The sequence below is a fragment of the Capricornis sumatraensis genome, chromosome 2 (genome assembly GCF_032405125.1).
Source record: "Capricornis sumatraensis isolate serow.1 chromosome 2, serow.2, whole genome shotgun sequence".
NCBI classification, from domain to species: Eukaryota; Metazoa; Chordata; class Mammalia; order Artiodactyla; family Bovidae; genus Capricornis; species Capricornis sumatraensis.
In genome coordinates, this window is record NC_091070.1 from 10451235 (window position 1) to 10660772 (window position 209538).

The 209538-nt window shown below is 41.7% G+C and overlaps 1 protein-coding gene across 2 annotated transcripts; it reads right to left on the minus strand.

Annotated features, from left to right (window-relative positions):
* Window positions 1–31589: 31589 nt before the first annotated feature.
* TSHR (thyroid stimulating hormone receptor) lies at window positions 31590–197963 on the minus strand. Of its 2 annotated transcripts, XM_068965186.1 has the most exons (10): window positions 197794–197963; window positions 105766–105837; window positions 99677–99751; window positions 90049–90123; window positions 87285–87359; window positions 85830–85907; window positions 82576–82644; window positions 68388–68465; window positions 34284–34472; window positions 31590–33003 (listed from the first exon to the last, which is right to left on the minus strand). In XM_068965186.1, exons 1-10 carry the CDS (start codon window positions 197961–197963, stop codon window positions 31590–31592), a joined length of 2295 nt encoding a protein of 764 aa, XP_068821287.1. The 2 variants fall into 2 exon arrangements, with proteins under 2 accessions (XP_068821287.1, XP_068821288.1); XM_068965187.1 differs by lacking the exons at window positions 31590–33003; window positions 34284–34472 and adding an exon at window positions 68170–68239.
* Between the last annotated feature and the right edge of the window lie 11575 nt (window positions 197964–209538).

The window sequence follows — 209538 nt, forward strand, 5'->3', positions numbered from 1 at the left end:
ACAGTGGAATATTAGCTAGCCATAAAAGGGAACAAAATTGGGTCATTTGTAGAGACATGGGGGCTTCCCAGGGGACACAGTTGGTGAAGAATCCACTTATCAATGTAGGAGATTCAGGAGATGGGAGTTCGATCCCTGAGTTGGAAAGATCCCCTGAAGAAGGAAATGGCAACTCACTTAAGTATTCTTGCCTGGAAAATTCCAAGGACAGAGGAGCCTGGTGGACTACAGTATATGGGGTCGTAAAGAGTCAGACACAGCTGAGCATGCACAGATGCACATAGAGATGTGAATGAACCTCGAGACTGTCATACAAAGTCAGAAAAAGAAAAACAAATACTGTGTATTAATGCATATATGTGGCATCTATAAAAATGGTATGCTGCTAAGTCATTTCAGTCGTGTCCGACTCTGTGCAACCCCAGAGACGGCAGCCCAGCAGGCTCCCCCGTCCCTGGGATTCTCCAGGCAAGAACACTGGAGTGGGTTGCCAGTTCCTTCTCCAATGCATGAAAGTGAAAAGTGAAAGTGAAGTCGCTCAGTCGTGTCGACTCTTAGTCATGTCCGACTGCAGCCCACCAGGCTCCTCTATCCATGGGATTTTCCAGGCAAGAGTACTGGAGTGGGGTGCCATTGCCTTCTCCGATAAAAATGGTATAAGTGATCTTATTTGCAAAACAGAAATAGAAACACATATGTAGAGAACAAAGGTATGGATACCAGGGCGGAGAAGTTGCAGGGGGAGGAATTGGAAGATTGGGATTGGCGTATATTTATACAGTTGCTCTACTCAGTGCTCTGTGCTGACCTAAATGGGAAGGGAGTCCAAAAAAGAGGAGATAAGTGTATACATGGGCTTCCCTGGTGGCTCAGCTGATAAAGAATCTGCCTGCAATCCAGGAGATCTGGGTTCAGTCCCCGGGTTGGGAAGATCCCCTGGAGAAGGGAAAGGCTACCCACTCCAGTATTCTGGCCTGGATGGGGTCTCAAAGAGTCGGACACACTGAGTGACTTTCACTTTCACTTTTGTGTGTGTACATACAGCTGATTCACTTTGCTATACAGCAGAAACTAACACAACATTGTAATGCAGCTCTACTCCAATAAAAATAAATACTGAACATATATTGAGCCCTATACAGAGCATACCCAAGAAACAGCTCTCTTCTCCCCAGTCACATGCCAGGGCAAATTTGGTTCTGTCTCTGCTCTTTTTGCTCTGTGGTGCAGATAATGCAGCAGACTTTGGAAGCTCCTTCATTACAGTGTTTTCTTGCCTCTGGGTCTTGGCAACTGAAAGAAAGTTCATGAGTAGGAATGTGAGGAGGCTTTTGTTTTGAATGAACTCTTTTTTTTCTTAATATATATGTTTTATTGAAGTATAGTTGATTTACTATGTTTCAGGTGCATAGGAAGGTGATTCAGTTACACATATACACATATATTATTTTTAGAATTATTTTCTATTATCAGTTCAGTCGATCAGTCATGTCTGACTCTTTGTGACCCCATGAATTGCAGCACACCAGGCCTCCCTGTCTATCACCAGCTCTCGGAGTTCACTCAAACTCATGTCCATCAAGTCGGTGATGCCATCCATCCATCTCATCCTCTGTCATCCCCTTCTCCTCCTGCCCCCAATCCCTCCCAGCATCAGAGTCTTTTCCAGTGAGTCAACTCTTCACATGATGTGGCCAAAGTATTAGAGTTTCAGCTTTAGCATCAGTCCTTCCAATGAACACCCAGGACTGATCTTCTTTAGAATGGACTGGTTGGATCTCCTTGCAGTCCAAAGGACTCTCAAGAGTCTTCTCCAACACCACAGTTCAAGAGCATCAATTTCTTCAGCGCTCAGCTTTCTTCACAGTCTAACTCTCACATCCATACACGACCACTGGAAAAACCATAGCCTTGACTAGACAGACCTTTGTTAGCAAAGTAATGTCTCTGCTTTTGAATATGCTATCTAGGTTGGTCATAACTTTCCTTCCAAGGAGTAAGCGTCTTTTAATTTCATGACTGCAATCACCATCTGCAGTGATTTTGGAGCCCCCCCCAAAAAAGTCTGACACTGTTTCCACTGTTTCCCTGTCTATTTCCCATGAAGTGATGGGACCAGATGCCATGATCTTCGTTTTCTGAATGTTGAGCTTTAAGCCAACTTTTTCACTCTCCTCTTTCATTTTCATCAAGAGGCTTTTTAGTTCCTCTTCACTTTCTGCCATAAGGGTGGTGTCATCTGCATATCTGAGGTTATTGATATTTCTCCCAGCAATCTTGATTCCAGCTTGTGCTTCTTCCAGTCCGGCGTTTCTCATGATGTACTCTATATATGTTAAATAAGCAGGTGACAATATATACAGCCTTGATGTACTCCTTTTCCTATTTGGAACCAGTCTGTTGTTCCATGTCCACTTCTAACTGTTGCTTCCTAACCTGCATATTAGGTTTCTCAAGACGCAGGTCAGGTGGTCTGGTATTCCCATCTCTTTCAGAATTTTCCACAGTTTATTGTGATCCACACAGTCAAAGGCTTTGGCATAGTCAATAAAGCCAAAATAGATGTTTTTCTGGAACTCTTCCTTCTTCCAGGATCCAGCGGATATTGGCAATTTGATCTCTGGTTCCTCTGCGTTTTCTAAAACCAGCTTGAACATCTGGAAGTTCACAGTTCACGTATTGCTGAAGTCTGGCTTGAAGAATTTTGAGCATTACTTTACTAGCGTGTGAGATGAGTGCAATTGTGCAGTACTTTGAGCATTCTTTGGCATTGCCTTTCTTTGGGATTGGAATGAAAACTGACCTTTTCCAGTCCTGTGGCCACTGCTGAGTTTTCCAGATTTGCTGGCATGTGAGTGCAGCACTTTCACAGCATCATCTTTCAGGATTTGAAACAGCTCCATTGGAATTCCATCACCTCCACTAGCTTTGTTCGTAATGATGCTTTCTAAGGCCTACTTGACTTCACATTCCAGGATGTCTGGCTCTAGATGAGTGATCACACCATCGTGATTCTCTGGGTTGTGAAGATCTTTTTTGTACAGTTCTTCCATGTATTCTTGCCACCTCTTCTTAATATCTTCTGCTTCTGTTAGGTCCAGACCATTTCTGTCCTTTATCGAGCCCATCTTTGCATGAAATTTTCCCTTGGTATCTCTGATTTTCTTGAAGAGATCTCTAGTCTTTCCCATTCTGTTCTTTTCCTCTATTTCTCTGCATTGATCACTGAGGAAGGCTTTCTTATCTTTCTTGCTATTCTTTGGAACTCTGCATTCAGATGCTTATATCTTTCCTTTTCTCCTTTGCTTTTCGCTTCTCTTCTTTTCACAGCTATTTGTAAGGCCTCCCCAGACAGCCATTTTGCTTTTTTGCATTTCTTTTCCATGGGGTGGTCTTGATCCCTGTCTCCTGTACAGTGTCAGGAACCTCCATCCATAGTTCTCTGGCACTCTTTATCTATCAGATCTACGCCCTTAAATCTATTTCTCACTTCCACTGTATAATCATAAGGGATTTGATTTAGATCATACCTGAATGGTGTAGTGGTTTTCCCTACTTTCTTCAATTTCAGTCTGAATTTGGTATTAAGTAGTTCATGATCTGAGCCACAGTCAGCTCCTGGTCTTGTTTTTTTGACTGTATAGAGCTTCTCCATCTTTGGCTGCAAAGAGTATAATCAATCTGATTGTATTCAATCAATCTGATTATATATTATAATCAATCAATTTTCCATTATAGGTTATTGCAAATATTGACTATAGTTCCCTGTGCTATACAGTAAACCTTTGCTGCTTGTTGCATATCTATTTTTTTAAATTAGAAATCTAGGTTCTGTTCATACTAAGTCAAGTGGGATCAAAATGTCATATGTTTTTTAGGTAGGCCAAAACTCATAAATTTTCTAAAATATATATGTTATACATACAGTTCTTTTCAAACATGGCTGCTTGTTAGAAACATACCTGGAGCTCTGAAGGAAAAAAATGCAATACCTGGGCCTGTGTATTTTTCAAAAAATTCTAAGATAATTCTGATTCGCATCTGGATTTTAAAAAGTGATTACAGGTTTTTTTAATTAAATGGTAGTTTGGGTGATAGAGAATTTTATTGTTTTTTTGTTGACCAATCATGACACAACAGTATTAAGTGAGTAATATAGTTACTTAATCACAACCGAATTATCTTTTTTTTTTGGTCTGGCTATTGATTTGTGAATACTGATAAGCATCTCTGATGAACTCTTAACTGTAGCACCCCACTTAAGGGGACTGACAGGGACGAGTGAGAGATGTGTGGAGTGAGATGCTGTTTTCATGCTGGAAGGCTTCAGGAAAAGGAACCGATCCCTGCCAGGTTATAAATATGTTTAAGAATGAGGAGAATTATGTTGAAAAGTCAAGGGGCTCGGTCAGGCACTGAGCATAGTGAGATGAGGGCCTTGCCTCTGTGGTCTGATGTTTGCTGCCTTTTGCCTAGGGTTTTCTGATGAGCTTTAAAGCCAGTGTGAACTGCTCAGGCTCTGACCTTGGCAGGAAAGGTACTGTTTTATAACCACCCAGGCACAGTCAACTCATTAATGTCACTGCTTTTGTCCTTTTATAGAGGAGTAGAATGGTTAAGCCAGCTACTGCTTTAGGCATAGGATCTTGGTTTGCCTCTCATTTGGGCTTTGGCCGGTAGGAAAGGGGTTTGGGGAAAATGGAGAGAGGGTTACCGCCATTCCCACTGCTATTGATGGCCAGACCTGAGGCAAAGGACACCCTCAGGGCAGGTATGGGGTGGGAGGAAAAGTCACCCTCCACTGTAAATAAGCCTTGCTCTCTGTTGCTTACTGAGTGATGAGAGAGAGGGAAAACTTGTGACCTTTCACTTAGCATGCAGCTTCTCTGAAGTGGGAGTCGGGTGAGGTAGATTGTGGTGGCCATCTCTCGAGCTCAGGTTTTAAACACCACTCCAGGACAATGGGGCCAAATGCCATGACTGTCACTTGGTGGTTCTTTATTGTTTCATTTGTAAAAGAGGAGTGGAGGCCTTAGAAGTTACTGTGTAAGCACCAACTCATTGTCGGGACTTTTTCAGAATCACATGGTTCAAAAACCTGGCTTAAGCAAAAACAAATGTAGTGACTCACGGAATTGGGATACCAGGCTTTTGAAGCAAGACTGGAAGTAGAAGCTTAACTAATGTTATAAAGGCATTCTCTCTAGCTTCATCTCGTGGTCCAATTTAACCTTAAATTTTAATCTTATTTTGATCTACCCTTGACAGACTATGTCAAAGGAAGATGGTGGCCACCAGTTGCCCTGTATATAAATTCTTAAACCTTGTGAGCTAAGAAAGGGATATGTCTCTTAACTTCATATTTTTTAAAATTTAGAAAACTGTACCAGTTGGCCTGGCTTGGACTGTATACCCAATTCTTGGACTAATCACTGTATCTGAGAGAATGCAGGTCCATAATTAACCCAAGTTGATCACATGTCCACCTCTACCCAGGAGTGGTAGGGGACACACCATTATTGACAGTAAAGACCATGTGGAGCAAGAAAAATGACTTCAAGCAAAAATAGATGTAATTTCTGTCATTCATTCATTTATTCACTCAGTGTATCCAGTTTATTGAGTGTGTACAACATGACGGGCACTGTTAAGTGCTAAGGATTTAACAAGGAACACAACAGACCAAGTCCTTACCTTCTGGGAGCTTACATCCTAATTGGGAAAGACATGATTCATAAGAAAACTTTAAAAATTAAATTAATGAATGAATGGACAAGATAATATTGGAAAATAGTAAGTGCAATTGAGATCAAAGAAAGATGATAAAATAGAGTGGCCAGGGGAATGAGTACTACTCCAGAGAATGTGGTTGGGGAAGTCTTCTTGGAGGAAGTAATGTTTGAGTTTACCTGTGGAAAATTGCTCAAGAGATAGGAATACCAGACCACCTTACCTGCCTCCTGTGAAACCTGTATGCAGGTCAAGAAGCAACAGTTAGAACCAGACATGGAACAACAGACTGGTTCAGAGTTGGGAAAGGAGTATGTCAAGGCTGTGTATTGTCACCCTGTTTATGTAACTTCTATGCAGGTGGATCAGATGGTAAAGAATCCACCTGCAGTGCAGGAGATCTGGGTTTGATTGCTGGTTGGCAAGATTCCCTGGAGGAAGGCATGGCAACCCACTTCAGTATTCTTGCCTGGAGAATCCCATGGACAGAGGAGCCTGGTGGGCTACAGTCCATGGGGTCACAAAGAGTCGGACGTGACTGAGCGACTAAGCATAGCACGGCACATGCAGAGTACATCATGTGAAACATCGGGCTGGATGAAGCACAAGCTGGAATCAAGATTGCAGGGAGAGATATCAGTAACCTCAGATGTGCAGATGACACTACCCTTATGGCAGAAAACAAAGAGGAACTAAAGAGCCTCCTAATGAAAGTGAAAGGAGAGTGAAAAAGCTGGCTTAAAACTCAACATTCAAAAAACAAAGATCATGGCATCTGGTCCCATCGCTTCATGGCAAACGGAGAAACAATGGAAGCACTGAGAGACTTTATTCTCTTGGGCTTCAGAATCACTGTGGATGGTTTACTGCAGCCATGAAATTTAAAAATGCTTGCTCTTTAAAACACCAATGACAAACCTGGACAGTGTATTAAAAAGTAGAGACATTACTTTGCCTACAAAAGTCTGTAGAGTCAAAGCTGTGGTTTTCCCAGTAGTTCTGTACAGATGTGAGAGCTGGACAGTAAAAAAGGCTGAGTGCCAAAGAATTGATGCCTTCAAACTGTGGTGCTGGAGAAGACTCTTGAGAGTCCCTTGGATCGCAAGGAGATCAAACCAGTCCATCCTAAAGGATATCAGTCCTAAATGTTCATTGGAAGGACTGATGTTGAAGCTGAAACTCCAATACTTTGGCCACCTGATGTGAACAGCTGACTCATTGGAAAAGACCCTGATGCTGGGAAAGATTGAATGCAGGAGGAGAAGGGGATGACAGAGGATGAGAAGGTTGGATGACATCATCAACTCGATGGACGTGGGTTTGGGTGGAGTCCGGGAGTTGTTGATGGACAGGAAAGCCTGGCCATGCTGCAGTCCATGGGGTTGCAAAGCGTCAAACACAACTGAGTGACTGAACAACAACATTTGAGCTGAGACTTAAAGGATGAAAGGGAGTGGACTTTGCTAAACTTTGGAGTAAATGTGTTCTAGGAAGAAGAACTATTGATAATATTAACTCTAGTGTCCTTTGGGTGAGAAAGTGTTCTCTGTTTTGTTCATGTGTCTAAAACATTACCTGGCACATAATAAATGCTCAGTATGTTTTGAATGAGAGCAGTGAAGGAAGGCTAGTAGGGCTGGAGTGTAACAAGTGTAAACAAGAAGGGTATTGATTGTTGATGAGGTTGGAGAAAGTACAAAAGGGCTAGAAAGTAGGGTCTGTAGGCCCTGAATTATATTCTGAGTGCAAGGAGAGTCTATTGGAGAGTTTAAAGCAGAGGATAACATGATTTATTTATTTTTAAAGATCAGTATTCCCAAAATAAGGAATGCTGCTACTGCTGCTCAGTCGCTTCAGTTGTGTCTGAGTCTATACAACCCCATAGACGGCAGCCCACCAGGCTCCTCTGTCCACAGGATTCTCCAGGCAAGCACACTGGAGTAGGTTGCCATTTCCTTCTCCAAGAGAGGGAAAAATACCCGTCAAAATCAGAGCAGCCACAATGCCTCCATCCTTAATACACGCCTATCATTTGCATAGGCTTATCCATCTCCTTTCCAGTGGAGAACAAGTATTGCTCCCAGTAGTAGGAAGGAAATGTTACTATTTCAAACAAGAAATGGACTGTCTTTAGTTCTTTAAGGGAGATAACAGCAGCAGGTGGCACAGTTCATACAATGGGAAGGAGAAGTCTTTATATTGATTCCTTCTCTGTAAAGACTTTGAAGAGCAAGGCAACCACTTCCGGGAATGTGATCCTATAAAGACGGATATCAGCTTCTGCTGTGTTTGGGTTGGAGCTAGAAAAGAGGAAATAGATGACCCTTTCTTTTCTTTTCTTTCTTTCTTTTTTTTTTGACATTACATTCATTTGGAAATTTTTTTCTTTTTTAAGTTTTTAATAATTTTTTAAAACTTTTTATTTTGTATTGAAGTATAGTTGATTGGGCTTCCCAGATGGCACTAGTGGTGAAGAACCTGCCTACCACTGCAGGAGACGTGAGAGGCAGGTTCTATCCCTGGGTGGGGAAGATCCACTAGAGGCAGGCATGGCAACCCACTCCAGTATTCTTGCCTGGAGAATCCCCATGGACAGAGGAGCCTGGTGGCCTGCAGTCCATGGGGTCACAAAGAGTTGGATATGACTGAAGTGATGTAACACACATCCATAGCCAGTTGACAGTGTTGTGATATTAATAGTTTAACGTGAACAGCGAAGGGACTTAGCCATCCATATATATGTATCCTGGACTTCCCGGGTGGCTCAGCGGTAAAATATCCACACGCAGTGCAGGACCCATAAGAGACACAGGTTCAATCCCTGGGTCAGGAAGATGCCCTGGGGGAGAGCATGGCAACCCACTCCAGTATTCTTACCTGGTGAATCTCCATGGACAGAGGGCCCTTGTGGGCTACAGTCCATAGGATCACAAAGAGTTGGACACGACTGAAGTGACTTAGCATGCATACATGTATGCATTCTCCCCCCAAATTGCCTCCCACCCAGGCTGCCACATAACGCTGAGAAATGTTTGATGTGCTATACAGTAAGGTGACCTTTTATTTTTGAAGCACATTAATGACATTAAAAAGTAGGCTTCAGAAGATTTGAGGTAAGGACTACAGAGCAGAACTGCTGTGTATGAAAATTGCCAAGAGATTGTGGAAACTAGGAGTCTGGTTGGGGAAGAAAGAGAAGTGAAGAGGGCTGGTCCTGCACCACATGGAGGGGGCTCCCCAAGGAGGAAAACAGCCAGGGAAAAAATCACCATTGACAGTTTTTCCAAGTTAATTACATTCTACTATTTCTGATAGCCATCAGCATGAACCCTAATGCCTAAATGCGATCTCATTTATGTGTTTGAACAGCTCATTATTTTTTAATTATGCACCTTGCTGCTTATTTGATTATTTGAGGATAAATATTGGATTAATTTCATTGGCAAAGTCTGTTGATATTTTGTCTCATAAATTTAACTTACCTGTACGTATATAGCAACAACTCCTAGAGTCCACCTACCCTCATAGATGGTGATCACACTTGCTGGAACAGTGTTGCTTTGGATTTGACAACAGTTGGACAGAGAAGCTCGGCATGCAGACAGAAGAAAAGAGGGGTGTGTCAAAGGGATCTACATCGTTGGGTTTGGTTCTACCCAAGGAATACAGTCTAATTCTTATGGGAAGTTTAGAGAGAGACTGTCCTTTGAAAGTCTAGTGTTCAGTTTGCCAAGTGAAAGTTATTAGGCTGCAAAAAGCATTCTTATCTTGTGTGATGTTCTCCTTAAAACAGTTCCTGCCCCTTGACTGGTCACAAGGTCACTTGGCTTCAGATTGACTGGATTCTAATGTCCCACCTATTTTGAGAAAGGAAGCTTGTCTTTAAACCACCTGTGGTGGGGAGGTGAAGTGAGGGGTACAATCTCCCATTCTCCAATTCAACCATCTTTATCAGATGTGACAAATAGTCCTAAAGAGTTTTAACTAAAACGAAAGGATGCTCTTACGGGATTCAGTAAAGCCCCTTAATTTGGTGTTTTCTGGTACTGTTGGGGCCATGTTAACATGGATGTGCCTTACTCTTGGCCTATATTGCAGACCAAGGCAAAAAGATAGAAAGAACCAAGTTTTAGGCTCACACATTTTCCATCCAGAGCAAGAGGGCCTCTTTTTAATTTGTATAAAAGTTCAACATGGGCTAGCAATGGCCTTGACTGTGCTTCCAAGAATCAAGGGAGAGAGAGGTCATTTGTCTGTGAGTACAGCCAGTGTTCAAGTGGACCAGATTTTGTCTGAGGTCAATGATACTTCCTGAGAGAGCTCCAAGAGGAAAAAACTCACATGCAAATGGAGTTGGAGCTCTAAAGCAGAATTTCACAACTAATATGTCTTGAGTGTGTTGCACATATGCCTCATGGTTGAACTACTTAACCCTTGGGGAAGCTGGCCAAGGCAGGGGCAGCTGGAACCTCTATCTTTGTCACCTCTGGCCAAGAGCAGCCTCATATATTCAGGTGGTGTCTGGCAATATGATGATATTCTCAGTGCACCATGATAAGGGCAAGTTTGGGGAGCTCTGCTACAGGGTCTCACTTGTCAGAGGACCTGGGTTTCACATCTTGAAGGAAATGTCTAATCGTCCAAATACTTTGTTATATGGTTCCCAGAACCACCACAGACTAACATCAGAAAATAAGTGGGGAAATGTCTGCTAAAGACCCTTCTGCTACAGCTGGTTTCTAAGCCAGAAATGCAGGAGGATCCTGCAGAATGGGCACAGGTTGATGCACAGGATGAACTCTGCAATACTGGAGAGAATATGAGCTATTTAGCTCAGACTTACGTAGTTGTGACAACTTCTATTTAAAACCAACAACCGTTCTTGCCTGTGTTAGAATCATAAATTGCCCATGATAATCTGAGCTACTGGTGGCATTGTCAAGTTGATTCTCTCCTTGAAATATCTCCCAGACCAGCCTCCTCCTCTGTGTTCTCCTTAACCATGTCACCCCCTTTCTTAAGAGGCAAGGCCTTCACGTTTGGTTGTGCAGTGCACAACATACTACTGTATGCTAAGAGCCTTGATATTCTCCACTGTCTACTGGATAGAGGTTAAATTTTACAGTCTGGCATGCAAGGCCTTTTCATGATCTGCTTCAGTCTACTTGAATCAGTGAAGATGCTGGTGGGAAACAGATGGCCCACTGCAAGGGTTTAACTGAAGAGAACTTAATGATTAAACTATTTACAGAGAGATGGGTGAGGCTGAGGGAAGGCAACAGGGATGATGAAACTCTAATCCAGCAGTTAGCCACAGCAAAGCTGTTACTACCCCTGGGCTGGGCTGAATGAATAGGGAAAGCAACGATGGGTGATACTAGACCCTGGAGAGAACTTGGAGCCAAAGAAGAGAGGTGGAGAAGTCGGAAGCTGAAACCATTTACCTACCACCACCAGAACAGTCAGGAGACAGGGAGAGAGCTGGAAAGCTGCATTCTGATCTGAAGCTGGTGCCCACCCCACCCTCGTTGCTAAACCAACTGGAATCCAGAGGGCAGCAGGGTGTGGGTGATGCCGTCCCTAGGGTCAGCCTCTGCAGGGCAGAAAAGGTTGGAGGACGCCTCTGGGAAAATAACCTGCACATTCCTTCCCCCCTCCCAGTCCTCTTAAGCCTAAGCGTTAGCCGTTTGGGTTCCTTTTCTTATTGGTTCTGTGGTGGTTCACATCCCCGGGGTGGCTCATGTTTAAGCCTCGGTCTAGAATGCTCTCCTCATCCCCCTCCTGTATTTATACATTTGAAATCCGACTCATCCTTTAATCCCAGCTTATAAGTGGCCTTCTTGAAGTCTTCTTAAAGACTTGTCTGATAGCTCTGGCAGGATCGTCTAGGCCAGGTATATGAGTGGCTCGGAAAGCCTAAAATATTTACTCTCTGGCCCTGTGCAGAAAAAGTTTGACTGTGCTTGCTCTTAATCTGCTGCTATCCACCATGGTAGCCATTAGCTGCATGCGGCTAATGCAAACTTGCATGTGGCTGCTGCAACTGAGAATGGAAATTTGGATTTTACTTAATTTAAAATATTCTATTTATTATTTATGTATGTATCTCGTTTTTGTGTGGGCTGGGTCTTCATTGCTGTGTGGGCTTTTCTCTAGTTGTGGACAGTGGGGGCTACTCTCGTTGCAGAACACGGGCTTCTCATTGCGGTGGCTTTTCTGGTTGCGGAGTACAGGCTCTAGGGTCCATGGGTTTAGTTGCCCCATGGCATGTGGGATCCTCCCCGGGTCAAACCTGTGTCTCCTGCATTGACAGATGGATTCTTTACACTAAGCCACCGGAGAAGCTTGAATTAATTCAATTTTAAGTTATAAAACCAATATGTAATTCAGTTATGGGCAACTTTTAAATGTTTAGAACACTTTGGGTACGAAAATCTGTTTATTTTTAACCTGTAAATTTGATTAACATTGAATATGGATCAGGTATTTCTGAAGAAAATTTAGTTGCAAGTTTCATTGTGCCATAAGTCCACAGTGACTTTTGAAGACAGTGAGAGAAGAAAAAAGAATGTAAAATATCTTAATACTTTGACATGTCAAAATGAAAATAGTTCATATATATGGGGTTAAAGTGTATTATTAAATTTAATTTTACCTCTTTCTTTTTAAAGTGTGATTACTGGAAAGTTTACCGTTACATAGTGGTTTGCGTTGTATTTCTACTGGACAGCATTTTTTAATACTAACATCCAGAAACTCTTTGCAATGTTTTTATTACAGTGAATATATCTCTCTTCCTCTCTCATTGTAAATTTCTTAAAGACTGAGACATAGTTTAAAAAAATCTCTGATTTTCATGTGTTGCATGTAATAAATATTCAATAAATGCACAATGAATCGAGCCATTCAAACACTTCTTGGAAGTTGTGGTCAATTCTCTGGGTTTTTGAAAGAGAAATTTAGGCTGAATTTCAGTGATCTTCAGGAGTTTCAGGTTTGTAATCCCAAGTGCTTACTTAGATTTATGCCTCAACAAATGACTTCTTGCAGAGGAAAAGATAAATTGTGGAATCTTTTTCTCATACTCATTAAGAAGAATTTATATAAGGCCATCTCTGATTTTTTAACCACAGCAGATGTCTTAACTATATCATAAAGCACAAAATTGCTAAATAGTTACACTATACCAGAGGTGTACTGTTATAATTGAAGTATGTATTTTAAGGACTCAGCAGCATTTAAATATTTCATAGACATTAAGGATAATTCAGTTAAAATCTAACACATATTTATAGAGCATCTATCATGTGTTAGGGATTGTTCTAGGCTCCTCGGATATTACCAACAAATAGAAATCAACAGAATGTCTATTCTTTTGGAATTTATGTTATATTATGTTTATTATAACATGATAAATAAATAAATCCAGCAGTTTGTTAGGAGGTGATGAGCACAATAGAAAAAAAAAAAAGAATAAGATAAGGGAGACTACGGTTACAGCATGGAACAAGTTACAGTTTTAAGTGGGGTTGTCAGGACAGGACTCTGAATAGGTGCCATTTGGGCGAAGGCTGGATGAATGTGAGGGATTTATCCATGGAGCTATCTGGAGTAGCTCCCCAAGTGGTGCTAGTGGTACAGAATCCTCCTGCCAATGCAGGAGACTCAGGAGACACAGGTTCGATCCCTGGGTTGTGAAGATCCCCTGGAGAAGGAAATGGCAACCCACTCCAGTATTTTTGCCTGGAAAATCCCATGGACAGAGGAGCCTGGCATGGGACTCAAAGAGTCAGACATGACTGAGCATGCACACATCTTGAGGGTGAGCATTCCAGACAGTGATGAGTCCGTGCCAAGAGCCTGGTCAAGGAGCTCTTGGTGTGATCAAGAAATAGCAGGCAGGCAGAGCAGCTGGAATACAGTTAACAGTGAGGAGAGTCAGAAATGAAAGCAGTGAGACAGTTGGGGCCAGATCAGAGGGCCTCAGGGACTACTGTAACACTTTGCTCTCAGAGAACTGGAGAGCGCCCTACTTTGTGCAGAGGAATGACCAGGTCTAGCTTAAGTTTAAAATGACAGCTCTGTTCTGTTGAGACTATACCAGAGGTTGGCAGATTGCTCTGTAAAGGAGCAGAAAGTAAACATTTTAAGTGACAGCATGTGATATTTATCTTTCTCCTTCTGACTGACTTCAAACTTAGTGTGATAATCTCTAAGTCTATTCATGTTGCTGTAAATGGCATTCTTTCTTTCTTTTTAATGGCTGAGTAATAAAAAACATCAATTCCAGTATTCTTGCTGGGAAAATCCCATGGACAGAGAAGTCTGGAGGGCTATAGTCTGTGGGGTTACAAAAAGTTGAACATGACTGAGTACTTGCTAATTAATAATATTCTATGTAAGTATGTACCACATCTTCTTAAACCAGTCATCTACTGGTAGGCATCTGGGCTGATTCCTTGTCTTGGCTATTATAAATAGTGCTGCTGTGAACATTGGAGTGTATGTATCTTTTAGAATTAGTTCAGGTCAGTCACTCAGTCATGTCCGACTCTTTGCGACCCCATGAACCACAGCCCACCAGGCCTCCCTGTCCATCACCAACTCCTGGAGTCCCCCCAAACCCATGTCCATTGAGTCGGTGATGCCATCCAACCATCTCATCCTCTGTCATCCCCTTCTCCTCCTGCCCTCAATCTTTCCCAGCATCAGGGTGTTTTCCAGTGAGTCAGCTCTTCTCATCAGGTGGCCAAAGTATTGGAGTTTCAGCTTCAACATCAGTCCTTCCAATTAGAGTTTTAGTCTTTTCTGAATATATGTCCATGAGTGGGATGACTGGCTCATATGGTAGCTTTATTATCAGATTTTTAAGTAACCTATTAAGGAATTTCTCCCAATCTGTTTTCCACAGTAGATGCACCAATTTATATTTTTAGCAAGAGGATACAAGAGTTCCTGGATTTCATATACTTTTTATGTCTCAAAATACTCCTAAAATTTGTTTTTAACCAATAGTCTATAGGGAGACCAGAGAGATACAATGGAGACAATTTAATAATTGAGGGAAGAGAGATGATAATAGTCCAGATGCTAGCAGTGAATGAGAAAGAAGAGATCATATTTTAAATATATTCTGTAGGTTAAGCCAAAAAGATTTGATGATTTGGATGAGGGGAGGAAAGAAAGAAGAATCAGAACGACTTTAAGATTTTGGTCTGAGCGCCTTGAAGGATTTGCAATCAACTGAGATGGGGAAAGCTATAGGTGACATGGCTTTTGTGATAGAAAATGAGGAGGTTAATTTTGGACACATTGACTTTGAGGTGGCTGTTAGATGTCAAGTGGAGTTGGTATGGAGGCAGATGGATATGCACATACATGTTTGGAGAAAGGTCTGGTCTGGAGATGTACTTTTGGGTATTGTTATATACAGTTAGCATTCAAAATCTTGTGACCTTATGAGATCACTTAGGGCACAAATGTCACTAGAAAAGGCAAAAAAACTTAGGACTGAATTCCAGGTTATCATGACATTATGAGGTTGATGCATAAAGAGAGAACAGGAAAGGTCTTAGAGAAAGGGCAATTCGTGAGGTAGGTGGAAAACCAGGATAATACGGTGTCCTAAAAGCAAAGGGGAGAAAGGGCATCAATAGGGAGGAAGGGGGCAGTTGTCTCAAGTTCCACATGTTACTGGTCAAGTGACACGGGGACTGAAAACAGGCCATTGGGTTTAGTATCATGGATTCATGAATTACCTTAATGTGATCAATTTCCATGGAGCTTTGGGATTGAAGTTCAGTTCACTTCTGTCGCTCAGTAGTGTCCGACTCTTTACGACCCCGTAAACCACAGCACGCCAGGCATCCCTGTCCATCACCAACTCCTGGAGTTCACCCAAACCCATGTCCATTGAGTCGATGATGCCATCCAACCATCTCATCCTCTGTCGTCCCCTTCTCCTACCCTCAATCTTTCCCAGCATCAGTGTCTTTTCCAGCGAGTCAGCTCTTCGCATCAGGTGGCCAAAGTATTGGAGTTTCACCTTCAACATCAGTCCTTCCAATGAACACCCAGGACTGCTCTCCTTTAGAATGGACTGGTTGGATCTCCTTGCAATCCAAGGGACTCTCAAGAGTCTTCACCAACACCACAGTTCAAAAGCATCAATTCTTTGGCACTCATCTTTCTTTAAGGTCCAACTCTCACATCCATACAGGACTACTGTAAAAACCATAGCTTTGACTAGATGGACTTTTGTTGACAAAGTAATCTCTCTGCTTTTTAATATGCTGTCTAGGTTGGTCATAACTTTTCTTCCAAGGAGCAAGCGTCTTGTAATTTCAAGGCCTCAGTCACCATCTGCAGTGAATTTGGAGCCCCCCAAAATAAAGTCTCTCATTATTTCCATTGTTTCTCCATCTATTTGCTATGAAGTGATGGGACCAGATGTCATGGTCTCAGTTTTCTGAATGTTGAGCTTTAAGCCAACTTTTTCACTCCTCTTTCACTTTCATCAAGATGCTCTTTTTTCTCTTCACTTTCTGCCATAAGGGTGGTGTCATCTGCATATCTGAGGTTATTGATATTTCTCCCAGCAATCTTGATTCCAGCTTGTGCTTCATCCAGCCCAGCGTTTCTCATGATGTAGTCTGCATACAAGTTAAATAAGCAGAGTGACAGTATACAGCCTTGACGTGCTCCTTTCCCAATTTGGAACCAATCCATTTTTCCATGTCCAGTTCTAACTGTTGCTTCTTGACCTGCACACAGATTTCTCAGGAGGCAAGTAAGCTGGTCTGGTATTCCCATCTCTTTCAGAATTTTCCAGTTTGTTGTGATCCACACAGTCAAAGGCTTCAGCGTCATTAGAAAAGCAGAAATAGATGTTTTTTCTGGAATTCTCTTGCTTTTTCTATGATTCAGTGGATGTTGGAATTTGATCTCTGGTTCCTCTGCCTTTTCTAAAACTGGCTTGAACATCTGGAAGTTCTCAGTTCATGTACTGTTGAAGCCTGGCTTGGAGAATTTTGAGCATTACTTTACTAGCATGTGAGATGAGTGCAATTGTGCGGTAGTTTGAGCATTCTTTGGCATTGCCTTTCTTTGGGATTGGAATGAAAACTGACCTTTTCCAGTCCTGTGGCCACTGCTGAGTTTTTCAAATTTGCTGGCATATTGAGTGCAGCATCTGGTCCCATCACTTCATGGCAAATAGATGGGGAAACTGTGACTGACTTTATTTTGGGGGGCCATTTTTTGGGGGGCTCCAAAATCACTTCAGATCGTGATTGCAGCCATGAAATTAAAACATGCTTACTCCTTGGAAGGAAAGTTATGACCAACCTAGACAGCATATTAAAAAGCAGAGACATTACTTTGTCAACAAAGGTCCATCAAGTCAAGGCTATGATTTTTACAGTAGTCATGTATGAAGAAAGCTGAGCACTGAAGAATTGATGCTTGAACTTTGGTGTTGGAGAAGACTCTTGAAAGTCCCTTGGACTGCAAGGAGATCCAACCAGTCAATCCTAAAGGAGATCAGTCCTGGGTATTCATTGGAAGGACTGATATTGAAGCTGAAACTCCAATACTTTGGCCACCTGATGCAAAGAACTGACTCATTTGAAAAGACCTTGATGCTGGGAAAGATTGAGGGCAGGAGGAGAAGGATGACAGAGGATGAGATAGTTGGATGGCATCACCAACTCAATGGACATGGGTTTGGGTGGACTCCAGGAGTTGTTGATGGACAGGGAGGCCTGGCGTGCTGCGGTTCATGGGGTCACAAAGAGTTGGACATGACTGAGCAACTGAACTGAACTGAGTGCAGCACTTTCACAGCATCATAGCATCATCTTTTAGGATTTGAAATAGCTCAACTGGAATTCCATCACCTCCAGTAGCTTTGTTCATAGTGATGCTTCCTAAGGCCCACTTGACTTCACATTCCAGGATGTCTGGCTCTTGGTGAGTGATCACACCATCGTGATTATCTGGGTCATGAAGCTCTTTTTTGTACAGTTCTTCTGTATATTTTTGCCACCTCTTCTTAATATCTTCTGCTTCTGTTAGATCCATACCATTTCTGTCCTTTATTGTGCCCATTTTGTGTGAAACATTCCCTTGGTATATCTAATTTTCTTGAAGAGATCTCTAGTCTTTCCCATTCTATTGTTTTCTTCTTTGTTGGCATTGACCAATGAGAAAGGCTTTCTTGTCTCTCTCTTATTCTTTGGAACTCTGCATTCAGATGTATATATCTTTCCTTTTCTCTTTTGGTTTTCACTTCTCTTCTTACCTCAGCTCTTTGTAAGACCTCCTCAGACAACCATTTTGCCTTTTTGCATTTCGTTTCCTTGAGGATGGTTTTGATCACCGCCTCCTGTACAGTGTTACAAACCTCTGTCCATAGTTCTTCAGTCACTCTCTATCAGATCTAATCCCTTGAATCTGTTTGTCACTTCCACTATATCATCATAAGGGGTTTGATTTCGGTCATACTTGAATGGTCTAGTGATTTTCCCTATTTTCTTTAAGTCTGAATTTTGCAATAAGGAGTTCATGATCTGAGCCACAGTCAGCTCCTGGTCTTGTTTTTGCTGACTGTATAGAGCTTCTGCATCTTTGGCTGCAAAGAATACAATCAATGTGATTTCAGTATTGACCAAAATCTGTTGATAGTATCTGGTGATGTTCATGTGTAGAGTCATCTCGTGTTGTTGGAAGAGGATGTTTGCTGTGACCAGTGCATTCTCTCAGTAAAACTCTGTTAGCCCTTGCCCTGCTTCATTTTTACTCCAAGGCCAAATTTGCCTGTTACTTAACAGCATGGATTGCAAGTCCCCTGAAAGTCTACAATCTGGCACACAAGGTTAATAACTCTAATTCCCCAAGCAGATATGAAATGGTCAGAGGAACCAGGAAAAACTAACTGGGGAAAAGAAGTTCAGTCCATATGCTTCTGTTTAGTAAATTAGAGACCACAGTAAAATAGCTGGAGAAGGAAATGGCAACCCACTCCAGTGTTCTTGCCTGAAGAATCCCAGGGATGGGGGAGACTGGTGGGCTGCCATCTATGGGGTCACACAGAGTCAGACACGACTGACGCGACTTAGCAGTAGCAGCCAAGTATCTCTTGACTTCCTACTTTTGCATTCCAGTTCCCTATGATGACAAGGACATCTCTTTTTGTTGTTAGTTCTAGAAGTTCTTTTTTTAAATATAAATTTATTTATTTTATTGGAGGTTAATTACTTTACAATATTGTATTGTCTAGAAGTTCTTATAAGTCTTCATAGAACCGTTCAACTGTTCAACTTCATTGAACCTTTCAACCAGTCAACTTCAGCTTCTTTGGCGTTAGTGATTGGGGCATAGATTTGGATTACTGTGATGTTGAATGGTTTGCCTTAGAGACAAAGAGACCATTCTATTGTTTTTGAGATTCCACCCAAGTACTGCATTTTGGACTCTTCTGTTGACTGAGGGGTTTTTTTTGTTTTTTTTTTGTTTTTTTAAAAAAATTATTGTGGTATAGTTGACTTGCAGTGTTGTATTTCAGATATACAGCAAAGTGAATCAGTTATGCATATACATATATCCACTGTTTATTAGATTCTTTTCCCATATAGGCCATTACAGAGTATTGGGTAGAGTTCCCCCCCATACAGTAGGCCCTTATTAGTTATCTGTTTTATATTTTGTAGTGTCTATATCAATCCCAACCTTCCAGTTTATCCCTCCACCTCTTCCCCTCTGGTAACCACAAGTTTATTTTCTATATGTGTAACTCTACTTCTCTTTGGTAGTTGAGTTCATTCGTAGACCTTTTTTAGATTCCACATATCAGTAGTATCATATGATATTTTCTTTCTGTCTGACTTCCTTCACTCAGTATGACAATCTCTAGGTCCATCCATGTGGCTGAAAATGGCATTATTTCCTTATTTATATGGCTGAGTAATATTCCACTGTATATATACACCGCACCTTCTTTATCCTAAATGAATGACTTTTTAATAGAACAAACTTAAAACAGCACTTGGAACCTAGTAAGAGACATAACAGAGTTACTGTATACATATACACATACATATGTATGTGTTAGCTATTAACAAAGAAAGTGTTTTTACAGTTTAGGGTTTAAGAACTCATGTGTTTTCAAAGGGATTAGATGCTTCTGGACACTTCTTCCAATCATTGATTTCGTTGTGGTTGTTATTGACTTAAAAAGTTAAAGAATTCTTCTGCAGAAATGGTGGACAGTACTAAGTAATTGCTTTAAGAGGCCATCATATGAAATTATTAGCCCTTTCATTTCCTTTTCAGCTGAGGAGATGATAAAAAGCACCAGTCACATATTTCTTTCTCATATATAATCACCACCTTATTCCTGAACCACTGAACCCCTGCTACTTCTGTATTCTGCACCATCTCACTCTCTCCATCTGCAGCCTATGGTGAAGATTCTTGAAAAGTTTCTGAATATATCCTGGATGCAGCATCCAGACCCCTTTCCCCTTTTTTAATGGTGGAATGAGGACCATAGCAATGATATTTTTATGACCTGGAGAAGGGCAGGAAAGAATGAACAAGTTGGAAAGAAGGTATTAAGACTTAGGATAGGATGGAAGAATTGGTGTAGGTTGAGGGTCTTCCACATGGAAGATAGAGTATGGCTGCAGGTTGAGTGGGTACCACGGGCACCATTTAGGCTGGATGAAAAAGCAGAAGGAAGTGCTTTTATTTCCTCCAACTGTTGCTCCCAGCGGTGGCTCAAGTGTACTAATTAAAATGAAATAAGTAGCAACTTGGATGTCTGGGAAGATATAAGTGCCAGAAGTGTGTGCTCACTTTTTCCTTTTCTCCAGAGCTGGCCCACAGATGGTGAAAACAGGTATGATGTCAGGCATCTCCCCTTTCATCTGGACTGTGGCATCGACTGGTTGGGGTATCTCATTTCTCCAACATTTGCTGAAGCTATTAATACTTCCCTGGGTTCCTCTTCTGTGAGAGTGCTTAACAAACACTTAGAGAAGTTAGAGAAATACCTGAGAGTAAATTGAGCAAAATAGTTCTAATTTTTTATTAATGAAAAAAATCCTAGGAGTCCCGTATTCCCACAGATCCACAAATCATCTGCCAATATCTTGCTTGACAATATCTAACTTTGTCCACTATCATTCCATAAGTCTTTTCCACGTGGTGTCTGGGGAACCGATGTGGAATGTAGTAAAATTTAAACCTGGGATTTACTTAAAAAAGAAAAAAAAAAGTAGGGATGAAACTGTTATGCTCCGAGCCCGTATCTCCAAACCGACCGAGAGAGCAAGTCCACCACGGTAATGTAAAAACAAGAAGGGAGTTTATCTCTAGCGCGCTAGGGCTTAAGTCTCATCCAACACAAGGGAATCTGACAAGAGCTGCGAACAAAGGAGTATGGCGGCTTATATACAGGCAGTTTTTTGTCTCAGTTACAGGAGTAGCTGGCGTTACATGATTGGCCAGGCAGGATGAGCGCATATCTTGTCTCTTTCTGGTAAACATGACTCAGGTCCTAGAGACCGTCGTTTGGTCCCTAACAGAAACTAGTCTTGTTTTTCTCAACCTTTGCCTCATCTATTTAATATGGCCCTTGCTGAGATACTTGAAAAGCCTTCTAGAGAATTGAGGCTCTTTCTCAGTTTCTCATACTTTTTTGTGACTCTTTGGGGTCAGTCTTTACATGGCAGGGCCTGTGGTGAAAGAAACCTGGGTCACAGGCATAAATCATAGTCTTTTGTTAAAGTACTTCCCATGCAGTGGGCAGATCTATAGTGCCATTTTGATTGTAAATTTCTCAATGACTAGATCCTTTATTTATATCACATTACAGTGAATTATTAATACCTCATTGCATGATTTCCAAATGCCTGAACTATTTCTGTGGTTCATTGTGATTTTTAAACGCCCCCAAAATGCACTGTGAGGAACTGTGTTGTGTTTTTTTAAGGTAGTACAGGGATGAGACACAGTTAAACTTTTCATTGTATGCTGTCCAAGAACAACTGTCCATCACCTCCTAATCCCTCTCCACATAAAATACTTCAGTGAATGAAACAGAATATTCCTCAATATTCTCAAATTCCCAAAACAGATTTCAAAATTATACTGAATGGGTGATGAAATTAAAGTAGTCACACAATCTTGGTTTCCTTACTTTAAGTTTTACTTTTTACTTACTATATTCATCATACAGATAACAATTAGTTGTTTAATTTTCCTTATGCCACTTTTACAGCAATCCATTTTAAGGGAAACAAAAATTCTGATTTAATGTAAATAGGTTGTCCAGTAGAATAAATTCTAAAGGGCTTTTACCTTCTTAGTGATTAGCTTATCAGATACTGCTGCAAAGTAAGCACTTTAAAACTCATTGTTTTGTTTTGTCAAGTCCTAAAAAGCTAGATTTCATAGTGGTTAGGTTATTGTTCAAGTGACCTTCAGTGTGATATCTGCCTCCTGCCCTTATAACTCTACAGACATAATAACTCAACTACCTGATAAATTGGCCATTTTGTACCTTTCCAAGTCTATGCCGCAGCCAGTAATGCTGAAGAAGCTGAAGTTGAACGGTTCTATGAAGACCTACAAGACCTTTTAGAACTAACACCCAAAAAAGATGTCCTTTTCATTGTAGGGGACTGGAATGCAAAAGTAGAAAGTCAAGAAACACCTGGAGTAACAGGCAAATTTGACCTTGGAATGAGGAATGAAGCAGGGCAAAGATTAATAGAGTTTTGCCAAGAAAATGCACTGGTCATAGCAAACACCCTCTTCCAACAACACAAGAGAAGACTCTACACATGGACATCACCAGATGGTCAACACCAAAATCTGATTGATTATATTCTTTGCAGCCAAAGATGGAGAAGCTCTATACAGTCAACAAAAACAAGACCAGGAGCTGACTGTGGCTCAGATCATGAACTACTTATTACCAAATTCAGACTGAAATTGAAGAAAGTAGGGAAAACCACTACACCATTCAGGTATGACCTAAATCAAATCCCTTATGATTATACAGTGGAAGTGAGAAATAGATTTAAGGGCCTAGATCTGATAGAGAGAGTGCCTGATGAACTATGGAATGAGGTTCGTGACATTGTACAGGAGACAGGGATCAAGACCATCCCCATGGAAAGGAAATGCAAAAAAGCAAAATGGCTGTCTGGGGAGGCCTTACAAATAGCTGTGAAAAGAAGAGAGGCGAAAAGCAAAGGAGAAAAGGAAAGATATAAGCATCTGAATGCAGAGTTCCAAAGAATAGCAAGAAGAGATAAGAAAGCCTTCTTCAGCGATCAGTGCAAAGAAATAGAGGAAAAGAACAGAATGGGAAAGACTAGAGATCTCTTCAAGAAAATTAGAGATACCAAGGGAACCTTACATGCAAAGATAGGCTCGATAAAGGACAGAAATGGTCTGGACCTAACACAAGCTGAAGATATTAAGAAGAGGTGGCAAGAATACACAGAAGAACTGTACAAAAAAGATCTTCATGACCCAGATAATCATGGTGGTGTGATCACTAATCTAGAGCCAGACATCCTGGAATGTGAAGTCAAGTAGGCCTTAGAAAGCATCACTATGAACAAAGCTAGTGTAGGTGATGGAATTCCAGTAGACCTATTTCAAATCCTGAAAAATGATGCTGTGAAAGTGCTGCACTCAATATGCCAACAAATTTGGAAAACTCAGCAGTGGCCACAGGACTGGAAAAGGTCAGTTTTCATTCCAATCCCAAAGAAAGGCAATGCCAAAGAATGCTCAAACTACCGCACAATTGCACTTACCTCACATGCTAGTAAAGTAATGCTCAAAATTCTCCAAATCAGGCTTTAGCAATACGTGAACCGTGAACTTGCTGATGTTCAAGCTGGTTTTAGAAAAGGCAGAGGAACCAGAGATCAAATTGCCAACATCCGCTGGATAATGGAAAAAGGAAGAGAGTTCCAGAAAAACATCTATTTCTGCTTAATTGACTATGCCCAAGTGTTTGACTGTGTGGATCACAATAAACTGTGGAAAATTCTGAAAGAGATGGGAATACCATACCACCTGACCTGCCTCTTGAGAAACCAATATGCAGGTCAGGAAGCAACAGTTAGAACTGGACATGGAACAACAGACTGGTTTCTAATAGGAAAAGGAGTACATCAAGGCTGTATATTGTCACCCTGCTTATTTAACTTATATGCAGAGTACATCATGAGAAACGCTGGACTGGAAGAAAGACAAGCTGGAATCAAGATTGCCGGGAGAAATATCAATAACCTCAGATACGCAGATGACACCACCCTTATGGCAGAAAGTGAAGAAGAACTAAAAAGCCTCTTGATGAAAGTGAAAGGGGAGAGTGAAAAAGTTGGCTTAAAGCTCAACATTCAGAAAACGAAGATCATGGCATCTGGTCCCATCACTTCATGGGAAATAGATGGAGAAACAGTGGAAACAGTGACAGACTTTATTTTGGGGGGCTCCAAAATCACTGAAGATGGTGATTGCAGCCATGAAATTACAAGACGCTTGCTCCTTGGAAGAAAAGTTATGACCAACCTAGCTAGCATATTGAAAAGCAGAGACATTACTTTGCCAACTAAGGTCCGTCTAGTCAAGGCTATGGTTTTTCCTGTGGTCCTGTATGGATGTGAGAGTTGGACTGTGAAGAAGGCAGAGCACCGAAGAATTGATGCTTTTGAACTGTGGTGTTGGAGAAGACTTTTGAGAGTCCCTTGGACTGCAAGGAGATCCAACCAGTCCATTCTAAAGGAGATCAGCCCTGGGATTTCTTTGGAAGGAATGATGCTAAAGCTGAAACTCCAATACTTTGGCCACCTCATGCGAAGAGTTGACTCATTGGAAAAGACTCTGATGCTGGGAGGGATTGGGGGCAGGAGGAGAAGGGGACGACAGAGGATGAGATGGCTGAATGGTATCACTGACTCGATGGATGTGAGTCTGGGTGAACTCCGGTAGTTGGTGATGGACAGGGAGGCCTGGCGTGCTGCAATTCATGGGGTCAGAAAGAGTCGGACACAACTGAGCTACTGAACTGAACTGAACTGAACCGTACCTTTCTTTAAACGCCACATTTTAGTTAATTATCTTAAAGCATAGTATTAGTATAATAATTTCCATTCTAATATTTTTAAAAATAAGCATATGATAAAAAAAAAAAAGAATTAGCAGTACAGAGGAATACCAGTTGAAAAGTTTTCATCTACAATGTATTAGCTTGAGCTGCCATAATAAAATAACACACGTTAGATGGCTTAAACAACAGAAATTTATTTTCTCACAATTCTGGCGGCTAGAAATCCAAGACTGAAGCATGAACAGATCCAGTTTTTGGTACGGGCTTTCTCCTGGCTTGCAAATGGCCACCTTCTCACTGTATCATTGCATGACGTTTACTCTGTGTGTACGTGAGAATGAGAGAACTGTGGTGTGTCTTATTTTCATAAGGATACCAGTCCAGTGGGATTAGGGCCTTACCCTTATGACCACATTTAACACCAGTTACCTCCATAAAGATAAAGGCCCTATTCCCAAATACACTCATGTTGAGGGTTAGGGCTTCAGCCTGAATTTGAGGGGACTCAATTTAACTCCTAACAGTTCTCTATTCCTAGTCCCAACCCCTAATGGAAACTACTTTTAGTCATTTTCTGATTTTATTTCTACTGAAGGTTATTATTATATTTTTGTTATGCTTAGGTACCTGTTATTTCAACTACAAATATTTAGACAATATATCTTTTGTCTGCACATAAGGGAGGTTAGGAAATTAGTTGTGTTAGCATAATCTCCTAGCTCCCAGACTTAAAATTTGGAGGCTGGTATTAATTTTAGGCTTTTTAGTTGTTAGACTTTATAACAAACTTCTATTTCTTATTCTGTTAGCTGTAGGCAGTCTCTCATCCCTCCCCACTGTGTAACACAGGGAATTAACTCCTTTATCATGTCCTTCTCCTTTACTCTTCTCCTCCCCCTCCTGACTTTTTCAGCAATACCATTACTTTGACTTGTCAAAGTTTGTAATATTTATATTCTGTTGGGAAATATGAGTCACACAATTTAATTTTTAAATATTTATAGAATTATAGCACACAGATATCAACTGTAAAACCAAGAGTGTGTCAAGAGCCATTGAAAAGGAAATTACGTCATATCTGAAGTACTATTTCAAGTAAGTTTTCAGATGGGAGATATGGGTAATGTTAGAAAATGACTCTTCTGCAAATGTAAACATTTTCCAAAGATTTTATTCAACTTAAAATTTGATGACAATATCAGCAAATTGTTAAAACTGGTCCAGATATACACTTAAGAAGTTAAGTACCTAAATGGCAACCCACTCCAATATTCTTGCCTGGAAAATCCCATGGGCGGATGAGCCTGGTGGGCTACAGTCCATGGGGTCACACACAGTCAGGCATGACTGAGCAACTAATATTTTCTCTTTCACCTAAAAGCAGTTGTAAGTGTTATAAAAATGCTGAGTTAGATACAAAACTAGTCAACATCCAATGGGTCCACAAATCATGCAGAAGTTGGTTGAGTCTGTAAGATAAAGATCATCTAGACAAGTTAACCTCTGTCCTTATCAAGTTGCAAATTGCCTTAACAATAGGAAGTCAAGCCCAGCAGTGTACTGGAAACACACCAAAAAAAAAAGTTATCTTTTTGCTTAATTCCAAGTTTTGAATAATTTATCTGACGTAAGTAACCTTCCAAGTACTTGCTATATAAACATGTCATTATTTTGCCCTTACACTTGGATGAAAATTTGACTGGGTATAGATTCCTGGATTTAAAACACTTTTTCCCAAGGCATTGAAAACATTGCATCATGTCCTCCAGTATACAATGTTGTTAACTTGAATTAAACGTCACTCTGATTGGAGAAGGAAATGGTAACCCACTCCAGTATTCTTGCCTGGAGAATCCCTGGGACAGAGGAGCCTGGTGGGCTGCTGTCTATGGGGTCACACAGAGTCAGACACAACTAAAGTGACTTAGCAGCAGCAGAAACTACTTGTTAATTCTTTTTATAATACCTGACTTTTTTTTTTTTCTTTCTCTTTCTTCATTCACTCTCCTACATTTTAGATCCCTCTTTTACTTTTGGTGTTCTGATACTTTATATGGACTGTTCCACATGAGTCTTTTTCATCCATCCCCTTAGTACTAAGGAGACACTGTCAATCTGCTGAGGAAGTTTTCTTCTTCTGTGGCACTGGTTATTATTACATTTTCTATATTTTCTCTAAAACTATTATATTTATGTTGGACTTTGAGGCTGATCTTCTATATCTTTCAACTTTTGTCAGCTATTTCATATCTTTATTTATTTGTTGAACATTCTAGAGTTCTTCTACTTTAGCTCCTAGTCATTCTGTTAAAGCTCTTGCTTCAGCAGTCCCATTCTAAGTTTGCCAAAACTACTTCTTGCTTTTGATTAGTAAATTTATCTGATATTGTTAATTAGAAATTTAAAAATAATACCGTGTTTCTGAACAGACTTTTCTGGAGAAATGTTCTGTTTGTTCAGTTTGGTCTTTCTGTGTGTGTGTGCTATTGATATACACTTCATTTTTCTCATATATCTGGTAATTATTGTGGCTCATTTTTAATTTTTGATTAAAGAATGAGGATGGTTCATGTCAGCAAATGATGTAAATCTCTCTCCACCTTTCCCTGGCTGGGCACTGATATTGATGCCTTTGCATCAATGACCTGGCTTCATTTAACAATGTGAGGGAGGAAGTGGGCAAATGAGTTCAGTTCTCTGCTTCCTGCCCCCTGCCCCAGACCAGAAACTTAGCCCTGTCTACACTGAACATTCACTTTCTTTCCAATCAGTTTCTTGATTTCAACCTGGGCGGAACCCTGAATGTGTCAGTTGTTCTAACTAAATGGAATGAGAGGGGATGGGAGGGGCAAGGTGAGACGGACTTGCAATTAATCACGTAAGTCGCCTCTTAGTCCTGTGACTTCCACACTCGGGGGTCTCTTGGGACTCTGCAGGGAAGTCCATCCTTCCACTGCTCAAGCCTTATCCTGTGAATGAGTTCTAGGCTGTGACCTTCTGCACCCTAAGTCATCCACCAACTCAAGGCCAGAAATTTTCCATCTTTCGGAAAGTGATCAAAGACTTGGGTGTGTTGTTGGTACCATTTCTCCTGTTCACAGTATAGTTTAGGTTTGATCTCATTTTATATTTTCTCACTATCATTTCAGTGAAATTTGGAAAAGGAAGGTTGATAGATCCCAGGACTTGTTCACCACTTTGAGTTGGAACTTTCTATCTTTTGAAACAATGCATTGCTAGCAAGTTTTTCCTGTCTATTTAGGTATTTAGAATGAATGAGAATCACTCCACTGTGTTATAATTTTTTCTTCAAAGACTTCAAACAGGATTATTTTTTCCCACACAGTTATTGTTTTTAATTCTAATGATTCCAGTTTTATCTTCTTGCCCTCACTTTTACTATATTGCCACTATCAGGTTACTGCCTTGTAATAGACTCTTCTTCTAATCAGCTGCTTCTGATATATATAGCAGATTATCCATTGAGCAAAAGTCAAACTTTGAGAGATTTTTGAGAAACTACTTTGAGCAACATGTACAAATCTCAGGGCATGAATTTTGTGACATCTGTGTGACTGACCTGAGGCTATTTGTCTTTATGACTTGGTTCCACATTTAGATAGCTGAAATCTTTAGGTAGTTACCAGGTTAAATTAACTCTGACCAGGTCTTGTATTAACAGATGTATTATCTTCATTAAGGGCTACCTTGGTGGCTTAGATGGTAAAGAACCTGCCTGCAATGTGGGAGACCCAGGTTTGATTTCTGGGTCAGAAAGATCCCCTGGAGAAGGGAATGGCAACCTACTGCAGTATTCTTGCCTGGAGAATCCCATGGACAGAGCAGCCTGGTGGGCCACAGTTCATGGGGTCCCAAAGAGTCAAACATGACAGTGTCTAGCACATACCATCTTCATTGCTAACTGAAAGTCGCTCAGTTGTGGCTGACTCTTTGCAACCCCATAGATTGTAGCCTGCCAGGCTCCTCTGTCCATGGAATTCTCCAGACCAGAATACTGGAGTGGGTAGTCATTCCCCACTTCAGGGGATCTTCCCAACCAAGGAATCGAACCCAGGTCTCCCGCATTGCAGGCAGATTCTTTACCAGCTGAGCCACAGAGCACTATATAAATTCCTAGTGTAAATACCAATCATTTTTTTTCTCTTAGATACATTGCCTGTCAATGAATCATAATTCATTTTACCATGAGTAAATTTTTCACATAAAGACCATTTACAACCAAGATACAATGTTATACTTAAGTTATTCGTAGTCAATAATTTTTTGAGGATTTGTTAGGTAGTTAGAATAGGAAACAAGAGTCCAAAATGGCGGCGGCTAAAAGACAAGGAAGAGAAAAGCCTGCGAAAATAGAACAGAGGAAGGTCAAAGGAAGGTCCAAGGACCAGAGTGAGGACTTCAGGTAGAACAAACCGCACTCCTGGCTAGCCCAGTTTGCATAGGGCAGGCCCGGGGGAGGAAAAAACATATAACAAGAGGAGCCAAAGGGCTCTCTCTCTCCGCCCCCTCGTGCTGGCGCGCTCCTCCACTCTTCTCTTTGCACCTTTGGGTTGGCATGCCCTTGGGCGTCGAGGATGGATTCTCCTGCTATCTTCTAAATAAAATAGGGCAGTAACACTGATTTGTCTAAGAGCTGTAACACGGTTTGTCCAAGACCTGAGAGCTGTGATGCGCCGAGCGCTTTAACATCCGTCGCTCCAAATCTTTGTTGTGACGAGACAAAGCTGAGGAGCATACACTCGCCTGACAGATTTATTAGCCAATTTTTTCCAGTCTTTAGTATTAGCTCACAGATTATAAAAAGCAATACTTTAGGACTCAGCACATAGGAAGAAAATTTACTTCATGTCACAAAAGCAAACTTTAGCAACAAATCTGTAGAAGTTACTTTTCTAGGAATGTATTATTTCAGCTACTCAAGGTAAAACATTATTTATCAGAATGTGATGCTTCAAAATGTCACAGATGAAAAACACATGTCAAAGGTAACACATTTGTTTAATTTCATTAGTTAAAATTAACTTGTGAATAAGTCATGACTTTCGGTGTGTATATCATTTCTACTGAAACATGTAATCTACATCTCAGTGATAATCAGGAATGTGTATGGCTATTGAGAGATTCCAGCTGAGTTGGGGTCACCATCTCTGGGGACCGATTGGGCCCACCAATCCTGCTCCACAGACTTAACAAAAGATTTTAATTCATGCTGTGATTTTAATCCATAGTGTGGTTCATGAGCACTGAGAAGCAGATGCTGTCTCTGCTTAGAATGCAATTAAGGGGCTGTCTTGACAGATAACCTGGAGAATACATCTGTGGTAAAAACCCTATCCATATTAAGTAAGGGAGCACTGTTGGGGGATATAGATTTTAATGTCCAGTGGTCAACAAGATTGGAAAAAGCTGACAGTTTCAGAGAGAAGAAACCTCTCTTGATTGTTTTAGCGTTGTATCATATTTCTTTACTTAGCCAATCCCCAAAGACAAGTTAAATGTTTCAAGTGAATTTTCACAGTGAAGTAGTAACTAACCAGCATTTGCAAAAACCACCTTTTAGGTTATTTATTTATTATACTGTGTGTATCCATCTGCTTTTGGCCTGATAATGATAGCTGTGTAGGTCTAGGAATTAGATGAGTGATTCAGAGCCAGCTTGATATGTTGGTCATTCACTGGAATTTCTGGTTCAGATCATAAGCAAAAAATGAAACAAAGAAAACATTTCCTGGGTCGCATGTCTAGGCTCCAAAGAGAAGGAGATGGCAGCACTGAAAGATGGGAAAAACAGATTCTGCTTCCTTATTGTTTTTCTCTCTCTTCCTCATGGCAGCCTATGTTTTGAGGGGGAGGGTTATCCATGGAATTTTAAAACTGGAAGAGGCCATCAAGCTCCTTCATTTCTACAGACTGCAGAGGCCCAGTAACTTGGCCAAGGTCCAACAATAAACAGATGTCCAGCCTGCTTTATTAATAAGTCAGTGATCTAGAATGCCCAGCTCATAATTCCCACTTGCCATTTAGAAATACTTTCTAGAGTGCATGTTTTTAATGCCAGAAGACTGGCCAAGAAGAGCACTTCTTAGTTTGCTCAGCCACAACAGCTGAAATCTTGCCAGTTTTCCCAGGCAGCAGTTGGTTCCTGTCAGGTAGATTTTTGTGAAGAGATGATTACGTTTCAGAGTCAGAAAAAAAAACAAAGCCGTCTCCTCCCCTTCATGTGTCAAAACGGCTGTTCCTTGTATGATGTCCTCTTGGACGTTTCAGTTTCGTGGAAATCAAACTCTCTTGGGTTGTATCACTGAATGTGAAATTGAACTGAACCTACACGGAATCAGTTTTATCTTGTGGTCACCAACCAAATTAATAACATTTGCCATTTGCTAAATTAAATCTTTAGTATGAAATGCTATATAAAAGTGAGAAAGCACAATGTCAACATGGCTCAGTTGATATGTATTAGGCATTTTACACAGTGACATCGCTGCACTTAACATCCAGTAAATCTTCCAGAAAGTATAGATTACTGCGTTACCACCTGGAATTCAGACACGCCAGTTGCCTCTCTCCCTTCTTGGAGGCAATGATTAGGTTACTGCTAGTCCCTCTCCAGACATGAACATTATCTACAGATTAGAGCAGCCACATGTTGTGTCGATGGTTGGAATGATGCTCAAAAAACCAGCCTAAGTCCTTGTACCACTTACAAAACTGTTTGCTTATACTCTTTTGAGGTTTGGTCCTGCTGCTTTGGGGTTAGATGAGAGTTTTCAAGCAGTTCATAATCATCCTGCACATTGGGGAGACTCTGCCTCACATCTGGGGGAACCTTTTGGACCCGAATACCGGTGCTGTTCTTTGGAGAAACTCTCTGACCCCGGTATGCCTGAGCCTGGCGTTTACAGATGCCAAACTTGCTGAGCAGCATAAACACATCCCTCTGGAAGGCTTTGGTGAAAATGGCATAGAGGAATGGATTGGCACAAGAGTTAAGTGGGTAGAAGAGGACCAGCAAGATTTTGGAATTGGTAACGGTGATGAGAGGCTTGTTCATAAGGGCTGACAGAGCATAGAAAGAGATTGGGGCCATGCACATGAAGTCAGTGAAGATCAACACAGCCATCCTTTTGGCAATTCTGGTATCTTTGTCCCCCGGGTTGTAGTGGGGATTTCGGACTGTGATGTAGATCTTCACGTAACAGGCACAGACGATGATAAAGGCAATGATGTTGAGTAACAGCACAAGGATAATGTACGCCAGGGCAAGAGGAGTCTCAGTGTCCATGGGCAGGCAGATGCTGACCTTGGCATAGCTGCTTATTCCCACCAAAGGGAGCAGGGCAAGCAGGAAGCAGCAGACCCAGCCCCCCAGCATGATGACGTAGGCGTGCCAGAGGCGGATCTTGCGGTCCAGGTGCATGGCAAAGGTGATGGCGTACCAGCGCTCCAAGGTGATGACCGTCAGCGTGTACACGGACAACTCGCTGGCAAAGACAGTGAAGAAGCCAGCTGTGTTGCAGCCAGGGCCTGTCTGCCAGTCGATGGCATGGTTGTAGTACTCGGACTGAGTGTAGAGGTCTACAGAGGCGATGAGGAGCAGATACAACCCCATGCAGAAGTCTGCAAAGGCCAGGTTGCACATGAGGAAGCGTGGGACGGTCAGCTTGTAGTGGCTCGTGAGGAGGATGACCAGGACGAAGACGTTGCCCAGGAGAGCCAGCAGACTCACAAACCACACCACAATTCTCAGGAACTTGTAGCCCATGATGTCCTCACAGGGGTTGAACTCATCCGACTTGGGGGTACACACCATCTCCTCACTCCCCCCGCACACGGTATAGTCGTAATGGCTGTCAAAGGCCTGCAGGGTCTCCTCCTGGGGGTTTTTGAGCTCTTGGCCAAAACCGATGATCTCATCTTCTTGATCCTCAAAGAAGACATAGTAATGAGAGTTGCTGTGGGTATCTTGGAACTTGGAGTTCTCCTTGTACCCAGCACTGCCATCACCCAGATCCTCTTCATATTCCTGGTAGAAGGGACCATTCAAAGCACTCGCGGATTTTCTCTGACGCAGGCCCCAAATACTGCTCTCATTACACATTAAAGACTGAAGGATTCTGCAAGGCAGTGGATAGAAAGTCATCACTTGTTAGAAACCCACTAAAGGTCCCCACCACACTTAGCAAAATGTGCAGACTGTGTAGTGTGATACACAGGATTCTACAGGATCTGGTCAGGCCTGTCTGTCCTGCACCATTTCCTGTTACTGCCCCTCCCCAAGTATGACCCACTGACATGCTGTCCTTATTGCTCTTCTGCAACCAGTTCAAGAACAGCAGTGATTTAAAAAAAAAAAAAAATCATGGATACTAGAGCCAGTCTGCCTAGGTTAGGACCTGATTCTACTAATTCCTGGTTATTTCACCTTGGGAAGGTCTGTGAGTATTGGTTTATTAATGTATAGAACGGGAGAGTGAGAGTATTTTATTTTGGGTTCTTACAGAAATAGATGAATGTATCATTTTAAAATTCTTAAGGGAGCACCTGGATCGTTATTAGTGCCAGGTAGATGTGCGTGTGAGGGTGTGTGGGCTCAGCTGTGGCTGACTCTGCTGGTTGCTGTTAGTATTATCATTCCTACTCAGAGCTTCAGAATTCCACATTCCCTTTGCCTGAAAAACTCCTGGCTGCCTCTACTCAGTATTCAGTTTTAAACTCAAATTGTCTTTCCTCAGAAGAGCCTTTCTTCCTCTTCTTTAATAAACTGTCTGACCCTTGTGTTCGTTTCCCTCATAGCACTATCTGAAATCTTACTTGTTTGCCTGTTTCTTTTCTGACTTCCATATTAGAATGTAAACAAAATGCAAGAAGGCTCTGGTCTGTCCTATTCATTGCTGTGGGTAGGATAGTGCCGGGCACACAACAGGTGCTCAATAAATGTTTACTGAACAGATGAATAAAGGGACACTATTGTGCAGGCATGCTTACAGAAGTAAGCTTTAGTGTTTCACCAGCCCACCAGATTGATCCCAAAGAGATTCTTTAGATGGCTTCAGCTGCTGAGCAGATTCATCTATGGAGTGGTGTTTGAAATCTGCAGCAGACTGCCTATACTACCTTGTTTGGAGGTTCATGAGAAATAATTCCTGTCTCTCTTGCATCACTGCCTAAAACCTCCCCTCCTCTGCTTTGATCCAGAGATACAAGCCTTATTTCTTATCTACAGACACTTTTGGTCTGCAGAGTCATTGTGTCCCATGGACTTCATGTTTCTCATGGATGCTTCCAAATTCTTCTCCACCTGTTTTGCAAACAACATAACTTCTTCCTTATACCCAGATATTAATTCAACTTCCACCAAAACCTTTTGTTATTTAATTCAGACACTGCCACTTACCCTCTGATATTCTTCTGATTCTTAAAAGCACAGCAGTGGCTCGGATAAGAAAGGTCAGCCCGTGTGAGGTGAAGGAAACTCAAGGAAAGAGGAAGTTTCTTTAGAGTCCAAGTGTTTCTTGCTATCAGTTCCTTCAGGTGTTCCAGGCCTTTGGATGGTAGGGCAGTGACACTGGTATAAGAAATGTCCCTGAGAGGGAGACAACAGTGATCAGAGGGTGAGCAGCCAGGACCTTTTAGAATTCAGACAGGCTTGAGATTCATGGGGAGATGACATGATGCCTTCTACTGAACATGCCCTCTGAGATATTACACATAGCTACTGGTCTAAGGAAGGATAATATACTTGTAAGTTGATATACTACAAGGGACTCCCCTTTTAAAAGAAACTTTTACATTGGATTATAAGTGCTTTACAATGCTGTTTTAGTTTCTGCTTTACAACAAGGTGAATCAGCTATATGTATCCATAAACATATATCCCCTCCTTCTTTAGCTTCCCTCCCAGCCACCCCGTCCCCACCCCACCCCATCCCCACCCCACCCCTCTAGGTCATCACGGAGCACCAGGCTGAGCTCCCTGTGCTGTATGGCAGCTTCCCACTAGCTAGCTGTTTTATGCATGGTAGTGTAGATCAGTTCAGTTCAGTTCAGTCACTCAGTCTTGCCCGACTCTTTGTGACCCCATGAACTGCAGCACGCCAGGCCTCCCTGTCCATCACCAACTCCTAGAGCTTACCCACACTCCCGTCCATCGAGTCGGTAATGCCATCCAGCCATCTCATCAATCTCTGTCATCCCTTTTTCCTCCTGCCTTCAATCTTTCCCAGCATCAGGGTCTTTTTAAATGAGTCAGTTCTTCGCATCAGGTGGCCAAATTATTGAAGCTTCAGCTTCAGTCCTTTCAATAAATATTCAGGACTGATTTCCTTTAGGATGGACTAGTTGGATCTCCTTGCAGTCCGAGGGACTCTCAAGAGTCTTCAACACCACAGTTCAAAATCATCAATTCTTCGGCACTCAGCTTTTTTTATAGTCCAACTCTCACGTCTATACAAGACTACTGGAAAACCCATAGCCTTAACTAGCCAGACCTCTGTTGGGAAAGTAACGTATATGTGTATATATGTGTATATGTGTGCATGTTTCTGTGCTACTCCTGAGTTCATTCCACTCTCTCCCACCCCCACTGTGTCCACAAGTCTGTTCTCTACATCCACGTCTTTATTCCTGGGACTCTAATTTTTATTTCTTAGAACTCCAGTATCAATAAAAATAATAAATAGTACATCAGACATTTTGTTTTGCCCATTGCAACACACACAAACTCTTGGAATCAGAGACAGATGTCAATTTTACTCTGGAAAACTACACCATAAAACTACTAAAGGGTCTCAAGAGGCAAGAGAATAAATCTGAACAGGCTCAAAGGGCCTGTTGCTCCCAGTCTCTGTGGGGACTAGGGTTTGGGGACTGATAAATTACTTGTTGATCTGGATCAATACCAGTATCATGAAAATCTTCTCCTAATGATACAGAGCTTAGGACTACATTCATGACAGGACAGTCTCACCATTCTTTACAAGGTTCTAAATGTATTTCTGGAAAGAAAACTCGTGTTTATATTAACAATCTGAAATGAGACTCAGTAGTAGTAGTGTTAGTCACTCAGTCGTGTCCGACTCTTTGCAACCCCACAGACTGTACCCCGCCAGGCTTCTCTTTCCATGGGATTCTGCAGGCAAGAATACTGGAGTGGGTTGCCATTCCCCTCTCCAGAGGATCTTCCTGACCCAGGGATCAAACCCTGGTCTCCTACGTTGCAGACAGTTTCTTTACCATATGAGCCACAGGGAAGATACAGGGAAGATCTACTGTTTATATTAACAATCTGAAATGAGATTCAAGGTACTTCCAAAAACAATGGGGGAGATCGTGAAGCTCAGAGAGTGTAGACATTAGCGTTAGTTACTAAGGTAGCATTAATTCATGGCTTTTAGACATTTTCTGCTCTTTTCTCTGTTCAAGAGTCTAGCTTATGTATCTTGCTCCATCATTTTTACTTGCATTGAATAATGGCTTGAATAAACCACAAATATTTAACCTAATGCCTCTCTTATTTTATATTTTATCAATGTTCATTAAATATTCTTTTCTCATATTTTTATATGTCATATAATTAGCACGGAATATTAAACTGATTAGCAAATGAATTCCAATATCTACAGCTTCTTCCTCCACTGTAACTGAACTTTGCTGGGATTTACATTCTCAAGGTTCAAGGCTGCTGGAACTTGCTGGAAATTGCTAAGTCATATCTGACTCTTTGTGACCATGGACTGTGGCATGCCAGGCTTCGTTGTCCTTCATGTCTCCAGGAGTTTGCTCAAACTCATGTCCATTGAATTGGTGATGCTATTCAACCACCTCATCCTCTGTCACCCCCTTCTTCCTGCCTTCAATCTTTCCCAGCATCGGGGCCTTTTCCAGTGAGTTGGCTCTTCACATCAGGTGGCCAAAATACTGGCACTTCAGCTTCAGCAACAGTCCTTACAATAAATATTCAGGGTTGATTTCCTTTAGGAATGATTGGTTTGACCTCTTCCCAGTCTGAAGGACTCTCAAGAGTCTTCTGCAGCACTACAATTTGAAAGCGTAAATTCTCCGGCGATCACCCTTCTCTATGGTGCTATTTCTCTTCTCTCCCCCGGTAGCTTGTTGGACGTCTTCAACCTGGGGGGCTCATCTTCTGGTGTCATATCTTTTTTGCCTTTTCATACTGTTCATGGGGTTCTCGAGGCAAGAATATTGAAGTGATTTGTCATTCCCTCCTCGAGGAGGGACCACGTTTTGTCAGAACTTTCCACCATGACATGTCTGTCTTGGGTGACCCTGCAAGGCATGGCTCATAATTTCATTGAGCTATGCAAGCCTCTTTGCCACCAGAGAGCTGTGATCCATGAAGGGAAGAACTTGCCACCTGAGTTTTATTAACATGAGGTTTTCATGTTAACTCTATTCACTGTGGAACTGTGATTCTTGGGGGAGGATATCATGTTTACCATTTCGTTTTATATTTAATTTAAAATTTCCGTATTTCTGGGACTTCCCTGATGGTCCAGTGGTTAAGAATCCACCTTGCAATGCAGGGCACACAGGTTCAATCCCTTGTCGGGAAACAGATCCCACATGGGATGGGGCAGCTAAGCCCTCACATTGCAACTTCTGAGCCCATGCGCTCCAGAGCCGTGCCCCACAACTAGAGAGTCTGTGCACCACAACAGAAGTTCCTCATGATGCAGCGAAAAGCCCATGTGCCACCACTAAGACCTGGCACAGCTAAATAAATATTTTTAAAAATTTAAAAATCCATATTTTGCCATTTCCCAAACTTCCTGGGGGGGGGGTAATAATTGCTCTTTGTGTTTGTTGCTTTATGATCTCCAGGTGATTTTTAACATTAAGCAAGTGCCTTTGGAAAACAGGCATATATGAATAACTTCCTAGCTAGTGAAAGAGTTGAGGAATGAAGCACAGCTGTGAGGTAAATGCTGTTGGACTTTGCTCTCCTGCCTGTCCTTTTGACGCATACCTTTCTCTTTTAACCGTGCTGTCTTTGTGGTGTGGCCACCTTTCTGCCTCCAGTTTTCTGGAAGCCACTTATGTGTCTCTTTTCTGTCAGTGAAACAAGAGAGCATCTCTTGGCTCCCTTTCTCTGCTTTGCTGTCTGTTGGATACACTGGTTGTGAGTGGTCATCTGAAGGTGTTTATCCTTCCAAGGAATGTGTCTGCATTTTTAAAGATATTTCTTGAGAAACCACTTTAATAACCATTCCAGTTACTGCATGACAAAAATACCCCCAAACTAAGTGGTATCAAACCATTTTGTATTATAAGCATAGCTTTTATGGGCCAGGATTTAGAACAGGGCATGGAAGGGATGGTTTGTGTCTGTCCCTGCTGTCTGGGGCTCAGCTGGGCAGACTCGGTGGTTAGGGCGGCTCAGTGGCTGGGGGCTCAATCAGACTGCTTCACTTGCATGTTCTGGTGTCAGGGCTGAGACGGCTCAACCCTGCATTCAGCTGAGATTGCAGATGTGGCTTCTCCCAGTGGTTTGAGCTTCTCACAAAATGGTGGCTTACTTATGAGAGAGATCATCTGGAGAGAGGACATTCCAGGAGAATTGGTAGATTCAAGGGCAGGAGATTCTGAACCTCATGGGCCGACCTGCCAACCCAGGGGAGGCATCCTCCTCCATTGTTTCACTCCTTCTCAGTGGGAAGAGCATCCAAGAATTTGGTGCCTTATTTTAAAACTGCCATGGTTGTCTCCCTGTAGGCTTCCCTGGTGGCTCAGAGGGTAAAGAATCTGCCTGCAGTGTGAGAGACCTGATTTCCATCCCTGGGTCAGGAAAATCCCCTGGAGAGGGAATGGATATCCACTCCAGTACTCTTGCCTGGAAAATCCCATGGACAGAGGGGCCTGGCCAGCTACGGTCCATGGGGTCACAAAGAGTTGGACACAACTGAGCGGTTAACGCTTTCACTTAGTTGTTTCGGCGGTGAGGATATCAGTGGGGCAGGTATTTGCTGAAAAAAGGCAGCTCACCGCTTTGCAAATCAGTCTGTGGCCCAGGCAGCAGACAAAGAAATGAGACATCCCTTTGTGTCCAGAGATCCAGCTGATTGAGAATGGAGCCAGTATGTGGGTCTAGAGTTCTTAGATTCAGTCTCCTGGGAGCTTTCCTCTACCTCTTATCTTCAGGTCTCTGGAGTCTTTGAACATAGATCCAGGAGCAATGACCCCTCCAGGAACTCATTAGGCATCTGGGAGTGAGAAATGTATTCCCTTATTTGTCTAAGTGTCTGCAGTGAGCGTGTCCCAGGCAGTGAGCGTGTCCCAGGTAGCTTCGAGTTGGGTCCTGATGGGGCTGAATTGGGAGGGTGTTTTTGGAAAATGTGTATAAACTTTGTGACGAAACATCTGTAACGTAATTAGTACTTGGCATATCGTAGGTGTTCGATGTTAACACCCTCCTTGCCACAACCTGGAGTTTATTTAAGCTCAAGTCAGAAGCAAGGGACCTAGCAAATACAGTTCCAGTCCAGATCTTGACTTATATATTCAACAACTCATTTGACATTTCCATTTGGGTTTTTCACAGGCATCTCCAACGGAACAGATCCATCCTGAACTTAGCTTCAGATACCCCATCCCCATGCCAACCTGCTGCTCCTCTATTTAAACTGGCAGAAACCAGGGATCTGAACTCCAGAAAAGCTGGAATCCATGTATCTGCATCTCTCATGGGAGCTCTCTGGTTCGAGCTAATAGCATCTCTTGGTCCTATAGTGGTCTTCTCAGTTACTTGCCTCCAATTCACTCTCCGCACAGCAGCCAGGGTAGTCGTCACATATGAGTGAAGCAAGGTCACTCTCCTGCTCAAAACCTTGCAGTGACTTCCTAACATACCGTGAATCACATCTACCCTTCCTCCCATGCTTGCCAGCACCCTGCAGATCCACAGCCTTTCTCTCCTCTTCAACCTCGTCTCAAGGGCCAAAGCCATTTGCAGCCCAAACTAGATCCACTTAATACTAGGATCGATCTGGAGCCATCTCCCTCCCCATGGGCAGGAGCCACTCGACATCTCTCTAAGCATGCATTAAGCCCGCTGCTCCGAGAGTACCCTGAGATGCTGCGCTCCTTCAGCCTGCTCCTTCACACCTGCTCCTTCAGCCCTTCCAGAGTTAAGCAAGGGGAACAACTGTGGCCCCTCACCGTTTGAGAAACAGTTTCAGCTTCCCTGCAGATATCTAGAGATCGCAGGGAGGAAGGAAGGAGCTCCTTACACTTTTCAATGGATGCAGCATCGCTTCTCCTCTCAAGATGATAGAATGATTCTTCCCTTTAAGCCTACTGGCATTTCTTTATTTCCTGCCTACCAACTACCATCTTCCAGGGCTTGCATCCTTGTGGATTCTCTCTTGTCCTTGCTCAATATTCATGCCACATACATACGCTATCATGTATATACATTCCTGTGAAAAAGATAGCTACTGGGGACCACTATAAAGCATAGGGAGCTCAGCTTGGTGCTCTGTGATGACCTGGAGGGGTGGGAGAGTTTGAAGGCGGGAGGAGAAGGGGACGACAGAGGGTGAGATGGTTGGATGGCATCACTGACTCAGTGGACATGAGTTTGAGTAAACTCCGGGAGTTGGTGATGGACAGAGAGGCCTGGCGTGCTGCAGTCCATGGAGTCACAGAGTCAGACACGACTCAGTGACTGAACTGAACTGAACTGAGGAGGGGTGGGAGAGAGTCCAGGAAGAAGGGGATATATGTATGTGTATATATATATATATACACACGAAAGCCTTTTTAGGCATTATGTCTAATTTACAAATTATGGCAGAAGTAGTGAAAGATGTGACTATGTAAAGTTATACACTATGTTCCATAAAATACTGCACAGTATAGCATCAAATAATTTAAAAAGGAACATAAATGGAAAAAAAAATATTCATGCCAAGAATATTTACAGTAAAATGCAATTGAGCTAGAGCCCAAATCAGATGTCAGGTCAGCTGTTTATATGTCTACAGAGTCATGGTTCTTATCACTACCACTTTAGTTTAGATTTGAATTACATTTCAACAGAGTTTTGCATAAACTACCCAACTCATCTCCCAGAAAGTGTCTACTAACCCTGCCTTCAGACTTAGGAGAGGATGTTCTTTCTAAAACTTGAATCTCATCTTGTTGCTTTCCAGCCTGAAACCCATGGCCTACAGATTGAAGTTCAAGCTTCTCTCAGTCTCTGCTCTCTCCAGTGGGAGTCTCTTCCTGAATCCACATGGCTTGGGGATCTTAGTTGCCCAACTAGGGATTGAACCCGCACCCTTGAAAGTGAACAGGCAGAGTCCTGACCACTGGACAGCCAGATAATTCTCTTTAGTATTTTTTCAAGTAATACCTTAGAAAAGTGATATATGTAAGATATTTTCTGAATCCTGTATGACTAAAAAATGACTTTTTTCCCCCACTCTTAATGAATGTGGGGGAAAGTATCAACTGATACTTTACCTGGCTATAAATTTTAGATTGCAAATCACTTTCCTTTAGAATTCTTAAGTCTTTACTTTATTGAATTCCAGTACCTAGTGTCCCTTTTGGCTAAATACGATGCCATTCATATTTTTATTCTTTGGTCATTGACTTGTTTTTACTCTCTAATAGCTTTCATAGCCTTCTTTTTTCTCTCAGCTTTATTGAAATATAATTGACATATAACATATTAAGTTTAAAGTGTACAACATGATTTGAGATATGTATACATTGTGAAATGATTATATGGCCTTCTCTGCCCTGGTGTGAGAGTTCATGAAAGTGTGCCTTGATACAGATATAGATATATTTTCATTTATTGTACTGGATCCTGGGGTGGGGGGGGGGGGTCCGTCCAGTTGGAGACCTGTGCTGTTCACCTGTTTGACAATATTTGGCATTGTTCCCAGGATAGCTTGTGCCTCTCATTTCCTTTGTTTCTTCCCTGGAATTCCTGGCAAGTGGAAAAGGGCTATCCTGGAACCCCTAGACATTTTCTTATAATTTTCTCCTACTATTTTTATTGAATCTTTTGGTAAAATTCCTTGACTATATATATCTTCTATGTCTTCTATTGAATTTTTAAAATTAATTAATTTATAAAGTTTACAGCTTTACTGAGGTAATAATTGACCAATAAAAATAATATATATTTATGGCATACAACGTGATGTTTTGATATGTGTATACATTGTGAAATGATTACCACGATCAAGCTAATTAACATATCCATCACCTTACATAGATGTAATTTTGTGTGTGTGGTGAAAACACTTTATATCTACTCTCTGAGCAAATTTCAAATATGCAATATAGTATTATTAACTATAGTCATCATGTGAAATACTAGGCTGGATAAATCACACGATAGAATCAAGATTGCAGGAGAAATGACAACAACCTCAGATATGCAGATAATACCACTCTGATGGCAGAAAATGAAGAGGAACTGAAGAGCCTCTTGATGAGAGTCAAGGAGGAGAGTGAAAAAGCTGGCTTGAAACTCAACATTCAGAAAACTAAGATCATGGCATCTGATCCCATCATTTCATGGCAAATAGAAGGGGAAAAAGTGGAAACCGTGAAAGATTTTTTTTTCTTGGGCTTTAAAATCACTGTGGATGGTGACTGTAGCCATGAAATTAAAAGATGCTTGCTTCTTGGAAGGAAAGCTATGACAAACCTAGACAGTATATTAAAAAGCAGAGACATCATTTTGCCAACAAAGGTCCATATAAAGGTCCAAAAAAGCTATAGTTTTTCCAGTAGTTGTGTAGGGATGTGAGAGTTGGACCTAAAGAAGGCTGAGCACCAAAGAATTGATGCTTTCAAATTGTGGTGCTGGACAAGACTCTTGAGAGTCCCTTGGACTGCAAGGAGATCAAACCAGTCAATCCTAAAAAAAAGTCAACCCTGAATATTCTTTGGAAGGACTGTTGCTGAAGCAGAAGCTCCAATACTTTGGCCACCTGATGTGAAGAGTCGACTCATTAGAAAAGACCCTGATGCTGGGAAAGATTGAAGGCAAAAGGAGGAGGGGGTGGCAGAGGATGAGATGGTTGGATGGCATCTCAACTCAGTGGACATGAGTTTGAGCAAACTCCAGGAGACAGTGGAGGACAGAGGATCCTTGCATGTTACAGTCTTTTGAGTCAAAAAGAGTCAGACGCAACTTAGGGAGTGAACAACAACAAGACTGTGCCTGAGACTGTCAGAACTTAGACTATGTAACGGAAACTTTGTACCTTTTGACCAACATTTTCTTATTTTCCTATCCCCCAGCCCCTGGCAACCACCATTTTACTCTGTTACTATGAATTCCGCTTTTTTAGATTCCACAGGTAAGACAGATTATGTGGTATTTGTCTTTCTGTGCCTGGCTTTGAAGATTTTAATTTTAGCTTGACAAGAGCTGGGACTCTGCTGGTTCTGTTTACTGTTACAGTTTTTGCATCCAGACTGGTGCTTAGAAGACAGAAGGCTCTGAATATATATTTGTCAAATACATTTTTAAAGTGCTTTCTTGTCTTCCTTTTTTATAGCATGTTTGAGGAAGCACGCAGCAGTCAGGAGCAGGGGTTTCAGACTATCTGGAGTTGCATTTTCATTTCCCCACTGACTAAACTTACTATCAGCCACTTAATTTTTTTGTCCCTCAGTTTCCTTGTCTTCTTGAGCAGTGGGCTCACAGTGTGCTGTCAATAAATATTAACTATCATTATCATTGTCATTATAGGGATAAAACATCTTCTCAGATTAACCTCAGGTCACTAATTGTTGCTTTGTAAAATGTTCTTTTCTGTTCTCTGCATGCCTTTTGTTGCTCCAGGCTCATCCCTGCCCTTGACCCCCTCCTGCACATATATTTGTTTATCTTGGTTTCCATCTTTGAGGTTAGTAGCATTCTTTGACTGGTGTTCCTTGTTGTCATATTCATGCTTAAGACTGAGGCACTGAAAATCTGATCTCAGGAGCTTGTCTACCAGTAGACTTTGCTTTAGGGCAATTTTGTAGGGAACTGGCCATTCTGTTGTTGAGCCCTAACATGCCAACATGGAGGTCTTTTTCGTTTTAGAGTTTTTCAGCTTCTTCAGAAAAGGTACTTCAAATCTCCAGCTTAGAGAGGAGGTACTTGGCAGCTGGTATTTTGCATAAATAGGGTAGAGGGTTACCATTTCCAGATTGTTGTTGTTTAGTTGCTCAGTCGTGTCTGACTCATTGTGACCCCATGGACTGTAGCCCACCAGGTAAATCTGTCCATGGAATTTTCCTGGCAAGAGTACTGGAGTGGGTTGCTATTTCCTCCTCCAGGGGATTTTCCCCACCCAGGGATCAATTGGCAGGTGGATTCTTTACCACTGAGCCACCTGGGAAACCCTCATTTCCAGACAGAGACGTAAAATTAGCCCTTTTGTTTTTAGCCCTATATGTCACTCTTGCTACGTCCATCACCTCTAAATCCCCCCCACACACCCTTCAGAGGTGCTGCAGGGTGAGACAGTTGCCTCTGAATGTGGCTTCCTGTGGGCATTTTATACTTTGCCCTCCTTCTTCTCTGCCTTCCTCCCAGAATTCTGTAGCTCTCTAGACCACCCATCTGTCCTCATCTGTCCTCTTTGTCCTTGTGGATTTCTGTATATTAAAATTTTTTTTCCCACATTTCTTAAGGGGATCTCAAGAGGGGGAAAACATAAAAGCTTCAGTTCAGTACATTATCACTGACTTTTAATCACTCTCCCATTTCACATGTAGAAATGAATAGGAGGTGAGAATGAACACATGTTGAGTGCTGAGCCACACTGGACAACCTCCAAATCTGGAGTTGATGGGGAAAGAGCCTTAGGCTGCAGAAATCCTCTAACTTACCAAGGCAGGGATAATTTTATTTGAAGCTGTATCTCTTCCCATTTGCCTACATTTTTATTTGACTACTTTGAACCCAGAATTTCCTAGTGGTGTACCTTTTCTCAAATAAACCCTTCAGGGTGCAGTTAAAATTTATAAGTGTTGGTACTGGAGTGAGAAGGATATGGAGAGTAGCTATCAGCTGGCAAGGGACCTGAATTCCTTTGCAAACGCAGCCATGCGGAGTGAAGTCTACAATCTGGAGGGCCTTGCTCTCCCTTGTCTGACTCTGGCACTTTTCACAAAGAGCTCATCGAGTGAGGGGCACTGAGCTTCAAGAGAATTTGTCTCTAGCCAGTATTTACTCACAAACAGCATGCAGCTAAGCCAAGCCTGGCAGACAGTTTGAAGTCTAATTGCCTAGGTCATGGGAACCTTCTCAAGTTAAGTGTCTAATGAAAGTAACAGGACCTGAGTTTGGAGGGAATGAATCCTGCAGGGTTATGTCCTGGGCAAGAATATCACCAAATGTTAATGATGCCAGGGGGGAAAAAAAGGCAACTGATATTTGATGTCACAGCAAGAACAAATTGCTTCTCATTAGCAATTGTGTGCTCTAGCATTGCCAAACATTGGAACAATGTCCATTTTTTTGTGTGAGATGTTTTATCATGATCAAATACACAGTTAACCTTTGATGAATTCAATTGCAAGTTAAATGAGCACTAATCAGCTCGCCAGTGTTTCAGCAGCAATTACAAGTTCTTTTATGTCTGCTTGTAATGAATGTGGGCTTCTCTAAAGGTCAACATGTAGACACTGATTCATTATGAATGTGTAGTCACATCTGTAAATTGGTAGATGGAAATGCATCTAAGAGCAGAAAGAAGGTTAACTGGCTGTTTGAAAAGCAATTTAATTAATTGATTGATAACAAGCACTTAAAGGCTTTAAGTTCAAGACAGTTCAGTTCAGTTCAGTCACTCAGTCGTGTCCGACTCTTTGCGACCCCATGAATCGCAGCACGCCAGCCCTCCCTGTCCATCACCAACTCCCAGAGTTCACCCAGACTCAGTCCATCGAGTCAGTGATGTCATCTAGCCATCTCATCCTCTGTCGTCCCCTTTTTCTCCTGCCCCCAATCCCTCCCAGCATCAGAATCTTTCCCAATGAGTCAACTCTTCGCATAAGGTGGCCAAAGTATTGGAGTTTCAGCTTTAGCATCATTCCTTCCAAAGAAATCCCAGGGCTGATCTCCTCTAGAATGGACTGGTTGGATCTCCTTGCAGTCCAAGGGCCTCTCAAACAGTCTTCTCCAATACCACAGTTCAAAAGCATCAATTCTTCGGCGCTCTGCCTTCTTCACAGTCCAACTCTCACATCCATACATGACCACAGGAAAAACCATAGCCTTGACTAGACGGACCTTAGTTGGCAAAGTAATGTCTCTGCTTTTGAATATGCTGTCTAGGTTGGTCATAACTTTTCTTCCAAGGAGTAAGCATCTTTTAATTTCATGGCTGCAGTCACCATCTGCAGTGATTTTGGAGCCCCTAAAAATAAAGTTTGACACTGTTTCCACTGTTTCCTCATCTATTTCCCATGAAGTGATGGGACCGGATGCCATGATCTTCGTTTTCTGAATGTTGAGCTTGAAGCCAACTTTTTCACTCTTCTCTTTCACTTTCATCAAGAGGCTTTTTAGTTCCTCTTCACTTTCTGCCATAAGGGTGGTGTCATCTGCATATCTGGGGTTATTGATATTTCTCCTGGCAATCTTGATTCCAGTTAGCCTGTCATTACTTGTTTAAAAGAATTTTAAAGTAGGATATGCATTTATTTAATAAGGATTGCTGGATTGTTTTCTATGTCTCAGATAGAGCAGTAAACTAAGCACGCAGAAATTACCGTACTTCTTGTGCTTACATTCTAGTGGGGCGAGAAGAACAATTTTTTTAAAATAAAAGTAAAACACGTAGAATGATAGCTGATGGTGATCAATACCATGGGGAAAAGCAACATAGAGTAGGGGAAGGGAAGAGCCCAGAGGTAGATCACAGTTAGAGATGGGAGAGGGTGTCAGGGAAGGCCTCACTGAGGAGCTGGTTGAGCAAAAGTCTGAAGGGGCTGAGGGAGAAAGCCACACTTATATCTGGGAAGGAGTATTCTAGGAAGAGAGACCAGTCAGTACAAAGGCCCTGCGGCGACAGTGTACCTGGGTTGTTTAAACAAGCGGTGAGGCCAGTGTGGCTGGAGCTGAGACAGCAAGACGTGAGAGTGGGAAACATGCGAGAAGTCAGAGAAGGTACAGGGAGCAGATCACATGTGCCTTGTAGACCATCCAGGAGAGTTTGTCTTCTCATCAGAGAGAGAGCAAAAGCCTTCAGAGGGATGGTATAGTCTGACTTACCTTAAAATGATCAAACTGACTACTGCTTTGAAAGTAAACCAAACGGAGCAAAGGGTGGAAACAAGCAGACCAGCAATAGACGGGATGGTTCTTGGACCAGAGCAGTAGCCGTGGAGATGCTGAGAGTGGTTGGAGTCTGTATAGATTTAAAGGTAGAACCAATGGGACTTTCTGATGGATTTGGATATGGAGTATGAGAGAAAGGTCAAGAATGATTCTATGACTAATGGTCTGCAGCTGGAAGAATGGAAGTGCCACTTCCCGAGATGAGGAAAGCTGCAGGTGAGGCAGGTTTGGAGGAATGATCAGCATCTAGTTTTCACAGGTCAAGTTTGAGATGCCTGTTAGACATCCAGGTGGCATGTCAAGTAGGCGGTGTGTTGTAAGTCTGGAATTTGGTGAAGCTGTTTGGATTGGTGATTTCTATTTAGATATCACAGGCAGTATGCAAAGACATATGAGTGGATGAGATCACCAAGATAGAAAGAAGGCCAAAGGTGGAGCCCTGGGGCACACTGACAACAGGAGATCAGGAAGAAGAGGAAGGACTAGAGAAAGAAACTCGGAAGGAGCAACCAGAGGTGTGGAGAGAAACGAAGGGAGGGTGGTGTCTTGGAAGCCAAAAGAACAAAGTATTATAAGGAAGATCAAGTCATCAACCGAGTCAAATGCTTCTGAGACATGAACTAAGAATTGGCCATTTGATTTAGCAACTGTGGAAGTCACTGGTGATCTTGAAAAGAGCAGTTGTGGTGGCATGGTGAAAACCTAACTGGAGTGAACTTAACAGGCATTGGGGAGAGGATTTAGAATTCTAGCCAAGTTTTTAATGAGAAGATGGCAGAGGAATAGGACGGGGAGACCACTTTCTCCCCTACAAATTCATCAAAAGAACATTTCAACGCTGAGTAAATTCTACAAAACAACTTCTGAATGCTGGCAGAGGACATCAGGCACCCAGAAAAGCAGATCATTGTCTTCAAAAACAGATTTTTAATCTTTGCTTTTTGGTATTTGTTGTCAATTTTGTACATTTAAAAACCCAATCTTCAGTACCCAGTTTTACCTGAGAGTGAGATTACTGGCTTGACTACTCTCTCCTCCTTTGGACTCTCCTTTTTCTCCACCAGGTGTCTCTGCCTCCTCCCTCCCCCTTCTCTTCTCTACCCAACTCTGTGAATCTCTGTGTGTTCCAGACGGTGGAGAACACTTAGGGAACTGGTTACTGGCTGGATCTGTCTCTCTCCTTTTCATTTCCCTCATTGATGCTCCTTGCCACCTCTGTCTACTTCCTCCCTCTCCTCTTCCCTGTATAATTCCGTGAACATCTCTGAGCGGTCCAGACTGTGGCGCGCACATAAGGAAGTGATTATTGGCTAGCTTGCTCTCTTCTCTTTTGATCCCACCTCATCTCATTCCAGTCACCTCTAAATACCCCCTCCCTCTTCTCTTCTCCATGTAACTCAGTGAATCTCTCTGGGTGTCCCTCAGTGTGGAGAAACTTTTCATCTTTAACCTAGATGTTTTATCATCAGTGCTGTATAGATGGAGAAGTCTTGGGGCTACTGTAAAAATAAAACTGGAAACCAGAAGCAGGAGGCTTAAGTCCAAATCCTGAGAATATCAGAGAACTCCTGACTCCAGGGAACATTAATCAACAGGAGCTCATCAAACGCCTCCTTACCTACACTGAAACCAAGCACCACCCAAGGGCCAACAAGTTCCAGAGCAAGACATACCACGCAAAGTCTCCAGCAACACAGGAACACATCCCTGAGCTTCAATATACGGGCAGCTCAAAGTTACTCCAAAACCATAGACATCTCATAACTCATTACTGGACACTTCATTGCACTACAGAGAGAAGAAATCCAGCTCCACCCACCAGAACTCCGACACAAGCTTCCCTAACCAAGAAACCTTGAGAAGCCACTGATACAACCCCACCCACAGCGAGGAAATTCCATAATAAAGAGAACTCCACAAATTCACAGAATACAGAAAGGCCACCCCAAACGCAGCAATATAACCAAGATGAAGAGACAGAAGAATACCCAGCAGGTAAAGGAACAGGAGAAATGCCCACCAAACCAAACAAAAGAGGAAGAGATAGGGAATCTACCTGAGAGAGAATTTTGAATAATTGTAGTGAAAATGATCCAAATTCTTGAAATCAAAATGGAATCACAGATAAATAGCCTGGAGAAGATGCAAGAAAGGTTTAACAAGGACCTAGAAGAAATAAAAAAGAGTCAATATATAATGAATAATGTGATAAATGAGATCAGAAACACTCTGGAGGCAACAAATAGTAGAATATCGGAGGCAGAAGATAGGATTAGTGAAATAGAAGATAGAATGGTAGAAATAAATGAATCAGAGAGGAAAAAAGAAAAAACTAAAAGAAATGAGGACAATCTCAGAGACCTCCAGGACAATATGAAACGCTCCAACATTCGAATTATAGGAGTCCCAGAAGAAGAAGACAAAAAGAAAGACCATGAGAAAATACTTGAGGAGATAATAGTTGAAAACTTCCCTAAAATGGGGAAGGAAATAATCACCCAAGTCTAAGAAACCCAGAGAGTTCCAAACAGGATAAACACAAGGCAAAACACCCCAAGACACATATTAATCAAATTAACAAAGATCAAACACAAAGAACAAATATTAAAAGCAGCAAGGGAAAAACAACCAACAACACACAAGGGGATTCCCATAAGGATAACTGCAGATCTTTCAATAGATCTTTCAAAGTTACTCCAAAACCATAGACATCTCATAACTCATTACTGGACACTTCATTGCACTACAGAGAGAAGAAATCCAGCTTCAGGCCAGGAGGGAATGGCAAGACATACTTAAAGTGATGAAAGAAAATAACCTACAGCCAAGATTATTGTACCCAGCAAGGATCTCATTCAAATATGAAGGAGAAATCAAAAGCTTTACAGACAAGCAAAAGCTGAGAGAATTCAGCACCACCAAACCAGCTCTCCAACAAATGCTAAAGGATATTCTCTAGACAGGAAACACAAAAAGGGCGTATAAACCCGAACTCAAAACAATAAAGTAAATGGCAACGGGATCATACTTATCAATAATTACCTTAAATGTAAATGGGTTGAATGCCCCAACCAAAAGGCAAAGACTGGCTGAATGGATACAAAAACAAGACCCCTATATATGCTGCCTACAAGAGACCCACCTCAAAACAAGGGACACCTACAGACCGAAAGTGAAGGGCTGGAAAAAGATATTCCACACAAATAGAGACCAAAAGAAAGCAGGAGTAGCAATACTCATATCCGATAAAATAGACTTTAAAACAAAGGCTGTGAAAAGAGACAAAGAAGGCCACTACATAATGATCAAAGGATCAATCCAAGAAGAAGATATAACAATTATAAATATATATGCACCCAACATAGGAGCACCACAATATGTAAGACAAATGCTAACAAGTATGAAAGGGGAAATTAACAATAACACAGTAATAGTGGGAGACTTTAATACCCCACTCACATCTATGGACAGATCAACTAAACAGAAAATTAACAAAGAAACGCAAACTTTAAATGATACAATAGACCAGTTAGACCTAATTGATATCTATAGGACACTTCATCCCAAAACAATGAATTTCACCTTTTTCTCAAGTGCTCATGGAACCTTCTCCAGGATAGATCACATCCTGGGCCATAAATCTAACCTTGATAAGTTCAAAAAATTGAAATCATTCCAAGCATCTTTTCTGACCATAATGCATTAAGACTAGATCTCAATTACAGGAGAAAAACTTAAAAATTCCAACATATGGAGGCTGAACAACACGCTTCTGAATAACCAACAAATCACAGAAGAAATCAAAATATGCATAGAAACGAATGAAAATGAAAACACAACAACCCAAAACCTGTGGGACACTATAAAAGCAGTGCTAAGAGGAAAGTTCATAGCAATACAGGCATACCTCAAGAAACAAGAAAAAAGTCAAATAAATAACCTAACTCTACACCTAAAGCAACTAGAAAAGAAAGAAATGGAGAACCCCAGAGTTAGTAGAAGGAAAGAAATCTTAAAAATTAGGGCAGAAATAAATGCAAAAGAAACAAAAGAGACCATAGCAAAAATCAACAAAGCCAAAAGCTGGTTCTTTGAAAGAATAAATAAAATTGACAAACTATTAGCCAGATTCATCAAGAAACAAAGGGAGAAAAATCAAATCAATAAAATTAGAAATAAAAATGGAAAGATTGCAACAGACAACACAGAAATACAAAGGATCATGAGACTACTATCAGCAATTATATGCCAATAAAATGGACAACGTGGAAGAAATGGGCAAATTCTTAGAAAAGTACAACTTTCCAAAACTGAACCAGGAAGAAATAGAAAATCTTAACAGACCCATCACAAGCACAGAAATTGAAACTGTAATCAGAAATCTTCCAGCAAACAAAAGCCCAGGTCCAGACGGCTTCACAGCTGAATTCTGCCAAAAATTTAGAGAAGAGCTAACACCTATCCTACTCAAACTCTTCCAGAAAATTGCAGAGGAAGGTAAACTTCCAAACTCATTCTATGAGGCAACCATCACCCTAATACCAAAACCTGACAAAGATGCCACACACAAAAAAGAAAACTACAGGCCAATATCACTGATGAACATAGATGTAAAAATCCTTAACAAAATCCTATAAATCAGAATCCAACAACACATTAAAAAGATCATACACCATGACCAAGTGGGCTTTATCCCAGGGATGCAAGGATTCTTCAATATTCGCAAATCAATCAATGTAATTCACCACATTAACAAATTGAAAAATAAAAGCCATATGATTATCTCAATAGATGCAGAGAAGGCCTTTGACAAAATTCAACATCCATTTATGATAAAAATTCTCCAGAAAGCAGGAATAGAAGGAACATACCTCAACATAATAAAAGCTATATATGACAAACCCACAGCAAACATTATCCTCAATGGTGAAAAATTGAAAGCATTTCCCCTAAAGTCAGGAACAAGACAAGGGTCCCTACTTTCACCACTACTATTCAACATAGTTCTGGAAGTTTTGGCCACAGCAATCAGAGCAGAAAAAGAAATAAAAGGAATCCAAATTGGAAAAGAAGAAGTAAAACTCTCACTGTTTGCAGATGACATGATCCTCCACATAGAAAACCCTAAAGACTCCACCAGAAAATTACTAGAGCTAATCAATGAATATAGTAAAGTTGCAGGATATAAAATCAACACACAGAAATTCCTTGCATTCCTATACACTAATAATGAGAAAGTAGAAAAAGAAATTAAGGAAACAATTTCATTCACCATTGCAACAAAAAGAATAAAATACTTAGGAATATATCTACCTAAAGAAACTAAAGACCTATATATAGAAAATTATAAAACACTGATGAAAGAAATCAAAGTGAAAGAAAGTGAAAGTTAAGTCACTCAGTCGTGTCCGACTCTTTGTGACCCCATGGACTGTAGCCTATCAGGCTCCTCCGTCCGTGGGATTTTCCAGGCAAGACTGCTGGAGTGGATTGCCGTTTCCTTCTCCAGGGGAACTTCCTGACCCAGGAATCGAACCCGGGTCTCTCACATTGCAGGCAGATGCTTTACCGTCTGAGCCACCAGGGAAGCGGACACTAATAGATGGAGAAATATACCATGTTCATGGATCGGAAGAATCAATATAGTAAAAATGAGTACACTACCCAAAGCAATCTACAGATTCAATGCAGTCCCTGTCAAGCTACCAGTGGTATTTTTCACAGAGCTAGAACAAATAATTTCACAATTTGTATGGAAATACAAAAAACCTCGAATAGCCAAAGCAATCTTGAGAAAGAAGAATGGAACTGGAGGAATCAACCTGCCTGACTTCAGGCTCTACTACAAAGCCACAGTCATCAAGACAGTATGGTACTGGCACAAAGACAGAAATATAGATCAATGGAACAAAATAGAAAGCCCAGAGATAAATCCACACACATATGGACAGCTTATCTTTGACAAAGGAGGCAAGAATATACAATGGAGTAAAGACAATCTCTTTAACAAGTGGTGCTGGGAAAACTGGTCAACCACTTGTAAAAGAATGAAACTAGATCACTTTCTAACACCGCACACAAAAATAAACTCAAAATGGATTAAAGATCTACACGTAAGACCAGAAACTATAAAACTCCTAGAGGAGAACATAGGCAAAACACTCTCCGACATAAAACACAGCAGGATCCTCTATGATCCACCTCCCAGAATACTGGAAATAAAAGCAAAAATAAACAAATGGGATCTAATTAAAATTTAAAGCTTCTGCACGACAAAGGAAACTATAAGCAAGGTGAAAAGACAGCCTTCTGAATGGGAGAAAATAATAGCAAATGAAGCAACTGACAAACAACTGATCTCAAAAATATACAAGCAACTTATGCAGCTCAATTCCAGAAAAATAAACGACCCAATCAAAAAATGGGCCAAAGAACTAAATAGTCATTTCTCCAAAGAAGACATACAGATGGCTAACAAACACATAAAAAGATGCTCAACATCACTCATGATCAGAGAAATGCAAATCAAAACCACAATGAGGTACCATTTCACACCAGTCAGAATGGCAGCAATCCAAAAGTCTACAAGCAATAAATAAATGCTGGAGAGGGTGTGGAGAAAAGGGAGCCCTCTTACACTGTTGGTGGGAATGCAAACTAATACAGCCACTATGGAGAACAGTGTGGAGATTCCTTAAAAAATGGCAAATAGAACTGCCTTATGACCCAGCAATCCCACTGCTGGGCATACATACCGAGAAAACCAGAATTGAAAGAGACATGTGTATCCCAATGTTCATTGCAGCACTGTTTATAATAGCCAGGACATGGAAACAACCTAGATGTCCATCAGCAGATGAATGGATAAGAAAGCTGTGGTACATATACACAATGGAGTATTACTCAGCCATTAAAAAGAATACATTTTTTAAAAAATTAAAAAATAAAAATAAAAAGAATACATTTGAATCAGTTCTAATGAGATGGATGAAACTGGAGCTGATTATACAGAGTGAAGTAAGCCAGAAAGAAAAACACCAATACAGTATACTAACACATATATATGGATTTTAGAAAGATGGTAATGATAACCCTGTATGCGAGACAGCAAAAGAGACACAGATGTTTAGAACAGACTTTTGGACTCTATGGGAGAGGGAGAGGGTGGGATGATTTGGGAGAATGGCATTGAAACATGTATAATATCATGTAAGAAACGAATCGCCAGTCTGTGTTCGATACAGGATACAGGATGCTTGGGGCTGGTGCACGGGGATGATCCAGAGAGATGATATGGGGTGGGAGGTGGGAGAGGGGTTCAGGATTGGGAACTCATGTACACCCGTGGCTGATTCATATCAATGTATGGCAAAACCAATACACTATTGTAAAGCAAAATAAAGTAAAAATAAACAATAAATAAAAATAGAATTCTAGCCAACTCTTGCTACAAAAGGACACAGAATTAGACATAAACTTGAAGGACATGTTTAAATTATAAGTGTTTCAATATATAACCCTAAAAGATAAAGCATCTTTTAAAAATTTAAAAAACCCTAAATATAATAATAACTCTTTAAAGTCACCAAATAATCAGTGTTCCAAAAGAGGCAAGGCCGTTGTCTCACTGGAGTCAGGATCCGTATTCATTTAAGAACTGCAGCTGACTGATATGTCTCTCAGATATCCTTTAATCCATAGGCTCAAGAAATATTGTTTTATGATGGGAGAAACAATAGCATGTTTAAATGTTGATGGGAGATAATCCAGTAAAGAGGAAAATATAGATGCTATTGGACAGAAGGGCAAGGATTGCTGAAGCAGTGCCCTTGGATTGCTGAGAGGGCATGGGGCCCAAGATAAAAAGGTGACTTAAAATTCAGGAGACAGAGGATGTGGACATAGATGCAGGAAGATGGGTAGCTATGGGACCATGAGGAGTTCTCTTCTGGTTGATTTGATTTTAGATGAAATGGAAGTCAAGGTGATCACGTGAGCATGAGAATGAGAGAGAAGGACTAGAGAATGGAGGAGAGGGGAGGAGGCCTGGCGTGTTTATCTGGGAGAGAGAGAGAGTAACTCGGGAAATGGGTTGTTATTGCTATATAGCACTTAGGGTTTACTTGGGGTGAATGATTTAAAGTGAAACTGCTTGCCAAGCTCACCTGCAAAAGTCCAGCCCATAGTAGGTGGGTAATTGGATTTAACCAAGGTAGAGTTTTTCTAGGCAAGGATGATAGAGAGAGGGTCAAGGTAGTTGGTTATGAATACAAGTCACTGCTTATAATGATAGATGATGGAAACTAATCTTCATAAGAAAGAAATGAAGATATGAGAGAAGTGAAAGACAGTGAGATATTAATAATGGATTTGAGAAATAGAGCATTTCCTGCCATGGTGGTGGTTTAGTCACTAAGTCATGTCTGACTCTTGTGACCCCATGTTCTGTAGCCCACCAGGCTTGTCTGTCCATGGGATTTTCCAGGCAAGAATACTGAAGTGGGTTGCCATTTCCTTCTCCAGGGGATCTTCCGGACCCAGGAATCAAACCTGGGTCTCCTGCATTGCAGGCGGACTCTTTACTGACTGAGCTAAGACAGAAGCTGTTTCCTGCCGTATCAATAAACAAAGGATGTCATGTGCATGCATGTGATAAGTCACTTCAGTTGTGTCCGATTCTTTGAGACCCCATGGACTGTAGCCCGCCAGGCTCTCTGTCCAGGGGACCCTCCAGGAAAGAATAGGAAGTGGGTTGCCATGCTCCCCTCCAGGGGCTCTTCCTGACCCAGGGATCAAACCTACATCTCTTACGTCTCCTGCACTGGCAGGTAGGTTCTTTACCACTAGTGCCACCAGGAAAGCCCAAAGGGTGTCACAGTCATCAGCAGTTGCAGCCACCATGAATGGTGAGCTGGTAAACCCTGAGCAATCGCAGAAAGGAAGAATACCTGCCATCTAGCAGCCATCAGACTGCAGCCACTCCCCACAGTGAGCCCTGAGGAGACCTGGAATGTGAAAATGCAGGACACTGGCCCCAGACAGCTGAGGTGCATGTCAAAGGAGTGATTTCAGTGAGTCCGGACTTGCATCTTTCCACCCATAGAAAAGCACTAAATTCCTTAACTTGACATGTCTGATTTCCTTAATTAACAGTAATCTTTGGTGTACCGAAAGTTGGTATCCCCGACTACCTACCCTTTGTTGCAAAACCTCTATATATCCTAGTTCCTCCTCTCACCTCCTTGGAGCAGTTTCTCTTAACTGTCTGGGGATGCTGTCTTCTAGGTTGCAGTCCTCATTTTGCCCCAGATAAAACTTAACTTGAAACTCACATGTTGTGAAAAACTGTTTTTCAACAGACTGTAGCTCCTAATCAGACCAAAGAATTGAAGGAATGACTGTATGAGAAGGAAGCACATGGAAAGACAGCAGGATGTTTGAGACTGAGACAATGAGGGCTTGGAATCTTTGGTAATGACAGGCCTATAGCCACAGAAGGGGAGTCGAGAGGCAGAGTGGTAAACACGTTTACTGGAGTGACCAAGTGACTCGCTTAGAGGCCAAGGCATAGGAAAGAAGATCTGCATGGATACTTGATCTACATCAGCAATTACAAGAGAAGGAGGATAGAGGAATCAGTGCATCAGGAGTTGAGATCCTCAAGCAATGAAGAGATAGGATGACTCTGGAGTTCACCAGTAACAACAAAAAAGATATCTGGGTGGTAATGGCTGAGGGCATAAGAATCAAGATGGGGTTGGAGCTGGGTGTAGTCTGGTACTTAGTCACTGAAATTCTAGAGAAGGAGTCAAGGAAGGGTGAGGGGACAGGCTCTTGGCTAATATCTCCATTATCTGGAAGACAGTTTTAGGTTATAACCATAGGTCTGTATGTGCATTTTCGTGAAGCACTTATGTTTATTGTGGACAAGGCTCATTATTTTGCAACATCTAGGGTTTTTAGATGTCCTGAGGTAACAATGTATAATAAAAAGTACAAGTAATGGATTATCCAATTTGTAAATACCTTTGTTATCATTGATTTTTTAAAAAAGGCAGCGTCTTGGACCTGGAATTATTAAATCGTCACTGAGAAATATATGTCAGGACTTGTTCATTTAGGTTGGCAGCTGAGGGGCAGAAGGAAGTATAGAGGGAGGGCTGTATGTGGATGTGTTCATATTTATATTCCAATGATAACCACTAATGTAAGTGCATCTCCTGGCTGTACCACAGGAATTCATAGTTAAATAATTAATTCAGCAGAAACATTCCTCCTTTCTACTACTTCATAGTTTAGATTGGACAATGAATCCTCTTAGAAGCATTATCCTTTGTGTACTCTGTTGTTTTATGTCTCATTTTTAATTGAACATTAAGGGGATGTAGTATTTTAATCATCCTTACGCCAATATGTTTATCTAGAGGCCTATTGCCATTTTTTGTCTTCGAAATTTTTGTTGCCAAGAGAGGCAAGATTATGTTTTTTCCTTCCAGACTGAGTCAATGTAATGTATTCTTGGTTATCAAAACACTCATAGCTTTGGGATTTTGAAATGGTAAATATTCATGATGTGTGAAACAGCATGATCCATAACTGTATGATCTTAATTACATATAAATGGATGCTCAGTTGTGAAAATACACAAATGAGACCTAGAAGGCCATGTCAAATGGTAAACTGCTTGTGACTATGAATGACTTTGTTTTTTGCTTCTTGTGTTTTTTGCTTTCCTATTATGTACATGTTAACTGTTAAGAAATGTTACCTTAAAAACCTTACAAAAAAGAAAGAATCAAGGTTGGGGATAGATTTTTAAGGAGGAGGAGAAATGATGGTCCAAAGCACAGGGAGGAAGGAGGGCACCTGTTCAACTTCATTTAAAATATATATATATATATATATTTTGTTTGTTTATTTGTTTGCTTGGTTTTGGCTGCATTGGATCTTAGGTGAGGCACGTGGGATCTTTGTTGCATCATGCGGGGTCTTTCCCAGCCAGTGTGCGCCCTTCATGCAGGCTTCTGTCTAGTTGTGCACGGGCTTGGTTGCCCTGTGGCATGTGGGAATCTTAGTTCCCTGACCAAGGATTGAACCTGCGTCCCTTGTATTGGAAGGCAAATTCTTAACCACTGGACCACCAGGGAAGTCCCAACTTCATTTTATATAAACTGTTTATGTTTCTATAACATGAGTCAATAATTAGCATATTTTAAAATTAGATATTCTACTCTAAGGATCCTTCCAAGCTGTCATTGCCCACAAGTAAATGCCTTTCATTTTTTCACGTGTGGATTGACTTGCAACAAGAATTTGCAAGTTGTTCACGTGCACTACTTCGCTGCTGTGCTTGTTCATCTTCAGAAAATGAAGATTTTTCTCATTTTCAATTCAGAAAAATAAAAGCATTCTCCCTGGAACTTTAATGCCAAGACAAACAACCCAGGAACAGAAATGTACAACGATTCTTGCCCCATCTATTTCTTTGATTCAAAATTATTGATTATCTATCCAGTATTTAAGAATTTTCTGCTATGTGTCTTTCCGTGGGGAAAGACAGACAAAAATCCCTCCTCCCATTGCATTTATATACTAGTGGAGGGAGAAAGAGAGTAAACAAGTCAGCAGACATCTAAGATGTCTAAAAGTTTGGGTGGTGCTAAGTATCACGAAGAAAAAGAAAGCGGGAAACTGGGAAGAAGGGTGATGGGCAGCTTCAAATTTAAATAGATAATTCAGCGAAGACCTGAGAAGCTTACATTTAAGGAAAAACTTGAAGGAGGTGGAGGAACAAGCCCATGGATCTCCAGGGAAGGAGCCTCCTGGGTAGAGAAAACAGCGAGTGCATAACCCCCAAGGTGAGAACATGCCTGGGGCGCCGGTTCAGTGTGGCTGGAGTGGAGTGTGAGGGAAGACATGGGACAAGGGATCACAGATAATGACCCATAGGTGGGGGGCAAACGGCAAAAGGTCTCTGAGGACTTTGTGAGGATTTTTTTTTTTTTCCAAGTCAGATATTCAAGAACTGGAGTGTTTTAGGTAGAAATTTAAGAAGAGGATGAAGTGAAGTTCGGAAATTACAACAGGCGCACGAATAATCTTAAGTGCAAAGGGTTGATCTGATATTCTAGGAATTGATGATGCTTCTCCGTTAGGGCTGGGTTTGCATCCTAACATCACCGCTTACGGCCAGGTGACCTTGGGGACTCACCTGATTTCTCTGCACCTGAGTTATTGTTAAGTAGGGATAATGACATCTACTATTGAATAGTTAAAATGACTCAAGGTAAATAGACCATCTGTAAAGAACCTAGCACACAGCTGAAGCTCAAAACTGGCCCCTATTTATTAGGAAAATGTGTGTCTAAAGATTTAGATGATCATAAATGACCGATCTTTTCTTAAAGTCTGCATACAAACAAAATTGCTTTGTAACTCAGATATCACTGTTATCTTCTTCTCCCTCTTGAGGTTGCATAATTACACTTCATTTAAGCCTTTGGCTTCCATGACCTAGGAAATCTCGTGGAGTTAATTGTCTCAGTATTATAAATCCTGCGATGAAAAAACTACCTCCATATTGTAATACTTTGGCCACCTGATGTGAAAAGCTGACTCATTTGAAAAGACTGATGCTGGGAAAGATTGAAGGCAGGAGGAGAAGGGGACGACAGAGGATGAGATGGTTGGATGGCATCACCAACATGAGTCTCTGCTGGGACATGAGTTTGAGCAAGCTCCGGGAGCTGGTGATGGACAGGGAAGCCTGGCGTGCTGCAGTCCATGGGGTCACAAAGAGTCAGACATGGCTGAGCGACTGAACAACAGCAACCACAGCGTTGTAATTCAGTAAGGTTGGGGCTCCTCCACACAGAAACAGAAGGAAATGATGGGAACTTACTGCCAGTAGTCAAATGCTGAAGCACAAACATACCCTCCCCAGCAAAGTCCTCTCCCCTGCGCTCCAGCACCCCCAACACCCGTATAAAATGAGCATCACCATCAGCCTGCACACTGCCTGGGAGAAATGAAAAGTCCACTTTCTTTCAGAGTGTTTATTTCTTTTAGACTCAGAAGCAGAACATAATTAACAAAATGGATTTCAGAGAGTTGGCAGAGATAGTGTGTCAGAATGAAAACCCTTAACTACCTTATTTCCTTCCACCTGTTTTCCAAGAGTAAAAACCTCCAGATGAGTCAAAGATGTAGTATGTGTGCTGTGAGCTCAGTTGCTCAGTCGTCCATCTCTTTGTGACCCCCATGGACTGTAGCCCACCTGGCTCCTCTGTCCGTGGGATTTCCCAGGCAAGAGTACTGGAGTGGGTTGCCACTGATTTTAGTACTCATCCCTGTTTACTTGGGAAGAACTGAGTGCCTCATTGTATACACCATAAACTGCTTCTTTATTTATATTTGTTGGTTATTTATTTAAAAATAAATAACCCAGGTTTCTTATATAATTACATAATATATAATAATTATATAATAATAATGATTATATAATAATCCCAGGTTGATTCACCCCTCCTATCAGTTGACCTGTTGTCAGTATTTTTTAGTTAATTATAAGATCATGACTAAAACTTGCTACAAAACAGAGTACATATCATTTTTACTTCATCTGTGTGGCCCTATGCAGTCTCATTTCTTTTCTTTCATCGTACAATTGAGACTTGATATGGGTAAAATCAGCAGAAATTATGAAAGGAGTAGTTTGGAGAGGTCAGAATCCTTTGGGACTGCTAATATAAAAGAAAATGATTTAAAAATGTAAGATATTCAGCACTGAGACTAGTAGGCACTCACTAAAAAGTAGATTTATTTAAATGTAAAGTTGCAAAACAAATGTTTTCCTACTTGCTTTTCATTCTGAAGATTCATCACTGTTGAAGGCTCTTGGCTAAAGAGCACTGATTAGTTAATAAAACTGTTCAGAATTTATATGGTTTAGAAACATTTTTCTCATTTTTTCCCCTATAACTTCAAGTGTTATTTACCTAGAATTCAGACTCAGCAAAAATTCTTTTATGTTCTACCAATTTTGATCAAAGTGAAAAGCCCTTAAACAATTGAGCAAAACTGAGTTACAAGAAGCAGTTAATGGATTTGTGAATTATTCTTTTTTAGCAATGTAATCATCCTAGTTTACTTTTTGGCTTGGCATAGATACAAGACTGAATCCCTAATGTAAAATGAATGATCATTTGAGGACACTGCACTCAACTGTGGCTTCCATTGCTTTGAAGAACTTTATTTAAAGTAAACATTTTTTTTTAATTTATACTTTTTTATTGAAGGATAATTGCTTTACAGAATTTTGTTGTTTTCTGTCAAACCTCTACTTGATCAAGTGAACATCTTTGAAGATAATAGTAGCTGGGCTTTTAGTCAGTTGAAGAAACCCAAAGATTTGTACCACTTTGAGGATCTTTGCAGTAATTCCATCATCCTTCTACCAGAGTCATCTCCCTAGTAGGGAAGTGAAGTCGCTTAGTCATGTCCGACTCTTTGTGACCCCATGGACTGTAGCCTACTAGCTCCTCTGTCCATGGGATTTTCCAGGCAAGAATACTGGACTGGGTTGCCATTTCCTTCTCCAGGGGATCTACCCAGCCCAGGGACTGAACCCAGGTCTCCCGCATTGCAGGCAGATGCTTTACTATCTGAGCCACTAGTAGGGAAGTGCTCTGAAAATTTCTCAATAGTTGTAAAAAGTAACCTTATCATTAGAGATTTCTTTGACTCAAGTCTTAATCCCCTCTTCTCATACCAATGGCTATGATAGTAAGAGATTCTACTAATCAATAAATATGGATTTGAAGGGAATCAAGGATCCTGTTCAATGGGGTTCTCAAGGCAAGAATCCTAGAGTGGATTGCCTCCTACAGAGGACCACATTTTGTCAGACCTCTCCACTAGGACTGGTCCATCTTGGGTGGTCCTGTACAGCATGGCTTATAGCTTCATTGAGTTATGCCATCCCGTTCACCATGACAAGGCTGTGACCCATGAAGGGGACTTAATCCTAAAGGAAATCAACCCTGAATAGTCACTGGAAGGACTAATGCTGAAGCTCTAGTACATCAGCCACCTGATGTGAAGAGCTGACACCCTGATGCTGGGAAAGATTGAAGGCAGGAGGAGAAAGGGACAACAGAGGATGAGATGGTTGGATGGCATCACCGACTCAATGGACATGAGTTTGAGCAAACGCCAGGAGATGATGGAGGAGCCTGGCGTGCTTCAGTCCATGGAGTCACAAAAAATTGGACACAACTTAGCAACTGAACAACAACAATAAAGTATCCTGAATGGCTGACATAACTCCTTTGGTCCAAAGATTCCTAGGGCTGAAGCAGACCATCCTTTTGTTTTTAACTAGAAGCCAGCACACACACAATTCTAGAAAGGTAATTGTCTACTCTTTCTCTTCAGATTCTCCTGTGACCTTCCCCACAGCTCTCATAGACTGCACAGAATGGCTGCAGGCCCTCTCCTTTGCTGGGCCCCTGGAGACAAGGCCCCTGAAGACTTAGGATGGCTTTGATTGCTTCCCCAACAACCTGATTCACTTGCCATGAGTCTGGCTGGGTGCCCAAGCCAGGCATGGCAAGAAATCTGTTTGTCTTTGCAACTCATTTCTCAGCCCAGAGCAGAGCAACCTAGCAGACAAACCTCCGGTCTTCCACACCTAGGAGGTTCCCTTCCTCTCTGAGAGAGCTGCTCCAAAAAGGAAGACAAGGAACATGAGGCCAATTAGGTCTTTGGGCTCGATTTCCCGCCCTAAGGGGGGCAAGTGCCTGCCAAATAGCCAGGAGGTAGAGAGGAGAGGTCCCAGTGTTGCTGGGACCCAGCTCCCCAGGGCTAATACGGTTGGGACCAAGGCAACAAGGCATGGGGTAAGTGGAAGAGGACCGCAGAACTGTACTGGATTATGAAAACTATGACTGATATTCCATGGTAATCCTTCAGTGGGCCACCCTTCCCTGCTGAGTGAGGCCACATTCCCACAACATGATTTCAACACAGCACACTTTTCAGACACTGTCCTTTAGCCGTCATTGCTCTTAGAATATATCCAGTGTTTTCTTGGGCTTACCTTTGTTCTTCATCTTATCACTTCTGTCTGTCTGTTGGCTTTTTAGCTCTCATCTGAAGCCCATCACTAACACCACCTCCTTTAAAAAGGCCTTTGCTGGTCATCCTAACCAAAAATGGGGTCTCGATTCTCCAAATACTTCTTATGATCCTTTTTACATTAAACTCACAGTTACTTATTCACATTTCTCCTGAATTTGATTGTGACCTCGTTCAGGGCAGAGACTGTGTCTTATTCTTATAATGTCCATGGGGTTTAGTAGGTGCTCATTAAAATGACTGCAGAATAAGTGAGTAATTGAACACCTTGTGTTAGATTAGCTATCTCTCCTTAAAAAGAAAAGAGAAACAGAAGGAGAGAATAAACTAGGAATGACAGAGGACTGGTAGTTTGGACTAAAACTAATTTCATTCTGGTCAAAACTCTTCTGCAGACCGCAACTCAATAATAAATTGAATGGCAAAGCACTCATTTTTTAAAAAATATTTGAACAGGCCCTTAACAAAAGAAAATTAACAAATGGCTAACAAGTACATGAAAAGATGCTCAACATCATCAGAGAAACACAAAATAAAATCACCGTGAGATATTACTTTACACCCACAAGCATGGCTAGAATATAAAAGATTGATAGGACTGTAAACTGGCAAGTAAGAAGCTCATACTTCACTGTTGGGACTAGAAAATGAGACAATCATTTGGAAAACAGTTTGACAGTATTTCCTGTAAAAGTTAAATATACACCTATCCTGTGACCTGACAATTTCACTCCTAGTTTTTACACCAGAAAAATAAAAAATGTGTGATTGTCTATGGAAGATGGAGCAAGAGAGAACTTTCTGGGAGATGAAAATGTTCTAAGTCTTGACTGAGATAGAGTAATATAGTTTTGCCAAGACTCATCAAACTGTACACTTTGAAAATGTGCATGTTATAGTGTATATGAATTATACCTCAATAAAAAAATAATTTTGCCCAGGGTCAACCTAAAAAATCATGTATTCTACCTGCCTGTGGACTTCGGGCATGCTAGAAAGAACCCTGCCACAATTTGTCAGCCATCTAATACATGACCTTGTGAAGAGCATTATTTGAGTCAAAAGAAATACATGAAAGGTTTATTTTTCTCTAAACCCAGATGGCACTGCCATGACTCTTAGATTTTCAAATGATTAATCTGATCAGCTAATAGCAACAATAGTTTATTTTTAAAGTTTGTTTTTGTTGATACCCATAATGCAAGCTCAAGGATATAATCACAGAGATCCTGTCTTCTTGGGAGTTACTTATAATAGTAAGTGGAACAATTATAATAAAGTCCTTATCAACAGTAAGTTAAATGCTTATTAGAGTGAGTTACGTAATTTAGACCTTGGAGGACTCTGGTTATTTATTATGGAAGGCATTACATTTCAGTGTGTTCTTTCCCTTGGGACTTTAAATACCAAGAGCTCCTCTTAAAGGATAAAGGTGGAAAATGAGATCATATATCGATTAAAAAATCAATGAGTAAAAAATGTTATGAAATTAAATTTAAAAGGCTTTTAAGAAACTAGTGAGGATTGGAGATAAGATCTCACTTTAGATGCTGCACCTGTTTTAAGTTAGATTCTTTTTAAAGCAGTGACCTTGAAAAAGGTGGTAAACTACCTGGGCAAATTTGATCATTTTTGTCAACAGAGATGATTGTATTCATTCACAAATACATTTATGAGGTATACACATATTCTAATTCTCTTCTCTTCAGATAGAGTTTAAGATTTTTCAGCTTGGGCTTTTATACCAAATCACAGCCAAAACATGGCTATTTGATATTCAGTTATAATTAATCAAATACTTATTGAGTATTTGCTGTCTTTTTTGAAGTGGGGGGATTACAGAAAGTATGAGACACAGTCAGTTTCCTCTAGGCTCTTCAAGTCTAGTTATGGCAGAAAGTTACAGGGGAAACAAAGTAATGAAGATTTTGAAAAAAAATTTAAGACAGGAGTTAAAATATGTTACAAGACCGTGCATGGTTAGTTAAGAGATGCCTTTTAAGACAGATGCTTGGGATTTGAGGAATGAGGCTGAACTCGCATTCATTTCTTACGTTCCTCCTGTGGGCCTGTCAAATGCTAGTCTCCATTGTCCCCTCTTCCTATGCTTTTGTTGCATTCTTTTAAAATTTAACCTGAGTTCAGTTCAGTTCAGTTCAGTCGCTCAGTTGTGTCCGACTCTTTGCGATATTAAAATAATGCATGGGCCTATGTTTATAAAGCAAATTACATTGGAAACTTACCACACACAGCAGACCTTTGGGCAGCTCTTGGCTGCCTTCTGCTTTCTGATGTCCCGGAAGCAATCACTTTCAATTTTCAGTATTCTTTCCATAATTGAAAATATTGCTGGATTTATTGGGTTTTGATTCACCCACTGACTCCCTTTAGCTCTCTTCCTTCACCCACATACAGCCTCCTGACACTTGCCTCTACTCTCCAGAAATACTTTTAGGACATATTTGGTTATGGCCATTACAAGTATATATTTAGTATTATGGCCATTACTTGTCTATATTTAGTATTATGACTATTACAAGTGTGCACACTGTGATCTCATTTTATTTCTTGTGTAACTTTTTTTGTTTCTTCACAAGATGTCTGTTCCTCCTTGTTTAAAATTTTGCCTATCTTGGTTTGAAGAACCTCTTGCTGAGTCTTGTCACATGCTCTAAAAGTTTTTTAAAATATCTCTCAGCCCAGTTTTTCATAAAGTCTACCCTGTCTGATAATCTATTAGTCCCTTTTTATTTGTAGGCCTTTCTCTTGGAGCCCTCCTTCACCGTTGATGTAGACAACCTGGTCTCAAAATTCCTAAGACTTCCCTTTTGGTCATCCTGGAATTCCATTTGCCTCTTCCCTGTGTGGACCACTAAATTCCCCATTTTTCTTTTTATAGGTCTGTGCTCCCAGAAAAGGGGATTGGGAAATCAAGTTGTTGAGACTTTGCACATCTGAAAATGTCTTTATTTTACCTTCACCTTCGACAGATAGTTTGGAAATTACTACTTTTTCTCAAAATCTGAAGGCTATACTCTGTAGTTTTCTAACTTTCAATGTTATTGCTAAGACTAGATGGCATTCTGATTCTTCAGGCTTCAGAGGTAACAGGATTTTTGTCTCTAAAAGCGTCTAGTATATTCTCTTTATCACAGCATTTTTTTTTTTGTAAGACTGGCTAAAAGTCTATCAATTTTGTTTATCTTTTCAAGAACCAGTCCATGGGATTTTCCAGACAAGAATACTGGAGTGGGTTGCCATTTCCTTCTCCAGGGGATCTTCCTGACCCAGGGATCCAACCCTGCTCTCTCACACTGCAGGCAGATTTTTCAGCATCTGAGCCACCAGCAAACCCCACCCATACATTTAAAAAGATAGGATAAAGACAAATAATACTTTAAAAAAATATTTCACCAAAAATGTCCTTAAATATATTTTACTGATTTTGAAAATTGTTGTTTAACCCTTTCTGATACAGATATTCAGGGTCTGCTTCTGGGTCAGTTTATTTTGGTTTTGGTTTATATTGTTGTCAGTTGAAAGTTACCTCACAAAGACAGATGGTTCCAAATGGAATAGGGCAGGCTTGGCTGTACTTACTAAATTAAGATTCTCATCTCTCAATCCTATTCAGTAATCAAATATGTTTTTATTGAAATTCATATTCTCAGATGTCAGTATAGTTTCTGCAAGCTAAATCTAAAGATGTTTCATTTTCATATATTATGCATGTGGATTTTACCCATTGCAACTCAATTCAAAAGATTTTAAAACATGTTAATATTTGATTTCTGATTTTTAAAAATATTTTTATAAGTGATATTCACTGTTTTCATCAGGAAAATTACATAACTGTAAATGTTTCCAAATACCTGTTTCTAAGACTCTTTCCAAGCACACATTTCTTTACAAAAGCAACAAGTTTCCTCATTCATTAGTGAAATACCACCTTTTATCTCAAAGGAGCAGTTAAAGATGTCTTTAAAAAATATCTTCAAGGTTAAAAAAATCATGGAAAAGGTCAATACAATTTTTTCACTTGTCTTTTTGTAAGAAGAAAAATGCATAATACTTTTAAGTACTTTGCCATGAGTTATCAATGAACCCCAGTGTAGGTATGAGAGATTTTCAGGGTCACTCTGCCCTGTTATATGGAGGCTGTGTGTTAAGAAAGTAAGGCCATAAACCCTTTTAGCTGGGGTGCATTCAATCTTAAAGTGAAGTGAAATTGTTAAAAATTAAAGAGTGAGTGTATATGTCTTCAAGATTGTGGACCACTGACTGTTGCCTTGGGCTGCACCCATTCCCTACTTGATGGAACCTCTTATTTGTAGATGGAAACTTCTTGCCTCTGGTGGATTGTCTTGTGCTTCTCCTGAGTGGCTGTGTTCCACTTTGGCAAGGATGGAACAACTGCTCAAGAACGAAATTCTAAACTAAGACAAAATCAAGGGGAAGAAGAAGGTGGCCGTGATAAAGAGGCTTGTGCGAGACAGAATCAACAGGACTTGATCATGATTAGATACAGAGGATCACTATAAATCAGAGCAAATGCACACATACAATTTTTTCTATGCTGCTTTACAAAGATGTTCACATCTCGTCTTTTCTAGTAAGTTTCCCCCCATGTGAATCAAGCTATTTATATTCTTCCTTCTTACTGCCATACACTGTGCAAAGAACAGTCATTTATCGGCAAAGACTAAGTATCTTCTGACTATTTGTAGACCTTACGCCTGCAAGTGTCAGCTGCTCAAAAATGTCTCTTTTTTCCATAAAAGGGCCTTCATGAATGTCCACACCAAGGTGGCATCAGGCATCAGGATGGCACAGTGGAGTGTGGGACCCTCTGAGTCTCAAAAAACAAGGACTTTCTTCTGAACACTAGCCTATACGGCTGGGCAGAAAAGCACTAGCAGAAACCTTTATCCAAGACAACAACATTCTCTCCCCATAAACATCATCAGGTAATCATCTTAATGGCCCCCTCCCTCCCCTGCACCAAAAGGCAAATGTTCTTCCATATGTCTTACTCACAGCAAGGTTGGTCCACTATAAACTCCTGCAAATGTGTCTTGGTCAATAACTGTCAGGTATTTATTCTTGTTCAGGTAACTAGAAAGAGAGACACACACACAGAGAATGGATTAGGCGAGGTTAAGCAAATTAATATGAATGCCAAAATAAAATGTGAGTGTGGTCTCCTTAGCTATTAACTGTTTTCTAGGAATTTAGACCATGGGGTCACAAAGAGTGACTGAGTGTGTGCATGCGCACACACACACACACGCACACACACAGAGGGATTTAGAAAACATCTTACCTTCTTCTGTCTTAAGCACTCAAAATATTCTAGGTTTCAGTTGTGCAAGGTCTAGATGCATTCATTATGGCTGAAGTCTTTGAAAGTGAATGTGCTTATGCTCTAGTTTACATATTTTAAAGATTTTATATAAGTTGCCCAATTCCCTATTTACCTGGCCAGTGGTGCTTGTGTTTTTTAATCCTCTTCAATACCAACTAAATTTTTGTTTCTCAATACTGATCAATATTTCCATTTACTTTTGCTGCCTGGGCTTATATCAGGTGTTAAAGTGAAGGTGGTGAAGGTGGTGAGTGGTGATGGGGACTGGCAGAGATTCAGACCTTTTATTTGGGGAAAGGCTGCCAGATTTTGCAAGTAAAAATGCAGGATACTAAGATAAACAATGGATAATGTTTTAGTATAAATTGTGTGTATGTGTGTGTGTCAGTTGCTCAGTATAAATAGTTCCCACGTAATTTTTGAAACATTCTTATAGTGAAAGTTTATTTGTTGTTCATCTGAAATTCACATTTAATTGGGTGGTCTGCATTTTCTCTGGCAATTCTGAGCATTGGCAGGTTAAACTGCTAAGATGATAGAACATAGCTTCCATGGAAGGGGTTTGATGGACATTTTGATCTTTCCATTTTGAAAACACTTTGGCATTTGAGGGGAAAATAATTTTGAAGCAAGTTAAGTCATAAAGTGAGCCTGAAAAACAAAATTACCTCTAAATGGATAAAAGCTTTCAAGTATTTTGAAACTGGCTTTTTTCTCCTAGCTGTTTTAGAAAACAAAGTTATCTAAAAAGAAACCAAGTATTATATGTATAAGTTCAGTTCAGTTCAGTTCAGTCACTCAGTCGTGTCTGACTCTTTGCGACCCCATGAATCACAGCATGCCAGGCCTCCCTGTCCATCACCAGCTCCCGGAGTTCACTCAGACTCAACGTCCATTGAGTCCGTGATGCCATCCAGCCATCTCATCCTCAGTCGTCCCCTTCTCCTCCTGCCCCCAATCCCTCCCAGCATCAGAGTCTTTTCCAATGAGTCAACTCTTCCCATGAGGTGGCCAAAGTACTGGAGTTTCAGCTTTAGCATCATTCCTTCCAAAGAAATCCCAGGGCTGATCTCCTTCAGAATGGACTGGTTGGATCTCCTTGCAGTCCAAGGGACTCTTAAGAGTCTTCTCCAACACCACAGTTCAAAAGCATCAATTCTTCGGCGCTCAGCCTTCTTTACAGTCCAACTCTCACATCCATACATGACTACTGGAAAAACCATAGCCTTGACTAGATGGACCTTAGTCGGCAAATATTTTTTATTTCTTTTTAGATAAATATATCTTTATAGATCTATGCATCTTCTTTCTATATATATCTTTATTTCCTTTTAGATTATATATATGTATATATATCATCTCCTTATTATAAATGATCTCCATTTACACGTGTTTAGAATAATTCACCATATAGACAAGTCGGTTTATTGTCAGTGAGTAGTCACCTGTTGGTGCAACATGAATACAGTGGAGACTCTTTGGAGATTCTTTGTTTAGATATAGACAGTGCTTCCATTTTTATGCTTATGGTGCTTGCTCTTCATGATGCAAAATTCTTGAGGATGATGGTTAATAAGAATAATATGACACTGGTATATATAAAATGGATAACCAATAAGGACCTACTGTATAGCACATGGAACTCTGCTCAGTGTTACTTGGAAGCCTGGATGAGAAGAAATTTGGGGGAGAATGGATACATGTATATGTATGGCTGAGTCTCTTTGCTGTCCACCTGAACCTATCACAACATTGTTAATCGACTATGCTCCAACATAAACAGTTAAAAGAAAGAATAGTGTGATACTAGATAAACTGCAAGGACCTACTGTGTAATATAGGGAACTATACTTGGTACAGTTATCTTGGGATAACCTATAATGGAAAGGAATCCGAGAAACTGTATCTATATATATCTCTGACTGAATCATAGTGCTGTACACCTGAAACCTATCCAACATTACAAGTCAACTATACTTCAATTTTTTAAAAAAAGGGACAGTATGCCATGAACACTTAGAGTCAGAAGGATGCTTTCTCCAGAGCCCACACAGAGGACCTTCCCCTCAGTGAACTAGCTGTCCCTCCCTTTCTCTGAATCTCTGCGGGAGACTGAGGACAGGGAGGGCGGCTGTGTCTGTGGCTGAGCTGGGGGAGGCAGCGTCTGTCGTCAGCCAGAAGGCAGAGCAGGAGCAGTGCTTCCGTGAGCTTCGGGCCCCCAGCCCCTCCTGGCCCACCATCCGCGCCCCTCCAGTCCTTTGTCCAGGATGGAACCTGGAAGAAGAGGGGGCAGCCTCAGAGCCACAGAAGGGTCTCCACTGGGACAGCTGGACGAAGAGTTTTACCAACCACCAACCACGTCTCCCTCTCCTGGATGGGAGATGAGGAGTTAACCAAATGACAGATACTGCAGCTCCATAGTCAGTCACTCATTCATGTCTAACTCTTTGCGAACCCGTGGTCTGCAGCACCACAGGCTTCCCTGTCCTTCACCATCTCCCAGAGTTCCTCAAACTCATGTCCACTGAGTCAGTGATGCCATCCAACCATCTCATCCTCTGTTGTCCCCTTCTCCTGCCTTCAGTCTTTCCCAGCATCAGGGTCTTTTCCAGTGCTCTTCACATGAGGTGGCCAAAGTACTGGAGTTTCAGCTTTAGCATCAGTCCTTCCAATGAACACCCAGGACTGATCTCCTTTAGGATGGACTGGTTGGATCTCCTTGCAGTCCAAGGGACTCTCAAGAGTCTTCTCCAACACCACAGTTCAAAAGCATCAATTCTTCGGTGCTCAGCCTTCTTTATGGTCCAACTCTCACATCCACACATGACTACTGGAAAAACCACAGCTTTGACTAGACAGACTTTTGTTGGGCAAGTGAGTTCTCTGCTTTTTAATATGCTGTGTGATCTTATACATCTTTTCTCAAATGGAGGTTCAGACTTCACGGCATTACCACAGTCTGTGATTATCTTGCTTCTTTGTTTACTTTTTCATTGTCTCCCCAATCAGGATGTAAGCTCTCTGTCTTACTCATTGCTATATCACCAATGCCAAGTACAATGCCTCTGTAACTATCTCCTGAATGAAGGTATAAAGGATTGAATCATAAAAGCAATGCACTTTTCCTTCAAAATAATGAGGTGGGCCATGCTAAACTTTCACTGTAAGGAAAAAGTAATAGAGAATCAATCATCATATGGTGTGTTGGCCAATTGACTCCTCAGATGGCAGTGATAAGCAGCCTTGTTTACAAATGCCACAGGGTATGGTCCAGACGTGGCCTCTTCAGGCAATGGCTGGATATCAAGCTCCAGAGCACTGTGAAGTCTAAAAATGGAGGAAGGGGGTCAATTAACCTCATATATGTACAAAAACCCAAGTAAGAGATTACAGCAGCCAGTCTATGCCTTCTGAATGAATGGCTGTCATGTAAGTCTCACTCAAAGACTTCATTTGAACACTGACTCTGCTTCAACTCAGCGTGTCTACAGAGTTCATGGTCAGGGATAGCTAGAGCAGACAAAAGCCAGCTTGGAGAAACAAGAACTGCAGAGAAGATCTTGAACAGCATGGTTTTGTGAAAAGACAACTAACTCAGCACAAGTGCCACAGCGACTCACATCCCCTTTTGTACTCTTTGGACCATGCAATTTGCAGATCACATTCTGTTCCCGGACTGCTGAGAATCAAGTAAGGATTGGTGAGTTCATCTCAGTTTTTCCTCCTCATCTCTGACTGCTGCAAGTGAAAATCGGCCTGCTCTAATCAGTAGAAATTATTGTAAAACTAAATAATTGCTTGTCCAATTCTGCAGTGTTTTCATCGGATATTCAATACGCCCCCAAGGATCAGGAGGCTGGTTGATAAGTGCTACAGTTTACCAGAAATGCTGCAGAGGATTTTAAACTGGGAAAGCCAGCCAGAGTCCAGGAGGGGAGCAGCCGGATGAAGAGAGGGTACAGCCAACTTGAACGGAGATGAACTGAGTTTTGGGGGGAGGCTGCCTTCTCTAAAACCAAGGATTGTTTGTACACTTCATCCCTTAGAAATAATGAGGTGCTTAAAAATGAAACCCCCACTCTGCCATTGGCAGTTTGGAGGCTATCTTCTTATCACAGATGATGATAATACCACGAAGTGTTAACCTTGGGTTCAGATTGCGGATTCTACCTTCCTTCTGAAACAAAGTGGATGGGGTGGGGAAATACGTTTGCAGAAGCCTTAATTAATATTCAAGAAGTGTGGACTTCCATCAGCCCCATGTATCATATAGTGTTCACGGGGAACATCCATTTAAATTGAGTCTTTGACCCTGACTTATCCTGATTCCTCTAGAATCCACAATCTGTAAGCCAGCTTGGGTAAATCAGTCACAAATCTTGGTATTGCTACATGGGTAACCTACTCCAGACAATTATTTCATATGGAGGTTATATCTGTGTGATCAGCTAAACTTCCACAGACAGGGTGAATGTAAAAGAGTAGAAAGTCTTGGAGTCTGAGGTGAAAATAAAGACTTCTTGAAAGGATTTCTAAATACTGGGAAGGGCTTGTTTGAAAAGGACTGGTATCTTCTTTAAAAATAAGAGACGCTGCACCATACGTGTATACCATGCCTTTTTACTCTTTGGAGTATGTATGCCTCTTGGAGAACTTCTTGGAAGAAGTTAAGTTCCTCCTAGAAAAGATATATCCGATTTTTTCATATGGGAGTGGGGGCCAGTGTGGGGAAGGGGAGGGGAGTTAAGAAGCCCCGTGCTGATTTAAGTGCTGTGTATCTCACGGTTACGGAAAAACAGTATAGCCAGGGAAATGAAGATGGTCAGGAGTGAGCTGCGGAAGACTGTCCAACTGATGAACTCAGCACTACAGACACGGCTCACGTTAATCCCCACTGGGCTCACACTGGGCACGCAGCAGCCATTCAGTAAAGACAAGCTGAATAAATACATGAAGGTCCAGGTGCTGGTACCTCCTAGCTCGAGGCACCCTCTACATTATGTTTAGATGAGGACATGTCAGAGGAAGAGGCATGACGTTGCAGCAAGGCAAGTTGTGGGTGCCGCTAAGCTTTGTTCTCTGGGGTGTTTTGGATACATCGCGGCTCGAAGGTAGAATTTCAGCCTGCATTTCCATAATCCCTATAGGGTACCTGTTTATGTTGTGAGACTCTCATGGGAATACTTCTGTGGGGAACCGTGTTTCTCTCTCACAGCATCAGTTATTTGGAAAATTGAAGATTACCCCTGTCCAGCCCTCAGTGCTCCATAAAAGTCCTTTTGGTGGCAGAAATCAGGACTGTTGTTCTTCAGTCGCTAAGTTGGGTGTGACTCTTGAAGACCCCATGGGCTACAGCATGCCAGGCTCCTCTGTCCTCCACTATCTCCTGGAATGGACTCAAATTCATGTCCATTGAGTCGGTGATGCTATCTAATACCTGTCTGTAAACAGTAACAGGTGAGAAAATGCTCAAGGTTTCAATAGGCAGAGGTAAGAGCCAGCCTTGGAGCATATCCTGCAAGCTGTTCAAATACTTACTCCATAAGAAGTAATAGCCTGCCTAATCCTATAATCTTTGCTCTGATCATCTTTTCCCAATGCTCCAAGCTGTGGGGTTTTGCTTGTAATAATGTGTGATGCTAATTAGTACATGGATTGTGTTGACTTCTCTCTCCATAATGACTGGTGTTTCAGTACACCTGTAGCCCATCAAAATGGTATTTTTCTCCTGCCCAAATGTTTACTGTCAGTTGATAGAATTTGACAATAGAAAATACTATACAGAGAATGAAATGTTCTGAGATAAGCAATGCCCTCATGCCTGATGGTATGGAGGGGTGGAAAAGAGGTTCCAAGGAATGAATGTGTGACTTAGTTCAACTTCTGTTGAGCAAGGGATGCTGGTATTATTATTAATTTCACATCTGAGTGATGACAGTGTGCTTGGTTCCATATGAAATCACAGGAATGTGTACTCTCACGCACCAGCCATCACTTTCATGAACTTTTAACTAATTACCCAACTGCTGCTGAGGCATCAGTGCTTATTCTCAATGTGGAATTTGTCCAACTTGGCTGCAGTCATGTTCTTCAGTTACACTAAAAAAAAATAGGTCTTGGTGAGGTCAAATCTGCTAATTTCAGCACACTGACATGAGGCAGATAATGGGGAATAATCACTGTTTTGGATGAGCACTTGTTTAAATTAGAAGTTAAAATACTTTACATCAATAAAATCTTTGAACACTAGTAGGGTAATTATAGAATATTGATGTGTTTACATTAGTTTTAAAGCACAATTCGCACTGAGGCTAGCAGCAACAGCTCCATGTTAAAATCACAAAGTCAGTACTATTTTGTAATTACTATGGAAACCTGACCTCTGTTTTCTCCATCTACAGCTCAGCCCTTAATTTACCTTCCTCCAGTTCCAGGCCTCTTTATCATGATTACTATTTTGATTTTTACCTTGCATTATTAGGATACCTTTTATGGAAGAGAATAAAGCTAGGAAAAATTTAGTTTCTATCAAGCAGGAATTAAGAACTTACAGTAGAATGAATAGATGGAACATTTAGTTTATAATAGGAACAGAGACTAAGTTTAGATTTCAAATACTGATTGGAAAAAAAATCTTTGTTTTATTTTATGATTGAATGTGAACTTTCAAACCCTAAAATATTTTTATCCAGATACTTCTTATCTTTATCCCATGCTAGCCATTTAACCTTTACTAAGAACTGGGAGAAACAGACTACATATTTCGTGACACAGTGGTCATCCTCACTGAATACCTACATCTAGATCAGTTCAGTTCAGTTCAGTCACTCAGTCGTGTCCAACTCTTTGCGACCCCATGGACTGCAGCACGCCAGGCCTCCCTGTCCATCACCAACTCCCAGAGTTTACCCAAACTCATGTGCATTGAGTCAGTGATGCCATCCAACCATCTCATCCTTTGTCATCCCCTTCTCCTCCTGCCCTCAATCTTTTCCAGCATCAGGGTCTTTTCCAATGAGTGACCTCTTCCCATCAGGTGGCCAAAGTACTGGAGTTTCAGCTTCAACATCAGTCCTTCCAATGAATATTCAGGACTGGTCTCCTTTAGGATGGACTAGTTGGATCTCCTTGCAGTCCAAGGGACTTGCAAGAGTCTTCTCCAGCACCACAGTTGAAAAGCATCAATTCTTCGGCACTTAGCTTTCTTTATAATCCAACTCTCATATCCATACATGACCACTGGAAAAACCATAGCCTTGACTAGACGGACCTTTGTTGGCAAAGTAACATCTCTGCTTTTTAATATGTTGCCTAGGTTGGTCATAACTTTCCTTCCAAGGAGTAAGCGTCTTTTAATTTCATGGCTGCATCTAGATCAGAGTTTCACAAACTGTGACTATGTGGTCACATTCTACTTGCCACCAATTTTTATAAATAAAGTTTTATTGAGACATGGTGACACTCATTTGTTTATGAATTGCCTGTGGCTGCTTTCATGCTACAGAGCCAGAGTTGAATAACTGTGACTGAGATCTCATGGCCCACAAAGACCAACCTATTTTTTATCTGCCCCTTGCCAGAAAAAGTTTGCTGATCTCAGCTCTAGACTTCTAAAAATCAAGGAAAAAATGATTTCAGTTAAGAAATATTTCCTGCATTTGTGAAACCCTTCCAAATCTTACATTAAAATGTCCAGAAAGTATGTGAAAATGATGCATTGATTCTTTTCTATGTTTCAAGGGATAGTAGTGACTAGAACAGATTGTTAATTCCGGGAATCGGTGAATTAAAATCCACTGTCTTCAACAGAAAAACCCTCTCCCATCAGCCAAGGCTCTCACAGAGCCTACGATATGGTCTGAGAAGAAACCTGGTAGGAAGGTAGAAACAGTCTCCCTTCATAACCTCTTCATAGATTTAACTTCAGAAGACCCCAGGATGATCTGAAACTTTACTGCTACTGCTAAGTTGCTTCAGTCGTGTCCAACTCTGTGCGACCCCATGGACTGCAGCCTACCAGGCTCCTCTGTCCATGGGATTTGCCAGGCAAGACTACTGGAGTGGGTTGCCGTTTCCTTCTCCAATGCATGAAAGTGAAAAGTGAAAGTGAAGTCGCTCAGTTGTGTCCGACTCCTAGCGACCCCATGGACTGCAGCCTACCAGGCTCCTCCGTCCATGGGATTTGCCAGGCAAGACTACTGGAGTGGGGTGCCATTGCCTTCTCCGATCTGAAACTTTCTTAGCTCTTATATCCTCCATAGCCTGCCTCTTGAATAGACCTTGTTAAATTCACCTGCCTCCCAACAAGGCAGTCAGTCTATCAGAGATTTTTCGAGTGTTTTTGTTGTTCAGTCTCTCAGTTATGTCTGACTCTTTGCAATCCCGTGGACTGCAGCACACCAGGCTTCCCTGTCCTTCACTATCTCCCAGAGTTTGCTCAAACTCACATTCACTGATGCCATCCAACCGACTCATTCTCTGTCTTCAGTAGCTTTCCCCAAAAAGTATTCTGTGGCATGCCAGTCCAGAGAGAGGCTCCTGGAACCAAGACCTCCTTAAGAAGCTCTGCATACTGTATCCTCTTATTGTGTGTGTGTGTGTGTGTATGTGTTCAGTTGTGTCCAACTCTGCAACCCCCACGGGCCCGCCAGGCTCCTCTGTCCATGGAATTTTCCAGGCAAGAATACTAGAGCCGGGTGCCATTTCCTACTCCAGATCCTCCTACTGGATACTAGTAATTCAGATTCTTCTATCAAAAGACCTAAGAGGTCCAGCTGTACACTTTATTTAACTTCATAAGGTCATGAACAGCTTTTAAGAAGTAAGCCTCATTAATTTATTATGGAAAGAGAGTTCAAGGAACATAGTTTGGGAAATGCACTCCTTTATCCCAACCCAATTTATTCTCTTACCACAAAGGCTGGGAAGAAATTGGGATAGGAATTATGGTTCCATTGTTAGTTTTTCTTTTTTTATTCAATACAAAATATATCTATACTTTCTTGATATTCTGCAGCTGACTTTATGTCCAAACTGTAAAATAACAGGCTACCGGATTACACCCAGATCCTCTTAGCACAGTAGTCTGCCAATAAAGGAAGATTCACTCTGGAAACCTCCTGAAGTGTCTGTGGAGTTCTCTAAACATGACCAAAAGGCCAGTTATGAGCAGGCATGAAATGTTTTGAAGCAAAACGGTGAACATACATGGACTGATTTTAGTCCCGATTCTTTGAATTTAATAACTTTTGATCATGCCCACCTCTTCATCAAGGTGTCCCTCACTCAAACCTCATCTGGAAGGTGGTTGAGTGGGTAACCTTGCTGCATTGGTAAAGCCAGACTCTCACTGACAAATAACACTGGTGCTTGGTGTAACTGTTCTGTGAAACTTTCACTGGTTGTATCTTAAGTCTTGAGTGATCTCCTTTCTCCAGCATGAGTCCAGTCCTCTATAAGATCTACAGATCTGCAGGATCTTTTAGTTTCTGTGTTTCACGTCTTTAACAGACTAAGAAGGATACATATTATCATGGGCTATGAAGCAAGTAGCAACAGCTAGAGGAATCGGGTGTCCAAGCCTTAGAGGTGGCTGGTAAGTCAGCAGCAGTGAATCCCAGCAGAGCACAGGGGAAGGAGTCTTGAACTAGGGGTTCCAGGTCCTGGCTCTGGCCTGGCAACTAGATAGCTCTATCAAATGTAAAAAGCCACATTAAAAAAAAAAGTCGTGTGTTTATTTATATTTTTGGCTGCACTGGGTCTGCATTGCTGTGTGTGGGCTTTCTCTAGTTGCGGCGAGCGGGGTCTACTCTTTACTTGGGATGTTTGGGCTTCTCTTTGTGGTGGCTTCTCTTGTTGTGAAGCATGGGCTCTAGGGGGCTGGGGGCTCAGTTGTCATGGCACAGGGCTTAGTTGCTCTGTAGAGGCATTTAGGATCTTCCTGGACCTGGGATTGAGCCTGAGTTCCCTGTACTGGCAGGTAGATTCTTAACCACTGAACCACCAGAGAAGTCCAGCTTCGGTTCTTGACCTTTGCATAAAGCAAAGGCTGGACTTACCTGAGGGGACTTCTAAATTCCCATGCTCTGGCTACACTTAGACCAACTAAACCAGAATATCTGGTGGTAAAATCTAGGTATCAGTGCTTCCAAATCTCTTCAGGTGATTCAAATTGGTAGCCGGTACTGAGAACCTTGCTCTGCAGAACTTAAAAGTCTGAATTTTATACCCAAATCTCTTGTCAGATACCTGAGAGTGATTGAGGGTGATATTGTCCAGTGACTAAACATGGTAAGATGAGGAAGCAAATAATTGAGAGCACGGATCCTCATAGAAAGTGAAGTCGCTTAGTCATGTCCGACTCTTTGTGACCCCATGGAGTATAGCCTGCCAGGCTCCTCCGTCCATGGGATTTTCCAGACAGTAATACCAGAGTGGGTTGCTATTTCCTTCTCCAGGGGATCTTCCTGATCCAGGGATTGAACCCGGGTCTCCCGAATTGTAGACAGACATTTCTCAACCGTCTGAGCCACCAGGGAAGTCCACAGATCCTCATTTTGGGGATTACAATCATTTGCGTATGGAAAAACAAAAGTTTTAGAAATGAATTATTATATATTCAAGGTTGGTTTCTTGTCCTTCTTATCCAGAATTCCAGAAAAGTAATTTGGATTCTGGCAAATCTGGGTTCAGCTGGATATGGTGGATAATTCAGAGCCATGTGACTAGCTCTCATCTCCCTAACTGAAAGGTTCTTCACTGTCCCTTTTGAGCATTTGCTAATGTGGTTCTCTGTTGCCTTAATGCTAACATTGTGATGACCCTGATGTCCCTAATGGTGTGACAGTCTTCTGAAATCTCTGTACCCTAAGTATCTACAAACTGACTTAATTATTTTGAGAAGTCCCAATTCCCCACTTCATTCATAGAAAATTTGAATTGGGAAGATTATTGCCCTAAGGGTCATGGCTTTCTAGGTATAAAGAGGAAAAATATTTGGTTAAACTCATGCAATGTTAAAACTGAATGCTAATAATTTTTTAATGTGATAGCTACAGAAAATCATGCTTCGGTCTCCAAGCAAGGATTGTTAACGTTATTTTCAATCTGAAATACATATTTTGGATTGGGTACATTTCTCCCCAGTATACTCTGACCCTTGATATTGCTGCCCTCAAGTTGAGGCCACTGGAATGTGTGTTTGGTGTGGGCAGGGAGTACATTGGTCTTGTTCATCTTGGTATCACACAGTTCCAGGATTGTTGAGGGCTTTCTCCGGTGGCTCAGCAGTAAAGAATCTGCCTGCAGTGTAGGAGCCACAGGATATGTGGGTTTGATCCCTGGATTGGGAAGATGCCTTGGAGGAGGGCATAGCAACCCACCGCAGGATTCTTGCCTGGAGAATCCCAAGGGCAGAGGAGCCTGGTGGGCTACAGTCCATAGACTCGCTAAGAGTCAGACATGACTGAAGCAACTTAACACACACACAGGGTTGTAAAAGGTGTTCAATAAATGTGTATAAAAATAAATGAAGGATTGTGTGAGATGTGTCCATAAAGTTAAGATAGAAGTAGGGTCTCTCCAATACTATAAATAAGTTTGATGTATAAATATTCACATTACTCCTTTGAGTCTTTTCAGACTTACCCTGTAGTTATGTTTTGGGTTTTTTGAGGGGTTATTTTGGCCACACCACAGAGCATGTGGGATCTTAGTTCCCCAACCAGGGATTGAACTCACTCTGCCTGCAGTGGAAGGGTGGAGTCTTAACCACTGGACCACCAGGGAAGTCCCTGTAATTATATATTTAAACAAATGACTAACATCAACCTGAATGAGCCCACAACTAGACAGTCTAGAGAAAGGTACTCGGATCTTCACTTGATAAAAACTACTAAGAAATCCAAAAACCTGGTAAAGAGTGAGACCCCACTTCAAATAGAACTCAGGGAGTAACACCAAGGTATAAAGACTTTGAACTTATTAATATATATTGTACAGGTTATTTCTGCCACCTGTTCAAGTGTGGTCAATGGACTAGCAGCATCATATTACCTGGAAGCTTGTTAGAAATGCAGAATCCTGGAGCTCACTCCAGATCTACGTAAATCAGATTCTGCATTTTAAGAAGACCCTCCCACCCCCAATGCTCTATATGCTCAGTAAAGTTTGAGAAGCATCATACAGCAGAAGAGATCTAGAAACAGAGGTCTTCAGATTTTGCAGTAATCATTTTCCAGAATAAAACAACTGTGCATGAAGTGTTTAAAGAGGGGGGCGCAGAAAAGATGAAATTACAGAAATGAACTGGCAAATTTTTAAAAAAGCAAACAGAACATCTGAAGTTGAAAAAAATACAATTGTTTAAAAATACTCAATAAAATGTTATAAAACAAATCAAACCCCTGGGAGCCTGCCTTGAGGTTCTCTCCTCTGCAGAGGTTTGCATTTGTTTCCACCAGGAGCCCAGAGGTTCTACTAGCGTGGTCCCACTCTGGCTCTCATCCAGGTTCCCTGAATTGACCCAGGGGTCTCAGGCTTGCCTCACTTCGCCTGACTGAAATCTCGTCTCCTGGCACCGTGGATGCCGGCAGCTGTCCAAGGGAACTGCACCTTCTCTATCTACCCACCACTGTGGTTTTAGCTACTGCTTCATTACTTTGTTTCATTTCCCTCCCTTCGGAGCTATGGCATAAAATATAAAACTTTTAAATGTGTGATCTAGTTGTTTCATAGTAGCAGGGCCCTACAAATTACTTAGCCCACCATACTGTAGAAAGCAGACTCTACAAAAGCTAATTGTCATTTACTAGCTATGGTGTTAAATCACACACCAGTATGGCTGAAGCAGTCTACCAGGTCTTGGACACAAAGCATGCCCTGGCACAGATGCCGGGGACCACAGAGACCTGATAGACTATCTTTTTTGCTTACATCCTATTCAGGGCATAATTCATTTACAGTGAAGGCAAAATCGGGATATGGCTTTTCAGCTCTTTCTGAATGAATCAAATATAAACTGACACCTTTCCTGAAAACATGTCAGAAAAAAACTAAGTGAAAACCCTCTTGGTCTGAATAGCATTGGACTTAATTAAGACCCTCGTTTACTTCATGGACCTAGCCTGGAGTCCTGCCCTCAAGGCCGTAGGTGCCAAGCTTTGCACCAATGCCACAGAAGCGGAGCCCAGAACCAAGGACACCTCTGAAGCTGACAAGCCCCTTTGTAACCTTGCCCAAAGCCCCCTAATCATCACTAACAAGCTCCCTGACTCCCAATTAGGCAAAGATGCCCACTCCAGCAGGCACCCTATAGCGCCCCAACCAATCACCTAACACCAACCTTCCAGCAGGAATTTTGTCTTGAGGCTATTAAAACTGGCTACTAACCCACGAAAACTGTCAGCTTTCTCTGGTCTGTCAGAGGTTAGCTCGCTGTGCTCGCAGTGCCCACTTTATTTTTGCTCTTCTTAATAAACTCACTCCTTTCTGAAACGCTCTGTCTGAAAATTCTTCTCAAACCTGTGCTAGGACTGCCTCGAAACCTAGTAGATGAATATTTACACACAAACACATACACACTCCTACTAGGTAATTGAAGGTGACACTATGGTTCTCCATTTTATTAAAGATAAAGGCTTTGGGATTTAGAATTGGAGTCAATGTAAGTATCCACTAAAAGCTGGCTCTTGCAGAGTTTCTTAACATCATCCCCAAGTCTTGCTCTAACTAACCCTGGGGTTGAGGAATGCTCTGGGGGAACCCATCTCTAGCAGAATTCTGACCCACTGAATGGTCCTTTTTGGAGCTACTGGAGGTGTAGGGTAAAAATAATGGTTTTCATGGCAACCCTTGACTTACACAGCATCCAGCTTTGTCCCGTTGAAAGCATGTCCTTGGATTGAAGTAAAGCCATTGTTGTATAGCTTCCTATAATCAACAGAGAGAGAAGAAATCAGTGACCTATGAGAGGCAGTGCTGGCCCTTGGGTCGGGCTTCATTTTTTCAGTGCCAGAAATGTGCATGAAGTTTCTCAGATCCCATCTATGAGCCCTACAAGAAAACTTTACCGTATGTCTTTACTGGGACATGGAATAATATTTTCTAGTTTGAGTCCTCATCCTCCAGACTTGGCTCCTGTTTCTCAGAAGCAGACTCACTTTGATGAACAAAGATTTGCAATCATTAAAGACTTCTTAAAAAACATTCTACATATACTCAAAAAATAGTTTTAGGAGTTAACCCAATGTCAAAGATGGAGAAATAAGTGCTGTTTGTTAAGAAGAGCACTTTAAAAGACATCATTCATCTGAATGCATAGGTTTTATATTTTAAAATGTTATTTCACATTTATATTCATGTTTTTAATCCTCAGGGCTTACCACAGATTAAATGCTTAATTAAATGGTTGAGAACTGAATTAAACTGACCTTTAAAAACAAATCTAAGAAAGTAGATAGACCTTGGGCTTTGGGGAAATTTTAATATTTTTAACTTGCTACCGTGTTGCTGCAATTAATTAATTTATACAGGGATTCCGAGGGCTGGACCGAAGCATTGTTGCCTGCATTTCCTAGTCAGGTTGAGAAGTGGAGGTTATCTACCAAAGCCGCACTGATGCACAGCTGTCCAGAATCAGGATTTCTGAATTCCAAAGCAGTTCTTCCCACCCACCAAAAGGGCACAAAGCCATGGGAGGTCTGGTCTGCACAGGGTTGCAGCGGGGGCTTCCTGGGAGCTATCGGCTGGAGATGAGAGAAGGCTGTCAGGACCAGTCAGGCACAGCTAGTGGCGATTTAGGGGAAGTCTGGAAACGACTGTAGTCTGCCTCCTGTGAACTCGAAACACAACAAGAAGCACGCAGGAGACTGCAAATCTAGACTGAGACCTGGGTCTGTCATTTCACCGTAGGTGATCCTGAGAACTTCTCAACCTCAATTATCCTCAGTTTTCCTTGTCTGTCAAAGTATGATCAATGGATACCTCATCAAGAGGTTGCTGGGAGCACAGGGTAGCCAGACATTTAACACAGTGAGGTGTGGATGCTTACAAGAAGACTGTGTTAAAAGGTCTTCCGAGACCTGAGAACTTGGATTTACCTTAGGTAGTTGTGGAGAACTTATCCTGTTTGTTGGTCTGTTTTGTTTGAAACAGTTACATAGTGAGTTTAATTCTAGCTTGAAGGTGTCCTGGGTAAGGACCGCAATGCACAGGGACGCTCAGCACCGAGCTGGGAAATGTAAGTAATTTTTATACATAAGTTAATTTTTCCTGAACTAGAGTTCTTGAATGAAGATGTGAGAACTCCTAATTTTGGCATTTCTGTTTATCCAGGATTGGTTGAGAGACCTAGACAATAAAAATGTTCTTTGTTGGAGTTACATTTCAGAAGATTAAATAACAATCTTACTGGACATGTAGGTCTCAAAAAGGGAAATTAGTGAAGGAAAAAAAAACATAGTAAGGAAGGAACCAAAGGTGCAAATTTTCACTGAAACTCTATCCTACCAGGAAGATGGGTACAAATTTTGCTGTTGGACACATACCCTTTCGTGTTTACAGTTTTTTTGAGCATGAGCTTCAAAGAAGCAAGGGCTTTTGCAGAAATGTAGAAATAGCCATCTGAAAAGGTAGTAGACCAGCCGTGGCATCCCCACTTCTAGATTTTAGGAAAGTTGAGGTTCCCTCATTCAGAGGTTTATCAAATGTCTATCAGGCCCCAATGCTGGGTGTGAGAGAAAGACCAGGCTCCAATGGAGAGGGCTGCTTGTGATATGAGTCCTTAGAGAAAAACACCGAAAGGTGGAGGTAACGTTCTATAAGGAAACTGAGACTGGTGTTTATGTATGATACGTGGCCAATGGCACAGGGGAAGCTTTTACAGGAGATGCAAATGGCCTTGAGGTTTGGAGCTGAGCAGACTAAACCCCAGTCTTTGCTGTGTGGTCAAATGAAAGGGTGGCTAAGGAGCCTCTTGTTTCTTTGAGAAAGCGCTCCTCCTGTTTGGAGAAGGACAAACTGAAACGCTCCACTCTGAGTAGAGTTCCAGAGGTTGAGATTGCTTCACAGGGTCAAGACTGCTGGCCCGAGACTGCTTCGAAACAGCCCTTCAAAGAGTTGTGTGGAGTCTTGGATCAATCTTGCTGGAGGATAGTTCGATCAGGTTTGGATACATTGATGAAGAAGATGCAATGTGACCCAAGAAAGGAAGCTGGATAACAATCCATGCCAAACACCCACTGAGCCTGAACGTGAACAGTGGTACTGAGACCAGTCAGGTGGGGATTGTTTGATGAAGCCCCAACTTTACTTTGTGGTTAATTTGACCAAAGAAGGGAATTCTTTATAGCCTGGGAAATTAACTTATCTTTTATACCACTATGAGATCTCCTTCCTGAGAACATTTTGCAAATTTCCCCAATAAAGCATTTCCTTTTGAACAACTCAAGAGCAGAACCCATTCAAACTCTGGAAAAAATGATGATATAGAGAAGGACTATGTTTTCTATCCAATATCCCATCATAGGAGCTTAGTAGTAGTTAGTGATGACACAGCTGAAGTATGAGTGCAAAGCATTAAAAGCCCTTATTAGGAGCACTGTTTTCTAGCTCAGGGACCTTGGGACAGTCACTTAAATTTGCTGTAATCCGATTCTTCCTCTGTTCAATTGAGATAATGGATACATGATATTGTATTTTAAGGCCTGCAGGCTAAATCTGGCCCACTGCCTGCTTTTGTTAATAAAATGTCTTTGGAACATAGCTGCTGTGCTCATTAGTCTATGTATTGTGGATGGCTGCTTTTGCCTTACAATGGCAGCATTGAACTGTTGCCACCAAGGCCATGTGGTCTGGAAAACCTGAATGGCCATTCACAGATAGAGTGTGCGGGCCACTTCTGTAAGAGACTACCCTTTGTCTTGCTGCCTAAACCACTCTGTCAGCTGCAGAGCACCATGCCATAAGGTGCCACTCTTATTTAACTGTGTGTAGACCTTGACAGACCAAAGAGCAACATACTGTATGGCAGTGTGGTTCTTGGATGGCCTGCGGGAATATGACAGTGACCCAGATAAAAATTCCAGAGTTGGAGGAGTGGAACTGCCCATACTCACAGTGTCAAGGTTTCGTTGCTCAGGCCCTGAAAAGCATTCGCAGGGACTGAAGTCATGTAAGGGTTGTCTGTAATTTCACTGTAAGAGAAGAACAAAAACACTTGATGGAAAAAAAACACCTCTGGAGCTGGGTTCTTGCTGTATATATGCACCTAAATATATAACCTGACATGATTCCATTTTATCTTATTTCTTTTTAGGTGTTGTTGACTCTTCTTAGCTGCTGGTGGCTCGGAGGTCCAGTGAGGTGGTGAGAGCTGACCTAGGCGGACACGCACTTAGAGCCCCACCTGTGCAGTGAGCTAGTGAGCTCTGAGTGTGGGCTGAGGTTCCTGAAAGTCCTCATGTGCAAAGGGAGGACTCACGTGACAAATACTGTATCCAGAGCAACTCGTTTCCTCAGTGTGTGGAACCCCCGAAAAGGGTCGATAGAATGGGATCGATGGGTTTCATTTCATGATTATTATTAACGTGTCACTCACTTGAAAAACGCTGCCAGGCAGATGCTCCTGGAGAACTTTCTGTGTTCTAGTTGCTGGAAGATGGGATATACTTTGAACAGAGCTCTTCTGCAGCAAAGGAGCATGGGCTTTTTTTTTTTTTTTCCTAGCAAAATCCCAAGAGTTTGGATCCTATCATTTTCGTGATATATTTTGCTGATGCCACAGTACAAAACTCAACCTGTAACTCTCTCTCTGCATATGTCCTTTCATGCCTGTACAACTAGTAAGACACTTGACTATGTCACAGGGTTTGGAAAAGAGCACTTGTCCCCAAACAGAAGTCCCAGGAAGTGGTTGGGGACCACTCATGACCGCTCCTGGGACCCTCCTCAGACCAAATCCCTTAGGTTTTCTATTCCTCGGCTTCCTCGTTTGTATAGGGTAACAACTATAACTTCCTTTTATGCCTTGTAAGGTGGTTAAGAGGAGCAAACGTGATAACACATGGGAAAGTGTTTGAAAAGCTATGTGAAAAATAAAGTATCCTCAATATCATCAAATTTCCTTCTATTCAGTCACTCCCATCAGCAAACGCTCATGCCACAGTTTCTCCCATTTAGAAAAAAAAAAAAAAAAAAGAGACCCATTTCTCCTTATTCCATGTGCTCCAACTACTGAGACATTTTTCTGCTTCTTTTTAATAGTGAAACTTCCTGAAAGAGTTCACCATCTCTAATCCCCCCTTCCGAATCTCTCTTGAGCTCACTCCAAACAGACTTCTCCACCCAGAGAGTCCCGCTTTTCAGAATCCCAGTGCCCCGTATTACCAAACCCAGTGGGCATTTCTCAGTCCTCGCCTGACTTCATTCATCAGGGCGATTGTCACAGATTACCACTGCTCCCTCCTCGAAAAAACTGCTTCACTTGGTTCCAACCCACATCTGTGGCTGCACCCTAATTCTTGTTAGCGACAAGTAAAATACTGCCGAATATTGCCTGTGGGCACACTTACAGTATGAAGAATACATCAGTGGAATAGATTTTGGTCAGGTCGGGGAATACTCTAAGTCCAGTGTTGAAAATGCCACTACAGTACATGGGAAAGAAGAAAAAAAGAATAGAAACAAGGTAAGAAACCAACGCGTAGGAAGTAGAATAATGTAACAGCTGAACGTGTTCTGACGTCAGACGAGGATCAAATCCTAGCTCTTTTGTCAATTATCTGAGAAACCATGGCAAGTTCCAGCCCTTGGATGGGACGATGCTCCTCAAAGTACGAGAATTTACCCACTCCAACAGCGTCAATACATCTGTTCTGTTTAGGAAAGTCTGGGGATTGTTTGAGCCACGTGGGATTCCTAGAAACAGGAATTCAGGTTTCTCTGTGTGTGTGTGTGTGTGTGTGTGTGTGTGTGTGTGATTCCCTTGTTTTAACTGGAGGACATGATGCATGTGTCGGGGGAAGGGAGGGTGGAATAAGGGAAGGATGCAACAGGAAGACAATCTAATTACCGACTCCAAGCCAGGCTCCCTTTTGCAAACTCTACCTTATATTGTGTTGGTTATTTTACCAAGAATGATACTCCCTTGGCAGCCTCTTGAGAATACCACGGCAGCAGTACCATAAAAAAATGTTCAGACAAACAAGGAAATCAGTCAAAGACAACGTCTTCACTCTCCAAAGCTTGTATCATCAGGGCAAAATGTCAAGATAAAAATGTGCATAAAACAGCATGAATATAAAAGCCCAGGCTCCGGATGCCTCCCAGGCTTAGCTGGTCTAACACTGTTGTACCTCCCAGAACACAGGCAGTAGAGTTGCGCTTTGTTTGAGAGCCTTGGCATGCCTTGCTAAGAACTCGTCGCTGCCAGCAAACCTTTATAGAAAGTCTCCAGCAGAGAAAACTCTAGTCTCTATGGTGCCCCTTCTAAGGCAAATTCTGACCTGATTCCTAGAGGGGAAGGCACATGATTTGAAGAGCAAGCAGGAGCCTGAGGTCTCAAAAAAGCAAATGGGAAGCTCCAAATAACCAAGGAGAGAAGTAACATTCCATAAGGGATATCTGAAGAACGGTAAATAAACTCATTCAATTGCAACAGTGGTTCATATGGAAGAGCAGGGGGCAAGAGCCTGAGAGTTAAGTGGGGACCGTATTGGAAAGGGCTGGAAATGCCATCTTAGGGACTTGGACCAAGATCTCTTCATACTTCAAAACCCCAACGAGCCCATCTCCTTTTTGATGCCTCCTGTAATTACCTGCACCCCCAGATAAAGGTATGTAGCTCTCATTTGTCACTTCCCACTATTCTTCTAGGAGAGGAACTTTTCAATTCCACATATGAATCTTCCTTTAAAAAATGGTAAGCTTCTTTGAAGGCAAGGACAACATTTTATTATCCAGCATGTTCCCCACCAAGCCTTGCACAGACTCGGGAACCTGATGTCTACTCATGAAAGAGTTGCTGAAGGATTGAAGCTCGGAGTCCACACAGGAGCAATTACCCTGTGCTGTAAGTTGTTATTGGGCTTCCCTTGTGGCTCAGCAAATTTTTATTACTTCCCAGATACCCCGTCAGCCACATATCCATCCGTGTCCTCTTCTGTTCCCCTGGTGTCTCCCACCCCTACCTCTTCAACACTGAACTATTTTCCATTCCCCAAATAAGCCACGCGGTTCCACACTTAACGTGTCTTTATCGTGCTATTCCACCCACCTGTATTTCTCTTCTCCCCCTCCTGGGTAACCTCTACTCATCCTTGAAGACTTATTGCATGAAATATATTTGGATATATACTTTTATTTAAAGTCCCTAGATGGCAATGAATTAATATGTGAATAGTGATTGTTTCTGGGTATTGGGATGAAGGTTAACTTTTTTTTTCCTTCGTAATGTTTTCACGTCCTAATCTTTCAGAGCCCATATGAGCAGAAAAGGAGGCAAGAAGGGAGGGTGCCCAGAGGACCTGCGCGTGTGCACACACGCACTGAGCATGCTTGGTTGAGCAGACAGGCAGTGAAGTAAGAGGACGGAAACGTGTGGTCCCCGCTCTCACTGAGACTGCAGTCAGCTCGCGCGGTGTCACCCAAGCAGAAAGTGCTGTCCCTCTCTGTTGAGGGCCCCTCCCAACCTCTAAGGGATCAAGTGTCGCCTTTTTTGGTTCGTTTTAGTGTAACAGCCACTCTAATATTGCGATACCTGTTCCCTAAAAAAATTGACTGGTGGCCTCTCAGAGGGTATATTCGTTTCAAGACCATGCGTACATGATGGCGTTTTCTCTCTCATGTCTCCTGGGGCGGACTCTGGTCCCAGCACTAGGTGCCGACTTGTGAATAGTTTTATTTGGCTGCACTGGGTCTTTGCTGCAGAGTGCGGGCTTCCTCGACTTGCGGCGATTGGGGTCTACCCTCGAGCTGCGGTGTGCGGGCCTCTCATTGTGGGGGCTTCTCTTGGGGAGCACGGGTTTAGTTGCCCTGCGACGGGTGGAATCTTCCCAGACCAGGGATTGAACCCACGTCCCCCGCATTGGCAGGTGGACTCTCAACCACTGGACCACCAGGGAAGTCCCTTGATTAGGTTTTAAAAATGTGACTCACTTCACCTGACACCTTGCCTGAAGGGAAAAGGTGGGGAGTAAGTCACAGGATGTGGTGTGTCCCAGGCCACCCAACCACTCACCCCTAAAAAGACCCAGGTCCACATTATCCCGGGGATATTCCTACATTAGAATTCTCTTTTTAAAAAAGAGGCAGGATGGGATAGGAGTTAATACTTACAGGAACTTTAGAAGGGGGAGCTCTTTTAGGGCGCCAGAGTCTATGTAAGTTAAACTTCTGGTATTCCGAATCTCTCTGTAAAAGTTACAAGAAACATAGTCACTATAATGTAGTCATTTCTGTTCTTATGAAAGATAAAACAGTCTTAATCAGGTTTAACAAAGGTTCATGAGACAAATACATATTTCCTTGGTGCCCAGGGACTTTTTCTGCCAGGAACCAGTCCCACCAACAGAAAGCTACTTTTTGCTTCTCTCAGGGACACAACAGCTGTTCAGCCCTCTTCCATCATTAACTTAACTTCAATCTATCTAAATTTGGGGGGGGGGGGACCTTTCTCTTATCCATAGCGTCAGAGACTTTTTTTCCTTTTAGGTTTAAAAATCTCTCCAGTGGTCTGTTGAGGGCAGATATCTTTACTATTGATAATAACAAGTAACCTGGCCATGGGGAGCAGGGGATTGCGTGGATTATGTAATGGATAACAGCATGGGAATAAGGTCGGTGAGGTTCCTCTGTCCATTGCTATTTCAGAGGCAGTAGAGGTAACGAGTATTCATAGTTCACCTGGGTTATCTTCCTATTGTTGTTGTTTAATCAGTAAGTTGTGTCCAATTCTTTGCGACCCCATGGATTTTGGCACGCCAGGCTCCTCCATCCATGGGATTTTCCGGGCAAGAATACTGGAGTGGGTTGCCATTTCCTTCTTCAGGAGAGCCTCCTGACTGAAGGATCCATCCCACATCTCCGGCATTGGCAGCTGGATTCTTTACCACTGAGCCACCAGGGAGGCCCTTATCTTCCCGCGTGCTTGTTCGCTCAGGCGTGTCTGACACTTTTGTGATCCCGTGGCCTGGAGCCTGCCAGGCTCCTCTGTCCATGGGATTTTCCAGGCAAGAACACTGGAGTGGGATGCTATTTCCTTCTCCAGGGGATCTTCACAGTCCTGAGATCAAACCTGAGACTCCTGTGTCTTCTGCATTGTAGGTGGATTCTTTACCCACTGAGCCATCAGAGAAGCTATTTTCCTATACAGTTATTTAAAATGCTTCAGCACATGTGATAATATCATATAGGTCTATAACTCATCTATTTAGGTTTATATACATGCTATCGAAACGCACAGCTAGCATCAGTGAAATCAGTGCCTGTTAGAAGTAGGTTCTCATTGGTATTAATAGAAGTAAATGTATTCAACATGTGTAAATTGGTTAAGAGTTTAAAGGCCCTCCCCAGGCTTACATGAAGAATGTAAGAAAACTTAGTGAGGCCTATAGTCTGACCCCTTCTGAATGGCACCTGAGGCTTGACTCCTAAAAGGAACCTGCATCTAATGATTGCTGGTAACAGCTAGAAGACAGAATCTGGCCTCTGGGATTTTTAAAAAATAGTTTTGTTGAAGGAAAATTTCCATAATTTTATGCATTGCAATTTGATACAATTAGATGATTTTTAGTAACCTTGTAGAATTGTGCATTCATCATCACAATTCAGTTTTAGAACATTTCTATCAATGATAAAAGTAATCATGCATACTTGCAGTCAATTCCCACTCCCTGCCCTCTGCCTAGAAAGCACTGATCTCCTCTCTACTTCTAAAGTTGCCTTACCTGGACATTTCATATAAATGGAATCATAAATACATAGTCTTCTGTGTCTGGTTTCTTTCATTTAGCATAGTGTCTGTGACGCTCATCTGTGTTGTAGTGTATATGAGTAATTTGCACCTTTTTATTACCTTTTTATTTTATCACTGAATAATTGGATGGACCTAAGGAGAAGGCAATGGCACCCCACTCCAATACTCTTGCCTGGAAAATCCCATGGATGGAAGAGCTTGGTAGGCTGCAGTCCATGGGGTCGCTAAGAGTTGGACACGACTGAGCAACTTTACTTTCACTTTTCACTTTCATGCATTAGAGAAGGAAATGGCAACCCATTCCAGTGTTCTTGCCTGGAGAATCCCAGGGATGGGGGAGCCTGGTGGGCTGCCGTCTATGGGGTCACACAGAGTCAGACACGACTGAAGCGACTTAGCAGCAGCAGCAGCAAGGAAAAAGCAAGAAAGTTCCAGAAAAACATCTATTTCTGCTTTATTGACTATGCCAAAGCCTTTGACTGTGTGGATCATAATAAACTGTGGAAAATTCTGAAAGAAATGGGAATACCAGACCACCTGACTTGCCTCTTGAGAAACCTATATGCATGTCAGGAAGCAACAGTTAGAACTGGACATGGAACAACAGACCAGTTACAAATAGGAAAAGGAGTACGTCAAAGCTGTATATTGTCACCCTGCTTATTTAACTAACATGCAGAGTACATCATGAGAAACGCTGGGCTGGAAGAAGCACAAGCTGGAATCAAGATTGCTGGGAGAAATATCAATAACCTCAGATATGCAGATGACACCACCCTTATGGCAGACAGTGAAGAGGAACTCAAAAGCTTCTTGATGAAAGTGAAAGAGGAGAGTGAAACAGTTGGCTTAAAGCTCAACATTCAGAAAACGAAGATCATGGCATCTGGTCCCATCATTTCATGGGAAATAGATGGGGAAATAGTGGAAACAGTGGCAGACTTTATTTTGGGGGGCTCCAAAATCACTGCAGATGGTGACTGCAGCCGTGAAATTAAAAGACGCTTACTCCTTGAAAGAAAAGTTATGACCAACCTAGATAGTATATTGAAAAGCAGAGACATTACTTTGCCAACAAAGGTCCGTCTAGTCAAGGCTATGGTTTTTCCAGTTGTCATGTATGGATGTGAGAGTTGGACTGTGAAGAAAGCTAAGCGCTGAAGAAGTGATGCTTTTGAACTGTGGTGTTGGAGAAGACTCTTGAGAGTCCCTTGGACTGCAAGGAGATCCAACCAGTCCATTCTGAAGGAGATCAGTCCTGGGTGTTCACTGGAAGGACTGATGCTAAAGCTGAAACTCCAGTACTTTGGCCACCTGATGCAAAGAGTTGACTCATTGGAAAAGACTCTGATGCTGGGAGGGATTGGGGGCAGGAGGAGAAGGGGACAACAGAGGATGAGATGGCTGGATGGCATCACTGACTCGATGGGTGTGAGTTTGAGTGAACTCCAGCATTTGGTGATGGACAGGGAGGCCTGCCGTGCTGCGATTCATGGGGTCGCAAAGAGTCGGACATGACTGAGTGATTGAACTGAACTGAACTGAAGGTCAAATCTTGGCCCTACCACTTCTAGCTATGTGACCTTGGGCAAGTTCCTTGACCTCTCTGAGCCATAATTTCCTAATTTGTAAAGCAGGGACAATATTAGTGCCTCTTTCATAAGACTCTTGTGAAGATTAAGTAATGTCTATATGAGGTTTCGTGTGTGTACGATAAAGGCTCTAGTTTTGTTGCTCTGTTTCACCTGAGCAAACTGAAAGCTGGAGCAGACATTGGAGACCTCAGGTTGGGGGTGCTGCAATATTTGTAAAAATTCAAACAAACAAACAAGCAAAAAACCCCACAAGGTTTGACATTTGACGAAGTACAGCAAACATGAAACAGACTCTTGGAAAAGAGAGAGCGGCATTAACTCTGAGAACAGAAACCATCTCCCAGCTCAGTTTACTGTTTATTGTCGGTGTGACCTTACCGGTCTCGTTTCTTCATTAACATCATTTTGTCCAGGAAAATAAGTTATTGTTCATTGAGGGAACTTCTTGAAATACCCATCAACACTTCAACAGTTTATATCCCAAGACTCTTAGACACCATCGCGTCATCATCTTCCCATTGTGTCTACTAATCCTAAATTATCATGTCATGATCTTTACCCAACCAAGACCCTGCAGGGAAAGACCCACTTTAAACCAGACTGTTTACATTTTGTTCTGACTTGAAACTAAGCGTCCTGTGTCCCCGATACTCCCTCTATGCTGGGTAAAACGGACTGCGGGCTGCCCATGTGCACAGGCTCCTGGCTCCGATGTGCCTCTAAGACCATCAGCCTCTGCTGAGTCAAGGTGCTCTTCGTGGGGAGCAATAAACTCCTTGCCAGAGCTTTCCATTTGGGGGGAGGGGTTGAACTGCTGTCAGTCAACTGCAAACTAGTTAGAAGAGTTTGAAAACTCTCCAAGTGTGGTTTGCAGTCTGGAAAACTGCTCCATGAGTGACTGTTGTTGAACAAGCGAACTTAAGTGATTATCCCAAGAGAATGTCACAGCGAAAGAGTATAGCCCAGCTGAATCCACTTTAGAAGCGGAGAGAGAATTAAGGGAAAATAAACACCGCTGTTGGCTACAGCTGATTAAATGAGGCTGGGACCAACATGGCGGCTGCAAGAGGAGAAAGAGGTGGGGAGAGGGGGAGACACAAAAGAGGAGATGGGCTTTTCAGTAAGAGTGGAAAAAAAAAGGAAAGATGGGCAAGAGATATCAAAAGAAAACACCAGGCAAAAGAAGCCGCTTTCTGAGGTAAGTTAACACTTCCTCACAAATGACTTTAAAATTTTCTGCTGAGGGAAAGATAGACATTGTATGAAATCATTTATATGTGAAATCTAAAAACTGCCAAATTCGGAGAGGGGCTGCGATGGGGCTGTGGGCAGGGGACTGGAGAGATACTGGCTAAAGTGTACAAGCTTCCAGATATAATACTAGCAAACTCTGAGAATCCAGTGTACAGCGTGATGATTATAGCTAATATACTGTGTTATATCATTGAAAGTTGCTAGTAGAGATCTTAAATGTTCTCAAAAAAGAAATGGTCATTATGTAATGGGGCAGAGGTGTTCGTTCATGCTATGGTGGGAATCATTTTGCTATATGTGAGTATATCAAATCAACACATTGTATACCTTAAACTTCCGCAATGTTATAAGGCAATTATACCTCAATAAAGCTAAAAGAAAAATAAAACCTCAGCTAAAGCAAGGAAGGGGTGTGGACTGTCAGTAGTTTAGTTAAATGAAGACAGACGTCAGAAGTGAATGCAGCTGGTATAACCTTTTCATAAAAAGGGACGTGTAGGGTAAGTACCAGAAGCATGTGATAAGAGAAGAAGGGTGAAAAAGGAGTACAAATTTGAGTGAGTTCCAAGAATGCCTGTGAGGGTGAATTTGAATCTGCAATTATGGCCCAAGCATGCAGGAGGCTAGATATGCTTCCAGAAAGCTGGGGAAAGCAAGAGGAAGGCAATCTCCATGTAACTGCAGCGCAGTGGGTTGGGATAGAATGGCCCTGCAGGGTGAGTGTGAACAACAGCTGAAGATGTCAGTCTCTCTGGACCAACAGCCTGGATCCCTGCGTGACTGCATGGAGGAGGGCCGCCCTGCCACCTGCTCACCCACCCAGTATGGTCCTGTGAGCAAGAAATACCCCTCAGTTACTGTAAGGGTTTACACAGGTTAAACTTTGTCTATTTCCTACAGTAATTAGCCTGCCCAAACTCATACATTAAGCATGGATAAAATTGTTAAAATACAAAGCACACAGTTAATAGTGGTCATCTCTGGGAGGTGTTTACAGGCTAGGACTTTGTGACTTTCACTTTTATCTTGTTCAAATGAAGAAAAAATATAATAAAAGGCATGCAAAAAAAATCCCAAATTTTAAAAGAGCAAAACAAAGCAATATATATTCCATAGAAAAAAATTTAATACATAGTGCCAAATAGTCTGCTTAAATCTTCAAGTATGCTCTTTTACAAAAAGGGGTAATTTAGGTGTGTCAGGGAAATATTTGAGGATCTTGAAGCTTATTGATTAGAATAAGGGCCTATTGTATAGCTCAGGGAACTCTGTTCAATGTTATGTGGCAGCCTGGGTTGGAGGGGCCTTTGGAGGAGAATAGATATATGTATATGTGTGGCTGAGATCTTGCTTTTCACCCGAAACTATCACGACATTGTTAATCAGCTATACTCCAATACAAAATAAAAAGTTAGAAAAGAAAAGCCTAGTGTTGGAAGATAAAAAGGCAAAAAGACATTGGGTATACTTATTACTGAGAAAGTTTCTACCAGTGAGAGAATAGAAGAACCAACTTAAGTAAAGCAGGTAACATCCTTATTTTGCAGACAAAAATGATGGAGACACTTAGAAAGATTAAGTGACTGATCTTCTGTCACACAGTTAGAAGCAACTCTGGGCCTTAAGATAGGAATTCTAACTCCAAATACAGCTCTTTCTTTTTCCTTTTTTTTTTTAATGATGTTTATAGGAAATCATCAACCAGACCTTAAAAGAAATATAAGTGCTCATTATGGATTAATTTTCTTTCATTGGATTTCAAATAAAATGGAGATTTAGATGAAAGTCTAACATTATGCTCAGTATGCGGTGTTTTCACAAGATAGCAGATTAACAGTCTAGCATTAGGTTAGGTTCATTTAACCATATGTCTAGGGCTTCCCTGGTGGCTCAGTGGTAAAGAATCTGCCTGCCATTCCAGGAGATGTGGGTTTGATCCCTGAGTCAGGAGGATCCCCTGGAGAAGGAAATGGCACCCCACTCCAGTCTTCTTGCCTGGAAAATCCCCCGGACAGAGGAGCCGGGTGGGCTACAGTCCATGGGGTCACAAGAGTCAGAAACTACAACCAGTCATATGTCTAGATTCTGGGTTTTTCTTCTTCTTCTGAGAAATCTTTGTTAATTCTCACTAAGAGCCAAAACAGAGAAGTTGGCATTATGGCGGGTACTTAGTACACAGTCCAAAACCAAAGAACAAGGGAAATCTGCAAGGTGAGAGAAAGGAGTTCTCAGGTTGGGGAGGAAGCAGCCAAAGAAGGGGGAAAGGAAGGTTTAAACCCTCCTATGAAGGACCTTTTTCCAACTACTGATATTCTTCCTTTGTCATATCCCCGCTCCCCACCTTGATTATTCACTAGGCATTAGTTACCAGCATTTGACTGTGATCATCAGCCTTAGAGATATTTGCCCACACCCTAAACATCTCCAGTCCATGAATGAAAAGCAGGCCAAGTGGAGAAAGAACTGAGGGCAACAATAAAGTCGAGTTGGCCTTTCACTTGCAAAGTTAGATGGGGCCAAAGGGTATTAGGAAAGCTTCAGACTCTCACTCAGAACGGAGACTTAAAGTAACTTATGAGAAGCTGCTCCAGTCAGCAGAGCTGGACTCGAAATAAATTCAAATACAATGAGAGTCCCTTGGACTGCAAGGAGATCCAACCAGTCCATCTTAAAGGAAATCAACCCTGAGTATTCATTGGAAGGACTGATGCTGAAGCTGAAGCTCCAATACTTTGGCCACCTGATGGGAAGAACTGACTGATTGGAAAAGACCCTGGTGCTGGGGAAGATTGAGGGCAGGAGGAGAAGGGGACGACAGAGGATGAGATGGTTGGATGGCATCATTGACTCAGTGGACATGAGTTTGAGCAAGCTCCAGGAGATGGTGAAGGACAGGGAAGCCTGGTGTGCTGCAGTCCATGGGGTTGCAAAGAGTAGGGCACGACTTAGTGACTGAACAGTATGTAAGATTGTGTTGTTTAAAACAAGAAACTGAATGAAAATATTGGCAGAAAACCTAGTTCTTAGCCAATCCCAGATCCTTATCAACTTTTACTTAAATTTGATATTCAGGGTTTTTTTGTTTGTTTGTTTTCTTTTTGTAGTCTGCTTTTAAGTGGCAGTGGGTTTGGAAAAAATTGGAGGCAAGCCTCTCTGACTAAATTTGCTCTCTCTAGTCAACAGAGTGTGGAGAGATTCATTAAAATTAAATAATTCCTGGACATCTATCAGGGCAACTTTGTCGTGTGCTTTGAGAAGTATAGGGAAGTAGTAACTAATTAACTACTTTAAAAACAAGATGTGAATATATTGGCAAAGCCAGAATTTTGTTAAATACTTTAAACGCTATACTCTACTGATGCGAAATGGGGAATAAGAATTAGGTAAATTAATTTCGATTAAATTATTTTGTGATAAGCATTTATTAATATTTCCCTAGCCCTAAGATACTGCCTAAAGCTCTGGTCATTTCCCTAAACCCTCAGCTGTTGTTTACAATTCAGAAAATTCTTCAAGAGGAAAACGATCGAACGCTGTGTTGGGGATCTCCTTCTCCCCTTAAGTTCTTGCTCCCTTCATAACATTCAAATCCCTTTAAACAGATTTTTTTTTCTGGTTCCTCTAGTTGTTTTCAGACTGATGGCTGATCTAATACAGGGAGGCCTGGCGTGCTGTGATTCATGGGGTGGCAAAGAGTCGGACACGATTGAGCAACTGAACTGAACTAGCCTAATATAGCTGGAGACAACTTTCTGGGCTTCAGTATTCTTTTTTCCCCCTAGATTGCATGTTTATTGATTTATATTTATTGGGATATAGCTGCTTTACAATGTCATGTTAGTTTCTGCTATACAAGACAGTGGATCGGCTGTGTATACATACATCCCCTCCCTCTTGGACTCCTTCCCACCCTCCCCATCCCACACAGAGCACCAAGCTGAGCTCCCTGGGAAGCTTCCCACTAGCTGTATTACGCAGCCATACAAAGGAACGAAGTTGAGCCTCAGTGTTCTTGAAGGTAGCACACTGTCATGTTCAGGGAAAGAATATTTGAGGCAGATACTCGCGATGTGAAAATTCTGGCCCTCTTCCTTAGTAACTGTGTGACCTAGGATAACATGTTTATCTCCTCTACATTTATGTTTTTCTTAATTAAATGATACAAATGATAATCTCTACTTCACAGGGTTTTTGAAGGTTAAATAAGGTCCATAAATATTCAGCATAAAGTCTAGAACACTGTAGTTGATAAGTATTTTTGTTCGTCGTCAAGAAAAGAGTTAATATTTCACAATGCAGGGCTGCTTAAAAGAACATAATGTGATTATTTATATAAAACTTTTTATAGCTTGTAAGGCACCACAGAAATAAAAACACAATGTGAAGTGTATTGATTGATGTGTGGTAGCGTGTGGGCATGCTCAGTTGCTCAGTCCTGTCTGACTCTTGCGACCCCATGGACTGTAGCCCTCCAGTGTCCTCGTCCATGGAGTTTTCCAGGTAAGAATACTGGAGTGAGTTGTCATTTCCTCCTCTAGGGGATCTTCCTGAGCCAGGGATCCAACCTGAGTCTCCTGCACTGGCAGGTGGGTTCCTTACCGCCGAACCACCTGGAAAGCCTTTTGTGCAGTAGGCACTGTGCTCAATGCTTACGTGCATCGTGTCATTCAATATTTATAATGAGCATATTAAGTTGGAACTCTTATTCCCATTATTTTACAAATGAGGAAACTGAGGTTAGGAAGGATTACGTGACTTTTCCAAGGTAAGATAATAAGATTGCTGAGACCTAACCACTACGCAACCAGGGAACATCAAGGTTAGATAATGACAGGCAAAGAAACCAGGGTTTTAACCCCACTCTGTCCAACTCAAAACCTAGAGTTCTTCACTCCTGTTTTAATCTCACAAGGCTACATTTCTCTTTCCTAATTGAGGGAGAAAATGCTAATTTTCCAGAAACTTGCCCAGAACCTGGAATCTAGTAGGTAGCCAGTTAATATTTAGACTTACTGATATTCATGCCAATAAAATCTACAACATAGCAGCAATAGAAATGACAATTTAAGAAGAGGACTTCTAATTTTGTCTTTAACTTCTGCCAGGCCTGGATTTATGCTGCACTTTTCATTGTACTTACATGTGAGTCACTTTACTTAAATTGTAGAAGGAATGTGATTCCAGTTGCTGCAGAGTCGCATCTATTGACAAGTAGCTGAATGTCACAAAAATAAAAGACAAAGTAGAAAGTTAGTAAGGTCGTGAACTGCAAACATACCATTAATTCTGATGTAACTGCTTTCTCAGGGGCATCCCTGGGAAACATGTACAACCCTCATGATTTCTCCCTAATTATGTTAAAAGTGATTTTTTTAGATGCTGTTTTATCCGAAAGTTTCCCAGTTCATTGGTCTTACTCATTTTTCAGGTTTCGTTGAACTGATACTTCCTTTAGACGCTTTCCCCAAATTTCCTGATTAGGTCAGATTTCTCATAGGACAGCCTTATGGCACCACAAACTTCTCCTTTCACTAATTATCACAGTGAAACTTTGCAAGTGCCTGGATGATATTTGATTTATGTTGTCTCATTAGACAGCCAGTTCTCTGAAATGGAGAACTGAGCCTGGTATCTGATGGACACTGAATGTTGAGTACCTTTCATATTGCTTGTCTTGTAGTAGATTTCCAGTAAATATGTAATTAAGTGAATGAATGAGTAAATGAATGAATAGGTGAGTTACTCAAAATAGCAGAAAGTGAAAGATGGCAGAATAGAATACACAAATGAATAAGAAGCATCTTAAATGGAGTACTTAACATCATGAGAGTAGAGATGTAGTTTCAAAGATGAAGAAAAAGCTACCATTCTCTATTGGAGCATTCCCTGCAGTGGTGGCTGTATACTCTCTCAAGACTTTGCTTTTTTATTTTGATGAGGCTGAAAACTCAAGGTTTGTTTTGAACTTTGTAAATGAAAGGCAACACAAAGTTCTGTGTACTTAAAAAAAAATAGAACTCATGAAGAATACACAAAGGATGATATTTCAAATAGTCTCCTTAAAATTCCATTCTGTAATAAGAATGACTAATGCAGCCAAATTCAAGGACTGCGAGTTCCTGAGAGGCATTTCTATGAGAGCTGGGAAAATTAATGATTAATAGATGGTGCGGAGCCGAGCTTCTCAACCTTGACCACACAGCTGAACTATCTGGGAGGCTTTTGAAACATGTCTTAAGACTTGGTCCAGAATAGTTAATTCAGAGTATATAAGGGATGGTCAAATACTTTTATTTTTAAAAAGCTTCCCAGATGACTCTAAGGTATGTGCGTGCGTGCTCAGTCACGTGTAAGTCTTTGCAACACTATGGACTGTAGCCCAGCAGGCTGCTCTGTCCATGGGATTCTCCAGGCAGGAACACTGGGTGGGGAGCCGTGCCCTCCTCCAGGGGATCTTCCCGACCCAGGGATCAAACCCAGGTCTCCTGCATTGGCAGGAGGTTTCTTTACCACTGTGCCACCTGGGAAGCCCCTCTGAGGTACAAGGCAAGGTTAAGAACCCCTGGCGTATAGTTTGAGTCGAATCTGCCAGTAAAATGTTTCCATTAATGCAATGCTTGTAAGAGGAGTGCTGACTGTTGCACCTGAGTTTTTATCACTGGTGGTGTGAGTGTTCTCAGGGTCCTGCCCTTTCCTTATCTCCTCTCTAACCAGTAATCCTTTGATCTGTCAGATCTCCCAAGCCATTGCCACTTGTGGATAACATTACATGAATTATTTTGATCCAAATATCATATCTCTAACAGAGAGGAAACCATTGAGGATGTTGAAAAGAATTTATTGTGTAGACATTATGGAGATTTAAGGTGGGTGAACGGAGAAGGCAATGGCACCCCACTCCAGTACTCTTGCCTGGAAAATCCCATGGACGGAGGAGGCTGGTGGGCTGCAGTCCATGGGGTCGCTAGGAGTCAGACACGACTGAGCGACTTCACTTTCACTTTTCACTTTTATGCATTGGAGAAGGAAATGGCAACCCACTCCAGTGTTCTTGCCTGGAGAATCCCAGGGACAGGGGAGCCTGGTGGGCTGCCGTCTCTGGGGTCGCACAGAGTCTGACACGACTGAAGCGACTTAGCAGCAGCAGCAGCAGCAGCAAGGTGGGTGAAGCTGAGCAATCTGAGGGACAAGCTTAATTACGAAGGTGGCAAACTTGTTTTCCTAACTTTGCATCCTATCCATTGCTCCAGTATTTCTCCTGAATTTCTTAGGAAGGGCAAAGCTTTCTTAAGGTTTTAGTCATTCAGCACGTGTCATAATAAATGAAGTTCCAATTTATCCAACTGAATGATACCTCCTTAGAGGGCTGCCATAGCTTGGTTGCAAAGACAACACATAGGAACCATTTATTCAGTGGGATAAAAGCAATGATTCCCTATTTCTTATCCTATTTTTATAACCAGGAAAAATCAGATCCAACCTTTTCCTCAAATTTCTTCTTAGCATGTAAGTTGTATGTAATCACTAGGGTAACCATATCATCTATCATCCAAAATAGGATATTTTTGTGAGTTAAAACAGGGTACTATTAATACTTACGTCAGAATAATAGGTGGGACAGTGTACTGTCCCAGACAAACCTCCTGCTTATCTCTCTCCTCCCCCAAGATGTGACGGCTCCCTGACTATTCTCTCTGCTGCGTGCTCAGTCGCTCAGTCGTGTAGGACTCTTGCGACCCCATAGACTGTAGCCTGCCAGGCTCCTCTGTCCATGGGATTTTTTATGTGTGTGTGTATGCTTTCATTCAACAAATATATATTCAACACTTACTTTATATGTTAGTAAATGGGCACTGACCAATCAGACCTGCTCCCAAGCTTCCAGGAACTCACAGTAGTGAGAGATACAGACTGGTACATGGGATTAACACGTGCAGTGATAAACTCTCTGATGGGATTCCAGGCATGCTTAATCCAGACTGGAGAATCTCAGCACAGACTCCCTGGAGGAATCTTCCTCAGGACCTTCAGATCTGCCTGGACATCCTGAACATCTCAGTTAACCTTCCTTCTTTTATTGTCCATCATTTTATTTTAAACCTTCTCATATTTCTAACCCTGCCATTCTACCCTCAGTATGAGTACATAATCTTTTTAATAATTTGTAGAAAAGATTGAAACCTTGAAATGAGAATTTCTGGAATTCCCCTCCAACAAGCCTATTAATTTACCTGCCTCTGCCCCACCTCATACTACTACTTTCTTATTACAGCACCAAAGATGCCCATTTTCCTGCAGGTCAACCCCTCTATTTGGATGCCATTCCCGCCTGCCTCCTGAGGGACCCCATACTCTTAAAATAATTGTTCTTTCTTCAGTTTTTCTTTAGCCTCTCTGATGCCTTTCCCTGGTCATGTTACTTCTACTTGTTTATGACTCTCAAGTTTCAATCTCTACCCAAATCTCTCCCCAGTGCCCCTACATACCTGGGATTTCCAGCTCTAAGTTCCTTAGTCTACACTGATACCCAAATCCCCTCCTCAATTAATATACTTATTTATTATGTTTTTGCTTCCTGAATTAATATATTTATTTATTATGCTTTTGCTTCCTTGTCTATTTCCTTTCATTTGATTGTAAACTCCACAGGCGCACGGTTCGTTGTCCATTTGTTCCCTGAGGTATCCCAGTCACTTAGACCAGCAATTGATACATGCCAGGGAATGAATCAGTATTTCTTGAATGAACTGATGAAAACTGATACCCTGATGTCTTCTAGATATAGCTGCTTGATGCCTCCAAGGCACCTCCAATGCCCTGTGCCCCAAATTGAATTCCTGACTTATCCCCTGCCCCTCCATAGCAGACACACAGAAAACTTCTCTGCCTTGGCAAACGTGCTCGTCAACCACACAGAGATCGCAGAAGGAAACAGCAATGAAATTCTCCACCTCCCTCCACCTCCAAGTCAACCAGCTTTTGTTCTCTTCTCCCCTATTTTTCAAACCTGGCCACTTTTTTTTTTTTTAATTACCACTCAAGCCATCCCCATTCAGTCTGCCACCCCTCTCCCTGGGCACTGAGTCAACCTCCTCACTAGCTTCCTGCCTTCAATTTGCTCCACTTCCACCCATTTTCCACACCACAGACAGGGCATATTTCTAAAACATCTGATCTGTCACTTCCCTGCATATAATTATCCTGTGGCTTAGTCCTTAGGGGAGATTTCAAACTCCTTCAGAAGATTCACAAAGCCCTGTCCTCACTTACGTCCCAGTTTTATTCTTCTCTACTGTTCCCACTTAGAGACTAAGCTCCAGCTTCCACAAACTTATTTTTAATTTCATTGACAGCCATTTTTTCTTCTTCTTCGACTTATCTTTCCCTCATCTGTTTTTGTGTTTTCCCCCAGACAATATAGATTGCAAATTAGGCACCATTTCCTCCAGGAAGCCTACCCTGACCACACCCCCTATCCAGGTAACAGACTTCTCACATGAGTTCCTAGGTCACCCTAGAACTGACTCCATCATGGCACTTACTACTCTCTTAGGAAGGAAACTGGAGGTTCCATGAGTATTGTCAACTATTGTATGTAACACATCTAGCAAAGTGCCAGGCACAAAGTAGGCTCAGTAACTATTCACTGAGTGAATGAATTAATATAGCCAAGGAGAGACACTAAGTGCTTCCCTGGTGGCTCAGCTGGTAAAGAATCTGCCTGCAACGCAGGAGACCCTGGTACAATTGCTGAGTTGGGAAAATCTGCAGGAGAAGGAAGAGTCTACCCACTCCAGTATTCTTGGGCTTCCCTGGTTGCTCAGAAGGTAAAAAAAAAATCCATCTGTCGGTGTAGACTCACCAGTTTTAACAGCTGTACCAGCCTGGTGGGGGAAGTTGATAATGTGGGAGAGTGCACATGGCAGTGGGCAGAGAGTATAGGGCAACTTTCGTTACCTTCCCCTCAGTTTTGCTGTAAACTTAAAACTGCTCTACAGTGTACTGAAACAGAGACAGAAGGAAAGAAATCTATAGTATAGCCCTGCACTGTAGGAACAATCAGAGCTAGAGATAGTCCTTTAAGAATTCGTTGTTAGGTAACAGTGAGTCCAAAGGCAAGAGAGGGTTCATTCAAGGGGCAGAGGGCATAGAGGAATTAGGACAAAATAAACAAAGAACTGGTATGTAAGGATCTGAATGAAACAGGAAGCCAGAAAGGGAGACAGGGAGGAGTCAGGGTAAAATGTTAAAAAGAGGGATGGAACAACAGCAGGGAAACCAAAGAAGACTAGAATTTGGAAAAAAAAAAGAAGGGCTGGTAGGAAAATAACAAAGCTGCAGAGACGTTCAGCTGGGCTGGCTCCTCAGCATCAGCACTACTGATATTTTGGTCTAGATCATGCTTGGTTGTGTGTGGGGAGTATCCTACACCTTATAGGATGTTGAGCAGATCCTTCAACTCAGCCCTTAGATACTGGTAGCACCCTTCTCTCCAGCTGTGACAACTAAAAACCTCAACTCCCTGAAATGACACACAGGACAATAAGTGGTCACGAACTGACTAATTTTAGCCAGAGACCACACAGGGTGCTCCTGGAGGCGTTGTTATTGGTGTGCCTGGATTATCTGTGCTGCTTGTCAGAGTCAATGAATTAAAATAAAAACCTGGCTCATTTCATACACAGATACACTCATCAGTGCAACATGGAAACTCTTCTTCTCCTCACTCTTGAGTGTACAGCAGTTTGGTTTTCTATGATTAAGAATTATTTTTAGTTCTTTTTTTTTTAAGTGAGAAGTCTGAAATCATTGGCTACATTTATGAGAAAATGTTAACATTTGTACTGGTGGTGAAAAGAGAATCAAGAATTGGTAATGAGGATAGATAGATTAGAGATAGATATATATATTCGTTTTGGGGAGAGATTTCTGGCTAAGGTTTTGCCATGTATCAAAATATATTGACATACACTAAGAATTAGTAATTCTTAACACCAAAGGTACTTAAATTTGCTTTAGGTTTAAAAAAATCATCTAGGGATTAAGGGGTGGAGATGCAGCAAAATCAAATAAACACCTCGTACATAAACTTCATGTATACTGAAAATGTAGACATCATTGCCTTATGTAAGTGCAATATTTAACAGGTCTGTTTCTTGATAGAACCCTGTTAGAAAACTACATATCACAATTGCAAACATCTTTTTATATTAGAAAAATGTGACTTACATCCTGGAAATATTGGGCAGATTTGAGAACGCACGACTGGGAATGGTTTTCAGATGAGTCTCTATAAACTTCCTATAAAAAAAAGTCACACAGAGTTCCAAATCATTAGATTTTTCTAGTAACCCACCCTAATTATACAGAACACATTATTAGAAGCATGACAGTCATTACAATATATATTCTATCATACATCATCAACAAAAATAATACTCGATGAAAAGCAAACAATTTTCTTCCCAACAAAACAAGAATTAAGAGATTCAAATGCAGAAAATAAATCTTCAGACATTGCCTTCAAATTTGCAGTAAACTGGTATGCCTTGTATAACATCATATTCAATCTGTTAACAGAAGGGAAACATAATATATTCATAAGTTTATTAGGACTACTGAATTCTCTGTCAATAAAAAATCTTGAAATGCCACCAAGTACTATTAAGAGTGTATTAAGAGGATTAAAAATAGTGGTATGGTTATAACCTTTTTACCCAAGCAAAGCTTTATTCAATCATTAGCTTGATCTTATCATGAACTTGCTGCAATTTGGAAATAAATGACTAACAAGGAGCTAATATTTCACAGGATCATGGCATCTTAGTTGTATATGCAAACTACTGGTTGTGGCTTTTCTTCCTGTTTGATTTTTGATACTTTTCAGAAGATTGAGACTGTTTTTCCTATGCAGTGAGACATCTTGATGCATTCTAGTATGTCTTTCCACCTGGATCCTCCATTGTTTAATCTTTCTTTGTTATGGGTCTTCCCTGGTAGCTCAGCTGGTAAATTATCTACCTGCAATGCAGGAAACCCCAGTTCAATTCCTGGGTCAGGAAGATCTGCTGGAGAAGGGGTAGGTTACCCACACCAGTATTCTTGGGCTTCCCTGGTGGCTCAGCTGGTAAAGAATCTGCCTGCAATTCGGGAGACCTGGGTTCGATCCCTGGGTTGGAATGATCCCTGGAGAAGTGAAAGGCTACCCACTCCAGTAATCTGGCCTGGAGAATTCCATGGACTGGACTATACAGTCCATGGGGTCACAAAGAGTCGGGCATGACTGAATGACTTTCATTTCACTTTTTCTTTGTTATAGCAACCACTTGAATTCTGTATGGAAAAAGATGTACCTGTTGTGCTAACTCAGTTTGCAAAAAGCCAGTGCACATGCTTATCGTTTTCATGGGTTTGTTTTTGCCATTTGCATGTTGGTAAAGCTTTTTAAAAGCTATTAGACTGAAATCGTGTATTTTCCCTTCTAGGCTGCAGGGTGATTTCTCAATACTTGATTTCCTTGATCTCTGTACTCTTTGAACTACTAATTTTTTCTGTCTGACTGGAGCCTGGAAGTCCCCTACCTCCCTCCTAACAATAAATAAAAAGCTAGACAGACAGAAAAATCAATAACTCTTTTTAGATCTGTGGGGGAGGGGAAGATAGGACAAACTACAGTCCCCAGGACAGGAGAGACAGACAGGAGTCCCCACTTCTCAGAGTAGAGACTCATGAGCAAAAGCTATAGGGCCGGCAGGGGGCAGGGGACAGAACCAGTGCCAGGGTACAGATTCACGAAAACCTGAGCAGTGACTGACAAATTGCCAGAGGCGCAGTGCACACAGCTCTGAGAGCTGAAAACTCCAGGACAGCCTAGTTATCGGTAGACCCCCACCGTTTTGTGAAATTTACCTCCAGGAGTTCCACCAGATATTAAGGAAAAAATCCCTTTGTGCTTCTGTCAGAGGAGGGGGAAAAGGAAGCATTTGGAAATTCAGTTGACCTTGAACACTGGAGGGAATGGTTAGGGGCATCAACCCCCACACTTTAAAACATCCACGTATAACTTCATCGTTGGCCTTCAGTATGTGTGGTTCTGTACCTGCAGATTCAACCAACCGCTGCTGGATCATGTAGAATTGTCGTATTTATTACAGAAGAAAACCCACAAATGAGTGGACCCAGGCAGTTCAAAGCCATGCTGTTCAAAGTCAACTGTATATCAGAGCACTCTGTTCTTAACAAAGCCTGCCCTCAGGGGAAGTTAGTTATCTACAGCCTGTAGAAGGGAAATAAACTTGAGCTCACTCTGGCGTATTCTGTCCTACCAATGGGGAGAGAAAATACTGAGAAATGGGAAATTCATGGTCCAGAGGCATAGGCTTAGCAAAAGATCTCATCACAGGACTACAGAATGGGTTCCCTCCCCTGACATCTCACCACCACCTTACTGACCTATTTATAGCCATTCTTTTTACCCAGTATGTCCTGTCTATCAAAAAGTAAATCTGTAACTTGCCTAATCAAATCCTCAGTTCAGTTCAGTTCAGTCGCCCAGTCGTGTCCGACTCTTTGCGACCCCATGAATCGCAGCACGGCAGGCCTCCCTGTCCATCACCAACTCCCGGAGTTCACTCAGATTCACGTCCATTGAGTCCGTGATGCCATCCAGCCATCTCATCCTGTGTTGTCCCCTTCTCCTCCTGCCCGCAATCCCTCCCAGCATCAGAGTCTTTTCCAATGAGTCAACTCTTCGCATGAGGTGGCCAAAGTACTGGAGTTTCAGCTTTAGCATCATTCCTTCCAAAGAAATCCCAGGGCTGATCTCCTTCAGAATAGACTGGTTGGATCTCCTTGCAGTCCAAGGGACTCTCAAGAGTCTTCTCCAACACCACAGTTCAAAAGCATCAATTCTTTGGCGCTAAGCCTTCTTCACAGTCCAACTATCACATCCATACATGACCACAGGAAAAACCATAGCCTTGACTAGACGGACCTTAGTCGGCAAAGTAATGTCTCTGCTTTTGAATATGCTATCTAGGTTGGTCATAACTTTTCTTCCAAGGAGTAAGCATCTTTTAATTTCACGGCTGCAGTCACCATCTGCAGTGATTTTGGAGCCCCCAAAAATAAGGTCTGACACTGTTTCCACTGTTTCCCCATCTATTTTGCATGAAGTGAGGGGACCGGATGCCATGATCTTTGTTTTCTGAATGTTGAGCTTTAAGCCAACTGTTTCACTCTTCATTTTCACTTTCATCAAGAGGCTTTTGAGTTCCTCTTCACTTTCTGCCATAAGGGTGGTATCATCTGCATATCTGAGGTTATTGATATTTCTCCCAGCAATCTTGATACCAGCTTGTCTTTCTTCCAGTCCAGCGTTTTTCATGATGTACTCTGCATATAAGTTAAATAAGCAGGGTGACAATATACAGCCTTGACGTACTCCTTTTCCTATTTGGAACCAGTCTATTGTTCCGTGTCCAGTTCTAACTGTTGCTTCCTGACCTGCATATAGGTTTCTCAAGAGGCAGGTCAGGTGGTCTGGTATTCCCATCTCTTTCAGAATTTTCCACAGTTTATTATGATCCACACAGTCAAAGGCTTTGGCATAATCAATAAAGCAGAAATAGATGTTTTTCTGGAACTCTTGCTTTTTCCATGATCCAGTGGATGTTGGCAATTTGATCTCTTGTTCCTCTGCCTTTTCTAAAATCAGCTTGAACATCAGGAAATTCACAGTTCACGTATTGCTGAAGCCTGGCTTGGAGAATTTTGAGCATTAATTTACCAGCATGTGAGATGAGTGCAATTGTGTGGTAGTTTGAGCATTCTTTGGCATTGCCTTTCTTTGGGATTGGAATGAAAACTGACCTTTTCCAGTCCTATGGCCACTGCTGAGTTTTCCAAACTTGCTGGCATATTGAGTGCAGCACTTTCACAGCATCATCTTTCAGGATTTGAAATAGCTCTACTGGAATTCCATCACCTCCACTAGCTTTGTTTGTAGTGATGCGTTCTAAGGCCCACTTGACTTCACATTCCAGGATGTCTGGCTCTAGATGAGTGATCACACCATCGTGATTATACGGGTCATGAAGATCTTTTTTGTACAGTTCTTCTGTGTATTCTTGCCACCTCTTCTTAATATCTTCAGCTTGTGTTAGGTCCATACCATTTCTGTCCTTTATCGAGCCCATCTTTGCATGAAATGTTCCCTTGGTATCTCTAATTTTCTTGAAGAGATCTCTAGTCTTTCCTGTTCTGTTGTTTTTTTCCTCTATTTCTTTGCACTGATCGCTGAAGAAGGCTTTCTTATCTCTTCTTGCTATTCTTTGGAACTCTGCATTCAGATGCTTATATCTTTCCTTTTCTCCTTTGCTTTTCACTTCTCTTCTTTTCACAGCTATTTGTAAGGTCTCCCCAGACAGCCATTTTGCTTTTTAGCATTTCTTTTCCATGGGGATGGTCTTGATCCCTGTCTCTTGTGCAATGTCACAAACCTCATTCCATAGTTCATCAGGCACTCTATCTATTGGATCTAGGCCCTTAAATCTATTTCTCACTTCCACTGTATAAGGGATTTGATTTAGGTCATACCTGAATGGTGTAGTGGTTTTCCCAACTTTCTTCAATTTAAGTCTGAATTTGCTAATAAGGAGTTCATGAGCTGAGCCACAGTCAGCTCCTGGTCTTGTTTTTGTTGACTGTATAGAGCTTCTCCATCTTTGGCTGCAAAGAATATAATCAATCTGATTTTGGTGTTGACCATCTGGTGATGTCCATGTGTAGTCTTCTCTTGCGTTGTTGGAAGAGGGTGTTTGCTATGACCAGTGCATTTTCTTGGCAAAACTCTATTAGTCTTTGCCCTTCTTCATTCCGCATTCCAAGGCCAAATTTGCCTGTTACTCCAGGTGTTTCTTGACTTCCTACTTTTGCATTCCAGTCCCCTATAATGAAAAGGACATCTTTTTTGGGTGTTAGTTCTAAAAGGTCTTGTAGGTCTTCATGGAGCCGTTCAACTTCAGCTTCTTCAGCGTTACTGGTTGGAGCATAGACTTGGATTACTGTGATAATGAATGGTTTGCCTTAGAGACGAACAGAGATCATTCTGTCATTTTTGAGATTGAATCCAAGTACTGCATTTCAGACTCTTTTATTGACCATGATGGCTACTCCATTTCTTCTGAGGGATTCCTGCCCGGAGTAGTAGATATAATGGTCATCTGAGTTAAATTCACCCATTCCAGTCCATTTTAGTTTGCTGATTCCTAGAATGTCGACATTCACTCTTGCCATCTCTTGTTTGACCACTTCCAATTTGCCTCAGTAAGGCCAATTAATTTCTAAAAGGACCTATTAATTTGGGGGCAGAGAGGTGATGTGAATAACAAAAGACTAGAAAAGAAGTAAATCTGTAACTTGCCTAATCAAATCCTCAGTAAGGCCAAATTAATTTATAATAGGACCTATTAACTTGGGGGCAGAGATGTGATGTGAATAACAAAAGACTAGAATGTCAGCCTTTTGCAACATTGGTGATTGGGCATCAAATGCGATGTGCCTTCATACGAGTCCAGAAATTCAGGGCCCATAAATTACCTGCACCCCCTCACAGCTCTCCTAATTACACTCTCTTAACTAGACTGATTAAATCCAATTGGTCCAGATCCAAGATTCTAAAGTTAAAAAAAAAATGAGAACAACAAGTCATTGCGACTAAAATCTCCCAGTCAAATTGGGCCATGCCTAAGGCAAACGAAAAGATAAGATACACACCGGTTGGGTATCACCTGAAGAGACCCAGTTTCTTGAGCTCAAAGAGTCTTACTTATAGAGCATGTCCTAAGGCATGGATCTTGAGGGCAAGCTTATCTAAGATTGCACATGCTGCTTGTAGGTCATATGGACCTAATTTGTAACTTGCATTGGCAAAAATTCTGTCTCCAAAAGTAAAGAATCTAATTAAAAAAAAAATTAAAAGCCCACCGGATGGACTTTGCTGGTGGTCCAGTAACTAACAGTCCATGTTCCCAATGCAGGGGACCTGGGTTTGATTCCTTGTCAGGGAGCTAGATCCCACCTGTGGCAATTGAGAGCTCACATCTTGTATCTAAAGAATGTACATGTTGCAGCGAAGACTGAGGATCTCCTGTGTGCCACAGCTAAGACTGCACAGCCAAATAAATAAATATTGGAAAAGGAAATCAGAGTAACAATGGTTTCTAAGAAGTTTAACTTGGAGCAAAAATAGCATTTAGATGCAGTTTAAAAGCCTTTGGATTAAAGGTTCAAACGTTTATGTTCTTTTCCAATATATGAATTTCTGAAATCTGTAATACACATTTCTGGGATTCTCTCTTTCTCTTTCACACATGTAAACACACAAACACGTTAAGCCACAACTACTGAGTTCATTGCAGTTGATGGAGTTTGGAATATACCATCCCAAAACACATTGTGTTGGCATATTGAATATTTTAAGCTGGGGGAATGTGAGAAGCAGGGTGTAGGAAGGATTTTGTGACCCCCTATCTATTGCTTCACCCTCTGAAGCTAGTCATAAAACCCTCCTGTGAAGGGTGCCTTCCCAATGCCCAGAGAGAAGCACAGTCTTACCGGGAAGACGGGGATCCTAGGGGATTTGAATGAACAGACCTTGCAGGATTCCCTTAGTTTACTAGTCTTAGCTCATACCCCTCCATCCTATCACATTTTCCCACCACTCTTCATCAAAGGGTGGAACGCTCGCCTATGATCGCTCAGGTTTAATCACTTCTTCAAGTCTCCATTTCTTCATAAAGCTCCCATGCCATGTAAAACTCATTTTAAACACACCTCTATGCTTTCCTCTTGTTACTGTGTCTTTGGTTACAAAGCCCTAGCTGAGAACCCAGAAGACTAGAAGGAAAATAATTTTTTTTTCTTCACCTGAAGAGTAGAATGTGCTTTAAAAGACAAAATTTTTGAAATGCTTACAAAACAAGATATTCTTCTTGGCCAAATTTCTCACCAAAGAAAGCCACCCATATGAATACAATTATAAGAATTACGTATCTCAGTGCAACTGTCTCACTAATGATAGAATATACATGGTGAAAGTGAAGGTAGCTCAGTCATGTCCAACTTTGAGACCCATGGACTATAGAATCCATGGAATTTTCTAGGCCAGAGTATTGGAATGGGTAGCCTTTCCCTTCTCCAGGGGATCTTCCCAACCCAGGGATTGAACCCAGGTCTCCCACATTGCAGGCAGATTCTTTACCTGCTGAGCCACAAGTCCTAAGCAATAAGTCTTCACCTAAGACGAAGATGAATAATCTATTTATTGAATGAACTTAGTTAATAACATGATGATTATAATACAGAAGAGTGGTTTCAATAATGTTAAATGAATTAGCAGAATGGTAGCCGATCATATAAATAGTTGAAGTCAATTTGCAGACTGTGCATTTTACCTGGATATATTCATAATAGTGTGTATATAATCTGGAAAAATAAACTCATTAATGAGTTAAAAAAATATATATATTACTTTTGGTATAAATTGTCTAGGTCTCCACTCTAAAATTCACCACATGTCTCCTCTTTCTTCCCCAGCTTTTAAAATGTTATTAGCCTGATTTGCACAAAATCATATAGAAAGAATTTTCTCTCAAAGCATCTGTCTCTCTTCTAATAAAAACCAAAAATCATTAGCTAGAACATAACATCTAGCTAATTAAATACTGAAGATATCATATTTATTTACACAGCCTTTGGTCCATTTTCCCCAATAGTTTTACTATGAACCTCCTGGAAAATAAGTTATTGTATTGATAATATGTGGATGCCTTACTGACCTCTAGCTCATGCCAGATGTGTGAGCTTCAACCCTTAAGGAGGTTTGATGACGGTTTTATTACAGAGTAATTTTGAACAAAGCTAGTGGAGGTGATGGAATTCCAGTAGAGCTGTTTCAAATCCTGAAAGATGATGCTGTGAAAGTGCTGCACTCAATATGCCAGCAAGTTTGGAAAACTCAGCAGTGCCCAAAGGACTGGAAAAGGTCAGTTTTCATTCCAATCCCAAAGAAAGGCAATGCCAAAGAATGCTCAACCTACTGCACAATTGCACTCATCTCACATGCTAGTAAAGTAATGCTCAAAATTCTCCAAGCCAGGCTTCAGCAATACGTGAACCGTGAATTTCCTGATGTTCAAGCTGGTTTTAGAAAAGACAGTGGAACCAGAGATTAAATTGCTAACATCCGCTGGATCATGGAAAAAGCAAGAGAGTTCCAGAAAAACATCAATTTCTGCTTTATTGACTATGCCAAAGCCTTTGACTGTGTGGATCATAATAAACTGTGGAAAATTCTGAAAGAGATGGGAATACCAGACCACCTGACCTGCCTCTTGAGAAACCTATATGCAGGTCAGGAAGCAACAGTTAGAACTGGACATGGAACAACAGACTGGTTCCAAATAGGAGAAGGAGTACGTCAAGGCTGTATATTGTCACCCTGCTTATTTAACTTATATGCAGAGTACATCATGAGAAACGCTGGGCTGGAAGAAGCACAAGCTGGAATCAAGATTGCTGGGAGAAATATCAATAACCTCAGATATGCAGATGACACCACCCTTATGGCAGAAAGTGAAGAGGAACTCAAAAGCCTCTTGATGAAAGTGAAAGAGGAGAGTGAAACAGTTGGCTTAAAGTTCAACATTCAGAAAACGAAGATCATGGCATCCAGTCCCATCACTTCATGGGAAATAGATGGGGAAACAGTGGAAACAGTGTCAGACCTTATTTTTGGGGGCTCCAAAATCACTGCAGATGGTGACTGCAGCCATGAAATTACAAGACGCTTGCTCCTTGGAAGAAAAGTTATGACCAACCTAGATAGCATATTCAAAAGCAGAGACATTACTTTGCCAACAAAGGTCCGTCTAGTCAAGGCTATGGTTTTTCCATTGGTCATGTATGGATGTGAGAGTTGGACTGTGAAGAAAGCTGAGTGCTGAAGAATTGATGCTTTTGAACTGTGGTGTTGGAGAGGACTCTTGAGAGTCCCTTGGACTGCAAGGAGATCCAACCAGTCCATTCTGAAGATCACCCTGGGATTTCTTTGGAGGGAATGATGCTAAAGCTGAAACTCCAGTACTTTGGCCACCTCATGCGAAGAGTTGACTCATTGGAAAAGACTCTGATGCTGGGAGGGATTGGGGGCAGGAAGAGAAGGAGACGAGAGAGGATTAGATGACTGGATGGCATCACTGACTCGATGGACGTGAATCTGAGTGAACTCCTGGAGTTGGTGATGGACAGGGAGGCCTGGCGTGCTGCGATTCATGGGGTCGCAAAGAGTTGGACACAACTGAGCAACTGAACTGAACTGAACTGACTTTTGTGACTAGAGCTAACTGATACAAAATCACCAACTTCTTTCTCGTTTTTGTTCCTTCACTTAGGGACATACAGCTGGATGTTCTTCCCGTTGTCTATATATGCAAAAGCAGAGCTTTATTCAGAGAATCTTGTGACACTGTGATATGACCCCTTTAAAAGCAGATGGGAGAGAAAAAAAGCAAATGATTGTATTTGGCCAAAATATTTTACTTTCAGAATATGCTTTAAATATTTTTGGAGAGAAAAATAGGTATCTAAGAATGTATTCTTTAGACAAAAACATTAGAAAAGCTCCAACATGTTATACTATTGTCCAAAGGATTAGCATCAAAATAGTGTTTATTTTGTGAGAAAACACACCAGCTACTGAAGAGACTCTGCTTTTCTTTTCTTTTTTGTTTTGTGTTTGAGGGTTCAAAATAAGAAGACAATTCTCTAAAATATAATGAAAAAACTAAGCTTACTTTGTACAAATAGTATCCATATTTACTACTAATGACTAAGGTATCACATATAACTCATTGGGGGAAAAAAGTTTACAGCTATAGTTTTGTACCCTAAATGGAGTATGTACATTTAACAGTTAAACAGGTTGGCTTTAGGATATGGAAATTACAAGAGAAAATAAATATTTAAGCTGATGATGTAATTTATTTTTCTAAGACTTATTTAACCAAGAATGATCAGTGAGAATGTGACCTGGTCAGATATTTCCTTTGTGCTTTACAAGATTTATATTTCTCAAATATCTGCATTTGGAAGCTGTAATGCAGAAATAGAAATGCATGTGAAATGCCGCTGATTGACTTGCAGATTTTTTTCTTTTTTGCTGAATAGGATTCAGTTTTAAGTACTCTTGCAATAGCAAGCAATGGAGGAGGGAATTCTGGTTAATGCGGATAGTTCTCTATGTTCTACAAGAACAGTTTGTACAATTAGATTTTTCACAGTAATCGTAAAGGATAGTAGGCTCATTTCACTAAAATTTTATCAACATGTAAATTCAATCAACATTCCAGCATCTTGTGTTTTACAAAGTTTCTGGACTCATACCTACAGAGTTTGTGTGTAGATGTGTACATGTGAGTGTGGGTTTTTAATAAATGCTTCATGTGTCCCACTACACCCCTTAATTGATAAAGAATGTGAAGTATGAGCAGATGAGCCAGACTGAATCGTCTGAGTTGAGAATCCCTGCTGATCTTTGCCACGGCTGAGCTTGTGTGGTCCAGAAACACCAAGCTTCCCATTTGGGTGTCACATTTTCCGTCTCTTGGCAATCAGGCCAAGAATATTTTGTGACTCTGAACCAGGAGCTTGTTTGTTTAATATCATCATCTGCATTTATTTCTTTTTTTCCTTTTTTTGGCTATACCATTTGGCTTGTGGGATCTTAGTTCTCTTCTCCAACACAGGGCTGAACCCCAGCCCTAGCAGTGAAAGTGAAAGTCTTAGCCACTGGACTGCCAGGGAATTCCCTCATCATCTGCATTTCAAGGGCTCTTTATAAAATTTTTTTTAATTAAAAATTTTTTAGGAGAAAATATCTTTTATTCAGAATTACATTAACTAGTTTTAACAGCTTTGGGTAGATGTAATTTATATATAGGGCTTCCCAGGTGGCACTAATAGTAAAGAACCCTTACTCCAATGCAGAAGACATAAGAGATTGTGGGTTCCATCCCTGGGTTGAGAAGATTCCCTGGAGGAGGGCATAACAACCCACTCCAGTATTCTTGGCTGGAGAATCCCATGGACAGAGGAGCCTGGCAGGCTACAGTCCATAGGGTCACAAAGAGTCAGACATGACCATAGGGATTTCGCATGCATGCACGCACATCTGACATAGAACAAAACTATATGTACTTAAGGTGTATAGTTTGGTAAGTTTAGACATATGGACCCATGTGGATTTCATGCACCCATGGAACCACAACAATAAAGGTAATAGATATATCTGTCACCTTCAAAATTTCCTGTGTCCCCCTTTTTAGATTGTTTTTTCTTTGTTGCATGCACACATGCGTGTGTGTGTGTATGGTAAGAACACTTAACATGTGATCAACCTGCTAAACAAATCTTTAGTTAACAACACATTATTGTTAACCACGGGCACTGTGTCGTACAGTAGATCCTCTGAACGCTCATTTTTATTAAAATATCTGTTTCAATCAACTGATAATTTTTTGAGCTATGCCAAGTGTGACCATAAAAAGTATTGGAAAGGACAGAAAGAACTGGTGCCAATAATCCAGATACTTATATACTGTGAAGTGGTGGACTATAAACTGGACAATATAAAATGACACTTTTCATTTGCCCATTGTTTTTACTTTGCTGAGAAGAAATTCCCCTTGGTGAATGTGTTTTACCACTATGAAAAGTCTTTTTCTTTTTTTTCAACTTAAAAGATGCTTACTCCTTGGAAGAAAAGTTATGACCAACCTGGATAGCATATTGAAAAGCAGAGACATTACTTTGCCAACAAAGGTCCGTCTAGTCAAGGCTATGGTTTTTCCAGTGGTCATGTATGGATGTGAGAGTTGGGCTGTGAAGAAAGCTGAGTGCCAAAGAATTGATGCTTTTGAATTGTGGTGTTGGAGAACACTCTTGAGAGTCCCTTGGACTGCAAGGAGATCCAACCAGTCCATTCTAAAGGAGATCAGTCCTGGGATTTCTTTGGGGGGAATGATGCTAAAGCTGAAACTCCAGTACTTTGGCCACCTCATGCGAAGAGTTGACTCATTGGAAAAGACTCTGATGCTGGGAGGGATTGGGGGCAGGAGGAGAAGGGAATGACAGAGGATGAGATGGCTGGATGGCATCACTGACTCGATGGACGTGAGTCTGAGTGAACTCTGGCATTTGGTGATGGACAGGGTGGCCTGGCGTGCTGCGATTCATGGGGTCACAAAGAGTCGGACATGACTGTGCGACTGAATTGAACTGAACTGAATGAATTGTGAGAGAGTGCAGCAAGCACAGGGATCAAAATCAGGGATGCATACCCAGAAGGATTATGCATTGAGACTCCTTAGACATAGACTGTGTTTTCAGTATGAAATTGTAATCTGTACCACATTGTGTTTTCTGTTTTTGGTGGTAGGTTGGAATTTTAGTCAGTGTCGATGCTTCATTATTTACAAATAGTACAAAAATACCAGGGGATGCCTACAACACAAGATGTGAAACGCCAACACCCAGATTCCACAGGCACTTGTGGAGCCATCATTTTGTGATAGTTTTCATCGGGGCTTTAATTTTTGTGATCTGAGACTTAGAACCCAAAAAATGGCCTGACAGATCTGGCTTATGGAAATTGTTCAGCTTATATCATCTGGGAGACAGTTTTCTATTCATAATGCTTGTTTCCCATGTTAAAAAATACATATTTAATTTTGTTTTATTTCATTACATAGGGTAATTTTGTACTGAAAATTTTCAGAAGTTTTATAATTTATGTCTCAGTTCAGTCTCTCAGTCGTGTCCAACTCTTTGTGATCCCATGAATCGCAGCACGCCAGGCCTCCCTGTCCATCACCAACTCCCACAGTTCATTCAAACTCACGTCCATCGAGTCCGTGATGCCATCCAGCCATCTCATCCTGTGTCGTCCCCTTCTCCTCCTGCCCCCAATCCCTCTCAGCATCAGAGTCTTTTCCAATGAGTCAACTCTTCAGCTTCAGCATCATTCCTTCCAAAGAATACCCAGGACTGATCTCCTTTAGAATGGACTGGTTGGATCTCCTTGCAGTCCAAGGGACTCTCAAGAGTCTTCTCCAACACCACAATTCAAAAGCATCCATTTTTCGGCACTCAGCTTAATAAGATGCATATATCTTAAATGTCTACTTAGATACTTAAGATATACCAGCTTGTCAATGAAAAAAATTAATCAATAGTCTAAGAATGAAATGGAAGATTGTATTCGAGCCAGTCTGAGGATTATAACCCAGGAGACAGTGTCTCAGAGAGCTTTGAGAACTGCTCTGAGGAGGTGAAATGGGAGGCCGGTATACATATGGTTTTGCTGAAGAGTTACATGGTATACATATGGTTTTGGTGAAGAGTTACATGCAGTCAAACACACATCTCAGTAGAAAGTTGCTGTTAGTCAGAAGGAAGATACATCTTAGTTAATAGCTTAGTGCTTTTCTAATGGGAAGATGCAAGAATCCAGGTTCATAAAAAATTTCTCCTAAAATACCCAGCTATCTGAAGGTCTGTTCTGCCGGTTTTCCCAAAGCACAGAGTGCCTCATCCTGATCTTCACTGTGAAATCCTTTCAAAGTGTACTGCAGGTCAGCGGCTGCTAATGACTTGATGCTTGCAGATCTGGATAGTGGACAACATTCTTTATTTTACAACATTCTTCATTTTTCTTCCATCCTGGTCTTAATTTCAAACCAAGGTTTGGGAGGCATTTCATGACCAATTTGTCCCACGGTGCTAGGAATGCTCATCCCCAGCTCAGGTGAAGATTTAATTGATATGCCATTCAGTGTACTATTACTGGATCAGGCCCTGTCAACAGTAGTCTCTGGACTACCTATTGCCAGACTACCTAGATATCTTACTGATCTAAAAAGTGAAAGAAAGTGTCAGTCACTCAGTCGTGTCCGACTCTTTGCGACCCGATGGACTGTAGCCTATCAGGCTCCTCTGTCCATGGGATTTTCCCATGGAGAATACTGGAGTGGGTTGCCATTTCCTTTTCCAGGGAAAAGAATACTAGTGATTGAACCTGTATCTCCTCCCATCCATGGGATTTTCCAGGCAAGAATACTGGAGGGAGTTGCCATTTCCTTCTCCAGGGAAAAAGAAACCCAGGGATTGAACCTGGGTCTGTCACATTGTGGACAGACTCTTTACCATCTAAGCCACCAGGGAAGCCCAACTTATTGGTCTGAAGAATTCAGGAAATTGTTCCCTCTGGTTCCTTCTTCCCATATTTAGAGTTATATTATTACAACAATTGACCTCATAGAATTATATATTTGATCAATCAGGTTTCAAGTTGCCTAATCATCATTAACTTTATCTGAGTCTCGGTCACACATTTGGTAATGTAAGAAATAATAACCTTATAAAATTAAGCAGAATACAAGTAATATGACTAGTAACTTTAACAGGTCATCAGTTAAGTATTTCAGCTAAGAACTTTCCTTAGGCGTGGCTCAGTATCTCCCCATGTCATACGACTAGTCTGTTGTATACCCATCACAGTCTTTGAGGGAAATGATCTGTTGGCACTGTACATAAAGTTCACCAGAGATGCCTGCACACACAGGCAAGTAGTGAGTCACTGCGATCCCTTCTAGGACTGCAAAAGGAATGTTATCTTCTAAGGAGTTACATGACTGGGACCAGAAGGAGAGAACTGATTTTATGGTTGAGCAGTTATTTCTACCCCTGGGAGGTCTGGTTAACGTATAATACAGACACACAATGCACAAGAGAGGAGGGAAGAGACCAAAGGGCAGAGAAAAATTTAATGTTAACATTTTTTTGCCTTGCCTTAAAGTATTAAATTGTATTTCATTAAGTATAGGTCAGTATACTTATACTGTACATATATATCCATGGACCCGAACCTGGGTCAAAACTTAGAATACCTCTATTATCATCCAAGAAAGTTCTCTTGTGCCCCCTTCCAATCAGTAACCCCACCCCTCTCAGAAGATAACCGCGGAATTGCTCTCTTTGTTGAGATGATGCAAATGAACTTATTCATAAAACAGAAACCGACTCACAGACTTAGATAACAAACTTATGGTTGCCAGCGTGGAAGAACAGGGGAAAGGCATAGTTAGGGAGCTGGGATCCATATGCTATTTAAAATGGATAACCAACAAGGACCTACAGTATAGCGTAGGGAACTCTGCTCAATATTAGGTGGCAGCCTGGATGGAAGGGGAGTCTGGAGGAGAAGGGATATATGTTATACATATGGCTAATCCCTTTGCTGTCCATCTGAAACCATCACAGCATTGTTGATTGGCTCTACTCCAAAACAAATTAAAAAGTTGAAAAAACAAAAACATTGCTCTCTTTGTTAACTTCACATAGATGTAATCATATGTTAGCCTCCTTTTTTTCTGTCTGGCTTCTTTTGTTCAACATAATGTTTTTGAGATTCATTCACATTCACATATCATTCTTTTTTTTCATTAATTATGAATATGCACCATTTTTTGTTCATTCTCTGATATTTTTCCAATTTGGGACTTTTATGGTTAAAGTTTCTATGAACATCCATGTGCAAACTTTTTATGAGCATATACAATCACTGCTCTTAGCTGAATTCCTAGGAATGGGATTTGTGAATTGTAGGCAAATATAATAACAAACGCCACTGGTTTCGAAAGTGACTGTGCTGTGTTCCCTTCTACCAGTGACAGACGGGAGTTCCAGTTAACTCCACGTCCTCACCAACAGCTGGTATTACCCACCTTTTAAATTTTAGCCAGACTGGTAGATGTGTATGTATATAACAATCTTGATTGGTAATTTTAGTTGCTAATAGATTTGGAGAAATGCAAGGTCATATAAAAATGTATATTTTTAACCCCAAGAGTGAAGTTTAACTTTATCTGTCAACTTGACAGGGCCGTAGAGTGCCTAGATATTTGGTTAAACATTATTCTGCGTGAGTCTGTGAAGGTATTTCTGGATGAGGTAAACATTTGAATTAGTAGGTTGAGTAAAGTAGGTTTCCCTCTCCAGTGTGGATGGACCTCATCTAATTCACTGAAGCTTGAGTAGAAAAAAAGACCGTACAAGAGAAAAGTCTCTCTGCTTGTCTACCTCCAGCGGCAGGGACTTGGTCTTCCTCTGCCTTTGGATTTGAACTTAACTGGAACTTACACAGAGGCTCTCCTGATTCTCAGGTCTTTGTACTCAGACTGGTAATATACCATCAGCCCTCCTGTGTTCCCAGCTCTCTGGTTTCAGATCTTAGACTGCTCGGCCTCCATTATCATGTGAGCTTACTGTAAAAAACCCTCCTCTCTTTTTCTATGTCTCTATCTCTCTGTGTGTATTCTATTTCTCTGAAGGATCCAGACTAATACAAGGATCTAAACTGAAAATGATAAATATCTACATAGCGTTGGACTTCCCTGGTAGCTCAGCTGCTAAAGAATCTGCCTGCAATGCAGGAGACCCTGGTTTAATTCCTGGGTTGGTAAGTTCCCCTGGAAAAGATATAAGCTACCCACTTCAGTATTTTTAGGCTTCCTTGGTGGCTCAGATGATAAAGAATCCACCTGAAATGCGGGACACCTGGGTTCAATCCCTGGGTTGGGAAGATCCCCTCAGGGAGGGCATGGCAACCCACTCCAGTATTCTTGCCTGGAGAATCCCTGTGGACAGAGGAGCCTGGTAGGCTATAGTTCATGGGGTTGCAAAGGGTCAGACGTGACTGAGCAACTAAGCACAGCACTACATAGCTCGAACTGTGCCAGGCACTATGAACATGCCTTATATTTATTATTACATCATTGTAACAGCTCTGTGAGTTAGGTAATATTATTATCGCCTTTTTATATATAATAATCTGAGATACAAGAAGGTTAAATCACTTGCTAAAAGCCACACAGCTGTTCAGTAGGGGAGCAGGGTTTTAATCACAGGCAAAAGGCATCAGATTCTTCGTATACTCTATTGCTGTTCTGCAAAGTATGAAATGTAGATGATGATAATAACACTGCCTCATAGGGTTGCCATGAAGATTTAATAAATTATTAGAAACACTCAGAACAGCATTTGGCACGTAGTGAACACTAGATTTGTCTTTTAAAAGACATGAAAACATACAAATCAGTTTGCCAATTTATTAATCGATGATGAGGACTACAACTGTCACATCGACCGGAATACTCAGGACGCCAAAGCCCATTTTTTCATGTGAGCAGACACCATGGGGACCCAGGACAGAGTCAGAGGATTTTTTGAAGAACACATGAAATCAATCAAAACAAGGAGCTGAAATCATTTTCTTAATGCTCTCAGGGTAAGACAGCGTAACATCACCACTTCTTCCAAGGGAGGGCCTTCTCTATGGGATCACAGCACTTGGCGTTCACTGGCTTCAGTTTCCTTTGTCGGACTAGAGGGGAAGTCCCACAGTTCTCATGCGTGATTCCACTTTTCTCTGTGTTTATGGCTGACCAGTTCTCTGCCTGATGGATATTTTCTTCAGCCATATTGCTCATTCTATTTCCCTTAAGAGATTTTATCTATCTCTGTTATGATCCACTATGTGTTACTTTAAAATTTTACTCCCTTTTGTTCCTAATTCATCAGGGAGTATGACAGGGCAGCCTCAATATTATTGGGAATATTTTATCATAGATCCTTCGACTGTTGTTGACTTTGTGTGGTTGAATTACTTGGTATGCAAATAAAAGAAAAAAAAAACATAATGATTCCCTTTAACACTCTTCCTCAACCCTCAGGGCACACTTAAGGCTTTGAGGAGCACTGCTTAAAACCTATATATTTGTCTAAACCTTGTTACTTTGTGGATGAATAATCCGAAGAAAGGTCGCGTGACAAGTTCATAAAATAAAGCAATAGCAGTCCGGTTTCCCTCAAGCCTTCCATTATAAAGTACATACACACTTGCTGTGGTTCAGTCACTGAATTATGTCCCACTCTTTGTGACCCCATGGATTGCGGCACACCAGGCTCCCCTACCCTTCACTTTGTGGAGTCCTGAAACTACATAACTGTAGACTCTTGTTTGTGGTTAAGTAGCCTGGAGAATCCCAGGGATGGAGGAGCCCAGTGGGCTGCCATCTATGGGGTCGCACAGAGTCAGACACGACTGAAGCGACTTAGCAGCAGCAGCAGCAGCAGCATCATACAGATGTTGAGTGCTTGCCATGTTCCAGGCACCATACGTGGTGCAGGGAATGCAGTGATTAGGCAGCTCAGATGGTCCTGCCTTCGTGAAGCTAAGACCGGTGAGGGAGCTAGACATGAAAAGATTTATTAATAATCGTTTAGTTACTATATTATTATCACTGTTAGTGTGATGAAGGAAGAGCCCAGATCTCTGCAAGTTATGTAAGAAGTTCTCTCTGAGGAGCTGATTCAAGTTGAAACCTGAAGGCTATAATGTGTCACAGAATCTGAAGGATTAAAAGAGTAAGTGAAGGAAGCAGGGTGATGGACTGGGAGTCAGGGAGTTTTGAATCTTAGCCAAAGAAGGATGATAATATCCACTTTTCTCACTGAGTTATTATGAGGAGAAATGAAAAGTGAATTATATATGGCACAATACTGAGTGAATGTCAGGAATTATAATGTATTCAGTTCAGTTCAGTCGCTCAGTCGTGCCTGACTCTTTGCATGAATCACAGCACACCAGGCCTTCCTGTCCATCACCAACTCCCAGAGTCTACTCAAACTCACGTTCATAGAGTCGGTGATGCCATCCAGCCATCTCATCCTCTGTCGTCCCCTTCTCCTGCCCCCAATCCCTCCCAGCATCAGGGTCTTTTCCAATGAGGCAATTCTTCGCATGAGGTGGTGTATTATAATGTATTAGGTCTTCTATAAAATGATGCTTGTAAACATAGCTGGCCTTCAGTTTGTACTCCAGATAAAAGCAGCTTGGTGATACCTGTCATCTGTCCAGTGTTTGAAAAGTAGCTTTCCTTAAAAATGCCATTGCAGGCTTTAGCAGAGGGCAACATTAACCTTTTTTATTTTCTGGTAGCCACACTGCAAACTGGCAGTTCATTAAGTTCACCATCTTTCAATAAAATTTCAAAGTAGCATCAGTGAATTTTATCCAGGGAGAAAAGACTGTTGGCTTAAGAAAATTTTAAACCAGTCAGGACGATGAGTGAGACATCAAAGAGATATTATGCATATATTTATCATCTGTATATTCTATTCAGAAGTGTTAAAAACAAGGGTGAAATATTTTTGAAGGAGATGTGTGTATGTGTCTGCCTGTATATGTGTTACGTTCCTGTTGTTAAGGAGAATAAAAATAATTTTATTTGAAAAATGATCAAAAAGTAAGTTCTTTCCATTCCTAACTTGCATTTCAGGTGTTACAGTTTTTGAATGAGTTAATTCTCCTTTCTGTGCTGCTTGCATCTTCACTGTCATACATGGATTTCAAACTGCATTTTTCCTCCACACCACTTCAGCTGCTCTTCATTTATGTAGGTCCAAATTTCCATTTTATACATACTTTTTTGGCCTAAAGAATTCCCTTTAATGTGTTGCTCTTGTTGTTAGCACAGGTCTGCAAGCAATGGTTTTGCTTAACTTTTATCAGAAAAAGTCTTTACTCTGACTTCAATATAGAAAGATATTTTCACTGGGCATAAAATGATAGGTTAACAGCTTTTTCTTTCTTTCAGTACTTAAGATGTCATTCTCTTGGATTCCAGCCTGTGTCATTTCTGACAGGAAGTCTGTGTATTTATTTTTTTCCCTGGCTATTTTTAAGATACTTTCTTTATCCTTGGTTTTCAGCAGTTCAATTAAGATGTGCTCCAGTGTAGCTTTCTTTACATTAATTCTCCTGCTGCTTCATTAGAGATCCTTGGACTTGTAGGTATAGAGTTTTTATCAAATTTGGAAAACTTTGGGTCATTATTGCTTCAAATATATATATATATATATATTTTGATCCCTTTCTCTCTCATCTTCTTTTGGAACTCCAGTTACATGTCTGTTCAATAACTTGATTTTGTTATACAAGTCATTGATGCATTCTTTTTTTTAATATATATATTTCCCCCACTCTGTACTTGATTTTGGATATTTCCTATTGCTGTTTCAAGTTCTTCACATTTTTCATTGTGTAGTCTTTCATGCTATTAAGTCCATCCTGTTGATTTTTCATTGTCTATATTTTTAACCATACAGGATACAGGATGCTTGGGGCTGGTGCACTGGATGACCCAGAGAGAGTATGGGGAGGGAGGTGGGAGGAAAGTTCAGGATTGGGAACATGTGTTCACCCATGGTGGATTCATGTTGATGTATGGCAAAACCAATATAGTATTGTAAAGTAAAAAAAAAAACAAAACTGGAAATAGAACTGCCATACGACCTAGCAATCCCACTGCTGGGCAAACACACTGAGGAAACCAGAACTGAAAGAGACACATGTACCCCAATGTTCATCACAGTACTATTTACAATAGCCAGGCCATAGAAGCAACCTAGATGTCCATCGGCAGATGAATGGATGAGAAAGCTGTGGTATATATACAGAGTGGAATATTACTCAGCCATTAAAAGAATACATTTGAATCAGTTCTAATGAGGTGGATGAAACTGGAGCCAGAAAGAAAAACACCAATACAGTATACTAATGCATATATATGGAATCTAGAAAGATGGTAACAATAACCCTATATGTGAGATAGCAAAAGAGACACAGATGTATAGAACAGTCTTTGGACTCTGTGGGAGAGGGTGAGGGTGGGATGATTTGGGAGAATGGCATTGAAACATGTATATTATCATATGTGAAATGAATCGCCAGTCCAGGTTTGGTGCATGAGACAGGGTGCTTGGGGCTGGTGCACTGGGATGACCCAGAGGGATGGGATGGGGAGGGAGGTGGGAGGGGGGTTCAGGATGGGGAACACCTGTACATCCGTGGCAGATTCATGTCAACGTATGGCAAAACCACTACAATATTGTAAAGTAATTCGCCTCCAATTAAAATAAATTTATATTAAAAATAGAATTCCATTTGGGTCTGCTCTGTATCTTCCATTTCTCTCCCCATTTGGGTCATGTTTTATTTTTTCTCTTGAGCTTGTTTAGAAGACTTATAACTGACACTTTGTCTCACAGCTGGTTAATTCCATCATCTCTGTCATTACAGGTCTGTTGGTATCAACTGATTTTTCTCTTTGCTATGGATCATATTTCCTGTCCCTGAAGGGAAAAAAAGATTTATTGATGTCCACTGTGATAGGAAGAAGATGGCCACAAATTTTCCTCCCTTTGAATCTGGGGTGGCCATGATTGCTTGACCAAAAAATGTGGTGGAAGTGGTGTTCTTGGGGCTTGAAGTTCTTGTTCTTAGATTAGAAGTCTTGCAGCCTCTGCCTGGTTGTCTTTGAATATTCTCCTAGAAGGATATTTCATGACTCATCATGAAAGAAGTCTGACTACCCTGAAATGGTCATTCAGAGTGTAGGCGCTCCAGTCCCAGCCCCACCTAAGACCAGCATTCAGCCATCCTCATGAAGTACAGACATGTGAAGGAAGACACCCTGGGCTCTCCAACCACACCCATTTGTCACATGAATACCAGTAAGTAAACTCTGATGCTGCCATGAGAATGCCTCAGCCACATCTTATCCCAATTTCTGATGTGATTTAGATACCCTGTAATGATTACTTGTTAATTTTGGCCATGCCTTATGGCATGTGGGACCCTAGTTTCCTGACCAGAGATAGAATCTGTGCCTGCCTACATTGGAAGCATGGACTCTCAACCACCAGACCACCAAGGAAGTTCCTCTAATGGCTGCTTTGGGCCTCTAAATTTTAATGCAATAACAGATAATCAAAATACCCAGTTATATATTGTGCTATGAATTTTATGCACATCATGTATTGCTAATAGTAGCCACATTTTATCATAAACCTCAACAAGCTAAGATAAATGTAACAGGACTGGTTTAATAAGCACCTGCAAAATGACAGAAGTTAAGTTTCACAGTTGTCTTTCCCTTTATTATTTGTGTCCTGGTTGCAAAATTATTTGAAAACTTGGGTAATAACAGAGTTTAATAACCCATAAAGAGGCAATCTAGAAATGATTCTTCTGCATACAGCATTGCTGCTGCTGCTGCTAAGTTGCTTCAGTCGTGTCCAGCTCTGTGCGACCCCATGGACGGCAGCCCACCAGGCTCCCCCATCCCTGGGATTCTCCAGGCAAGAACACAGGAGTGGGTTGCGATTTTCTTCTCCAATGCATGAAAGTGAAAAGTGAAAGGGAAGTCGCTCAGTTGTGTCCGACCTCAGCAACCCCATGGACTGCAGCCTACGAGGCTCCTCCATCCATGGGATTTTCCAGGTGAGAGTACTGGCGTGGGCATACAGCATTACTAGGGCTTATTTTACCACCTGTGTTCCATCAGTACAACAAGGCAGAGATTTTAGCTGGCTTTTCACTGGGCTGGCCAATCCTAACTCTGTTAATAACTATCTCTGTGACTTTAGATAAATTATAAACTCTCTGAGCCTCAGGTTCTTTTTTTCATGTATGGAGAATAATATTTCTTTTTTGCTTTTTCCCACACACTGAAAATGAGACACTTGAAGTATATATTTTACATTCAGGAAATTCCCCTTTAGATCTTTAACTTCCTTGACTATTCAGAAAATGAAATGAGTTTGGATTTATGTATTCATTGCAACAGTGATGATGACTCAAAAAACAAACTATAACATAAAAGAGATAGTGTTTAGCTGTTTTCTTTGAGAAATCTACTTGGAAAAAAGGAAGAGACTGTAATTGTCATTCTTTCTTTCATTAGCATTAAAAGCATTTAAAATGCATTCAGTCTTTAGACATGTGTCTGGTTTTTCTGTAAGTTACATGAGGATCCTTTATGCATGCTAAACTGACTATTCAAACTATTCAGATAAAATTAAAAAAAAAACTATCATATAAATAGCTGCAATTTTCAACTATCTTCCTATTCTTTGGATTACCTATAAAATTGTTCCCTGCTCCCTCTCTTCAAACATGAGCAAAATACAAGCCTAAAGAGTAGAGTCATTTGTGACAGCAAACTTTTTGATAGGTAAATAGTTGCAGTGTCCAAAGACAAATAAATTATGGTACATGCACTAAATGCAATATTATTTTGCCATTAAAATTTATCTAAATGCTGCATAAAAAGAACATCAGAAGATGTTTAAAATCTAATACTAGGTTAAAAATAGCAGTTACAAAAGAGTACATGCATTATGAAACTGTTTTATAAAAAATCACACAAAAAAGCTTCTAAATAGATACACAACAAAATGTTAGAAGTTCTCAAGGAGTGTGATTAGAGATATTTAAATTTTTCTTTTTGTAATCTGTACTCTCTAATTTTTCTACAGAAAACATGTATTTCACTTGTAATGAATGAAAAGTTATAAACCTTTTTTTTTTAAAGTGTGGTTAAGGTGGAGCAGGGTTGGATTGTTATTACCTATAACTATGAGTATGCTCTGTAGTTCTAGAAGAGTCATGTTTTCATTAAAAGGTCAAAGGCATCGTGGTTGAGGGTTGCGGTTCTTTCAACCCAGAGTATGATAGCTGTAAGTTCCTTCATAGAGTAGAATTGCAATGACCAACAAAACAGTCATAGTAATGTGTGGCTCCTAAGCCCTTAAAATGCAGCTAGTATGAACTGACATGTGCTGGAGGTGTAAAATGCACACTGGATTTTGACGACTTAATAAGAGTAAAATATTTATAAAACTTATTTTGGTTACATGTTAAAATTACAGATTTTGGATATATTAATGTAATCAAACATAGGCTTCCTATGTGGCATGGTGGTTAAGAATCCACCTGACAATGCAAGAGATTCAAGAGACTCGGGTTCGATCCCTGGGTTGGGAAGATCTCCTGGAGAAGGAAATGGCAACCCACTCCAGTGTTCTTGCCTGGAGAATCCCAATGACAGAAGAGCCTGATGGGCCATAGTCCATGGGGTCACAAAGAGTCAGACATGACTGAACATGCATGCACATGTTCATGCATGCACATGACTGACATTAATTTCACCTATTTCTCTTTACTTAGTTTAATGTGACAACTAGAAAATTTTAAATTATGTGTGTGATTTGCATGATAGTTTCTCTTGGAGTAAGCTCAGCCTTAACATTCTATGTTTCTTTCTGAACCACAAAGGAGTTTTTGGAAATTGATTTAAATGCATAAGATACTAAAACATAATTGAAAGAGAATAAAACAAATGCAGATTTAAAAAATAACTTCTAAAATCTGAAACAAGATACCTTATTGGTGTTCTATAATAGCAAGATATAAATAAGTAAGAAACAAATGTAGACAGGATTGCCCTTAAAATTTATCTATTTCTTCAAATTGAAGCTTCATGTTTTTCTTAAACATACACTGATTTTTACCATAACTCAAATTATTGCTCAATTAAAAATAAGTTGTTTGGGTAAATATAATTCATCAAAATATTAGTGTAGTTACAGCCATGCCCACTTTGCTTCCTGTGGTTGTAATTCCTCCAAAGGCGTGACTGTAGGGACTTACGCAGGTGACTTGAGGCCAAGAGCAGACTGGCATGGTGAAGGGAACCCGTGCTCTTCCAAGTAAAGCTCTGCATACGTCATCAGCAGGCCTCCTTTCCATCTCCCTGTCCTTAGTTAGAAAAGTGTGGACAGATTTTCTAAAATTGAGGGCTTATGCAGGGCAAACCTGAATACTCAAATCTATGGAAGAAAAATGTAGGGATTTCCTGGTGGTTTTATTCATCATGGCCAATGAGTCAGCGCTTCCTGGTTCCCAAATACACTTCAGCTTTCACAGACAGGTCTAAAGTTTAATGATGCTATAACATGATGCGAAAAGGGCAGCAGAATACAATGTGTACCCCTGAAAAAATCTCCAATGTGATCATGGAAAAATGTCATGAGCAAGAGGTCATATTTGCTCCATGTATATTTTACACCGAGATCATCTCCTATCGACAATTCTCTTGATTAAAACAAAAAAGGACAATAAAGATTGCCTCCTGACAATCTTCTCAATTGAGACAGCAATAAAAATGACCCTGCATGGTTTTCTAGTATGAATCAAATAGTCTAACTGGATGGGAAGTCCAAATGCACTGGTATCTGGGAGCTCATATTCAGATGGCTGCATTCAGAATGATTAAAAACATTTCAGTAAAGTCCTTTTTTGAGTGATACCTTCAGATATCGAAAAGCTGGTTTCACAAAAGATCACTGGAGAAAAGGATTCAACATTTATTATCTCCTGGCATGATTTTTAAATAGTGCTTCTATGTGTTTTAATTCATTGAAAGAGAAAAAGACTAATACCAAAATATTCATCCCATAGGATAATTAAAGCGAAACTGACTTTCAATAAAATTCAGAGAAAGAATTTCAGACTTTAAAATATATATATATTTTTTGATGTGATGACCTGGAGCTCAATCCTTGAGGTGAAAAATGAATTTAACCAAAAGCAATGTAATTTGTAATTTTTTTTCTTGATTTTAAGTGAAGGATCAGTTTTCTGTGGTCTTTTAGCCAACAGACAAGGGAAAAAAAAAATGAACTTAGCCTATTATGTTTAGACATCAGAGAGCAGGCAATTGAAAGTTCCCTGTGAAAGTAACGTTTTTGTCCCTCAAGGGCTCTTGACGGTTTAAACAGGAACGTCAGTAAACTTGTTTTGCAGAATTTGCATCAGCCATTCTTAACTGCCCTCTTTGCTGCGATCGGTATGCTCCAGTAATTATAGGTAATAAGTTTCAAGAACCAATAAACACCATTCTTCAAACGTCAGGGGCTGCTCTTTATGACAAAACAGGCTTTATACGGACTCTCAACCATGGGGTTGCAAAGAGTCAGGGATGACTAACTCTCACTGAACCCAACATAATTCCCAGCATAGCCATCCCACCCTGTAGTCCAAAGTGCAGTGTTAGGTAAGTACATAACATAAAATTATTTGGAGGATGGTTTTAGTGAATTATTTTTATAGTGCTGAGACTTGGAAATTCCAGACAATGCTGGGCAGTCTCAACAGACCGTGTTACAGATAACTGGCAAGGATGCAGAGTCCCTGGTATATTTGTTTTAAAGAAAGGCCAAGTTATTGTTTCACTTTCTTTTCTTTAGAAAAATGTCAAATGTTTTGATCAACTCATAGGCCATCAGATCAAGTAGGCTAACTTAGAACAGCTTCCAGGAATGGCCATACTCATTTCTCCTACTTAGTATAGAAAGTTTGTATTTCCACTAAAGAAACATAAAGAGACTTTGGATGTTTCCTCATTAACACATTTTAAAACCTAAAATCAAATCACATATATTTTTATTTATTTTTTCTCCATCATAATTATAAACAATAGCTACTATTCATAGAGCTCTTCTATGTCTTAGGTTCTGTACTAATATAGTGATATGTATTTTCTTGTTTAATTTTTACAATGATATGGTAGGTGTACCATGATGATGTTTATCTCATAGATAAGGAAATTGAAAATTAGAGGGGTTAAGTAATATGTCCAAGGACCTTGATGAAGGACTACAAGACTACACACTCACCCCCCCACACACACACCGTAACCACTTTCCATATTGCTTCTCTGAATATATTTCACATTTAATATCATCTATGACTGTTCATGACTATTACAGGTCAGGAGGCTATAAATAGGCATCAAAGGGTGTGGTTTCAAATCAGAATGGCTCCTTGTCTTCTTCCTTCTTCCATATCTCTCTCCTTTCCTTCTTCCTGCCAGCTGGTCTGTCCTCCTGTGGTTTGAAATATAATTGAGAGCTATGTAGTATAACATATAACCCTTAAAATTTGAGAAAGTTGAATAAAATAAGGTGAAGAGGAAACAGGAACTAAAAACTCCCCCAAACATTCCTGGAAAAATGAGTACTTTCTCAAAAATCTGGAAATAAAATTTAAAGGTGAAAAAGTGAGTAGGTTAAGTCTGGAGAAATTACAATGTGCCTTTGTTATGGTTTTTAATTTCTTTAAGCTTATTGGATAATTCAGACTTTCTATTTCTTCTGGTGTCAATTTTGATAAGTTGTATTATTTTCTAGAAACTTGTTTATCAAAATTCAAATATTTGGGAATATAAAGTTAATAATATCTTTGAGTGATATGATAATTTTTAAAATATCTGTTAAAAAATAAAAATATCTGTAAGCTTTGCAGTGATATATCCCTTTTCATTTCTGATTCTTTGTTCTTAATAAGCTTCACCCACGATTTATCAATGTTTCCCAACTTTTTAAAGAATCAACTTTGGGTTTTTAAAAAATCTCTTCTATTAAAAGTTTTAAAATTGTTGTCTGGTAGCTCAGTATATGAATCTCCTATACATCCATTTCCATGACTGTTATTTCTCTTGATTTTCATTTAAGTCATCTTTCCTTTTTATTTGGCCAGTTACTTTTAATTGTGTGCAAGATACTGTATATGAAAATAATGTTGAAATAATTGAAGGTCTAGGATTATCTTCCTCCGGGGAAGATTAACATTTGCCTTTGGCATTTAGTTAGGACACTCGCAATCCTCAGTTCAGTTCAGTTCAGTCGCTCAGTCATATCTGACTCCTTGTGACCCCATGAATCGCAGCACGCCAGGCCTCCCTGTCCATCACCAACTCTCACAGTTCACTCAGACTCACGTCCATCGAGTCCATGATGCCATCCAGCCATCTCATCATCTCTCGTCCCCTTCTTCTCCTGTCCCCCATCCCTCCCAGCATCAGGGTCTTTTCCAATGTCAGCTCTTCACATGAGGTGGCCTAAGTACTGGAGTTTCAGCTTCAGCATCAGTCCTTCCAATGAACACCCATGACTGATCTCCTTTAGAATGGACTGGTTGGATCTCCTTGCAGTCCAGGGGACTCTCAAGAGTCTTCTCCAACACCACAGTTCAAAAGCATCAATTCTTCAGCACTCAGCTTTCTTCACAGTCCAACTCTCACATTCATACATGACCAATGGAAAAACCATAGCCTTGACTAGACGGACCTTTGTTGGTTGTAGTAATGTCTCTGCTTTTCAATATGTTATCTAGGTTGGTCATAACTTTTCTTGCAAGGAGTGTCTTTTAATTTCTTGGCTGCAATCACCATCTGCAGTGATTTTGGAGCCCCCCAAAATAAAGTCTGACACTGTTTCCACTGTTTCCCCATCTATTTCCCATGAAGTGATGGGATCAGATGCCATGATCTTAGTTTTCTGAATGTTGAGCTTTAAGCCAGCTTTTTCACTCTCCTCTTTCACTTTCATCAGGAGGCTTTTGAGTTCCTCTTCACTTTCTGCCATAAGGGTGGTGTCATCTGCATAACTCAGGTTACTGATATTTCTCCCGGCAATCTTGATTCCAGCTTGTGCTTCTTCCAGCCCAGCATTTCTCATGATGTACTTTGCATGTAAGTTAAATAAGCAGGGTGACAATATACAGCCTTGAGGTACTCCTATTTGGAACCAGTCTGTTGTTTCATGTCCAGTTCTAACTGTTGCTTCCTGACTTGCATATAGGTTTCTCAAGAGGCAGGTCAGGTGGTCTGGTATTCCCATCTCTTTCAGAATTTTCCACAGTTTATTGTGATCCACACAGTCAAAGGCTTTGGCATAGTCAATATAGCAGAAATAGATGTTTTTTCTGGAACTCTCTTGCTTTTTCCATGATCCAGTGGATGTTGGCAATTTAATCTCTGGTTCCTCTGCTTTTTCTAAAACCAGCTTGAACATCAGGGAGTTCACGGTTCACGTATTGCTGAAGCCTGACTTGGAGAATTTTGAGCATTACTTTACTAGCGTGTGCTGCTGCTGCTGCTGCTACTAAATCGCTTCAGTCGTGTCCGACTCTGTGCGACCCCATAGACGGCAGCCCACCAGGCTCCCCCGTCCGTGGGATTCTCCAGGCAAGAACACTGGAGTGGGTTGCCATTTCCTTCTCCAATGCATAAAAGTGAAAAGTGAAAGTGAAGTCGCTCAGTCGTGTCCGACTCTTAGCAACCCCATGGACTGCAGCCCACCAGGCTCCTCCATCCATGGGATTTTCCAGGCAAGAGTACTGGAGTGGGGTGCCATTGCCTTGTGTGAGATGAGTGCAGTTGTGTGGTAGTTTGAGCATTCTTTGGTATTGCCTTTCTTTGGGATTGGAATGAAAACTGACCTTTTCCAGTCCTATGGCCACTGCTGAGTTTTCCAAATTTGCTGGCATATTGAGTGCAGCACTTTCACAGCATCATCTTTCAGGATTTGAAATAGCTCAACTGGAACTCCATCACCTCCACTAGCTTTGTTCGTAGTGATACTTTCTAAGGCCCACTTGACTTCACATTCCAGGATGTCTGGCTCTAGGTGAGTGATCACAGCATCGTGATTATCTGGGTCATGAAGTTCTTTTTTGTACAGTTCTTCTGTGTATTCTTGCCACCTCTTCTTAGCTCACCTTAATCCAGTTATAGAGACTGAGATGATTTGAAACTATACCTCAGTCCCAAGTTCTTCCAGCTACTCTTCACATTAAGATGAAGCCCTTGGGAATCCCAACTCCATGTGTGGAGCTTTGTCAGTGATCCTTACTTGACAAAATTTGATTAGATTTTTTTTTTTAACCATCTACCCCTATGGGGCTGCCAAAATCTGTATTCACCTTCTTCCTTAATCAACTCTTCTAGAATTGTCAGCCACTTCTGGGATTCACCTCTCTAAGTTTCCTTTTCCTCTTCTGTGTCTCAATTCTTTATTACCTTGGTGGCTGTGAGATTTAAAAGAATTGTTTGTCCTGCTTTGTGAATACTCAGCAGGAGTGATTTATATTATGTGCATGCTGTTGTGAATATTCCTGGAACATTCAGAAAAAAACAGAAGCCTTTTATGATTTGTTTCTAATATTTTGCCAGTGGTTTGTGATTTCTTAGTTCATTTTGCCAGTGTGTATATTTTTTTTTCATAATGTGGAAGATTGATGGTCCAATTTTAGTACTAGTAATTTCTGTCACTTTCTAACATATACCTTCATATATATGATAAATAATATAACGTCTCTTTTTTAACCAGTATCTGTTAATACCCCACTCTGAATGATTCTGTGTGTAGAATACTTTGTTTCTTTCACCCTCTTGCTTTTCTCTTCTGCTACACTTACTTTGTTTAGTTACATGCTTGATCTTAGACCAGCAGTAAACATCTACTTTGAAGACCAGGAAACCAGTACACTTACTCAATCTCCATTCTCTTTTCTCTCTGGATCCTGGTTTTCGTTAGTTACATTATTTCTACAAAATAATAATATATTATGTTTACAGTCTGTTCTATAATAATATAATCCCTCCAAGTTATTTTAACCTGAGTTCTACATATAAAGTGTCTCTATGCTTACAGTTCAGTTCAGTTCAGTTGCTCAGTTGTGTCCGACTCTTTGTGACCCCATGAATTGCAGCACGCCAGGCCTCCCTGTCCATCACCAACTCTGGAGTTCACTCAGACTCACGTCCATCGAGTCCGTGATGCCATCCAGCCATCTCATCCTCTGTCATCCCCTTCTCCTCCTGCCCCCAATCCCTCCCAGCATCAGAGTCTTTTCCAGTGAGTCAACTCTTCGCATGAGGTGGCCAAAGTACTGGAGTTTCAGCTTTAGCATCATTCCTTCTAAAGAAATCTCAGAATAGACTGGTTGGATCTCCTTGCAGTCCAAGGGACTCTCAAGAGTCTTCTCCAACACCACAGTTCAAAAGCATCAATGCTTACAGCTGGTTACTTTATTATATGTAATTACATTCATATCTTGACTGACTTAAGTTTGATAATCATTTTTTAAAAGCTCATGTAGTTTGTATTTTTGGAGAAGGCAATGGCACCCCACTCCAGTACTCCTGCCTGGAAAATCCTATGGACGGAGAAGCCTGGAAGGCTGCAGTCCATGGGTCACTGAGGGTCGGACACGACTGAGCGACTTCACTTTCAATTTTCACTTTCCATGCATTGGAGAAGGAAATGGCAGCCCACTCCAGTGTTCTTGCCTGGAGAATCCCAGGGACGGGGGAGCCTGGTGGGCTGCCGTTTATGGGGTCGCACAGAGTCGGAGACGACTGAAGCGACTTAGCAGCAGCGGTTTGTATTTTCCTCAGTTCTTAGTAGACTTTAAAAAGTTACTGCAAATATGGACAGTGAGATAAAGTGCTTCGTGTGTCTCAGTATATAATTTGGTGGTTCACACTTTATTTCCCTGAGAACTTTGAAGACATGACTTTGTTCTTCCTAGCACTGAACATGGAAGGTTTGAAGCCACTTTAATTCTTTCACTTTTTAAAAAATATATAATTTTATTTATTTCAGGGATCTAACCTGTGTATTGTGCATTGGCAGGCGATTCTTTACCACTGAGCTAGCAGGGAAGCCCAATTCTTTTGCTTTTAAGATGAGATCTTTGTGTTTCCTCTGTCTGGATATTCTTGTGTTGTTGTTTTCTCCTTTGAAATCCATTAACTGTACTAGATTTTCCACGGGTAATTGTAAGTGTTTATGTCCGCTGCTGGAATACTGTGTCTTTAATTCTGTAGATTCAGGCCTTCTTTTATTTCAGGAGGGTGTGTTTTTTTTGACACACTGGAATATTTTTGTGCTCCCTTTGATCTCTTCTTGTCTTTTAAAACATGTGTTGCACCTGTTGAATTTCCTTCTGTGTTCTTAAGCTACATTTTCCCCATCTACTGTAGTCGGTTTTCTTCTCCAGTTCATTTTGCTCAGTTTTCTCAAGATGTCTTGAATGCATTTTTAACATTGGCAGCATTGCTGTTCCCATTAAGGCTTTTGTATTTATGAACGCTTTATTTTTCTTTTTCACTTCTGTCCCAAGATCTGCCAATTAATTTTTTAAACATTTTAATGTTGTCTTACTCTTTTTTCCTTGAGACTCTGTATCCCATTAAGTAGTACGAGCTCACAGATAACTCTTATTTTTATTTGTTCTATTCTTTTTCTTTGTTACTTGAATAGGTTTTTGTTTTCTGCATGAATCTGATGCTTTTGGATAAACCCTATCAAATTCTTTCTTGATAATGCAGGAGTTTTCTCTGAATGTGGCAGAATAATTTATAAGACTATGTGAAAGAACAGAGAGGTGCTCTGGGATAGCAGGGAGATTTTGCAGTTCACGTCAACGTGGCAGTGAAAGTCGCACAATCCTGTCCACCTCTTTCCAACCCCACGGACTGTAGCCCGCCAGGCTCCTCTGTCTATGGAATTCTCCAGGCCAGAATACTGGAGTGGGTAGCCATTCCCTTCTCCAGGGGATCTTCCCAACCCAGGAATCAAACCAGGGTCTCCTGTGTTGCAGGAGGATTCTTTACCAGCTGAGCTCCCAGGGAAGCCCCAAGGTTTCCCATCTTTAAGGTCCCAAATAATACAAGAAGATGTGTGTGTGTCACATATGAGTATGTTAATGGGTTGGTCTAGCCATAACCTCTCTTCACCCATCCGTCCAGCCACCCTGCAGATGGTTGGATTTTGCACCTTCCCTGGGTCAGGTACAGAGCTAGATTTGGGGGATACAGCAGTGAAACAGCACACAATCCTGCCTCCATGGAGTTTACGTTCTGCGGAGGATGAAGACTGAGAACCGACCGTGCTTATCATTCAGTTTCTCACCTGGTCTGCCAGACAGAAAAACTTCTTGAAGAGTCAGCTTGTCTGTAAATGCCTCCATTAATCATATCCCCTGCCACTGCAGGATATCCGTGCAGTTTCCAGAACTCCTGGAGCCCACCCATCTTGTCTTATGCATGTCCTGCTCATTGCTGATGACAGTACTTCTCCTGCTTAGGAGAGCGCTAACCTCTCAGGCTGTGGCCCTTGGGAGCCCTCTTCCGTCAGTTCGTTCCCTCCTTCTGGCCCAGTTTCACTGCACTTGACCAGCTGTTCCTCATGCACATCATCGTTCAAGTGAATGTTGTTGTGTGTGTGCTCAGTTGCGTCTGACTCTTGGCGACCCCAGGGACTGTAGCCCGCCAGGCTCCTCTGTCCATGGAGATTTTCCAGGCAAGAATGTTGGAGTGCATTGCCATTTCCTACTCCAGGGGATCTTCCCAACCCAAGGATTGAACCTGCCTCGCTTATGACCCCTGTATTGACAGGTGGATTCTTGGCCACTGTGCTACCTGGGAATCTCATAATCACAGTGCGGGTGTCTGTTGCTGATTTTCGTTATTGGTTTTAGCTGGCTTCCAGAGACTAGTATAGGATCTAGATGTCTTTACTGAAACAAAATATTCCAATTTTTCACTTGTAAAGTGAGGGAAGCTGAGCTCGGTAATTTGGTCAAGTCTCACATATAGTTTATAACAGAGAATCCACTCCAGAACTCAGGTATCTGAACTCCCAGTTCACCGTCCTTCCCATTGTTGTTTATTTTTGTGAAAGACAAGTATTAAGTTCAAAAAATCAACATTACGGATTCATAAAAACAGCTTCAGACTTGTCCAAACCTAACTTTCCACCTCTTCTCACATTAAAAAACAAGTATGTATTTCTACTGATTTAGCTATTGTATTAGTCAGAGTTCTCCAGAGAAACAGACCCAACAGAGATTTATTATAAGCAACTGGCTTTCATGTGATTGTGGAACTGAAAGTCCCAAGATTTGCAATTGGCAAGCTGGAGACACCGGAGAGCTGATGGTGCAGTTCCAACACAAATCTGAAGGCCTGAGAACCAAGAAAGGCGATGCTACAATTTCTAGTCCAAAAGCCGTTAGCTCAAGATCCAAGAAGAGCTGTATTTCAGTCTAGAGACTGGAAAAGACCAGCAACCCAGCTCAGCAGTCTGGCAGGAGTCTCCTCTAACTGCAAGAGGATCAGTTCTTTGTTCTATTCAGGCCTTCAACTTCAGTTGAAGGCACCCACATTCAAGAGGTCAATCTGCTTTCCTCAGTACGCCTAGCCAAATGTTCGTGTCATCTAAAAACACCCAGAATAATGTTCGACCGAATACCTGGGCACCTCATGGCTCAGTCAAGTTAACACATGAATTTAACCATCCTATCCATACTAATAACTGCAATTTTAAAGCTCACATTTAGATCTGTGAATGAAGCTATTGAGTAGCATCAGTCTTTGCAAACTGAGGTTGTAAACTTAGAAAAGAGTCAAAGTAGGTGATGATTGAAAGTGCAGTCAAATACGGATATTGTTATCTAGAAAACGTCTTTACTCATAACTCACTTAAAAAGTGCCTGCTGTTGCCACATATTTTGAAGTTTCAGATTCTTATGGAATCTTCTTCAGGGAGTTCTACCTTTTCCTGTTCTTCCATACTACAGGATCTAATCTCATGGGTGTACCTGTCTATCTTTGCAAATACAAGCTGCTTTGCAAATACATCACCTGCATCTACCTGGTACAGAAATCTGGTTTGGCTTTCTCATCTCTAGGTAGGTCTATGCCTACCTTCAACTCTTATCTTTATCTTCGTGAAATAGTGATTTGAGATGGGTTTCTGAATTATAGACTTCCCTGGTAGCTCAGACAGTAAAGCATCTGTCTACAATGTGGGAGACCTGGGTTTGATCCCTGGGTCGGGAAGATTCCCTGGAGAAGGAAATGGCAACTGACTCCAGTACTCTTGGTAGAAAATCCCATGAATGGAGGAGCCTGGTGTCCATGGGGTCACAAAGAGTTGGACATGACTGAGCGACTTCGCTTTCCTTTTCACTCGCCTTTTCTGAATCATTGTAATCACAAGAGTCCTAATTCAGTGGCTCTAATCCATGGTGCTGTAGTGAACCTTCTCATATTAAATAATAAGAAGTTGGGCAAATGAGCGTAAAATGAAAGAATTTGAATGCAAATATGAAACGTGACCTTTGCTGAGTGTACATTCGGCTTTCTTTCTCTTTAGGAACTAATCAGTTTTGTGGTTTCTGGTCCATTGCTCTAGATGTCACCTAAGTCAGAGTCACAGTACACAAACACACGTGTGTGCACGCAAACACACCCCCCACCTCTTCCTCCACACATTTTCCAATCTGTCTCACTACAGTGAACTGTGGTGGCTACAGCTCATCTGTCTAGCCTGCCTCTCCTTGATCCTTGGTTTCTAGCCCTGGAAATACTTTCTCATAAATACTTTCTATGCGGTCCAAGTGAGGCTAATCCCTCACTCTGCTCACCACCCACCAATCTCTGGGCAAAGGCACAGTCTTCTCATTGGACTCATTAGCATAAGCACAGTGTAAGTCTAGAGCTCCCAGTGTCCAATTTTGCCACCATATGACAAGGCTGTCTGAGAATAAAAGCTGTGCAGAGGTAAGGGACGGTGGTGGTGTGAGCAGAATGAGAAAGTTTGGGTGATACAGTTTTTTTTCAGCTTTAAAATGAGGGTTTGGTCCACAGTAATGTCCATAGCTAGGTACACTGAAACCGTACCGTATGCTGGACACTTCGCTAAACACTTTCCAGGCATGAATTTCATTTAATATTCATAACAACTCTTTGAGGCGTATGCTTTTATCCTTATCTGACCCAATAACAGAGAAAACCAAGTCCCACAAAACCAATCCTGTGTGAGGTAGTTAGGATGAATTTTATTCGTCATTTGAAGTTTGCTTCTGTCAGTATCTGGCTTAATGAGATAGCAAAAGGGAGTTGTCAAATAAATAGATAAGATCTCTCTGACCTCAAGACTGCCCTGTAACCAGTGGCAATAAATGGAAACGTTTATTATAGAATGAAATTTTGCCATTTGTGACAACACAAATGGGCTAAGGGAGTGTTCGCTAAGTGAACTAAGTCAGACAGAGAAAGACAAATACTGTATGATTTTGCTTATATATGAAAGTGAAAGTGAAGTCGCTCAAGTCATGTCTGACTCTTTGCAATACTGGGGACTGTAGCCCACCAGGCTCCTCTGTCCATGGGATCCTCCAGGCAAGAATACTGGAGTGGGTTGCCATTTCCTTCTCCAGGGGATCTTCCCAACCCAGGGACTGAACCCAGGTCTCCTGCATTGCAGGCAGATGCTTTAACCTCTGAGCCACCAGGAAACCTAAAAAATGAATGAACAAATGTAGCATAACAGGAAACAGACTCAGATGCAGGGAACAATCTAGCAGTCACCAGAGGGAAGGGAGGTGGGCTGGGGATGAGTGAAATAAGTGAGGGAGAGTAAGATGTAGAAACTTCCAGTAACAAATGAGTTGCAGGATATCACACACAGCCCGAGGAATATGGTCAATGATACTGAAATCTTTGTATGGTGACAGATGGCAACTAGACTTATCACGGTGATCATTTTGTAATGTGTAAAAATATCAAAGTGCTATGTTGTACACTGAACTTTGTATAGTACTGTAAATCAATTACACTTCAACTTAAAAAAAATAGAAGAAAAGTCAACCATGGTGCTCCCAAGACTGAGACGTGGACAGCTTAATAAAATCTTGATTTGCATAAACAAAAATGAATAAATTGAAACAGTCATTTACTTGATTAACTACCTAAATTCCCTGAGTAGTTATCTAGGTTGTTACCAGGTTTAGCAGTCTACGTTTCCAAGAAATTTGAAATGATTAAAGATAGAAATGAATATATAGTGCCCTCAGATTCAACATTTATCTTTCAGTAAAATATAAGAAAAACATCTGTTTATCCATCTGACTATCTAGTCTGCATTGACTTTGAGTTGTTCGGACATGAATATCAGAGGTTCCTTTTAATTCATCAGAGATCCCAAGGTACTGGCCCAGAACTTTTGGTCATATGATATGAAACCCACACAAAACAACTTATATTTCAACAATTATTTTTCACCCAAAGCCAGCAATTTCTTATATTTCAGCCTAATAAAAAGATTGAAAAGCTGTGTATGTGTGTGTTCATGTATAGAATATATCAAGTTGTTTTGACCCTAAGTGTATTTTTACAAGATTTACATAGTTACAGTTATTAGTTAAGGGTACTCAGTTGAGTTATTATGCAGGCTTTCTCTGACATATAATGACTACTTCTAAATAATATATATACTCTTGTGTTCTTTTAGTTAGCATAAAGTTGACAGGAAGAAAAGCAGCTCTTCTGGGCAATCAATTCCATTTCAAAGAATAGATTTACTGCATAAGAGGCTTTTAGAATAAACATAGCCTGAATGGAAAGATTTTCCCTGCTAGCGCTTCATATTTTTAAGCAGAACTTTAGCTTTGGTTTAAAGGTTTTGGTTCGATTTTTGGATTACAGCTAAGTTTTCTATATTTCACTATAACATGTTGAGTTCACAGGCTGCTGCTGCTGGTGCTAAGTCACTTCAGTCATGTCCAACTCTGTGGAACCCCAGAGACGGCAGCCCACCAGGCTCCCCCATCCCTGGGATTCTCCAGGCAAGAACACTGGAGTGGGTTGCCACTTTCCTCTCCAATGCATGGAAGTGAAAAGTGAAAGTGAAGTTGCTCAGTCATGTCCGAGCCTTAGCGACCCCATGCACTGCAGCCCACCAGGCTCCTCTGTCCATGGGATTTTCCAGGCAAGAGTACTGGAGTGGGTTGCCATTGCCTTCTCTGGAGTTCACAGGCTAACTGAGCTTAACTATACCTCATTATGATCTGACTCCTAATATCATCTCTGTCCATCCATTCCAACCTCAAACCTGCCTTTTCTCCAATTTTTCTCAACTCAATAAATATCCCCAGATGTTTAAGTCAAAAGCTTGGAAGACGCCTCTGGCAGACTGACAATGCTTTTGCATGTCTAAAATAATATGCATAGTATTCTAAAGGAAATCAAATATACTGAAATATAGTTACCAAAATATTAAAACAGATTTATGATTTTTCGCATGTAGGTTTATTAACATGTTAAATACAATATCTAAGAACTGATGTGATAAACTATGTTTTCAGATATCTACAACAACAGGATATGAAAACCTCTGTGATTCCTATTGATGACAATGTTGCAAACACTCCTGACACAACTGTGGCTTGCGCCTATATTCGTAATTGAAGGACATGATGAACTGTAGTTAGATACCTATGAAAATTAAAATGTGATATTTTTTCCCACGCAAGTTCATGGATCCCAATAATAAAACCTAAAAAAAAATACTTGAAGAGATCTGGTGTCCCAAAGGGGAAACCATAGAGCAAGTGCCTTCCAGCACAGGAAGGGAGAAGAGGAATTCCTCACGCAAGAGAATGTCTGCAAGGTTTTGGTCCTGAGAGTAGAAACGTCACCTCACCATCTGTTACTACCTTGGATAAGGGCCAGGAAGAAATCGCTGCTGGGAACAGCTTAGGAGGCTCTGTCCCAGGCAAGGGGGCTACTGGCTTCAGTAAAACACCTCTACAGTCCATTAACCATGGCTTGGACAACAGGTATTTTAGGGCTATGGACTGGAGATTTGAAGGATCTCCCAGAGTGTCTTCTATGGGTAGGTATTGGACCCCTTCATATTGTATATACTCAGGTTATAAAGGTGTGGAGAGAGAACCACAAAAGAGAAGGAGAAAGGATCAGAGTTCAATTTATTTTAAAGATAAAGAATTTTTGCACATCTAGGTTTTATACACACACACACACACACACACACACACACACACACACATCATTCCCACTATACACATTTGACTCTTTTCCTTTTCTTAATCCCCAAAGCCAATCAACTGGTGCATCTCTTTGACTCTGAGTTGGACTATCTCTCCCATCACTGAGGCTCAGGCTACTGTATTTTTCAGCCCAGTATTCACTCTTGCCACCTCCAAAACCAGGGGTGTTGGATTTTCTTTCCAAAACACCAATCTCAAAACGGAATATGGCTTCCCTCTCCCCTTAGAATAAAGTTAACCAAATCCTTAACTTTCTCTGGACAGGCCTGTCTAATTCTCTCAGCCTCATCCTCCTGACTTTCCCCCTTGCCTCTCTAGACCACAGTTGTGATTGCATTTGCTGCACTCCCGCATTCAGGCCATTGCATATACCATTCTGTCCCTGGCGTTCCTCCATACCAACTCATATGTGGATGCCGCCCCCTAGCGCTGGCGTAGGGTACTACCTGTTCAGCCTTAGGCTGTAGCCCTGTTCCTTCAGTGAATTACTGCATTTCACTGATGTGGAGTGTCATCTGGGAACTTGGATTTTTAACAGGCTCCCAGGTAATCTGGATGCAAGCTGTCCTGGGGGCCACACTTGGAGAAATATCACTCTGGAGTGTCAGGCATGGCTGACCTCGGTTATAAAGGGGGCAAGTTTCCATCTGTCCTTTCCCTCCCCTTCTCCTTACGCCGTCCTGGGACCCTCAAGCTGACCCCAGTTTACTCTGGGGTCCCTCGGGTCATTACCCTAGTGCCAGCCCCTTTCCTCCACTATCCAGACTTACCATCCGTAGAATTACCAAATGTTAGCAGAACATTGGAGCTGCTGGAAACCTGTAACATGGATAAAAGTGAGGCACTGTCCAAATTCAATTCCTTCCCTCATTTACCTCTGAAACTCCCAAGTGCATTTGGCATTCCGTGGACTGTGAAAGCCTGTGTTATGTTTTTCTCCTTCATCTCTTGCTGTTCCCATCTCTTGTGCTATTAGAATTAAAGGAGTGACATCCACATGCTGGATTTCTAACACATATAACACTGTTCAGCCACTAGGTCATGTCCAACTCTTTGCGACCCCGTGGACTACAGCATGCCAGGATACCCTGTCCTCCACTATCTCCTGGAGTTTGCTCAAGTTTGTGTCCACTGAGTCGGTGATAGTGTCTAACCATCTCATCCTCTCCTGCCCTCTTCTCCTTTTGCCTTCAATCTTTCCCAGCATCTGGGTCTTTTCCAACAAGCTGGCTCTTTGCATCAGGTTGGCCAAAGTATTGGAGCTTCAGCTCCAGCACTGTAACTGTCTGGATAAAACAAATTGAAATTTTTGCCAGTCTTGAACGTTGTACAACAGAAATTTAATACAGAGTTTTAAATTGACAATAATTACTTCTTCCCCATCCTTTGTTCCCCTTTACCACAAACCAGGATTTTCTATCATTTCCCTTTCAACTTCTCCAGCTTCTTTGCCAGCTTCAGGTTTTCAGAGCTATTTTTCTAAAAGAGGCTTTCTAGATGAAGTGCAGAACTTTATGGCAAGAAAACTCAGTGCTTATTTAAAGTTTCTCAAACAAAGGGATTTAGGGCGTTTGCAAAGACCGATTTCAATGCTTCAAAAAATAACATGTGACTTAGAGAGGTTTTAAGTTTATATTCAAACATTGATCTGATCCTTCGACTCAGAACCAGTCCTTTCTGTATTTATACCACATAAACAAATTCTAAGATCTCTGTCCTCAACACTCAGATCACCAGTCTATGGAACTGAAATCAAAATTAGGATCAGGTGGAGATTTATTTTTAAGGAACATCTGATCCAAAATAAACTTAGAGCATAAATTCTGTTCTCCCTGACACTCTAGTTTCTCCCTGTCATTACAGTTGGCGAAAACTATCTGTGTGAGGAACCAGGTCCTTGGAAAGCACTTAGGAAATAGTTTTTTTGAGCTTGCAGTCCACTAACACACCATGACTAATAGCGGCAGGAACTACGACCAGGCCTCCAAGTCCTTCTGTGCCTTCCACTTGGTGTGGGAAGTCTGCGATGACACAGTCCATTAGCTTAGTTTGGCTGCCAACCCAGATCCTAGCTGATGCAACTGTAGCGATCAGAGCGTGTTAGCGTCTAGTAGCGTTAGTGGTTTGGTGCCCAGGTGCAAGCAAAGGTTTGGGGCTTACACAGACAAGTCCAGGAGGTGCTCAGCATGAGAGGAAGAGGAGGAGGAGGGAGTGCCACGCTGGCTGGTTCTTCATATGTAGGATCTCATTTATCACCCTTTATGTCCCTTGGATGGGGCTTCCCCGGGCTGGCTCAGTAGTAAACAATCTGTCTGCAATGTAGGAGGTGCGGGTTCGATCCCTGGGTTGGGAAGATCCCCTGGAGAAGAAAATGACAACCCACTCCAGTACTCTTGTCTGGGAAATCCCATAGACGGAGGAGCCTGGCAGACTTCAGTCTATAGGGTCACAAAGCGTCAGACACGACTTAGCAACTAAACAACAACAACATCCCCTAGATGCAACTCCCCGCCATTCTGGACCCTGACGCCCAACAGGAAGATAGTTGTTATCTGGCATCATGTGGATCAGCCAGGACACCTCTAAAATCTTGGACTGGCTGCTCATAGTAAACCTGACCATTGTCTCTGCTCATACCCTTGAGCTCACATCATCCGGTTTCCTCCTGGGGATACAAACACTCCTGAATGGGCAGACCCTGTAGGGCTGTGAGGAGAACCACTCCTGACGCTGTTTTCACTCCCCTTCAAGCCTGCAAGGCAGTGAAAATCAGCACCTTTTCACAAGAGTGCTGGAGAACCTTGATATAGAACAGATCTCCAATTGGCTTTTGGACTGAAATAACTGAATCAACAAGATATTTTAGAAGTGTTTATTTATTGTATTTCTCAAGTGAAGATGAATTTTATAGACCCATCTCTCTTGGGTATATCTGTTTTAATCCTAAAGATCAGTACACATTTTTTCCACAAATCACTTTATGAGTGGGAAAAATCATGACCCAAAATGTTAACACATGAAAATCCTTTCATCAAGACCTAGGATTATACTCTATCCCCAAATCAAGCCAAGTAAATATAGATAATGCCAGACCACTAAACGATGATTTCTCAGACTCTAAAAGGACAGAGTAAATAGCCCTCCTTGAGCCATATGTGTGGTCTGGGATGAAGAGAGAGCTTTGCAGGATGGAATACAAGCTCACTTGCTGTGAAATCCAGGCCAGCCACTCTTCCAGGAAGGCAGTGCCCAGTGTCAACAAGAACTGATTAATAAAGCCCTTGACTCATAACAGATAGTGGACTATAAAGAGTGGCTCTAAATTTTTATTAGCTTGAAAAGTCCTAGAGGACAGGGCATGTATGTTCATGTATCACAATGGCATTTATCTAACAAATCCTATATAGACATATGTTCATTAAAAAAACTCCACATAAAAATCTTTACACTCATGTATATCTGTTAAGATCCTCCTTGCAAGAACAACATAGAAGAAAATAATATTTTCCAGGGGATTTTTCAGAGTCATTGAAACATGTTTTTCTAGAAATTACTACATATGGCTAAAAGTTCCAATTATTGTTTCATTTAGGCCATAAATACTGTACCATAATTATAAAAATTAGATAAACTAACATAAATGCTGACAAAATTAAACAGGAAAAAGAAGGGAGACAGCACAATACATAACTGTATTAGGAATGAAAAAGAGGCCACAACTACAAATGCTGTACAGGTTTATAAAAATGACTTGAATACTATGAATAGCTTTATCCTCATAAATTTTTAACATGAAACTGACAAGTCTCTAGAAAAAAAATGAATGACCAAACACATAAATAGAAAAACATAAACAGACAATGATTAAATTCCATGTTATTTATCTCTATCCCCACAAAGGTACCAGCCTGAATGGATTTACCAAACCTTCAAGAAACTGATACTCCCTTTCTTGCACAAATCATTCTAAAAAGAAAAAAAAAAAAAAAAGAAGGGAAGGAAGAAAAAGAAGGAAGGGAGTGAGGGAGGAAATGAGAAGACAAGTGGAAGAGAGGAAGGGAGGGGAAGGGAGGGTGTACGAAGTCATGAAGTTCATGTAATCTCGACAGTACAAGAAAGGAAAAGCCTGCGCCAGTCATGCTTGTTCCCTATCTTTAGCTAATTGGCTGCTTACCTCTGGGCCTCTGAATCCTGAGAGAATGACAGCAAGCCATGAGGGAGTTGGTAAGTTTTCTAGTAGCTATGGCAGCAAGGGGTTCCCTGGTGGCTCCGTCATTAAAGAATCTGCCTGCAATGCAGGAGACCTGAGTTCGATCCCTGGGTCAGGAAGATCCCCTGGAGAAGGAAATGCAACCCACTCCAATATTCTCGCCTGGAGCATCCCATGGACAGAGGAGCCTGGTGGGCTACAGACCAGAGGGTCGCAAAGAGTCAGACAGGACTGAAGCAAATTAGCACACATATGCAAGAATACTGGAGTGGGTTGACATTTTCTTCTCCAGGACATCTTCCTGACCCAGGGATCAAACACGGGTCTCCCTCATTGTAGGCAGACGCTTTACCATGTGAGCCACCAGGGAAGTGAACCAGCACCTAGTTCCATGAGTCAGCAATGCCTGTAACAGTGTCGTTGGCAATGGATTTGTCTGATTTCAGCTTAAATTAATCGGGGTAAGTTCCTGTTACCTCTAACCCTATATCTTGACTGAAATACCTTACAATGGGCATCTACTAAAAGATATAGCAGATATCATACATAATGGTGAAACTTTAGAAGCATCCTCTTTAAAGTCAAGGAGATAGGATGCTAGTGTTGAACATTGTAATAGAGTTCCTAATCAATGCATTAAGACTAGAAAAAGTTAGGAATTAATAAGATGGAAGAAACAAAATGATCATATTTATATATTCTTCTATAAGGAAAATCAAGAGTTCAGCAAAGTTGGTGCAAATCAAATTAACATACAATCATCAATAGCATTCTTAAACACCAGAAAAAACTCACTTAGAAAATATGATAACTAAAAGATCTCATGGAAAAATAAAAAGAAAACTACAAGATGGTTAAAAATGGAAGATAGGCAAGACCTCAATGGAGAACATCACTAGATTTGATTGAAAGGACATTAGAGATATATTTGGGTACACCAAAATTTAAAGTTAGCTCTATAATAAAGGATTGCAAAAATAAAATTAAATGACTAGGCTATAACTTCCTAGTCAATATGTATTTTAAGAATTAAATCAAAAGGTAAGTGATGGACTGGGAAAAGATATTTACTAACTGTATGAAAGTGAAAGTGTCTCGCCTAGTCATGTCCAACTCTTTGTGACCTCGTGGACTGTAGCCCTTGGTATACAAACTATATACCAAAGTATTAATATCCAAGATATATAAAGGAGTCCTTGAGGCAATAAAAAGACAAGACAATGAACAATTTATAGAAGAAAAAGTTGAATAAGTATAAAAAATGCTCTTCCTCAGTAGTCATCAGGGAAATGAGAACAAGAAGACTATTCATCAGGTTGGTAAATATTTAACGTCTGAGGATGTAATGAGGATATTTGGAAATAAGAATTTTCATGTATTACTCTTAGAAGTGAACTTTGCTACAATCATTACAAAAAGAAATTTGACAATATCTGATAATGCTGAAGTTGTTACATCTCACAACTCAAAAAATCCCCTTTTCTAGGCACATACCCCAAAGAATCTGGTACAAGGCAACAACCCAAGGGTGTTCATTGCAATATTTTTCACAAGAGTCAACTTTTGAAAACAAAAATCATCAATAAGGAAATGGATAAATAAGCTTTGATTAAGTGACATGATAAAATACTATATAGCCATTAAAATAAATGACTACATATATCAATAGTAATTTCTCTTGAACATATATATGGAGTCAAGAAGGTAAACTATAGAATGATTCTCAAGATATGGTACCATTAAATAAAATGCTAAAATACAAAACACAATCCTATGGTGTTTATGTATATAGCATATGTGATAAAACTACAATTGTTAACAATTTTCTTGAGGAAGAGTATTTGTTATAGTACACTGTATATTTATGCATTTTAAGTGTCCTATAATAAATAACCTACTATTAATATGCAGAGTATAGCCGGTATGTATATGAACAACAGTGGCCTATATAACAAATGAGGCCACTAAAAAACATTTTGCCAACTTGATAACTCCAGAAATTTCATTACAAGTTTTTTTTCCTATATTTGAGACAAGATCATTTGCTCCCTCTTATAAATTATAAAGAGATAGAAGTATGATTACACCAACATTGTTTTAAAAAAATCTGAAAATGTGGAAGCTATTAATTACAAACACTCCTCTAAACTAACACTGTAGAGCCTTGCCTTTAAAAATGTGGATATTTTGCCCATTCAATCATATTTAATGGGGCTTAAACTTGATTTTAATTGGTTGTAAACAAAAAAATTATTTGTCATCTGAGGACTGTTTATGAGTAAAATACAATTCCATGTCACTTGGGTACAATGCTCTTGCTATCTGGAACAGATGTGCTTCTATAATCATTCAAAAAGGAAATCTTAAAGAATAACTAAATAGTGTTCTAATATTTAAAGAGGAAAAATACCTATTATTCCTAGAATAATTGGAGCTTTCAAGAATCTATTAAAGTGAATACTTTTAAGCTGATGCAGGAAATAGAAAATTGATATGAAAAATTAGCAATTCTTCATACTTTAAGAATAATTCATCTCATAAAAATTAAAGAGTTTCCATTTAACACTTCTTTGCTTTATTTTATATATTCATGTTGGTTCAATTTCAATGCATGCATTCTGTACTAGGATGAAAAGTGTAAACTACATAAAGTTTGCATTCAAGGTAAAATTTCCACTAAATTTTATGCTTTAGTTATAGAAAATGGTACTGAGTTTCTTGCTTGTCAGACTCAACTAATCAGCAATCAACATAATTTCTGAGTACTGATTACTTCAAACAGTGCATTGCATCCAAATCTCTGTCATAGGAAAGAAGAGACCCCCCTCAAGCTTTCCCAACCGAGTCTGAACACAGGCAGTAAGTGACCTGCCCAAGTCTGGGCCAATCTCCAAGGAAGTAAACTATTACATCACTTTGCATTTGCAGTGATTGTGTGTGTGTGTGTGTGTGTGATCACACAGTTTGCAGTGAATGCTAAGTAAGTGAAATTCATAGGTTTGAACCTAAGTGATCCTATATTCCTACCCTGTTCTGTATATACAGACTTCTTTTTAAATCAGAACACTTCTCATTGATTATTAGGGGGAAAAAACTAAAGGTGATTTAGAAATCAAATAATCCAGCCCTGCCAGTTTACAGATAAAAAATGTGAAAATCCATCACTCCTCATTCCTAAAGTGTACGTTGCACATAGTGACCTCCCTCCAAAGAGCACAGCATTGAAGGGGAGAAAAAAAGCAACTTTAGAGTGGAGAAATCTGAAAACCCTGAAAAAGGTTAATACCAATAGTGGTAGATCATACTGATATGATAGGAGAAGAATAGCATTTTGCCTCTGGGGTCTTCCTTCCAAACAGCTGTAATTCCAGTCTAATTGTAAGAAAAACATCAAATTCCAGTTGAGGAAAATTCTTCAAAATACCTGACCACTACTCTTCAAAACTGTCAGGGTCATCAAAAACAAGAAAACAGAGAATGTCGGACTCAAGCGGAGCCTAGGGAGACACGATGACTTGTTTTTGTCTGCTTGGCCTGCCATAACAAAATACTACAGGCTGGGTGGCTGAAACAGACTATTTCTCACAGTTTTGGAGACTGGGAAGCACAAAATCATGGGGCTGAAGATTCAGCTCCCAGCCTGCAGAAGGCACCTTTCTTGCTTTATCCAGAGTGAGGGCACTCTGCTCTCTCTCCCACTTACTATAAAGGCACTAATCCCACCACGGGGCCCCACCTTAGTGTCCACAATTAAACCCAGTTACCTTGCAAAGACCCCACCTCCAAACACTATCACATTGGGAGTTAAGGCTTCAATATAAGAATTTGGATGGGGGAGGGGAGACAAAATGCAGTCCATAATAATGACAAAACATCATCTGGTGCCTTTTTAAAAGTTTTTTTAATGTGAGCCATTTTAAAAGTCTTTACTGAACTTGTTACAATATTGCTTCTGTTTTGTTTCTGTTTTTTTGGGCTAGAGGTATTTGGGATCTTGGCTCCCTGACCAGGGACTGAACCCATGCCCCCCGTATTGGAAGGCTATGTCTTAACCACTGGACCACCAGGGAACTCCCTAATGTGGTGTCTCGAATGGCATCCTGGAATGGGAAAAAGTCGTTAGGTAAAAATTAGGGAAATATGACTAAAGTATGAACCTGCTCAAGGAGTTAAAATCCTGCATGCCACCTGGCCAGGAAGCCAAATGTAAAACAGAAGCAATGTTATAATAAGAAATTCAATGAAGGCTTTAAAAATGGTCCATATATATATATATATATAAAAAGAAACCTTAAAAAATGTGAACCCCAAAGAAGCTAAGCAAGGCAGTACCTAAGTCAAAAAAATGCTGCAGTGAAGCCTGGTTACACCTCATGCTGTGTGGGCAGGTTATTTTCCCGCTTTAAGCCTTTGCTCATTTGGAAAATGAAGGTGGTAGTATCTGCCCTACTTATTTCCCAGTGTTATTATGACATCAGTTGAATTAATACATGCAAAAGCAATTTAATCAAAGGACATGTTATTAAGTGTTTCACCCAAGTCCCATAGCTATTATAGGCAGAGGTAGCTCGAATTATTTAGAACTCTTATCTGCTCTTAATCATCCAGCCCTCTTCCCATCACTCCTACCTGACTTGAAAACTTCTGTAGCCCAGCAGTTTCCAGGGCACATTAGTCAGATTATAATCTGTGGCAGTTATAATTTATTTTCCTAATTAGGGCTGCCCATCTCAAAACTGCCAATGCTTGTCTTTAATGTTGCCCTGTGGGATGTGGCATGCAGACCAACACAACCTTGAAAAGCAATTCTGTGAATAAATATCGATTGTAAGTCAGTATTTTTGTATATGCAGGAGAGCATGTTTTTCTATTAAGCATAATAATTTACGGGCTTCCCTGGTGGCTCAGTGGTAAAGAATCTGCCTGCCAATGCAAGAGATGTAGGTTTGATCCCTGGGTTGGAAATATCGCCTGGAGAAGGAAATGGCAATCCACTCAAGTATTCTTGCCTGAGAAATTCATGGACAGAGGTGCCTGATGGGTTACACTCCATGGAGTTGCAAAGAGTTGGATACAACTTAGCAACTGAAAAACAGTAATACTTTATAGCTGGTTTCTGAAGTGCAGTGATGTGCACTGACAGAATGTGGTCCACTGGAGAAGGGAATGGCAAGCCACTTCAGTATTCTTGCCTTGAGAACCCCATGAACAGTATGAAAAGGCAAAATGATAGGATACTGAAAGAGGAACTCCACAGGTCAGTAGGTGCCCAATATGCTACTGGAGATCAGTGGAGAAATAACTCCAGAAAGAATGAAGGGATGGAGCCAAAGCAAAAACAATACCCAGTTGTGGATGTGACTGGTGATAGAAGCAAGATCCAATGCTGTAAAGAGCAATATTGCATAGGAACCTGGGATGTCAGGTCCATGAATCAAGGCAAATTGGAAGTGGTCAAACAAGAGATGGCAAGAGTGAACGTCGACATTCTAGGAATCAGCAAACTAAAATGGGCTTGAATGGCTGAATTCAACTTAGATGACCATTATATATACTACTGCGGGCAGGAATCCCTCAGAAGAAATGGAGTAGCCATCATGGTCAACAAAAAGTCCACAATGCAGTACTTGGATGCAATCTCAAAAATGACAGAATGATCTCTGTTCGTCTCCAAGGCAAACCATTCAATATCACAGTACTCCAAGTCTATGCCCCAACCAGTAACGCTGAAGAAGCTGAAGTTGAATGGTTCTATGAAGACCTACAAGACCTTTTAGAACTAGCACCCCCTAAAGATGTCCTTTTCATTATAGGGGACTGGAATGCAAAAGTAGGAAGTCAAGAAACACCTGGAGTAACAGGCAAATTTGGCCTTGGAATGCAGAATGAAGCAGGGCAAAGACTAATAGAGTTTTGCCAAGAAAATGTGCTGGTCATAGCAAACACCCTCTTCCAACAACACAAGAGAAGACTCTACACATGGACATCACCAGATGGTCAACACCGAAATCTGATTGATTATATTCTTTGCAGCCAAAGATGGAGAAGCTCTATACAGTCAACAAAACAAGACCAGGAGCTGACTGTGGCTCAGATCATGAACTCCTTATTAGAAAATTCAGACTTAAATTGAAGAAAATTGGGAAAACCGCTAGACCATTCAGGTATGACCTAAATCAAATCCCTTATGATTATACAGTGGAAGTGAGAAATAGATTTAAGGGTCTAGATCTGATAGAGAGAGTGCCTGATGAACTATGGAATGAGGTTCGTGACATTGTATAGGAGACAGGGATCAAGACCATCCCCATGGAAAAGAAATGCGAAAAAGCAAAATGGCTGTCTGGGGAGACCTTGCAAATAGCTGTGAAAAGAAGAGAAGTGAAAAGCAAAGGAGAAAAGGAAAGAAGTAAGCATCTGAATGCAGAGTTCCAGAGAATAGCAAGAAGAGATAAGAAAGCCTTCTTCAGCGATCAATGCAAAGAAATAGAGGAAAACAACAGAATGGGAAAGACTAAAGATCTCTTCAAGAAAATCAGAGATACCAAGGGAACATTTCATGCAAAGATGGGCTCGATAAAGGACAGAAATGGTCTGGACCTAACAGAAGCAGAAGATATTAAGAAGAGGTGGCAAGAATACACAGAAGAACTGTACAACAGAGATCTTCATGACCAAGATAATCATGATGGTGTGATCACTCATCTAGAGCCAGACATCCTGGAATGTGAAGTCAAGTGGGCCTTAGAAAGCATCACTACAAACAAAGCTAGTGGAGGTGATGGCATTCCAGTTGAGCTATTTCAAATCCTGAAAGATGATGCTGTGAAAGTGCTGCACTCAATATGCCAGCAAATTTGGAAAACTCAGCAGTGGCCACAGGACTGGAAAAGGTCAGTTTTCATTCTAATCCCAAAGAAATGCAATGCCAAACAATACTCAAACTACTGCACAATTGCACTCATCTCACATGCTAATAAAGTAATGCTCACAATTCTCCAAGCCAGGCTTCAGCAATACATGAACTGTGAACTTCCAGATGTTCAAGCTGGTTTTAGAAAAGGTAGAGGAACCAGAGATCAAATTGCCAAAATCTGCTGGATCATGGAAAAAGCAAGAGAGTTCCAGAAAAAACATCTATTTTTGCTTTATTGACTATGCCAAAGCCTTTGACTGTGTGGATCACAACAAACTGGAAGAGATGGGAATACCAGACCACCTGACCTGCCTCTTGAGAAATCTGTATGCAGGCCAGGAAGCAACAGTTAGAACTGGACATGGAACAACAAACTGGTTCCGAGTAGGAAAAGGAGTACGTCAAGGCTGTATATTATCACCCTGCTTATTTAACTTCTATGCAGAGTACATCATGAGAAACACTAGACTGGAAGAAACACAAGCTGGAATCAAGATTGCCGGGAGAAATATCAATAACCTCAGATATGCAGATGACACCACCCTTATGGCAGAAAGTGAAGAGGAATTCAAAAGCCTCTTGGTGAAAGTGAAAGAGGAGAGTGAAAAAGTTGGCTTAAAGCTCAACATTCAGAAAACGAATATCATGGCATCCAGTCCCATCACTTCATGGGAAATAGATGGGGAAACAGTGGAAACAGTGTCAGACTTTATTTTTGGGGGCTCCAAAATCACTGCAGATGGTGACTGCAGCCATGAAATTAAAAGATGCTTACTCCTTGGAAGAAAAGTTATGACCAACCTAGATAGCATATTCAAAAGCAGAGACATTACTTTGCCAACAAAGGTCCGTCTATTCAAGGCTATGGTTTTTCCAGTAGTCATGTATGGATGTGAGAGTTGGACTGTGAAGAAAGCTGAGCGCCAAAGAATTGATGCTTTTGAGCTGTGGTGTTGGAGAAGACTCTTGAGAGTCCCTTGGACTGCAAGGAGATCCAACCAGCCCATTCTGAAGGAGATCAGCCCTGGGATTTCTTTGGAAGGAATGATGCTAAAGCTGAAACTCCAGTACTTTGGCCACCTCATGCGAAGAACTGACTCATTGGAAAAGCCTTTGATGCTGGGAGGCATTGGGGGCAGGAGGAGAAGGGGACGGCAGAGGATGAGATGGCTGGATGGCATTACTGACTCGATGGACATGAATCTGAGTGAACTCTGGGAGTTGGTGATGGACAGGGAGGCCTGGAGTGCTGCGATTCATGGGGTCACAAAGTGTCGGACACAACTGAGTGACTGAACTGAACTCTGAAGTGCAGTGTCCAAGACAATATTCTTGGGTACAGAAAAAAATAGAACCTTTACTTACAATTGAAAAACTTCTGGATTTCTGTTTCTCTGTGCTTGTCTTATAATTTACATGGTGTGTTAATATAGTATTGTGTGTCTATGAAACATGCACACGCACACATATATTTTAAAGTGCTGATTGAGACCATGTTCACAAAAATGTGTGGAGACCATATCATTAGTAGGCAGGAATAACTGAACCAGTGGGTAAGCGAATGTAAACTAGAATCTTAGGATTTTTTCCCTCTTAATACAATCGCAGAGACAAGTAATACATTTTCATCTTTAAGGATGTTTTTAAACTATAGGCTTTGCCACTTATCGAGTATGTGCTTTGCACAAATTATTTAATCTCTCTCTGCCCTGGCTCTCTCATCCTTCAAATGGGAATCGTAACATTCAGATGGTAAAGAATTCCCCTGTTAATGCAAGAGACCCAGGTTCCATCCCTAGGTCGGGAAGATCCTTTGGAGAAGGGAATATCTATCCATTCCCGTATTCTTGCCTGAAGAATTCCATGGACAGAGGAGCCTGGCAGGCTACAGTCCTTGGAGTCGCAAAGAGTTGGACAAGACTAAGCTCGACTTTCATTTCACAACAGTACAACCTCATGTTGCACTGGGTTAGCCAAAATGTTCATTCAGGTTTTGCCATACGCTGTTACAGGAAAAACCCAAATGAGCTTTTTGGGCAACGAAATATCTCCACATAGGGGAGGGATGAGGAGAAAACCCTGGTTTCAATCAGGATGGCAGCTTGCTTAATCTTAAAGCCAAGGCGTTGCAAAACCTGCAGACCACACTGTCAGCTTCAGCCTTCTCCTTGTTCTTCAGTAAAACTTGAACCTGACTTTCAGAATCTCTGAGATAGAACACATCAGAAAAAATGAGGTGCAGGCCACTGCACCTGAGTGCTATGCAGTGAGCTGCTAGGAACTGCGTGAGCTTTCGCTGGGACCATGCTCGCCAGGAAAGAGTAACTGGAGGGGCACATACAGTTGGCTCAGTGCCTCTGCCATGGAGCTGCCTTTGTGAAGAAGTTATAGTTAAAAGTGTGAAGTCACTGGTCTACATGATTGTTGACGGAAGTGAAGTGAAGTTGCTCAGTCGTGTCCAGCTCTTTGTGACCCCATGGACTGTAGCCTACCAGGCTCCTCGGCCCATGGGATTTTCCTGGCAAGTGTACTGGAGTGGGTTGCCATTTCCTTCTCCAGGGGATCTTCCTGACCCAGGGATCGAACCTGGGTCTCCCGTATTGTAGGCAGACACTTTACCATCTGAGCTACCAACTAAAGCAGTAGGTGGATTCTGGTGATGATGCTGAAAACTAATTGGTGAGACTTGAAACGACTTAGCAGCAGCAGCAGCAGCAGTGACTAACTGAATGTGGAAAGTAAAGAAAGGTGGTGGTTTGGAATTTCTGGCTAAAGCTAGTAGGTGCAGTACAATGTGGTCGCAACTGAGATTAAGAATGAAGAAGTACAAATGTTGTGCAGTTCTTCTGGGGTGGGGAGTAGGGATGATGGTCAGGAGGTTGGTAAGAAGAGTACGAGTTTTGGCCAAGATGAACTGAACTTGAGGTCACTGCAGGTCATCCGGGTGGGGATGTCTAGGAGACAACAGGAAAGTGGAAAGTACCAGGAAGAGTTCAGGGTTAACAATGAACCCGAACAGTCGTTATCATCCAGATGATAGCCAGCATGTTATATTTGATGAGACTTTCTTTTTTCCTTTTTGGTTTATTGAAATTATATTCCTTTAGAAGGGTACTTTGGAACTCTGCATTCAGATGCTTATTTCTTTCCTTTTCTCCTTTGCCTTTCACTTCTCTTCTTTTCACAGCTATTTGTAAGGCCTCCCGAGACAGCCATTTTGCTTTTTTGCATTTCTTTTCCATGGGGATGGTCTTGATCCCTGTCTCCTGTACAATGTCACGAACCTCATTCCATAGTTCATCAGGCACTCTCTCTATCAGATCTAGGCCCTTAAACTGATTTCTCACTTCCACTGTATAATCATAAGGGATTTGATTTAGGTCATACCTGAATGGTCTAGCGGTTTTCCCGACTTTCTTCAATTTAAGTCTGAATTTGCTAATAAGGAGTTCATGATCTGAGCCACAGTCAGCTCCTGGTCTTGTTTTTGTTGACTGTATAGAGCTTCTCCATCTTTGGCTGCAAAGAATATAATCAATCTGATTTCGGTGTTGACCATCTGGTGATGTCCATGTGTAGAGTCTTCTCTTGTGTTGTTGGAAGAGGGTGTTCGCTATGACCAGCGCATTTTCTTGGCAAAACTGTATTAGTCTTTGCCCTGCTTCATTCTGCATTCCAAGGCCAAATTTGCCTGTTACTCCAGGTGTTTCTTGACTTCCTACTTTTGCATTCCAGTCCCCTATAATGAAAAGGACATCTTTTGGGGGTGTTAGTTCTAAAAGGTCTTGTAGGTCTTCATAGAACCATTCAACTTCAGCTTCTTCAGCATTACTGGTTGGGGCATAGACTTGGAAAACTGTGATATTGAATGGTTTGTCTTGGAGACGAACAGAGATCATTCTGTCATTTTTGAGATTGCATCCAAGTACTGCATTTTGGACTTTTTATTGACCATGATGGCTACTCCATTTCTTCTGAGGGATTCCTGCCTGCACAAGTAGATATAATGGTCATCTGAGTTAAATTCAGCCATTCAAGCCCATTTTAGTTTGCTGATTCCTAGAATGTCGACGTTCACTCTTGCCATCTCTTGTTTGACCACTTCCAATTTGCCTTGATTCATGGACCTGACATTCCAGGTTCCTATGCAATATTGCTCTTTACAGCATCAGATCTTGCTTCTATCACCAGTCACATCCACAACTGGGTATTGTTCTTGCTTTGGCTCCATCCCTTCATTCTTTCTGGAGTTATTTCTCCACTGATCTCCAGTAGCATATTGGGCACCTACTGACCTGGGGAGTTCCTCTTTCAGTATCCTATCATTTTGTCTTTTCATACTGTTCATGGGGTTCTCAAGGCAAGAATACTGAAGTGGCTTGCCATTCCCTTCTCCAGTGGACCAAGATGGGGAAACAGTGGAAACACTGTCAGACTTTATTTTGGGGGGCTCCAAAATCACTGCAGATGGTGACTGCAGCCATGAAATTAAAAGACGCTTACTCCTTGGAAGAAAAGTTATGACCAACCTAGATAGTATATTCAAAAGCAGCGACATTACTTTGCTGACTAAGGTCCGTCTAGTCAAGGCTATAGTTTTTCCTGTGGTCATGTATGGATGTGAGGGTTGGACTGTGAAGAAGGCTGAGCGCCAAAGAATTGATGCTTTTGAACTGTGGTGTTGGAGAAGACTCTTGAGAGTCCCTTGGACTGCAAGGAGATCCAATCAGTCCATTCTGAAGGAGATCAGCCCTGGGATTTCTTTGGAAGGAATGATGCTAAAGCTGAAACTCCAGTACTTAGGCCACCTCATGCAAAGAATTGACTCATTGGAAAAGACTCTGATGCTGGGAGGGATTGGGGGCAGGAGGAGAAGGGGACGACCGAGGATGAGATGGCTGGATGGCATCACGGACTTGATGGACATGAGTCTGAGTGAACTCTGGGAGATGGTGATGGACAGGGAGGCCTGACGTGCTGCAATTCATGGGGTCGCAAAGAGTCAGAGACAACTGAGCGACTGAACTGAACTGAAGAAGGGTACTTAAATCACTTTCTTATGACTCTGTAAAAGAATGATTCATTTAGCCCGTGAATTAAAGATAACATTTTAACATGTCTTTTAACTGTGGTTCATTGGTGATACAATGAAAGTAAATGGAACTGAAATAAACCAATCAGTAGAGGTACATCTTATGATGAGACTTTGAAATTTTTCTAAAATGTAGTAATTCACTGAAGAACATTAAGAGAACAATGTAAGATGAGCAGGAAGTTTTACAAGGTGGCAATACATAACTAATTGTCTGTTACTTTACTGTGATTTTGCCAAAGTGACTTTTGGTTAACTATTGTGTGCTCATTATGTTACTGAACCGAAGAATAATTTGCTTGCTTTAATATTGGTCAAAAGGAAATATCTTTCACATAAGCCATAATATGCTACTGCCACATGAACTGTGTTTCCTTGCCGAAAAATTTGAAGAAAAATTATTAGTTGTCTATTGCACAGCTGCCAGCTTTTTCTGATTTAAGTTTTAGGGGCTATTTTATATTCATTTCTAAAATTTTTGTTTTATTTTAGTAAGAACACTAGTGACCTATCCTCTTAGATTTTTTTAAGTATATAATACATTAAATGTGTAACACATTATTGTTGACTGCATTTGCAATGTTGTGCAGATTTCTAGAGCTTATTCATCTTGATTAGTTGAAACTTTATGCCCCTTGATTAGTAGCTGCTCATTTCCAGCTCCTTCTAGCCCTGGAAATCACCACTCCACTCTTTGATTCTGTGAATTTGACTACTTAAAATGCCCTGAATAAGTGGAGTCATGCAGAACCTTGAGAACATTGAGCTAAGTGACATAAGCAAGTCACAGAAAGACAAATAAACGCTGGGTAAGATTTTCTAAGGAACCTGGGTCTGCAAAAAGAACAAAGGTCAGTATCTCAGTGAAGGTCAACCTTTCATGAGCAAGACTCAGGAGACGAGATGGGAGGAGGATCTATTCATTACAGAAATACCATAATCTATGGAAATATAAACTAGAATAAAAATTAGACTGCGACATTTCAAATTGGCAGTAAAGAGTGAGAAGAGAGGTTTAGGGCAGCAGTAATCACAGAGCTGAGTAAAGGGGTAACAGGCAGGATTTTAGCCAATTAAACCTAGGCAGGAATTGCAAATGTATAGTCTTCCCTTTAAGAGAGAGAATGGGTTTTTACATTGGTGAAATTAGAAAATATTTGTAGGTAGTGGTGAAGGACAGAGCATGACAGTAACAGTAAATATAAAGGGTTTACTATTTGCCAGGAATTATTCTAAGCAGTTTACACAGATTTCATGCTATTTTTCACTACACTGAGGTAGGCACTACTATTATCTCCATTCTATAACCCAGGAAACTGAGTCACAGGGAAGTTAGGTAGATTCATTCAGCCAGGTCCCACACAACTGGTGTCAGCGATAGGATTTAAATCCAGCCAGGGACACTACAGTCTGTGCTCTTAACTTCTACTCTTTGCTGGAAACGGGAAGGTGTAGGGAAATAGAGCCCTAATGAATATGCTGTATGCAAATATGTGAGTGAATGAAGATGACAAATAACTCACTTCAGTTTGGGCCGAGTTCTGCTTCTGCTGCTCTGCTGCTGCCAAGTCGCTTCAGTCGTGACCGACTCTGCGCGACCCCATAGACGGCAGCCCACCAGGCTCCCCCGTCCCTGGGATTCTCCAGGCAAGAACACTGGAGTGGGTTGCCATTTCCTTCTCCAATGCATGCGTGTGTGCTAAGGCACTTCAGTCGTGTCCGACTCAGTTCTGCTTCTATGAGTTACCAAAAAATTGGCCCTGTCCAGAGTGTCTGAGTTTTGGATTTGTGGATAAAGAACCGTGTTCCCACAATAGCTGAGCATGTCAGGAAAGGAAGGGGAGAAGTGACTGTGGGGGGCGGGGTACGGCTTTGGAAGGGCTGGGAACACCTGTTCCTTTGTGACGAGGGAGAGGGGGAAAGGAAGACCAACGAAGCTAGGTCCCAGCTCTTCCTTCCCAACTCCCAGCAGCAGTTCTGCGCTACTTCCTTATCCAAGGTCAGACAGATGCCACACAGAATCACCTTCCCTTTAAGGTCTAGCATGGCCTGTCCTTGCTTTTCCTGTATTTTATTTAATCCACCAGAGGGTCAAGGTGATCCTGCACGTGATTCTGCCTCTCCCTTCAGGTGTTACTAAGAAAATGGAGAAAGACATTGAAAGGGCAGAGGATGCTACTAGAGAGATTCCTTCTCGTTCCGATTTCCCTAGCAATATTCATTCATTCGTTATTTTGTTATGCACTGGGGGTGGGGGGAGACATTTTAGGAAACTATTAAAAACTTGGAAGAATGCTTAAGGGACAAGAGAGGCAAAATTGAAAGACTTCATCATGACAACCAACGCCCCCCTTCCCCGCCCCCAGGACGACAGAGAGAGAAAGAGAGACTGAAGATGAATTATGAAGAGACTATGAATCAGGGCTTCCCAGGTGGCGCTAGTGGTAAAGAATCCACTTGCCAGTGCAGGAGATGCAAGAGACGTGGGTTTGATCCCTGGATTGGGAAGATACGCTGGAGCAGGAAATGGCAAGGCACTCCAGTGTTCTTACCTGGAAAATTTCATGGTCAGAGGAGCCTGGTGGGATTGCATGGGATTGCAAAGAGCTGGGTAAAACTGAGAACACACACACGCACGAACCAGGCTGCCAGGGAAGGAAAGAATGGGGGTCTGAGCAGAACCAGTGAAGGCTGGAGAGTAAGCCCGAGCAGCATGCTTTTTTCCAGAAGGTCTTTAGCACCTGTCACCTCCCAGGCCGCCACCAGGCTCAGGTCCAAGGAGCCTCAGGTCTCCTTGTTCAGCTGACTGGGGAAGGGGCGACTCAACAGGAAACGGAAGGGAAAGCCCGAAAATGTTCTTAGTGATCCAAGTTGTCACTTGGATATTTGACATTTTAATCCATAAAAACATCATTGAGTGCTCTATCGGAAGCCAGAATATTTCTGGAGGTGCTTGAGGTAGACATGAAGCAAAAAAATCCCGAGACTGCATTCCAGTTTACAGCTGATTTCTGGTATGGTATTACAATGTCTGGCACCTTAATGGTTAAAAAGCCTTCAGTAAGCTGGCCAGAAAATTTAATACATGTGTGAGATACATTCCAAACAACTGACTTCTGGAACACAGTCCTATACATTGAGGACTGACCGTTTTTATACTCCCTTTGCCAAGGTTACTAAAATTAGTAGCATAACAGAAATTAAAAATAATATATTCTTGTGACTCAACAGCATGGCAACATCTTCAAACCCAAAGCTTAATTTTAGAGTCAGTATTATTTTCTTGGGCATTTTCTAGAACCACAAGAGGATGAGCTGGCAAACCATCCCATCTGGCAACATTAATGGAGAAATTCTGCTTTATCTTTATAATTGAAGTCGCTCTGTGCAGTTTAATTATCAATATGAATGGGGGTACAGGTGGTATGTTGATCTAATCTGCTGATGTTGCAAAAGTGAGAGAAATAGCAAATGTGTTAGGTAAGAATCACAAGGGCTTCCCAGGTGGTGCTAGTGGTAAGAAACCGATGTAAGACTCGGGTTCAATCCCTGGGTTAGGAAGATCTCCTGGAGGAGGGCATGGCAACCCACTCGAGTATTCTTGCCTGGAGAATCCCTATGGACAGAGGAGCCTGGGACTGCAAAAAGCTGGACATGACTGAAACAACCTAGCACGCATGCACGGAAGACACACAAATACTTTGCTCCTCTTCCATCTTCTCAGTGTCTTATCCAAAATGGTAGCAGCTTGGAGGATCATGTCGTGTAGAAAATGGAGAGAAAAAAAATGTGTAGCCTAGAAAAGATTTAGTAGGTAGGAGGGGGAAAGTCATTAAATATGAGAGATTATCTCTGATTTGATCTGTGAGACCCCAGTGGACACATCTGAGACCAGTGGGGCAAGATTTTCTCCAGTGTAGGAAAGCGTAACAGAATTCTTCAAAAAGAAGGTAGTAAATTCTCTTTACCACATATATTCAAAGGATGCATGTCATGAATCAAGTACAGAAGATTCTTACACTGGGCAGAAGATTAAAGTGGATCATCTTCCAGTTCCTCTTTCCAATATTAAAACTCTATAAGTCCATGAAAATCATAATAACTGACTACTCCTTTTTTCCCCAAGCAACACGATATGCTTAAAATTGGATGCCAATGAGAAAATTCAAGTTGATGCTAAGACTCTAGTTGGTCATACAATTGTGCAATCAAGTTTTAAGTGTTCTTGATGGAGCCAGCCAACCTGGGATTGCCCATTTCCTTAGTCATGGAGATGTACTTTTGGAAACCAAAATCTGTAGCGGGCAAAAATCAGTCCAAGCCATGTGGCTTTCCAATAGGGTATGATTACAAAAGAAGCCAAAATTATTATAGCCCAGAAGGAGGAAAGTCAGCAGAATTCATTATCCTTATAAAACACATTCTTTGATCCTTCTTTCCACCATACTGCATGCACTGTTTCTTGGGCTATCTGGTGGTCATTGAGGTCAAGAAAATGTTGTACAGCTCTCATTTCCATTATCCTGGCTTTAGAGAGACTAAGTGCCAAGATTAGCCATTCCAGCTTTTTAGAGTAGTTACAATTTAAGAAATGCAAGTTTTTCATTGTTGGAAATCAATTTGAGCTCTTCAGAATGTCATACTAGCTTCTTAATTTTTATAAGTAACAATTCAAGGCATTGTAATATGCTCAGAATGTTGTAGTGGAAGTCTCCTTTTTTCTCTTTTACAAACCTATTAATCTTGAAATTATCTGGTCAGCATCAGCCACCTGTCTGGAATGCAAATTCCATGGGAGTATGGACAACTTATCTGTCATGTTCAGTATCCCATTTCCAGCGCCCACCATAGGGTTAGCTATATAGCTATATAGCTCAAAAATATTGATGAATAAATCTAGTAAGGAAATGATCCTCTGCTTCTTCCAGTGTCCTCATATCTTTCACTTTACATCGCAACATGTACACATGCACATATACACACACAGAGCTTACTGTTTTGGAAAAGTTTCTTAAAAAAATAAAAATAGCGTCCCTTTTTGTTTCATAAATTGCAGAAAGAAAGCAGTACTTTCTTGTCCCCTGGTCCCAGGTCAGAACAAAGATTCTATATCCTCTTTTTAAACTACTTATTAATCTTTATGACCATCTGTATCAAATGGGCACTGGGACAGTTCACAGTGGTATAAGCACAGATCACCTGGCTTTCAAGGTTCCCCTCTAAAGCACAACAAAACTGCTACTAAGTCCCATCCAGAGGAGAGCGACCTGTGAATGGCTTCCCAAGTAGGTAACACTACTTCATGGGACAGTCGAGACAAGAAGCCTCATAAGAAAAATGTGAGTAAATATGAAAGATCGCCTGCTTCTAAAATACCTTCAAATGGCTTTTCTGGCAACATTGTTTTCGGAGAGGCAGGACGAAGGCAGCAGGATTGTATGTCAGTTCAGTTCAGTCTCTCACTAGTGTTCAACTCTTTGCGACCCCATGGACTGCAGCACGCCCCGCCTCCCTGTCCATCACCAACTCCCGGAGTCCACTCAAACTCACGTCCATTGAGTCAGTAATCCCATCCAGCCATCTCATCCTCGGTCGTCCCCTTTTCCTCCTGCCCTCAATCTTTCCCAGCATCAGGGTCTTTTCCAGTGAGTCAGCTCTTCCCATCACATGGCCAAAGTATTGGAGTTTCAGCTTCAGCATCAGTCATTCCAATGAATATTCAGGACTGATTTCCTTTAGGATGGACTGGTTGGATCTCCTTGCAGTCCAAGGGACTCTCAAGAGTCTTCTCTAACACCACAGTTCAAAAGCATCAGTTCTTCGGCCCTCAGCTTTCTTCACAGTCCAACTCTCACATTCATACATGGCTACTGGAAAAACCATAGCCTTGACTAGACGGACCTTTGTTGGCAAAGTAATGTCTCTGCTTTGAATGTGCTATCTAGGTTGGTCATAGCTTTTCTCCCAAGGAGCAAGCGTCTTTTAATTTCACGGCTGCAGTCACCATCTGCAGTGATTTTGGAGCACCCCCCCCCCAAAAAAAAAAGAGTCTCTCACGGTTTCCATTGTTTTCCCATCTATTTACCATGAAGTGATGGGACCAGATGCCATGATCTTAGTTTTCTGAATGTTGAGTTTTAAGCCGACTTTTTCACTCTCCTCTTTCACTTTCATCAAGAGGCTCTTTAGTTCTTCTTTACTTTCTGCCGTAAGGGTGGTGTCATCTGCATATCTGAGGTTATTGATTTCTCCCAGAAATCTTGATTATATGTACTACCCGGGAATTGAGAGGCAGGGAGATGGGCAGTGTTAACCACTAGCCTTCCCTGTCTTACAGAAACAAGACAATAGTTTAACCATGACAATCTTAATGATGACATTATCTGGGTTTGTATATTGTCCACTTGTTCCCTAAACACCTACACCTATTATTTCATTTGAACTTTGTAATAACACTGTTACATAGTTAACATAGGCATTAGTTATTGTTATCATTATTACCATCTATTTTTCATAGACAAAACCTACAGGGCTTAAATGACCATTTTAGAGTTAAGGTGCTAGTTACGGGCACAGCTTGGTCTCTCTCTGTGGGTGACAAAGCAGTGTGCTGGAGCAATCACAGGACAAAAGCCTGCTTAATCCCAACTCCATTTATTATCTATATGACCTCAGAAAAATCCTTTGCATTTTTGAAGCTTTGCTTTCTGCAAATATTTTTAAAATAAAAGCTAAAGAGGTACAGAGGCATAGGGAGGAACAAATTGCTAAAGCGCTCTGTAAGGTATCCCTGTGAGATGGTATTACTCTTCTTATTCCCAAAGGAAGTACAGAGCAAGGGGCTTCATTGTAATTCCCAGGGCCACTCCTTTCTAACTGTATGACCTTGCCTGAGTTCCTGAACCTCAATAAACCTCAGTTTTCTCATCTGTAAAGTGGGAACAATAAAACCTGACTCTTCACCCTCATGTGAGTCCTATGCATGTGTGTGTTAAGTCACTTTAGTCATACCTGACTCTTTGTGACTCTGCGGACTGTAGCCTGCCAGGCTCCTCTGTCTACGGGATTCTCCAGGCAAGAATACCAGAGTGGGTTGCCATGCCCTCCTCCAGGGGATCTTCCTGACCCAAGGATCGAACTCGTATTTCCTGTGGCTCCTGCACTGGCAGGTGGATTTTTTACTGCTGAGTCACTGGGAAAGCCCAATGGCCCTGTGAATCAGGGTTAAATGACATTAAGTGCAGGAGACAGAGCGATAAAAGGATGGTAATAGTATAATAATAATAATGATGACAGTGACGATGATGATAATGATAATGTCTGCTTTACAGCTGAAGAAATTGAGACTCAGTGGTTCACCGGTTTCGGCTCAGAGTGCCCACAGAGCAGAGCAGAGCAGTGCGAGACTCAGTAAACCAGGGTGAAGGCTTGTGTTTGCTCTGGGAGAAACGGAATTGGCGAGTGGACACTGGAGGAGAAGACATTTTCTTTTTCTCTCTCGATCCAACCACCTCCACCCTCCTCAGTTCACAGGGTCTGTACCTCTAGGATTTGAGAAAACAGGAGACACGGAGACCCAAGGAGGAACTGGTGTGAGACTTCCCCTCCTCAATTGCTCTGGGAACCCCAAGAAAACTTAGCCAAGAGACAGGATTCCCAGAGGTGCCACTGCTTAAACCCCAGGTCTTCTCGTTTACCAGAATGATACTTCTCCCTGAGGAGCAGATCTGACTTTACGGGAAATTTCCGGCCCCTTCTGTTACTGGAAGGAAATTTCTGACATGAAACCTTCTTGCCTCTTAATGCTCCCTCTGTTGGTTGGCTGAAAGTTTACTGCAACAGAGCAATATGATTCAGAAAACGTTGCAATAAACACGCTGTAGTCACTTACTTAGGCCAAAGGATACTGTTTCCCAAAATCAAGAACAATCATGGGAATATGCCGCATTGAATTGGATCATAATGTGTTCAAAAGCAGTTCAAGTCTCCCAGGAAAGAGGGAACACACAGGAGAAGCAGAGAACACCTAAGTATTCAAACAAGGCTGTGGGGGTTATGCTGGGACTTCGGGGCTTAACTGAAAGTTGGATAGAAAAGAGCAAGAACTCTTGATTTAGTCCCTGCTGATGCATTTATTTGAATTTCTATCTCAACACCACAGGGTTGCAGTTCTGCAAAATTTATTTTATTTATAAGTGACTGCACCTGGTTTCGAGACACAAGATAGGAAAACTGGATCAAAATCATGCAAGGTCAACAGAAAAGAACTTTTTTGACTTAACAAAAATACACAGAAACTCCAGAAAATCATCTATCCTTCTTTAGAAAAATCAGAACTAGTTTCATCTACATGAGAACAGGGAAAAGGAAAAGTTTAAGATTGATAAGTCGGTAATTCAGCCCAAGAAGCATCCCATGCATCCAGGTATTGAAGACAGAAGCAGGGTAAACTCCTTAACGGGTCTGCTGGTTCTCTGCAAAGTGGGGGTCGTGCTGAGCCCCCATAGTGCAGAAACGTAACACACTAGCTTTTCCTTTTCTCTTTCTCACACGTATGCCTTGGCATCATTTGTGTTTTACAAACATGTATAATGTACAATGGTTAATTCAGTACTTTAGCATGGAATTTATAAGTAAATGTGTGTATTAGGAGGACACATTCCAAAATTTAGTCATAAGAGAACACGATGAATTGCAGCTAGAGATTATGTCTGGATAATTTGCCCAATTCTGAACGTTACGGGGCAGAGCAGGCATGCACTCATAATAAATGTGATCATTTCCCGTGGCATCAGCCTGAGAAAAGTATTTCGGAAATATGGATTGTGTGCTCAGTACTCCGCTAGGCACAGAAGGGACTCCTGTCAATAGAAGGTCTAAGCCACAAGGGTTCAGCCTGGGCCTTAATGCTTGTCTCTTGGTCTTCTTGAGGAGCCCATCCCATTGCTGGACAGCTGTTATCTTCAGGGAATTCCTTACATGGTATCTAAGTCTGACAGATGACAATTTAATTTGGAAGTAAATTTTTACTGGTCTAAGTTTTGCCTACAAGGGCAAACCTGGATAGCTTTGAAATATCTAAAAATAGCTCAAGTTTATCTTTATTTTCCTCCCCCCACCAGGGCCCTATTTGGGTTCTTTCAAGTTTTAAAATATAGCCTAAGGTATGCTCTACCTTTGCAGATGGCAGTCACCTGAATTTGCTCGTATGTCAATTCCCTTTTAAAATGCATTTAGCACGACTTGTGCTAAATACAGGGAGGCTATCATTTCTCTTGATTTGAGGTGGCTCAGATGGTAAAGCATCTGTCTACAATGTGGGAGACCTGGGTTCCATCCCTGAGTCAGGAAGATCTGCTGGAGAAGGAAATGGCAATCCAATCCAGTACAATTGCCTGGAAAATCCCATGGACAGAGGAGCCTGGTAGGCTGCAGTCCATGGGGTCTCGAAGAGTCGGACACGACAGAGCGACTTCACTTGCCTATAGTATTCATACAACTAATACTAATATTTTTAGAAATTTCATCTGCCTTTTGGCTCTTTTTATAGTTAACTACAGCTCTGGGAGGTTTTTACCATGAAATCTGGACTAGGACTAAGACCATCCTGTAACTGTATAATTTATTATTTAGAGCTGATTATAGGGTTTATATTTATCTCGATTATTTCATCCAGCACATTTGATTTATGGCATAGCCTACAGGATTATTTTTTAACCTTCTCATTCAGCAGATATTGATTAAGTGCCCATTAAGTGCTAGTCCCTGTTTGGGGTTGTGGAGTCAAAAGAAAAATTAAGTTACAGTCTCCCTTGTTGAGTATTTCATGTTCCAGTCAGGAAACGGCACATAAGCTCTTTCACCAGGCAACATGTTAGGACCTATAACAGAAGTTTAGGTATTAACACGGCTCCTCTGGTGGCTCAGTGGTAAAGAATCTGCCTGCAATGTAAGAGACACAGACTCAATCCCTGGGTTGGGAAGGGGCCCCAGAGAAGGAAATGGCACCCTAGTCCAGGATTCTTGCCTGGGAAATCCCATGGACAGAGGAGCCTAGCGTGCTACTGTACATGGGGTTGCAAAAGAGTTGGACATGATTTAGTGACTAAACAATAAATACGAGAAGTGCATGTAAAGTAAAATGAACATGCAAAGAAGGAAGAGATTTAAACACTTGCTAACATTTTATTATTGGCTTATGATTAGCTTACACATCTTATTTAATTCTCAAGTAAATTCTGATGGATAATAGGATTAGTAAATAATCCTCAATTTACAGAAGAACCAGAGGCTCAGAGCAATTAAATGACCCAGCAAATAAGTATCTTTTCCCTTTATTTAGAAAAGCAGGATGAAACGGTCCCATTTTTCTGTTGAACACTTGTTTTCCAAGGTCCTCCAGACAGTCCACACAGAACCCTCAGAGACTGGTGACTGGATCTCTTCAGCAGCCTCTGAACTTGTCGATGGGAATGAATTTAAAGCAACGTCTCCACCAATATGGCAGTTGAATTTGGTCTGCAAAGCTCCTTTCAAACTTGGCAGTCTGTGAGCCTTCCTCCAGCTCCTGTTTGTCGTCTGCTGTTACAGTGTCCTCTGACCACTTGTGTATCCTCTAATTACTCTTCCTTTGTTATAAACATGGTTTGTAAATGTCTCCATCATGTTAAGTTTTATTTTCAATTCCCAGACTTTTCTCCCTCCTCTTCTCCAGTACCCGACATTAAACTCTGGAAAGGGTGGTAGGGTTAATAATAAAAATGAAGCAAAATCCTTGGACCTGTCATCATTAATTGCTTTCAAATTTTGGCCTGGCCTTACGAAATTTGTTTCTTTATTTCTCCTTTGAAAACGAACCTGGGTTATTGAACGTCTGGGCTGGAATTTCTGCTGAAGAAAAATGTTCAGAGGCTCTTGAAGTGTGTCCAAGTTCTCAAGTCTTTTTTGTAAGTAGGTAAAACCACTTGTCTGAAAAAAAGAATTCTTTTCCCCGCTCGAGTGTTTCTACGTCATGTGCACTGGTGAGCAAGATGTGAGTTAACATATGAGGACAGAAAGGGACAGGTTAAAAGGGCGGACTCTGTTGTCCTTGACTGAGCAATGTAATAGAAAGAGGAGTTTACAGATCTTTTAACGTAGCATAATGACATTATAAGAGAAAATACTGATTTTTAAAAGCCATGCATGAATTGACAAATTATTGAATTGATTTTCTCTCTCTCTTGATTGAGAGAGAAAAATTAGGACTTGTTCAATCTGTGTTTTAACCTTCTTATTCATGAATGTCACTATTGTATAAAAATTTTAAAAGTTTTTCCTGTTTCAGGCCTCTGTCTTAAAACTGCCATCGTCTTGTCTTTCCGGCACTAATATAGAATCTAACACAGTAATGATCATAACAGGCTCAGGTCAGGGATATTTTATTGGATGCCTCTTATGTGCATCCTCTTCTATTTTGGACTCGAATGAGAAGCCTTCTAACAGGACATGGAATCTGGCTTTCTAGTTCAGTTCAGTCGCTAAGGCGTGTCCAACTCTTTGGGCCCCATGAATCGCAGCACTCCAGGCCTCCCTGTCCATCACCAACTCCCGGAGTTCACTCAGACTCATGTCCATTGAGTCGGTGATGCCATTCAGCCATCTCATCCTCGGTCGTCCCCTTCTCCTCCTGCCCCCAATCCCTCCCAGCATTAGAGTCTTTTCCAATGAGTCAACTCTTCGCATGAGGTGGCCAAAGTACTGGAGTTTCAGCCTTCGCATCATTCCTTCCAAGAAATCCCAGGGCTGATCTCCTTCAGAATGGATTAGTTGGATCTCCTTGCAGTCCAAGGGACTCTCAAGAGTCTTCTCCAACACCACAGTTCAAAAGGATCAATTCCTCGGCACTCAGCCTTCTTTACAGTCCAACTCTCACATCCATACATGACCACTGAAAAAACCATAGCCTTAACTAGACGGACCTTAGTTGGCAAAGTAATGTCTCTGCTTTTGAATGTGCTATCTAGGTTGGTCATAACTTTTCTTCCAAGGAGTAAGCGTCTTTTAATTTCATGGCTGCAGTCGCCATCTGCAGTGATTTTGGAGCCCTGAAAAATAAAGTCTGACACTGTTTCCACTGTTTCCCAATCTATTTCCCATGAAGTGATGGGACCAGATGCCATGATCTTCGTTTTCTGAATGTTGAGCTTTAAGCCAAGTTTTTCTCTCTCCACTTTTACTTTCATCAAGAGGCTTTTGAGTTCCTCTTCACTTTCTGCCATAAGGGCTTTAGGAGCCATCAAAGAGGCCAGATGCTGCACCTGTAACTGCAGGGGAGTGATTTCGATCAGTGGGAACCAAGAGGTAGGGGTCAGTAGGTAAGGGCCTTCTTACAAGCTGCTCTAAAGCCTGGGTTTCCCGCAGGGCCTGTCCACAGATTCCCTACATGGCTGTGCAGATGCACTGACCTGGAGGGTTCTTCCTGGCTCATTGCAAAGGAAGCCGTACAGAACATCCCAGCAGTACATTGCTTCCCAGCCATCCCTGCCTTCCTTCTCTGATTGCTCACTCTCACATCAGCAAGTAACCTCTGTCTCAGAGATGATAAAGGACAAGACAGCTATTAGTTTACAATATCAATGATATTTCCCAGGGAATCCAGGACAAGATGATATTAGTTAAAAATATCAATTAACTAGCACGCTAAAGTTCATTTCAATTCAGGATAATTCTGTGAACCTGCAAGGCACTAGATTAGATATTACGAGGGAAGCACAGCTGAACAAAATCCAATTGCTGACCTTAGGCGTTAATAGTCTAGAAGAGAAGAGAAGAGAATTGCATGGGCACCATAGCTATGAAGAGGAATTTGTGAGAGTTGCCTTCTAAGTCTGGCTCTGTGGGTCACTGGTTCAAGAACAACATTTATTCTTTCTGGGCCTTGGTTGTCTTAGCTGTAAAATCCAGGGTTGCCTTAGGTAACCTCGAAAGTCTTTTTCCACATCTAAAATCCTGTGACTTTATAAATTTGACAGGTGCACTTTCTGAATCCAAATGCTGTGGGAACCGAGGGCTTTAGAGATTTGGGAAACATTTGTGAAGAATGAGGCATTTGAGCTTGCGGGATTTGTTAGGATTTTGATAGGCACTTACAGGGCAAATGAGCGTTTCAGGCAGGAGGAGAATCCACAAAAGGAAAAGTATAATGTGCATGCAGGAGAGGATGGCTGCTTGACTTGGGCTGAAGCAAGGGGTAAATGAACACCTGAACCGAAGACAGCGGTGAAGTGGCCAATGGAAGAGCTCAACAGTCGAGTTGAGTGTGGGCTTTATCCCGTATTCATTGACTCACTCGCCGTGTGCCAGAGAGAGAGCAAGGTGCTGAGAACACAGAAATAAGACAGAGTTCCCGGCCTTAAGAGGGTGGTGGTCAGCGGGAGGAGAGCGGGGAGTGCTGGTGGAGGCAGTGTGTGAAATTCTGCACCGTAAACCTGGACTGCAGAGCACGAAAGTGTGAGACGCGTCAGAAGTGCAGGCACGTTGAAGGGGCAGAAGAGTCAGTGATGATGGGAGATGGAAGACAGCGGGAAAGAGTGAAGGGTGACTAGCTCTGCTGAAAGGAAAAGGCGTTTGCTTTGAATGTTCAGTTTAAGGTCCTTCCAGACAACCAGGCAGAGACGTCTAAAAAGTAGAAACAATTTTGCTCCTGTGATGAGGTTAAAATGTTGGAGCAAGAGGCTGAAGTATGAGTGTGTTCTCTGAATAACTCATGGCTCTGGGAGGGATTGTCAAGGAAGAAGACAGAAAAAAAAAGATCAAGCAGAAGACCTCAAGGAATGCCCACGCTTAGGGGTCAGAAGAAGTAAGGGGTGGGAGTCCAGAAGACAGAGCTGGGACTTCCATGGTGGGCCAGTGGCTAAGACCCTGTGCTCTCAACGCAGGGCGATTGGGTTCAATCCCTGGTGGGGGAAGTAAATGCCACATACTGAAATTAAGACTTCCCAGGCCAGTTAAGACCTAGTGCAGCCAAACGAATAAATAACAAATAGAATAAATCAATGAAAAGAGAAGGCAAGAGTCAGACTATTAGAGACATTGGGCAACCAGCATAAAGGACGTCAAGGGAAGAAAGAATGTACAAGATTCCCCAAGACTGGTGATCGGCTATATCAAAATCATTTGAAACACGTATTAAAAGATGGACTTTTGTGTATGGATGGATCTTCAAGAAACTGTTAACAGTGTTTGCCTTAGGGAACTTAAGATGAAGGATGGAGAATGATTTACATGTTAGCATTTACCCATTAGTATTATTTAAATTTTTACCACAGGCATCTTTTACCCAACTGAACAAATATATTGAAACACACATTTCCAACTTCTACCTCAGACCTCCTAGGAAAGAATTTTCAGGAATGGGGCCTGGGAACCAATATTTTTAATAAACTCTCCTGGCAATTTTAACCACAGTCAAATTTAGAAACCCCTAAAGCAGCTTCCCAGGTGGCACTAGTGGTAAAGAACCCATCTGCCAGTGCAGAAGACGGAAGAGATGTGGGTTCAATCCCTGGGTCAGGAAGATCCCCTGGAGGGGGGCAAGGCAACCCGTTCCAGTATTCCATAGGGTCACAGAGAGTCGGACACGACTGAAGTCACTTAGCACGCAAAGGAGATAGCTTGTAAGAGAGCTTCCAGTTCTTAGAATAAATGTATTATGGGTAAAAAGGAAAGGGAAGGGCAATAGATTCAAGGACCAGAAATCATCCAGAAGATAAAGGCTGAAAGGAAGCCCTGATATCCATAAGATAGCAAGATTTGGTAGAAGAATGGGGCAGAAGTAAGCTGGGAAGGGGGCGAGGAATAAACAGAGGATGAACAGACAGTGGTGATGAGGAACACAGGAGTAAAGGGAAGATACCAGAACCTGAGGGGTAACTACACCCAGGGAAAAGGTTAGCATTCGAAATTTAACCTAATCAAGGCACTGCCTTGTCAGTTACTGGGAGACCAGAGCTGAGCACCTGGTGGAGAAAGCTCAGCTCAGGGTGAGCTCTGGTGTCCGTGAAACACTGTGGGAAGCAAGGTTTTATGTTTTTAATTTTTGAAAGTGTGGGGTGCAGCCTAAGACTTGAAGTTCAGTGCAGTTCAGTCACTCAGTTGTGTCTGACTCTTTGCAACCCCATGGACCACAGCATGCCAGGCCTCTCTGTCCATCACCAACTCCCAGAGTCCACCCAAACCCATGTCCATTGAGTCAGTGATGCCGTCCAGCCATCTCATCCTCTGTTGTCCCCTTCTCCTCCCACCTTCAATCTTTCCCTGCATCAGGGTCTTTTCAAATGAGTCAGCTGTTCACATCAGGTGGCCAAAGTATTGAAGTAGAATTCAAACATCATTAATAAAAGAGGACTGAACCGGAATTGAAGCACTCAGATAGAAGTGATGAAGTACAGGTGTCACGGGGACAGCAGGAGGCAAGAGAACTGGCCAGAAGCCACCAATGCTGGCATCCGTGTCCGAGTGAGCAGGAAGCTGTCTCTTGGGGGGACCAGCATTGGTTTGGAAATGACATACGGGGAACACCAAGAATGCTTTGCCTGGCTTTTTTTTTTTTTTTTGAAGTACAGTTGATTTACAATGTTGCGTTAGTTTCAGGTATACAATAAAGTGACTCAGTAACACATGTATACATATGTTCTTTTTCAGATGCTTCTCTATTATAGATATACAAGGCACTGAATATAGTTCCCTGTGCTATACAGTAGGTCCTTGTTGTCTATTTTATATATAGTAGTATGGATCTGTCGGTCCTCAAATCCCACTTTATCTCTCCCTCCTCTTTCCCCTCTGGTAACCATAAGTTTATTTTCTAAGTTTTTGAATCAATTTCCATTTTGTAAATAAGTTCATTCATATGATTGTTTAGATTCCACACAAAGTGATATCATGTGATATTTGTCCTTTTCTCTCTGCCTGATTTCACTTAGTATGATAACCTCTAGGTATATCCGTGTTGCTGCAAATGCATTGCCTGGCTTTTTAAAAAATTAGTTAATTTATTTTTTTAATTGCAGGCTAATTACTTTACAATATTGTAGTGGTTTTTCCCATACATTGACATGAATCAGCCATGGGTGTACATGTATCCCCCATCCTGGACCCCCCTCCCACCTCCCTCCCTACCCCATCCCTCAGGGTCATCCCAGTGCACCAGCCCTGAGCGCCCTGTCTCATGCATCGAACCTGGACTGGTGATCTGTTTCACATATGATAATAATATACATGTTTCAGTGCTATTCTCTCAAGTCATCCCACTCTCACCTTTTCCCACAGAGTCCAAAAGCCTGGCTTTTAAAAGAACTCACAGATGCAGGAATGGGAAGAAGAATAGATAGAATGCTATCTCCAGAGGGTACCAAGTACCAAGATAGAGGATGCCTGAACAAATGTATATGCAGAGAAAAAAAAAACAAAAACGAGCGAAAAAAGAAAGGTCTGCAGTGTCAGAATGATGGGAGAAATATATTTGCTCTTAGTCAAAAGGCCAAGAAGCAATTGCTGGGGGAAATAAAAGGCTGATAATGGAATTTCCAGAAAGACACGGAAAATTTTCAAGTATCTTTGGAAATAACTGTGTAATTACATTCTAGTTCCTATAATATGACGGCCTTTGTGCAAGGTGCTCTGGTGTCATTAATCAAGAGGACATTCTCCAAACCTCTGAGATTATATAGTCCAGTCCAGAAGATGCAGACAAGACAATATACAAGTAAAATGGAGTGACAGAATGAGGAAACACACGGTGCTGAACTAGGTCTATGTAATTTAGACCTGAGAAGAGTCTAGAAACTAACGCCTAATTTATATCGTAAAGTTGACAGCATAGGATCTATGTCTGTTTTCCTTAGGACACTGTCTCCATCACCCTATACAGCCCCTGAGATAACAAAATATCTGTAGAATGAATAACGTAGAAATTGAAAGATTGAGACTGCCTGGAAGTCTACATAATCCAAAAAAGCCTTCCCACTATAACTACCTATAAATTCTGGGTAATACATAACAATTCATTCAATGACTAGATAAACTCCCCTGGTACCAAGAGAGAATGGCAAACAGAATGGGAAGCCTCATGAGTGCTCTAGAAACAGGAACGTGACAACGGGGAAAGAATGGCCAGACTCAGTAACCTGGGAGCTTGACTTTTAATGCTGACACTGTCATAAGAACAGACCTTGGCACAAGTGAAGAGCACAGCTAGGATTAAGATGCTGCGATGATATTAATATTAGCAATGTAAGCAGGCTAGACACTTGGTAAAAAATGTGAGTCAGAAAAGATCTGCCCATTGGCAGGAGTTTGTATATCCCCTGTACACATTCTATAAAAAACACTCCTGAGAAGCTGGAATGCACCTACCCACAGATGTAGGTGTTTGAGTTAGCATTAGAACAGCTGCCTGGTTAAGGTATTACCCAAGTAGTGAACGTAACACAAAATATGGGCCCGAGTGATGAAATCCCTGCCACTGCTGAGACAAACCAATGCAGAGCTCCTGACAAAATGCATCCAGCTCACAGCCCAGGCTGCACAAGACTCTCAGTGACAGCTCTGCTGAAGGTCAGCTTATGGTCCAAAATTTGAAAATAAGGTTACAATTCACCATGAAAGAGCTAGGAGACCCAACAATTAGCAAATTGAGGCCCCAAGAATTTCAGAAAATGGAGCAATCTCATAGTGGCAATAAAATGTTTGTTTAAAATAATTCAAAACATAAAGGATGTAACCCAAACCATGAAAAGAATAGAGCAACATTAAAGAAGAACAGATGCCTGTAATATAACAGACATGAAAAATATATGTAATAATACTGAATGAATTAAACAGGAAAGTAGTCAGCAGAGCAGTGAAACAGAAGACAAAGCTATGAAAAATAGACAAGACGTGGCACAAATAGATATCATGTTGGGAAACATTAAACAGAAGGTAAGACAGAAGAATGGAAGACGGATGATCCAACATACATCCAAGAGGGCTTACAGAAGAAAAATAGAGAAAATGAGGGGAGACAATATTAAAGAGCAAACGACTGATAACTCCATTTAAAACAGGGTGCGTTCAAAACAGATAAATAGAAGTTAAAAAATAGCTACGTACATTCTAGTAAAACTGTTGACCACCAAATACAACAAGACCTTAAAAGCAAACAGAAGTCACAGATTTAAAAAATTGCAGAAAGAATGACAATAGACTGATGGCAGATTTCTAACACCAACAATAGAAGGCAGAAGACAATAGAATTATATCTTGACCTATAGGTAGGGAGGGAAGGAAAAGATAGGCTAATGGTAGGGCTTTCACTGTTTGTATTACATTTTATTTATTTAAAATATAAAATATAAAGGAAAGAGCTGAAGCAAATGAGGTCAAACGTTCAGTTCAGTAGCTCAGTCGTGTCCGACTCTCTGCGACCCCATGAATTGCAGCACGCCAGGCCTCCCTGTCCATCACCAACTCCAGGAGTTCACTCAAACTGACATCCATCGAGTCGGTGATGCCATCCAGCCATCTCATCCTCTGTCATCCCCTTCTCCTCCTGCCCCCAATCCCTCCCAGCATCAAAGTCTTTTCCAATAAGTCAACTCTTCGCATGAGGTGGCCAAAGTATTGGAGTTTCAGCTTCAGCATCAGTCATTCCAATGAACACTCAGGACTGATCTCCTTTAGAATGGACTGGTTGGATCTCCTTGCAGTCCAAGGGACTTGCAAGAGTCTTCTCCAACACCACAGTTCAAAAGCATCAATTCTTCGGCGCTCAGCTTTCTTCAACTCTCACATCCATACATGACTACTGGAAAAACCATAGCCTTGACTAGACAGACCTTTGTTGGCAAAGTAATGTCTCTGCTTTTCAATATGCTATCTAGGTTGGTCATAACTTTCCTTCCAAGGAGTAAGCGTCTTTTAATTTCATGGCTGCAATCCCCATCTACAGTGATTTTGGAGCCCCCAAAAATAAAGTCTGACACTGTTTACACTGTTTCCTCATCTATTTCCCATGAAGTGATGGGATCAGATGCCATGATCTTAGTTTTCTGAATGTTGAGCTTTAAGCCAACTTTTTCACTCTCCACTTTCACTTTCATCAAGAGGCTTTTTAGTTCTTCTTCACTTTCTGCCATAAGGGTGGTGTCATCTGCAGGGTGACAATATACAGCCTTGACGTACTCCTTTTCCTATTTGGAACCAGTCTGTTGTTCCATGTCCAGTTCTAACTGTTGCTTCCTGACCTGCATATAGGTTTCTCAAGAGGCAAGTCAGGTGGTCTGGTATTCCCATCTCTTTCAGAATTTTCCACAGTTTATTGTCAGGGGCGGTGGTCGAGAGGACCCTCCACACGCCTGAGGTCAGGGGCAGGGGCCAAGAGGAGCTACCCCTCGTCCAAGGAGCAGTGTCTGTGCAGGCGCAGGAGGACCGAGAGGAGCTACTCCATGTTCAAGGTCAGGAGGGGCGGCCGTGAGCAGATACTCCTCATCCAAAGTCAAATGTTAACTTCTGGTTAATCTTGATAATAATACATAGCTATCTGGATTGCTAATTTTTGTCCTTTTATATAGACAACTTATAATTTTAAAAAGTAAAGGATGATAAGAGTTAATCAGAAGAAAAACAGGAGTGGAGATAAAGAATGTTCCAGTAAGAAGAAATAGCCTGTGCAAAAATGCCCAGGAGCAACAGAGTGCATACACATTCTAGAATATAAAAGTAATGAAAAGTGATGGAAATAACAGAAGTGACTGAGATGGAGGGAAACTCTCAAGAGAGCTGCCTGAAAAGAGAAGAGGGCCAGATTACACAGGTCTCACAAACCATGTAAAGAGTCTGAAATTTCCCCCGAGAGAACTGGAAGGCAATAATGCATTTTAAACAGGGAATGGAGACCCCACCCATAGTACATTTTAGATTTATCACGCTGACTGCTGTGTTTAATAAAGACAGAAGCATCTCCATTTATAATGTTCAGGTGGAAAACAACGGTGGTGGTGTGAATTTGCATGGCAATAACACAGATGAAATGGAACAGATCCAAGAGCTACTTATATTGGTCATGATTGTGGATTTGATATCAGGGATGTATGAAAAGACAGTATCAAAGATACTATTATACAGAGTCTGTTTTGAGCATCTGGGTAAATGGTGATCCACTCACTGAAATAAGCAGAGTGTTTTGGCTAAGAAGATAATGAGGTCACTTTTGGAAATACTAAATGTTAGGACTCGGTAGGATATCTAACAGGTATTTAGACGATACAGATCTAATGCTCAAAAAATAGACCCAGCCCAAATATCTGAAATTGCAATTCATTAGCTTGCTCCTTGGAAGAAAAGCTATAACAAACCTAGTTCAGTTCAGTTCAGTTCAGTCGCTCAATCATGTCCGAATCTTTGCAACCCCATGAATCACAGCACGCCAGGCCTCCCTGTCCATCACCAACTCCAGGAGTTCACTCAGAGTCATGTCCATCCAGTCAGTGATGCCATCCAGCCATCTCATCCTCTGTCATCCCCTTCTCCTCCTGCCCCCAATCCCTCCCAGCATCAGAGTCTTTTCCAATGAGTCAACACTTCACATGAGGTGGCCAAAGTACTGGAGTTTCAGCTTTAGCATCATTCCTTCCAAAGAAATCCCAGGGCTGATCTCCTTCAGAATGGACTGGTTGGATCTCCTTGCAAAGTACTGGAGTTTCAGCTTTAGCATCAGTCCTTCCAAAGAAATCCCAGGGCTGATCTCTTTCAGAATGGACTGGTTGGATCTCCTTGCAGTCCAAAGGACCCTCAAGAGTCTTCTCCAACACCACAGTTCAAAAGCATCAATTCTTCAGCGCTAAGCCTTCTTCACAGTCCAACTCTCACATCCATACATGACAACTGGAAAAACCATAGCCTTGACTAGACAGACCTTAGTCGGCAAAGTAATGTCTCTGCTTTCAAATATGCTATCTAGGTTGGTCATAACAAACCTATGTAGTATATTAAAATGCAGAGAAATAACTTTGCCAACAAAGTATAGTTAAAGCTATGGTTTTTCCAGTAGTCACGTAAGGATGTGAGAGCTGGACCATAAAGAAAGCTGAGCACTAAAGAATCAATGCTTTTGAACTATAGTGTTGGAGAAGATTCTTGAGAGTCCCTTGGACTGCAAGGAGATCCAACCAGTCCATCCTATAGGAAATCAGTTCTGAATATTCACTGGACGGACTGGTACTGAAGCTGAAGCTCCAGTACTTTGGCCACCTGATGCGAAGAGGTGACTCATTTGAAAAGACCCTGATGCTGGGAAAGATTGAAGGCAGGAGGAGAAGGGGATGACAGAGGATAAGATGGTTGGATGGCATCACTGACTCAATGGACATGAATTTGAGCAAACTTCAGGAGATAGCAAAGGACAGGGAAGCCTGGCATGCTGCAGTTTATGGGGTTGCAAAGAGTCAGAACCGAGTTAGCGACTGAACAAGCATCTCATTCGATATGTGAATTGGAGTGGACCAGATAGGGGAAGTGAGGTCTGAAAAGAGAACTTAATAAATGACAGCATTTGAGTGATGGGTAGAAAAAGAGAGGCTGGTAAAGAAAGCCAAGGATGTACAAACAGAAAAGATGAAAGAGGAAAGTGAATGTGGCAGGCATGGAGACAGACCCCTCCAATCCCCCTGGAAGAAACAGCTTTCGCTTTAGTTGTCAAGAGGCAATCAGCTGCCAGCCTCAACTACAGCACGTGCAGGATTTGTCACAGAGGTTGAAGCACACTACTGTGCTTTCCATGGGAAGCCCGGCGCCAGTGACTGAGCATGTCAGGGGCACTAGAAGCTGCCCTTTCCACCGAACATGGGACTCCTCCAACAGGCAGTGCTCGCTCGAGAGCTCCTCATGGGAATAAAATCATCTGATCAATTGACAGGAGCCCGTCTTTGTCACTGGCCACCCCAGAGCTAGCATAAATGGAACATAACAGTCACAACAGAGACTCCATCCCAATACCATAGACCCCCCACTTATCAAGGCTGATCTGGCTACTACAAACAGTGAAAGTCCAATTGGTTATTAAAAGAAACCAATGTGTCATTATTACTTTATAGCACCACATGCCCACTTGGTGACAAGTTAATCACGTTGAGCCCTTTCTTCCTAGAAGGACCAGTGGTTTCTTGTCATAAGAGTGGACATAATTGGTCACTGTTCACCTTTCCTGCCTCTAGAGCCTCAGCCAGCATCACTCTCTGAGAAATTTCAAAGTGTCTGATCCGCAGGCATAGAATCTCATACCACAGAGCATCTGACCACGAGACCTGCTTCAGAGAGGAGGAGACGGGGGATGCTGAGCCCATGTCACAGGATCCACTGGCCGTATCAAGCATCCTCTTATCTGGAAATAATTGAGTTTACAGAACAATGGAATAGCTTTCCAAAAGCACAACTGAAGTGTCCCCTGGTAGGCAATCCTCTGCATGATGGCTCACCATTATGCAGGGTGCGTATTAGGATATCTTGTCCCATTAGGATACTGTGCCCCCCATTGTATCTGCCCTCATTGTGCAACAGCAGCCTGACCTTCAGGGATGATCAGAGAGCCACTCTGAGGCACCAGGCAAGCAGAGTGCGAAGTGGAGGAATCCAAGGGCAATGTCATCACTGACAAATGCCACCAAACATTCAGCCCAGGGAAGGCTCTAAAAATGTCCACTGAATTTTGCAACCAAGGTTGTTAGTGACTTTGGCAAAGAAATTTTTCAGTTGAGCAATGGGGGCAGAAGCCAGATTGCACTAAGCTAAAGAGTGAATGGAGGAGCCTGGTCGGCTGCAGTGCATGGGGTCGCTAAGAGTCGGACACAACTGAGCGACTTCACTTTCACTTTTCACTTTCATGCATTGGAGAAGGCAATGGCAACCCACTCCAGTGTTCTTGCCTGGAGAATCCCAGGGACAGGGGAGCCTGGTGGGCTGCCGTGTATGGGATCGCACAGAGTCGGACACGACTGAAGCAACTTAGCAGCAGCAGCAGCAGCAGCAAAGAGTGAATGGGAAGTAAAACTATCGAGAGAGCGACTTGAGAAAACGCTATGACTGCTCTGCTGTGAAGGGAAGGAGACCAGGAAGTAAGAATGATAGATGGACTAAGATGCAAGAACTATAGAGGGATGGTTTTTAGGAGATAGAGACTCAAGTGTGTTTAGATAGCAGTGGAAAGAATCTGGGAGAGCAGGAGAGAGGGGAAAAGTTTAGGATGAAGAGACCAGCGGGCAAAGGAAACAGGCGGGAAGATTCCTCTTCCATTGTTGTGAGAGTGGAGGAGGTGGATGCTTGTAAATGAAGGACTTGCTGTTGCTTTATTTTTGTAGTCTAATTCCCCCAACATCCCTATATGATACATCTGTGTTCCTAAATATTTGATAAGCGTGGTGGTGGTGGGTTAGCCACTAAGCCATGTCCGACTCTTGCAGCCCCATGGACTGTAGCCCTCTAGGCTCCTCTGTCCATGGGATTCTCCAGGCAAGAACACTGGAGTGGGTTGCCGTTCCCTTCTCCATTTGATAAGCATAACCCGCCTGTATTCTTACTCCACTGAAGAAGAAAGATCGTCCTTGAGAAGTGAAGAGCCCCCTGTACACTTGAACAGTTACTTCCCTGGTCTTCCCACCAGTTCTTCAAGGTAGGACAGAGCCATTCCTTGGCTTTCATTTCACAGATACACACAGGGAGACACAGAAAGATTAAGTGCCTTGCTGAAACGTTCACGACTCACTGAAGGTCTCCTGACTTTTGATCTCCCTTTCTGTTGACCACCCTGACTATAGAACCCTGTCACGTAGTCTTACAAGCATTTCCTTACTGCATAGACACCTCCATCCTCTACTCTTCAGGAAGACTTTTAGCTGACACAACTTTAACCACGATATTTTCCCCTCCCTACTTTGTCGCTATTGACATTGAAGATATTGGATACAGTATACAAAGAAAGCATAGCCCCTCCAAGTCCTTTTATTTATGTATTTATTTGTTTTTTGGTCATGAGATATACACTTTCTATAAAGTGCTGTTTCTAAAGAGTAAAAGGGGGGACTTCCCTGGTGGTCCAAGGGTTAAGAATCCACCTTGCAGTGCAGGGCTACAGGTTCGATCCCTGATTGGGGAGATAAGACCCCATATGCTGCAGACCAACTGAGCCTGTGTGTCGTATGCTGCAGCCAAATATATAAATATAACACCAACAACAAACGAGTAAAACGAACCAGAACTTCCATTGTCACACAGAACTGAATCAGACCAAAACCTTAATGGATTCTTCCGTGCTTCGTAGAGCACATTTCAGAACTTCTGGCTTTGTTGTTTTAGATTCCAGGGATTGAGGATGGTTTTGAAATGGCAACTTGGTTATGCTACATAAGAAGGCCAGCCAAGCATTAAATAGGGGCATCTGGAGAGTCTGGAAATAATAACAGTTCTTTTTAGCCAAACTCTGACACAGAACAGATAAACCTTTGTTAGAGATTTATGAGCCGTACTGGGACAGAGATTCTCCCAGCTAGAACTGTGGTCACTTTACCCTCCTCACAGTAACTCCAAGGGGATGGATAGCTCTGGAAGAAGATGAGAAATCTTGTAAATCTGGAGAGTGCCCCTTTTGCACAGTGCACACTTGTTTTTGCTCTTCTTAATAAAGCTGCACAGCCCTCAAGCTGAACAGCTGGTGGATGGTCCCTGCATGGAAGCTTGCCCTTCCTGAGTCAATATCATGCCCACATCGAGGCTTAAATCTGGCCAGATCTCACAGCCTCTCGGACCCGCTACTGCTATGGTGAAAACAGATAACGTGTGATCCAGGCCTTACTCTGGTTGACCAGGTATTGCACATGCATGCCACCAGCATGACCTCACGTGATCCTCACAGTCACTCCGTGATGTGCATGGGGCTAGCTTGCCTTGCTAGCTTGTGCGTCGAGTGAGTTGAGCAAATGGTCTCCCTCACAGTGAGTTGGTGGAGGATTATTTATGTATTTATGCCCGTGCTGGGTCTTCATCACTGCCTGTGGGCTTTCTCTAGTTGTGGCAAGCGGGAGCTATTCTCTAGTTGCAGTGCACAGGCTTCAAATTGCGGAGGCTTCTCCTGTTGCAGAGCAAGGGATCTAGGCATGTGGGCTCAACAGTCGTGGTACACAGGCTTAGTTGCCCAGCAGCATGTGGGATCTTAGTTCCCAGACCAGGGATTGAACCCATGTCCCCCACACTGGCGGGCGGATTTCCAACTGCAGGACCACTGGGAGAATCCCTGCAGAGCTAGGATTTGACCATACATCTTCTGCCTCCAAGTCCAGAGTGGGTTGGGAAGAAACAGCTGAGAAGTAAGCTCTGATAAACATAAGAGGAAGAATAATTTGCTTCTCTCATATAACCTTTTTTATTCTCATCAAGTTTTCTTTCTTGGCATGTCGGTTAAATGTTTAATAGAGGCAGAGAATATAAGAAACACCATTACAAATGGGGTATTGTTTGAGTTCTGCAGTTTCCCTATAACAAAGAAAAGTCCTTAGCGTAAATCCTGGCTCTTAAAAGAGAGAGTGAGTTATGGATAATGGCTCATGCATTGCTATTAAGTCACCTCTTTGTCCAAGTGTGGACTGAGATCACCACGAGATCCAGAAGGTACAGGAACATGGTGTTCCTCACCCAACTGGCTAGAAATAGCCTCACCCACAGGATGGGGATTCTTAAGACCTTTTGACATGGGAAAGTAGTTCTGAAGCTCTAAGTCTCTGAGAATAAGTATGAACATTTTTGGTGCTCGGATCATTATATCTAAGGTGCAAGGCATTTGGACAAAAGTGGGGGTGCTCTTTATACCAGTGTGTTAGAAATGAACGTGCCTGAAAAACCCTGAGAGCAAACAAAACTTGGCCTTTTACACCCACTTCCCCCGCCCCGGGCCACTTGTCTGATCACCCACGTTCTTTCTGTCCCTACAATGCCGATGGAACATGTAATCATTATATTCAGTAAAAGAAGCCAGACACAAAGGTCACATGTCATATGATCCCATTTACATAATCTGTTTAGAAAAGGTAAATCCATCCCCAGAGACAGAGAGCAAATTAATGGTTGGCAGGGGCTATGGCGAGAGCAGGAATAGGGGTTGATCAGTACAGATCGCCTTGAGAGATGATAAGAGTTTGGAACTAGCGGTGATGGCTGTAAACACTATGAATACGCTAAATACCACTAAATGGTGCAGTGTATGAGTTTCACATCAAGGAAGGCAGGTGGGGGGAGGGGAAGGGATGGAAAAGGACCAGATGCAGGACATTAACTACAGAATAGCGGAGAGAGCCTTGGATTTAGAGTTAGGAGACCTGTGTTTGAATACTCTTTTTCACTTATACATGTTGTGACATAAAAGATAAGAGAGGTGACATTTCTTAAGTCTCCGATTCCTCGTCTAAAGTAGAGTCATACAACTACCTCACACGGCTACTGTGAGTCTTAAACGAGATACAGGGTGTGAGAACACGTAGTTCCCGGCTGGACACGGAGCTGACACACAGAACGTCACGTAACACAAGAAAACAATGTAACAGTGATGGGCTTTTTAAGGCAGGACAGAAAACCCACTGAATTCGTATTATAGCTCAAACTGTTAGGGCATGTAACTTGGATTAATAAACCTTAGTGGATAAAAATCGTGACTATTTTCAGAAGTCTTCTCTGAAAGACTAGATGTTTTTGAAACAAGCTTTATGGCATTGAGGCATTAATTTAACCCTAAAAATGACAGTTACAGCCAATTCTTCACTCTAGTCCTGTGTTTGAATTATATCAAGTTACTCTATCTCATCAATTTAAGATGCACATTAAAAAGAAAACTTTAATATCTCTGAAACCAGGAGATCAAAAGAGATCCACTGATCAAAAGAGAGGCTGATCACCCTAAGGAAATTTCTACAGTGCCACCCTAGAGGAGATTCTCCACAACCAGTGGACAAGATGACTCCTCCTATGGATGCCAATCAGTGCCGATGCAAAGGACATGAGTGAAACATCCATGGTGATAGGGGTTAAAGCCAAAGAAGGGCTCCTTCTCATTAAAGCTAGTCAAAATACCGCTTCTGTCAATGCCTGACCTGCCGACAGCAGAGCCTTATGCTGTACCATTAATAAGGCAAATTTGCTCAGAAAACAGCCAGCCATTTGCTGCCAGTTTGGTTACATTCGACCCTTTCCCTGCTGTAGAAAGTAGTGATTCATTTTAAAAAGAATCTTTATGTTGGATTTGGGTTTGCCTTCCCTGACCTCAATGCCTCCACCAGGGCCACTATTCAAGGGCTTATAAAATTCTTGATCTACCACTATGAAATCCTGCAGAATATTGAACAAGCAACTGGTACAACACTGCAACACAACATTCAACCAAGAGACACATTTCATGGCTGAGAAGGCACAACAAAGAGAACACGACCGCCACCCACTGATTCTACCGTGTAACTCATCAGGCAGAGCGGATTGCCTAATCAAACGAGGGGCTGACCCATTAAAGGCTCAGCTAGTGAGGCACAGGGGAGCCTGGTGTGCTGTAGTCCGTGGGGTTGCAAAGAGTCAGACGTGACAGGGCGACTGAATAACAAGGTCGCAACTCGGAGGCTAAGTCCTGCATGGTTGAGGGTCTGACCAAATGAAGTACGTACACACTGAACCAACAGCTGTATGCTCTCGTGTTCTTTAAAGCTAGAATACCTGGGTCTGAAGAGCTAGGGCTGTTGGTAGGACTGGCCCTTCTCACCATCACCATAGTGACCTACTTCCGGAATTGGAACTTCTCAGTTCCTGTGAGATTAGAGGTCCTCGTTCCTGGATGGACAGATTACTTCCATCAAGTAAAACACAGTGTTCCTAATGCTATAATAACCACCTAGTCATTTGGGCTCCTCATCCCAGTGGATAAATAAGAAAATAAAGGATTTTCTCTACTGATGGGAGTAATAGAACTGTGAGAAGGTAGGTGGCTGCTACCCACTACATTAGCTGCTGCAAGAGGTATGTCTAGAACCCAGGACTTTCACTGGGACATATCTTGGTCCTTCTGTGGCCAGTGATAATTATGAATGAGAAAAGGCGGTGACTGTAGTTGATGAGGGCAAGGCGACTAAGGGTTTAGAACCTCTGGAGGTGCAAGTCTGGGTCTTCCCACCAGCCCTTCACTCCAGCCAGTCTTGCCCTTTCTCTCTAAAGGTGAGAGAAATCTAGAACTGGAGTTGCAGAGAGATGATAACTCTCAATTATAAACTTGGCATCAAACGCAACAGAGGAGACTTCCACTCGTGTCAGAAACCCTCTTGCATTGTTTTTGTAAAGACTGCATCTTGAAGGGAGCTCAGCGACTGGTTGGACTTGTATATCCCTCTCTCTCAGAAAAGAAGTAAGAGTATCTTATTTGAACAAAACTGAAGACCACATGTTTTAGTCTGGGAGCAGGATATGATGGGGAGCTCTGAATGGCGCAGAGTGAACTATGCTGGAGACCTCTTATACATCACTTGAGATCCTCTTGGCCTCCTTGTCTAGCGATGCTGCGGCCAAGAGTTCGTGCAAAAGTCAACTAGCTTCCTCCAGGTGCACCGTGACACTAATGCATCTCAGCTCTGTATCACAGAGCTCTGTATCCTCTTGCCTTCCACCCTGGGGATTTTCTGTTAATATAATATCTGGAAACCCTTTTATCATCCATGCACAAGAAACCCAGAAGCTTGGTGAGTTTAACACCCTGACCTATGGGGGATTTTTGTTTTTTTCCTTGTAATTTGGAAGGGGTTTAAAAATCCTTACTAGCTTACTATCATTCAGAAAACAACACATATAAATATTATACACATGTTGGTGTGTACAGGCTTCTCTGGTGGCTCAGCAGTAAAGAATCCGCCTGCCAATGCAAGAAACACAGGCTAGATCCCTGGGTTGGGAAGATCCCCTGGAAAGTGCAATGGATAAAGGAAAGGATAGCCTTTAAAATCTTTTTTCTCTCTTTTTAACCATCTGACTCTCAAATTCAAGCAATCTGCTTCTTTTGAAAAATCTTAAGCAAATAATTCAGGCTTTCCAGGGGGCACCAGTGGTAAAGAACCCACCTGCTAATGCAGGAGACATAGAGACGCAGGTTCAATCCCCGGGTCGGGAAGATCCCCTGGAGGAGGGCACAGCACCCTACTCCAGTATTCTGGCCTGGGAAATCCCATGGACAGAGGAGCCTGGCAGGCTACAGTCCATGGGGTCACAAAAGAGTCAGACACAACTTAGTGACTAAACAACAATTGTGTGTGTGTATATGTAATAATGACACATAATATACATAAGTACAACAATGATCTGCTCCTCTGTGATTGCTCTGGTCTCATTTCCTACAACCCACTCTCCTTCAGCCACATTTTTCTCCTTGCTACTTCTTAAACATCCTATGCACGTTCTTCTCACATCCCCTCTGACTCTGGGTCTCTGCATGTATTCAGAATCTTTCCTCCCCTAGATATCAGCCTGGCTTAAGTTTTTTTTTTCTTTTTTGGATCCTTCCGGTCTTTATCTAAATGTCATCTTCTCAATAGAGCCTTGTCTAACCATTTAAAATGTAACTTCCAGCATTCCTTCTCCCTCTTCCTTAATTTTTCTCTATTACACTAATCACTACCTGACATTCTATGTGTTTTCCTTACTTATTTATTAAACTGTTTTTGATGACTACTTTTCCTGCTAGAATGTAAGATCAAGGGGGTCATTTATTATATGTCTCCAATGCCTAGATGGTACTTGCATATAAAAAGTGATCAGTGGAAAAAGAAAGAAAGGAAGAATAACCAACCAGAACGACATGCCATTTATCCAGAAGTAAGATTTCTGGCTATCCCAAATCTCTGGAGCATGGCCACGAAGCCAGAAATAACTGAAAAGGATGTTGAGAGGGAAACCGAACGGTCACCCAGCCCACTGAGGACTTTGCTGCGGGAAAGCCCCCCAGTTACCCTCTCCCTTTAAAGTCTGTTTATTCGCATGTCCACCTCCTTTCCCCAGAGTCTGCCTTCTAGTTTTTCAGCTCACAAAAAGACTGAAATAACAAAATATAAGTAGCACCTGGCAATAAGAAGAGGCAATTTCAATCCCCTAACTGGAGTTGAGTAATCATGATAACACTCGGGTGTGGGTAAAATTAAGCTAATGCTTGCAAAATGTAAGCCAAGAGCTTCGTGTATCATATAAACACAGGGATTGTGTTTTTGAAAGAAAAAATTGGGACACAGTGATCTCTTCCCAGGTGCAAAATGGGTGTGGGCAGTTTAGTTAAGATGACGATGAAATATTTGAATTTCTGGACTATTCTGATGGTAAAAAAAAAAATCTAGGGCATATTTACATGTCACTACATGTAAGACAGTAACATTTATAAGATGCTTGAAAAATCACAAATGCCTGCTTGTAATTTTAAGAACAGAATTGTTTTGAACATTTCTGGAACTCTCTAAATGTCCTTAAAGATTCATACAAAAATGAAGCAAAGTACATAGTGTCTAAGTGGAACCTTTTAAAATCCAATGTGTAGCTTTGAACAAATGGGACCACTTTGTTCATACTTGAAATTCTCTTCAAGGATTTTTTAAATTGCAGTAAAGAAAGGCCAAAGATGAAAGAAACACACTCCCCAGCTTCAGTGAAAATGGAAACAGGGTCAGTGTGGAGGATTTAATGTCAGATATGAAGCCTAGACTCTTACAAAATCTGGTTTTAAACTATTGAAGAATAACCACATTCAGTGAACTTTTAGCCTATTCAAAGGACAGGCTAAGTGTGAGGCATCAGAAAGTAACCACAATAATGTATTTTGAAGAAATATATCACCTCCAAATGCCAGTAAGTTTTAAAAATATATATATTTCAGCATTCTTTGCAGTAAAATATTTATAACAAAAAGAGTTTAGTTAACCCAAAATGTATACCTAGGTTCGCACAAAAATCCCAAATTATGTCCAAATAGAATTTCTTTGGTAATTTGGCTATTTGTCTTATTTGAACTCAGCCTGTTGGAATGCATAAGAGATTGGTCTTGCGATTCCAATTTAAAATGTTTTATTGAGTAATTTATTTCAACCTGTGATTTAAGTTGAAGAGAAAATTATTTTTTTGTACTGAGTTTACTTGTCAGTACCTCCTATGAGTCAGTAACTGTTCTCAGCATTTTATACACATTGCAGGGGAAAGCTGTGCTTCAGGGGCAAATTATGCATTGATTCAGAGCACATTCTTCTAAGATTCTGAGTGTGATTCAACAAGAGCTATTTTACAACTCTGTATGTTGTAGATAACTGACAGCAGTGCAAAGTGATTTTGTCTGTAGACACACAAATTCTGTCTGTTAGAGCTTTACTTGACTCTACAAAGGAAGTTAGTTTCGCCACCAAAAGTGGGAGAGGGGAACTGCCTCCCTCTTCTTACCCCCAGCAGCTAGGACGTTAGCAGGGAGCCTCTGCCAGACGATCAGATGCTCTCATATAGGATATCACTCTCTGGCCGGCGATTCAAAGAGGCAGGGACGATGGAGAGATGACTGATGGTGGCACACGGAGAGTGTAGCGGCTATACAACCGGCGGCCCAGCACTACAGATGCCCTGTAGTTGCGACTGTGGTCTTGCCCATGGAGTGGTTCCCGCCAGATGGTTGGCGGTGGCTCCGACTTCCTGCCTGCCGCGTGCCTTAGCCTATTTTCAAAGCCTGATTCTACAATGATTCTGTAAATTATATGGAATTCTTTCAAAATTTTTCTTTTCTCCTTAAGCTAGACAGAGTGGGTTTTCAGTTTCTTACCAATGAAAACCTTGACTATACCCACACACAGAGAATAACAGAGAATAAATCACAGAGCCTGGAGGTGTGGGGTGATGCTGCCTTTATAAGACACATAGTATTGATCCTTCCTTGGGTGCTGAAGCAGAGGGTTTTGCTTTAGGTTGGGAATCAAGTGTTATTCAGGTTATGACCACTAATTGGGACTAAAATAATTGTGCAATGTAGACTTAATCCACATGTCCCTGAGGGTAGAACAGATGTGACTCGAAGATATTTGAGATTATTTCAGGTGGCGTGTCCACGTGGCATTAAATAATAGTGAATCACACTGGGAGAAAGTGATTCCCTTTTCCATTGTCTTTCAGTCCTCCTGATATCAAGAAGGACACCATGGTGGATTGGTATCTCTTTGCTATTTCTTGAACACCTATTACTCTTCCTTTATAACAAAGAGAAAGCCACCCGAGGCTCACAGCATTCACAGATAACAGTATTGAGCTAGAATAGAATTGCATTTTGTTTTTGCGGTATTCAGTCTTCCCCTGGTAGCTCAGATGGTAAAGCGTCTGCCTACGATGTGGGAGACCTCGGTTAGATCCCTGGGTCGGGAAGATCCCCTGGAGAAAGAAATGGCAACCCACTCCAGTATTCATGCCTGGAAAATCCCATGGACCAAGGAGCCTGGTGGGCTACAGTCCATCGGGTCACAAAGAGTCGGACACAACTGAGCGACTTCACTTCACTGTTTGGAGCAAGTCATGCGAATTTCCAGTTATATTCACAACATAAGCCTTCTAAACAGATTTCTTTTAGTTAAAGAGGTGAGTCAGCCTAAAAATATTGAGTAAATCACATCACAGCTAGAGCACAGATAGGGCAACACACTTGAAGATGGTGAGTTACTGTCTTCCCTTTAGAAAACACCAGGAATGACCACTAATTGGAGCCGCAGATCCAGAATCCAAATGACTTAAAAACTGAAGCTCCTCCAGAACCCTGACTGAAGGCCGACAAGTACGTGATGGACAAACCGTTATGCCACTGAAGCGCTGGACTCTGGAAGGCAAAAGATAGAGGGGGTGGAGGCAGTGATTGTCCCCATCACAAAACGAAAAGCAGGTGGGTCAACAGGGCAAGGCAAGGTAAAGCAGCATTTTCCTCAGGAAAAATCCGCACAAACCCAGAACAGACATCTAACCCCTTCCACCTCCTCATCCAGAGAAGACGATCTCACATCAACATTTAAATTCTGAATTTTATTCTGCTTGCTTCATTTAAGTTAAGGAACTTCATTTAAGTCAGTTGGAAGGAGCACGTTTTTCAAACCACCTGTACATCAAAGGTTCTAGAATGTTCCACCGTGGAGTAGGCATGTCAGCTGTCCTTCACTAGCCACCTAGTGAGAACCACTGTTATAAGGGAGGGTACGGTGCCCATGGGGGCAGGGGTGAAGTGGGAGAAACGATTTAGAACCAGTGCTTCTGTGACAACACAGACGGTACAACTTCCGTCCAGACCACCCGGCAGGTGTGTGGATGGTGAGGAAGGAGGCCATGTCTTTACCTTTCAGCACCATGCTATGTGGATAGAAGACAGCTTCAGGAAAAACTGCTCTTGGCACCAGGGTAATTTGCAACATGGCTAAGCGGTGGTTAAACAGCATCTACATTTGAAAATAGGGGTTACCGCCAGATTCGGTTTTTAATGACAAGGATCTGGTCTGTTCCACCAGGGAAAGCCTTCTTTCTATGATAAAACTTGGATGTGGTCTTTCTTTTCCACCCTCCCTCCCATCTCCTGCCTCTTCCTTTCCTTCTCCTTTCTTCCCTTGTTTTCTTTTGTTCCTAACTTCCTATTTTCTGAGTGACTGCATATTTCTCAGGCCAACAGCCCCCAGGGTTATGTGTGGCTTACTGGACATCTCATACTTTCAGACTTCTTTCTCCAAAGCCTCACGACCATACTGAGCAGAAAGAGCTGGCGGGGTGAGACCCACTTTCCACCGCCAACAGGGGCTCCAGGGCGAAGCTCTGTGGTGTTCTACACCCTGGTACCACCGCTTACCTTCTGCGTGACACCAAGCCAACTGCTTCATCTCTCTTGTACCTCAGTGTTCTCATCTGTACAATGAGAGTAATAAAATCACCTGCTCCACTGGATTTTGTGAGGATTCAGCAAATGAGTTGGCATAAAGGATTGGACTGAGAACTGCCCATAAAGTACCGTACTGTAATAAGCGCTCTGTGAGTGTTGAGTTTTGCACATTTCACTTCTCTTATAAGCTTGCCTTTCACAAGAGAGTTCTGCTGCCCCCAAAGATTTAAAAACCGTTTTGCTGCTTTTGCTCAGGGTTGCGGTCACCGTTTACGTTAGCATACTATGTACCCCATACTTTTCATCCATTTTCTCTTCTTCATCTCATGATAACGTCAATCTTCAGAAGAGCGCCCCTCCTGCCCTGCTTCCCTCCTCGTCTTCCCATCATTGTGAAGGTCAGACTCTCCCCACCACTGTCTTTATCCAGGGAGTCAGTGGATTCAGACGGACTGGTCTCATTGCAGACTATTCTTATCGCAACACAGGCATCAGAAAGAACCTGAAGGAAATGTGCGTCCTCCCACGTAAATTATCTCACCTAATTTCACACTTAGCCACAGAAGGGGGAAGAGACGTGTCTTCCAACTCCCGTTCCATTGCTCCTTCTCCGATATTACCTTTCTCCTCGTTGTTTGGAGGCAATTGAACAGAATGACTCCCACTTCCCTTCCACGGCCAGAGCCACCCTGCTCTTCAGTGACTCTTGAAACCCTGCTCCCTTGAAAGAAATCTCTGAAGACGTGATGCCTCTGGTCTCCATCCCCCCACCCCCACCGCCACACACACACACACAGTGGACAGTCTGAGACCAGTGTATCTGTTTGTTCATTCATTCACCTAACAAGCTTTTTTTTTTTTTTTTTGAGCATTAAAGCAGTTCTAGAGTTGAATGGGGCTTCCCTGGTGTCTCAGTGGTCAAGAATCCTCTTGCCAAGCAGGAGATGGGGGTTTGATCCCTGGGTCAGGAAGATCCCCTGGAGAAGGAAATGGCAACCCACTCCAGTATTCTGGTCTGGGAAATCCCATGGAGAGAGGAGCCTGGTGGGCTATTAGTCCATGGGGTCACAAAAGACTCAGACATGACTTAGCGACTAAACAACAATAACAAGGGCTGAAAGACAGGGTCCCTGGGTTAGACAAGTTCATTTTCTGCTAAGACAGGCACTCAAAGGGATAACAAGTTACAGAAAACCTGTGTGTTGGGGCGAGGCTGGAGTTCACGCGCAGGATGCTGTCAAAGGAACAGAGCTCCCTGAGCCTAGGAGTCGTTGGCCAGGAGATGTTTCCCGGAGGGAGTTAACCCCCAATCTGGACCTTGGAGTAGGAATCAGCCAGGTGAGGAAAAGGGGAAAGTCGCTTTAGGCAGAGGACTAGAATGCAGAAGGAAAGGCAAAAGCAGCTTGCAGGAGCAAAGAATTTGAGGGAAAGTTCCAGAAATTCTGCTCAATAGCAGAAACTCTTTCTACCCCTGAAGTGTGACAGACCATGAGCCACGAGGTCTGAAAGACTGGACTGGGTCTCAAAGGATCTTGTAGGCTGTACAAAAGAACTTTATCACGGGAGCTGCAAGGAGTCAATGCAAGGGTTCCATCAAAACATCAAGATGCTAAGAACAGCTTTTCTTCTGGGGTGGCAGCATGGGCCATGAAGCAATACTTGGAGGCTGCACACAAGTACATACTTGTGCTGAAATGTTCATAACCTACTGCTAACTGCTGGAGGGAATTTTAAACACAACTTCACCATTGCTTTCCATTTATCTACCTGTGCTTACTGACCTTAACTGGGTTTAACCAGTTAAGTAAATAGGAAAACAAGTAAATAGGAAAACAAGATTGTCTTTACTATTCTTTCTTACCATTCTGTTTCTGATCACCCAAAAAAGTCTTCTTCCCTTGATTACAATCATCCTCTCAATTGTCATTGACTTAAATGTGTGTTAAGGAACAATGGGCTTCCCTTGTGGCTCAGACAGTAAAGAATCTGCCTGCAATTCAGGAGATCCAGCTTTGAGCCCTGGGTTGGGAAGATCCCTTGGAGAAGGGAATGGCAACCCATTCCAGTATTCTAGCCTGGAGAATTCCATGGTCAAAGAGCCTGAAGAGCCACAGTCCATGGGGTCCCAAAGAGTTGGACACGACTAAGCAACTAACTTTTACACTCAAAGCTTATTTAACATTAAGCTTCTAATTTGGTAACATTTAACATGCAGATAAAAATATACTATTTGGAATTTCATCTCTTTTTATCTTTACCGTGCTTACCCGAAAGGAGATTTCTGGATGTACTACATAAGTAGGTGTGGCTTCCCAGGCAGCTCAGTAGTAAAGAATCTGCCTGCCAATGCAGGAGATCGGGGTTTGGTCCCTGGGTTGAGAAGATCCCCTGGAGAAGGAAATGGCAACCCACTCCAATATTCCTGCCTGGAAAATTGCATGGACAGAGGAGCCTGGCGGGCTACAGTCCATGAGATTGCAAAAGAGCTGGACGCAACTTAGTGACTAAACAGCAACAACAAGAAGTGGGGAGTTCATCATTGAGTGAGTAACGCATATACTTCATACGAACTGTAAAGGGTATTCCATACGGGCAGGTGTTCCATCTGTAGATTCAACTAACCCTGGATTGCATATACTCAAGGGTGGGGTACACGGCATTCCAGAAAGTTCCAAAAAGCATAACTTGAATATCCCCCACACTGGCAACTATTGACACAGCATTTACATTGTTTTTTTTAACATTATTTATATAACATTTAGACTGTATTAGGTTTTACAAGTAATCTAGAGGTGTTCTAAAGTGTACAGGAGGATGTGCATAGGTGATATGCAAATACTTCACTCGAATATCCTTGGATTTTGGTATACACAGGGGTCCTGGAGCCAATGGCCGTGGATACTGAAAGATGACTGTAGTTTAAAAAGAGCCCTGATTAAATTCCGTCAACTATTTGATGAATCAAGAAACCTACTAAGATAACTTCTCATCTAGAAAGACTATAAAAATTGAAACACTTTTTTTTTTTTGCAATTTTTCATCACCCAAAATAAGATCAAAAAGATCAGTTCTTGAGTTGTCAGCAAGCTCGTTTACATTTTAAGTAAAATTGAGATTCTGGCTGAGGCAAAGTGCAGAAAAACAACTCTCTTAGAAAGGACAACTGTCACTTTTCATCTTGTACTAAAGTTTTGTTAACTTCTGCGTTGTGAATAACTGGGGTATCATCAATACCATGTTTGGGTACTACACACACAGACACACACACGCCCTCTGGCCTGTTCTCAAGCTCTTTTTAAGCACTTCCAGCCTCCTTCCCCAGCTGCCTGGGACTCCTGGGTTCCCCCTCTCCTCCCCAGGTACTCACAGGGTCTGCGTGCTGGGGGGTAAGCTAGGGATGCGCTGGATGTCCTTGCAGGTGACTCTGAAGTCGTCCTCCTGGCGGCATTCGCAGGGCGGAGACGGACACCTCTCCCCCCAGAGGCTGCTGGGCACGACCAGAAGCAGCGCCAGCCGCAGGAGGGGCGTCGGCCGCATCGTCCTCGGGGCCCCAGGCTACCTCTGCGTGCTCCGCGATCGCCTCTCTCTCATCCCTCTGCGCCTCGAGCTCCTCGGGGCCAAGAGAGACGGCGCGGGGCGGGAGGGAGGAGGGCTCGATGGGTCTGTGACTTCAGCACCAAGCCGGAGGCTGGAGAGGGCACCGAAGAGGCTCTTAAGGGCTCCGTCGCCTTGGCAACCCTGCGCCCAAACCAGCTCCCCGGCTTCGCTCTCCGCGCCCCCAGCCTCGTCTGTTCCCTGCCTCCCTCTGCCCTCCAACCTGCCCCGACGCGCTCCTCGCCTCGCCTTCCTCCCAAAAGCCTGGTTGGGACTTCCCCTCCTTTGCTGGTCCCTAAACCCAACGGGCCACCCCATTTTCCCGCGGCCCCCAGGGAACTGCCTCTCCGGATCCACGCGCACGCACCCTCTCTAAACGGAGAAAGTTCCAGCGGAACGGACTGTCCTCCTGGGGAGAACCCGGGTCCCGCAGAACTTCAGCTCTCCCTGGCCCAGGGTGCCTCTGCCCGAGGGTCCGAGGCAGGCACGCGTGGCCGGCCAGCCCGCGATGCTGCCGAGGCGCGCCTCTCGCGCAGGATCCTCGCGGGTCCCGCGGGGCGCGCGCTGACACTCGCGCAGATAGCCGCGGGGGCTGGCCTGGCGGCCGGCTCTCAGCTCGGCGCACGGCCGGGCAGGCGATGGACTCTGGCGCCACCTGGTGGGCAGACCCGGGGACGGCGGAAACTGTTCAGTCCACTTCAGCCGCTCAGTCGTGTCCCACTCTTTGCGACCCCATGGACCGCAGCACGCCAGGACTCCCTGTCCATGACCAACTCCCAGAGCTTGCTCAAACTCATGTCCATCTTTGGTGATGCCATCCAACCATCTCATCCTCTGTCGTCCTCTTCTCCTCCCGCCTTAAATCTCCCAGTATCAGGGTTTTCTTCAATGAGTCAGTCCTTCACATCAGGTGGCCAAAGTATTGCAGTTTCAGCTTCAGCATCGGTCCTTCCAGCAAATATTCAGGACTGATTTCCTTTAGGATGGACTGATTGGATCTCCTTGCAGTCCAAGAGACTCTCAAGAGTCCTTTCCAACACCACAGTTCAAAAGCATCTGTGCTAAGCTTTCTTTATGGCCCAACTCGCACATCCATACATGACTATTGGAAAAACCAGAGCCTTGACCAGACGGACCTTTGTTCGCAAAGCAATGTCTTTGATTTTTAATATGCTCTCCAGGTTGGTCATAGCTTTTCATCCAAGGAGAAAGAGTCTCATCCCCTATCATCCCTTTCTCCTCCTGCCTTTCCCAGCATCAGGGTGTTTTCCAATGAGTCACTTCTCATCAGGTGGCCTAAGTATGGCAGTTTCAGCATCAGTGCCTGTGGCTTAAACGGAACTCGGAATACAGTGCTGCGATGCTGGAGTTGAGTCCCACCTGATAAATTCTGGTCTGCCCAGAAATATTATCGACCCCATGGATCATCCCAGAAGATGGGAAGAAAAAGAAGACTCAAGGGGAAAACTATCATCTACTCATCATTCTTCATGCAGTAACCAACAAGATAATTCAAAATAGAAATTGGATTGTGCCAGTTTCTCTCTTAAAAGCTTTACTGTTGCTTACTAAATCTTCTTGAGGTAAAGAGAATATCATTCACATATTACATGCTTCTACTTATATGAACTTCTGGGATGGGGGAGAAGCTATGGTGAAGAAATCAGAACTATGTTTAGGGGAGATTGGGAAAAGACAGGAGAGAACTTACGAGGGTTATAGAAATTTTCTATATCTTGACTGGACATAGGTGGATGCATGCATTTTCCAAAATTCACCAAATTGTGCAGTTTAAATATGTGCATTTCAATTTTTGTAATGACTTTATTCATATTCCACCCAAACTGGAAACCATCCAAATGTCCTTCCACTAGGTAATGTATAAACAAAGAGTGATATTAATACATCCATATGATGGAATATTATTTCACAATCAAAAGAAGAAATAACAAAAATTTTCAAAGAAAATTAGATTTAAATTCTACAGACTGACCAATAAAGCCCTGCTCTGTGATTAGTTACTCAGTGTCTCCGACTCTTTGTGACCCCATAGACTGTGGCCCGCCAGTCTCCTCTGTCCATGAGGGTTCTCCAGGCAGGAACACTGAGTCAGTTGCCGTGCCCTTCTCTAACAGTCCTGCTATAGGTGCCAGTAAAATTTTGCTGTAAAGAACCAGCAGTTCTGCTGCTGCTGCTGCTGCTGCTAAGTCGCTTCAGTCGTGCCCAACTCTGTGTGACCCCAGAGACAGCAGCCCAGCAGGCTCCCCTGTCCCTGGGATTCTCCAGGCAAGAACACTGGAATGGGTTGCCATTTCCTTCTCCAATGCAAGAAAGTGAAAAGTGAAAGTGAAGTCGCTCAGTCATGTCTAACTCCCAGCAACGCCATGGACTGCAGCCTACCAGGCTCCTCCGTCCATGGGGTTCACCAGGCAAGAGTACTGGAGTGGGTTGCCATTGCCTTCTTCAAACCATCAGTTCAGTTCAGTTCAGTTGCTCAGTCATGTCCGACTCTTTGCGACCTCATGGACTGCAGCATGCCAGACTTCCCTGTCCATCACCGACTCCCAGAATTTACCCAAATTCATGTCCATCCAGTTGGTGATGCCATCCAACCATCACACCCTCTTTTGTCCTGTTTTCCTCCGGCCCTCAATCTTTCCCAGCATCAGGGTCTTTCCTAGTAAGCCGGGTGGCCAGAGTATTGGAGCTTCAGCTTCAGCATCAGTCCTTCCAATGAATATTCAGGACTTATTTCCTTTACAATTGACTGGTTGGATCTCCTTGCAGTCCAAGGGACTCTCAAGAGTCTTCTCCAACACCACAGTTCAAAAGCATCAGTACTTTGGCACTATTCTTTCTTTATGGTCCAACTCTCATATCCATACATGACCACTGGAAAAATCATAGCTTTGACTAGACGGACCTTTGTTGGCAAAGTAATGCCTCTGGTATTTAATATGCTGACTAGGTTGGTCATAGCTTTTTTCCCAAGGAACAAGTAACTGAATTTCATGGCTGCAGTCATCATCTGCAGTGATTCTGGAGCCCAAGAAAATAAAGTCTTGTCACTGTTTTCATTGTTTCCCCATCTATTTGCCATGACGTGATGGGACTGGATGCCATAATCTTAGTTTTTTTAATGTTGAGTTTTGAACCATTGTTTTTCACTCTTGTCTTTCACTTTCATCAAGAGGCTCTTTAGTTCTTTGCTTTCTGCCATAAAGGTGGTATTGTCTGCATATCTGAGCTTATTGATATTTCTCCCGGCAATCTTGATTCCAGCTTGTGCTTCTTTCAGCCCAGCATTTCTCATGATGTACTCTGCATAGAAGTTAAATAAGCAGGGTGACAATATACAGCCTTGACGTACTCCTTTTCCTATTTGGAACTATTCTGTTGTTCCACATCTGGTTCTAACTATTGCTTCATAACCTGCATACAGATTTCTCAAGAGGCAGGTCAGGTGGTCTGGTATTCCCATCTCTTTCAGAATTTTCCACAGTTTGTTGTGATCCACACAGTCAAAGGCTTTGGCATAGTCAATAAAGCAGAAGTAGATGTTTTTCTGGAACTTTCTTGTTTTTTCTATGATCCAACAGATGATGGCAATTTGATCTCTGGTTCCTCTGCTTTTTCTAAATCCAGCTTGAAGATCTGGAAGTTCTTGGTCCATGTACTATTGAAGACTGATTGGAGGATTTTAAGCATTAATTTGCTAGTTTGTGAAATGAGTGCAATTGTGCAGTAGTTTGAACATTCTTTGGCATTGCCTTTCTTTGGAATTAGCATGAAAACTGACCTTTCCCAGTCCTTTGGCCACTGCTGACTTTTCCACATGTGCTGGCATATTGAGTGCAGCACTTTCACAGCATCATTTTTTAGAATTTGAAATGGCTCAGCTGGAATTCTATCACTTTCACTAGCTTTGTTCAGAGTGATGCCCACTTGACTTCTCATTCCAGGATGTCTGGCTCTAGGTGAGTGATCACACCATCGTGGTTATCTGGGTCATGATCTTTTTGTATAGTTCTTCTGTGTGTTCTTGCCACCTCTTCTTAATATCTCCTGCTTCACTTAGGTCCATACCATTTCTGTCCTTTATCGAGCCCATCTTCGCATGTAATGTTCCCTTGGTATTTCTAATTTTCTTGAAGAGATCTCTAGTCTTTCCCAGTCTAATGTTTTCCTCTATCTCTTTGCACTGATCACTGAGGAAGGCTTTCTTATCTCTCTTTGCTATTCTTTGGAATGCTGCATTCAGATGGGTATATCTTTCTTTTTCTCCTTTGCCTTTTGCTTCTCTTCTTTCGCAGCTATTTGTAAGGCCTCCTCAGACAACCATTTTGCCTTTTTGCATTGCTTTTTCTTAGGGGATATCTTGATCATTGCCTCCTGTACAATGACATGAACCTCTGTCCATAGTTCTTCAGGCACTCTGTCTATCAGATCTAGTCTCTTGAATCTATTTCTTACTTCTAATGTATAATCATAAGGGACTTAATTTAGGTCATACCTGAATGGTCTAGTGGTTTTCCCTACTTTCTTCAATTTCAGTCTGAATTTGGCAATGAGTTCATGATCTGAGCTACAGTCAGCTCCCAGTCTTGTTTTTGCTGACTATATAGAGCTTCTCCATCTTTGGCTCCAAGGAATATAATCAGTCTGATTTCGGTATTGACCATCTGGTGATGTCCATGTGTAGAGTCTTCTCCTGTGTTGTTGGAAGAAGGTGTTTGCTATGACTGGTGCATTCTCTTGGCAAAACTCTATTAGCCTTTGCCCTGCTTCATTCTGTACTCCAAGGCCAAACTTGCCTGTTATTGCAGGTATCTCTTGACTTCCTACTTTTGCATTTCAGTCCCCTATATGAAAAGGACATCATTTTTGGTTATTATTTCTAGAAGGTCTTACAGGTCTTCATAGAACCTTCAATTTCAGCTTCTTCAGCATTACTGGTTGAGTCATAGACTTGGATTACTGTGATATTGAATGGTTTGCCTTGGAAATGACAGAGATCATTCTGTCATTTTTGAGATTGCACCCAAGTACTGCATTTCAGACTCTTTTGTTGACTATGATGGCTACTCCATTTCTTCTAAGGAATTCTTGCCCACAGTGGTAGATATAATGGGCATCTGAATTAAATTCACCCATTCCAGCCCATTTTAGTTCACTGATTCCTTAAATGTTGATGTTCACTCTTGCCATCTCCTGTTTGACCACTTCCCATTTGCCTTGATACATGGACCTAACATTCCATGTTCCTATGTAATATTGTTCTTTACAGCATCATCTATACAGCATTGGACTTTACTTCCATCACCAGTCACATCCACAACTAGGCGTTGTTTTTGCTTTGGCTCAGCCCCTTCATTCTTTCTGGAGTTATTTCTCCACTGACCTCCAATAGCATATCGGGCACCTACTGATCTGGGTTCATTTTTCAGTGTCCTATCTTTTTGCCTCTTCATACTGTAAAGAACCATCTGCTGCTCCTGCTGCTGCTAAGTCACTTCAGTTGTGTCTGACTCTGTGCAACCCCATAGATGGCAGCCCACCAGTCTCCCGCATCCCTGGGATCCTCCAGGCAAGAACACTGGAGTAGGTTGCCATTTCCTTCTCCAATGCATGAAAGTGAAAGTGAAGTTCCTCAGTCGTGTCCGACTCCCAGCGACCCCATGGACTGCAGCCTACCAGGCTCCTCCGTCCGTGGAATTTTCCAGGCAAGAGTACTGGAGTGGGTGCCATTGGCTTCTCCGAAAGACCCGTCTAGTACTTGTTTTAGGCTTTGTGGGCCATGTTGGATCTTTGTCACATCTTCTCCTCCTTCTTCCTTTTTATAGAACCCTCTAAAAATGTGAAAGCCATTCTTAGCTTGTAGGCTATATGGCAACAGGCCTTGGCCAGGGCTTGACCTAGAAGCCAAGTTTGCTAGCTTTTCTTGTTTCCCCTGTTTTTCAAGAGCTGGACCTTATTATCACTTTGCTGGACCTGGAATGAGACAAGTTTATTATCGCCTCTAGTCCTTTGTCATTGTTGAACTCTATGCCTGGAGCAATCTGTCCTCAGATCTTCTGTCTTGGTTTAAATATCACCACCTTAGAAACTTTTCCCTGAAAATCCTATCTCAAGTAATGATCCTCCCATCATATTCCCTCACCAAAGCACTTATCTCTGGCTACTATTACTGACTAGTTTACTCATTTATTCCTGTCTTCTGCTGCTCTCCCATCACCATCCAAATATAAGCACCATGAAAGCAGGAACCTTGCTGATTTTTTTTTTTTAGTTTTTGGCCACTGTATCCCTAACACTAGGAACAATGCCTAGCGCAGAGTTAGGAAATAATAATCAATGTTAAATGAATGAACAGTCAGTTCAGTCACTCAGTCATGTCCAACTCTTTGTGACCCCATGGACTTCAGCACACCAGGCCTCCTTGTCCATCACCAACTCCCGGAGCTTACTTAGACTCATGTCCATTGAGTCAGTGATGCCATCCAACCATCTCATCCTCTGTTGTCCACTTCTCCTCCTGCCTTCGATCTTTCCCAGCATCAGGATCTTTTCCAATAAGTCAGTTCTTTGCACCAGGTGGCCAGAGTATTGGAGTTTCATGTTTAGCATCAGTCCTTCCAGTGAATATTCAAGACTGATTGATTTCCTTTAGGATGGACTGATTGGGTCTCCTTGCAGTCCAAGGGACTCTCAAGAGTCTTCTCCAACACCACAGCTCAAAAGCATCAGTTCTTTGGCACTCAGCTTTCTTTATAGTCCAACTCTCACATCCATACATGACCATTGGAAAAACCATAGCCTTGGCTAGACAGAGCTTTGTTGACAAAGTAATGTCTCTGCTTTTTAATATGCTGCCTAGGTTGGTCATAGCTTTTCTTCCAAGGAGCATCTTTGAATTTCATGGCTGCAGTCACCATCTGCAGTGATTTTGGAACCAAAAAACTAGTTTCTTACTGTTTTCTTTGTTTCCCCATCTATTTGCCATGAAATGATGGGACTGGATGCCATGATCTTAGTTTTCTGAATTTTGAGTTTTAAGCCAACTTTTTCACTCTTGTCTTTCACTTTCATCAAGAGGCTCTTTAGTTCTTCTTTGCTTTCTGCCATAAGAGTGGTGTCATCTGCATATCTGAGGTTAATATTTCTTCTGGCAATCTTGATTCCAGCTTGTGCTTCATCTAGCCTGGCATTTTGCGTGATGTACTCTGCATGTAAGACTTCCCTGTAGCTCAAGTGGTAAAGAATCTGCCTGTGACACAGGAGACAAGGGTTCGATCCCTGGGTTAGGAAGTTCCTCTGGAGAAGGGAATGGCAACCCACTCCAGTATTCTTGCCTGGAGAACTCCATGGACAGAGAAGTCTGGTGGGCTATAGTCCGTGGGATCACAGACGCAAAGAGTCACTCAGAGTTGGACTAAGCAACTAACACACACACACACACACACACACACACACACACACACACACACACTGCATATAAGTAAATAAGCAGAGTGACAATATATAGCCTTGACGTACTCCTTTCCCTATTTGGAACCAGTCTGTTGTTCCATGTCCAGTTCTGACTGTTACTTCTTGACCTGCATACATATTTCTCAAGAGGCAGCTCAGGTGGTCTGGTATTCCCGTCTCTTGAAGAATTTTCCATAGTTTGCTGTGATCCACACAGTTAAAGGCTTTGGCATAGTCAATAAAGCAGAAGTAGATGCTTTTATGGAGATCTCTTTTTTTTTTTTTTTTTTTCAGTGATGCAATGGATATTGGCAATTTGATCTCTGGTTCCTCTGCCTTTACTAAATTCAACTTGTCCATCACAAGCAATGCCTATATTAGTAATCTGTTGCAGCATAATCAATAGGCCGAAAATGTATTGGCTTAAAACAACATTTACTATATCAGAGTTTCTGTGGGGCAATTTGGGAGTGGCCTGACTGGATGCTCTGATTTAAGGTCTAGTATGAGGTTGCAAACAAAATGACAGCAAGAGCTTCTGTTATCTGATAGCTTGGCTGCAATATTGCTAAATTCACTTATTAATTCTAGAAGCTGTTTCATCGATTACATCCAATTATCTACATAGATGAATTGTGTGGTCTGAGAATAGACAGTCTACTCTTTTCAAAGCTGGATTCTTCTCATTTCTTTTTCTTATCTGACTACACAGGCTAAAAACTCCAGTACAATTTTTAGTGGAAAGAATAAGGGCAGATATCATCTTGTTCCTAATCGCATGGGAGCGATCGTTCTTTCATCATGAAATATGATGTCACCTATGCAGTTTCCATAGATGCTTTTTATCAAATTGAGAAGTGTCCTTCTACTTCTCCTTTCCTTAGAGTTTTTTTTAAAATCAAGAATTGATATTAGATTTTATCAAATGTTTTTTCTGCATCTGTTGAGATGAGTCAGCATTTTTCTTTTTTTAGTTTGTTGATGTGGTGAATCATAGAGATTGATTTTTGAATGTTTAACTCATCTTGCATTCCAGGGAAGAACCCCACTTGATCTTGATGTATCAAGTTTACTTATATTCTGATTAAATTTTCTAAAATTTGGTTATCAGTTTTCCATAGATATTAACCAGTGATAATGGTCTGTTATTTCTTTCTTTATAACATTTTTGTTTAGTTTTGGTATAAGGATAATTTTGCCATGATAGGATAAGTTTGAAAATATTCCCTTCTCTTCAGATTTGCATGAGTTTGTGTGGAATTGATATTACTTCTTTCTTAATTATGTGGTAGAATTCACCAGTGAAGCTATCTGGAGATTGAGTTTCGCCTGTTGGAAGATTTTCAACCACAAATTAAATTTCTAAAACTAGATGTAGGGCTATTCAGATTATCTAATTCTTCCTGAAGTAGCTTTAACAGTTTGTGTCTTACGATGGATTTGTCCATTTTATTTAAATTTTTGAATTTGTGTCATAAATGTGTTCACAATATTCTCTTAACCTCTTCGTATTTGTATAATCTGGTCTAATGTCAGCACTCTCATACCTGATACTGGTATTTGTGTCTTTTTTCTTTCTTGACAATTATGTCTAGAGGTTTATCAATTTTATAAATACTCTCAAAGAGGCAAATTTTTGTTTCATGGGTTCTCTCTTTTTTCTTTATATTCTATTCATTGATATATGCTCAGATCTTTATTAACTCTTTTGTTTTGCATCTATTGGGTTTAATTTGCTCTTCTTAGTTTCTTAAGATGAAGGCTGGGGTCATTGATTTGAGACCTTTAAAAAATCATATTTACTGTTGTGTAGATTTTCTCTGTAAGTACTGCTTTAGAGACATCTCATAAGTTCTGATCTCTTGTAATTTTGTTTTCATTCAGTTTAAAATACTTTCTTTGTTGTCGTTGTGCTCAGTCGTGTCCGACTCTTTGCAGCCCCATAGACTATAGCCCACCAGGCCCCTCCATCCATGGGATTTCCCAGGTAAGAATACTGGAGTGGGTTGTCATTTCCTTCTTCGGGGATCTTCCTGACCCAATACTTCCTAATTTTTTGTTTGTTTCTTCTTTGATTTCTGAGTTATTTAGAAAGGTGTTATTTAGTTTCCAAATATTTAGGTGTTTTCCACATATTGTTCTGTTATTGGTTTCTGAATTTATTCCATTGTAGAGAGAGAACATAGGTTATATGACTTGACAGCTTTTAAATTTAGTGAGACTGAGTAAGGTATATTTTGATAAATGTTCAGTGTGCATTTGAAGAAAACATATTCTGAATGGACTCTACAAATGTCAGTACGTCAAGCTGTTGACAGTATTGTTCAAGTCTATATTTTTGATGATTTTCCAGTCTACTTGTTAAGTCAATTATTGAGACATGGTGAGTAAAATCTTTTTAACTGCAGTTAGGGATTTGTCTTTTTTTCTGTTGTATTTCTATTAGTTTTTGATTAACATATTTTGAAGTCCTATTATTAAATATAGAAATGTTTAGAATTCTTTTATTTTCTAGGTGAATCGGTGCCTTTGTCATTATTAAATGCACTTTTTAACCCCTTGTGAATGCCTTTTCTCTTTACTTTTTTCTTGTTACTGATAGAGCTGATCTAACTTTCTTTTGCTTAGTGTTATCATGTTATTCTTTTTCTATACTTTTACTTCAACCTCTTTGCATCCTTATATTTAAATAAGCACATTTCTTATAAAGAGCAGAGTTGGGTTTTGCTTTCAATCTTTGCCTTTTATTTGGATGGTATAGATCATTACCCTGGAGGAGGAAATGGCAACCCACTCCAGTATTCTTGCCCAGAGAATTCCAGGGACAAAGGAGACTGATGGGCTGGAATCCCTGGGGTCCTAGAGAGTTGGGCATGACTGAGCGGCTAAGCCCGGCACAGCACAGCAGCAGGGAGCCCAAACCGGGTGCTCTGTGACTACCCAGAGGGGTGGGATGGGGTGGGAAGTGGATCACTGGAGATCATTTACATTCCCACGGGATTCTCCAGGCCAGAATACTGGAGCGGGTAGCCATTCGCTTCTCCAGGGGATCTTCCCATACCAGGGATGGAACCCTGGGGAAGCCAGTGATCCACTTCCCATCCCATAGATTATGTACATTTGATATCATTATTGATATTAGGTTTAAGTTTGTAACCGTGTTCCTTGCTTTCTATTTTGCCCATCTGTTCTTTGATCCCTTTTTCCTTTTCTTTAACCTCTTTGGATTAATTCAGGAATTTAAAAAATTAATTTATTTTTAATTGGAGGATAATTGCTTTACAATATTGTGTTGGTTTCTGTTACATCAACATGAATCAGCCATAGGCATACATATGTCCCCACTTTCTTGAACCTCTTTCCCACTTCCCACCCCTTCCCACCCCTCTAGGCAGTCACAGAGCACTGGGTTTAGCTCCCTGCTGCTGTGCTGCGCTTAGTTGCTCAGTTGTGTCTGACTCTGTGACCCCATGGAGAAGGCAATGGCACCCTACTCCAATACTCTTGTCTGGAAGATCCCATGGACGGAAGAGCCTGGTAGGCTACAGTCCATGGTGTTGCAAAGAGTCAGACACGACTGAGCGACTTCACTTTCACTTTTCACTTTCATGCATTGGAGAAGGAAATGGCAACCCACTCCAGTGTTCTTGCCTGGAAAATCCCAGGGACAGGGGAGCCTGCTGGGCTGCCATCTATGGGGTCACACAGAGTCGGACACGACTGAAGCGACTTAGCAGAAGTAGGAGCAGCAGCTGCAAGCTCATAGACTGTAGCCCACCAGGCTCCTCTTTCCATGGAATTCTCCAGGCCAGAATACTGGAGTGGGTTGCTGTGCCCTCTTCCAGGGGATCTTCCCAACCCAGGAATTGAACCAGGGTCTCCTACATTGCAGGCAAATTTTTTACCAGCTGATCCACTGGGAAAGCCTGCATCACAGAGCAAATTCCCACTGCTGATCTATTTTACATATGGTAATGTACATGTTTCAGTGTTACTGTCTCTATTTGTCCCACCCTCTTCTTCCCTATTGTGTAATTCAGGAGTTTTT

Coding starts and splice junctions, on each gene's coding strand:
- TSHR (XM_068965186.1), bottom strand. CDS start 197,963: ATGCGGCCGACGCCCCTCCTGCGGCTGGCGCTGCTTCTGGTCGTGCCC. Junction 87,360..90,048: donor CTCCCCCTTCTAAAGTTCCT/GTAAGTATTAAC, acceptor CATGTACTGTAG/TGGCATTTTCAACACTGGAC. Junction 68,466..82,575: donor GGGACAAAGCTGGATGCTGT/GTAAGTCAAGGG, acceptor CTCTCTTTCTAG/TTACCTGAACAAGAATAAAT.